The sequence below is a fragment of the Paroedura picta genome, chromosome 12, assembly GCF_049243985.1.
Source record: "Paroedura picta isolate Pp20150507F chromosome 12, Ppicta_v3.0, whole genome shotgun sequence".
NCBI lineage: Eukaryota > Metazoa > Chordata > Lepidosauria > Squamata > Gekkonidae > Paroedura > Paroedura picta.
The window spans coordinates 8,856,033-9,124,747 of record NC_135380.1 but is presented as its reverse complement, the minus strand read 5'-3'; the positions used below and the strand labels follow the sequence as shown (position 1 = coordinate 9,124,747).

The window sequence follows — 268,715 nt, the reverse complement described above, 5'->3', positions numbered from 1 at the left end:
TTCAAGTGATGGAGGGAGAACATCAATGAAGGGAGAGCCAGTTTGGTGTAGTGGTTAGGAGTGCGGACTTCTAATCTGGCATGGCGGGTTTGATTCTGCATGCACACACACACACACCCACATGCAGCCAGCTGGGTGACCTTGGGCTCGCCACAGCGCTGATAAAACTGTTCTGGCCGAGCAGTGATATCAGGGCTCTCTCAGCCTCACCCACCTCACAGGGTGCCTGTTGTGGGGAGAGGAAACGGAAGGCAAATGTAAGACACTTTGAGTCTCCTTCGGGTAGAAAAGAGCACCATATAAGAAGCAACTATTCTCTCTCAACCTCACCTCCCTCACAGGGTGTCTGTTGTGGGGAGAGGAAAGGGAAGGTGACTATAAGCTGCTTTGAGACTCCTTTAGGTAGAGAAAAGTGGCATATAAGAGCCAACTCTTCTCTCCCAGCCTCACTTCCCTCACAGGGTGTCTGTTGTGGGGAGAGGAAAGGGAAGGTGACTATAAGCCGCTTTGAGTCTCCTTCGGGTAGAGGAAAGTGGCACATAAGAACCATCTCCTCCTCTTCTTCTTCTTTAGTGGACCAGGCAAAATTGCATAAAAAGTGTGCTCATCATTGTTATGCCTCTATGACACTTTCTCCAGTCACGGCCTCCTTGAACCCCCTAAACACCGACCAGCTCCTGTCAAACACTAGTTACTTTTGAACTAGACAACTGAATGGAGCAAAAGGAATTTCAGTGTGAAATTAATTCATGTTTTAGAGAGGATTGGGTTTATTGGAGGGGGCAACATTGTTTGTTACAAGTTACAGAAAGGTTTTATGTTTTAGCTTTAGGTATGAGCTGATTACTTCCTGTTATCTTTCATCTTAAGCTCTTAGGCCACAACCAAGCAATGCTTACATGCAATTCAAGTCTGCCTGTAGGGCACTTTAAGCATTAACCAAGTTTTCCTAGAGTCAAAGATGCTTACATAGGTAATGGCAGCAGTTAAACATCAGCCTACTGCTAAAGGGAGAGAATAACACCCTGCCAAAGAGGGCAGGGTGGTTTTTGAATATTTGCAATAGTCATAAAGACATCATGTCACCTTTTGTCTACTGCCAAACTTCACATTTCTAAGAGGTCTAACGAGGGGCAACACAGACTGGAAACAGGCCCACTGTCAGAAGCTGAGGCTAACAATGAAGCAGGAGTCTGGCTAGCAAAGCAGCTGTACAATAATAGTCTGAATGGTATGTTAGCCACCCCATGAAATTCCACACCATGGGGTTTTCAACAGCAGAGACAAGCAGAGGTTGTTGGCCACTGCCTTCCTCTGTACAGCACCCCGTTTGACTTGACTGTGTCCCATCCAAGTCTCAACTCTGTTTAGTTTCTGAGATCTGATGAAATCAGGCTACTCAGGGTATTCCCACCGCTAGATATTCAATAACCAGAGCTATTTGTTTCTCTTATTCCCATTCCTTTTACCCCACCCCTAATCACATGCTACGGAAGCCCTCTAAGTCCCACTGAGTATTGGCCAACCTGCATAAACAGACTTCGTGCAATCTTTGGATGCTTAATGGCAAATGTGATTTGGAGCTTTGCGCCACCCAGAGCTGCAGCTAGGACAAATGAGAGAAAGAGAGACCAAACATCTCTGGACAGAGACTGGAATCGATCTGGAAGTTAAAGTGTTTATTGATGTGTTTCCAACTTTTTACATTCCCCACAGACCACACTAAGGAGTTTGCAGGTTAAGTAAATCTGTGCATAGTGGGAAGAGACATGGAGGGGAAGGTGAAGGAGAAAGAAAATTCACCGGAAAATAGAAAAGAACACACCACAGGTTACCAGAACCTCCAGAATTTTTTAAAAAGCTGTGAGCGTTAACACCAACTATACAAGCATTACAGAGACATAATGGTGAATGAACAACCCCTCCCCGACACTCCAATGCCCACGGATTCCCTTATCTTCTTCGCAAACCAGGCATGACTCCCTTCCTGCCTCCCGCAACATACCCTGGATCCTCAGTCCCACTTGGTGACTCCCAGGCACGTTAATTACTCCAGTTCCGCACCCCCAAGTGTCCGCCCCTGCTCTCTTCGGAAGACATAACACAGCCTCCAAACCCTGCAGTTATTTGGATTCATCATGGATGGAGGTGGCTTAAGTGCAAAGGAACAAAGGGGAGGGGGTTGCTTACACTAGGCGAGGAGTGCTAAAAAGGAGGTTGGGTGTAAGCGTGAAAAGGGGGTTCAAATTCAAAATTAAATGACCTCCGACTCTACGGCAGGGTGGGGCTCCGGAAGCAAGCAGGCGAGCGTGTGATCCCCGATAGGCACAAACCGTGCCGAAATATTTCACTAAGAAGGCCCTAGAGTGGCAGGAGCCTTTCCCCTCCTTGCCTCCGGAGGGTCTAGATTTCTGAAAACCAAGCCACACAGCAGCAGAAACACCAAGGTTACCTGTTCAACATTTCAGTTGTTGGTACAGATTTGCTTCAAAGGATATTCTTTTCGTTTCTTGGCGGTTTTGGACAGAACTAATTCACCTTTTTTTAAAAAAAAGGAATACTGCTAGCTGTGTGTATAAAGCCAGAATGACCAAAGAGCCACAAGTGTCCCATTTATACAATGCAGTTGGTACAAATGACCTCAAATATACAAGTGGTGTATCAGAAATAAAACAAAACGGTTCTCGTTTATATAGAGAGCTTGTTAATCAGACAAATACGACAGCACTGGGATTCCCCCCCCCCCCTTTTAGATTAAAGTTTCTTAAAAAAGAAAAAAAAACTACATCTCAAATATCTGCAATAGATCCATTTTCCCCCATTTAAGATTTATATATCATATATTGTTATATTATCATTTCCTTGCCCATTTTAAAAGAATGGAAATTGCAACTCTACAGTAGTGATTTAAGTCTTAATGATCCAGGAGTTCTGAATGTAAGATGAAGTCCTCTTCAAGCAACAGTTGGTCAGTAGTAGATCCAAAAATTCTGGACCGTTTTTGGCCCGCCTCTCCCCTGCCCCTCTGCCGGGCCAGGGCTGCTGCAGTTTCGACGCCCTTTAAATCTGCATCTGCTCCAAGTATTTGTATGTTGGGTTCTCGTAGCCGTGGTTCTGCATCTTGTTCAGATGCCGTTCTTCTGGGGTGAGCATCGGATCCACCTTCAAAACAGAGGTCTGTTGGTCAGTGGACCCAGAAGCACCCCAGCTAACAACCCCACCCCCTGGTGGCTCCTCGGTGATGGCTCCTGCCCTGTGGTAAGGGCGGTGACAGTCCCTTTAAATAGCCCTGTAGGACTTGCTTGATTTCTGCAGGGCTTGTAAGGTCAAATGATTCATGTTAGCTTTTGGAAGTTAACCAGAAGCTCTGGGGTGGTTTGCATAGTCTATATGCATTCTCTGATTTGATGTGGTTGGACTGGCAATTTATTTTTGACATTGTTTAAGTGTTGTGGCGGCTTAATCTCATTAAATGAACAGATGAACAAATTAATGAATGGAATAAATGAATAAATACATGAATAGAGGGTTAAATCAAATATGCTCATAGGCTCATTGTTACCTGTTCGTCAGAAATGGGGGTTCAGTCATGAGTCTGTTCTACTATTCTGCTCACTGATTCACGCTGCTAAGTTAGATAGGTTCTGTGCATGTACTTATACCACATCTCCCCCTTAAAGCAGCTAAGCACTCTTGCAGAGAATTGCTCAGATTACTCAACAGACTGTGACTAGTGAATGTTCCTTTGGAGAAGGGGCAGGGGCTTCTAATGATCAAGAGAACCAAGGCCTCAGCCTCCAATATATCAGGGGACACCCCAGCAGAAAGCAACGTTGATTATGCCCTCCCACGATGCTCCCCCACGATGCTTCGCACAGCACCGCTTACCTCTACAATCCCATGGCTGATGGTTCCATACTGCCTCTTCCTCAGCATCACCAAGCTGATGACTATCACTGTGGCTATGGCAACTGCTATCACCAGGAGGCCGATGAGTGCGCTGCTGCTGAAGCTGAAGTCGTCGCGCAGGGAATTGCTGTTTTCCTGCAACGAGAAGAGGAAAGATGCGGAAGGCGTAAGAGGCCGGGAAACGAACACCAGCCGTGAATCGCAGGAGACGCCTTCCCTCGGCCATCTGCCGTGACAAGCATGAGATGCGACGGATTATGTGATCTTGCCCTGGTCTCCACCGCTTGGCAAGGGGCACCTCTCAAAAATATCTTCTCAGCTACACGCATTGTGGGTGCGTGTGGCCATGAAGATTCAGTGTGCCCTGTGAAACACTTAAAGGGACTATTTCAAATGGAAAACTCTAGATCTGTAGCTTGTGGCAACATTCACAGCAGTCTCTGGGGGGGTGGGGAGTATATGTGGACATAGGGCGACACCATTCCCCTAACAAGCAGCCCACGTTGGCAGCCACGCCCATACATACCGGCTCATCCACTAGTCCACCGACTCGCTCGGGATTGAAAATCATTTCCTTGACATCAAGGGTCTCATCAATTACCTGAAAACAGTCATGAAGCAATTTTACACAATGCGCTGGTAACAAGGGGGGAATCATCGGGGGTGGGTTCGCATCAAAAGCCCACTTAAGAGTTGCAGAACTGCAACTCTGCCTCTGCTGAACCAAGAGCTAGTCAACTCTACGGCTTCCTGACATGCACACCCAAACCACACACTCACGATGAGACACTTTGTGCTTTCCAGTCCTGAGAGGCTAAGTGGGATTTGGTTTTTAAAAAATGTTCAGAAACAACTACCCTGGACTGGGGGCAGTGGGGGTGGGGGATTGCTCATCGCATGGCAGAGTTACACACAGGAAGCATTTACTATGTGCAGTCAAAGTAGGTGCAACAGTTATGCAGACAGATGGGATACAATTCTAGATCTCCTCCTTGTGGCCACACCCTGGGTAACAGTAAGGAGCTAGAACTTTGAGTTGCCAGACGATTGTGGGATTTCTTGGCTAAGCTACACACATTGGGGCGGGGGGAGGTTTGAATTTATGCAGATGAACTGGTTAAACTCATTCTTGGGGGGAGGAAATCAAGACATTTAAATAGAGTAAACTTGGTTCGACTGACCAACGCAGTTTTCACCTCTGATTACAGTCAAACATTTGCTGCTTGACGAAGAGCTTCAGCAGGGCTCATGATACATCTTGCAGCTGAGCTGGCCTTGGTACCCACGCTCAAAGCTACGGCACAGCCATGCCCCTCACTACACTTGTTCAAAGCTGCTGCCAACACTCAAAATGAGCTGGCAAAAGTCAGAGCAACAAAAGGTTCTCGTTCTGCGATCGCCTGCTGGTGAGACTTTCCGTGACGAGGGCATGGGGGGGGGGGGTTTGCTTTCTCCACCCATCCGATCCTCCTGTCGCTAAGATATACTGGTAGCTTGCGGCAGCTGTAAGTCAGAAAGCTGCTACTCCTCTGCACCATATGGGATAATGAATATAGTGACTGTCAAGCAAGCAAGCAGACGGCGTGGAAGCGAGCCACGAAAGCTGAAAGATGGTCCCCGCCAGCTCATGCTGCCCTGCGCAAAACACACGCGGAGGACATACCACGTTTTCATCCAGCTTGTTCTTGCTGTTAATCACTTTCTCTTCTGCTCCAATCAGCCCTCCAAGGTCAACCATGCCAGACCCTGCACAGAAGAAACGACGTGTGAGCCCAGGCATGAGAAAAAAGGACTGTGCATCAGACCTGCGTGGCATGATGCCCAGGCGGTGCCATCACCCCTACTGAAAGCACTGCAGTTCAGTTTCTTTTCCCTAGGTTCACACTGGAAAGACATCGATGTGCTACGCTTGGGTGACAGATGATGAACAATGAAAGGGTGCCTGGCAAGTGAGGTATGACTACAGGAATGGTGATCGCTTTCAGGATGTTTGAGCGCACACTATCACCCAAATAAGTATGACATGGCAACAAAGCAATGAGAGGCCTGAACAGAAATGCTGCCTTGGGCGGGGGGGGGGGGGGTCCTCCTGCCCCCAAAAGCGCTCTCTCTCTCTCTCTCTTTCTCATTCTTGCCTTACTGGAGTCAGCACAATCCTAGTAGAAGTGGCTGTGCATCAGCAACTATTCCAAGAACAAGTCTCAAAGTCATTCCAAGAGGTCACCCAGTGAGGGAGCAGAATGAGTTCCTTGCCCCATGGCCTGGCTCAAGTCCCGAATCAATTCAAAGGAGGAGTTAATGAAGTTGTAAAGACAGGCACCGCTAAAAACTGGCCTGTGATAAAGAGGAGGATTCTCCCAAAAGAGACTGTTCCGAGTTAAAACAGGGATACCTGAACTTGCAAAAACCGAACTTGCAAAAACACAATGCAGAGCCACACCTGCAAATGAAATAAGCTTTTATGTGTGTCTAAGGTCCAAAATCTGAACTGCAAACTTGCACAAGGTAGTTTTGAGTGGGTTGCCGTGTGAGTCCAGTAACACCTTAGAGACCAACCACATTTTCCAGGGTATAGGTTTCCATGAGTTGAAGCTCACCACACATGTCAGCGAAAACAAAGGTCCAGAAGACCTTCTATCCAGGTCAAAAGGTGGAACAGGTGTTACCAAGGAAGGACAGTTGGAGTCTCAACTCTATGCATATCTCCTTGCTCTAATTCAGCTGATCACAGTTTTGCAATGTCCCTCTGCATCTCAATGCCAACTGCCCCTTCTTGATAATACCCCTCCCACCTAGGTACAGATCAGAAAGACATCAATATGCTGCACTCTCATGACAGATGATGGGCAATGGTGTGCATTCTGCAGGGGGCTGGACTAGATGACCCTGGAGGTCCTTTCCAACTCTATGAATCTAGCTTCTGACTTTGATATATGCACTGAGGGATCTTCACTCTTACTCGGGCTTACAGAAGGATCCAAGAAACCCACTCGATTCTCTGGAGACTCCGTATGTCCACAAGAGGCTTTCATAACAGGACGAAGGAAATACAACACACCCCAGTTCATATGGGTTACCAGGCTGCTCTGTTCACAGACCAACAAATATCTTCTATTTTTGATGAAGAGTGGGAGATAAGCTCTCCTTTGGGGACAGCTGCCACCATCACGGTGTCTTCGAAGTCTGAAAATGCTAAAGCAACCTAGAAAAAGTACGCCTGGTTTTACTGCCTGCCGCTTCCAACACAGAAAACTCTGTATCAGACATCAAGCAAACTATAAATCAGGGGTCTCCAACTCTCTTGAGCCTGTGGGCACATCTGGAATTCTGACGTGGCATGGAGAGCACAGTAACATGGTGGCTGCCACAAAATGGCTTCCACAGGAGGCTGAGCTGGCCACAAATTGATTGCAACAGCTTAACTTCACTAACAAACAGAGTCTTGTGTTGTGGCAGCGAGTGCTGCCAAAGCAACGTTTCAAAAACTCTGCACAGCCAATCAAAACAAAGAGACCTTTGACTGGCAAAAGCCCTATCTGGTGGCACCCACATCTTACAAACGCTTGGCGAGAACCCGAAAAATGTGTCCGTAGGTGCCATGGTGCTCACAGGCACCACACTGGTGACTGCCGCTCTAGATTGTGCCTCCTTGCTTTCCAAGGCTTCCAGAGCAAGTCACGGATGTCAGGGGTAGTCAACCTGTGGTCCTCCAGATGTTCATGGACCACAGTCCCCATGAGCCGTGCCAGCAGATGCTGGCAGGGGCTCATGAGAATTGTAGTTCATGGACATCTGGAGGACCACAGATTGACTACTTCTGACGTATATGATTTGCAGTTTCGGAACGGCTTCGTCCATCTACCGGAAGCCACTTTGAACCAGTCAGATTCTGGCCTCTATCAGCTCTGCTGAATTCTCAGGAGCCGACGCAGCAGAGACTCCAGGTTGCGCATTCAGTCACTGTGACAGGCGCCATTAGACAGTTCTGCACTGCTTAACAGCTTTAAGTGGATTGGCACAGAAGGAAACCCCTTTATGTCTTGCACAGCTCTGGAACGCAACATCCAGGGGTTTTGCACATACGGCTCTTTTTTTTTAATGAGTTGGAAAGAAAGAAATACACTTAAGAGGGAAGAAAACAGGGTTTGGGTGGAAGAAGGCCCATATTCATCCTACCACTGAGGAGCCGACCAAATCCAAAAACAAGGAAAACAGCTAGGAAGAAGAGGACTAGACACTCCACCTTTTAATTTTCCTGATGCATCTGTAAAGGGGGTAAACTTGATGAAGGGAACACTGGCCTACCACAAGGCAATCCATCAATAATCTCAAATTCCAAGCCCCCAAAGCTGTTCTCTACAGTTGAGTGACTTGAAAAATTAAGTCCTGCTGTTATTAAGTTCTCTGCACTTTGGAACTGGTTTGGGAGGTTAAGGAAAGTTGGTGCATTCTAGTTCAGAGCAAAAGAGCAAAGGGTGTCAAATCGTTGACTAACACTATATAGTAGTATAATCACGTTCAAAATTCTTCAGCTTTGTTACACCTTTTCTGCAGAAAAACAGCTTTTCCTGTATGGAAGAATCTAAGCAGATAGAAACCTGTGCCCAATCTGAGAGAATATACACTATACTGGATCCCTTTGTCCTAACAAACCATAAACAGGGATTCTCTGAATTTTGCAACCAGTCATTTTGGCAGGTGGAATGTTAGACCCCAGCCCAAGTACTACTGAGGTGGCACCCCAATCCTCTTTCTCTCTTACTCTCTTCGAGCTTCTGCCATACTTCCAGCCCTCTTCCTCTTTAAGAGAGTACTTCAGACTGGATCAGTTTATGTAATTCTTTATGACGTTGTATATTCAGGACTCAAGTTGATGTTACCCTACAGCAAAATGCCTAGAGGTCTGCCCAACGCAACAGCAGTCTCTCATCTTAACAAATATGGAGAACAAGTAGAAAAATGGCTACTGTGACCCAGACCACAATACTTTATGCATGCTGCCAAAATCCGTCTTGCCTTTACGCCGCACCATTGTCCTTCACATCACAATTCCCACGATCAAAGCATTAAATGTACCAGAGGCAGCCTTTTTGGCTAGTGTTTCACATCAAGGATTGAGAATGTCTTTATAGGGACAGACAGACACGTGAAAGGTGAGACTATGGAACTAAAAGCAAAAGCTAGCAGAAACACACAGAACAGGTGGGGGCACGATGGAAGGCATTTGAGGAGACATCAGCTTAGAACCAACCTTTTTTCATCGGATGGTACAAATCCGGCTGAGAATCTATAGCAGAAGGGGAAAAAAAACAGAAACAAAAAAATAGCAGAGAAAGGAGATTAAGAGGAGGGGAAAGAAAAGCCTTGGATCCTGGGCTACATTCAGATAACAGATCAAGAATTCAGTCTTTTCTCTCTACCCAAAGTACTGAACACAGAGATGGCAGGTGCAACAAAAGATAATTCTCGTAAGCCTGTGGCTATGGAAGGGGTGGGTTTATGTGTGCATGTGTCACGAGACCAAGGCCCTGTAACCTTGAAGAACTAATTCACAGCCAAGCCAAAAAAGAAAGACTAGCAAAAGTCTCAAGTGGCCATGCACACAGGACGCTAAAAGCTTCCATTAACATTTGCAAAGAGTTGCTGACTGGGGAGGTAACATCTCGGCGTGGCACAGCTTTTAACAAAACTAGCAGTTCAGGAGCCGGCTGCTCACTTGCTTTGACACCACGACCATCTTGTAAAGCAATTATGATAAGACAACGAATGTGAAGACAAGGATAACATCCTAGCTGGCTGGGATCCAATGCTTCCTTAGCTTTCTACAATGGCAAGTCTCCTCTGTTCTCCGTACCTTCATTTTCAGACGAGGCTGGGAAGGTTTTCACCTGGAACGGACGGAAAGGCTTGCCATCAAAGAGGGGAGACTCTTCGCTTTCTTCGGAACTCACCCGGACGTCCACGGGGGATTCCGAGATGGAAGAAGTAAAGTGGTCCATGTCATCTCGCTGTTGTTGAAGCAGCTCATCTATGAGAGAAGGGAAATATTAAGAAGGAAAGTCCTGTGTGGGCTAGACTAAGACCTCAGAAGCCTGTGAAGTCCAGCAGAACACCTCCAACTTAGGAAAACACTTCCCAAAAAACCTCACCCAAGCTTCTTGTAGACAGGATATATGTTGTAAGCATCTTACATTTTCACAAGCTCGTTTTGCATTCACACAACCCATTGTCTCTGTTGAACTCAAATCCCCCAATTTATTGCTTTCAATAAGCCAGGGGTAGTCAACCTGTGGTCCTCCAGATGTTCAAGGACTACAATTCCCATGAGCCCCTGCCAGCATTTTCCATGAACATCTGGAGGACCACAGGTTGACTACCCCTGCAATAAACCACTTCAGGGGACTGGACAAATAAAGGTACTAACCTATCTCACTTTGGATTTCTTCAGCCACATAAGGTACCTTGTACAGAAGAGACAGGCTTTGATTCATCCTTTCTTCGATCACATGGAGATGCGTCATCACCTGCCAACAGAAAGGACAGGTTTCAAGCACTCAGTTTCTGTTCTAATTTTAATTAAAACAGATAAGCCTGCTCCAGAGATAAAGCTGCGTGGAACTCTTCATACGTTGCTTTTCATAAAAACATAAAGCCTCCTTTAGAAGAGTTGGTGGTAAGAAGAGAACGTTTTACCGGATCAAGCCAAGGTCCGCTTGGTCCCATAATAGAGGCCACCCAATAGAGGCATCTGCAAGTTCACATAGAAAGCCAGAAAGAGGGGGAAAGCACATCCTGTTGGCCAAGAAGTAGATTGCTTCTATATACAGAGACTCTACTTCGTTGTCCTGGCTGAAGGCCATAATTCAAGGTGCATGTTTAATCCTTTTAAAAACTATCTGAACTAGGACATCATCGCGCCTTGGAGTAGGAACACAGCATGCATTAACCATAAGTTGTACAGACACTTTTGTCGACATGTTTAAGGAATGGCTTGCCTGCCAGGTTAAGGAGACCACGGTTACTGCCCATTTTTCAGAGAACTGACAACGTTTAGAGGTGTTATTGCTGACGATGCTGAGTGTTCAGTGTTTTCCTGACTCTGTAAGAATTGTTCAACATTATTTCCAAAAGTTTTATATACTTTTGTTTTTGCATATGTATACCTATAGGCATGATGCTAGCCACCTTGCAACCTTACAGAGAGAACCAATGAAGTTAAAACTTTGACACCCCAAATCTACTTGAAATGAACTTTATTCAGTAAACACGGATTTTAAGAGACAGGAAATTTCACTTGACCCGGGCTGAAGTTTATTTAATTCTTTTTTTAAAGGGGTGAATGAAAGGACAGACACTGCTGGGAACTGAAGCAAGCTCTCCAAATGCACTACATTGGCAGACCTTCTTTGTATCCTTTTGATGGTATAGCCATATGTATAAGTTCTGGAAAGAGAGGACTCTAATGCAAATGGATGCATATTTTTCAAGAGAGGAGATTTGTGGCTGAAACCAGAGGCGGGGGACGAAGAGTGGTAAGATCTTTTGTCCAGCTGAATGAGAAGGGGCCTGACCTTATCTGCTGTTTTTCTTACTTCAGGTACTGGGTGCAGCCCAAAGGCCCAAGGCCTCATGGGCCTAGAGCTTCCTGCCTGTGGCCCTGAAATAGCTGCCACAGCAAATCTAGGACTAGCCTCAGATGTGGATTTGCTCGTATTTTTGCATTTCGTAAACTGCTTTGGATCCCTGCTGCGAAGAAAGGCAGGATTTAAAAAAAAAACATTCAGTAATATGAGGAGAACAAAGTTGGCCTTTGTTCAAAGAGAATTTGACTGGACTTAAAAAGCCGGGTGCGGTTTCCTGTTTTGGTGCATGCCCGCAAGTCATTTCCTAAAATTCATGGCAACTGTGCAGCTGACCTGCAGAGGGTGCTGCACGCTAAGGGATTTTACAGACCTCTTTGATAAGGAATGCGTTAACAGGGATCTCCAAACTGGGAGAACGCTAATGAACTGCACAGACCTAGTTTTACAGACTGAAGCGATCTGACTTTTTAAAAGGGAAGGATGAAAGCAATTTAATTTTCTATGTTGCGGCTTGTCAATCAAGTGGATCGATTCAAGAGCTTGAAGTGCATTCAAAAAGCAAAGGCGGACAGAATTGAATGGTATCACCAACGCTCCTTGCATGTCAATTGGTTGATGCTGCAGCCTACACAAGAAATTAAGGGGTTCTTGAAGATTTTGGATTAAGTATCCATTTTGCGCACGCGCGTGCGCGCGCACTCACACACACACACCAGTTTTTGGGAGAAGGATCCAAAAGGGAATTTGCTTTATAAATGGCACTGCGTCAGATTCAAGGAAACATACGGGGTACCGCTAGAAGATAAAGTGAGACCGCTGGGTGGAAGCCAAATACTGTGTGCATTCTGAGAGTCAAAGAACAGGGAAATGTTTGCCACTCAAAGAGAAAGAAGGAATTCAGAATAAACTTTGCCAGCATTAAAATTCACTGCAGTAGATACAGTGAAGCATGGCAGAGACCACAGCACATAGGGCTAATCTAAACTACAAGGGAAGCATTTTCAGGGCAGCTCTGCAAAACTGAGTTCGTGCTCCAGTTCTGCTTCTAAAAGCAGACAATGCAAATTACTGAACTCGGCACAAAATAGCTACTTATTACCTTTGGCAGCGTTTTTCTTTGGAAGAGCATCTCTTGGCAGAAGAGAGAGGAACGGATGCCGGAGAGTCTAGCAAAACAGCGCCTAGTCACAATTTAGTCGGTGACCTTGGCAAGGCTTTTCTATGTACCCCATTATTCCTTCCCATCCCTTGACTGTCACAAATATGACAAATCGAGTCAGGGAAATGAATCTCAAAAAAGAGGCAACAGACAGCTGCATAAAAAGGTCTCTCTCCATGGGCTTGGGAGATTTGCAAATCCCCCTGTTGGAAAAACACACTCAAGTTCAAAGGCAGAAATATTTGCTGACATCTCAGGTAATTAAAAGAGTGCCGGTGTAACCTCACTTCAATACTCAAATGAACTCATGAAGCTGCCTTAGACTTCTGGTCCTTCAAGGTCAGTATTGTCTACTCAGACTGGCAGCAGCTCTCCAAGGTCTCAGATTAAGGTCCTTTTACCTGGAGATGCCAAGGACTGAACCTGGGCCTTTTTTGCATGCCTATCAGATGCTCTGTCACTGAACACGACCTCTCCAATAGTCAAGCTACACCGAAGCTTTAAAAAAGACAATGGGTGAATTGTGGCAAGTGACAGGCTAGTCAGCTGTATTCTTCTTGTTATTTTTAGTTGCTCAGCAAAGCCAAGCGATTGCTGAAAACCGGCAGGACAGAGCGCAAGGTACAAGCTTCACAAAAATAAGGCATGCAATAAGGACATAGGAAGATCATTTAAGGAAAGGCCATTTCACGAAAAACAGCATTGCAGCTGGCACCCAAAAGCAGGACTCTGCCTTTATTCAGGCTAATGGGAACAACCACCTTTTTTGGTCAGCTTCCAGCTTCCTAACGTACCTTTACACCATTAAGACAGAAGCAAAGACAAATTGCAGCAGACAGTCCTTTGCCGTGACAAAAGGCAGCGGTGGAAGAGAAAGGGATGCTCCTCCTCAATACACAATAGTCTGCCAAGCTGACAAGTGGAGCATTTCAGTTCCTCTTCAGTTCTGGAGGCTTACCCTAGGACTGAGTCCTGAATACCAAATAAAGCACTTCTTGGGCATTTTTGCATACCTGCGATTTCATCTGCGCAGCCTTTTCTGGGTCAACTTGCAAAACGTGCTGGTAATGACGAATGGTGTGCAGGCAGTCTTTGTTCTCAGCACGGACATAACGCTTCAGGGCTTGGAGGATACGGTGGGGCTGCAGAAGTTAAATCAAACTGATGAGCCGGACAGAGAAGGGAAATCTGCCCAAGGATTTCCATAAGGGCACGCTGTTTCAAACCCAGTCTGTTTCATCCTACTGAAGAAGACCTCTAATTCTAGCCCCTCACACCTGGTTTCATGGGGAGCAAAAGATATATGAGCTGTTGAACACTACAGGGCAGAAACTGGAGCCAGGCCAGTTAAGCATAGAGACAAATTTCATGTATTTTGCTGGAATTAAAATGTTGCACCTGAATACAGCAAACACCTATGCCTGCTTCTAAAAGAGCCTGCGGCTGCCAGAGGTAAGAAGCAGCTTGAAGTCAGGACGGAGGGCTCAGAAGAGCTGTTTTTGTACCTGCTTTTTACCCTATGAAAGAGTCTCAAAGCAACTTACAATCGCCTTTCTTTCCACTTCCCAAACAGGCACCCTGTAAGGTAAGTGGAGCTGAAATCGCTCTGACAGAACTATTCTGTGAAAACAGTACTATCAGGACTGTGACTGGCCCAAGGTCACCCAGCTGGCTGCATGTGGAGAAGTGGGGAATCCAACCTAGCTCTCCAGATTAGAAGCCACGGTTCCTAACCACTACACCAATCTGGCTCTCAGCTGCTAAGCCTCAGCCTCCCAAACAAGTTTGTCTGGACCGTGATTCACTTCATCCGTGCTATATGAGATTTTTGGTTCTGTTTAATGTGACTTCTTATTGTAAGTCAGTTTTAGTCTTGCTTTGCGGGAGACAGGCAAGGTAAAAATACATAAATAGAATAAGTGCTCGTGCAGTCTGTTCGCCCGTGCTAGCTACTTGTTCCTCATCTGACACGCCCACCTTCCTTACATCATTTGTGCATTTCAAAAGTTTCAGGGAACGCACCCGTGGAGGGTCGGTCTGCAGAGCAACCAGGTAGTTTTCCAGGGCAATCCGACGGCGCTCGTCCAGCATGGCCTCTACGCGAGCTAAGTGAGTTTCCACTAGCTGCTGTTTCTCGCTGGCGGCTTCTTTCTCTAGCGATTTAACCATTGCCTGGAACCGCTGCGGAAACAATGGGGTGTTGCAATAACGTTAACAGGCTACAAAGAGATTAATTAGTACTTATCCACTTTCAGATGTTTGGGTTAGCCAGCACCTGCAAAACCTCAGAAGGTATTATCTTGTTTGTTTGTTTATTGCATTTCTATACCGCCCTCCCCGAAGGCTCAGGGCAGTTTACAGGAAACAACAAAATAGTACGGGTCACATCATTCAAGTAACAGTAAGGTGGTATCAATAACAGTAACATTTACATAATAACAATAACAACAACAACATTAAAGGAAGGTGAAACTGCAAGAACCTTAGCTCAACTTGTACTGAGACCCAGGGGTTAGGTGGATTTGTTCACAGTCATGGTAGGAGGGGAAGGCTTGGAGGAGCCAATTGGAAGTGATGGACAGGTCAACCTCAACCAAATGCCTGGTGGAGGAGCTCCCTTTTGCAGGTCCTGTGAAACTGCTTTAGTTCTGTCAGGCTTTGTGACATGGCTACAAAGAATATGAGCAGCACTTCAGCTTAATGCATTATTCGGAGAAAACTGCTATCTCGGCAACTTGGTCCAAAAATATAGAAGAGAAATGCAGAAGGCCTTGTAGCCAGGGAAACGGGCATACTAGTGTCACCAGATAATTCAGCATTTGTCATTTCTGGCTAGCAGAGATATGCACCATCCTTTTTAATAGCAATAATAATGGGAATCACACTGACCTATTAGAGTGCAAGCAGTTATAGGACTAGCCCTGGATCAGCAGATGAAACTTTGACAAAAAATGTCAACTAGTCCCAAAGGCTGACAAAGGCATGACACCTCTCACCCACTAAGCAGACAAAGAAACACATCTAAAGGCATGTATATTGCAGTGCAATCCTATGTATATCTACTCAGAAGCAAGTCCCACTATATTTAATAGGGTTTGCTCCCAGGTAAGTGGGCTTAGCATTGCAGTCTTGGACTATTAAACACCCAGCTCAACTCTAATGTTGTTGACTTTCTATTTTTCTACATCATTATAGATGAAGTTGGATTTTTCTGGTTGTTACCTTGTGCATATGTTTGCATTTATAGTTTAAATAAGCAATGGATGATTCGTCTAGCATGAACAGGAAATTAAAATTGTCTAGGTTACTGCAAATCAAGACAGACATGCCAATCTAAAAGCAAGACAAAAAATCAATTTGGGGCAGTTCATTTGCAGACCGCTCTGATCCCCCATAAATTCTTCAGATGACATAAATCAATTTCTAAGAAGTCACTATGGAAAGTCCACTGCAGATTTCATTCTTAGGACAAGAGTTCAGTACTTTACAAGGAGCGGTTTCATTTACAGCCTCGTAGCTTTTTTACTAGCTCACTGAGAGGTGAGCTTTGGTGTCTTCAGATGAGCCACATCACACTAACCATGGCTATGGACAGTTCCTTGTTTCAGCTAAATTAGACAAAGGCTGGAGGTCTAGTGTTATATTTTGGTGCACCAGCTGACCCCCCACTGCTCTGCATTAAAAGCCGGTACTACAGCAACAACAGAAAAATCCCACAACAAAGAAAGAAGCCTCTTCTAGCAGCTAGTTGAGGAAAGAGGATTCGTTTTAGAACATTATTCTGCGTTTTGACTCCAGCCAAATTATACAGCAACGACTCCATGGCTGGAGAGATCAAGCCAACCACAAGCTCAAGCTAGAGCATCCTTCCTCATCCCTTCAGGTATAGTGGCTTACCTGAGTGAGAGTTTGCCTCTCTGCCTTTGGGAGATTCTTGGCTTGACGTTCAGCTTCTTCCCATTCCTTCTTAACCTATTTCAAAAACGGACACACACAAAACCCAACCCAGGTTATTTCTGGGCTTCTTCACCACATGGAGACATTTATGACAGATTCAGATACAGCACGATAACCTGTCAGAGTCTTCCAAGGAAAACTGAAGCCCAACACCCAGCAGCAGACAGAAGTTTCTAATTCAAGATGACATGTTACTGTTTAAACCTGCAGGGCTTGGCACTTCTGCTATCTAGAGGACAAGCTCAAATTCCAATAAACAAACAAATGAAAGGAGATACTTGGGTCAAACTGGGAAACCAACAAGACAAAGGAGACAGCCACCAATAAGGCCACCATGTTGTATTAGCAAAAGAAGAGCACTACCATTTAAATTAAAAAAACACACACACCTGGTCCATTCGATTGTGATGTCTGACCTCTAGCTGTTCCTTTGCTTTCAGGAAACGGGCATGCTCATTGTCATCTGCTGGGTTTTCAAAGTAGACGTCCACATCATCAGTAGGCACAGGAGTAGGAGGAACTGGAAAAAAGACGGGATGGGACTATATCAAGGGCCCTGGATATTAGGTAGCGGCTGCTGTGAGTAACAGTTCCAGGATAGGGAAAACATGCTGCGCATTGATCTACTCGCGGCAACAGGTTTTAGGGATGGGGCTGTGGGTCAGGGGAAGAGCCTCTGCTTTGCATGCAGAAGGTTCCAGGTTCAATCCCCAGTGCAACCTGTTTAAAAGGACCTGGATGTAAGTGATGTGAAAGACCTCAGCCTTTGAACCCGGAGAGCTGCTGCCAGCCTGAGTAGGTAATAATGAACTTAACAGACCAAGGGTCTGATTTAGAATAAGGCAACTTTGTATATGTGCTTAGCATCCCCACTCCATTGTGATTTCTATCATCAATTTCCGGTATCCCCTTAAAAAGCCACAATGTTCAAAAACATCTGAGGGTGTCTACAGAACATTATCGATCTCAATCTCTTGACAATTGGGATCAGTAAACTTCAGCTCTGGCTTTAAGGTGGTTGCTTTTCTCTCTCCCATAAATTTCTGCTGAGACACTTGGACAGGTAGATTAGCTACTGAAGTGTTACCCTCAGATAACAATGAAATGGCTGTATTATTTTGACAGTTCAATCCCCAAGCGTCGCCCCCCACCTGCCCCCAGAACCCTTGTCATGTGATACGACAACAACAGAGTTCTACAACATAACAAAGAGACACAGCAAGGAAATCCACTTGCGGAGTCACAACTGAGATCCTCTGAATGTTTGAAAAGTGAGATGAGGTTGTGCCACAACCAAACGATCGTGACTTATACCTGCAGAGTCCATCGATAGGATTCAGACTGGCAAAAGGAGATGCCATCTGTACTGTCGCCTCTGCTAGTCTGTGGCAGGACGTGGTACGAAGGCCATGTAACCTTGAATTGTGCCGAAACATGGGAAAGGAAGTGTCAACCACTAAGCTAAGCCAGCCTGAAGCCAAGCTGTTTGAAGGACTCTGGTCTCTGGTCATGTACAGAGAGACCAGAGGCTCAGCTCAGGTACTGCTAACATCCACAGAGCTATAGTTAAGTCCAGTAGCACCTTGGGAGTTTTTGACTCTCGGACACTTCCATCTGGAAACCTTGTTGGTTTATGATGTGCTACTGGACGCCAATCAAGCTCTTCTACCCGGCTGAAACCGCTAATGTCTGAAGTAACAGGTGGCAACCAAGGACAACTGCGGCAGCCGCTCTTTGGAATTCCCTCCGAGTAATTATTCCCAAGCATTTCTCCGCACTTTTCAAGCAGCACTTTAAAGCAAATTTACTTGCTGGGGCATCTGGAGAGGGAGAAGGATAAAAGTTTTCAGAAGTGCTATTTTGCTCGCAGTCTTTGGTTTTTATTGCAGGTGCATGTGGAATGCTCATATATATTGTATAGCGGAATCGCTTTATTAGCTGCCTTGTGCACGTTTGCTAGGAAGGTGAGAGAAGCATTTTAAAGGACGATTGCCAAATGCAAATGCAAGCAGAACCATGGGTTAGTTTTCAGGAAGAACAAGGGGTTGGTCATAAATCCAAACTGGCCCTGATTAATCATTTTCGGAGCAGGCTAGAGTAAGTTCAGCTCAAACTGACCGGGCCTCTCGTACTTTGTCCAGAAGACTGTGCAAACTCTGCAAGGGAGTCTTGACGCTTAATCCGCAGTCCTTGTACTCCGACAGGGGAATGACTTCAAGGACACGGACAAGATAGTGCATATTGCCCATACAAAAAGGCCCCATTTCTCTGTCATTGAGAGCCCAAACTAGACGTGCTGGATATTGCTCTGTTTCTGAATCAGGCCTTAATAGAGATGCCCCAATTTCCACCCCCAAATCCTTTTGGGATGGGATGAACTTTTATTCAAAAAGCTCCTGACATCCGCATCTTTTATTCCACCACTTCAATCAGGATCAGCCCAATCAAAAGCATTTGCATGGAGCCCTTTTTTATAAACAGGATTACTGCTATACAGACAGACTGCCAAGCCCTGGGAAGTACAAAAACCCTTTTCAAAAGGCCTTTTGCAGCAGCCAAAATGGAAGTGCTGGAATTTAGCAGCAAGTTTTTTTAAAAAAATATATTTTGGATGGTTTTGTTGTAACAGCTAGTAAAAACAACCCCCCCCCCAAAAAAAAAAAACGGCGGCAAAAGCCTCAAGTGATCAAATAGGGTAATCACATTCTGGGCTGTATTCTAACGCCGCAAAAAACAAAGGCAAGCCTCACAGTTAAAAGGGCTGCAAGGAGCATTCTCCGATCAGTGGCAACTGCCTGAAGAAGATGGTTTTAAATTCTTTTGTCTGGGAAACGCAGAAAGGAAAAAAAAAGGGCTGGGGAATAAGGTGAAGGAAGACAGCCATTTAATACCAACAGAAAAGCGCAATCTCTGCTACAAGGTATAGAGGAAGATTAACTGATTGCGAGTTACCCTTGCAAGTGAGATATTAGACCTGTAGAGGCAGACAAATGCATGCAGGAAAGCGCGTCTCCCCTTGGCTGCAGAAGCATTAAGCCGAGCCCCAAATCTAAAGCCGCACAGAGACAAGAAGGGACTGTTGTGGGACAGACAGGACTTTCAGCAAACACCAGGGTCCGTAGGATGGGGCTACACACAAATCTTTCCTTGACCTAGCCAAGGAGGAGAAGACAGACAGGACAACAGCTTGCTGCAAAGGGCCACAGCGGGAGGCGGAACTTACTCATCTTTTTACACTCAGCCATACAATACTCCTCTGACTCAAAATTGTTCCTGTTGCCTCCGCAGCCTCCATATATAAAGCGAATGCACTTTCTCTTGTACATGTCGAAGTACCAACGAGGCATCACAGCCCGGCAGGGACCTGTCATCGCCTCCTGGGAGCAGACAGCTGTGTGGGAGACGGTTAAAGCATCAGCCGGTGACGAGCACAGCTCCGCTCAGCTATTTCAACAGCTACAATGGCTCTCGGTCAGTCGGAGCTCGAGCACAGACGTTCTGCCTGTGGCGCTCTACGGATGGATGTACCAGCTTCCATTTTTCCTACTGCCTTGCCACAGCTTGGGGGGGGGGGGTGCGATGGACCTATTTTGGGGACCCAAAATAATTCTACCAGCAGTAGTAATGCAGAATAGGAAGAAGAGCTGGTTTCTATACCCCACTTTTCCCTAATTCAGGCTTTATCAACCAGGGTTCTCCTGAAACCCTGAGGTTTCTCGACAGCCTTGGAAGGGTTTCTCCAAAGGGTGGGAGTTAATTAATTTTTTAATATATTGTTGAAATTTGGTAAGCATTTGTTGGATGATATGACCATATAAGGTCATCTCTCCCCCGCCAATGGCCAATGATGGGCCTGCAGGGGGTAGGAAAGGGAAGGGCCCTGGGTGGACATGTACACAGCTATGCTTCCCAACCGTATTTTGCACAATCATGCCACTGCTGGGGATTCTCAAAGCCTAAAGAATGTTTCAGGGGTTTCTCAACAGTAGAAAAGTTGAGAAAGGCTGCTGTACCTGAAGCAGTCTCAAAGCGGCTTACAATCACCTTCCTCTCTCCATGACAGGCACCCTGTGAGGTAGGTGGGGATGACAGAGCTCTGAGAGAACTGTGACTAGCCCAAGGTCATCCAGCTGGCTGCATGTGGAGGAGTAGGGGACCAAACCCAGTTCTCCAGATGAGAGGCTGCTGCTCTAAACGACTACACCAAGCTGGCTCACCAAACCTGCCCTGTGCATTCCAAGGGTGTGGGAGGGCAGGTTTTAGAGCAGAAGGGTTTCTAGACTTTATTTGTGCCATTGCCAAAGGTTAAGTTCCAAGCAGCGGTCTCGAAATTTCCTTTCAGTTCATGCTACAAAACCATGCATATTATAACTGATCTTTTGTCCTACCTGCAGTGCAGCCACTGATTTGACTTTTGGTGCCTCCCTGCAAGGGAGAGATTCGGGTGGGCCCCCTATGTTGCCTCCAGTTTTCCAACCTGGGCTTCCACTTCACAAACACAGCCTGCCTCTAGTACCACTGAGTTTCCGTGACTTCTTGTTTGGAAGCTGTGCAAACCGCACAACCTTTCAAATGTGTAAAGCATTATAACTGAGGGACATATTATGGCAGGTTTTATAGTACTTGGAATTTACCCTACTCCTGCCATCAAGGAATACCTGTAGGGAAATTCAATAATTCCTTATGTCTTCTGAAGGCTTCTTGCTCAGTTGCCAGTGTAGTTTACAGTTTACAACTGGACTGTCAGGGAAACAAATCAGGACTCCTGTCCTCCCAACAGCTAGTTTCCTCAATGTTGAGGCAATGTTTGTTTGGGGGTGGGGGTTAATATGGAGGAGTATTCAATCATGCAAGTCACCAACAGTTGTGGGAATATCCTACTATATGGCTTCCACTACTCAGGCCATACGGACTCCTAGGCATATTACAGGGGGGACTTTGAGGCGGTACCATGAGCCATGGATATTGATGTGCTTTAATCAGACTGGTTCCACTGGACCAAAATAGCTGTTGGCAGACAGTAGAGCTGCTGTTAAACCCCCGGAACAGCAGTGTTTAAGAACAAGAATACCCACGTACACACAAAGTCTAATCAGTCAACAGCTAACAAGTATTCTTCAAAACCTGAAGACAGCCATAGTCCCTCCAATGGGAACGCCAGCCACAATGCTCCCTCGTATTTCAGCATACTAGACACCTATCCGGTTCCCCTACCCTAACCCTCATTCGATATATGCTCACTTGCTGAAATAAAGTTGGCACTTTGCAAACTAGGAAAAGTTTCACGTGCAAGACACAAGGGCTGCCGTTAACTATTCCGCTGCCTGTACTGAACTGACCTCCATTCTCTGCAAACACCTGCATGTGGAATTCGGACTGTTGCTTGTCAAAACCTACAAGCATTTAAGATACGAAGCAACAGAACTGGTTGAATTGGTTCCTTTGCCTTTGGGACACAAAAACCGTCTGATGAAGTGTGTGAAACAGATTAAGAGTCTTTCAGTGACATCAGACAGCTTTACCTTTTGGGGACATGGCTTCATTTAAGCATCCAACTTCCCAGAAAACCTGGATAGTTTCTTATCATAGGAAAAAGGAAGCTTCAAAGGATGATGCCATCAAAAGGTGTGAAATGATGCATCACAGTTTCACACTGCTCATCCTTTTAGCTTGTTGCCCTGGTAACCCATAATCAGAAAAGAACAATTGTTCCCATCTCTAGGTCCCCCACCCCCTAAAATTAGACTGCACAGATGCATTTCAGTGCTAGTTCCTCAGAGGGCACTTTACTCTGAGTGCCAGAGATGTGTGTTTTTCTCAACGAAAGAGTTGGTCAGCTGGCAGTCATACGCCCCAAGCTCCAGAAGGGGTTGGGAGGGAAATCACCTGCCGTGAGCAGCACACAGTGCTCTCCACTGACCTATTTGGCAATTAAAGCATCCAAAAAGGGAAAGCTACTGGACTGGAAATGGAACATTCAACATACAGACGGCTGTGATCAATTGACAACCGCTGAAACGGACAGGATGCCCAATGAAAGCTGTCACACGGCTGCTTACTTTTCACATCATTCATTACTTCCTTCTCCGAGAGAGATTTCAGAACGCTCGGCTCCGTTGGAGGCTCCTCGTTGTAATCTTTGTAGCCGTCGTAATAGTAATCCCGGTCTACCACCACTTCGTCCTCCTCTTCCTCTTGCTCCTCTTCTTCGTCCTCGTCCACTTCCACTGCTGCTGCTGTGAAATCTTCTGTGTCTGCCTCAGTAGGGAACTCACTAAAAGCACACAATTAGAAGGGGGAAGTTAATGCTGCTTTGCAGGCAGCATTTGATGGAAAAGAGCAATCTGCCCTTTTTGCCTGTTTCAAAAGCAGTGGGAGGAGGTGGTGAACAATCCCCCAAACCAGTTTCAGCTTCCAGAAGTGTCCCAATTTTACATCTACGCTGGCTATTACAAGAAGCAGCATTTTAAGCAACTAGCTCCAAAAGTGAGGTTTGATTTTTAAATCTATATCCAGGCACCATTAACAGCAACTAACAGTAGTTTCTTTGATCCAGTGTAGTTTCAGTGGCTCTGAACAAAAGGGAGGAAAAGGGTGGGGGTGGGGAAGACTTTAAAAGACTGAACAAATAAAAAATGTGTTTATCAAGTTAGGCATATGCTTATGCGCACACACTGGCAGGTAGGTTTGAATTGTGACATCACTGTCTTCTGTTCCTTTGATACGGCATCCGCTTCGCCATGAATGCTCTGGCTGCCATGACCAATGGGAAAACAGCATAGATAGAATCAGAGAACAGAATCATAACGGCTATCTTTGAGTTTGACTTCCTGGCCTTGGGATAGTGACCGGCAATTCCCTGGGAGGAATGTCTCACAGTTGTATGGAGCAAACAACATATGGGGAGGTGATAGCCTTTGATCTCTAATAGCAGCATTTTGGATTCTCTTTATAGAGTACACTGAATTCTAGGGGATTGATTGGCTGTTTTGACAAAGGATTATCATTGGCTGTATTTGGTTGTGACACAGTCTACTGATGTAACAGAATTGATTTTTGCTATATATTCCCTGTCATGTAATAATAATAATAATAATAATAATAATAATAATAATAATAATTAATAAGATCACAGTCTGACGAAGAGTGCTTGCACTCGAAAGCTCACACCTTGAATACATCTTTGTTGGTCTTAAAGGTGCTACTGGACTCTGATTTCATTGGGCTACCTTTTATAACTGTCATAGTTTTCATCTTCCTCCTCCTCTTCATCCTCCTCCTCCTCCTCTTTGGAAAGTGCTTCATCCACAATTTTGGCCTGAGGGCAGCACACGTACTCTGTGCCATGGAACTGGTCTACTCCACAAGGTAGCAGCATGCCGTAACTGTGCAGAATCATCCCTTCCGTTAAGCAAGCCTAGAGGGAGCATTTTGGGAAATGTTAGGCAAGCACCCCTCGCCTCACTGAAGCACCTTATATCACCCAAGCAACAAAGAGATGAGATACAGGTATGTATAGTGCTGCATCAGATACTTTACGGACAGGTGTGGCGAAAAAACTGGGGGTAACATCATGCAGCACATCTTCCTACCTAGAGCTGGTATGTCAGTCAATTGATCAAGCAAACATTTCATAAAGCCAAGAACACCATGGGTGTAGGTGGCAGCTTACCATTATTATCCCACTATGATATAACTGGTTAGTAAGGGGCAATTTGTCCCAGAGAACTACATGGGCAGTATGAAGTTTAATATTGACATTAACAATGCACGTTTTACCGTGAAAGCTGCATAATACAGAAGTCCAAACGTGAGCAGCATATAATTATACATTTTACATGAAGAACATGAAGTGGGGAATGTTACTACTTATTAACATTTTTAGAAACCAATCCCAGGAGCATGTGTAAGAGGATCCCGAGCCAAAAGAAAAGAACCTTAGATTTAATAGCTTCACAAAATATCTGGCTCAGGAGGCAACCCCAAGCATTCCAAAATCTAGCTGCTTTAAGCCTTAATTATAGATTATTTTGTCCCAGTAATAAATGAATCTGATTTTGAATGCAACTACTCAGCTGGGTATTTGATATTCAGAAAACTGCAATTCCACATTATGCCATGAACGGGACAGGGGGGAAAAGGGAGGGGCGGGGGAGGCCTATGAACTCAGTTGCTTTGTTTTGGTAGTTCAGGAATAGCAGAACTCAATTAACTTGAACTAAACTTGAAAATGCCATCTCTGGACTGAACGCCTACAATTACTCCCAGAATAAAACCAAAGCTTTCTGAATATTACGGCTCAAGTTCTCCGACAGTTCCACACTGCACTTTCTTCCTCTGACACTCCTTTCTCATCTCGTAGCTAGTTACCTCTTTAGCCACAGTGTGCCAATACTGGTGGCTTTTGCACACGTCCATCCGCTCCCTGTGGAAGAACCGGCACTTTTCTGGAACCAGGAGGACATCGCTGACAAACTCACCCACTAGAAGAGAGGAGAGGCAAGAGATGGGAAATGAAGGGGCGCCAAGGGGGTTTCCAGCTCAAAGCACTTCTCTGTTTCCTCTCAGAAAAGGGGCACTTGTTACTGGACTCGTAAGAATTATGAAACATGCACAGACGCATAAATAAATTAGGTTAACACACTTCTATGCTTAGAGGGCTGCTCAAATATAGATCTCTTACTTCATTCTTAGTGCTCAGAATTTTAAATGAACCCAAACAGAAGAAAAACAGGAAATATGCTATTCAGACAGACATTTCAAGGTGACTGGAAGCTTAGTGCTAGAAGATACTTCACTTTTCCTTGAATACATAACACATACAAGCACAAATAAGTTCGACAGCAAAATTTTATAACAAGGGACCTAACCACCAACAAATTGATACCATGTATGCCTTCATCCCAGTATTCATTAAGAGTTCAAGATGTTCATTACTCTTCCAATTAAGGCCATTTCATGCATGCTTAGTAGCACTAGCAACATTGTGCCAAAGGACATACTCAGAACTATATCCAGTGGTTTCCAGTCTTTCTGAGCTTGTGGGTGCCTTTGGAATTCTGACATACCACGGCTGCTGCGGGGCATGGAGCCAATTACAAAACGGCCACTCACAAAAGAGAGCCAGCATAATATAGTGGTGAAAAGTGGAGGACTCTAAACCGGAGAACAGGCTTTGATTCCCTGCTCCTCTGCATGCAGCTGGTTGGGTGACCTTGAGCCAGTCACAGGTCTCTCCAAGGTAGATAAACTAAGTTGAAGCAAGCTTAGCCATATTCTTATTATTATTCTTATTTATTAGATTTTTATACCGCCCTCCCATATGGCTCAGGGCAGTTCACAGAAAACATTGCAGGGGTAATACATAGAACAGTCTGAATGCATAAGACAGTCATAAATAACATATCAACAACACCATATATAATGTATATTTTCAAAGGATTAGTCTACGACAGGGGTAATCAACCTCCAGATGTCCATGGACTACAATTCCCATGAGCCCCTGCCAGTGTTTGCTGGCAGGGGCTCATGGGAATTGTAGTCCATGGACATCTGGAGGACCACAGGTTGACTACCCCTGGTTTACGACATCTTGTATTAAACATAATTAGAAGGGTTTGAACTGGACCCCTGAAGGTAAGAAGAGGCTCTTGAGAGCCAACTTGGTATAGTGGATAGGAACAGCAACCTCTAATCTGAAGAACCTGGTTAGATTCCCCCCACATCTCCACTTGCAGCTAGCTAGGTGACCCTGGGCCCCTCACAGTTCTTTCAGAGCTCTCTCAGCCCCACCTCCCTCACAGGGTGTCTGCTGTGGGGACACAAGGGAAAAGGTGTTTGCAAGCCGTTTTGAGGCTCCTTCGGGTAGTAAAAAGTAGGGTATATAAAAATAGCTCTTCTACTTCCCTTCCATCACACAGTGAAGATCCTTGTACTCTGATGGCAGCCACTGCCAAAACAACATTTTAAAAATCTCTATAATTAATCAAATCTCCAATGGCCAATAGTTCCACCTGGCACACCCCACTTTCTAAAACAGGTGCTGGGAAAGGTGTCAGCTACCTGCTGGAGGCACTGCATAATGACTGACATTGGAGATGATTCATGTGTTATTGTATGCTACCCTTGCATACACAAGGCTTGGGGGTTATTCAGATGTGGCCACCCTCACTTGTTCATTTCGAAGAGGCAGTGTTTTGTCCAGGACTGCACAATGTCAATTCTGCAGAGGCTTCGGGGTGGATCCAAGCAAGAGGGGGAAAAATGGTGGGGGGAAAAAGACTGACAAAGCAAAACATTTACAGAAGTGGTTTGAAAAAAGGTCAAAGAAAGTGTCACGAGTATGAAATGGCTGCATGACTGAAAACAGAGTTAAATTAAAAGCAGGACTGGAGAAAAAGGATAGATGAGTAAACAGGTAATCCAGAATTGTTTCCATACTCAGAAGACTAGTGCTAAATCCAACAATGGAAAGGTAAGAGTTGCTGTCCTACAAGACTGGCTATGTCATATCATGGCTATGGGATTCACACTTCACAGAGCCAGTCCTTCAGTTAAGGGATACAGTTTGTCATTTGCTCAAAGAGAAGAGCAACCAACTGGGAAACAGAACAGATGCTTATAGCTTGCAGGTCTTTGAGGCTGAAAGATTGAGGGCAGACGACAGAAAGCATCACTAATGCAGCTGTGTTTCCTGCATCTGTCCACAAACATAAGCATCACAGCAGCATCAGCAGACTGCAGGCCAATCACAGCAGCAGCTCCTCCCCTTCTCAAGCAATGCCATGCAGATGCAACCAATGGAAGAACGGGTACACCCTTTTTTTGGGGGGGGGGTTTGCATTTCTAGCAGAGACCAATCAGTGTTCTGGCTGGCCTGGAGACCACTGATTGAATGTCCAGAAGGAAGGGACTTGCCACTAGGGAAAAAAAGTAGAAAAGAGGAAGACCACCACTGCATCCTTCCCCAGGGCAGATAGTCAGACATCACCACCAGCAGGACACAGAGCTCCATTATCCCTCCCATGTCACTGCCCCTAATACTGGACTGAAAATGGAAGGGCAGGCAAATGGAACCAGAATAAATCCACCACCACCTCTGGGGAAGGACCATGGCTCAGTGGTAGAGCATCTGCTTTGAACACAGAAGACTGCAGGTTCTGTCCCTGGAATCGCCATTTGAAAAGGATCAGGCAGTAGATGGTGTGAAAAACTTGCACCTGAGACCCTGAAGAACCACGGCCTGTCAGAGCAGACAATATTGAACCTGAGATACCAGCGGTCACACTCAGTATAAGGCTGCTTCATGTAAGTATAAAATCCTATTCTCAATACTGCAATCTATACCAAGCAGCATTAGGAAGGGTGTCCAGCATCCATAGTGAATATAGGTTATATCGTGGACTTCTAAAAAAATGCCATTAGTGGACGGTTCCAGCAAGGAGACAGGAAGAGAAAGTAGTTTTAAAGTCTTGCCTCCCTAGCAACAGCAGCAAGAACCACCCGTCAAGGATGGAGTCCTTGAACCAGGGGAGAACTGCATTTTCTTTTTAAAACATTGGCCGTGGATAGAACACAGAATCATAGAATCATAGAGTTGGAAGGAGCCATACAGGCCATCTAGTCCAACCCCCTGCTCAATGCAGGATCAGCCCTAACCATCCTAAAGCATGGTTAGAGCTGATCCTGCAGAATACAACAGAATACAAAGCACATAGTGACACAAACCGAACTATTTCCAAACTGAGCTTTTTTTAGTTCATTTACTAATTAAATCCCTGTCAGGCACAAGGTGATTTTCAACACAGCGGTAGTATTTCAAGTCAGGACACTCTACTATCTGCCTTCAACAGGCCTTTTTGCAAGGAGTTATTTCCAGTTAGGGAAACACACATAATTAGGACAGGTGGAATGTGCATGCAGCCAGATGCAACACAAATCCACTAAGCCTGTGTCTGGGGATGTGAATCTAAGGAAAGGCTCCAACACTTACCCTGGTGAACAATCATTTTATGGACTCAGGACACTGATCAATTGGAAACAGAGCCAACATAAAAACATATATCAACATTTAATATTTCTGGTAAGGCCTTGGAGGAGGAGTGTGTCTGATGTCTTAAGCTTAACACACACTCAGGGTGGCTCTCCTGCCCCTGAGTGCCTCCTCCTCCAACCCACTTGCCTGTCTGTCCCGAGGCCAGCCAATCGCCTTCTGTTCCCCACCTCTGACCACCCCCTCCTCCTGCCACTTCCCTCTGAGGCTCGGAGGCTTCAGATCCCTACTGCGTTAGAACTGCCCCTGCCAGTGAGTTCCCTAACAGCTGCCTTCAGCCTTTCCTGGTCCTGGTGGGAGGGGGAGGCTGTCTGCAGAGTTCTTCCACCCCACCCAATCTAGCGCCTGTTGTATTCCTGAATGCAATGGGCTTGGCCCCTAGTTCAAATAGAAGAAACAACTTTAAGATTATGGCAAAGAGAAACAAATATGTGAATATGTGACAATGGCAAAACATATATCTGATGCACAGCAGACTAACATTAGACTTCAGAAGAAAATGGAGTCCTATCCTATACTAGAACAGCAAAATGTGATGGAAAGAAACAACTGCATTATAAAATGTAAACTGTAAATATTATGGCTATTTTCCCCTCTCTCCTCTTTCTAAAAGCTGTTTTATAGAAAAAAAGATTTGATGTTTTCTTTTTTTACTTGTTTTGTATTATACTTCTGTAATGTGTAATCTTTTAAAATAAAATATCTAATTATATATTTTTTTAAAAGCTAAGTCAACATCTTCAGGGTTTTGAAGATGCTAAGCCTTCATTAATCGCCTCATTTGTTTCAAATGTGATGCTCTTGCTATGCTGCAGATTGCACATTTAGAATTTACTTCCTAATCACATCCAATCAGAATTTGTTAAGTTATAGTCAACTGAAAGAAACAGAACCCTAAGGTTTTTTTAAACTTGGACTTTTCAGAGCCAGATTAGTATTAACATCAGTTTTCCTCACATGGCCTGAGGACAAAAGCTTCTCTGCCAGCAAGTCCAACATCTATACTATGACGGCTTCATTTAAAAAGTTGCTAGTGAAATGGCAAAGGGTGCTTTGATTTGGTTGAAAACCAAACAAGAAACAAGGGCCTTTCAAGCAAATTTGGAGTCCTAATATTCCGCCTTTTGATTTAAGGCTGCTTCTGTATGGATTTCCCCCCACACCCTATGAGCAGTAAAAGGGAGCATCCAAACATGACTCAACTAAACTCCTGTTCACCTCCACCTTGTAATCTAGAGAAAACAAAAGCCTAACTTCCTCTGTTTAAAAGGGACACTGGGAGTAGCTGCTGAAGAAGAATCGGATATGCCACACAGAGTCACTAAAGGGAAAGGGCAGAGCGGCTCCACTTTCAAATTGGTGCAGGGATGTTCACTGTCATGCATCGGGCCCAGTGCCTTAAAGGCGCTTTTCCAAGCTGAACTAGATCACCCCATTACAGCACTAGAATGGGAAAGGAAAGAGGGTGTTTCTAGGCCACAGTCATGCTTGCGTTTTTGAAGGGGTGGGAGAGGCAGTGACGGTGGCCAGCAGAACAGGAGCAGGTACATGTGGACTCTGCTCCAGTTCTCCGCCCTGCTCACTGCTGCTGTATTTATGTGCCCCCATGTATTTATGGAATGTATTTGTGCCCTCATGAGGACGCAGTTCACCAGGTCCACAACTAGCAAAATGTTTAAAATCCAAAGCACAAGTTCCAACTAGTCAAAATGCATAGACAGCAACATTGGATATCTAATTCAGCCAAGCCAAATCAACTCCAAATTGCATATTTTGCTTCCACATGTGGCAACAATGTCATACACATTCGCAACTATATTTGTCCTGCATGCTGATAAAAGCAAATGGAAAAGTGAGCCAATATCAAAAAGAAATCTGCAACTTTTATGGACTACTTTCCGCTTATGACGCCAAGCAGCTCTGACCTGGATAGCCCAGGCTTACCTGATCTCGTTTGATCTCAGAATCTACAAAAGGTTGACCCTGATTAGTACTTGGACAGGAGACTACCAAAGAAACCCAGGGCCACTACGCAGAGGGAGCCACTGGCAAAGCATGCCTTAGTGTCTCTTGCCTATGGCTCACTGTGAGTCAACTAGCCAGAGGCCTTTCACAAACACACACCTCTAGTTAAACGGACACATTTGCTTGTCATTCCTTTTAAAATCTTCCTTCTGCTTAACAACCGGGTTAAGACTTCGCTATCCCTCACTTTTACCTGGTGCCTCTAAGAAGCAATCAACAATCATATCTGAAACATACAACTATACTTAGAAGAAACGCCAGGATTCAGCATGAAATAATTGGAGACTGATGCAAAACCAAGGTCATGGATAAAGCAAAAGCTATACCATCCAGCCTAATAGTAAGCAAGTGGGAAACAAACAAAAATCACGGGGAAGCAAATGTGTGCCAAAAGACAATGGAAGGAGGAATAGCTTTTGTTTGGTGCTTGAACCTCAGCAAGGTTGGTATCAGGAAATCAGAGGGCAAAAAATTTCACAACTGAGGCATCACAACCAAAGAGGCCCAGTCTCTGGTGTTTACCGATCTTGCTTCCGCAGATTTATTCATTTATTTATTACATTTGCATTTAGATGAGGGCAGAAAGCCTCAGAGGCTGACATTCATCAGCCGGAGTAGACAACTCTTTGGGTGCCCAAAGTATGAAGTAACTTGGCATTTTAAAAATTCACCTGTATGTTGAATTGAGCCCAGAGGTGGCCTGGAAAATGTTCTCTGTAGCCCATGTCAGGAATCTTTTTGTTGTTCCCTGCATCAGTTCAAGTTTCCTGTGTTCAAGGGCAACACCATGCAAGATGTATATGAATATGGATAACAATGACCAGATCAAAGCTTTTTTTAAGGAGAGCACAATCCAACTCTGGACAGCCCATTCAGCCATCTTGTCCACCAACAGTATCCACTGCGTATAGCAGATTTCCAGCATTCTGATATGGTCTTTGCTCCTTTCAGATTGCTGCTGATATTACTAATATCTCAGTAGAAAGCCCATGCAATAAAGCATGTCCAGGTTAGAGAAAGGTTTAACTCAGCCTTTCTCAACCTTTTTACCACTGAGAAACCCCTGCAACATTTTTCAGGCTTTGAAAACCCCCAGGAGTGGTATGACCATGCAGAACATGTTTGGGAAACATAGCTGTGTACACACCCACCTGGGCCCCTCACCACCCTACCCTCTCCAGGCCCATCATTGGCCATTTTGGGTGGGGTGGGTGAGTCGACATGACAATATATGGTCATATCACCCATAAATGTTTAACAAATTTTAAAATATATATTAAAAATTAATTAACTGCCACCCATTTGGGAAATCCTACCAGGGCTGTCAAGAAACCCCAGGGTTTCATGAAACCCTTGTTGAGAAAGCCTGGCTTAACTGAATAGCCTAAGGTCTGCCTTTTCACAGTTCACCAAGCTCAGCCTAGCTTTCAGCTCCCACCATCCTACTGTGTAGCACATTTATAGATCAGTGAGACTGGGAATGAGAAATGATTAGCCAGCAACATAAGGAAAGGCTAAGGCAAGAAAACCAGCAAGGAATGAAAAGTTACGGTTTCATCCGAGGCTGAAATCCTGTTAAAGGACAGGCTCATGCAGCAAGGAAGTGAAGCAGCAGCATGCTCCGACTACAATAGAACGACACCTTTTACAAGCAGAGTTTCCTTGTTTGTGATAATCTAACACAGGGGTAGTCAACCTGTGGTCCTCCAGAAGTTCATGGACTACAATTCCCATGAGCCCCTGCCAGCATTTGATGGCAGGGGCTCGTGGGAGTTGTAGTCCATGAACATCTGGAGGACCACAGGTTGACTATCCCTGATCTAACAGATGTCAGCATTTAACCTGGATCTATTTAACATGCGTTAATAGACCCATTTGTTATGTTAAGAATCTCAGAGCCATGATATCAGCGTGACAGCTAATATGGTGTTTTTAGCCAGATCACTTTCACCATAGCCTAACCTGTACGACTGATGCAGCTGTGAGTAGCTTCTCCTGATACGGTCAACTGTGGAGACATTGGAAGCGCCTTTGTGTGGCAGCTGCTCCACATAATGAGCCAGAGAGAGAGCAGTGGGAAGAAGTTTGCCATATAGGCAGCTCTCACTCCACCCAAGCCCTCGGTTTAATACACAAGACAATAAAAACTTAAGCACAAATATGCTGCCGCTATAAGCGGCAATTCCAGCCTAAAGGCATCTACTAATTAAAGACGCTTCCGCACTGCCAGTTTCTGTTGGCTTCTCTGTGGCAATCGCATCGGGAGAAGCGGCTTCGTTCCAGGCCAATGGAGATACTGGATCCCCCATGCTTCTATGACAAAAGGTATTCTACTGGTAAGGTATTATTTGAAGTCCGTGAGCTTCCACGGGACTTTGTTCTTAGCAGAATGATCCTCATCAAAAGGACAGGGAAGCTTCACACCCACAACTCCCATTCTAGATTTTTCTCCTCGAGTATGCAATATGCTGTTTCAACTTTTCGTATATTCTGAGATCTGAGGTATGCAACAGCTCAGCATGGCAACCCCTTGATCCTTCCTCCAAGCCGCCACGAGCATAAACACAAAAATTCTAAGGCAGAGTCAATCACGCTACATCAGGACTGCCAAGTGAACTGCCAGTCAACGTGGCATTTCTTTAGCTACCGTTTTTTCGTGCAATGACAGAAGTATTTGGCCCTTTCCCTAGAGAGAGGGGAGGATGTAATGAATTGGAATTCATGCTGCCCACTCCAAACAAGCATTCTACGCACAGTAAGACTGAGGATTCTATGATTCTATGATTCTATGATTCTATGATTCTATGATTCTATGATTCTATGATTCTATGATTCTATGATTCTATGATTCTATGATTCTATGATTCTATGATTCTATGATTCTATGATTCTATGAGAGCGGGATCTCATAGGTGTGATCCTCCCTGATTCAAGGATAAAAGATTACCACCCACTAACAAGTGTTACAGACCAATACTTGTGTCAAAGAGCAGTTTGTGATTCAGCACAGGAAACCGGTATAAACGGAGTCCATCTTAAATCCTCCCACAAAGTTACTCTTTCACCAGATCTCGAGGGTGTTTCAAATATCTACTGGTGCAAAGTCCAGGGAGGGAAGCAATTGGTTCTGAACACCTCATGCTCTAGGATGAAGCTCATTGCTAACTACTTGGGCGAAATTCTTTATCCATGTAGTAGCAAAGAACAAGAGTGTGAATTTATTCCGTAAGCTTTCTAGAGTCAAAGCTTAAACCCTGAAATCAGAGAACACTTGGCAACATCAAGCACTTTAGGTTCACAGGACAAAAGCAACAGCAGAAGCGTTGGGTTTTATACCCCACTTTTCACTGCCTAAAGGAGTCTCAAAGCAGCTTATGATCGTCTTCCCTTCTGCTCCCCACAACAGACACCCTGTGAGGGAGGTGAGCCTGAGAGAGTTCTGACAGGACTGGGACTGGCCCAAGGTCACCCAGAAGACTGCATGTGGAGAAGGTGGAGTGTCAAGCCTGGCATCAAGATCAGAGGCCACCATTCTTAACTACTACACCAAGTTGGCCCCACTCAAGAAAACACACTGGATGGATAGATGCTTTCCAAGTTCATTCCAGTGGAAGATGAGTGTTCCTTGCCATGCCAACTGGCCATGACTTAGGCAATTATCACAGTGTGCTGAAGTACATTTAGATCTTCTTGTCATACCAAAAGACTGATACGCATGACCAGCTGAATCAAAAATAAATGCTAAGGTCTTACCATGTTAATCCATTTCATTAAAGCCAGACTGAAATTATTTATGTACATGCTGCATGGACACTTTTACCAGATGTTTACCATAGATCAGAACACTTATGTCAAAATCAGTTTAGCACTAATGGTGACAGTATGAAGACCTCCAGGAATGGAAACCCTACATGCAAATGGTTTAAAAAAGAAAGAAAAGTTTATGCAGAATTAAAATGTTAACTTAGAAGTACTTACCAAGACACTTATAGGGAATAACAATATGGGTATGACCCTTGCATTGCTTCCTGCCCTTTTTGCACCAGTTTTCAATGGTGACAGGTTGGTTGGCTTCCACCACATTTGTAATCTGGAGCTCTGGATAGATCTGTTCCAAAAGTAATACACAGTAAATAGAAGAATAGATACATGCCTGCCAGATGAGAGTCAAGTAGAAAAACCAGAAGAAATAGCATCTAATCAAAGAGAGTCCGTGGGGGGGGGGATACAAAAAAGTGACTAGATGCAACTAAAGTTGTACTGGGTTATCCCATAATGAAAAATAACCTAAGAGTAAAAACCCTGTGAAGTATCAGAATATAAGCCAAAACTTATATTGTTTCCTTAGGCAAAACATGCATGCAAGGAATGAAAGTCCTCAATGCTGGGGAGAAAAATAGCATTTATGCGTCAACCCACCTTTAAAAGGAAAAAAAATATAACACTGACTACCACTAAGCTCAGTGTTGCTGACAGAAGGGGAATGCTGTTGTGTTGTCTGAACACTATAGCAAATGTGTGACATTCATGTGGCTCTGCTTGCCTGGATGACACCATCACATCTCTCTTACAAATGCAGTATCCCAACAGATCACATAGATCACATGAAATTGCCTTATACTAAATCAGACCTTGGTCCATCAAAGTCAGCATTGCCTACCCAGACTGGCAGCAGCTCTCAAGGATCTCAGGTAGAGGTTTTTGCATCACTTACTGCCAGATAAGTAACTGGAGATACTGGGTATCGGACCTTCTGCATGTCAAGCAGATGTTCTACTGCAGTGGTCCCCAACCTCTGGTCCGGGGACCGGCACCGGTCCGTCGATCATTCGGTGCCGGGCCGCGGCTCCTCCTCATCCTCCTCCCTGGATGTTGCCTCGGGGGCTGCCCTGCCACTCTGCCGCCAGTTCAGCTTTGGTGTTCTCTGGCGGCCGCCATGGCTGGGGCTCCCCCTCAGTGTGGCACTGCGCAGCTGCTACTGGCAGCACCCCGCAGTGGGTGGTGGGACGTCAGGGGCGCTGGTGGGAAAGCAAGCGGAGCAGGGGCTCAGGCGGCGGCGACGTCCCTTGGCAAAAGACTACCCACCCCAGGGCTTCAGTAAAATTGTCAAGCTTTGACTGGTCCCCGGTGATAAAAAGGTTGGGGACCACTGTTCTACTGAACCACAGTGTCCTCTCCTCCCCCCACCTCTCTTGATTGGAACAATTCATCTCTCTCTCTGAAATGCTGCATAAAGAACAGTTATTGCTGTCTTGTCATCTAACCAACTGTGGAGCAGAAGCCAGCAGAGCTGGAATGGGCATCAGAACGGCATACAGCATTGGCTGATAATGCTGGTCTGATTATGATTGGGTGATTTTGCCTGGTCAAGGACACCTAGTTTAATCTTTTAAGGCCAGAAGTCTAAGAATGAGAAAAAGCTGCTTGCTGAGAGGAAAGAAAAGAGAAAGTGTAGCCACCACACACACATATGCGATAACACTAAAATACAAAACATTTAATCCTTCAAATTATTTATTCTGAGCATCCAAGTTTGTCTCTACTAACCACTGTTGAACCTTAGTCAGTCCTGGCTTCCCTCTCTGGTTTTTGTTTGTTTGTTTGTTTTCTTCCCAGGGGATGTCCCAGAGGACAGCAAGCTATTCATAAAGGAAGGTGAAGAAAATCCCACCCTTCCAACACACTGTGGCTCATTTGTTCTTTTCTCGGGTGGCTGCCATGATTACTACATCTCTGTAACCAGCTGGCTTTCCTCCTGGGAGCTACCCAGGAGTTGGAATGAAATTGCAAAGGCTAGACAGAAGGGTGGGGAATTGCTGTCCAACATGTGCTGGCAATGGCCCATGGGACGTAGTCCACAGACATCTGGAGAGTCACAGTTTTGGCCACCCCTGCTGTAATGTATGGGCCCTGAACCTCTTCCTGGCACATGGCTTACAGCTTTCCCATCCTCCAACCTCCATAGCAGCAGCTGCTTCAAGTCTGGAACCACTAGCTGACCACACAGGCCATGCTCATTTACCTGGCAGGTGCCATGCTGAGGACCAGTACTAAGAAAAGCCACTGATGGACTGTCAAGAGCTGTTACTCCTTTCGAATAACTATGTCACAGCTACGTGAAACAATTTAGGGAATTAAGAAATTGCAGTTCCTCTAAATTTAGATCTGCTAAGTGCTGCATATATTCCAATTTGTTTAGGGAGGAAAACACATCAGGGCACTGGCCTAGTGACTTTTCTGACTCTCACACTGTTTTGACAAGACCTGACCAAGTTGCAAAACCACTCTGCCCCTGCCCTAGGAAATCTATGGGCATTCACAAGCCCTTTTGAATGATGGCTGAAGCAAATGATGAAGAATCATGGTTTACCTCCTGGCAGTACTGCAGAACCTCTTCTTTTGTTCCAAGGCAGCTCTTGGTCCCCGCAGGATCCGGCTCCCACTTCCCAGTTTGTATATTCACGTGCATATTCAGCTTTCCACAGAACATGGCAATCTGAGGCTCTGCCACAGCAAACCCGGTGCCAGCATTGGCAGCAAGCGCCTATGGGAGAAAGTAGTCATATTTTACGTATTATCGACCAACGCCTTCGGCGTCTCAACAAGCAACACCCAAGTGCCGGAATCGGCTACCGAAACTTTGCATTTCGCACAGAAGCTTCTAACCCTTTCTGCACCATTAATTCGTTAAGTGTGGTTAACCCTCAGGCTCCCTGTCTTTCCGCATTAAAAGGCTAATACGGAACCTGCCATTTGTGCTTCTAAACTACAGCCCCACTTTCATCCAAGGATAGACTTCCAAAGCCGTGGACTGAATGTCATTTGCCAGACTGCCCTAGACCTTATCTGTACGGTAATCGCCTGCAAGAAGCTGAACTAGGCAGCTATGCACAGAATCTGGCCTCCCAAACACCAGCCAGCTCTCAACCAGTTCCAGCGGAGACCTGCAAAGCAACAGTGAATACTGATGCTGCAGAGCAACAACACACTTCGGGAAACAAGAAAAAGCTCACCCCATTAGACAATAAACGTAACCTGTTATATGCTTCATATACTGGTCAAGGGAAACCAGTGCTGGCACTAGCAGCAAGTAACTGGTCAGTCAATGTGTAGAAAACCTGCAAAACACTAGTCAATAAGCTTTGTGCCATTAGTTTACAGAAACAACGAGCTTGTAGCGTTGACTGATGAACTAATTTTTGAAGGCAGGCAGAATCCTGGAACAACATTTCCATTCCGTCCACAAATGTCACACGCACAGAAAGCCTGCAATATGCAATGTGGGGGGAGGGGGGATGAAACCTTCCAAAATGAGATCTTAATTTAACCTCACAGTATTCATGTTTAACTCAGCCAGAAATTATTCATTTGTTGGTAGCAACTACACCATTTCTGGAAGACTCCAGCGCCCAGCTCCTTCTAGGGTCCTTGTGGATTGGAATACTGATCTGGCAGCTCCTATAAGACTATTGGCACTACAAAGGCAGCTTTGGCTCCTGAACTTCATTTCATTTGTTGGAGATTCCTAAAGCACAAAGCCAGTGGATAAAGAGCTGCTGCTGGACTACAGGGGCATGCACAGTTTAATGGCTATTTTGGCCAGTCAACTGGAAGGCTTCTTTCTCAGCCATAAGAAACCCACTCATAGCTACTCTGCCCTAGGAAGGCAAAGACGATTACTACGAAGTGATGTACTAACTACAGCTTTAAAGAAATCGAGGAACTTTTCCCCTCCAAAACAAGGAGAATCAGTCCCCTTAAACGATGAGATTTGAAAATAAATAGATTTCCTTGTTGGGGTGAAAATATGTGAGCTAATCATAATTGGGAGCATATGCAGGGGGAAAAAATCAATCAACTTGACCAGATTAAGCAGGGATTTGTTCCGTAAAGACACTAAAGTTGCTTATCATCTCCACTGCAAGACATGAAACTTTACAGATGCTATTCCTAAAATAAGGTCAAAGGAGGTTTATAGTTTCAGATGAGAATCTTCAGAATTACTGTTCAATATTTCCAAGTCTTTAAAGAAGAAAACATAATGTATATTTTGTGCATTTGATTCTGAGTGGCAACTGAAATGTTTTGGTAAAACCCAGTTTATGTCCAACAACCAGCAGAGAAATTATTCCTTAACTTATTACAAGTATAATCACCATATGACTCAAATATAACCCTTTTAAATCTAGTACTATAGCACAAGGGTAGTCAACCTGTGGTCCTCCAGATGTCCATGGACTACAATTCCTATGAGCCCTGCCAGCAAACACTGGCAGGGGCTCATGGGAATTGTAGTCCATGGACATTTGGAGGACCGCAGGTTGACTACCACTGCTATAGCATACTACCACAAAACCACACGGTTATCTATAGTTAAGCTATGCATCCAAACATAATTAATATGCTTCCAAGATTACACTGGCAATTAGGACCAAAAGTTAATTAACATCTAGACTCTTAGGTATAATTCACTGGGGCTTGAGGCACTAAGGAATGCCATCTCTTAAGAGTAGATCTTACCAGCTTGGCAGACAGGCTACATGACAAGTACAGGTATTTTCAACAATATAACAGCGATGATGGAAATGGAAGGCAATGTTACCATTTTACTATCTTAGTAGAATATCACTGACTTAACTGAAGGATAAGTGACATGGGATGCCTTTAGCCTTGAAAAGTCAGCCTGTCGTTACTGGGATAAGGAGCGCTGTATCCTCTGAGAAGCGTTTCAGGGCATGGAGACATAAGTCACAACAGTATGCATGTCAAAAAAGGGAAAAGGGGGGGAGGAGGTTTTCAGCTTAAACAGTCCATGCTGGATTTATGGTTTTCAAAGTAAACCTGGCACACCAGTTAGCTGACATGTCAAATATCATCAACTGAGTATATCTGACCAAAGTCAAATACTGCCATATATTCCACAAAGCTAAAACTATCACTGTATAATTTGCCTTTTTAAAAAAGGAAGCATAATATGTTTCCAAGGGCAGAGGAGAGAGTTGCTTGACCCATAACCCACAGCAAAGCCTCCCTTCCTATCCAAAAATGCCTGCAATTATAGCAGGCAGTCAATAGGAATTTGCCTACTTAACAGAAATGCCTCTTAATAGTCACTATAACTATGTTTTAGTCTGTTCTAATTTTTTCTCATTCTGAAATTGTAGGTTCTCCCTGTTATTTGGGGGAGGAGGGGAGACGTATAGTGAGTTGTTCATTTATCTTGACTACCACTGCTAATACTTGAATAAAATAGTTACCCCGTATTTGCCGGCGTATAAGACGACTGGGCGTATAAGACGACCCCTCAACATTTCCACTCAAAATACAGTACTATGGGCCACTATGGGAAACTATGTCTATCCCAACTGAAGTGCACCCAGCATATAAGACGACCCCCCCCCCACTTGGAGGCATGTTTTTCAGGGGGAAAAGTAGTCTTATACGCCAGCAAATACTGTAATTGCCATTTGTCATTGTTTCACAACATTTTTAATTAGCACCAATATGAAACTTGTCGCTGAATAACCACACCTTTCGGTTACATCAAACCTTTTCAGCCTATCAAGAGGCCAGTTCCATGCTCAAATTGTAAGGTAAGCCTCCTTAATTACTCAAGAGGGCAAATAATTAGAACTGGCCTTGACAAATTGCCTTTACTTAAGGAGCCATTCAAAACATTTAGGAACCAGATTCATTTTTCAGCCTTCAGGATTTTATATTTCTATGTCCATATTTTCTTATTATTGCTACCACAAATTCTAATCCTAAATTCGTCATTATTCCTCATTTTAAAAAAACATTAAAGCTGTAACAGAAATAGTGTATAAATAAAATATGGAGTAACAATCATCACAACAAAAAATACTAACCGCTAATATCTCCCCAATTTCTCATAACAGCATTACTTTTAAAAGCTCCATTTCAATACTGGCCAACAGTGCTCACTTTGGTAGCACATATAACCAAATTGGAATAACACCGGAGCACTTACAGAGAGTAACTGGTTGAATAGCACAATAAAATCAGAGTCCAGTAGCACCTTTAAGACCGACAAAGATTTATTCAAGGCGTAAGCTTTCAAGTGCAAGCACCCTTCGTCAGACTATGATGTAAGAAGATCATAGTCATGTAAGAAGATCATAGTCTAACGAAGGGTGCTTGCACTCGAAAGCTCACGCCTTGAATAAATCTTTGTTGGTCTTAAAGGTGCTATTGGACTCTGGTTTTATTGTGCTACTTCAGACCAACATGGCTACTCATTTGAATCTATCCTTGGTTGAATAGCAAACTGATTTAGCATGGCTAGTTAACAAATGACAAGAACATGCCTATGCATTTTTATGCCACAGAACAAGGGATTCTGATGTGGAATGATAAATACATTTTTTACTTCTAATGAACATTACCAAGAGACAGTATAGGAAGTGATTGCTGAGAATACTCAACTCTACAATTACATTTCTAGGCACTGGAGCACCCAGGCACCTGGGATTTGTCAAGCCTTATATTAGGAGACAGCCCTGTTTTACTCCAAACTTGCCCTAGCTCATGTATTTCATTTATGACAATAAAATCAGAGTCCAGTAGCACCTTTAAGACCAACAAAGATTTAATCAAGGCGTGAGCTTTCGAGTGCAAGCACCCTTCGTCAATGATCGTCTTACATGACAGGAAATATATAGCAAAAATCAGCTCTGTTACATCTGTGTCGCAACCAGATACAGCCAATGATAATCCTTTGTCAAAACAGTGTGCTAATTTCCTGTGTTTTGTATTCTTTGGGAACTTTTGTGGAGGGAGACACACATAGCTCTTCTTCCCCCACCTCCGAACCCAAAATTATTGTTTTGTATGTAATAAGAAAATGCAAAGGTTTTTTGTTTTAAAATCATACCTGTAACTTAAGCATAGAACCCCTGCTGCATACAAAATGCTTTCACTGGCTTTCATTGTTTCATATTCTTCTGCATCTAGTTCCCATGAAACAGTCTAAAGGTAATTTGATTTCAGCAATATTCCTATGAAGTTATAGGTAAAGGTATCCCCTGTGCAAGCACCGAGTCATGTCTGACCCTTGGGGTGACGCCCTCTAGCGTTTTCATGGCAGACTCAATACGGGGTGGTTTGCCAGTGCCTTCCCCAGTCATTACCGTTTTACCCCCCAGCAAGCTGGGTACTCATTTTACCGACCTCGGAAGGGTGGAAGGCTGAGTCAACCTTGAGCCGGCTGCTGGGATCGAACTCCCAACCTCATGGGCAGACAGCTTCAGACAGCATTTCTGCCGCTTACCACTCTGCGCCACAAGAGGCTACAGAAATACAAAAAGATAGCATACTCTGTGATACTGTGTAAGTTTCACCATTAAGAAGTATCAGCTGATAGAAGACCAAAAACAAAGGATTTAGGACTAAAAATATGCAGCTGAGTTCACTGTGTTTTCGAATTTCATTGTGATTGTTATCTACTATGCCATACAGTTTAGTGACAGGCCTTGAAGAACCTAGAATTACTCTAGTATCAAGAGGGCAAAAGCAAATGCCTGCATTCCACGGATGAGGTTAACAAGCAAATGAGCAAATAAAAAGTTTTGGAAAGGAGGGTGCCAGGAGGAGGAGGAGAAGGAAAAGACAGGGAGTGTCTGGAATGTTAACCTTGGTGCTTACACATGATGCATTGTGCGGAAAAAAAAAAACAGTCCAGGGCTTCTGAGTTACAGCATTTGGAGAAGTTGTAAGGCCAGTTTTGAAGAACCAGTTTTAGGAGGGACTAACGCATGCGCCCACCAGAAACTAAACGGTGGTACGGCTAACCTTAGCAGCCGCCTATTAGAAATCCTTCCAACAAGCCTGTCTGAACCTTCTTCAAACACAGATCTTCAAGTCAAGCTGATGCTCTGCTCAAACATGCTGTAAAGTGTTTTATTTCTGCCGCCTCCTCGGCTTATCTCCACAGATACTAAGGAAAAGGTAACTAACACTCCTCCTTGGATTGTTCAAATAGTTTGTGTCTCACCAGAGAGAGGTTGCCATAGTGACATCTTAGGTTTGTGTTCACAAGTGGATTGGCTAACTTATGTGCCCTCAAGATGCTATTTACCTAGCGACCGAATTATCAGGAGCAGAGCTCCGAAATCAAAGCAATGAGAGTCAGCATTGTGTATCCAGCATTACAGCAGACGACCCATTACAGCACTCCAGCCAGGCTGTCCAAAGGGGGAGTTTTCTTATCATAGCCATGAAAATTCAGCTGAGAAGTGTCAAAAAATAAACTGCGGTGTCTCATACACACCAAAAGCTTTTGGCACAGCTGCAAGCATTGTTCTTGCACTGGCATTGTTAAGAGTGTTAGACTAGGATCTGGGAGATCTGGGTTCAAATGCACACTCTGCTACGAAGCTCACCAAGTGGCTTTGGATCAGTCACCCCACAGGAATGCTGGGAAGATAAAACGGAGGGGAGAACAAAGTACACTGCTCTGATCGCCCTGGAGGTAAAATGCAGTAACCGAAAATGGGATTTTAACAGAGCCTGAGGTTCCATGCAGCACATTTACAGTGTGATGCCCTCCATAACAATTGTAAAATGCCCATCTGAAGGCGAAAGGATTTTTACTTAAAAGCAGCATTCAATTATGTGGATCTGGTCCTTTGAAAGTACGGTTCAAAGTGTGCCTTTAATCAATGGCCTCGCTGTTTCAAAGAGTTTCTTCTTCTCTCAAAATTATTAAAATTAGCCATTGCGTTCATTACCATAATTGTGTGTGTGTTGGGGGGGAGGGGGATTAAGATTTAGCTGGATAGAGGAAGGCTAAGCAGGAACCTCAGCAGAAGTAACCTACTCCTCTTCCTAGTTTCCATGATTGTTTATGCACTGGAGGTTTCATGCCGGGCTGCAGGCTGGAGTATTAGTCGTGGCAGGTTACCCCACCTCTTCCTGCACCCACGCAGGGGAGCATTTGGCCCGGTGCACCCCATCCACCCCCGCTTTGTGCTCCTGCATGGGAGCTGGGGCAGCGAAGTTCCGAGTGCATAAATGGTCCATGACTTGTCACAAAGATGATGCTAGAGATGGCATTTTTAGTTTTTTTATGACTCCCTCCATATACACAGAGATGCTCAAGGGAACTAGAGATGGGAGGGTAGCAAACAGAAGCATCATCTGTTTTCCTTGGAAGAGGCTGGAGACAGATTAAACTTTACTTTTCATTCCATTCCTCTAAGGTGCCAGGAAGGACTCAATAGCACTTTGTCAGTTCATAAACCAGAAATAAATCCACAAAAGGAAACATGGAGGACAACAGGAAAAACACTGGAAAGAAACTTTTGTGTCAATATTTATAGGAAGTACCTGCTATACTATATTTAGCTTTTGGGTTTTTAAAAATTAATTTTAGCACATACAGCATGGATATATTCAGCAGAATTGAAGTATCTTTCACAGAGGTCAGTGGGCATCTCATTTTCACTGTAGCTCTCTGTAGCGTCACCTGCATCAGTTCCATTTCACACCCCCTCCCCCAAATGAGAGACAACAAATAAGAACTTTAGATGAATTCACAACTTGGTTTTTTAAAAATAAAGATTTTAAGCACTGACCCAAGTCACAAATCAATAACATATTTGTGTATTCTCTGGTGCAAATCCTAAGGATAAGCACCTGCTTAAAATCGTATGAGCAACAGTATCCATTCATTGTTACTTGTTTTATGAATCAGTGAATCTCTGGAAATGGAAACAATTTCCTACCTCACCTCTTTGCCAAACACAGATTAGAACTGCGCCTTCTGCTGAAATGTTCACTGTCTTTTGGAACATTCAGAAGTAGCACCTCTTCCTCCATAGTATTTAAGGTGAGATGTTTAAAAATTCATCCTCCACATTTTCCAAGCATCTAGTATAGCCAACTGAACACTAATTAAACAGCAAGACCTTAAAAACAGCAGCTACCTCCACGGTATAAATAGTTAACAAACGAAGAGGTCATCAGCTTTAAATATTAAATGCAGGAAATAATGCAAAGCAATCCCACTACCCATCAATAAACTGCCTGGAAAACTGAAAGCCTTCGTTTGGGGCTACAGTCTCCAAAGACTCATGCCCAAAGGCATGGATGTGGAATAGGTATCCCATAGACGAGCTACCATACTAGAGAAGACCAATCTCTGTAGCCACGCATGGTTTTAGAACATGGGACCACACAAGTCTCGTGTCCACCACGGGTAGGTTCTCAGCAGGTCTGCATTTGTGCACTCAGACACAAAAGTGCTGTCTCATGTGCCTCGACATTACAGCCTCCTTTCCAAAGAACTTTGACCTTAAAATAGAGATCACTCATTTCCATGCATCTAACTACAAGAGGTAGTTAAACTGTCCAGTAACTTTTAGATGTGAGTCAGTAGCAACTTAGAGTTTCAGGGTATACATTTGTAAAAGTCAAAGCTTCTTTTGGACCCACTAGAGATCTGCATTTCTTCTTTATGTATAAATACAGTATATATTTTCCAGTTTACTTGCAAGAATTGAAAGTCACCCTTGATAACTATTAACATGGGTGCTTACAACTGTGTTCAAATCCACAATATCCCACAAGACCTCGTTACAGGAACACAATTGTTTAAAATTTGCAAATCTGGGATTATAATTTAATTTTATTATTTATTCTGAACAGTACATAAAATGATAACCAAGTAACACCAGTTACCTATTTTTGTTTAGTTTTTGTTTGTTTGTTTGTTTTATTAAGCAAAACATCTGAGATGAGCAGAGCACTAGCAGTTAGAACAACTTTGGGAAGGGGTTCCTTTTTTGGAAATTCTAGCCCCTACCCAGGAGCCTCTTGTGGTGCAGGGTGGTAAGGCAGCCGACATGCTGTCTGAAGCTCTGACCACGAGGGCTGGGAGTTCGATTCCAGCAGCCAGCTCAAGGCTGACTTAGCCTTCCATCCTTCCGAGGTAGATAAAATGAGTACTGGGGAGTAATGACTGGGAGTAATGAGTGGGGAAGGGAATGGCAAACCACCCTGTATTGAGTCTGCCAAAAAAACACTAGAGGGTGTCACCCCAAGGGTCAGACATGACTCGCTGCTTGCACAGGGGATACCTTTAATCCCTACCCATAAAGTGTGATACAACTATTGCTAATTCCAATGTGTTTAGTGTTGTTCAGTCCCAAAATCTGCTTCCTTTTTTATTAAGGAAACCTCAGTGGGGATGTAGTGCCACCTACCACTAAGCTCAAAATGAGGTCAGCTTGGTTATCCATGGTAATGATGGTGGCTGAGCAAGTTTGATGTTTGAAAGCAGTCCCTTTTATGTTGAATTCTTCATAAGCGGCCCTTGTTGCACCAATCTATTTAGGTTACATATCCAGGCAAATAACTTAACATGAAAAAGACTGAGCTGAGTAGGAAAGCTTAATTCATTGCAGCCTTTTCTTTTTCAACTCACTGGCTTTACAGTATTTCAGCACAATTAGGCTGTAGAACTGCCAGCAGCAAAAAATTAAGATTTGTGGTGCTCAGCCATGAAAGATAAATCTTTTCCTGACTGACCAGTTCCATGCTAGACTGGCTTAAATCAAGGATATTTAAATCAGCAATTTGTATCACCAAGAAAAAGGCATATTTAAATCAAAAATTTAACTCAAAATATTCCATCTATTGTTTCAATGCTTCTATGAACTGGATCCTATAACCGCAGTACAGTTATTTAAAAACAGAAAGCCTTTCTAAAACCTGAAAATGGACACTAAGTTTTGTAAATATGTAACTTCATGCTTTTAATTCTAAAAGATAATATGATACATTATATTTTTAAATAATGGATCATGTCTTCTAGTAGGGCTTCTTTCACAAACATACAGCTGTGATAGGGTTCTGCAGGAAAGTGCAGTCAAAATCAATACTAGAAGATGTTTCTTTTCTCCAGCAATAATTTAGTCTCTTTCTGTTGCATAACCCTCCTTCTCCATCCCGAAAAACTCACACCTAATCAAAAGCAAAGGCTGAGTGGTTACTGGACAGAACCTTGTTCTAAAATTTACAGTTGGAATACTGACTTAAATTACCCTCATCAGGTATTCCTTAGGCCAAGGGTAGTCAAACTGCGGCCCTCCAGATGTCCATGGACTACAATTCCCAGGAGCCCCTGCCAGCGATTCGCTGGCAGGGGGCTCCTGGGAATTGTAGTCCATGGACATCTGGAGGGCCGCAGTTTGACTACCCCTGCCTTAGGCACTGCAGATCACCCAAATAGATGAGTAGATTGCAGGGGTAACCTGCCAGTCTCTGGCCCCTGTACCAAGCTAATGTGTTATAAACTGGGTTAAGTTGTTTCCAATCCTGTTTTTTCTTCACAAACAGGAACAACCTTTCACACATTCACAAGAGTCATAAATTCAGTTTTAAGAGATTTAATTTTAAAGCAGGTTATTTAAGGAGAGAAACCTATCATAGCTGGAGCATGATTTTTAAAACCCAAATTAAGATTTGAAGATAATTTGGGGTTTTCCATAAATACATACAGAGGCACACTTTTATCTCCCCAGGGCACTTCTATAAACCATATCCCCTAGCCTTCAGGAAGAGTTATTCTACTAATCCAGCTGGAGACACAGAACCTGCCACATAGATCCAGTTCATGCCTGAAGAATTATGTGACCGTATTTCATTGCACAAAGCCAATATACTGAGACACATTTTGTTGGTTGCTACACAATATTGGCAATACTGATTATACAGGAATCTGTTGTGTTTCGCCATGTCAAGAAGCAGTATAGAATTATTCCATACTTGGAAGGGCCTACTTTGCCTGCTTTAATTTACTGGTTTTATTTCTTCTCTTTTTTGTTAGAAATCCCCATGGGGATTTTCCAACCTAATAACAGAGAATGAAAATGCATCAAGATCATGGTTTGGGGAGCACACACCTTTATCGGCTTTACATTCTCTCATTCCACCTGCCCCTAAATTCAGTTTTTCAATATTAAACTGAATTCAGGGCTATTGATGGAACAGATTACGATTCATTATCTGCCTTAAAGCCAGAATTCCTGCCAAGAATTAACTCAGGGATTCAAATTCTAGCATGTAGGCAAGAAAACAACCTACTGTTAATAATCTGACCTGATTCTTATCAAGTGGCAAACTACAGCTTCTTTGGATATGCTGAGGTCTTTGATTTCCAAGCCATGCACAAAAGGAAGGAGAGGACTTCCATGGCTTATTTCTCTAAGAAATTGTTGGTTTATTGCATAGAAATCGGACTGTTGTCTCTTAATTCAGAGATCTTCAATCAAGCGTACTTAGATGCAAGTCTTCATCCATCAGCCCTGTAAGGAAAGCAATGCTCCTAGGAACCAGGAGGGAAAATCAAATGCTAAAGGAGGCTGTTGCCCTTTCTCCAAATATTGTCAGGTGTTTTACGCAAGTTTATTTTGCTGTTTTGAATAAAAATTGAGTAGCTTCTTGAGAACAGCAATCTAAAATTTTCCCTAACCATAGCAACTTTTCTGCTAAATGTCAAACTGTGTAGCCTGAATTTTTACTAGGGTTTTGGTAGTACAATCATCTTGATTACCCTCTGCTTCTGACAGTATTAGTCACTATTCTGAAGCAAAACCCAAGCAGAGAGAATAATGGGAGACCTCTGAATGCAGTATGCTGTATGAACAAGTTTTCAGGTTAGACAATGAGTACCCTAGATCACGATGTATTGTTTCTCCGTTACATGTACTCCAAACAGAACTGACTTGGATTCAAATTCACCCATGAGACACAAAAGAGGATTTGTCAAAGCAAACACTAGATGTCACATCCTGTTAACTACAACATGAACTGAGAAGACTGAGGTTATTGGTTCTAATAGAAAGCAGATCACATCGCAGCCCAAGTGTACAACTGCTTGATCTAGGGATAGGTTATTAAATATAGGGCAATTTACACAGGATCATTTGGCAGCAGAAGGCCCTTTGGAACACAAAAATATGTACTGGACTGTGGGGAGCAGGCAGCAGACTAGTTGATACAGCTAAGCCATTCAAAGGACAGACCTACTGGCCAATCTGCCCACACCCAATCTGTATTTCAGAGGGTAGCCATGTTGGCCTGCAATGGAAGAGCCGGATATAAATCCAGGATTATCTCGGAGACCAACAAGGCTTCCGAAAATCCCAAGATGCAAAGATATCTGATGAAGGGAACTTTTGACTCTCAAAAGCTCACATCCTGAAAATGTTGGTCTTCAAGGTGTGCAGGACTCAAATCTAACTAAACTTTTGAAATTCTTGGTAAGCGATTTTCCCTAGTCACTGTATTCTTGCTGTGACATTTGCATGGTTGTAAGTTATCATAAGAGCTTCACAAGAGCTCTGTGTGTTTTCTTTTGTGCCACTTTGCCCAATACCTGCTGCATCATGAAAAATGTAACTGGACAACACTACTAGGACTTAGTAACAGTAGTGCCATTTAGAAGTATTTCTTTTAAGAACTGCTTCACAGAGATTCTCCCAAGAACTTAGAATCTCTAGCATAAGCACACACAGGAATAATCCATCTACAAAACGTTTGCCTCTTTGCATTCAGGTTAGAAAAAGATCAAATTTGCATGGGGAAATAGTAGGTGGCAATATTGCCATCATGGTTAGCGTGTTGGACTAGGTCCAGTATGACCCAGATTCTAATCCACAGTTCCTGTGACATTTGGAACGGGTACTGTCATATCGCAGGGGCGCTGGAGAGAGAAAATGGAAGCCACTGTGAGCTCCTTGGAAGAAGGCTAGGATAAAAATAAACCAGACAATACTAGCCTCAAACATTGTCTCTTAAGTAGGCAGCAGACTTAAAAATCACACAAAGACAGCATGGTGAAGTGGTTATTCTGGAGAACTGGGTTTGATTAAAAGAAAAAGTGGGGTATAAAAACCAAATTTTCTTTTTCAGTTGGTATCAAGAACTGGCCATCTCATGAGAAGGAAGGACTCCCTGGAGAAGAGCCTAATGCTGGGAGCAATTGAGGGCAAAAAAAGGGGACGACAGAGAATGAGGTGGCTGGATGGAGTCACTGAAGCACTTGGTGCAAACCTAAATGGACTTCGAGGAATGGTGGAGGACAGGAAGGCCTGGAGGATCATTGTCCATGGCGTTGTGATGGGTCGGACATGACTTCGCACGTAACAACATCAAGAACTGAAAAGAATAAGTTTTTGTGAGCAACCGTCATTTAAACTGCAGGTAAAAGAATTCAGCCCTTATAGTAGCAAGATGCTCTACAAGCACATTGTTCTACATAAGAAGTCATGATTTCCATTTCAGCTCACTGCTTATCATGTAAGTTTTGATCTAGACCCATTCTAAAGCTAAATAAACCATCCACAGGATTTTGGATCTTATCTGCCCTCACAAGAGATTCAGTCTTCGTGCAATGTGAAGAATTCATCCTTAGGATTGTGTGTATATCTTTAGACCACAAAGCCTAGAAATTTCATTGTGGTACCTAGCATCCAACAGTGATCCTCAGAAGTATAAAGCTTATTTACCATTTCATATCAAAATAGGCTTTGCCATATGACACAAAAATGTGCATGACGTTCTTGCTTATATATTAGCTCTACCCTTCAATAGAGGTAGATGAATTTGTTTTTTAAAGCAAATCTTTCCACGTTGGTTTCAACATTCAATTAAAAAGGACAGCTTGAATAACATTATAAGAAATGCTAAAGTTTAGGATTATGTTTCATAGTAACAAAAATTATAAAATATGGTCACTAAAATACCAAAACCCTGAACACTGAAAAATTGGTCTGGTTCCTACAGCCAAAGAAAATTTGTCAGGGCTTGCTGTGAAGTCAGTACTTTGTGTCATCCAAGGATAATCATTATAGCCATGTATTTCAACAATGACTAATTTATTTCAGTGTGACTGCAAGTTTCACTACAGGGGACTGACACTCAACAACATTCAAATACTTTTGTCCAGATATTGCTCCTCCAATCTGAAGTGCCTGTCAGAGAGATCAGGAGCATTCCTTTGGTTTACAGGCTCCCTTCACCTCTTCTCAACCCAGCAGTAAGGAAAGACACAGGCGATCCTGAGTGCCTCCCTGACATTCCAATGGGGAGCAAAGCAGACATTTTATCCTATTCTCATAACACTAGGATTCAGTGGCAGGCAATTAAATTGACAGACAGCAGATCCAGAATGGACTAAAAGAAATACGTCTTTATTCAACCAGACATTCAGTTGTGCGATTCAACAGTGGATACAATGGCAGGCATGACAACAGATGGTTTTAAAAGAGGATTGTACCAGATTAAGGGAACAGATACTTAAAAAGTTACTAGCCATTATTTAAAGAGAGCCTCCACATTCAGTAACAGCAAAGCTCTTGAATGTTAGAGCTAGGAAGCAATTCAAGGGGAAGATCTGTACCCATGATTGCTAGTCCTAGGGCAATGTGGTTGGCCGCTGAGTGAAAGAGGATGCTAGATAAACAGGACCAGAAGGATGATCCAACAGGGCTCTTCTTATTCAGATATAAACCTCATAAATGGGTCTGTACAGTATCTAACAGCACAATCATATGGTATATTCTTTTTACAGCATGACAAGGTTCCTTTATGGCCTCAAATCTCCCGTGGAGAGCCTTCAGAAACACACCTTTTATCAGTAGTTTAGAAAGAGACAAGCAGAAAACTTGATAGACCTAATTTTACAGTTCCAATGCAAAATTGTACAGCTAACACAAATCTAATTTTGCATTTGTGTAGCAAATTGTTTTATTCTTTGCTTTTTACCGCCTTCTTCCTGCTTTTATTCGGCAGCTTGGTAGTTTGAACTCAGGAAGACTAATTAATGTCTGACACAGAAAGCAATAGATGTGCAATTCACCCTAGCTTCAGTGCTTTATTTTTTTTTTATGCTGATAATTACAATAATGCACACTGGCAGAGGTCCAAGGTAGGAAGTATTATTGTCTTCAAATTAGATCTGGTGCAAGCTGATAATGCTAACCCATGGCGGCTTGTGAATTCAGATGGCACCTCTCAGCAAAGTAGTCCCTGGCTTGCTTTAATTCCTTTTCCTTTCAGATTTCGAAAAGCGAGAGCTATCGCACAGAGACAGAGACCATGGCCAAGGAACATCTGCTGCTACCAGTCAAGCAACATTCACATAAAGAAACAAAACTGATCATTGCACTCATTGTACCTAAGAAACTTTGTGTTCAAGGAGCAGCTGTAAAAGCACAAAAGTCAAGGTATGAGCAAGGTAGTAGTCTGCACACTTGGGGAAATACAGCTTTGTAAATTAACAAAGAAAGCAGAGGAGACACAAAATCAAATAAGGAACTGGATATGTCCTAGAAGGCAAAGAATACTGAGATCAGCAATGCCTCTGTCAAAGTTAAAAAAAAGAGAAGGAGGAATTCACCTCCTTAGTCTTTTAAGAGGTTTAAGGGAGAAGCAATTCTTCACAGGCCCAAAGCTTGCGAGAAATAGAAGGAAACTATTTGGGTGCAGCATTACCATCTATTCTTTGACATCTCCTCATTTTGAAACTATGAGTAAGACCTTAGATGAACCTATCAGCCCACAAGGAATTTCAGATTATGACTTCATGAACACTGTATCCCCCTTATTCTGCTGCTGGTTCTATTTTATTATGCTTCACGGTCATACACAAGCCATTGGGCAAATAACCTGCCAGATAGTCTGTCAGACATTCAGAATCTCTGAATGCCAAGAGCAAAAACCAATGCTTAAAATTATTTTTAAGTAGTTAAGCCTACTGTAAAGGCACACTGATTGCATTTTGAGCATACATGTCATTTCCCCTCAAATCTAGCTCAATGGAAACCTGTTTTTCTACATTTGGCAGAAACTGGATTTGAGCAGTTTTACATCAATTATCTGACTACCCCTTCTCAAAATAACTGACTCCTTTCCCTTATACTTACTTTCTTGTTTTATGGAAGCATTAATAATTACTTCAGTAAGATTTTGAGGCATGCACGCATTTAAATAAACTGATCTAATTTTTTTTCTGGCTGAATTAGCTTAAGCCCCCAAGTCACGGGACACACCCAAGGTCACCATAAGTGTTCAGACTGGATTAGTAACCACCTGTCCTTATTCCCCTAACCATTGTAATTGCTGTCACAGTATAACAAATTGATGCTTTCCCACAGGAATTATGGGCTCGACTCAAGGAAACCAGAGAGATTACCTCAGTTTCCTAGTTATATACTTGTTTGAAAATGATTACAGCTCCTTAATCAAAGCACATTTTAGACAACATTTTTTGTTTACAAGCAGCCTTTAATTCCTCTTAAAGAAGCTGAGCACAGGTGGCTGCCTTAGATCAGTGGATATTCCCAGCTTCGGTTCTAAGCGGTTTCACTTGTGGATAGGTTCATTCTAATCGCATCTCTTCCCTTGTAGGTTTCTAAAGAGGCAAAATCTTAAGCAGATAGAACAGCTTTAAATTCTGTGTATATGTTATAAGCCTGTATGTATTTGATGCCACGATGGCCTGCATATTCAGCCACCAGATGAAGTATCAATTGAGGCAAATCTTTGTATGCTCTCAGTCCTCAGAGTACCTGAAATGGAGACCGGTGAAAACAAGCTGATTAGCTTGTCCGAGGATAGCCACCATGCTGGACTGGTCTCCCCTCTGCAGTGAACCTTAGCAGCACAAAAACAATCTGCAACATTTTGTTGCGAGTTCTCACTTGTGTAAAACATATTTTCAACGATGCTCATACACTATTGTAGGGATACATAGCCTTTTGGGGTCCTTGTGCCAAAAAAAGCACGCAGTGCCAGCATGTCGTCAAACAAAAGGGGAGCACAAGGGTTGTACTTGGCTAGACAAGCCTGGAGCAACCCAAGTCCCTGAGGTACCACCAATGTCTCAAGAATATACTCCAGAAACAGGTGACAGCTGTTACGGTCTGTTTGGTGCTTTCTTTCACTGGCACCAGCAGGGCTTTGCTTGGGCAGAAATCTGGTCTTGAGTACAAACTGAAAAAAATCAGAGTGCCATTGTTGGCATACACGCCAGGGGCACACATTTACTATAAAGCAGGGGTAGTCAAACTGCGGCCCTCCAGATGTCCATGGACTACAATTCCCATGAGCCCCTGCCAGTGTTTGAGACCCTTCCCTCCCACACACACACACTCTCACACAAAAATTCCTCTTTGGACACAGAACAGCTAGACGCCACTGACGCATATTGTTTAGGAAGCACCTGAATGCTACAGGTAATTGATGTATTGTCCACAGCTGGAACAACCTGGTTCCTATTCTCTCTTTGACTAAGAAAATTATTTTTTGCAAAGTTCAGCAACTTTAATTCAAAGGTGAGGTACTTTTGGTCTAAAATGAAGGACTGTTTTGAAATTAGAACTCATACAGGCCCCCCAAAAGGATCACAATAGAGTCTATTCATGAGTTTGTGGCGGTCAAACCTCCCATTATGGAGTATGTAGGTTTCTACACCAAATAGAGAGATTTAATGACCAAGCAGTTTATTTGCTGTACTGGAATTGAAGGTTTTCACTACCGAGAAAAATGAAACAAAGAAACACACCCAACCCTACTATTCCTTCATCATACTGAATAAATTAAGATATGGCACATTTATTTTGCTGCCAAGTACACAGGTCAGGAACCAACTGCTACCGTTGATGCCCATATTCCTGGAAAAATAAAGAAACATTTTATGGGTAGCAGGATACACATTTTTTTGTAGACAACAGTCACTCATGTAATACATCTTTATGAAGCTGTTGACGAAGCAGCTGCTTTTTGTGCCCCACAAAAATTGAGCACTGCTTCTTTTAATAGCTATGCAGAAGTCAGTTTGCTCAGAAAAATGTATCAGGTGAACATTGCAAAGAAACAATGAAGTTTGCCATAAGTGCAGGGGTGAAGTAGGTATGACCAAACAAACAGCTATAAGGAACTAATATATTATTTCCTGACCACTAGAAACCCTGCATAGTAACCCAGTTTCTGGTACTAATGAACTTGTTTTAGTTTGGTATCGTATTAAGGATCAGATTTGCAGCATTTGGCTTTTATGAGATCTTCAGGAGCATCCATGACACAAGAATGCTTGTCACCAGGTAAGGCTACAGTGCTTTCTAGTAGGCATGTGCATTCGGGTCTACTCAAACAATATATACCCAAAAGGCACTTTTTCATTATTTTTCAGATATATTTCAGCTTCCCAAATGCATCCAGGATTTTTTGGAAGAACTGGAAATAACCCTAAATAAATCTCATATATATTCGGAAATGACTGCCATAAATAGACTGTTCCTTCTGCTCAACTGTTTTTTGCAGCTCCATTAAAAAGGGGTTATTTAAAGGGAATGCAGAAGAAAACCCACTAAACAGGCAGGACGGGGCACTCTCCCCACTTGGGCTCCTTGACCAAATTGCTGAAGAGCACTCCAGTGAAGATTGAGGACAGAGTTCTCCCACAATATTGGGTGATTGGCAGGTTCTGTTTGACAGTCTGTCAATTGGTACTCAAGTGGAAGGCTATTGGTGGTGTGATTTTCACAGCTTTCATTTGTTTTGGGGCAAAATTCTAAATGCTAATCTGGATTTACAGATCTCTAAACAGCTTGGAGACCAGGTTACTCAAAGACTGCCTGGCCCCATTATTATTCATACACCAAAAAGATGTCTTCTCTCTACCTAGGAGTTTACAACAAAAGTATGACACAGGAGACAGAGAGAAGGAAGAGAGATGAAAAACAGCTCCAGAAAGCGGAAGGAAACATGTTTCAGCAGGTTTGGACAAGTTCTGACAAGCAGTTCTACATATAAGGGGAAGCATGAGAAGGGGAAGAAAGGAATGTGCTGGAAGATGAGAACAGAGATAGGGGTGGGGGGGAGCCATTGAGGGCTTGCAGCAAGGATGAAGAGGTTGTACTGAACCTGATCGTGGACAAAATGCCAGCATAGTAATTTAAAGAAGGAACATTTATTGCTTTATCAACAACATTGTTGCTTTCTTCTGCATTAATCCTCACAAGCACCATGAGGTAAGTTAAGTTTAAAGTGCATGAGTGGCCCCAATGCCACCATCAAGTTCCCATGGCCAAATGGGGAACTGAACCTGGTTCTCCCAATATCTAGCCCAAAGATTCCCAAACCCAGGTTCCAGGGAAACCTGGTTTTACATGAGAGCTCCCCAGGGGTTATGCAGGCTTTCCCAGATGTTTGAATGGCCACCGACATCACTAGAACCCACTTCCCAATTTCTCTACGGGCCTAGTCTCTTTGTCCACAATGGAGGAGGGGTGGTCAGGGGTGGGGGACAGAAGGTGATTGGCTGGCTGCTGAACAGACAGACAAGCCGGTTAGAGGAGGAGGCACTCAGGGATGGGACAGCTGCCCTGAGTGGGTGTTAATTACTGAGTGGCACTTAAGCCATGAGACATGCTCCTCCTCCAAGGCCTTACGAGAAATATATTATGTGGAACAGATGAGTTTGGTAAGTTGTACTATTTCTGTATTATATTTTATTGTAGAGCCACTGAGGAAGATTTAAGTTGAAAATGAGTTTTGTTTCTCCAAGGCTGGTTTTGGCTATTACATATACATTCGTTGGCTGCATACAAATAAAGAAGGATTCACTTATAGCCATGGTCAGTTTGATTTTCTTCTAACTACTGCTATGCTGGTTCTCAACAAGCATTCATAAGAGCAGCAGCAATTTCAGCTTAGTAAAAAAAAAAACTCCCTTTCCTAACCTACCAATGGGCAATCGAGCATCTTTCTTTTCAGAACAGAGCGCCCAGAAAGCAGGAAGCAATTAATCTTGCTTGAAAACAATGGAGCCAATAATTTGCTGGCAGAAGCCAGGTTTTCACTGAAGGGGACTTTAGACATGTAGTAGGATTTTGCCCATGACAATGGGGATTTGTATGGAGAACATAGAACTTTATTAAGTGCCATCTGAAATTTACATTTCAATTCCGTATGGAACCAACACTTCAATTCCAATTGCAGAAGAGTACAGAAGGGGGGGGGGTGTTTGAGCAGCACAAAGATTATAGTGTAGAACAGCATGAACAAATATTTATGTATAGAAGAAAGGGAAGGGAAGAAAAGGAATCGTTTACTGGAATATGAAGGTTAGCAGACTTGAATTGGTGGCTTTATGGGCAACTTCATTCCTATATCATAGTACTTTCTCTCTAGCATGCACTTTCCATTAAAATGCCACACTATGCCTAGAATAACTTCCTAAAATTTCCATCAATAGGTTATCCAAAGGGCAATACAGATCTCTGCTTTGAAAAGCTGCTTAATGGCATTATAAAAATTAAGAAGTAATTTATAGTGCCTGGCAAACAGGGATCTGGTCCTTGCCAGTTTAACTGGGTTTTCTTGGGTTCTGAAAAGCCATTAGTCTAAGCGTCTACAGCCGGCACTCTTGTAATGATTACAAAGTAATTGCTATGTAAATCTGCTCCAAGTGATTTATTTAATTTTTGCAGTCCTGATACACACCCCTTCCTTGAGATCTCTTAATTTGTTCCTCTAGGGCAAACTGCATCAGTAGCCAGAAATACTTCTGGCAGAAGCACTCAGTTTATAATTAAAAATAGTGAAACAAAGCATCTTGGGGTTATTGGTGTAAATTCTCTTTTCTTGACCTTCATCCCAGGACACAAGTCTTTCAAGAGGATCCTAAGAAGGCAGAGAAAGAAACTACCACAGCTGAACTCTTGTAGCCAATGGTCATCTCCTCAAGACCTGAAGTATGGCCTGGGCTTCTAAAAAAAGGAGTCAATAATTACCTCAGGGCCTCTGATACTAGTTAATATTGTATCAATGAAACAGTCAAATTACACAAACTAGGGCTCAGATTCTTGACAAAGTCAACACATGATGATGGATGGCTCAAAATTTTGCAATTAGCCAAGGTATCAGTTTATTATTATTATTATTTTAAATTTCTATACTATTCTCCAATATGGCTCAGGGCCATCTACATACAGTTAAAATTAATTAGCAATACATTAAAAATAAAACAATAACTTTCACAGTCAAAAACATAATAAAAGCATAAGCCGCAGCATTTCAGTTGTAGCCATAGCAGCCTTCAGATTATTCACTGCTCATAAATGTCCCCGACTGGGTGTCTCTCTATGGAGGTGTTCTTGTGGGGAAAGGCCATAGATGTTAATAATCATTGAGTCATTGGCCCCAACGAAAGGCTTGGTGGAAGAGCACTGTTTTGCATGCCCTGTGAACCTGTGCCAGCTCCAGCAGGGTCCAAATCTCCTCCAGAAGCTCATTTCACCACATAGGGGCCAGGACTGAAAATATCCAGGCCCTGGTTGAGGTCAGACGTACTTCCCTGGGGCCAGAGACCACCAATCATTTGGAATTCGCAGAGCAAAGTGCTCTTCAGGGAACATAGGCAGAGAGGCAATAGAAATCCATGTCAAGCTGACCAAAGCAACAACAGCAAGTAACTCCATGAAATTATTTAGAAAGAAATTAAGATCAGTTAAAGAATTATTCAACTCTCAGTGCATCTTCTTCCATTCTAATTCCTAAGTAACAGGTTTAAGGGATTTTGGATGGGGTAAGAGATACGCTTACTCTACCAGTGTTGCATTACTAGTCATGTATTTGCTTCATAGAAACATAAGAAGAGCACCGCTGGATCAGACCAATAGTCCATTTAGTCCAGTATGCTGTTTCACACAGAGGCCAGCCAGTTCCTCTGGACAGCCAAGAATACGGCTAAAGGCCAAGGCCTTACCCTGATGTTGGGTAGTGAAGGCCCATCCCAGTTAGAAGAGACTTCTTAATGAATTGCTCAAAGACAATATCAATTATCAAAATAAGGAGGATGCACTACAGAAAAACATGACAGGAAAGCATATAAGGAGAGACAGCTGGCCTCTGACCTCTTATTTTCCGCTGTTATGCTGTATTATCTACTTGTTCAATAGTTCTTACTTTCCTCTAAAGAGTAATGAAGAGGAGACACTAAAATGCTCTCAGACTTTCTCTAAGCAAGAGATAACTAGCTTTGTTTTCTTCTTCAAAACTGATAAAAAAATTGTAGTCATACTATGCAGGGTTAACACTGCAGTCACAGATCATCAAGGTATTCAGTAACAAAGAAATTCCTGGATTAGCTTTGTCACAAGTCTTCATTCAAGCACAGCACAAGATCTGTTAACAGTTCCATGTATGTTAACTAAGTGCTTAAATAGTTAATAATGGCTAATAGCTGTGTCAGTTTCCATTTGCGAGGGAGTTTCACCTCTCACTGTAAAGCCAGAAAAATCCCCTTGGAGTTCATCCAAGTATGTGATCCTGGAATATAAACTCTGAATGCAGGATGAACACCTGAATATGCACATGTTCTATACACATAAATAAACCTATGGATGTACTTATGGAGAGGTCCATCAATGGCTATTAGCCACAAGATAGAACACTATGTTTGAGGCAATGATGCTCTGTATTCTTGGTGCTTGGGGGTGGGGAGCAACAGCGGGAGGGCTTCTGGAGTTCTGGCTCTGCTGGTGACCTCATGATGGCACCTGAGTTTGAGCCACTGTTTGACAGTGAGCATTGGACTGGGTGGGCCACTGGCCTGATCCAACGTGGCTTCTCCTATGTTCTTAACTGCTTCCCAGCTATTTAAAAACTGAATAGGGAAGATATTCATGACTAAATTAGAAAAAGAAAACCATCAACGCCAGTGTGCACTCAGTGCTTTCCCAAATGCATACAAAAGAATTAGCTTACAGAAAGAACCAGCTATAGTTTCTATTTTCAAAAAGACCTAGACATCAATGTGCTGACTCCACACATTTACTAAATTAATGAGTTGATCTGGAGGGCAAATTGGTTAGAGCATGGCTGAACTCTAGATCTCTTTCGGCCCGTGGCTAGGAAAATGGTGAATAATTTTAATTATTTTTCCCTAGAGCCAAAGATGGAAACATCATACTAAACTGGACGGTTAAGTACTGGGGAGGGGATCGATTTGCTGACTAAAAATATCCATACCTTTTGAGTTTCAGTAGCAAGTATAATTGTCTGAAGTAAGTTTCAGCACCTGAACTATGAACATTAATTGCACTTACATTGTTATCCAGAGTACTATGTTAATTTCAACAGAAGCATTTCTTTTAATACTGTCACAACAATTCTTTTAATAATGACACAATTCAGCTGGTGCTAGCCAACAGAGTGACGGGAGCTCATGCTGAAAACATCTCATTTCTGACCAGGGCCCTATGCACCCTAGATCCCATCGATGCAACTACACAGACGATCACTTAAAGAACATCAGTTAAAAGGTAAGCAAGCTGTCTGTGTTTTCATTATAGCTGCACAGAATACAGCACTGCCATTACTTTGTGTATTCCCAGGGAACTCACTTTCAAAAGATTTGCAGCACAACCCTATAGAGAGTTATTCCAATCTAATGATTGGTATTAGACTGGAGTAACTCACTTCATATATGCTTGGGAAAGCTGTATCTCTGGTGACCTCTTGAAGCCCAAAATGTAAATGATGAAGGAAGTCTAGGACAGGAAAAAAAATGAGAAGGCAGAGCTTAGCTCAGCGACCAGATTTTTTAGAAATAGTTCAACAGTGCCCGGGTTATCAAGATCTTCCAAACCAACCCAAAGTGCTGCACAGGAGAATATATTTTTTAAATGACTCTGTACCTCTCCTATCACATATTTTTATTAAGTCAGCATGCATGTGCACACAACATCGCAAGCACGGCCCCCCGCTTTTAAATGAAGAATCCCTCTTGCTATCATTAAACGGTAGTGGTCACCCTGAACATGGTGGTAGGGAGACAAGAGATCTTCAGTCACACCTACAAGCACCATCTTTTGCAGCCTCTCCCCACTACATTTAAAGCATACAAGGAATATGAAAAGCTAAATTAGGTACTGTTACTAGGGAGATAAAAATGAACTGTCCGCTACCCATTATGCTCTGAAATCATAACAGGCTTTAGCTGCTGCACTGTTGAGCTCAGACTTCATGAAACACTGCATGCCAATTCTTATGCTTTCTCTGTAACTAGAAAAGTTAGTTGGATGCCAAGATTTTCAACTTTCTGTCTCTAAAGATAACATGCTTATCATAATGACGCCATTAACTGTGACATGGTCAACTCTGAATGCAAGCTGTTCTTTTCCAAAATGGGAATGCAGGAGATTTAAGTATTGCCTATACAATGGCATTATATCTAAAACTAATGGCTACCACTGTTCTGTTGTTCTCCGTGACCTCTCTCAACCAGGATTTTGCTTCCCAATTCTAATTTTCAGCACCAATAAAATCCACCAGATATAACACAAAGCTCAAATGCAACCCGATATAGTAATCTGAAGCAGACATTTTGTTAAGGATTCAGTACAAACCTCTCCGCCCACAGTCGTACTTTCATATAGAACGCAAGGGATTCTTAAAATGCTAAATGAGAATATAATGAGTATATAAGCTAACTATATTTAGCAAAGTATTCACAAGCTGCATTATATTAATTATCTGAATGGAAAGATTTCAATGTATATTTAAGGTGACAAGTAAGCAGCAGCACAAATTTTGGACAACAATCAGGGAAACATAGGGAATAAGAACTCAAACGAATCCATGAAAGACAACCAAAATTATAAGCCTTTACAACATCCTAATATCCTTCAACTGCAGGAATTTCACTACCAAAAGTAGTACCTTTACAGACAGCAACAGAAATCAGTATTCTGCAGAATATATTTGTATCTTCATTTGAAACACACTTGCACCAGCTTACCCAACAGAGATCTTGGGAGGCAGGTCACTTTTTAAAAAAGACAACAGGGTCAGGCTTTATCACTCCCCCTTAGATACAGTGTTATATGTTATAATCAGTCTTACCCAAGAAACCATTTTGAACAGCAAACTCTACAATCACACCCCAATCCAGTTTACACAAGACCAAGACTGGCTCAGCCAGGTAAAAAAAAATCAGTGAATCTACTATAAGCAAACCCTGTTGGCCTCCGTCAATCTCTTTGACTTCAGATTCTGCCCAAGACCCCTGGTCAGTAGAAAGATTTCATGAAGAGCCAGCAACATAATCCTCAACCCCCAAAAGGTGTTCACCAGCAAACTTCCATAAACACGCATGTCACAGCATTTTAACCTGTTAAGAAATCCAGGCTACCCATCTTAAAGGTCTGGATTTCGAGTTGTGGTCTCTCACTGCTAACTTCCTGTGCTAGTTGTACTATGTTGGAACAGTGTAAGAGAAACCATAACTTGGCACGTTTGCTTTCACAAAGAAATACAGCAGAAATACAGCAATAACCTCTAAGTTCACCTAGAATAGGGGTAGTCAAACTGCAGCCCTCCACATGTCCATGAACTACAATTCCCATGAGCCCCTGCCAGCAGGAATTGTAGTCCATGGACATCTGGAGGGCCGCAGTTTGACTACCCCTGACCTAGAACAACAGAATAGAGGCCACTGTTCTTAAGCACTACACCAAGCTGGCTCCTAGCGTCTGTTCTTTTATGAATGATCTAGGAACTCTGATTTTAGAGGGAAAGTGGTGAGGTATTTTAAAAGAATTTAAAAATACACAAAGCTTAGTCATAGCCACCTTTTTGAACATTAGGGCAACTGATATACAAATTGCAGTATGACTCCAATTAGCTTGGACGTTATATTTAGTAACCTTTCATTTCTAGGCACAGGAAAAAAATATCGAGACCATTAAGTTCAACCTTGGTGCTAAATGTTCTTCTGTCTGTGAAAAGTATTAAAACAAACAGCTATAATCCGATGCGATAAGAACTGGCTTGTATTTCACAATACTGAACTGAAGCAGAATTACAGTGCTTGAGAAAATATAAGTTAGCGAAATGTTTATAGGGAATGGTCTACTCAGGATGTATTTAATATCATGACCTGTCACCTACCCCGAGGAAAAGATATAGTGAGGAGAAAGGAAAAGAAATATAGTGAAAGGAAATATTTTAAGAATGGGCCTAATGCACACAAGAAAATGGAACTAATGAAGCAACACGCAGCAATGATATGTTGCTTATAGGACTTCAAGGGTAAAGTTACTGACTCAAAACATATTGAGCAATTGAGCACAATGAGCTGCCTGCTATAAAAGAAGCTGAAAGCATAAAGTGTATAGCTAAGGGCTATAAGCAAACTGCACGTTCTGATTTAGAAAACACTATTAAAGCTGAGAAGTCACCATTTCAACTGGATGTGACATTGCATAAAAACCATATTCTGGCAGGATATCTAGCTCCTGCTTTTATTACCTGTAGGATAGGATAGGATGCCTTTCAAAGAAACCAACTCATTTCAATGCAAGAATGGCTGCTCAGTAGGTTGACACCATTCTAATGTACTCCAGAAGAACTTATGGGAAGAAGTTAAGTAAACAATATCATAAAGCTTTTGAAAACAAGAATCTAATTATAATTCCACATTATGTAAATTTGAGTGCAACCAGCTTTATTCCTTCCAGACAAATTGCTTGCATGCTGCAACAAGTGAAGTCAAAATAAACCTAGTTGGGAACACTTTCATTGTCTTTGATTCATGAGCTGCTGTATCTAATCTGGAATTTAGCATTGCTTTGAGCTTGCAAAGATCAGAGGCCATGTGTTAAATTAAATAGAGTAGGTACTCTGATAAAGTATGCATAAGAAAGCTACAAATTCTCAACTCAAACTGCAGCTGTAAATCAACCATTTGAACCTAACCTCTTCAAAGGTACCATTAACAGAAAGATTTCCAGGGCAGGCAAATATATTAGGCCAAACTAGTAAACACCCAGTTATAGTTCACTTTATTTATTCCTGCATTTCAATGAGCCACAAAAAGCTCTTACAAACCAAGGAAAATGTGCATCCGTGCTAATAACCATATAAAAGAAGAAATTTCCATTTAAATAAACAAGAGATCTAGATTCTCTGGGGGCACCTTACAGCCTTCTGACATTATTGCTAAATACCATCATACCTCTTTAGCTGAGGGCTTTCCCAAATCCATCACCTCCAATTTTTAATTGTTTTTTGTGTCCACTTTTACTGAGGCTTTTTCCCCCATGCTTAATATTTCTGTTGGGGTATTTCTTTGTCCCACTACTCCCAGCCACCTCCAGTCCAGGGTCTGAGGTGATCAAACCACCCTCTCCTCACTTCACTCTGAAAATGAAGGATTCTCTTTTTTTTAAAGAGCACTAAAATATCAATATATAACCCTGGAGCATTATAAAAAGAGTCTTTGGCTGTATTACCTAGCTCATTTCCTCACAGATAAAGTAAAAGGCATAAATCCACAGGGGTAGGAGCTACAGATTTACTTTTAAAAATAAAAGGAAGCTGGGATTTTAGATAACCTCCTAAGCCCACTGCTATTGATTTTAGTGCTTTTTTAAAAGGGGGGCTGCGATGCCACCGATGAAAGCACGTGTGGAAGAAAATAAACTCCACAAATGTCAAAAGGCACAGGGAGGGCAGACGTGAGGAACAAGCATGCCCAACCCAATTGCAATCCGTGCTGATTGATTCCCAAAAAAGTCAGGAGTAATTTGAGCATGCGGAAGAGTTCTGGACATCATCAACATTAATCTGGCTCTACACCAACTGCACAGGTCACTAATTTGCTTCTAAATTCAATTCAAGCTGCAAGAACAAGACTTTAAAAACATTTCCTAGCTTCAGACAGACATCCCCAAAAGACCACCTCCCTCCATTTGAATCCACATTCCAACTGTGGTGAAAATCAGATTCTGATTATAACTTCTCAATAAGCTGTAGTTTTTTGTGAATACAAGGAAGGCACCTTGTCCAGTAGCTGTTTCTACATTATAGGCCCATCCTCTGGAAGAGAGACAAAAACAGCCTTAATTGCCAGAGATTTTGTAAGGCTTTCCTCTTTCAATGGGACATTAATTATTTGAATATTAAGGTGCTTTTTATTGCTGCCTTTTGAAACAGTCTGTATTATTCAGTTGTTTTTACTGGAGTGTTTTGGATGGGTTTATATGTTATACAAGGAACGACACAAATTTCTTAAAACAAGTAAGCTGCCCACCTGTATGCAGTGTTGGGCCAAATCCAGTTGCCACTGAACTACCATCTCATAAATACATGGAGAAGTAGGAACTGTAATAGTAGGACTATCTAACAGGCTGCAGAGCCTGGATCCACAGACAGTACTAACAACAACAAGGTCCCCCAAAGACACCAGTTCCTGATCAAGACTCCACAATTATTAATGTATCTTCTATGTCCCAAAATACTGGACTTTAAGCAGCCTTGATAAAATTGCTAAGCATTCTTTAGCTTACCTATTCAATGCAAGGATAATTTAAGCAGAATGATACAGATTCAGTGGACAGTTACTCACCAGAAAGAAATGATCACATAAAAGACATTACATTACTTTTGATGTTCCCAGTAATGAGCTATTCCGAATCTGATTCACATTCAACTTCAGATACACACACTACACAACTAGAAACAGACCTGTCATACAGATTATGGGATATTCTGGGGACAGAGACTGGTTCATCAAGTGAAAGAAAAGCCACCAAATAAATCAACGGCAGAACTACATTTGATTTTTTTGACTTGAGTCATGTAAGTAGGCAGACAGAAACATTAGAAAATGCTATTTTCCCAGCAGGTTTTCAAATCCACTGCTGTAATTTATCTCATTTTCACAACTAAAATAGCAACTGAAGGATAGAATTTAGTAGCATAGCCAGTTGCTAACTATCCATACAAAAGCAGCAGGCTCAGACAAGAGAACTCTGATGCACTTCCACCCTGCCACTACTACGCAATCAAAAAATACTAGAAATTTAGAGGCCTCCCGAAATACACTGAACTGGAACAGCACTGAAATAAGGGGAAACGGCAAGCCACCACTAATTTACATAGCACCTTCTAGGCAGGACACACAGAAGCAGCTGAACTTGTCCAAGATATGAGAAAGGAAGTGCCCTACAGCTGAAAGAGATTTCAACAGGTGCAGGGATTAATCCCATCAGCAGGAAGTAATACTCAAATTCTTCACCAACATGGCCATGCCAAGAAATCCAATAGGGGCTTTACTTGGAATCCTTCACCCCAGCCTCAATGAACCTTCTCCCAACTGGGCAGCACAGCAGACAGCCTACTCAAGACAGCTCATTGTCACAGAAATCCCAAGACATTACAAACCCATTCATGAACCTGAAGAGTGAAGTGACTTGAATCAATCTTCAAGTGTTCAATAGAAATATGGCCACAACTATCTGGCAGAATTCCAAAGGACAAAATAAATGCGGGTATGCTTTGGCTCAAGAACAAAATAAATAAAGCAGCACTCAGGTAGGCTTCATGATCTCTGTGTAACATGGACCATTTTTTTAAAAGAAAATTCCCCCCCTGCAGAATTGCTATAAGGACAGGGGTGGCCACTGTGGCTCTCCAGGTGTCCACGGACTAATTACCATGAGCCCCTGCCAGCATGATGTAATTGTAGCCCATGGATATCTGGAGGGTCACAGTTCAGCCACCCCTGCTATAGGGATTGAAATGTGCTGCTGGGCTCTGAGGAACGACACTAACGATACATATACATGCTCCAGTCTGAAAAAAGCAAACGCAGTTCCAAGAATTACCTATACGCTACATTCCTCTTCCCTTGGCCAGCACAACTCAGCCAAAACAGAATAAAAATCTCTCAGGATTTTTTTCTATTATGCTGTTACTGTGGACTTGCTTTGAAAACCTGTGCATCTATTAGGAAAAACAAACCTATATTTCCTACACTCATGATACTCTGAAAAACCTTGAAGACAGCGCAGTGTGCAGCTTTTGAACGGAAATTTGTTAAGAATCAATCAAGTAGATGAGGCAGCCCCTGACAAAATAGATGATTTTCCCTACAAAGTTGCCTTCCAACATAAGCTCCCAGGCCCATCTGACACTCACATTTCTTGTTCCTGTGCCAAGAATGCAGAGGTCAGTTCTCATACTTACATGCACATACATACACACACACACAGAGGTAAAACAAAAGACTCAGATGGTTAACTCCAAAGTATGGTGAACCAAATTCCTAGCCTGCTACTGGTGCACCACTTCTTGAGCTCTAACTGAAGGCATTTTGTTTTTTATTCTAGAAAAAGGTCTGGCAAAAACCCAGCTTGATTCAAGCACACACTGCCAGCCCCTTTCCCTGTCAAGTAAGAAGCCTTACATATTTTGAGAGCTCTAAAATGCCCTCACAAACACAAGACCTAGTTATAAAACAGCCTTGTCATAAACGGGAGCAGGCTAAACATACCTATCTTTGGCTAAAGCCCTCGCATTGCAAATTTAGAGGTGACAGATGAATCTCTTGTCACTGCTTTACAAACTGGTTGCCTTTGGGAAATAATGCATTAACCACGTACCAGAAGAAGAAATAAACTGCTCAATCTCACACCAAACCCGAGACGCTAAAAAGCACAGTTACAAGAACAGCTGAGCTTGCAGATCAACAGAATCGAAGCCATGCAAGCCCTCGGGAAAGTGGGAAGCTACAGTATCCAAAGAGGTACAGGAAAAGACTTAGCCTTACACGTTATTGCCATAATATTTTCCTCAACGGTTTCAGCTGGAACTGAGGACTTAAAAAAAACAAATAGCCAGAGAATGAACATAGCCAAATCTGTTCCCAAAAGGAGAAATGAGGAAGTGGTCTGCTGGTTTGCATATTTCCCCACCACACCACAGAGATCATGAGGTCTGCATGTGTCCCACTTCACCTCCACTCTCAGTATCGATAATCATGACAGCCAGAGAAGGTAAGAGATTAATATAGACTAAGGATGGAGAGGGTGACTTACAATCCTCTCCCCCCCTCACTTCCCTGTCTTCCTTTGGCAACAAGGAGGAGAAATAAGGGGCTTTAGGGGGAGGTCAAACACCCCTAACTGAAGATGTCTAGTCCAAGGTGATGTTGCTGGTAAACACCACAAAGGGAGAGGGAGAGAGTGTGCCTGCTCAAAATGAGGGCTCGGAAAGACAGCCAATAGAGGACAGAGAGGAAGAAACCAAATGGGAGCATGGAGCCCAAAAAGCCACCCCCAGGAGTTGACAGGTGGGAAACCAAAAAATGCAAGGAAAGGCTTGCACAGACAGGCAAGGCGGTACCAATACTGAAAACGGTTAATGCAAGCATTTGGACACCATCCAAGCATTCGACACAAGACTTCCAAGGACTTGCTGCTTTGGGGGAAGAACGGAAGAGCTCCCCAGACTGCAAACCTGGAGGAAAGAACGGCCTTTCACTTACGCACACCTTGCGTGGCTTTGCTTCTTAGAAAAGGTTACCTTAAACAAAGCCCAGCTTGATGCTCCAAAAACGTACAGCTGGGGAAGAAACCACACTCCTCCCTTTCCTTTCTGGGCTTGGGAGAGGATCACAAAGACAACATCCCTGGCGCACATCTCTCAACACACCAAGGTCTGGGAGCCCCCTTCCTCCCCCCCCCCACGGGGGAACTCAGAGGGGCTTTGCCTGCAAGCAGCCAAAGGCTTCCACTGCGACAGCCCCCCAAGCAGCCAGGCAGGTATTCCCTTCCCTAAGTTTGGGGGGCAGCCGAGTGCCCAGGCGCCCACTTGGAGGGCACAGCACCCTCCCCCTCTCCAGGACAATAGTGCGGCGGCATCCTCCCTTAAAACAAAGCCCGAATCGACGCCGCACGGATCCGCACCCGGGGAAGAAGCCACACTCCGCCCTTGCCTTCCCTTCCCTTCCCAGGCTGGGTCGTCCCCGCCCGAGACAACCTCCCCGCCGGCGCCCGTTGTTCAGCACGCCAAGATCTCGCCCCCCCCCCAACCACAAGCACCTTGGAGGGGCTTCTCTCCCAAGCAGCGCAGCAGCCCACCCGCCAGCCAGCCAAAGCGCCCGGGGGCCACCAAGGGCCGCTGCGGGGCCGGAGGGACACCGAAGCAGCGCCCTGCCCGACGGATTGCGCCAACGGAGGAGCCCAGGTGAGGATGCCTCGGCGCCCACGGGAGGGGGGAGGGGGGGATGGGGAGGGGGGGCGGTTCTCCCCCTCCCCCCGCTTTCCCTCAGGGGGACCCTCACTCGCCCGCCCTCACCTCGATGTAGCCCGCCAGCGCGGCCCCCGGGCCGGTGAGGGCCAGAAGGAGGAGCAGCAGGGCCAGCCCCAGCCGCCCGGTGTCCGCCATCCCGTCGCCGACCGCCTCCGCCGCCGCCCAAGGAGCAACTGCTGCGCGAGCCTCGGCACCGGCGCCTTCGTCACGGAGGAGAGGGTTCGTGGGCGGGGCCGCGGGCGGAGGGGCGGGACTCCGCCGCCGAGCCACGCCCCGCCTGCCCGCCCGCCCGCCCGCGCGCCGGCTGGGGAAAGCGTTCCCCGAGGAACGGGAGGAGGCAGGCTGGCGGACGGCTCTCTCCGCCAATGGCAATGCGGGGGGGGGGGCGCCGCCCGCGCGAGCCCCGCCTTTCGGTGGCGTCCAATCGGGGGCGAGGGGATGGGGGGGACGGAGGAGCGCGCTTTGCGCAGGGGCTTGCGCGGGTCGCGGTTGGGAGGGATGGCTGGGCTGAGCGGGTTGGATGCAAAAATATTTGGTAGAGAGATAAATCCCCCAGGCTGGCTTCGTTTGGAGCAGGGGTAGTCAAGCTGTGGTCCCCTAGATGTCTATGGACTACAATTACCATGAAACCCTGCCAGTGTTTGCTGGAGGACCACAGGTTGATTACCCCTGGTTTGGAGTACTTTCTTGCTTTCGTAGGAAAGTTGGTTTTTTCTAATGACCTGTGTAAGACAGAGAGAGAGGGAGTGACTGTAGCCTACCTTGTAGGGGTGTGGGATGAGGGAGCTGTTTTGGGGTACTTCATCTTTTACTACCCGTAGGAGTCTTCAAGCGGCTTGCTAAGACCTTTCCCTTCCTCTGGGTGGTAGGTGGGGCTGCAAGAGTTCTGAGAGAACTACTCTGGGAGAACTGTGACTGGCCCAAGATCACTGGGCTGGCTGCATGTGGAGGAGTGGGGAATCAAATCCGGTTCTGCAGATTAGAAGCTGCCACTCTCAACCCAGTACACCAAGCTGGATGTAGAACTCAAGAATTGATGCAAAACAAATGGCTGCACAATTATTTGGATAGTCAAAACAGACTATTTGCTGCATTTATATCCTATTCTGTCTAATAGAGACTCAATTCTCAGATTTTGCATTTCAGCCTCTCAACAACCCTGTGGTGTTGGTTAAACCGAGAGTGTGCAACTGGCCCAGGGCCACCCTACAAATTTCCCTAGTAGAGGGGGGAATGAGAGGCCTTACAGCTAGACTATGCTGGCTCTCTTTGTGTGAAAAAAAATCCCTTTTATATAAAAGCTCTACCAAATGTTGTTAAGGCTCAGTTAATCTAATTAATAAATATCTGTTAAAGTCATTGATGGCTAAAATGCATTCTTTTTGTGGTTACATGTAAGTGTCATACTGGCTGGAACAGAGAAAGCATTTTAAGAGAAGAGGAGGAAATTGCCTTTGGGAAGATGGTGCTTACCATCTGCAATGTTTATGAATTTTATTTTAACCTGTGCTTAATTGAGGCCACTTTTTAAGACCATCAACAACTGTGTTTCTCCCACCACCACGGGTTAAACATTGCAGTGCTAATTATAATTTATTACATTTGTATCAGGTGCTCAGGAGACAAAGGGGTCATCTTGTTTTACATTTACAACATTCCTGGGAGAGACATCAGGCTGAGCTAATGAATGACATGGCACACAACCCTGCTCTAAATTCCACAGCTGAACAGGGACCTGAAAACAAGTTCAGTGGGGAGCAAAGGGTAGCCCGCCTCCAAGTGGTGGCAGGAGATCTGGGATTACAGGAGATCTTCTGAGATTACAACTGATCTCCAAGTGACAGAGACTAATTTCCGTGGGGGGGAAAGTCCACTTTGGAAGATTGACTTGAGCAGTGGTGGCCAAACTGTGACTCTCCAGATGTCCATGGATTACAAATCCCACGAGACTCTGCTACCACATGCTAGCAAGGGCCTCATGGGAATTGTAGTCCATGGACATCTGGAGAGCCACAGTTTGATCTCTCCTGCTCTGTGGCATTATACCCCATCAATCTCCCTTCCCAAACCCCTCCCTCTTCAAGTTCTACCATAAAGATCTCCAAATGTTTCCCTACTCTGGCAACCCTAATGGAGGGGCAGGGATTTGAACCCAGGTTCCTTTATCACACAATCCTCACTCACTATCTCATAAGTCATGAAAGAACAATTTTAATTTTAGTTCAAAGAAGACATGAATAAACCCAGCCACTCCCCCTGGAATCCCAGGTCCAGATAAATTATGTCCATTTACAGCATGGTTAAGAGTGCCGCTGTCTAATCTGGAGAGCCGGGTTTGATACCCCACTGCTCCACATGCGGCCAGCCAGATGACCTTAGGTGAACACAGTTCTCTCAGAGCTGTTCTCACAAAGCAGTTCTGTCAGAGCTCTTGCAGCCCCACCCACCTCACAGGATGTCTGTTGTGGGGAGAGGAAGGGAAGGCGATCGGAACAAAACCTAACTCTTCTTCTTGGATTCTGAACACAGCAAGGATTACTGGCCTCCAGCTGGAGCCTGGAGTTTTCCAGGAATTAAAGCTGATTTCCAGACTACAGGGACCAGTAGCCTCCTGAAGGAAATGGCTGCTTTGGAGGACAGACTCTGTAGCATTATATCTCCCCCTTCCCCCGGCTTCGACCCCAAACTCCAGGAATTTTCCATCCGGAGTTAGAAGCCTTAAACAAATAGAGAGGAGCAATCTGCCATTTATGACCTAACTAAGATTGCCAGTGTTGAGCACTGGGTGGAAAAATACCAGGAGATTGGGGGGAGGGATGGAACCCGGGGAGTAAAAGGCTTAGGGAGGGATTACAACAGCATAGAGCAGGGGTGGCCAAACGCCAGATGTCCATAGACTACAATTACCATGAGCCCCTGGCAGCATGCAAATGGCAATTGCAATGCATGGACATCTGGAGATCCACAGCTTGACCACGTCTGCCATGGAGTCCACTCTCCAAAGTAGCCATTTTCTGCAGGGCAACTAAGCTCTCTTGTATAAATCAAGTAAATTATTATTATTAATAATAATAACATTGGCACACTTCAAATACTGTTTCAGCTACAGTCAGCTGAAGTCTCAGTAACTCACCAGGAGTTACTTCCAAGTAAACATACTTAGGAACTGGCTGCAGACATCCTACCAACAGTTAGCATCTGGCAAGTAGAGAAATTGCTGCAGAATATTTTATGCAGAAGGCTGGGAAGTCCAGGGACTCGTCCAAAGGGGTTTAAGGCCCTGGATAATTTGCTTGTAGCAACCCGTTTCGGGGGCAGATCAATGAAACGTTCTCTCTCTTTCAGCTCTGCAGTGCTATTTGACTATGCCCTGGCATCCTAATTGCAAGTCTTTATGCCAGTGTATCCGCCTGCAGTGCCGTCAGAATGTCACGGAAATGCCAAGACGATGTCACGCTTTGCCACGCTGCCGTAGCACAGCGGTTGTCGGTGCAGTTCATCCTCCGTGTTTATTTGCCGGAGCAGCAAGACTTCAGGGCAGAGTTCAAGAAGCGCAGTAAAAAAGGGTGACGTCTAACATTGCCCTGGAGGGAACAAAGTCCTGGCCTGATCAAAGATCTTTAAAAGCAGCTGGAGACCCAGGAAACGGCAGAGTAAGCTTTTCTTTTCTTTTTTTTTTTTGCAGTGTGGAGAGAAGTCTAACAATCTTCTTATGCAGTCATCCCCAGTTTGCTGTCCACGGGCACCATGGCATCTGCCAGTCTGATTCCTGGCACCTGCTTGCTTCTTGAGTCTTGGGGATCAGATCCAAAGATTCTTGGACGGAAGGGTGGGGAAGGTCTCTCCCTACCAGTGGATTGGCAACCAAACCAGTGAGGTCATCTTGAGCAGTTGACATCAGTCACATGACCTCAGGTTGGCCATACAGGCAGTCCTTCTTAGAAATCTGGGGCTGCCAGCCTCAACCTGGCCCTGCCTCTTTCTGCAGAAACTGAAACCAACAGCATCTTTCCCCCAAAATGCAGAGCTGATATTGGGAAAGGAGGTGCTTCAGAAGAGCTTTTGCTTCTGCAGGGAGGAGCACCCATTTGGAAACAGATGCTTCCATCCTGGGAGGCTGCTTACCTTTTGAGCCCCTCCACATTTATGGATTCTCCCATTCCATATTAACTCAAAAGGACAAGTCTATGTCACCGCAACTTTTATTTCCTGTCTTCCTAGCTCATCTTTCTTACTGAGACTCAAGGCAGGTTACGCAGAAAAGAATGTAATCAGATCGCATGAGTCATCTAATAAGCAATGCGATAAGCCTTTAAGATGACCTCTTTGTTTTCTTGTCTTGAAAAAAAGAAAAAAGGAACCTTTTCAGGTAAATAGGACCATTCTCCCTAACCCCAGAGCAGACATTTTGTTCTTTCTGTGCTTTTCAAGTTTCCTTCCACCAGTTATAAAGGCATTTACAAACAATTCAAGAATGACTCTTTGTAAAAATGGTTGTAAAATGATTGTGCAATAAATTAATGACAGGCGTGCTTGCTGTTAAAGGGAATGTCCGTTTGTTGGCTATAATGAAATATATATATATATATATATTTAAGAAGAAATGGAACAAGACTGATTTCAATGCAACGGGTGTGTTTTAAGTGCTGAGTCTCCTCTGACTTATGGAGACCCTACGAATTAATGGGGAGGGAAGGTGGAATGGTATTGTTCGATCTCATCAGATCTTGGAAGCTAAACAGGGTCAACATTTGGAGGGGAGACTACCAAGGAAGACTCTGCAGAAAGACACAATGGCAAACCTTCTCACTCACCTTGAAAGCCCCGCACTGTGGTCACAGAATCACAGAATCATAGAGTTGGAAGGGGCCACACAGGCCATCTAGTCCAACCCCCTGCTCAACACAGGATCAGCCCAAAGCATCCTAAAGCATCCAAGAAAGGTGTGTATCCAACCTTTGCTTGAAGACTGCCAGTGAGGGGGAGCTCACCACCTCCTTAGGCAACCTATTCCACTACTCTGACTGTGACTCTGTCACCATGAGTCAGTTGTGACTTGAAGGCCCTTTATACCCAGACACACAAATTAATGACTTATCATTAACAACCCTGCTCACGTCTTGCAAACTGACTGCAGGCCATGTCATTCTTGAGTCAGTCAATTCATCTCATCTTGGATCTCCCTCTTTTCCTGCTGCTTTTGACTTCTCCTGGTGTTATTGTCTTTTCCAAGAATTTTGCCTTCTCATAATGTGATCAAAGTATGATAACTTCAGTTAGAAATTTGAGCTTCTGGGGAGGGGGTGTTCAGTTTTAATTCAATCTAGAGCCAGTTTATTTGTCTTTTGGGTGGCCCATCGTATCCCTAAACCTCTCCGACATGTCAAACGTTGTGTGACATCTCTAAGAAATGTTTGCAGAAAGCCATACTCCCCCTTTTAAAAAACCTATTAAAAGCTGTTGCTTATGAGCATTGATTTTTAAACGGTGCTGTGGTTTTGGCTTTCCCACATGATTTTTAATACAGTTATCAATGGATTTTCCGCAAATGCAGTTTCCAAGTCAGTTCTTGCAGGGTTTATCAATAAGGTTATCTGAGACAGATCTGGTTGCATAAGAACTACTCCATTTATCATCTCCAGGGCCAAAGTTCAATGAGGGGGCACTTGATACAGTCTAGACAGGAAAAGGCTTCTATCAATTTGCATTTCAGAGTACAGATTGTGAAACTAGAATGGGGAGAGCCTGGAAGCTAAAAGCATTCCAGAGGGGAAGACAGGTGTTAGGTGGGAGTATGGCACGGGGCTACAAACTGAAGAGCCATTGCACCAATCCAGAATTTGAAGAAGAAGGACAGCTGGTTTTCATATCCCGCTTTTCACTACCCGAAGGAATCTCAAAGCAGCTTATGATTGCCTTCCCGTCCTCTCCCCACAACAGATACCCTTTGAAGTAGGTGGGGTTGAGAGAGCTCTATCAGAACTGCACTGTGAGAACAGCTCCAACAATCCAAGGTCACCCTGCTGGCTGCATGTGTAGAAACAGAAGAAGAAGAACAAAATAGTAGCCAGCCCAGAGTGGTTCAGTTCACAAATCATCTGAAAATATTTCCGTGCTTTACTTCCTGTGCTGTGGGAGTGGCTTGGTGATGTCATATTAAGTGGGAGTGTCTTAGTGATGTAACTTCTGGTGACATGTGACTGACAGGGAGGTGTGTCCTGTTGACTTTACTTCTGGGGGTTCTCAAAGCTTGAAGGAGTTTCTCATCAGTAAAAAAGTTGAGAAAGGCTGCTTCAGGCTGATCCTGTATTAAGTAGGGGGTTGGACTAGATGGCCTCTACATCCCCTTCCATATCTATGATTCTATGTAAACCATTTCCTTGGCTGTAACTGTCACAGGATCTTAGAAACATAGAAACTTCCAGGATCATCTAGTGCAGCCCTTGCAGAATGCAAGAAACTCACAACTACCTGCCCACCACAGTGACCCCAATTCCATGCCCAGATGATGCCCCCCCCCCCAAAAAAAAACAGAATCTATGGCCAGTCTGGCCTGGAGGAAATTTGCCTCCCAACCCCAAAGTGGCAATTGGCATTTCCCTGGGCATACAAGAAAGGGGCTCAAGAGCCAAGCATGAACACAGTCCCTTCTTCCCATTCATTTACAATCTGCCTAATTTCACAGAATCAGCATTGCTGTCAGATGGCCGTCTCACCACTGCTTAAAAACTTCCAAGGAAGGAGAACCCACCGCCTCCCGAGGAAGCCTGTTCCACTGAGGAACCGCTCTAACTGCCAGGAACTTCTTCCGGGTGTTAAGCAGAAAATTCTTTTGATTTAATTTCATCCCACTGGTTCAGGCCCCACCCTCTGGGGCAAAACAATTCTGCTCCGTCCTTTCTGTGACAGCCTTTCAAGTGCTTGAAGATGGCTATCATATCACCTCTTAAAAGATGGCTATCATATCACCTTCATTCCTGTCGAGAGAACTGAATGGGTCCTGAGGCTGCGGAAGCAAAGCACCCACGTTCTAAACGGGTATCTTCTGCAAGACGACGCAGCCACTTGAGATATCAATTTGACTCATAGGAGGGAAGATGTTCCCTCCGGGAATGTTAACGATAGAGTCAATCATGAAGAAGGTTGAGCAGATTGCACTTCATTCCGGCAAAGTCACTGGGGCCAACAAGCTGAGCATGGGTCGCTTGTTACTGGCGCCTTGTGCCACAGGGACAGACTGCGGTAGGTCTCCGCTCCCTTTGCGAGAACTCCAGTTTGAAGGGATGCAATCAGGCGAGCGTTCGCACCGTAATTTTAGATGAGCACTTTAATTAGACTCCTGATTGAATATAGAAATGGGAGATGATATCATCGGTAATAAACCGAGCTTGCTAGACAGTTCGTAGAGGGAGCCAAAAGTTTCTTTCACCACGGGCTGTGCCGAACTTCAAACACTGGGCCCATAAAGAAGCATGGATCAACAGCCTAATATTAAAGTGTCTGTCATACTGATGGGTACATTAAGTAATGCAAAAGACTTCTATCCTGGTTCCAATCCTGGGCATTCTCATAAATGAGGTTTATTAGAACGCCCACTGATATTCACCCCCACCAGTCTATATATATTTACAATACAAGTAGTAAGGATGGATCGGATTGTTTGGATCAGTACTGCTAGCAGAATCCTCCAACGCTAAGGAGGCTCTGCCTGCCAGAGAAAAGCACCTCTGCTAGCAGAAGAGATGAACCACAGGATTCGTCTCCCTCCATCTAACTTCTGCTGGTTTAGGTAAATTGAATGATTTTCAGAGAAGGGCCAAGAAATCTAAATCCTTGCTTTTTTGTCATATGGGGCTTTCCCAGACTTTGCCAGCTTTGCTTTGGGAAATGACTGAAGATTTGGGGGGTGGAGTCTGTGGAGGGGAGCGTTGGGGGACGGGAGGACTTCAGTAAGTTACGATTTCACAGAATCCACCCTCCCAAACTCTGTAGTCTGGAGATTTGTTGTAGCAGCAGGAGACCTCCAGGTCCCACTCTGAATGGGAAGCAAACAGGAACGGCTTGTCAAGATAGCTTAGAAGCGGAGAAGACGAAGATGCTGACAAAAACAGAATCATGCTGGACTTCACTTTGGGATTTTAGGACAAAGTTCAGGTGACTAACAATAGGCGGATATGATCTAACTAAAGGAAATGCTGCGGAAACTTCTCTCAGGAAACCGAGAAAGCGCGTGCTTACAGCGACCAGGCACGGGGCTGGATTTCTATGGAATGTCACAAGCAGTAGAGAAGTGACTCACTTCCAAAACCAGTTCCTGAGCAATGCAACAGCGTTTAAAAGGGTCGCCAGTCCCACATTCAGGAATATCTGCAGGTCGGAGGGTTGAGCCTGGGAGAGTCAGGTTTAGGGAGGAGAGGGACCTCGATAGGGCACCGTCCCACGCAGGACACCTTCCAAAGTAGTCCTTTTTCTCCAGGAGAAATGAAATTAATGCTCTAAACGTGGATTTCAAAACCATTTGAAGCAAATACACCTTGCTTGTGATTCACAGCAACCACCTGGAAGTTGGCAGACCCACCCGTTAATGCAGGGGTAGTCAACCTGTGGTCCTCCAGATGTCCATGAACTACAATTCCCATGAGCCCCTGCCATGCTGGCAGGGGCTCATGGGAATTGTAGTCCATGGACATCTGGAGGACCACAGGTTGACTACCCCTGCTTTAATGCACTAGGATCTGGGAGGGCCACGTTCAAATGCCCACTCTGCCATAAAGATGGGGTTGACAACCTCCAGGTGAAGCCTGGAGGTCTCCTGGAATTCCAGCCAGTTTCCAGACTACAGAGATCAATTCTCCACTGAAGAAAAGAACAGCTTTAGAGGGTAGGCTTGATGGCATTACGTCCTGTTTGCCCCAATTCATGCCCTTTCTAAGCTCCAACCCCCCAAATCTGCAGGTATTTCTCAGCCCAGAGCTGGCAACCCTATGTTGCATGAAAGGCCTTGTGCCATTCACTTCCTCTCAGTCTAATCTACTCACAGGATATTTGGGAGGGAAGAGAAAATGGGAAAAGGTACAATGCCCTGGGCTCTTTAAGAGAAGAACGGCATTATAATGCACTCCATAAATAAGCTGGCCAGCTCCAGGAATATCTAGTCACATAAAATTTCCGTCGGCATTGTGTCTGGTTTGCCTGTAAATGAGTTTGTTTGCCTATTAGGCCACCTGCACATCCTTGGAAAACCCAGACAGGAGCGGAGAGCACAACAGAAAAGCTCTGGAGAGAAGCCAAGTGGTCCTGATGTATTTTCTGCTGAACTGCAGTGAGGGATCAAATGACCCAAAGACATAAACTGCATCTGGAATGTTAATGAGGATGCGGTCTAAAAATGGACGAAATCATGCCTCGCAGACTGCAGTGACAGGGAAAGTAACTGGTAGAGATTTGGGGGGAGACGCTGACGGTGCATGTCAGGAATTGAGGCCGCCACAGCGGTTCCACTGGGTGACCTGATTTAGGTAAGGGATTGGGCCTTTGTTTCCCGACACCCAGCTTTGGCACAAGAAGATGGGGTGACCACTTGGGGAATGAGATACATCAGCCAGGAAAGCTTCTGTACATGAACAGGCTAGAATGGAAAAAAAACCCTAGAGTCCAATACAGTCTGCTGAATGCTGAAAAGGAAGATCGGATGGAGGTGGGGATGTGTAAATATGTGATGTTCTCAATGCTGTTTCTGGCACAACTTGAGCTGCCAAATTCACGTTGGGAAATTCCTGATTTGGGGTTGGAGTTTGGAGAGGGCAGTGTGGTGTAATGCCGGCGAGTCCTCCTTATAGAGACGCCGATTCCTTCAGGGTAACTGATCTCTGATATCTGGAGATCAGTTATAATCCTGCAAGATCTGCAGGCTGAATTGGAAGCCTATGCCCCATGGCCTTCATTTTTGGTTTGTTTATCCTGTTACTGAGTGGTCACCCATTGGTCTCCTTGGTGACTGGCACGTCACTCACCCTGTTCCCTAGAACTGCATGAGGAACACCTCCCCACCCTTCCCAACATTTTGTTCCTCAATTCTGCTCAAAGCATTATACTCCACTGAGTATAGTGCTTCAGTACTGCTATGGTAACCTGGATAGGTTTATTGCCACACCCCAGGCTGGGGGGGGGCATGCTCATGGTTTTCTAGCTTTCTCCCACTTAGACTTCTGACACTGCCTAATTGCTGAAAGGGGGTGCTTGATGCCCGACTATTCTCTGTAGGTCTATGTTCTTTTTCTTCCTTCTGGACTTGGGAGCTCCTAGGGCTATGGTTTTCAACCTGGGGGTCGGGACCTCTTTGGGGGTCGAACAACCCTTTCACGGGGATTGTGGCAAGGCAAGCAGCTTGGCCGGGGGGGGGTGCCACCATCCACACAACAGCCTTTCGGGGTAGATCAAGATCAGGGGTAGTCAAAGTGCGGCCCTCCAGATGTCCATGGATTACAATTCCCATGAGCCCCTGCCAGCAAATGCTGGCAGGGGCTCCTGGGAATTGTAGTCCATGGACATCTGGAGGGCTGCACTTTGACTACCTCTGATCAAGATAGAGCCTGGGGAGGACAGGGACTTCAGTGGGATAACGTGCCGCACACCCCATTTTGCAAAGCATCCCTTTTCTCCAGGGGAGCACATCTCTGTAATCTGGAGATGAGCAGTAATTCTGGGGGCCGGCAACGTGAGGAGTATCCCTGAAAGGACAAGCGCTGCACCTCATCTGGATTTCTATTTTGACGTATTTTGTTCTTCTCGAGGTCGTTGTCATCTGCAAATGTCTTCCTTGAGGACACCCAATCACAGACGATGTTTGGGTGGCCGCCTGAATTACTGAAATTTGTCGCAAGATTCGCTCCAGCGACGGTTCTGGGTTATAATTTGTAGGTAGGAATGCTTCGCGCGGAGGAGCTGGGTCATTGACCGCGAGGACAGCGTAACATTATAAATGATCGCGTAATGACAATGCCAGGTAATAAAAGGAGCTCTCGAATGTGTAGGTTGTCAGGGAAGGAAGGGGACAGCGTGATAATCACATTTTAAAAATGCATTGGGAGTGATAGAGGCTGAGCCGTACCCCGAAGGCACAGGCAAAGAGAACAAAATGGCTAAAGAAGGAAGCTGGCTGTAGTTGTCAGAAGAGGAGAGTTGACCAGGATTTTTTTTTAATGTTGGCGTTCATTAGGTTGTCAGCTCTGGATAATGAAATTCCAGGAGATGTGGGGGGGAGGGGGGGGAGCCTGAGGAGCGCAGGGTTTAGGGAGAGGAGAAGACAAGAGACCAGACCTCATTATAATGCCAGAGAGTTAATTCTCCAAAGCAGCCATTTTAAAACTGGTTCTAATTCCAAGAAATCTCCAGCTTACCACTTGGAAACGGGAAACCCTTAATTCACATGAGTCCAGCTTAAGCATGCTTACTCAGAAGTCAGTGCCACATTGTACTTTGGGATTTATTCCCCGGTATAGAAATGCTATAGGACTGCTGCCTTCTTTCGTAGGCGATTAAACTCACCGGGTCATTTCTTGGGAGGTTTTCTTCAGGCTGAATCCTGGCAACCACAAGTTCCCAGATCTATGTTGTTGGGGCGGGATGGGGCAATGGAGGGCAGTGGCAAGCGTACTGGCACAAGACCCAAGAGGTATAGGCTCGAGCCCCACCCAGCATGGCCACCAAAGGCCAAGGGGCATGCTACAAATCCATGGTGGGGCAGACCCCGCCAATCCCCCAAGAGTCTCCAAAATTACAATTGATATCCCAGACTACAGACGTCAGTTCCTCTGGAGGGTGGACTTTCTGGCATCGTATCCTGCTGTCCCCACCTACCCAGCCCAGGTCCCACCACCAAATGTCCAGGTATTTTCCAACCCAGAACTGACAACCCTATTGATGACCTTGGTCCGTTCACATATTCTCAGCCTAATTTACCCCACAGGGAGCACAGTGTGAGTCACTTGGAAAGCAAGGTGGGCGTACGCTAGCATGGTGTAGTGGTTAAGAGTGGCAGCTGCTAACCTCGTGAGCCAGGTTTGATTCCCCGCTCCTCCACATGCAGCCACCTGGGTGACCTTGGGCTCATCACAGCCCTGATAGGGCTGTTCTGACTGAGCAGCCCTGTCAGAACACTCTCACCCTCACCTACCTCACAGGGAGAAGAAGGGGAAGCAATTGTAAGCCGCTTTGAGACTCCTTCAGGCAGGGAAAAGCGGAGTACAAAAACCAACTCTTCTTCTTCTTCTTCTACACATGGAGCAAATCAACATTTTAAAAATCGCTTGGGAAGAAAACCATGGGGATGAAACCCTTTATCTTCTTTACACAGCTCTGGCGCAGTAGACAGTTTCGGTGGAGGAGGAGAGACTCTTACACTGATTTTATTGAGCCCCCTGACTTTTCAAGGCTACTTTTCTTCCATTTTGCTTCCCCTTCTCAAAAGCGTCACATTAATCTGGCTTTTGAGCTGACAATATCAGGCGGGTATTTTCAATTAAAATATTCTCAAATGCTAATAGCGGCTTACGTTATCTATTACCGTGATGGATTGCGATGGTCCAGGCGCTCTGTGAGCTTTGGCAGACCTGGGGCTGCTTCCTTATTCTTATGTATGACGTGACCAGGAGAACTCGTAATACTTTTGAAAAATAACACAAAGAGCTCGGGAGGTTCGGGGGGGGGGGGGCACAGCTCCGCCAGAAGAAGCCACGTGGTGGGGCCTTCCAATGAGCTATAATGCATGCAACATCAAGATACCACTTAGCAAAATCATGACTGGCTTGCTAATGAGATGAAAAGGCTTGCTTCGCTCCCTGTGCATTTCCTCAGGAAGTCACTCAATGATCCCCAGCAGGGGTTGCTAACCTCAGGTGGTGCATGGAGATCTCCCGGAATTACAATTGCTCTCCAAACCACAGAGAGCTGGAGAAAATGGCTGCTTTGCAGAGTGGGCTTGGGGGTCCCCCCTCCCTCAAACCCCGTCCTCCTCAGGCTCCAACCAGACTTGCCCACTCTGTCCTCAGCCAAAGGCGCAATTCATTCTGACAACACCAGAGAAAGACGTTTGCATACGTGCAGCTAAAATCTAAAAAAGAAAAAAAGAAAAACTTTGGAAGCTTCTTATATTTAGTTCCTTTCCCCCTGTGTGTATTTCTTCCTTCTGGTCTAGAAATTTGGGTTCCTAGAATGAACCGTAGTTTGTGCTTCTGATGCACCAACAAATGTGTTTCATTCATTCATTCATTCATTCATTCATTCATTCATTCATTCATTCATTCATTCATTCATTCATTCATTCATCCTTTTATTCTCCTTTGGGGGCTCACAACATAATATAACATTACATAATCAAAAATTACATATCAAACTTGATTTAGTTAATTATTAAAACTAACACATAAAAAACAACAGTTTCAAGAAGGGCCACCTCCTTCTCTTTAGAGCAGGGGTAGTCAAACTGCGGCCCTCCAGATGTCCATGGACTACAATTCCCACGAGCCCCTGCCAGCATTCGTTTGACTACTCCTGCTTTAGAGAGAGGGGCATATGAAATGCATCTCTACTGGTCGATAGGTGGGTGTTTGGAGCGTTTCATGTAGAGTCCAGACAGTTGTTGGTGTTCTGCAGGCCTCAGCTCTGTCTTGCAGGCCTTATAGAACTGTCTAAGGCAGGGGTAGTCAAACTGCGGCCCTCCAGATGTCCGTGGACTACAATTCCCAGGAGCCCCTGCCAGCGAATGCTGCCAGGGGCTCCTGGGAATTGTAGTCCACGGACATCTGGAGGGCCGCAGTTTGACTGCCCCTGGTCTAAGGTCCCTCAGGGCCCTGATCTCGGTAGGCAGAGCGTTCCATCAGGTGTTGTTAGAAGAAAGAAAGATAAACCCACATATCACCCTGGGTTTCTTGGTGGGAGGAGGAGAGCCAGCTTGGTGCAATGGTTAGGAGGGCGGACTTCTAATCTGGCAAGCCGGGTTTGATTCCCCGCTCCCCCACATGCAGCCAGCTGGGTGACCTTGGGCTTCCCACAGCATTGATAAAACTGTTCTGACTGAGCAGTAATATCAGGGCTCTCTCAGCCTCACTTCCCTCACAGGGTGTCTGTTGTGGGGAGAGGAAAGGGAAGGTGACTGTAAGTCGCTTTGAGACTCCTTTGGGTAGAGAGAAGCAGTATATAAGAACCAACTCTTCTTCTTCTTCTTCTTCATATAAACACAAGTGAACCAAGACAACCCTACAAGCTGTCTGTTGCTGAGACGTGAGGCCATTTTCTACAAAAGGGCCCGAGGAAGTGGGGGGGGGGGACGACGTGCTGCTGCTGCTTTTGCTTCCACCCTCTTTGGGGAAATATAAACCCTCCAGCTCTGATTCAGCGGCTGTCCATTCAGACATGATGGAGCTAACCTGTGCCGACAAGCCTCTTTTTTCATTGCGGCTGGCTGAAGCCACCTTTTTATTGCTCCTCATCACTTGTTTGTGGGCTTACTCATTTTGTGAGCAGCAGGGCGTGAAAAACTATAATGGGTGACACACAGGAACATTCTTAAAACACTAATCATTCCCAAACATCCATTGTTTGCGAGTGAGTGCAAAGATTGTCACGAACGATTGCGAGGGATTTATCGATGAGCCCTTTCCCCATTTTTTATCTCTTTTCTGAAGTTCCCTCCAAAGCGGGGAAATGGGTCTTGATTTACTTTGTAGACTATCACCTTTGGTAGGCATGACCCGGATCCTGTTAATCTCCGTGGTCCCTTTTCCTTGTCAATTTCCCCGCCTTTCAGGGAGATTTTGTTAGAGATGAGAATTTGTCAGGGGTGTGTGATTTTTAAATCCCCGAGAAGGTGGGGGTGGGGGTGGACTGGATGACCCTTTGTGGTCTCGTATAGCTCTGCATGATTCTGATTCTGGATATCTTCTGCCTTTCATTTTAGGGCAAGCGCATACATGAAGCTACTTCGACTGAGTCTGTCTAGCCCAGCGGTTCTCAACCTGGGGGTCGAGACCCCTTTGGGAGTCGAACAACTCTTTCACAGGGGTCGTGGCAGGGCAGGCTGCTTGGCTGGGGGGGGGCACCATCCACACAACAGCCTTGCGGGGTAGATTGAGATAAAGCGTTCATCTGTCTGGAGCAGCAGAAAAGAGTGAGATCGGCATGGTGGGACAAGAGGCAGAACTGAACTGAGAAACCCCGGGGGGAAAAACCATTTATATGCAATCATGAACAATGGATCTTCACACCATTGGTCAGTTTCGGTTTAATTTCTGTGAAAGAACCCTTGCATAATTTTATGGTTGGGGGTCACCACAGCACGAGGAACTGTTTTAATGGGTCGTGGCATTAGGAAGGTTGAGAACCATGGGTCTAGCCTGGGTCTCAGGTCTGGATCTTTCGCATCTTCTGCTGACCAATCCTTTTAACTGGAGATGCTGGGGGCCAATGCTGGGACCTTCTGCATGCCGAGGAGGTACTCTTCACAGCTTGTCTCCTCGTTTCAAGAGGAGCAGTGCCGTGCTTAACAGAGCTGCTCCCAAAGTCCCTCAATCAGTTGAATCAGCAGTGAACCCTTTGGACAGCAGCTGCCGGCCTCTGTTCTCCCAGCTGAGCTATCATAGTTGGGCAGGACTACGCTTTATGTGTTTACAGAGTCACCCTCGGCTTTCAGAGGCCACTTACCTTGGTTAAGGGAAACCCAACACAGCTGGCAACTAACATAGGAGGCACCCTGAATAAGTAAAGCTGGGCTACAGACTTCAGGGTCAGTAATAGTGTTTGCCAGCCGGGTGGAGCCAACTGTACCATCAAGCAGTGCTTGGGAAATGCAGTTGAGAGACAGGGCTTAAAGGCACTTCTGGTTGGGTGAAGGGGTAGAGGGGAGGAGCAAGCCAGGGGAGGAGTCTGGAAGGGCAAAAGACCGGCAGCAGCCCAAAGAGGATGAAGCATACCTGCTCAAGCAGTGCGGAAAAGCAGGGTGTGTATATCTTCACTGGAGGAAAGTTTACAGCAGAGTAGCAGTCATGCAGTGTCAGCTCTGGGTTGAGAAATACCTGGACATTCTAGGGGGATGGAACTTGGGGAGGGTGGAATTTGGAGTGGGGAGGAGACTTTATATAATGCCCTTTTCTCCAAGGGAGGTGATCTGGATTGCTTGGAGATCAGTGCTAACAGCGGGAGATCTCTAGGTGCCACCTTGAGGTTGGCAATCCTAGTAACACAGCCTTGACCTGGGAATCGCACAAAGTGATGTGGGTGGAGAAGATTCAGCCAGAGGCTTTCAAACTGCTACACAGAGACCAGTCCTGATTGTTTCCTGTAGACAAAGAAAGCAAAATGAGAGCTGGCCTTTGAAAGCAGGAATACAAAGGGCTGGCTTATACTGAAACATGGACCCTAGGCCCATCAGAGTCAGTACTGCCTACACAGACTGGCTGTGGGTCTCCAGGGTCTCAGGCAGAGGTCTTCTAAACACTGGGGATGAAATCTGGGACCTTTGGCATGCAAAGCAGATGGTCTAACAGTGAGCCATGGCCTCCCCCATAAAGAAGCTAACAAGGGGAAGCGTGTGGGTCTGAGATGAAGTTGCCAGTGGAGGAAAGAAGTCCCTACAGATTTGGAGTTTCCTCAGAAGATGTTCTTCTGAGATTTTTCCAAAGATGAATCAGCCCCAGAGTCATCGGAGGTTCCTCAAAGCCCATGATGACATCCTGGTGTTGACTCCTCCTCACTTTCGTTCATATCTTGTCTTGAAATGCACCAAAGGACAAATGTAACCCTTTTTGGGCATGCTGAGTTCTCTATAGCAACACCAGCTGACAAGTTTGTACAACGTTCGTGACATGCAGTTCTTATGCACTTCCGCCTGCGGGGTTTTTGGTAACGAGTTGCTTGCGATTCGCCCTCTGAGGATACCCAGAGTCGCAGAGAAAACAGCCTGCTGTAGAAGCAGAATGAAAAAGGAGCTGCAGTTTAAGATTTAAGGCCAGAATTGCTCAGAAGAGCACTTTTATAAAAGGAATTAGGGTGAAGTGTAATGGAACGGAGTGCTTTAGTGAGAGAGTATGAGTGTAAATTATTCTACTGTTTAATGTATGTGTTGTCTTACTCTTATATCATGGTTTCTATGTTTGTAATTACATTTTTGCCCTGTTTGTGACATGTCTGATATTCCTGGGGGGGGGGGGGTTGTGTGCAAGTTTTTGTCACCCTTGTTGCTTGTTGGACATATTGTTCTCTTTGGCTGTATTGTCTTCAGCTGTGTCGTGTGTCTTGAATCTCATTGAGAATGGTGAGCTATAAATAATTTTTTTAAAAAAAATGAAAATCGATTCTTGTTCTGAAGCAAGAGGACTAAATTTGAGCCCAGTGGCTCTCCAAATGTCCATGGACACACCAGGTTTGAATTCCTGCTCGACTGTGGATGTTCATTGTGCGATGTTGGGTCAGTCATGCTCACTCTCTCAGCTTAACCTACCTCACAAGATTGTTGTAAGGATCAAACGAAGAAGGGGGAAATGCTGCTGTAAATTGCTTTGGGTCCCTAGTGGTGAGGAAAGTGGGGCATGGCTATCAAAACCAGTTGAGAAGGAGGCATTGAAGGTGCCAGATGAGAAAATTACAATCATTTCAGGATGCATGTAAAACCTGCATTTGCCAGGACTGACCAGTGGCTCTTACACATTTTCTCCCAATCATATCTCTATCCTTCCTCTCCTCCAAGAATCTCAGGGCTGCATGCCCCGTTGTCCCCTCCTGCCGTTTATGTTCACAACATCCCTGTGAAGTAGTTAATGCAGAGAAATGGGTAACCCAACAAGCTATGTGGTTGAGCAAGGATTTGTACGTAGTTCTCCCTGATTCTAGTCCAGTGCCCTGACTGCTGTACCAGACTGCCTCTTATCACAATCACTATTTCTATCTCACACAAGCCTGACAACATTCAAGGTACCGGGATGCCAGCCTCCAGGTGAGACCTGGGGATCCCTTGCTTTTACAGCTCATCTCCAGGCAACAGAGATCAATTCCCCTGAAGAAAAAAGCTACGGGGGGGGGGGGATGACTTGATATCATTATCCACTGAGGTCCTTCCCACCCTAAATCCCACCCACTCCTGGCTCCACCCCCAAAGTCTCCAGGTATATCCCAACCAAGAGCTGGCAACCCTATTCAAGCAAGGCAAGAGAGGTACCGAACAGCAGTGCATTAGTCCAAGGTGTTAACTTCCCTTCCCTTTATTATTATAAGCGGGAAATGTGCTTCATTCCCACATGCAAGGCAGTTAGGAAAAGAGCTAGGAAAAATGCCAGCGGTGCAGAGGAGAGAAAATTGTTTTGTCTGCCTGCATGACCATGTGGAAATACAGCAAGCTCCCTCCCAAGAGAGGAGGCCCCCGGAGGCAAAGAGACACACAACATTGCCTCTGTGTGGACCAGTGGGAGGACAGGAAGGGACTTTAATGGTTATTGCTCTCTCTGTGTCTATTTCTCTCTCTCTGCAGCTTCGCTTTGTAAAACTGCCAGGTCATGGCGTCTCCTCTTAGTGAGAAAAGGAACAAAAGAGGTTTCTACTCACCGGGGACCAGATGGGATGCTAGAAGGAGGCTGAACTTGGTTCCCAGTTCCTTATTTGTATTCCTAGTTTATTATTCACGAATCCAACAACAAATGTTGACTTCAGGGATGTGTGATTTGGGGTAGTCTGAAGATTGTTTTGGGGTGCGGCTTGGTCCCCATTTCTGTCTGTGTTCTGGGAGGCACCCAGCTTTGGAGCAGTTTAGTTTAGTCTTGATTTATATACCGCCACTTCTGGCAGTTGCCATAAAACAGTAGAAAATCACAATAAAACCCAATAACCCCCCCCCCCCAAAATGACCAAACAATAAAAAGAACAATAAATGGTGGCATAAAAGGGAAAGAACCGGACATTGGACCAGGAAACAGAATGTCTGTCTGTCTGTCTGTCTGTCTATCTATCTATGTGATTTATATCCCGCTACTCCCATACAAAGGCTCATGGTGGATCACAAGGTCCTCATTAAAAATCCCATTAAAACCCCCATTAAAAAGGACATAATGATATGACTCCATATCATTATCCATTATCCTCCAAGATCCACTTGGAGGGCAGAGTCCCCCGATTGAGGGGGTGTATGAGATGTGGCGGCCCAAACCTTATTTAGAGACACAGAGCTTTTTAAACGTATGCAATATTTGTCATTTGGATTCACAAATAAGAAGCTAGGGAATGCAAATAAAAAACTGGGAACTAACTTCAGCCTCGTAGTGCTAGGGGAGTGCCAGCTGGGATATGTACTATGGCCTATTATTAAAAAAAACAGCCGTTTAATATTTACTCTTACCCTGCGCTGTGTCACGGATTCAAATCCCTCCCCCACCCTTCATGCACAGCTTTAAACCCTACTTTCCTTCTCCTTCAGGAGCTCCAAGCAGCCACAGGGGTTTTTTGCTTGGGGAAACAACACAGTGCAGAGATCTAGTTCCTGCTGGAGAGGGAGGTAGAGCGTTAATGAAGTAAATACATAAATAAGAAACACCTTTATAATGCACAGAAAAAAAACTGTGTACATTCACAAGCTGTGACAAAGCTGTGTAGATTCATGCTCTGAGGGGGGCGTGGAATTAATCAAATGCATTTCCATCCCATGTTTGTTGCCAGGATGACTGAGAATTCCTTGTTTGCAGGGACTCCAAATTAAGCACCCAAGATTCTGTATTAATTACACAACTTTGCATGATGTCTCATTTTGTGTTTTATTCCACATTCCCCCCCCCCCAGTTTTTCCCCACCTGCTGCTCTCTTTTAGATTTTGTATCTGTGTAGATGCCAGTCTGCTTTTATTGTAATATGCCTCAGATATATTTGTAGAAAGAGAGTCACGGGAGTGTTTTAAATCAGACCTCTCCGACATTTTGGAGCCTGCAGATACCTTTGGAATTCTGACCCTGGGAGGCCCTGTTTGAAGGAAACCATGGGTGTGCATGTGACTAGCAAGGATGTTTGATAGCCGCTGCTTTTCTCCTCTCACATGTGGGAAGCAGGGCCTTTCCAAATGCCCACCTACCCTCTGATAACAGCACTTTCATCCTTTCACCACTCATTGTGTTCCCAAGATGTCGAAGCCTCCTCTGACTGCCATATCTGGTCACAAGGCTTGGGTTTCATAACAATCTATTAAAAAAGCATTTTTGAAGCAACAGATTCCGCACCTGCTGTGCAAGCATATGATTCACCCTGGACCTTTTTAGCTGGTGGAGATCAAAATACTTTATGACTATTTACAGAGTGTTCTAGTGGGTTTTATTTACGAAATGTTTATTTCTATCTGACAAATGATACGAAGACGCAGAGGGATCACAGCCCAGGATGAACCCAGTGTGAGTTTTGTTTGTCTGGGTCTAGACAACAAATTCCTCCTTCACCTTCTTTAGACAGAGAATGGATATTGGCAAAGTAAACATAGGGACAAATGAGTTATCTTTAAAATACTCTTCTGTACACTGTAGAATTGCAATGGTGGTAGGAAAGGATTAAAAAAAATGTTTTCCCACAATGCCAGTTTTCTGCTCCTTAAGCATTTCTCCCTGGTCTAAGTAAGGGGATTACATTTTGCATTGTAGTTCTGCATCCTGACTCCTTTCTTTGCAACACCCCTCTCACCTTCAAACTGAGATATAAGGACTTAAGGATCTCCAATCCTACTTGTATCTGATGAAGGGAAGCCATGGCTCATGAAAGCTCATTCTTCCAACAGCTTGTTGGCCTCTGTGTTACTAGTAGACTCCATTCTATCTCCTCAAGATCTCAAGTTGTGTTACAGGGTGGACATGATGTATTGAGAGATAAATAAGAATATGTTCCACAGAAAACAGTCTGAATGGCACTTCAGACTGTCCTGTCCTACAGTTAATATGTAATTCAAGGCAGAGACAACCAGACTGCCCTCCACTATGCACCAGATTTTTCTGACACACATGGAAATGCACTCTTGATGTGGAATTAGGCAAAAGCTGAGAGTGGTGGCCTCAAATAGGACATATTTTAGAAGGTGGGCTACTAACCAGATACTTTAGAAACACTAGTTCGAGCTAAACCAAACAGATTTTTATTTGCCACCCAGCAAGCCTTTTAGATTTTGATCTTATACAAGATATATGTGTTGTTCTTACTTTGTTTTTAATATATTATTGGTGCACCTGGCTTAATGAATATTTTAATGATTATTTTAAATATTGCTTTGCAGCTCAGCTTTTGGGTTCCCGGCACCAGCTGAAAGCCGTCCCTCTTCCAGCCATTTGCCACACTTATGATGCCATAAGGTGAGCAGGAATCAGGTCCGGGCCACTCTATGGTTAGCTGGGGAACTGCTTAGGGAGCTCAGTTATTCATATATTTTATTTATTTACACTAGGGTCAAAGACCATGGCACCCAGGAATACAACGGCGCCAGCACATACACCTGCACTGTGACCTTCCTGGGTTCTGCCCCCCCCCCCACACTCGATCTTGAGATCCATTGTGGTGAATTGGTTAAAGAGCAGCAAACCCTACTCTCAAGAGCTGGGTTTGATTCCTGACGCCTCCTCCATATGCAGCCAGCTGGGTTGCCAACTTCCAAGTGGAGGCTTGAGAACCTTCAGGAAGATGAAAGAAGGAAAGACAGGATGATAGAGAAAGAGACAGAGGTAGAAAGAAAGAGGGGGGAGGGAAGGGAGGAGGGAAGGAAAGTATCAGTTCTCCTGGAGAAAAGAGCTGCTTTGAAGTGCTCTCTCTGACTTGGCAGCACAGCTCCAGGGAGGCCCAATCAAGTAGGGAGTGAGTTGGCTGCATGCAATTTGAACTGATTGGCTGTCATTGGCAGAGTGTTCTCTCCCTATTGCTGGCACACCCCCAGAGAGGGCCAATCATGCTCAGTGGGTCATTCATGGTCTCTCAGCATACCTACCTCATTGGGTTGTTGTGAAAATAAAATAGGGCAGGGAAGGGCTTTGAATACTTGCCTGAGCTCTTTAGGGAATGGGTGGAATTTTTAGAAAATGTGATCAGAGCTGGGAGGACTAGGCACTTGGTTTTGGTTTTTAAAAAATCACGCCAGAGTACAAAGAGAATGAGGAATAATTAGGGCAAACCCACATTAGAGGCATCTACCATAAAGCACACAAAAAGCACTACTTGTTCTCCATTGACCACAAACATGAGCACATGCACAGTGTGATCCTGTGTTTTTTCTTGTCCAAAGGAAGTCCTGTTGAAATCAGTGGACCTACTCCCTGGTAAATGAGTTCAGGGATAATGGCCTCAGTGGGAGCGAGCAGTTAATTTAGAGCATGAACATCCATGAACTGGGTAGCCTCAGGCACGTGTCAGCAAATTCTGAATTTCTCAGCTCCTGGCAGGCTGAGGTTATGGAAGTTCAGCGCAACCATTTAACAGTTCCCTAATTACCCAGAAGCTTTGGCTGGCTCATCAGGATGGCAGAGACAAGGTGACCCCAGAGGCATGGCCATGCATTTTGAAAATCAGAATTGCTAGGGAAAAAAACTAATCCCTTCCCCTTAAGAGAGGGAGGGAGAGAGCAAAGGAAATAAATAATGAGGTGAAGGTGGAAGCATGTCCATGATATCTGAGGGACGATAGATTTGGGCATAAATATACACAAAACTCTTGCACAAAGGTGCAACGGAGAGGGGGGGGATGAGAAACTTATAAACTAAAATTATAAGCTCCAACCCCGTGCTCAATGCAGGATGCATGACAGGTAGCTGTCCAGCTGCTGCTGAAAGAGTGCCGGTGAGGGAGAGCTCACCGCTTCCTTAGGCGGACGATTCCACTGCTAAACTGCTCTGTGATTTTTTTTTGTCCTGATATTTAGCTGGTACCATTCTACACACAGTTTATCCTAGCCAGGAATAGGTGGAATTTAGGGCAAGGAAGGACCTCAGTGGAGTCTAATGCTATATTGATTGATTATTTATTACGGTCACTGACCAGCATATAATGCTATGTTAAGGATGCCAGGTTAGGAATTCTATGCTAAGGATCCCCCAGTTTTGCAGCTCATCTCCAGGCGACAGAGCTCAGTTCCCCTGGAGAAAATGGCTGCTTTGGCAGGTGGATTCCATAGCATTATACTCTATTGAGTTCCCTGCCTGCCTGAAATTCCACCCACTCGTGGCTCCATTCCCAACATCTCCAGGTATTTCCCAACCCAGAGCTGGCTATATGAAGTCCACCCACCAAAGCAACCATTTTCTCCAGGGGAACTGACCTCTGTTACCTAGAGGTGAGCTGTAAAACCAGGGGATCCCCAGCTCTGGCATCCCTAACTAACCCAAGGCCCGCAGGTATCAGAGTTGTTTTGCTAATTCTGCTTTCACTTCCTGACGGTGCTCTTTCTGAATCCTAGAACTTCTGCTTCTCCAGGCAACAAGGCTTGGGAAGGGCATAACCGGCTGACTGCAAAGAAGAGCGGAAGAGCAATCTGAATATAATAGAAAATGAAAGCCCCCTAGCGAGAGCAAAGACTGGGATTTTTTAAAGCGCCTAAGCCACTCAGAAGGCCAAATCTCATTTACTTTCCATGGCACGTACATGTCAAAGTGCTACAGTCTGCATTTGCAAAACACAGATTCTGTTTACTCCAGACAGGCCATGCAGCTCTCTTGAATATACCGTGATATAGGTGATAACTCCTGGGTAGGGCTAAAGAACTGAAGTCAGCTAATTGCACTAGTTTTAATTGACTGCCAAATCAGCAGAAATTTGCATATTGATTCGGTATTAATATTGAACCTTTCCCCCCACCCCCCAAGGCAGTCTTTGTTTTTAGATTATGTCTGCATATGGAAACACCAAGCACTACCTAGGAAGCGGTACTCTTTGCTATGTGGAAAAGTAAAAGAAGGAATTCCTCTCCTAAAAGGACACCTGCCACGTGTCCTTTGTCCTTATTTAGAATATTTGTATCTCGTCTCCTTGTGCAGTGCTTTTGAGGCAGCTCCCAACAATAAAAATGAAAATAACTAAAGTGCAAAAATACACGCGGTTTATTAAAATTGTCCAGTATGAACAAATTAGTAATCCCTGGCCCAAAAAAAGTACATCTGGCTTCAACCAGGGCCAGGGCCTTTCAGTCCTGGCCCCAACCTGGTGGAATGAGTTCCTGGAAGAGCTAAGGGCTCTGAGAGGACTAGGTCAGTTCCGCAGGGACAGTAAGATGGAGCTCTTCCGCCAGGCATCTGGCTGGGGCCAATGAACACCAAGATGGCTTTGGTTAAACACCATCTAGGCTCCTTCTATACAAATTACCACCCCCTCCCTCCCTGAAGACCAAGACACTCTTAAATGTATTGCCTGAATGTATAGTTTTAAAGTGATGTTTTTAAAGTATTATAGCATTGTATATTATTTTATGTATTGCATATGTTTTCATGCTTTAGTCTCAAGGGAGGGTTAAAATAACCCCCTCCATTCCCCCCCCCCCAAATTGTATATTTCCCCCCCGAATGCACGTGAACCTACAGGTTCCCTCGGGAATACAGAAAGCTTTACTATATCCCTGGCTGGCCCCACTGCTTGGATTTTTGGATCCACACAGGATTCCTCATAGCTATTAGAGATAAAGATCTTTCTATAAATGGTGAAACTTCTATTTCTGTACGCCGGACTTTGCATATCTAAAATTAGAGGGACTTTTGTTTAAACAAGGTAAGAATTTTGAGAGAAGTGACTTGGGACTATTAAACCACACATTCGTCCGTGACTATGCTAATGAAGTTTTCTGATTGATAACACTAATATAATTAATATCGTCGGCTAAGAGGAAAGATGAGTGCTTTAGAAAGGATGAATTGAGAAACAATCTAGGAGGAAAGCCTCATTTGTTTTTATAGGCCATTTGTCATAATGTTCTTTCTATTCTGCAACTTTTGACGAACCTCCACCCAACTGCACTGAGTAGGACATCGTTGAGGACTTCACCCATAGCCACAACAGACACCTTGTGAGATAGGTGAGGCTGGGAAAGCTCTGAGAGAACCGTGAGTGGCCCAGGGTCACCCGCCTGGCTGCAGGTGGAAAAGGAGTGGGGAATCAAACCCAGTTCTCCGGATTAGAGGCTGCTGCTCTTAACCACTGCACCAAGCCTTACTGAGTCAGACCACTGGTCCATCTAAGTCAGAACTCTGTCTAGGACGGTGATGCTGATTCGGTGGCTCAGAAGCCTCCTATGGGTATTGTACTTGCCACCTGTGTGGCCCCTGGACCACATTTCAGGAAAGTGTGCAAAACCTCTTGATCTGGTAGAACTTGCGCCTGGCAAGTGGTTTCCACCTGGAAATGGGTAACTTGCAAGCCTGGCATACCAGGGATAGAAGTTAACGTAAGATCATGCCCCCCGCAGCTGACCCCATGTTGTGCCACATCATCCTACTACACTTTTCACCCAAGGTAGGGGGTACCGTCTGGTTGAGTGGGGAGTAGGGTTTTTTCACCACTGGATATTGATTGGTTTGGGGTTTTAATGTTTTTTAAAATTGGGAAATAACTCTCTGTAACCTGCCACGAGCCACTAAAAACCAACCAACCAACCAACCAACCAATATTTTTGGTTGATGGTACCACTGAATTATAGCTCCTGTCCTAAAAGCCATGATTCAGTACTAAAAGTAATAGATTTAAGTACACTGAACCTCGATGAAATTTGGCCAAATAATCAGGGTGGGGGAGGGAACAGACAAAATCTTAAGCACAGGGTGCTCATTCTATGCATATTTAACCAAAAGGCTCCTGATATCGACTATTTTTCACACTTAGTACTATGTCTTTAGGTGCCACAACTCCATTGTGGGAATAACAGATTGTGCTTAAACCACTACGGACAGAAGTTATAGGAATATAGTGAAAAGATGGCCATGCTAGGAGTTAACTGCGTCCTGGTTTTGATTTTGGCGATAAGACACAAACTTACAAGGGGCGGGGGGAGTGACAAACTGATGGATGATACAATTTTAACACTCCGACTGCAGTTTCCCTTATACAAATAGCCATTATGCACATGGATAAGTCCCGGTAAAGTTTTCTTCTTCTTTCTTTCTTTTAGCAATTATTCATTCCAGGATCTGCAAGATCCGAACCAAACTCTGCCCTATTTTGTTCATAAAATGTAATCAACTGCTCTTAAAGCTTGGCTCTTGCTATGACAAGCTATATGCTATTCCCAGATGTCTGTTTTAATGCCATCTAAATGTATAAGGGCTGGGAACATTAAAACAATGCACAGTATGCATCATCTTATCCAACTAGAAGGAAGTTAATATCATAATATAATAAATTGGCATTTTCCAAGCACAGACACATGTTCTTGGCTGCATCTGGAGATACCCTCACCCTAGGGTGGGCTTCTCCACGTTGGGAAATTCGTGGATTTCGGAGGGATGGAGCTTTTGGAGGGCAGAGACTTCTGTAAGCTTCAATGTCGTGGAGTACACCGTCAAAAGCAGTCATTTTCTCCAGAGAAACTGATTTCACTGAAGGTCAGCTATAATTCCTGGAGATCTCCAGATCCCACCTCGCACCCACTTCAAATAGGTGAGACAAATTCAAATAGCCAACTCTACATGTGGCTCAATTTCTTATGTGCAGCAGGGCCTGCTGCTATCATGAAATAAGCATTATGCTCTGACTGGGAAATAGAGGAACATATCCCACCTTCAGGACTTTCCTTATAATCTTGGGCTATTTATGGGCCTGGCAGTTTTGACTGTATATCACCTGACTCAGGGTGAGTTAGAAACTGGGGCAGGGACAGGCAATGTTTTGGACACAGCTGCTAGCAAAGATGTTGGGGTGCTAACAATAAATGGCGGCAGGGCACAATAAGGACTGCAGTTTGCCAGGCAAAGGGCTTGTGAATCTCCCCCCATACACACACACCTGGGGAGTCATGAACCAGCCCTCTGTACTGAGCAAATTACAAGCATGACTGGGGAGGGAGGTGGGTGTTGGCACCTACTGTTGGTTTCAAACAAACTGTTTTTGTTCTAAATAATAAAATGTTGTGTATGCCATGTGGAGAGACCAAGATGCACACATGCCTCATTTTAGAAATCAGGGTGATTAATTATTTCCAGAATGGATGCTTTTCTCCCACCTCTCCAACAAGGCTTTCAGCAACAAACCACAAAAAAATCTTTGAACTATGCGTGTGGCAAATTTTAAGGGTTTTGGATGTGTGGATGTACTCTAGTGATTCAGTTACATTGTCATCCAGTGTCATGCATTTTAGAGTGGACTGGCAGTTTTTTATAGGTTGGATCAAGGTAATTCCAAACAAAACAAAACATGAACTGAAGAGTGGGTTTCGTTGTATCCTACGAACAACACAGGATCCACTTCTTGACTAATGCTCATTTGCAACCGATGGGTTGAAATCAAACCTCTAAGGAGCGATCAATACAATATGCAGGATCCAATATTCTTCCACATAACAATCAGCCGCATTCGGTATTTTGAGACGTCTCACATATTAACAACATTTTTAGAGATGCAGTGGGGGGGAGGGAAGACATTCAATTCTTTTTAAGCACTCAAGGTCAATTGCAAGAGGAGTGTTTTCTTTACTACCAAGGAAGGAAAAAAGCAAACATGCAAATGCAGAACTATATGCTCTATCAGCCAATCTGAAGATGTGATATTATCATCAGACAGGCTTCCTCCAGCAAACCCATTAAGACCAGGGATGGAAAGATTAGCTCGTATCGTCTCATCCATCTCCCGACTCGCGTGTCGGAAAAGTAATGTTCACCAGTGCTTTAGGACGTATGATAAAATAATAATGCCTTCCATTTATACAGTATATTTAATCTCTGGCAATCCTAAAGCATGCCACTAATCAGGCATGCACAGGAATCTGTCAGAAACGAAAAAGCACAAATGGGTCCACCCCACTAGGAGACGCCAAGGGACAGCATATCCTATAGTTACCGGGCGTGGTGGGGACTCACAAAATCTGAGTCCGTGAGAGGTGTTTGTAAGTGGTGTGTGTGAGAGAGAAAGCACTTTTAACAAATGGTTCTAAGAATGCCTTTCAGTTTTAGCATTATTCATAAGTGACCCATTAATGTGACACAGAAAGTGGAAGTGATCCATCTGAAAAATCGAACGTGCTTTTTGATGCATGTGGCTGTTTAGTTTGATTTACAGATAACAGGAAATCAGGCTCTTATAACACGGAGAAACGAAGGAAGAAAGTAAACGAAGAAACGAAGGAAGAAAGTAAACATGGCCAAGAGACACTTGTAGGCCAGGTCTACTTCTGTCTCCTGCTCGCTTGCTATAGACGTATGCTCATGCCAACAGCCCTCACCAGCTTTTTCATTATTCATGATTCCAACGGTTTTTAGGGGACCAGTCAAAGTCCTGGCCCATCACTCCTGCCCAGTATCTAGGCCAATGGGAACAATGCAGGAACACAGTATCTAGGCCAGCCCTTTTCAACCTTTTGACTATGCAGTAACCCCTGAAATATATTTCAGGTTTTGCGTAACCCTGGAAGTGATGCCAGCTGGCCATGCCCCCCTGCCATGCCCCCAAAAGTGTGCATGGCATCACTAATCACTAATCAAATATAATAACAAGCATGCAGGGAGCACTTTGAGGAAATCAAGGAAGCATTCGTCTCAGCTATCATAAAGCCCACCACGCAAAACAGCAATTCTCTTCAGGGGAAATGATCTGTGTGATTTGGAGATCACCTGTAACTTTGAGAGATCTGCATTCACCACCAGGTGGTTGGCAATCCTAGCAAGACTTGAGAATATATTTTCCAGGTGTTCGAAATGGCTGCCAGGGCAAGGGGAAACTTGGGAAGAAAGGAGTCCTCATGTAGGCTGTGTAGTTGTTGCACTGGATCCAGGTGTAGTAGCTCTTGGCTGGGGATGCCAGCCTCCATGTGGGACCTGGAATTACAACTCATCTCCAGACTAGAGTCCTTGAAGAAAACGGCTGCTTTGGAGGACAGACTCTGTGGCACTGGGCACAGTTCTCTACTGCTTGTATATCTGAATCCCTTTGCTTGCAACAGCCTTCTTCCAGCCATTTCTGCCAGTGGGGCTCTGAGAAGAAATTCTGAGAGGGGAGAAATGAGAGGAGCCAATGAGGGGGGGGGGGGGTGCAGCAGATTCAGATTCCTTTTCCACTGTGTGTGGATTCAACAAGGCAGCTGCAGAGCAGACAGATGAGCAGAAAGCCATTCTGTCCTCCCGACTCCTTCCTGGGTTGGTTAAAATAAATTAAAAATATATACATTAAAAATAATTAACATCCCCCTCCACACACACACTCTGGAATACTCCCTCTAGGGTTCTGGAGTAACCCTGGTTGAGAATGCAGTAAGAACGCTGAATCAATGCATAGAGAAGGAACCAGAAAGAGGGTAGTAAATGCAGATTAAATAACACAGATTTTAACTGCATCCACAACAGAAGCCAGAACAGTGACAGCCTGCATTGCCTCTGCCCCAAGTCATTCTCAGATGTGTTAAGGTTGAGGAATCATGTACTGCTCTTTTTCTCTCTTACTTACTGATGCTATATTGGAGTAAGGGAACATCAGCCCACCCCCTCCCTGTTCAGAGCACCATCTATAGCAAAGGTTATCACATTCTTACCCCAACATAAAAAATTGCATGGCTGGAATTTTTGCTAGGAATGGAGGAAATGGGAAAGATTCAGAGCACAATGTAAGGCTTTTTAGAGAGCTGGCTGGGTATAGTGGGTAGTGTTGCACTACTCACTACAACTGAGGAAATCCAAGCTCAGATCCCTATTCAGCCATGCAGCTTGCAAGGTGACCTTGGCCTGGTGATTCTCTCAGATGAGCTACCTCACAGGGCTGTTATAAAGGGTGAACCATTCGTGGTGTTGTCAGATCCACGGAAGAGCTGTGGAGTGAAATGCAATAAATAACATCACAAGGTTTTTTTTTGTGTGTGGGGGGGATTCATGCATGCTACTCTTCGAGACAGCATGGGACCAAAATAGATACATTTGAGTTTAAACAAAAGCATTTTGAATACATCCTAAGATGTATAATACATTTTTGCTGTGACTCATATACTTTTTAAAACTATGTTTCTTGGCATACCTATCAGCATGGTATGGCAGTCAACAGAATTTGACCCAGGTTCAAACCTCTCAGCCTATCCTACCTCCCAAGGCTGTTGACAGAAGCCATGAGCTCCCAGGAGGGATAGCAAAACCTTGACTATTTAGTCTGCATGTCATTGTGTACAAATCAGCCAGTGAACTGGTGGAAGCCTAGCCCTATCACATTTTGATTCCACTCCTCCTTGGCATCTGTTGTTTTTTCATAATAATTTTGCATGCTGGGTCAAGCTATGGGAGACTAAGCCCCCCCAGTGGAGCCTCATGGCTGATTGAGAATTTGAACCCAGTCCCTAGTTCCAACACCAGTCCACGATGGATCCATAGGCTTTGCTAACACAGAGCACAAAGGCTATTGAACACAGGTGCCAAGAAGGCCTTGCGAACAGGGGTCTAAAAGAGGCATGGATTCTCCATGAATCCGTTTCCCGTTCCTCTTCGGTTGCTCTGTTACCTATGACCCACACCCTGCCAGCAGAGGGCGCCGAGAAACTCCTCCTCTTCCCCACCTCCAGGGGGCGCTGATTCGCTCCTCTCTTTTAGCCCTGCCACAGCGGGAGGCAAAAACAAGCAGAGAGAATCTTCGTGATTGGCTGGTTGCTCCCTCTCCATGTCGCGACCGCATGAGAGCTCAGCTACGATTGGTGGATACAGGCCCTACAGTGATGAAGGCCTTAATACGGGAGGGGGAATTACCTCTCCCTACGCATCATCTCTCCCCCCCCCCCAAGTTTTAGGTTCACGTTGTAGCTGCTGTGTACTTCCCAGGGAAGTTTTTGTCGTCATCGCTGCAGACGAGCGTGACTAAAGACCAATCAGCTCATGGCCCTGGCGTCTGTTGCTAGGCAGATTATGGTAATGAACCATAGCGCGGACTCTCCCCCCCCTCCCGCTCTGCAGCTACCATTGTGAGGTGAGGACAGGTGGGCGGGTTTGATCTGCGGTGGGGCCCTGGGAGCTCGCCTCGACACGACAGTTTCACCGGACCCCCTCAGGTAAAGCGATGGGACGGTCCGGGGAGGGAGTTCGGTTCAGGGTCTCCGTAAGGCCGAGTCGAAGGTTTTTTTTGGGGGGGTTGTTGTTTTAGTCGCACCCAAGATGGCGCCGGGACCGGGACAAACCGTTGGCTCCTGCGGGTGGGGGAAGCGGTGCAGGGCGCTGCTGTTCCCCCTCCGTGCCGGAGAGGTACAGTCCGCTCCCCCTCCTGATCGGGATACCCCATCCGCCCCGGACAGGGGGAGAAAGGGCTGCCCCAGTCGGGGCCTCCCCCTCCCTCTTGGTATCGTCCGGGCCCCGGCACCACACTAGCCGAGGGGGGAGCGTTGAAGCCATTTTAATGCCCCCCCTTCTCTAGCAGCTGTCGGCCTTCGTCTACCCATGGGTGGCTCCCCCCTACCCGGCGCCTTTGGATTATCCTTGATCTCCTCGGCTTCTTCCCCTTTCAACAACCCTAGCGTAATGGCTCGACTCGCGCCTCGCTTTCCCCCCCCTTCCGTGGTTGGGACGGGCCGGGGAAATGACCGTTGGGCGCGAGCCGCCGGAGCTGTTCGAACGCCCTCGCGCTGGGGGGAGTCCGAGGGTCGGCGGGTTTCCAGTCGCGGCGGCGCCTCTCCCTCGTGATTGGCTGAGAAGCCGCGGCGCGCGCCCCTTTCTCCCATTGGCCTGCGCGGGGTGGGGGAAGGGCAGGGCACCTTTACGAAAAGAAAAAAGGGGGTCCGAGTTTAGCTCAGTCGGGCCTGGCGCCCCATTGGGCAGAAGGCGTCGCTTAAATCAGCCCCGCATTACGTTTAAGATGGGTAGCCGTGTTGGTCTGAAGTCGCACAACCAAACTAGAGTCCAGGGGCACCTTTAAGACCAACCAAGATTTATTCAAAGCGTGAGCTTTCGAGTGCAGGCAGTCTTCCTCAGACTAATGAACTATCATCATAACCAGGGGTAGTCAACCTGTGGTCCTCCAGATGTCCATGGACTACAATTCCCATGAGCCCCTGCCAGCGTTTGCTGGCAGGGGTTCATGGGAATTGTAGTCCATGGACATCTGGAGGACCACAGGTTGACTACCCCTGATCATAACAGTGGAAATGTAAGGCAAAAGTTAATTTGGTGGCGTTTGCTGGCAGGGGCTCATGGGAATTGTAGTCCATGACATCTGGAGGACCACAGGTTGACTACCCCTGATCATAACAGTGGAAATGTAAGGCAAAAGTTAATTTGGTGGCGTTTGTTGGCAGGGGCTCATGGGAATTGTAGTCCATGGACATCTGGAGGACCACAGGCTGACTACCCCTGATCATGACAGTGGAAATATAAGGCAAAAACTAATTATGGTACATTAGTAAGCTGGGTCACAACGTCCAAATTCAGCCATAGGGTGCCATATGATAATTCTTCGCTAAAACAGCCAATCAGATCCCCTGGAGTTCAGTTGTAGTTCACAAAAACATTGGAGAAACAAAAACAGCACTGTTAAGACCAACGAAGAAATAAAACTACATTAGTCATGAATGGCGGTCGCTTTCCCAGTTGTCCCATGACAAACACAGTAAGTTTGTTGTGGAAAGCCAGAAGTACAATTCCAGGATGTGTTTTCTCTCCCTCCTACATCCGAGCTGGCTTTTGGTGGTTAGTGTGAGGTGTGTGCCCCCTCAGGTGCCATTTTTTTAGGGGAATGGGAGCAATGATGGTAACCACAACTGAAGATGAGAACCCTTCAAAAAGTACCCACTGATTGACATCCAGATAGTGTGGTTGACATAGAATGACCAGAATTTAAATAGGAATAAGCCTTCCCTTGGTGCCCCCTGTGCATGAAGCCATTCGGGTGCTGCCTGTGGAGGGCATGCTTTTTTAAAAGGCTCCCTCTTCCTGTTTTTGCATTCATGCCAAAGGGCCCTGCTTCCAAATTTAGGACCCAGCCAGGTATCCTGTGAGTGGGTGTTCAGGAAATCAGCGTCCATAGCCACTTCAGCCAGTTTTATTGCCAGAACCTTGAGATTGTTTAGGGCGCCTGGGAACATTCATATTTTTTAAGGCTTGGCCTCTGAAAATAGGCCTACTTAAAATGCAGATGTTTCATGTGTCTAACACATATGTCTGGTTGTCTTTTACCTAGCCACAACTCCCCCCCCCCCCCTTTCACTGTAACAGTATGATTAAACTTCTGGAATTATCATGTTAAATCATTTTAAAGATGAAATATTATTGCAGAATAAGATGTGGTCCTAGGGTTGACAACTCTTGCTCGTAAAATGCCAGGAGATTATGGGGTGGAACCTGGAAGGGGTGGGATCTAGTTTAGGTATAATGGCATGGAATCAACCCTCAAAAGCAGCCATTTTCTCCAGCAGAACCCTGTGCGGCCCAGCTTTTCAGCTACAACTAGTAGATTCTCTCTGTGCATGGATACTGTAGACCACGGGTAGTCAACCTGTGGTCCTCCAGATGTCCATGGACTACAATTCCCATGAGCCCATGTCAGCAAACGCTGGCAGGGGCTCATGGGAATTGTAGTCCATGGACATCTGGAGGCCCACAGGTTGACTACCCCTGCTGTAGACATTATGTGTAGGTGACATGGGGGAGGAAAGCTGTGGATTTTTGTGGTTTGCAGGCATTAGAAACTCTTTGTCATATCCTGGGATAAAGGTTTTGTCTCATTGTAGCTATGCTCTGTCTTAGCCAAACATAGGACTCCCTCCCCATTACTGGTGTTATCCATCTCATTTATGAACAATTTTGTGTATGGTTCATTGGGGTCGCTGTGGGTAGGCAGGTAGTTGTGAGTTCCTGCATTGTGCAGGGGATTGGACTACATGACCCTGGGGCCCCTTCCAATCCCATGATTCTCTGACTTTTAGACAATACAAATTTTTGTACAAAGTCTTCAATATAGACTAAAATGCAGTAGAAGCAACTTTCCTTCTCTAAACAATTTAAAACGAACAATCAATGGCAGAATCAAAGGACTAACGCAAACTCGAGTGAGTTAAAAATAGCATAATCAAATAAAATTAGATTACATTCCAGGATGGGGATCAACCTATAATTAAATAAGTATTATGGTGTTTCAGAGCAGCAGATGCATATTTGTAATCTGCCAGTGTGGTGTCAATATCATTACCAGAGAAAAGTTTAAGGAGATGATGCTTAGCAGAGCAGAAGAAACTATGTGCGGAGTAATCAGGAACACCCTCAATTCAGCTGAGGTGTTACCTTCTAAATCATCTCTCTATTTCTCTCAATTAGGTTTGATTTTTACATAATTATATCTCGTCTTGTACTTCCTGCATTTTTCATGACTCCTTGATCACATTGTTTTCTCATCTGCCCCTGTAATGTAGCACCATAGTGAAAATCTGCTCATTACATCTGAAAGATTGAATGCTAGTTCATGTAAGCTGAGGCTGAAATAAAATTTTATCTGTCTTGACAGTGCTAAAAGATTGTTGATATAGATGTAGCATAGTTCTTTCTCTCAAATCCTTGGAAGAGTTATTCCGCTTCTTCAAAAGGCAGTGCCTATTACCTGTGTTTCCCTTAAAAGCATGTATACGAAAAATATTGGACATGAGCCCACATTCTTCAAAGCTTGATAAGAATAAGGTAAAGGTAAAGGTATCTGTGCAAGTACCGGGTCATGTCTGACCCTTGGGGTGACACCCTCTAGCGTTTTCATGGCAGACTCAATAAAGGGTGGTTTGCCAGTGCCTTCCCCAGTCATTACCGTTTACTCCCCAGCAAGCTGGGTACTCATTTTACCAACCTTGGAAGGATGGAAGGCTGAGTCAAGCTTGAGCCGGCTGCTGGGATTGAACTCCCAACCTCATGGGCAGAGCTTCAGACTGCATGTCTGCTGCATTACCACTCTGTGCCACAAGAGGCTCTTGTACTGATAAGAATACATAAATGTTAATCTCATGAAGTCATGAACCTTGACTCTCACATCATGACAGTATTCATTGTGTAGAAATCTGCATGCTGTGTGCTATATATCACACAGCCAAGTTTATATAGCTTAGGAACAGGAACGGGTATGGCTTAGGATCGTGTCACATGGCAATCATATGATTAAAGATAAGTGCAGACAATGTGGGAAGATAAACTAATGTGTGAATGGCAACAAGTGCTAGAAAACTGGTACATGTTCTGGCTTCTCTGGAATGTATCCCGGACTACATTTGCTGTCATGTATGCACTTGGAGGTACACATTTTCTCTGTTTGGAAACAATCAAGGAAGGGGATATGCAAGTTGCATGCTGGCTTCCTGATGTGCCCAGAATGAAAAGGAAAAATGTACTGCCATCATACGTTAGTGGAATAATCCTTATTTCCATTAAACAGTTAAACTGGTTAAAAAGATTTGTGTAAAAGTAAAAGAACTGGTTTAATTTCACAGGTAGAAATACATTGACTGGTTGCATGTTATGGCATAAGATGATTCAACCTGAGAGTAACATGAGAGTCCTTGCATCTTCCAATCATGTGGCATGTCAACTGATCCTTGATCTTGGGTGGGTGAGGCACTAAAAGTGGCTTAACCTGAAATAGTGAGACCCCAGAATGTTGATCTAGTAATTGATGTAAAGAGAACCATTGCCCCTTGTGTGTTTTAACAAAAAAAAAAACATTTTATCATTTTTCTTCTAAACAGAAACATGTTGGTACTAAACAGGTTGGTTCTTTTGGCCACATGATCACATCATCTGTGATGAAAGGTTGCCATGGCAACCGTGCTCCCCAACAGCAACCAGGCGGCCACTCTGGCACTGCAGAAACTGGGGCATTCAAGTCATTAACGAGATGGAATTGATAAAAAGAACCATTGCATTCTAAAATCCCAATAATTAGTTATCAGCTTGTTAGCATTCGTGCCTTTCACAGCCTCCGATGCGCTACAAACCTTTTCTATAAACTGGAGCAGAGCGGTTATGAAAGCACATGAGCCGAGGAATCGGACAGGTGGTATCCAGAAGTTGTGGTTAGTCCTGCCATACAGGTGTTTGACACATTTGCAAGTGAGGGATGGGGCGACTGTCATAAAGGCAGGCAGAGTAACAGTGGCTGATGTAATTAGGCCCAATTACACTGCAATCATGTTCTCAGTGAAAGATGCAATTGCATCCAAGCAAATCTGGTCCTAATGTTATTTTGCTAGATGTTTCTGCTGTTACGCTGAACTTGATTGCCAGTTCCCGACTGGGTAGCTTATTGATGCTGGAGTAGAATGACCCAATCCTTGTCCATAGGACATCATGGCTAATGAGGCCTTCCAGTTTAGTAATCTAAGTTAAGGAACTCTGTCAATTTAGTCATTTTTTCTTAATTATGGTTTATGTAGGGCTACATAATTAGCATGCTGCAGGTATAATTTTCATCTCAGAACTGGGTTCCCACCTCCATACGCCGGTGACTGTACCCACCAAGTCCTAGTCTAACTTGAAACACCTTACTATTGGTGATGTGCTGCTTTTTGCCTGCATATTAAATACCTTTACAAGGGAATTCAGAGCCTCTTGTGGCGCAGAGTGGTAAGACAGCCGACATGCTGTCTGAAGTTCTGCCCATGAGGCTGGGAGTTTGATCCCAGCAGCCGGCTCAAGCTTGACTCAGCCTTCCATCCGAGGTCGGTAAAATGAGTACCCAGCTTGCTGGGGGGCAAACAGTAATGACTGGGGAAGGCACTGGCAAACCACCCCGTATTGAGTCTGCCATGAAAACGCTAGAGGGCGTCACCCCAAGGGTGTTTGCACAGGGGATACCTTTACCTTACAAGGGAACTCAGCAGGCAAGAGATGACCCGTGACATCTCTCCACATTAAGTACCCCATTATGTCCTTTGTTTTAAGTCTCTTGAGCCGAAAAAGAAAAATACATTGATCTTGGTATCTCACTTTAATTTCCAGCTTCCACTGAGGATTAACCTGTGTATGGTGAACACACAATTTATCTGTGTCATCTTAATACTGGATATTTTGTTTTATGGAAATAAAGCCATTATCAGGCCTGCTTTCTTTTGGAGATATGTTGAATGCTTTTAACACAATGATCTCGATGGGGGAAACTCATCCCAACTTGCCACAGATGAAATTATGCTATTTAGACATTCCCCGCTGTATTCTGAAGACGCATTAGCATTATACATTAGCATTATACGTTTCACTGGCTAAAAACTAGTATCTGTTTTTCACTGATGGTAGTGGCAAAGGCTGTTGCTAATGCCATCCACCTCGTTCATGGGAATGAAATGAGTTTGTAAACAAATATATCTGGAAGAAGCAAAACGCTTGTGTGTTTTTTTGCCAAGGAAGGCCATTGCCTCAAAATTCTGGGTCGAGAAAAGCCGTGTGTTGTAACCAGGATGTATTGTCCATTTGAAAAGAGAAATAATGAATGCATTATTTCTGCTTTCAAGATTTTAGATTTTCAAGAGTTTTGAACATGACTAAGGAAAGCCATGAGGCTGTATGAAAGACTATAGGAGACCTGTAAGGCCAGAGGTAGATGGATTTTCTTACCTTATGAGAAGGCATAGTTCTACTATACAGTTCAGGGACGATTAGCATCTCCCTCCAAAGCCTGTGCTGAAGCAACTGTACTGATGACTGGTTGCTGCCCGGATCAGGTTCAAGGTTTTGAAGAGTTGGTTCTTATACACCGCTTTTCTCTACTAAAAGGAGTCTCAAAGAGGCTTACAATCACCTTCCCTTTCCTCCCCCACAACAGACACTCTGCGAAGTAGGTGAGGCTGAGAAAACCATGATGTTACTGCTTGGTCAGAACAACTCTAACAGGGCTGTGACAAGCCCAAGGTCACCCAGCTAGCTACACGTTGAGGAGTCGGGAATCAAACTCAGCTCGCCAGATTAGAAGCTGCCGCTCATAACCACTACGCCAAGCTGGCTCTCTGCCACTACACGAAGCTGGCTCTCTCTACTACACTAAGCTGGCTTTCTAGGACTGACGGATTCTGTATGTAGTGATGCTTTTCTACGCATTTACAAACAGAATACACATAGCCATGTATAAAAGGGGTGGGGTAGGGACACTTTGCAGGTAATAGGATGCTATCAGAGGAACTTAACCCTTTGGATGTCAGTGATTATGAAATTTGATCCTAAATAGCTGTACACCAGAGCCGACATTGCTGGCGTAACACCCTTTTTTAGATGTTGTGATGGAGGTGTGATCATTTCGTCTGGGCTTGAGCACTGATTTGCCAGAGCCGCGTCTGTGAGTGAGACAGAAATATCTGTCATTTGCATAAGGCAGATAGGGCAGTGAGGTGTCTGTAGCAGCAGTGTACGTTTTTTTTAATATTAAATAGTGTTAACCTGCTGGCTGTCGGGTGGATGCGTGCAAAATAAGAGCCCTATATGATTTCCTTCATATTAACTTGCGCCATGGTCGCCAGGCACCTTTCTAATGCGTTTCTGGCCACCTGCCGTTGCCGCCAGCTGTGCAAAGCAAATTGTAATGAACCTGCGAAGGCAGCTGCGGAGTAAAGCTTTTTCAAGAGCAGCATTTATTTATTTTTATCCGCGGTGAGCAACAATAGAGCCGCTTGCCAGTTTTGTGTGCTGCATAAGCGCTGAAGGGAAAGATTGTTGGCGAGAAAATGAAAACCGAGGCTTTATGTACCAAATTGTTGCGTGTGTGTTTGTGTGTGTGTGGGGGGGGCAACCATGTGAGAAGAAATTACCTAGCAAGTGTAATTCTGGGATTGTTGAAGGAGTCCAGTTCTTGAAAAGTAATAGTTCTCTTTGTTGCCAGTTCTAGGTGTCCTAACGCCAGGTCACAATCATGAATTTATTTGAAAGTTAATGAGACCCTGCGATTGGCAGGGAGGAGGGGTAGCAAGTCACGTTTCTACAGAGAGGAACAGCGGGAAAACGTACCGCTTATTCACTGCGGATTCAAAGGGTTTTTCGTATACAATATGGTACATAATGTTATATAAATGTTTGTCAGGAACCTGAGTGTTACCAAGCTTCAGGAACAGGCTTCCCTCTTTGTGTGTTGCTGTTGTTGAGAGAATCGTGCCAGGCTGACTGTTTGGATCATTTGCCTTGTGATAACGGGTAATCGAGAGGGGAGGTGGCCTGGTTCACCTGGCCCTGTTTACATCTAGATTAGATTACCGCAGCGTGCTCTGTTTGAAGTTGCCCTTGAAAAGCATACGGAAACTTTAGTTGGTACAGAACACTGCAGCCGGGATCCTGACTGCAGTGGATCGTAGGGCCCATATCACTCCAGTCTTGGTTCATCTACACTGGTTTCCAGTTTGTTTCTGTGACCCAATTCAAGGGGCTGGTCTTGACCAGCAAAACCCTATGGTTTGGGATCAACATATCTAAGGGGTGGCCAAATTGTGGCTCTCCAGGTGACCATGGTCTACAATTCCCAGGAGCCCTTTCCAGCATATGCATCACTTATGAGGCTGCCTGACCATGATGGTCATATTTGGGGACTCTGGTCTGTTTGTCCCCATCTTCTGAGGTCGGGGTGATGGCAAACCAGGAAAGAGCCTTCTTGGTCACGGCACCAAGACTCTCTGTAAATAGTCTGTCATTTGGAACATAGCTGAGAGGGGGCCTGTCAGGCAGGAGAGACCCTTGATCCTTGTTTCACTTCCATTCCGATGTTGTCTACGTGTATTTATGTATTCCCATGAAAGTGAATAGCTGTCATTCATTGCTGTGTGAAAGAATAAAGAGCTGTATTCGGCACACAACTGATTGCATGCCCTGGGTTCTATGGGGAAGGTTCAACACATCCCTGCAGCCTGGGGTTGGCTCTGCAATAAGAACATAAGAAAAGTGGATCAGAACAGTGGTCCATCTAGTCCAGCATCCTGTCTCACACAGTGGCCAACCAGTTCCTCTGGTCAGGTAGTGGCTGGAAATCTCTTGGAATGACAACTGGTCTCTGGGTTATGGAGAACACTTCCCTTGCAGAAAACTACCTTGGAAAGTAGACTGTATGGCACTGTACCCCAACAAGGTCCCCCTCCAAGCTCCATCCCCCCCAGACTGAGGGACCGAACCTACTGAGGGAGTGTCAAAGTTATTGTTAAAATACTGTTCTAATTGGTATGTTATTGTTATATTGTTATATTGATTTTGAGAGTGTTCTATGTAAATGTTTCAAAATGTTTTATGTAAACTGCCCAGAGCCGTAGGGAAGGGCAGTATAAAAATCTAAATAAATAAATAAAATAGAATAAATAAATAAACTACAGGGCATAGCATCCAAGGCCTTCCTCTACATGTGGAGGGTTCCCCATAACCACTATGGGTAGTAGCCATTGATAGACATCCTGCATGAATCTATCCGATCCCCTTTTAAAGCTGCGTATTCCTTGCGGCCATCACGGCAGTGAACCCCACATTTTAATAACTTCCTGGGTAAAGTACTCTTTCCTTTTGTCCGTTCTGAGCCTACTGCCCATCAGCTTAATTGGATGCTCTCGAGTTTGAGTATTTGGGGGGAGAAAGATTTCTTTTCATTTATATAAGAGCCTTCTCTCTACAACATCCTGCTGTCCGTAACAATGAAATTGCCACTATTGTTAACCCAATAATGAAAAGTACGCCTGGTCAGGTTCAAAAGACAAACGTGTTAGTTAAGCCCTCTAGTTCGATTGTTTCTGTGTGTCTTTTGCATTCACTGAATGAAATTTCCTTGATAAATTGGCATTGCTGGGCCACTTGCAGCCATTTCCTATGGCCGCAAATGCCTCCCTTGTTTCAACCACGCAGCCCGTTTCTATTTCTGTCCTGGAAACGATACATAAATTGTGTGGCTATACATTGCCTGATTACTACAACCCAGCCCAAAGCCACAAGCGGCCGCGCTCCTTTCAGCCATAAGTGTTACTTGATAAATGGGAACACGGAGAAGAGGTAACCGTCGTGACCCAGCAGTCAATGAAGTTATAAACCTAGAGCACTTTCCAGCGTGAAGGGTGCTGTGAGAGCATTTTCTTGCCAAACGCTCTCAGGAAATGCACCAACCTCCCTCCTGTGATAATTAAGCTAAGTGTGGGATGCAGCTTTTTGCAGGCATTTGTCGGCGGTGCTACTTTTCGGCACAAGGGAAAGCCTCGTGAGGACCCGGAGCCTAATTCTTCACAGACCTCCCCTCTTGCTGCCGCTGCATCTGGCTTGTGGCGAAGGACAGTTGCCAGGTCTCAGCAGCAAGGGCATTACGTTAATAGCAGTTGGTACAGGTGCTGCCGGGAGCACGCAAGCTGTCCTCGCGTACCTTGGAGTGAACTGGTGTGTCCTTCAGAATGCTGATACGATGAGGAGAGTAATTCTTTCCCATAAGAGATGGAGAGGGGGAGCGAGGATGGCTGCCCATTCCTGCGCCTGACAACAGGCCCCCATTAAAACCCACAAACATAAAAACATAACACAGATCCAACTAATCACAGAAACAAAAAAGGAGATGTGGCAGAAAGAAATACCGTATTTGCCGGCGTATAAGACGACTGGGCGTATAAGACGACCCCCCAACATTTCCACGCAAAATATAGAGTTTGTTACATTACAGTACTATGGGCCACTATGGGCAGCTATGTCTATCCCAACTGAAGTGCACCCGGAGTATAGGACGACCTCCCCCACTTGGAGTCATGTTTTTCAGGGTGGGAAAGTAGTCTTATATGCCAGCAAATACTGTAACTGAAATCACTATCATTCCCAGCTTGCTGGGGGGTAAACGGTAATGACTGGGGAAGGCACTGGCAAACCACCCCGTATTGAGTCTGCCATGAAAACGCTGGAGGGCGCCACCCCAAGGGTCAGACATGACCCTTTGCTTGCACAGGGGATACCTTTACCTTTAGTTTGCATATATATCCCGCCTCTCCCATTATCCACGTTGCATCCACTGATTGTCCATAGTAGAGCAGGGATTTGAGCCTGGGTATCCCAGGGCATTGTCTGACATACTAGCCTGATGTTTTTTAGGGGGTGAACAGCCAGGCCTGTGTGGTAGCTTGTTACCCCGGGGTGCTGGTGAGCCTGGTTGGATGAGTTTGCCTTCAGAGGCCAAAACAGCCACGGAAAGGAGCCTGTCTTTTACTGACAGAAGCCAAAGCATTATGACTGAATGCACTTAAGGACCTTTTCACACTTTTCACAGCAAGCGCATTTTCTGCATTTACATCGGTATCTAGAATAATAAACACTCCCGAGATGTGAAGAAGCTATGCATGTTTGTAAACACTGGGGGAACATTGTCTAATCATGTGCTGGAGGCGACTGCTTAGGCTGTTGGAAAAGGACAATGTCTGGTATTCAATTTGACACTCTCTTCTCAGCTAGAGATGTACGAAGGACCCTATCTCTGTCTCTCCTCTTTACTTTCAAGTAGGTTAGTTCTTAAATAAAACTTTATTGACACTTTAATCTGCTTACTTACTGTTGCTGTGTTAATTTTTCTGCCAACACAGGCAACGTGTCATATGCTTAATGCATATATATTAACAATAATGTGCTTCCATACCGCATTTTATTGTATATGCTGCTGTGCAGAGGACAGACGGCAAGCATGCTGATCACAAATACATTGAAAATTAGTCTGAATGTTATGAAAGACGAGAACCCCTTCCCTAGCCTTTTTTCCATGACTGAATTGTTATTTTCCCAATATCAATATCTACACTGTTGAGATTGCAGATTTAAAGGTTTTCTCTGTGCAAGCACCAGGTCATGTCTGACCCTTGGGGTGACGCCCTCTAGCGTTTTCATGGCAGACTCAGTACGGGGTGGTTTGCCAGTGCCTTCCCCAGTCATTACCCAGTAGGCTGGGTACTCATTTTACTGACCTCGGAAGGATGGAAGACTGAGTCAACCTTGAGCCGGCTGCTGGGATCGAACTCCCAGCCTCATGGGCAGAGCTTTCAGACAGCATGCCGGCTGCCTTACCACTCTGCGCCACAAGAGGCTCATATTATGCAGAATTACCAAGAATTATTTAAAACTGGATCAACTAGGCTTCTGCCCCACCCGAGGATTAGGCTTCCTAATTCCTGCAGAGATTAGGTTTAATGTCACACTCATGAAAAGGACTTTATTTTTTAGTGGTGAACTTATCCTTAGAAGAGAAATGGTTTTTCCATGTAATTGCTACTTGGTGTAGCGATACAATGGGAGACCCATTTTTCATTCTTAAGTTCAATATATGTCTGGCCAGATTTATTTTCAAACAAAATTCCTCAAAATAGAAAGCTGGTGAAGACGATCTCTGACTCATAGTAACGACAGCTTATTGCCTAGTGGGTGCTTTGGAAAAGCAACTGCCTGGTGCATTTATCTTCTCTGAGTCTGCTCCGGAACAAATGGTCTTTTCCCTGCCCGTGGTCAAGGTTCATCCATCTCTGGAGCAGACAGCATGCTTCTGAAGTGCAGACTTCGCTTCCTGCATCAAAAAGGAGAGAAATACGTGGCTTCATTGTGATCCAGAGGAGTGCTCCAAAAGCATTACCAATTCCCAAGGTTATTTCGTTCATTGCTTCGACAGTCCCCCCGAAGGAATGGCAGCTTCTCCTCCCTCCCTCACCCCCAGTCAGCACCAGAGATGGCGACTTAATTTAAAGTTTACAGTAATTTGTGAAAATGCTGCTGGTTTCTTGGGTTTGCGGCACAAGATAAACACGATTGATCATCCGGTTGTATCAGGGCTGGAACCATCCAAAGGCACGTCATCACAGCAGGCCAGAGCAATGGTGGTCTGGATGAGCTAAAGCCAGGAGTAAATCAAGATTCCTGAGCTTAGTTTAAGGAAGCTGTGTCAAGAGCCAGAAGCTTGTGCCCAAACTGCATTCGGGCAGGTTTTACTGAGTGGGTTGTCTGCACACCAACCGAGCATTATTATGGCTACAGACAGATAAGCTTTCATGCGCATGCATTGAACCAACTATAATTATAGGGAGCAGGTGAGAAGAATGTTGCCAGGAAGGGCCAATGAGAGCTAAAATTGGATTAAGGCTCTTGGTAAATAGCAGCAGATTAGCATATTACAGCATAATAAAATGGTTTACAAACCAGTGAGAGAATGACATTAGAAGAAGAAGAAGAGTTGGTTAGAGCCCTGATATTACTGCTTGGTCAGAACAGCTTTATCAGGACTGTGGGGAGCCCAAGGTCACCCAGATGGCTGCATGTGGAGGAGTGGGGAATCAAACCCATCTTGCCAGATTAGAAATCAGCACTCCTAACCACTATACCAAACTGGCTCTCACATGTAGTGAGATAAGACACTGATATTGCTGTTACTTTGGTGGGCTCCATTGTCCTGAGTGTTATAATAACTTGTAACTCAGCAATCTGCCATTCTAGCCTGTATCTGAAGCAGTGTATATGCCTATGAAAGCTTATCCCTTGAACAGAACTTCATTGGTCAGAAAGGAGCCTCTGGACAAAAACTCTGTTCTGCTGCTTCAGACCAACACACCTACCCACCTGAATCTGTCTTTGAGGTAAATAAATCCTCAAATCAAGTTAAGCAAGAAGCATAGTGTGAAAATATAATGAGTGACATTTTTCATGTTCTCACATTACAACATCCTGCCTTTAATAGTAATTTCAGTAGTAGTATGTAATGATAATGTATATATGACAGTATTTCTGTCTCAAAACACTACACATGCCTTACTCCGTCAACTGTTGATTACCCTTTCTTTATACACAGACCTCACTTCCCTACCAGTAGGATTGCCGACTCTGGGTTCGGAAATTACTGGAGATTTGAGAAGGGTGCCCAGGAGAGTGGTATTTAGGGACGGGACCTTGGTAGAGTATAATACCATGCAGTCTATTTCCCAAAGTTTTTTTTTCCCCCTGGAGAAGTGAAATAAATGCTATAAATTTTTTAAAAATGTGATTTATGTAGTTTATTATTATTATTATTTAATTTTAGACCGCCCTTCTCCCAATAGGTCTCAGGGCGGTTTACAACATAAATAGTTAAAACACAATAAAATCCCCATAAAAACCCCAATTAAAAGTTACCTATAACATATCACATAACATATAGCGGCGGTGGTCACAATTCTGATCTTAGTTCAGCCTGGTGGAGAGAATAATGTTCAGAAGAGGGTGGCACCAATACAATAGATCTAACCATGATCTCGGTGTTAGAGATCTCAATATTGGAGGGGATCCTCTGATGGATTAGTGGGAGAGCTGCCCTGGCCTCAACCATATGCCTGGCGGAAGAGCTCCGTCTTACAGGCCCTGCGGAAAGCTGGTAGATCCCGCAGGGCCCTTAGCTCTTCTGGGAGCTCGTTCCACCAGGTTGGGGCCAGGACTGAAAAGGCCCTGGCCCGGGTCGAGGTCAGGCGCACATCCCGTGGACCCGGGACAACCAGTAAATTCATACCCGCAGAGCGGAGTTTAGAGAGATCAGTTGTAATTCCAGGAGAACTGCAGCCCCCACCTGGAGGTAGGCAAACCTATACCCCACCCATCATACAGACAAGAATCCATGGCCAAAGTGTCCTCTACTATCAGGTCCTCTACTTAGTAGAATGCAGTGGGTGGGTAGAATGTAGAATTTAGATTTGGGGAAATGAATGTTTGGATCCTGGTTTCCCTCCCGTGAGTTACGAAGCTTATATGGTGGGCTTAGGTAAAGTTGTTATTTCTTAGCCTAGCCTCCTTCACAGGGTTTTCCTCTGAGCTCACTGAAGGGTGGGAAACCTAATTTTCCAAAGAAAGAGATGTTGTCAAAGAAGGTACATGGGTAAGCATTACTTGGCATTTACAAGCAGATTAGCTCAATACAAGGGGAATGTGTGGGACTTCTAGCCTAGTATATAATTTGCATTGCCTCTGCCAGCATTGTGTGTCTTGCCCACTTTGGAAGGATATCATGATGCATTTATATGCATATCTCTCGCTTTTCTTTTTCTCCCCCAACGGCTCTAATGGCATCGCGTCTCTTTGTGCTGACTTAGTTCTCTGTTCCCTTTACACCCACGCTCGCTCCCTTGCCGTAAGTTGCTAGCCTCGGGGAAGACGCAAGCATGCAAGGGATTGGCTGGTGGAACGACATGCCTCTCACACTGCAACAAGCCCCATGTGTTCCTCTCCTGACACAACACAAGCCGCCCCTGACATACTGCAGTCGACGTTCCTGCGTTTTGCAGCGGTGGCTGTCAAGCTGCCTGCCTGCTGAATGAAAAGAAGCAGAAGTGATCTAGACAGGGGCAATGTGGAGCGAGCACAGATATTTCGCCCCGCTGCGACTGCTGGCTGATAGAAGAGACAGAGACTAGAAATCTAAACATTTCTGAAAAGTGTGTGAATATCCCACCGTATTCTAGGGTAATTTGAGGGCTCTTGTAGATGTCATGAGATAAGTTCTGTTTCTTTGTCCTCCCCTCTATCTCAAATGACCAACGCAAGCCAGTTTCAGCTGCATTGGTCTGCAGAAGAAGAGAGATTTGAGTCCAGCAGCACCTTAGAAACCAAGATTTCGGGGTTTAAGCCTCCATGAATCAAATGTCCTGTTGTCAGGTGCAAGAGACTACGGGCGCCTGACTCTGGAAAGTTTGTACCCCAACACCTTTTTGGTCTCTGAGATGCTGCTGGACTCCAATCTAGCTCAAAATAAGCCACTTTCTGGTTCTTGCCTGTGAGGCAAATGGTGCTCATGGACAATTATTTATTTACATGGTGGGAAAAGATACTGTGCTGGTGATCCAGAGAAAATTGATGTAGCGACCACAAAAAGAGTGTGCAAATTAAGCCAGCTTGAATGCAGTTGCTCATGGGTTTGCTGGTGGAGCACCCGTTTTGCAGGCAGAAGATCACCGGTTCAATCCCCAACATCTCCCATTAGAGATCTCAACTACGAGATGTTAGGCAAGGAATTTGGTCTCTCTGCGCCTGAGAACAACTGAGCTTTTCCCTAGGTGCTGGTTGCCTGAGCTTTTCCCTAGGTGCTGGTTGGTTTTCAAACTTGTCTTCAATATGGAAAGGCCCGCCCTGCACATGATTTTTTTTAAAAAACCAAGCAAATGCTCTTAAGATGACGGATTCTGAATTCTGTTTTGGTGCCTGAAACAAAATTCCGGATATCAGTGACTCGTGCAAAGCCAGAGTGCAATAGAAAGCCCTCGATGCAGCTGCGGTTTCCCCAGTAAAGCCTGGTTCAGATGCTGCCAGGACTGAAGGCAAGTGGGTGGCTTGTCAAGCGGTTCAGCAGGCAACGCCATTTGAGCATGAATGGCAGGGTGCTCAGTCAAGATCCAGGCTATAGTCAGCAGCTTTGTAGGACATGATGGGACCCTGCTGGGTCTTGGTGTTGCCCTCCATCCATCCGTAGCAGTAGCGCTACGGTGCATTGGAGCTCAGAGCTGGCAGACTAGCGTGAGAACAAACCGGGCGTGACCTTGCTGACTGAAATCCCAGTTCAAGACTGCGACACCCCCCCACCACCACCAGGTACCTTACAGGTTCATTCAGTATAACATGCCAGACAGAAGTCACTGAGGTAACCATGTTCTGTGTTTCTCAACTCAAGCACATAACAAAATTGTAGCTGTTGCCATTGCTAGCCACTGCTACAGACTGTAACATGCTCTTTGATTTTTCTTCCTAAGAAGAGCCCCGCTGGATCAGACCAGTGGTCCATCTAGTCCAACGTCCCATCTCACGCAGTGGGCAGCCAGCTTCCCTGGAAACCACAGGACACAGAGGCCAAGGCCTTCCCCTGAAGTAACCCTTGGGGCTCAATGTTTCCACCCTTCTCTGTGATACGGTGCAATAAACACACAAGCACACACCAGCCCACAGAACAAGTTCCATATGCCCAAAGGAGCTGTTTCTCAACTTCCTGGTCAGTTAAGAAAATGGCTTTTGAAACTCAGTGAGATTTCAAAAGCAGCTTGTGGGCAGCTGACCAAAGAATCAAGGTAAAGAGGGGGGGAAAATCTCAAAAGAATGTACAGAAGGTCTTGTCACAGCTACAGGCTGGCCACCGGAATCATCAACGAGGGTTTTGTTTTGTTTTAACGTTCTTTCCTCTTGTAACAATACAGCTCGACACACCGCAATTGATAACCGCGGGTTTCTTGTGGAGCCTGTGGATTTGCCAGATGTTCATTATTTTGAGGGGAGTCTCCATAATTCCTTGCCAGAGAACTCGAGAGCCGTAAACCGTAATAGATGTCTCCTATTAACTAACATTTCAGGTTCCTTGAGCTTCCTGGCATACAGTGTCCTCTTTCTTAAGCATCCGCTAATTTTAAAACGAGTGAAATAATTAGATTGGCAAGCTGAGATGATTCGCTGAGCCAGAGGTATGGGAAGGGGGGGGGGGTGTCTTCAGGCATCCGTAACATTATATATGGCACAATAACATAACAAAATCGGAGGCTTATGTTGTTTTCAGACACTGACGTACTGTTGATTTTTCTGCTGTTCCACGGAGGGGCATTATGCTTCGCCTTTCCTGCATTATTGATTTGAGCCTTCTGTGAAAGACCTGTAGAATAATGATCCCGCTCCAAGCCTGCAGGACTGCTAAAGGCTTGCAAGCTGAATAGCAGGCAAAGTCCTCTCCCCTTTTAAGAATTTCCTCTCCATAATTTACAAACCAAATGCCATTACGTGGGCATAAATCATATCTCAAAAAAAAATAATAATTTGGATTTAACATTCAAGTGGGTGAAAGAGTCTGAGGAGCTTTTGGCTCGCTCTCTTCCTTGTGCCTTGGCCAAGGTTGTGCTATTAGATCAGCTCAGGCAGCCAGTCAGTATAAAATAAAGTTAATTGGACTTGCCGAAAATCAAATGGCCTCAGCCCTTGCTCTAATTCCTAAGTCTGTGATTTAATAATGTTGCTGGAGACGGGAGGACTGGAAAGGTGCTGAATGACTGTCTTAACCAATCACTGGAGCTGTAAATTACACTTCTGAGGTTCCCAGTGGCAGATTGAGACGCTCCCGTTAAAATCGCAAGGGGCAAATAAAGCTGTCCGTGGAAGCAATTTGTCAAGATTCCTGGGCTTACGTAAATTGGAGCCTAAGCTTCATTTTAAATTCGGGCTCAGCATTTCAGCTGCCCGGAGGGACAGGGCATGTGGGATGGGGGGGAGGGGAAGCTCTGATTAGAGAGGAGGGTTAAATGTTGAACTAGAAAAATAAAACAAGTCAGTTGGGGGTCTGGATCCTTCCTGAAGGGCAGGCCCAGATGTGGTGTAAATGAAAAGGGCGTGGAGATCCTTAGTTTTTAATAGCCATCTAATGAGCGTGTATCTATGGGATGCTTCTGTTGAAGTGGGCCATCCAGACGTTGTAGCATGGATGTGAAATGCTGCATTGGAAGCAGCCTGCATGGGTGCTTTCAAAGCCTTGTGGTTTGAGAATACGTTAGGATAATCCGGCAAACACGACGGTGTATGACAGAGCCGAGTACTTTAGTTGGGATTGGTGGTTCCCCATCCTGACTGGCCCGCAAGCAAGCAGCAGTAGACTTTCTTGCTCTGTAGCACCCCCTCCTGGCCAGGATAAAAGTGAGCATGTTGTGTTGAGTTTCCATAGAAATCAATTTTTTGCATTTGATGGGAGGTCACTTTGATTTGTGAATTTACAAAACGGGGGTGGGGGTGGGAGGAGATAAGGTTATTTATTCACAATACATAAAGGCTTTTTTCAGGGGGGAGCAGCAAGAAGCAGAGAAGAGCTTTCATTTGGTTTTGCCCCTGTTCTGTACGTATGGTCTCAGCGGTATACTGAATGCCGCAGATGTTAAGAATGAAACGTTTTCAGAAGCAGCATCAAAGAGCTTTGTTTTCTGACTAACATGATGGTTTGATCCATCCCCGTATTGTTATCACATGATCTTAAAAGATGCTGCCAGTCATTTTCCAGTTGCTACAGGGAAACTTCCACAGAGGTCACTGGGGCACCTTGGTTTTGCAATGTCTCTCTGTAGCATCACTTGCATTAATTTCGTATCATGCTGGTAGTTCCCAGGGCTACAAGAGTAGATGAATAAGTGTTTTAGCTTTTGATTTGGCCTTTACAGCCAAATAAGTGAATTCATAACTTGCCCCCGAAATATTGTGTGTGTGTGTGGGGGGAGGGCCTGCCCACTGCCTTTGATGTTTACAGTTTCTTATATGGCCCTCCCTCTTTGCCAGGACATAGACTGTATACAGTGCTACCTAGAACTCAGTCGAAACGGAGCCTTGTTGTGTATAACTCTATGCTCAAATGGTCCCGAATCCTGAGAACTAGATTTCTATTTCCCTTGATTGTCTCACATTAAGTTGTAAATCTTTCAGCTCCCTTTATTCACTCACCAAAGTCGGTATATTCTGCTCTTTGACTTCTTGTCTTTCCCCTTTTTTCTTCTGCCTTTCTCTGCAGCCATGGTACAGAAGATTCCCTTGTCTAGCGACGTAGCAGATGGATGACTGTATTCCACTAAGCTGGGTCCCAGTAATATAATTTTCACACCATGGAGGCCCACGGCAGGGATGACATGGACTTGAAAGAAGAATCTGCACAGGTGTGGTCTGAATCAGCTGGGCAGGAGCAGAACAGTGCTCAGGTGACTAGTGGCTCATGAGTTCTCTATCTGCTGGTGTTTGCAGGCTTCATGTATGAACAGAGCTTGCCCGCACTAGAACGTGTTTTAAGGTTGCTTGTGTGGGATTTGACAATGGCCAGGCCAGAAACTGAACTTAGCCATTTCAGGGGGGAGGGTTATGATATAGAAGAAGAAGAGTTGGTTCTTACATGCCGCTTTCCTCTACCTGAAGGAGTCTCAATGTGGCTTACAGTCACCTTCCCTTTCCTCTCCCCACAACAGACACCCTGTGGGGTGGGTGAGGCGGAGAGAGCCCTGATATTACTGATATTACAGATTAGAAGTCCGCACTCCTAACCACTACACCAAACTGAAACCTACTTGAACATAAGTCAGTACTGTAAACTTAGAGGGATGTGGAATGCTATGATATAGTCCAGTCTTGTCAGATCTCAGGAGCTAAGCTAAACAGGGTCAGTATTAGGAGGGGGGACCACCAAGGGGGGACCACAAAATTCAACAGGCACAGTTGTCTTTACCCACAAAGCTGGGAACATTCTACCTATTGGAATCTCTCTGTGATATCACTTTTGCTGATACTTGTTGTTTCACAGGCAACAAGATGGAATGGCAATAGTATAACACCTATTGGCTTTCTCCTATAAACCTTGGAAGAGCCCCCCTCCCCCAGAATAAATAAATAAATCTGAAGAGCTACAACATCGGCAAGCTGATTATGCTGAGTCCTAGGCTTTTTTTGGTCTTATAATTGTCTACAATTTTCATTGTTCATTGTTTTATTCATTACGATTAATGTTTTAATGTATTTATTATGTTGTAAACCGCCCTGAGCCATCACCCAGGAGGGGTGCTTATATAAATCTAAACATAAATAAATACATCTCAGTACTGCTCTAATGGGAATATTGGGACGCAGTTAGTTAATTGTCTCCCATTCTGATGACCAGTGGTTACAGACAATATTCTCCAATCACACAAACTGATTTTGCTTGGACAGTTGGTGATTTATTTCCAGTGCTCAGCTTTCTGCTAAGATGGTATCTGCTTATTTCCTTGCTTTTTCTTACACAGGCTTTGCATGTACATTAGGACAGGGGTAGTCAACCTGTGGTCCTCCAGATGTTCATAGACTACAATTCCCATGAGCCCCTGCCAGCATTTGCTGGCAGGGGCTCATGGGAATTGTAGTCCATGAAATCTGGAGGACCACAGGTTGACTACCCCTGCATTAGGACTACTTTTATGGATGCTTTTATAAAATTTGTTCCGTATCCTCCAACATCTAGCCGTTCCTTTATCCTTTCTTCCCTCCACCCCAGGTACACTTTGTCCCCGAAGGTGGAACGGTGGCTCAGATCGTGTACAGCGATGACCAAGACCGTCCTCCTCAACAGGTGGTCTACACGGCCGACGGCACCTCTTACACCTCAGTGGATACCTCAGAGCACACGCTGGTTTACATCCATCCTGTGGAAGCCACTCAGGCAAGTGATCCCCCAAAGTGCAGTTCCTGCCAACTCCTGGCCAGAGAGACAAATTGTGTTGTCCAGAACTGGGGCAAGCTGCTTGCAAAGCTGTGTGAATGTCTAATAGCTCTCAGCTGTGCCTAATCATTGTGCCATTGGAAAAGCGGGAGCTGGGACTTTTCATCCTAAATGAGAGTGCAGATGTTGTAATCAAAAGCTGTTGGTTGGCTATTGAGCATTGAAGCCCTGTCCATTTTGCTTCTGTGGAAAGGGAATAATTAAGTTTAGTTGACCCCTTCTCCCCCCCACTCCCCAGTCCTTTAAAAGACACCATTGGTAATCAGTGGAGGATTCTGGCCATTGCTGTATTATATAAAGGGAAGGGCTTCCTAATTAATTCTTTCCTAAGTCCATGTTTGAGACGAAGTTTAGGTAACTGCTGATAATTAGGTCCCACACACTTGTAGACATTGCAGTTGTGCTAACCCTTAAGTAGTCAAGGCTGCTGATGTAGAACTGTGGTTTTCAAACTTTCTGTTTTCCGGGAACTATTTATTTATTTGTTACATTTATATACAGCTCTCCCTGGAGACTCAGTTCACAAGAAATATAGGAACATGAACAGTACAGAGAAATTGATAACCAATTCCCTCCTCGATTTCTCTTCCAATTCACCTTTAAACATTTCCCATTAAGTCCTTGTGTGTTGGGGAAGAATTTGGGAACATGATCTAAGGCGTGTAGTTAGTTTATTTACAATACAAGACAGATCTGGGCTCATCTGGACACAAAGTGTGCACTAGAAACACTCCCCTGCATTTATGCATTAGTAGTGGTGAATGTGTTGACTTTCAGAGAAGCTCTGAACGCTCTACAGCTCATCTCAGTGAAAAACCCCTAATAAAGAAACACAATTTGAAAACCACATTTCCAGACCTACTTGTGCCTTCTTCTTCTTTCTTTCTTTCTTTCTTTCTTTCTTTCTTTCTTTCTTTCTTTCTTTCTTTCTTTCTTTCTTTCTTTCTTTCTTTCTTTATTTATTTATTTATTTATTTATTTATTTATTTATTTATTTTTTTATTTATGAGACTATACTAGAAATATCCTTTCTGTACTTGGATAGTCCAGGCTAGCTTGATCTCGTCCCATCTGGGAAGCTCCGCAGGGTTGGCCCTGGCTAGTATTTGGATGGGACACCTCCAAGAAATAACAGGGTCATGGCACAGAGGCAGGCCATGGCAAACCACTTCTGAGTGTCTCTTGCCTTGAAAACCCTACAGGGTCATCGTAAGCCTTCTGCAGAGCTTTTAGGGCCTTATTCTGTCCATTCCATTCCTACTTCTAATGTTTTGTACATTACAGTGCATTCTTTCTGCGGTTCTTTCTACTTGGTCTAAATGATTATGCAGGGCTTTGCTTTCTATCTGTAATGGAAAGGGAATCAATCCACAGAGCCTAGGAAGCTACATGTGTGTTTTCTTCATGCTATGTGATGCACACCTATTCTAAATGTTAGGAAACCTGGCACACATAAAATCATTGCTCTGTATTTTATAGACAGCCCCTTAGAATGTTGTTGTTAAGGCTATGAGAACATATCTGTTAAATCTACACACAGCTATCTTATTGGGGTTAGTTTTGTGAGACATTTCATTGCGTTAGCCAAGTAATGAGCATTGTGAGTGCAAGAGTGTTGGGTCAGAGCAAAGGTCTCTTATTTGGGATGGCTATTAGCCCTGATAGCTTAAGGGAACCTCCACATCCAGGGGCAGTAAACCTCTGAGCAATGGTGTTAGAAGCTAGCGCCAGGAGGAGGTCTTGGTCACTGTTCATTTGCCGTTCAGGATAGTGGTTTGCCACTGTTTGAAGCAGAATGCCATACTAGATGGACCATTGGTCTGATCCAGCAGGGCTCTTGTTACATTCTTATGGAATAGAATCAGGTCTGTTGTCCCTCATCACTTCCCTCATAGCAAAGCTATTCTGTCGCTGTGAGGAACAAGCAAACCACGCAGAGAGTTGTTTGTTTATTTTGTTTTTAAATTCCGACTATCATTTTGTTCAGACTCTGTTTACAGATCCGTCCCAAGTGACTTACGTTCAGCAGGATGCAACTTCGCAGCAGGTAAGGCCCGGCTGTTTCTGTCGATCTGTATTTTGCATTTCTTTGTGGAAGGTTCAGCTGGGCGGCCATGTTGGTCGGCAGGAGAAGGGCTGGATTCGAGTGCAGTAGCCACCTCCGGGTCCAACAAGATTTCCATGGCATGAGCTTTCCAGAGTCAAAGCCCCCTGGGAATGGGTTCTGTACTCAAATCTAGCTTTCTCTGAGTTCGGTTCAGTGGCCACACTCCATGTTTTACTTGAATAACAGGGTTCGCTCAGACCGCAGGCCATGGGTCATTTTTTCAACGAGCCGAAGATGATATAAAAGAACTATTGTCCTCCACGGGCTGCATTCTCTTTTCTTTTGTTCCGTTGTTCCCTAACCAAGTAGAGTTTGTAGGCTTTTGAAACTTTACTGTAACCTGCTACCCCTGTTTGATCAGAGACTGTGATGGGACTGGATAAAAGTGCCCTCGGTGTGCACGGCGCATGCAGTCATGGCTCTAATATGCCATTGTTGATCTTCTGGGGAAAGAAAATGATTCCAGCAGGTGTGTGATCAGAGACAATCCTGAGTTAAGGAAGGACTGTTATCCTGGCCAGTAAAAGCCCAGTTAGAGCATGACACATCCCTTGAGCAGCATATAGTCAGTTTTGTTAAAAGGCTGCTGGACTCCGACTTTCTGTTCTTTGGGGAGATGTTCAGAAAGGTTATTGTTGTATGCCCTTCCCCATCCCAAAATGATTGTTTTAAACATTCTTCATCTTGGTAGTATTTCCACAACATACAATGGTATTTCCTCCTTTGTACTGACGTAAGTTGTCTGCGTTTTCCTTTGGAATGCAACTGTAAAAGCTAAAAATCCCAATTACTCTCTGCTGTGTCTGATGTGTATAGACCTATTTTTTTCTGTTTCATGTGCTTACTAGTGTGAAATTGACTAGGAATAGCATAAAATTGAGGCCTGGGGATGTGAGGGTTGGAAGATCCCCATCTCCCCCCCCCCCCCCACACACACAATCTATTTGAGAACCACTAATTTCTCATTTCATCTCTGTTGAAAATTGGGCGATTAAGCTGGCAGGACTTGTGATCTTTTTTGTCCTGAGTCACAGTGTAAAATGCAGTTGTGGGCAACTTTCAGCCACATGATACTTGTTTTAGTACCTTTATTGTATACATAAAGAAAATATGGAGTAGGAAAGACAGACTGCTTCTTGGCTGGCATTTTACCTCTAATCTAGCTCAGGTAACCTCTTCTACTTACATGCTGCTAGGCAAGAGAGAGATAAAAAGCCCACCAGACAGCCACGTTCTCCCCCCCCGCCCCCCTTTTAGCATGACTTCATGCCAAGTACCTCCACTTCCTTTGACTTTCAGCTCTTGGAGGACCGTGGACACAGACAGGAGGCACAGCACTGGGAAGTGGGCTACAATGAACAGAAGATGTACAAAGTGGACATTCTGCTCACCCTCCATGTTGGCAGAATTTAAATATGCAAAGAGAAGCAGAGCAACAGTTGCTTAAATAACAAAATAGTTTTATTAAGAAGTAAAGCTACTTTGTAAGGAGCCAAAACATACATGGAGGATGTACAAGTTCCATGTGCTGTTTACATTCCATGTGATCCGCCCTGAGCCTCAGGGGAGGATGGTATACAAATATAATTAATAAAAATAAATATAATAATAATAACAAAGAAGAGAGAAAGGGTCCTGACTAACCCCTTTTCTGGAGGTACTCAGGGAGGAATTGTGCTCCCTGTAGGGTATTCTCTATATGCTGTTCAATCATGTCTTCACCGGCAGTCTTCAAGCAAAGGTTGTATACACACTTTTCTTGGATGCTTTAGGATGCTTAGGTCTGATCCTGCGTTGAGCAGGGGGTTGGACTAGATGGCCTGTATGGCCCCTTCCAACTCTATGATTCTATGATTCTGTGTGCAGTACAGCTCTTGAATATTGCAGCACTCAGTATGCTTCAGAGGTAAGGGTAGGTTGGGCAGTTGAGCTGAGCTTGAGCAAAGAAGGCATTCGATGTGGCCAATCCCAGGAATTGTGGCCAATCCCAGTTAGAATACCATTGGTTAATGTTTCCTAAAGAGGGAATGTCTGTATTTTTTTGGAGGGGGGGAAAGAAATCATATAATGTTATGAGAAAACTGGAGCATGCAGGTACCATAACATTTGCAGCAAGAAGAATGCAGTCGATAGAAAGAGAGAAGACATGCAAAGGGGACAGATGGCAAGAGAGTTTAGCCAAGGACGGGGGGCAAAGTTCGGGAAGCTGTTGGTTGCTCTAAGAGGTGTATGCATTTGAAAAAACTGCTGCAAACCTTTCACAATTGCCATAAATTTTGTGAAAACTTTTGACAAATAAATGAGATGAGGCGGGGCGGGGCGGAGCGCAGGGGAGAAATGTAAGAATACTGACAGTTTAAGGAAGAATTAAAAACAAATATACCAGCAGAGAAGCTGGTAGGGAGCAGAATTCTAAAACAAGTAAAGAAGGCAATATTCTTCATCGAAAGAAAAAGCAGAGTAAGAAAACGAGAGAAGGGCACATAGAAGAAGACCGTGTTTAAGGTCGCCAGTTTAGAACAACAATGATTATTGATAGCAGCTAACTAAACTGTAGGCAGGTGTATAGGAGGAAATGGAAATTAAGAAGGTAGGTGAAACAGCAGAAATTTGGCATGGAAAAAAAATACTGTTGATGTTGAAGGAAAAAAACACATACAGTTGGCTAGCAGGTTAGAAACAGAATAGAATACGTTCAGTGAAAGGAAGATCTGAAGGAAATTGGCAAGTAATTACAAAGCATAAAAGGCTGCTCGTAGATCTTTTAAAAAAGAGGGGGAACACAGAAAGTACTGGCAATGAAAGGGAAAGAAAACAGTATTTGATTGAAATCTGAGCATTGATACCACAGCATGTAATAAACGGATTGACACAAAGATGTGAGGGGAGAAAAAAACATTCACAGGAAAAACAATATTGGGTGGCTTTGTTTGAAAGATCCTCCTACACAAGAAATTGTGTGTCCCATAAAGCCTGCCCTGCCCTCTGGGAAGCTGCTCTGACTAAAGGGAACATTTTTGGGGAGATGTGGCAGCTGCAGATAGGAGGAGGAATTCTAGTCCCATGCCAAGAGAGTTATGTTCTTCCAATGGAGTCTTGGCCAAGAGAAAGAGCTTGAAGATTAGACAGGTGTTGCAGAAAGTGGCACCAAGTTTCAGCTGACTTATGGTTTCCCCATAGGATTTTCAAGACAAGAGAGAAGTAGAAATGGTTTAGTACTACTCGCTTATGTATAGAAACCCTGGATTTCCATTGTGGTCTCCCATCCAAGCACTAAGCAGGGATAATCCTGTTTAGCTCCTGAGATCTGATGAGATTAGGGTGGCCTTAGCCATCCAAGTCAAGGAAATATGCACCAAGTACCATTGTAAAGAAGAGTTGGTATTTTGTACCCCGCTCTGTACTACCAAAGGAGTCTCAAAGCGGCTTACAATCGCCTACCCTTCTTCCCACAGCAGACACCCTGTGAGGTAGGTGAGGCTGAGAGAACTCTGAGAGAACCATGAGTGGCCCGAGGTCACCCAGCTGCCCGCATGTGGAGAAGGAGTGGGGAATCAAATGCGGTTCTCCAGATTAGAGGCTGCCGCTCTTAACCACTACACCAGGGGTAGTCAAACTGCGGCCCTCCAGATGTCCATGGACTACAATTCCCAGGAACCCCTGCCAGCGAATGCTGGCAGGGGCTCATGGGAATTGTAGTCCATGGACATCTGGAAGGCCGCAGTTTGACTACCCCTGCACTACACCATGATGAGTACAGAAGAGGGAGTATTGTAGAAGGATGCAAGCACATCCTTTAAAACAAAGGTAGAGTGGAGCAAGAGAGGATTTTCAACAGAAATCAGATATATTATGGCAAAGAGAATTACAAAGATTGTGAACGCATGTGGAGCCGATGCATGTTCATGGAGCAGAAATGGGAAACTTCAGTGAGGCAGAGTTTATTGAGACAAATGTCTTGAAGGATTGCCTCGAATTTGAATCTGCTTTGCCTGAAACACTGCAAAGGCAAAGGGAAGAATTGGAAGACTCAAACAATAAGCTGGAAACCATGATTGATGGTTTACAAGAAGAAACAAGAAAGCAAAAGCATGGGAATTATTGCTAACGTATGCCTGTTGTGTTAATGTTGAAAAGGTTTGTGCATTTAGAAGTTTTCGGTGTTCTCAGACGTTTCCAGGAAAGATTTCGAAAATGCAAGAAAACATTTTTTGCGGAAAAGCACTAAGGCTGTATTCAGATGTCTGATTTAACTGCAGTTACCTGTGATATATGAATGCAGGGTCCATAAGCCAGGGTTGGGCTGGGCTCAGCAGTAGAGCATCTGTTTTGCCTGCAGCTTCAATCCCTGGTACTAGCATTTAAGAAGAATCAGGTGGTGACCAATATGAAAGAACTTGGCCCAAGACCCACAAAGTATACAAGAAGACTCATGCTGATTGACCAGTGGTTTGACAGGATAAGATAACTTCATACATTCATGTTTTGTTTTTAATCTTGGTTTTGGATCCCAGGTAGTAGAAGGAAAGCATGCTGTGCAATCCTACATATCTCTGCTAAGAGGCACACCTAGAATGGGAGTCCTATGACATTTAGGTGACCTTAACCAGCTTTACTCTGGAATGATTTGAAACTAGGGGCCAAGCCCGTTGCATTCATGAACACAATTGGCTAGATTGTGGGTGGAAGAACTGGATGGATGGGCTCTCCCTCCCCCCAGGACCTGGAAAGGCTGCAGGCTGGAGGCCCCCGGGCAGGGAAGTCACCAGCAGGGGCAGCTCTCACGCAGCAGGGATCTGCAGCCTCCAAGCCTCAGGAAAGTGGAAGGAGGAGGGGGTGGTCAGGGGTGGAGGACAGAAGGCGATTGGTTGGATGCTGGACAGACAGGCAAGCCGGTTGGAGGAGGAGGCACTCAAGGGTGGGACAGCTACCCTGAGTGGATGTTAAGCACTGAATGGCACTTAAGCCATGAGACACGCTCCTCCTCCAATCCCTTACCAGAAATATATTATGTGGCACAGATGGCACAGATAAGGGCTGCTGCAGGCTACATGCAACTTGCGTGGAAAGACTACATTGCCACTCGCTGCCCACTGATCCCTTTTTATTAGGCCACAGTAAACAAGTTGTACTTTTTGTCCATTTCAACTGTGTTGTTTCAGCAACAAAGATGTGCTTTGGCCTCAACCCAACATCCCCTTGTATGCCCAGCAAGCAGTGTATATTTCAAAGAGCTGCATGCATGCGAGTCACACAATGGAACAAAACACACAAATGTCAGTGTGTTATCTTGATATCCCTTGCCCACTTAACAAAGACCCAGCCTGGGCATTAGTACCGTGGATAAACCCGATATTTCCAGGGAAAGCTTTCCAGTTCATTTGTGAATGGCAATTGTTTTGTTAGAACAGCTGCCGTCTCTGCAGGTGTTGGTACACCCTCTTCCTATGACACATCCCCCAACTGCTTTAGCTGCTAAAATAATAAGTCAGGTCCCTGTTGCTTTTAGGAAGAGCTCTTCGTTGCTCCTTTGCATGCTTCCTTCTTTCCTCTTGATTCTTTCTGACATCGGTAAAGGAGCCAAAACAAGAGCATGCAAGGGGTGTCTTTTTTTCTTCATGGATACACGGGGTGTTCTTTTCATGCCCTGTTGTGGCAAATTTTGTAGTAACTTCTCTCTGCCAGCAACCATGGAGTTTTCCAATTTGCTAACCATGCCTTGGTGGGTATCTGTCAGGCAGCGAGGGGAAACCATGCTGTTCCTTTTAGCTTGGCTTGGCTTTGGGCATGACTACCTTGCTCCTTACAGTCTTTTAGAGTAGGTATCTCAGAGACTAGACTGGGGGTGGGGGAGGAAAGCAGATAGGAGGAAGAACAGACATACCAGCGTATTCTTGGCTTACTCCTGTGAAATACTAAACATGTCCTTTGTAGGAAGAGTTTCCAGCAGTTTAACAGGAAGCAGCATGAGAAGTTTTCCTCTGCAAGGAGGATCAGCATCTTTTCAGGCTAGATCTGACATTTTCATAATGTATTTGTTTTTTATTTATATCCCGTGCTGTGAAGAGACTAAGGTCACCCGGTGGGCTTCCACGGCAGAGTGGGAAATTAGAATACAGCCCTCCCAGGTCTAACCATAGTGCAGCCCTTGTTTTAGGCCATATCAGGCTGGCTGATGGGTGCTCCACCCCCACCCCCACCCCTTATTAACTCAGGGGGAAAAGAAGGTTCTGGTGGAATAACATTTGAGAAACATGGCCTTGGAACCAGTGGGGTCATGGCTCAGTGGCAGAGCATCTCCTCAACATGCTGACGGTCTCATGTACAATCCCTGTGGTCTTTAGTTAAAAGGTTCAAACAGTAGGTGACTTCTGTCTGAGAAGACAGCATTGACCTTTAGAGACCCATGAATGTTCATCATCTGGCCCAGAAGACATGACATTAGACTCTTGGGTTGAAGTAATAGTGAGCCATCCCTTCTCAAAATGTCCACCTTACAGGCTTTGGTTCATACATGCCTTGTTTGATTCACAAGAGCTCATGGGCTGCACTGATATATTTGTATAGCAGAAAGAAAACGAGCATCCGTGTTCAAATAGGAACGGGTGGGGGGAGATGCCTCTGCACAGTTTCCTTTCAGTAATTATTGAGACTCTGTCGCTATTCATTCAGACACCTTTTGGGTGCTGCGTTTCAAGGCATCTTCTGCAAGACTGAGCACGCAGGACTCACCGCAGCCACACAAATCTGACTGATGGAAATGTTCCTGCGCTAGGAAGAGTGTCTGTGGGATTTTAAGTACCTGATTTGGTACCTGCTGCTCAGAGTGCTTGGCTGCACTGCTGCATCATTACCGCAACCAGCTGTAGTGCAGGGTCTTCATGCCCTTAGAGCCAGGTGATAGATCCTTGCCTTTTCAGCTCTTTCTTTGTTGACCACTGTTGACCAGGCAGTGGAAATGAAGATTTGGGGCAGTCGCCGGCAGTATTCTGTTAGGCTTTCAGGGGAGCTGGGAAATCTTCCTGATTTACATTCTGTTTTTGTCAAGGAGAGTCAGCACCACCCACTGTTATGCTGTTATGTCATTTGTGATCATTGTAATGGCCATGGCTGGTAGCCTTACAAGCTTAAGTGACCTTGTCTGCTAAGGAACATCCGTCACGGAACTCCTCTGCTTTGCAAAGTCTTCTGGGACATATTCTAGGCTGCACAGTCAGACCATGCAGTGTGCCTCTTGGCCCCCTGCTGCTAAGCTCTGCATGGTCTAATATGCATTGGAATATACTGACCCTGTTCTGTGACTGTACATTCCAGGGAAAGTCCAATAATGGTGGTCAAACTGACTTTCAAGGAACTAGTCCCCACTGATCTTATTGAAGGAGCATCCCATTGTCAAAGAGTTTAGGGCAGGGGTAGGCAAACTGCAGCCCTACAGATGTCCATGGGCTACAATTCCCGTGAGCCCTTGCCAGCGACTGCTGGGAGGGGCTCACGGGAATTGTAGTCCATGGACATCTGGAGGGCCGCAGTTTGACTACCCCTGGTTTAGGGCAAAACAACAGTAGCTTGGGAAATTCCTGGAAGTGTTGAGGATAGAGTCTTGGGAGGTTGGGGGTTGGGAAGATGGGTATGGTGCCATGGAGTCTACCCTTCAAAGCAGTCATTTTCTCTGGATTAACGTATCTCTGTCGCTTGGAGACCAATTGTAATTCTAGGAAATCTTCAGGCTGCATCTAGATGCTTTCTAATATTTTAGTGGAGTCTCCTTTTGAACCCATTGTTCCTAGTCCTTTCCGGTTACAGAATTTGAGGAGTCTTTTAGCGGAATTTGGGTTTCCTTGTCAGAAGATCTGGATTTATTTATTTTTTTTAGTGCAGGCTGTACATGGCCCAAGTTGTGACCAGTGTTGTCCGTGGATTCCCTTGAGCCCTTACGTAAAACCTAACGGAAGATTCTTACTTCAGGATTCCTTTTTGATGGCTTGTTCCGGAGCTCTCTCAAGGCAGGTCCCCCTCCCTTTCCACGTTATGCTGACTCCTTCCTAATCCACTGTGCACTATGGACATTTAACTCTTCTCGGTGTAAAGAATAAAATGCAGCGTTCTTCAAAATTAGAGCACCCGTTGCCTTCGGGTGATTACGAGGTTGCCTTTTGTTATTAGGGTTTTAGGTTTTAATTAGCTTGTTCCTTGCTGAACCCTGTGTTTGGAGTGCATTGAGTATTGTTTTCCCTTGCTTTCATGGAGTGAGAAAATTATAGGCTGGATCATTTTCAGGGCACATTTTAATGTCAAACTAATTAAAGCAGAAAATGGAGACCCTGGGTGGCAACTTGAAGATGGAATAAGGGAAGGGAGATGGTGACCTGCCAAGCGCCTTTCTGAAGATCGTAGGCTTGAAGTTTCTGTGCATTCTTTCTGCAGAACTTCCTCTTATTAACCATTCTTTTGGTGGTGGTTCTGTTATGCCAAATATTTCCGCAAAACTTAACCAAAGGATGGCTGCCATATAGTCTCACTTAGATGGGAGAACTGAAAAGCAGGCGATTGCTTGCCTACAGTCCCCCATGTTGGGGAAGGCTCCTCTGCTAGTGACACAGATCCACAAGAGCCAATCCTTTGAGTTCATGGCCAAACAACTTGGCTCACCTAGACACAACTTTGACAATAGTCATCAGACCCTCCTAGTTATAATTAGCGCAGAGCAGGAGTGGCCAAACTATGGCTCTCCAGATGTCCATGGACTATGCTGGAAGGGGTTCATGAGTCCATGGACATCTGGAGAGCTACAATCTGACAACCCTTGTCATAGAGTGTCTGGTCTACAAACTCAGGGCTCATGACAAAAGGGATAAGAGATTGGGAAATTTCCCCTCTCCCCCTAACTCTTATTGGCTTCCCAATTGCCTTGTTTTTGCATGTTTGCATCAACTTGTATAAATGTTTAAAATGTTGTTTTAATATTTGGATGCTCACCACCTTAGGGGCCCTGTTTTGGTGGAAAGGCAGCATAGAATGGTTTTATAGAGATGAAAGAGCATGTTTGGGCCTTACCAGGTTTATCTTTGGTAATTTAAAAACTCATATTTCTCTGCACATGGGGCTGGGGGGGGGGAGTCTATTTTACATAGACCACCCCCACACCCCTTGGTTGCCTGATTGTGTTCTGTGTTTGGCACAAGTCACCTGCTGCGTTGTTAGAGCTACCAAATAATGTTTTCACAGATGTTCCGCAGCTCCTTCCTGCCAAGTTTCATAAAGAAATAGACATGATACGGCTAATGAAGCAGATGTGATGCAAGCACAGGGCCCCTGGGATTAGATTCACAGGAGCCAAAGCCAGAAGACTTTTAATAGCCCCAAGGCCATCAGTCTCCAACTCTAAGCCTTCACTTCCACTGCACACCCTCTTGTCCCGCCTTCAGTAGCGTCGGAAGGGTGGAGGATGTAGGCTAGCAAAGGGATCTTTGGAAGAAGAGCGCAGAAGGCAAGGCAGCCATATGCATTTCTGTGGCCTTGGGAGCAAAGCCATGTGACTTCATAGCTTTTAAGAAGTTTATAAAACAAAGTTTTTCCATAATATTCTTTACCCAGTTGTTGTTAGGTGCGAAGTCATGATCGACCCATCACGACCCCATGGACAATGATCCTCCAGGCCTTCTTGTTTTCCACCATTCCCCGGAGTCCATTTAAGTTTGTACCGACCGCTTCAGTGACTCCATCCAGCCACCTCATTCTCTGTCGTCCCCTACTTCTTTTGCCCTCAATCGCTCCCAGCACTAGGCTCTTCTCCAGGGAGTCCTTTCTTCTCATGATGTGGCCAAAGTATTTACCCAGTATAGATACCTAATCGATCTAATTAATAAGACTCGTGCTGTCTTTAAGTAGGATAGGTACAACCAACCCTTTTCCAGCATAAATGGGCGTTGGGTGAGCTTGCTCGTTTTGTTATATAAGACTTCTGGAAAGAGCTTGTTGGGAGGGCCAGAAATACTGCAGGGATAGGCTGATCATTTGGTTGCAGACTTGGATGCAAGCTTTGCTGGGTTCCAAAAAGGGGAGGGAAGAGGCTCTCTTCCTTTCCTCACTGCTGGTGGTCAGTTACCTGGGGGCTATGATCTCTGTTGTTTCCCGGTTGGCTGTCCCGGATAACAGCATTTTTTGGAAATCTTTCCTTAGGTTTCAATACCTGTGCATAACCAGGTCTTGCCTCCTATGGAGGCTGTGGATGGTACTGCTCCTCTAGAACCTTTGCAGAACCCCATGGGTAGCATGGAGACAAAAGAGGAAAACGATGCGGAGGAGGAGGAAGAAGACGAAGAAGACGAAGAGGAGGAAGAAGAGGAAGAGGGGGAAGATTCAGACATGGATGAATGGGGCCCCGATCCATCTCGGACCTTTGACCCAAATGACCTGTGTAAGCCAACCAGGAAGTGCTTTGTTCTCTTGGGCCTCGTCGTCCTTCTGCCCCCGTTGGCAGCTATGGCTGCATCTGCACTGCAAGAATTCTCTTGTCTTGCATGACTTGCACCTGTAATGTCAGTGACATCAACAGGGACAGTGCACATTTACATGGCTGATTTCTGCGTGCTTTCCTCTGTTAGCTGCCATTTCCCTTGCGTTTTCTCCTCAGTATGCTGTCCAAGGGCTTCAAAATTAATTAGTGATTGTTCTTGCACTATTTTATTTTATTTTTTGCCATTTGGTCACAGCTGACTTGCGGCAACTCAAGGCAAGAGACATTCAGAGGTGGTTTGCTGTTTGCCTGCCTCTGAACCATAACTCTGGAGTTCCTTCTGCCCAATTACTAGTCAGGGTTAGCTTACCAATTTTTTTTTAAAGGTAAAGGCATCCCCTATGCAAGCACCGGGTCATGTCTGACCCTTGGGGTGACGCCCTCTAGCGTTTTCATGGCAGACTCAATACGGGGTGGTTTGCCAGTGCCTTCCCCAGTCATTACCGTTTTACCCCCCAGCAAGCTGGGTACTCATTTTACCGACCTCGGAAAGATGGAAGGCTGAGTCAACCTTGAGCCGGTTGCTGGGATTGAACTCCCAGCCTCATGGGCAGAGTTTCAGACTGCATGTCTGCTGCCTTAACAGTCTGCGCCACAAGAAGCTATTATTTTTATTTTATTTTTATTTTTTAAGTCCCCCCAAATCTCTGATTGTGAGGTGGGGGAAATGGCTGCTCTGCAGGACTGCCAGAAGGAGCAGGATGTGGTGGGTGAGACCTCTGAATACATGTGCAATTATGTGCTTGGTCTGCAGTCTTGTTAAAAAAGACAGGAGAAAAGTTGGTTTGGGGAAAAGCATACTAGGAAGGGAAGGAACAATTGGTGCAGTTAGGCTACATGTCAAATAAAAAAAATTAAAATCCTCTGCAGTTTGGTAGCCGTAGCAGTGAAAGACCTCTGTGCAGAGGCAGCCCGTGTGAATGAATCCAAACCCTTTTAATGTTTTAATGGAGCATATCTATTTTCTGGACTGAGCTCTGCAATTGGCTCTGGTCCACCTGTGCTTGTAACCAGAAAATAAACATTGAGACAGATGAAGGGGAGTCTTGAAACTTCCACAAGAGAAGTGGGCAGAGAGCAGAGAGAGTTAGCCATTCATAGTAACTGTCTAATGTGCAGGGATTACAGAATGCCAGATCTAGTGCAGATCCATTGGTACTGACACAAAGAAAAGTTTAGTCTTCACTACCTAATTGCATTGCTCCTTTTTCTTGCCAGCATGGTATTGATGTTGCAGTTAATAGTAGCAAAGGCTACATATCAGCAAGTGGAGCAGCACTGAGCTGCATAGTTTCTACGACTCGCTGGATGAAGCATCAGGACTACATAAGGACCAGAGCACTGGATGTGGGGCTTTCACTCTTAGCTCTGCAAAGTTTCTGTAATAAGATTACTTTTAATTGCAGAAGAAGGAAAGGCAGGTACCCATAGGGTTCCTGTTGTTGTTTTTCCCTCTAGGTTAAAGCAGACCAAGCTAGTTTTGATTGCTGGAATGATGTAGGGGCAAGGAGTTATCCTAGCAGTATATCTGTATTGTCCCTTCCTTCCTTCCTTCCTTCCTTCCTTCCTTCCTTCCTTCCTTCCTTCCTTCCTTCCTTCCTTCCTTCCATCCATCCATCCATCCATCCATCCATCCAAACCCATGAAGGCATGGGGCACAGATAGTGAATATCTGGTCCAGAGTGTCTGTGTACTTTGCTGCTTTTTTGTATATGTGATGGAATGTACCTTATATCCTTTAAAACTGTGTGTTTCAGGGTGTGAGGAGTGTAATAACGCCCATCCCTCGGTTTGCCCCAAGCACGGACCCTTGCACCCGATTCCAAACCGACCAGTATTAACGAGAGCAAGAGCCAGCCTGCCCTTGGTCCTGTACATAGACAGGTTCCTGGGAGGAGTGTTCTCCAGGCGACGCATTCCCAAGCGCACACAGTTTGGCCCTGTGGAAGGACCTTTGGTCAGGCAGTCAGAACTCAAGGACTGCTACATCCATTTAAAGGTAAAGGAGCGCAGTCTGCTGTGCAGTCTGTGTGGTTTGAGATGCAAATTTCTGTTGGCTGATTTCCTTTTCCAGAGTCTTGAAATGGCAAGAAATGGAAACGGGGCTGTATATTCATGCATGCCTAATGCTGCTATCAGAGAGACAGTTCTCATAGTGTGTATAAAAATGTCCTTGCTTTCTGTATGCGGGGGGACCCCATTGTCCCACAGCTAGCCTTTATCTGCTTTATCTTCCTTATTGCCAGAAACAAACAAGAATCTTGTGGCACTAGAAAGGCCAAGAAACTATTTGTGCCATGAGCTTTAATACGGAAGAACCCGCTTTGTCAGTTGCATGAAACAGACCGTCCACCCCCAGTTATGAGATGCTTTAAAGACAGGACATTTGTACACCTCTCCCTCAAAAATCTGGGGTGTGTGTGTGAAATCCCCTGAAAATTAAAGTAGTGTTTTCTGTGCAAGCCGACTGGGAGTGGAGTCTGAGGGGGGCAGGATTGGTGGGGGTGGGGTGGGGACTTCAATTAGCTATAATGTTATAGTGTCCACCTTCCATGTGGCCATTTTCTCTAGGCCCCATGACAACTGAGATGAACGCTTCCTTGTTTTGCTCAGGCAAGGAACTGTACACGCAAAAATGAAACTAACTTCTTATTTAATAAGCATTTTATTTTATTAGTGATACCATGCGCACTGTAAACATGTGACTTCTGGGTGTGTGGCAGGGAGGCGTGTCCAGCTGGCATCACTTCTAGGGTTACTTGAAGCCTGAAGAATATTTTAGGGCAGGGGTAGTCAACCTGTGGTCCTCCAGATGTCCATGGACTACAATTGTAGTCCATGAACATCTGGAGGACCACAGGTTGACTACCCCTGTTTTAGGGGTTACTTTGCAGTCAAAAGATCGAAGAAGGCTGCTCCCATAGTCAAAAGATGATGATGGAAGACAGTGACAAAAGCTATTCGTTTCTTTGTAAACCCTGCTTTCTATGTTTGTTTTTGTTTTGTTTCTTTCAGGTTTCCCTTGAGAAGGGTGACCGAAAAGACTGGGACCTGCAGGAAGATCTCTGGTTTGAGCTGTCCAGCGAGGCTCTTTGTAACTGGATGATGTTTGTGCGACCTGCCCAGAACCACCTAGAACAGAATCTCGTCGCCTACCAATACGGCCATCATATTTATTTCACGACCATTAAAAACGTCGAACCTAAACAAGAACTTAAGGTAAGCGACAACCTGCATTACCCAGCATTTTTAGCAGAGGAGAAAGAACTGGAATTGATTTTTTGTGTTTGACTGAACAGCCTGGCTTCAGACCATGCTAGAATGTCCCTATAAAATCTTTGCCCTTGGCTGAAGTGGTGGGAGGCATTTCCATCAGGAAGTCTGGCTGGCTCTTTATACATGGGAAGGAAGGGGTCTTCCTGCGTATACTTGTTATGCACATGAGCTCTGTGCTTATGAGCCAGCAGTTGCCCATAGGTGGGGGAATCAGACCAGCCAGGCTCATACCAGCTCCCCCTCTAGGCATGTTGATTTCAGCACAAATCATGCCAGCTTTTGAGGGGTTTTGCTGCATCACTGCCTGGCTGCTTCCTGTCTGAGTTTGTTGTGAACGCTCTCTGCAGAGACCTGTCACTCACAAATTCAAGTGTTTTTTTTTTTTTTTAAAGCTTGAATATATCAATCGTTTAAAGCTTCTGTGCATTAATTGGCAGGAAACAGTTTTAAACTGATTAACTCTGGCTCCTGTCAATCAATCAACTGAAGCTTTCAATGACCAAAATATTCAACCTTGCAGCTATATTGGGAGTTAAGGGCACATTTTTGTTACCACGGGCTTTTTTTGTTTTGTTTTTTTGTTTTTGTTCTGGTGAATAAATCTCTCATCACCATGCTTCCCTTGTACTTAATGGCTTGTGAATCTCATTCTTATCATGACTTCAGTCCCTAGCTAAGATTATAGCCATGCTTTTTAATTCCACCAGCATCTGTATGGAATAGACAGGTAGCAGTGCTCTGACCAGGATAGCCCAGACTCTCACGACTTCATCAGATCTCTGCAGCTAAGATGGTTGGTCCTGTATAGCAGTGGTCCCCAACCTTTTTATCACCAGGGACCACTCAACGCCGGGGACCACTCAACGCCTTTTACTGAGGCCCGGGGGGGGGTAGTTTACTCCTCTACTCTCAACCACTGCCCTAACGCTCTCTGCTCGCTATGGTAATGTTTAAACATCCCTTCAAAATAAGATACAGACACACCACAACAATGAAGTGTGTTGTAAAGGGCTGGGGGGGGATGAAGTAAAGGGCCGGGGGGGGGGGAGAAGGCGTCCTTCGGGGCCCACCTCCAAATAGTCGAAGGACCACATGTGGTCCATGGCCCACAGGTTGGGGATCGCTGCTGTATAGTATTTGAAAGGGAGACTACCAGGGGATGCCAGGGTTATGATGTGGAGGCAAGGAATGGCAAACCACCTCTGAATATCTCTTGCCTCAAAAACCCTATGATATTGGTTTTCAATTTTCCTTATGCTGCAACCCTTTAATACAGTTCCTCCTGTTGTGGTGACCCCGAACCATAAAATTATACCAGTGTTCTTTCACAGAAATTAAACTGAAACTGACCAATGGCGTGAAGATCCACTGTTCATGATTGTGTATAAATTGGTTATAAATTGTATATTAATTGGCGGGTGCCTTCAGGATGAGCGGCAACAGTGGCGGCGCCCCCCCCCCCAACCAGCCAAGCTGCTCGCCCTGCCGCAACCTCTGTAAAAGGGTCGTTCGACCCCCAAAGGGGTCCCGACCCCCAGGTTGAGAACCACTGCCCTATGAGGTCGCCACAAGGTAACAACAACAATTGTAACCATAAACATTGAGAAAGAGTGGGGAGGTAAGGATAACCACCCTGAAGAGGCTCCAAGGATGGAGTGGGCAGGACCAGACCAAACATTCACGAGGATGGCCATGGGTTTCCATGCTTTGCCTGGCGTCACCATGACGTCTGTCCTGGGATGTTTGCCGATCAAGTGATTATACAATCCCAATCCCCCAGGGCTTTTGTTCCAAGGCAACCAGCCCATCCACACAAACAAGGAATTCCCAGTTGCATTGGTCACATCAGTGCGTTGATAATATAGAATCGTTTTCAGTCCACCATGGAATGGCGTGATGTCCACCCACCCAAAATAGCAGCCCTGCTGTTGTTAATCTGACTGCCTAAACTCAGATGGAAAGAGGCAGGTCAGGAGCTCCCAGTCTTGCCTGTGGTTGTGAACTTTCAATGCCTTTCAGCCATCAACTTACCCCTTGGAAGTGTAAACAGAACAGAAGTCTGATCTAAACAAGGCCCTACTGGTTTTACACATCTCAGGTGCTTTTTTTTTTTTTAAGCTCAAGATTAATGTGCACCAAAGCATCTTATTTATAATTTCCTTGGTGGCACTTAGCTTTCTACCTGCCTGTGATTATGAGTGGCTCTTCCCTGTGCTCCAAGGGTTTGTTGACTAATGAGGCACCATTTCCTTCAATCAGTGTCCCTCTGAGGTTTGAAACCTGGCCCGTGCCTGTAATCATCTGACTTTCCTCTTGGTGATCCCAGTCATTGTGGAGTTATTTTTATCCCATGCTAGAAAACAAATCAAGTGGAGCGTAGAGGGAACAGTTGGGGGAAATTAGCTTTTAATTTTCAGCAGTGCAGCTTGAGAAGTGGAGGGCAGTCGAAAGAAAAGCACTGCCATCTGGGGTTTTCTTAAGCTATGTTGCTTTCCCCAATTATGGCACAAGGGGGGGGGGGGGAATTATTGAAATGGTTGGGAGGGATGAGACCCTAAATCCCTCCTCTCTGTGATCTCAAGAGTCCAAGCAGAAATCTTTTAATGTGAGATTGGGTCTCCAGCCCTGCTTCACCCTTCTCTGCTCCAAACTGCACTGTGTTGTGGATAAGAAGAAGAAGGAGTTGGTTCTTGTATGCTGCTTTTCTCTACCCAAAGGAGGCTCAAAGTGGCTTACAGTCGCCTTCCCTTTCCTCTGCCCACAACAGACATCCTGTGGGGTGGGTGAGGCTGAGAGAGCCCTGATATTCCTGCTCGGTCAGAACAGTTTTATCAGTGCTGTGGCGAGCCCAAGGTCACCCAGCTGGCTGCATGTGGAGGAGCGCAGAATCGAACCTGGCTCGCCAGATTAGAAGTCAGCTCTCCTAACCACTACACCAAACTAGCTCTCTACAACAGTGTCCTAACGTTAACTGAGAGCCAAGCTACATGTATTCAATAGCTCAGCAGCTTCTTCTCTATCGCAAACTGCCTCAGTACAGAATTGCCCAACATGAGGGTGGGAGGTTGGAGGCTAACTCTTCTATTAGGGTTGCCAACTCCAGGCTGGGAAATTCAAAGAGATTTGGGGGCAGAGCCTGTGGAGGTTGGGGTTTGGGGAGGGGATGGACCTTGACAGTGTATAATGCTGTGGAGGGTAACCTGGAAACCTGCTGTTTTCTCCAGTGGAGCTTATCTCTGTCTTTTGTTCTTAAATTCATCTCCTTTCATGTCAGTGTCGGTCGGGTATGAAATGTACAATAAAATGCTAGTACTGACCCGTGTGGGGTGGGGACAGGATGTTGGTCTTGGAACAGAGATACTTGGTTTGGACTCTCTGCTGCGCTCTTGCAGGGTGACCTTTAGCTAGTCCCTCTCTTTCAGCCTAACCTGCTGCACAGTTTTCTTATGGCGATCTAATGGGATAATCCACATGCACCCTGCCCTGAGCTCCATGGAAGAAAGGCAGGATACAAATGTGATGGATCCCTTTTTGGGAGGCTGACAAATTTCCTCTTTCATTCTGTGTGTGTCTGCTACAGGTGTGGTATGCTGCCTCCTATGCTGCGTATGTGAATCAGAAGATCCATGATATAACTGAGGAGGAAAGGAAAGGTATCTCCCTTCGATTTTCCCAACATTTTAAAAAAGATATTGCTTCCCCCTTCCCCTTATAACCCATCAAAGTGGACACAGTTTGGCGTGCCTCGTTCCAGTTGAACTCAGACAGGGGTTTTAACTATATTAGGTCTCCATTATCACACTCTTTATTGCTAAAGACATTGATTGCTCCCTCTGTTAGCCCATGTTGCCTTTTCTTGACGCACCTGATCATAACTACTGCCAGCAAATGTGATCCGCCCTTAATCTGGTCCCAGAGAACATTTGAAAGAGACAGGGTTCTGGTGCCCAAGCATTATGGGGGAGAGGGTATCCTAGCCTAGGGCTCATGGGGACCAGGCTTGGTCTGTGGACTTTTCAGAAATAAAACAAAGCCATTTCTTTCATGGCTCCTGAGAGTTTAAAGTATGACATCAGATCAGGAAGGGAGTCACATAGTACAAATCCGTACTGGGTCAAAAATTAATGATACATTAATGAACAGCAAAGCTTTGGGTGGGAAGCTTCCTGGGCATCCCACAAAAGCCATCCTACAGAAGCCTGGTGGGATGTACATATAAATATTAAATAAAAGTAATAAAGATAATTCACATTTATCCCCATATTATTGGTGTATGGGCCAAAATGAAGGACATTGGCTCCTGCACTTGACAGATTTGTCTGGTTTCTATTCTGACTAGTGGAAAACCCAGGAGAGCTTAGAGGAGGGGGGGGACACCTCATGTCCCTACTCAATCTCTGCCTCTTGCTCTCTACCCCTCAGCATTTCTTGGCCCATTCATCTTATGTCATTCACTATGGCACAGAATTTGAATGGCCTGTTTGAAAAAAAGAATGCAGGCATCTCGTTCTCTACCCAATACTCACGGCATAGTTACCTCTAAAACTGTACTTGCCCTCAATGCATTCTCTGGCACGTCTCTTCCATGCAGCTCCAAGTATTGCAATGAGATTTTGGAGGACTGCATTTTGTGTCTAACCAAGTAATCAGGGATGAATAAATACCTTGCATGCATGCTTTCCTTCGTTTCTGTTGCCCTGCTCTGTCTGCTTCTCGCATTCCGTTCATTTCCTCTTCGCCAAAAATGCTGCGTTGGTACAAAAAACAGAATGTCAGATTCACAGGAAAACATGCACATTAAATGAGTTTATGCAAAAGAAGTGCGGGATTTGAATGAGAACAACCACAGTTCTTGACTTGCAAAGCACTATCCAGAAGCCAGTATTCCAAATTGGTTTATTAAGGGGAGGGTTTGGAAGATGCACCTGCAATGTTTATACGCCTTTTTGCTCTGAATGTTTCATGTCATCTGTGAGCAAAATGTAAGCTGGCAAGCAAAAGATTTGTAGAGTATGTTCCTTAATCGCCCCAAGTCTCCACCACGAGCTGAAAGTACAGGGGGGAAATGTGTTTGGCAGAAACGTGGGAAGCTTAACCCAGGGGTAGTCAAACTGCGGCCCTCCAGATGTCCATGGACTACAATTCCCAGGAGCCCCTGCCAGCGAACGCTGGTAGGAGCTCCTGGGAATTGTAATCCATGGACATCTGGAGGGCCACAGTTTGACTACCCCTGGTTAACCGGTGGTGTCTAAAGTTCTGCTATCGGTTGGTCTAACTTGAAAATGCAGTTCTCCGAGAGCAAGAGAAGAACTGGCCATGCTATGAGTGCAATCGACGGTTCATGAGCTCCGAACAGCTCCAGCAGCACCTCAACACCCATGACGAAAAGCTGGACTTCTTCAGCAGGTATCTAGTCACGTGCAAAAGCGGAGTTTTCCAAAGATGCATGCTGCCTTCTGCAGGCACAGAGTGGACCCTTGGAGGCGGGGTAGCATTGCTAGCTGTTCCAGGGACTCGGTTGCAGCGGTCAGCCAACGAACTTCCTGTTCGTTGTGGTTTTCTTTTTGGTGGTAGGGAGCGGCTAACAATTGGCTCGCCACAGCATTTGGCCGCCCAGTTAGTTTGTGCTTGAGGCTTGTCTTTCTTGACAAATGTCTTAGATCTGGCTTTCAGTGTTGGGTGGCCAACAGCTACCCAATAAAGGTGCTAGGGTCCTGTGTCCCTCCTGTTGGGTCTCTTGAGGTCCAGGAAGAGTTCAGAAGTTAGTGCCTTACGGCTTCCTTCTGCACTGGGGGGAATTGTATGGCTGAGGTAGATGCCCATCAATCCTGGCCAATAAGAGGTGGCAAAAAGAGTCCTGGAGTCTGTTGCTTCACGGGAAGACAAGGGAGCAGCCTGGGATTGGTCAGGATTGGCAGGTGAGCAGTGTAGGATTTGCTTATGATAGGGAGCAGGCATCCCTGCCATCTGCCTTGACATATTTACCACCATGTCAGTAACCAGGGCAGTGTTCCAGAGGCAGGGTACCTCTGAAAACCAGGTGCTGGCGATAAACAACAGAGCAGAGCAGATGCCTTCTGGCCTGACATTTGAGCATAATATAAGCATCTGGCTGGCCATTGCCGAAAACCCAGTGCAGGACTGGGCCCGCCCTTCATTCAGCCTCTTCCCATATTCAGATTACCACAAAAGTGCAATTCATTGGCTGCTGATGAAATCCTATTCTTTTCTGCCAAGCTGTTTTTGGATTTTTATAGCTTAGGCCTCCACTAAATGTACTATAACGGTTGAGTGTTTGAAAAGACCGAGAGAAAATTATATATAATTTGCATTTCTCTCATTGCGTGTCTTTATAAAAAAAAATTTTTTTTAAAGTCTGGCCAGAACCATAACAAATAGAGCTCTTTTCCTGCTGGGAAACCATGTTTAGTGTAAAAATAAAATTTAAAAGAAGGAGGAAAGATTGTGAGAATTACAAGTCCCTTTTTTCATACCCAGTGTTCTGTACGTTTTTTTCAGAGCTCGAGGCAGAGGCCGTGGACGAGGAAAGAGAAGGTTTGGACCAGGCAGGCGACCAGGTCGCCCTCCCAAATTCATGCGCTTGGAAGTAACCAGTGAAAACGGGGGGAAAGGTGCAGAAGGGACACAGGTATACTTGGTGGGAGTAGCTGAAGGAGAACAGAGTAGCCTCCATTGAACATGTAGGATGTCTTCCTCTCATTTGATCCCGTATCATCCCCTGAAAATGGAGGATGACTTCATAAGAACATAATGGGCCTATGGCCCATCCATCCATCCAACACTCTGCGTCACACAGTGACCAAAATCCAGGTGCCATCAGGAGGTCCACCAGTGAAGCCAGAAGTCCTCCTACTGTTGCTCCTCAAGCACCAAGAATTAAGAGCATCATTGTCCCAGACAAAATGTTCCTTGTGGCTAACACCTACACCTTGTAATTAGCCACACCTTGTGGCTAATACCCACTGATGGACCTCTGATCCCCTCTTGAAGCTGTATAAATGACATGAATAAATAGATAAATGGATGGACCTTTTAGGGTCCTAAACTGCTGAACACTGTCGGCAGCATCCAGAAATGGACCGCAAGTAGGGGCTGCCCTCAACTCCCTGCCCTGTCCTCCCAACCCATTCCTGATGGAAATAGCTCTTGGCAGCTTGCCTTTGATCCATCTGCCTGCCTTTAAAAAGGTAAAGGTATCTCCTGTGCAAGCACTGGGTCATGTCTGACCCTTGGGATGATGCCCTCTAGCGTTTTCATGGCAGACTCAATACCGGGTGGTTTGCCAGTGCCTTCCCCAGTCATTATCGTTTACCCCCCAGCAAGCTGGGTACTCATTTTACCGACCTCGGAAGGATGGAAGGCTGAGTCAACCTTGAGCCGGCTGCTGGGATCGAACTCCCAACCTCATGGGCAGACAGCTTCAGACAGCATGTCGCTGCCTTACCACTCTGCGCCACAAGAGGCCCTTCCGCCTGCCTTTAAAGACTTCCAATTTGGGGAGCAGCTTAAAGGGAGGGCTGATTTCCGTCACCCCCCCTCTTCTCTCTCCTCCTCTCAGTGGGTCTTGAAAACTAGCCTGTCACTGGGCTGCTTGCTCACAAGTCACGTCTGTGTTGTTTTTTTGTGAACTACAAATGTGCAAAGAGCAGGACAGGAGCGCAGTGGGACAAGGAAGGCCAGTCTTGCAAAAATTTCTCCCTCCCTTCTGCTAAGGGTGCACACATATCCTCAAGCCCACATAATAGGCCCAGTCATTCAAAAACTTAGAAACGCATCCTTCGCCTGCCAGCCTGTTGTGGCAATACAATCAGTGGGAAGGGTAACCTGTGCCTCTCTGACTTGGGATTTCAGGATTTGCTGCATTTCTCCAGCAAGGGCCAGTTTGAGGAGGCTGGACAAGCCCCGCTGAATGGCCTAGACCAGCCAGAACAGACGCCTGTCCCGCCAGAGACCCCCTCCTCATTGGACCCCCAGGCCGAGAGCCATCCCTTGCAGCTCCAGCCACATGAACTGACCGTGGCACCTACCCAGAGCACCATTACCGAAAACGACATGCGGCGTGCAAAGCGCATCCGGGTAAGTGAAAAGCATGGCGGCCAGTTGGGGCTGTGTGCATTCCTCTTGTCTCTAGGTTAACCATCAGCACTGTCACCTCTTTTACTGGCCCTGTTCTGTGCCAGTGGCGTGCTTCGCAGGAATTAAGCAGGCAAAATTCTTCCTATAACCGTGACCTGAAACGAATCATGCATCCCCCTCCCCTGGTTAATATCTGATTGTCTGACTGCCGTCTAAAGATACGGGAACAGGGCTGGTTAAAAACTTAGGCTGGCCTTCTTTCACAGTGTTAAACACTGCCCTGTCATGACAAGAATTCAGCAACTTGCACACAGTAATTCTGGCAAAATAAAACCTGCGAAATCCGCAGGGTTGGTTCCGGCCAATAGAATTTGAATTCCCGTGGTACCAAATCCGAAAAAAAGGATTGCATTGGGGTAGAATGCTTACAGCTCCAGGGATGCTCTGTTTCCTGTCTCTTTTTTTCAGCTCGATTCACCTGCTAGTTATTGTTGACCTTTTACCTTTCCGTGGTGTCAGTTTTTAAAATTTCCTGTGTGACATTTCAGGCTGAGGACGCCTTGTTGCTTGCAAAAACGGAAGACAGCAGAGAGCTGGCGGAAGCTTGATCTTGTCTGCTAGTTACCGCTGGCCTTTCTCCCTTCTCCTGGTGTCAGTCTCTAAATGCCTGCCCGATGTAGCATTTCAGTCTGAGTGCATCCTGGGGGCTGTAAAAAGACAGACAGGCTTCTCACAAAGAGCATGGTGCCTCTTGAGATTCTGCCGGGGGGGGGGGGGGGGGGATGGACTAGGCTCCAAATGGAATTGATTTGAGTCATGGGGCTTGATGATTCTTTCCTGGAAAGCTTGTCCATCCTGGCCGGCAGGCAGAAGGATTCCAGGCAGCCATTTGAGGTGGTGTGGATTAATGGGTTGCTCAGGGCTCCATCTGTTTGTGTGTGTGGAGGGGGTGGGCAGAATCTGCTGCAGGAGTCCTTGCCAAGGAAGCACCATGACCCTGGATCAGGGGTAGTCAAACTGCGGCCCTCCAGATGTCCATGGACTACAATTCCCATGAGCCCCTGCCAGCATTCGCTCCATGGACGGCCGCAGTTTGACTACCCCTGATGGTATCTGTTTTTCCCCCCCTTTCCTACAGCAAAGATTGTCTTGAATGACAGCTGGCTTCTCCTCCTCGCTTGCGAGATTAAATTCTGGGTTGTGTACTCTACATAACAAGCTCTTTGAACCTGCAGTTCCTGTCAGCCTCATGTGCCTCAGCCATCCAATGCAAGGAGAAGAGAATTATTCAGATGAGCAGTCCTCCAACCTGTTCCGTTTGGTGACAGGTTTATGTAGCTTATTTTTTTTTTTAATGCCCCGTTTTTCCACGTGTGAGATTTCAATTTCAAAAGGAAACAGTTGGAAACCGGAGGAGTCCTTCTTCATTGGCAGCATTCGAAGGCATTTCATCAAAGAAGTCTGCGGTTGCCCCGATGACGGAGGCTGAGCAAGGTTTAAATTAATTCCACTAAGATGAATTCTGGGCCGTTAAATGGTCATCCCACAGATGCGAGGCCTTGCTAAGAGCCAGACTTAACACAGACCCCACTGGCTCCCATTGGATGGGTTTTTTTCCCCCCACTTTCCTCAGCCACAAGCAGCAATGTGTACCAAATAGTCCTTAATGATACAATTTGTTCTTCAAGAATCCTCTCACATACGAAAATCTATTTTAAAAACCATTCGCTTTCTCACATGGGAAGATTTCAGAACACAGTGGAACAAGACGAGATGAGAGCTGACTGCAATCGCCTCTTGGAAAAGAATATAATTGTCTTCGGCACGAAATGCACACAGCTAGATTAAACGTGTTGCGATAAGTACCCGGGTATTCAAGACAGGGACATATTTAATATCCATTATCTTATGTGGGAAGATCCTGCAAGGCAGCTTGATTGGGGCTGCGGACTGCACGTTTGGCTTTTCAGCACGACCGGGTCTGTTAAGTTCTGCCCTAAGGGTTTGCACTGTCTCTTGGGACATTAGGCACAGTTGATATGCCTCTCAGTCCTGGACTTTGCTCTCTTCTGAATGCAACACACCACAGTCTGACTGACCAAGAATTCAAACGTGCCATTTTCCTGTGCCCAAAGGATTTTGAATGGCAGCTTCTCATGCCAGAGGGCAAAACAGCTTTGAAGCCAAGAAGATGGCCAGAAGCTCTATGTGCTAGAATGTGGGGATCTCATGCTGATGCTTTTGACATGGCCAACTAGTCAGTCTTTGTTGGGGGAAATGGTCCTTGCTCAAGAATTGCAAAAAGACTTCCATTAAAGCACTGGACATATAAATGCCTAATTTCTGCAATTCAGTGGGTTGAGAACATAACAGCATTATCAGCATTTGACTGTATGGCATAGAGATGACAATTGTGTGTGGTGGATCTACTTTTAGAATTTGGAACCCTTGCTAGATGCTTATGCGCAGGCTTGCCGCCCATATGGTCATATTTTCTATTTCCATGCAAGATATAACATTTTAAATAATAATGGTAATCAAAAGGGCAGGGTGCATGTGTTAGTGTGTGGAATGTCCCTTGTGCAAGGAACTCTTAGGCGTCTACTTCATATGATTCTGTGTCGCAAGACCAAGCCACAGTGGTGGACCAGCAATGGCAGAGATGAATGGGGATTGACAATTGCAAACTGTGCAATGAGGCGAGATGTCAAAACCAAAAGAGGAGTTTCTGTGGTCCAAGCAGCCAGGCTGAACTGGGAAAGGTAGAACAGGTGGAAGGATAGGGAAGTGGACAGCCACAGGAGTCTGGCAGGCAGGCAAAGGATAGTGTTACAGGACTTGATGAAGGGTTGGGTGGCTTCCCATAGCAACAGCGTCTTGGACAGTAGATTGTTGGTGTGTTGAGTGATTTGTAACTTCAGAAGGAAAGGGGAGTTTAGACTAGGTGAGATGGCATTGGAGGCGGAGTTAATACCAGTACCGTGTCCCCACTCAGATTAGCCCTACATTGCTGATTTGCAGTAAAGAGAAAGATGATGGCAGATCCTGCATGGCTCTCCCACATTACATGTCTTCTAAGATGCATGATTCCCATTGCTAAAATTGCTATTTCAAGGCCCCCTGGTGCCTTACAGTCACATGTTGTTGTTAAAGGTCCCCCCCCCCATCTTTGTCCCGGTGCATTCACAAATGATAGTACATGATTCTCACTAGAGAATCACAGATGCTTTCTAAACAGGCTGACAAGGGTGTTAGGCTGCGAGGCCAGTGGGTAGAGTGGTGGGCTTAGATGTGAGAGAAGAGGCCCCTTGTTCCAGCTGAACTGTGAATTGCCCCAGTTGCCCTCGTCTATCCAGCAGGAGTTTCATAAGGCCAAAGAAATGAAAGAAGTATTAGGACGCTCTTTGCACATTGAGAAGTGACAGGAACAGGATTGACACAGGAGGCCAGGGCTATAGCAATAAATGACTGACAGATACACAGAATAGAAAAACATTGTACGTCACAGTGGGGATTTTATAAAGAACGCGGGGAGCTACGCTGACAGAGATGCCAACATGCATTGTTTTCATTGGTGAGCTCTTTATTTTAAACAAAACCACACAACATTGTGGATTTGTTACACTGCTCCTCAGAACAGCCTTGCTATAAGGACAGGGACTCTCATCAAGGTTACTCTGTCCTGCGAGGGAGCTGAAGTCTGCTTTGAAAAATGAAGCTGTCATGGGTTGCATTGATTCCCACCCCCTGCCAATACATGGGCAGTGATATCACGTGTGCACCCAAGGAAGAAAGGAACAATGGGCAGGGATTGTGTTAGGGCAGGGGACCCCCAGGGTGATGTCCATGGGCACTAAGGTGCCCACCAGCATGTTTCCTGGCATTCACTCACTTCTTCTCCCAACACTTCTCTTCCCCAAAGCAAAGAGCCTTTTCTGGCTTTCCTCCATTGGTGCAAGAAATGTATAAGAAGAGCTTTGTGTCTACAGGGAACACCCATTTGAAAATAGCTGTCTCCTTCTTAGGAAGGAGATTTGAAGGTGGAGCCTGGGGAGGGAAGAGACTTCAGCAGGGTCCAACTCTGCAAAACAGCCCTTTTCCCCAGGGGGAATGATCCCTGTAGTCTGAGAGGTCAATTGTAATTCTAGGAGATCTCTAGGCCCCACCAGGAAGTTGGCAACCTTACCGTGTAGGCCTTAAGTATTCTGCTTACTCTGATTAAGCCGTGTTGTCAATTTATTATTTGGGTCTTATAGGTCACGGACTTCTTGTCTATGTGTTTAATTTTATGTTGCTTTTAAAATATAATCTTCCTTGAGGAAACAAGCATGGGCGAGAGAGTGGAAGGAAATGGATCAACTGAATGTCCCTCCTTTCTTCCTTTATACCCCACCTTTCAGCCCTATGGTGACCCAAAATTGTTCTTTTCTCTCTGTTATCCTCACGAAACCCCTGTGAGGTAGGTTAGGTTAAGGGAATCACCCAAGGTCACCCAGCTAACTCCCATGGCAGTGTGGGGATTCAAACCAGCATCTTCCAGATCCTAGTTGGAAATGCTAACCACTACACCACACTGCCTCTATAGCTAAATGGCCTGGTTGTTGGTCACCCCTGGCCACTTTTGCCCCTGCCCTAGTCGAAATGGAGATAGTATGCTCCAGGACAGAAGCCTGACTTCTGTTAACCTGAGTGTAAAGCACTAAGGACGTAGGTGGTGCTCAAATAAATAGCCATGATCCCAGCATGGGGGAAAATCCACCCAGGTTCTGTCCAATGCTGTCAATGTTCCATGGATGCTCCCCATTCTCTTTTATCCTTTAGTACTCGTTAGGTTTTTATTTGCCGAGAGGCAAGTCCTGACCACCTTGGTTTTTAAGGCCTTATTTGTTCAGAACGCTCTGTGATACCGACGCTTTCTGATATCTCTGGATTTTATTCACAGGGCTGGCTTAGTCGTTACAAATACTGGCAGAGAGCTTTTGAACGGTGTGGCCTTTGGCAGCTTTAGACACCCCTGGCGAAAATGGAAGAACAGCATTCAGGCTGTCGTTAACCCGGCAGCATCTAGTGGTGCTTTTTTTTTTTTTTTTGAGAAGATTATTTTGAGCAGTTACTGTGATAATTTGATTTCCACAGTCTGGCCTCGCTCAGAAGGCTGAAATTATAGAAACCACCAGGGGCAAGGCCACAGTGGAGAAAAAACAAAGCAAGCAAACAAAATACCCCCTTGCTCCTTTGTTCTCAAGACCACCGCATCCACCCTAGTAATAAAAGTCCGTTCCCACGTCTGCCAATTGGCCTGATGTGGCTTCTTAACACTTGCAGACATCCCTGAGATAATCATCTCAGGCTTCAGGCCTATCTATGCCCTCAAGAACCTGCCTGGTCACTGCAGAAGAGACAGCCTTCTGCCTTCTGTTTTGTGACAAATACGTTTCTTTCCCCGCAATGCTACCTGCTCAGTAGGAGCTGCAGGTAGGTTTGCTTTGACTTTTGGTTCACTTACTCACCCCACCCCCCCTTTTTAGCCTAATAAAATTGTCTGCCATGCCATTCTATGTAGCTTCTACTGGGTTTGCACATCCAGTTTCCCACCCCCTCCACCGGCAAACATAGTCACATTCAAAAACCGGCACGATAGGTTTAGCCGTCATTCTCAGCGGGGGCCCTGGCACATTTGAAGGCTGAAAAACTGAGGACTCCGAAGGGTTTTGGGGGGGTCCCTGATAAATGAACCGATGAAATACTCCTTTTGTCACGTGTAATGTCATGAATTGCTGGAAAGTGCCACTTTTGTCCAGGGAAATAAAAAGAAATCATGTCATCCGTTCCTATGTGTGTGCTCAAATTAATACAATCAAGAGAAAAAAAAATAACTGAGCGCACGTGCTTCTCTTGGTCAAATGTTCTAGAAATTGGCCTCGTGCGTGTCTTGTGTGTACATCGAGTATAGTTCTTTCCTTCTTAGCTTAGGCCTTTTTTCACCTAGCTCGGTGCACAGGCAGGCAGCCTACAGTGGGGGCCCCTGGAAAAGAGCTCCTAAAAGGGCTGTGGCCCCCCAAATGTTGAGAATGGCTGGGTTAGAGTCCTCCTTCTCTCTGACACTGTAGCTTTCTAAGTGCAGGGAAGCTTTTGTTGGTTTGTTTCTCCTTTCAGATATCGCTCTCCGCACATCCTGCATAGCGTGGCCTTGGGAAGACTTCCTTCCAACTGTGGCAAACATGAGAGCCCTCAGCTTCTTTTCCTCGGCTAATCTTATGGCTTTATTATATATTGATGATTTATTAATTCATATATTACTCTCTCATTTATTCACTCAGCAGCAATGTGAATGCAGTCATCCTTACTCCCAAAGCTGAGGTAATAAGTTGCCAGCTCCAGGTTGGGAGACTTCTGGAGATGTGGGGCAGAGCCTGGGGAGGGCAGGGTCTGGGAAGGGGAGGGACCATAATAGGGTTAGGGTTAGGGTTAGAGTCCACCCTCTAATGCAGCCATTGTCTGCAGGGGAACTGATTTCTGGAGATGAGTTAGAATTCCAGGGGATCTCCAGGTCTCCCCTGGGTCCTAGAATCCCTAAGGCGTGCTATCAGGTCCTAAACAGTCAAGGATTTCTAAACACCCACGTATCCCCCGGGTATTTTATTAAAGAGAGCATTATGGCATTATAGCTCCATTTGCTGTTCTCTGCAGACTTCACTGTTATTAGCCTGATGGGTTTCCTGAAGGAGAGAGTAAAGCTCCCGTTGCAACAGCTCTGAGCATCCAGAGTTATTTATTAGCATGGCATTAAGTCCATCACGGCTACCAGCAACTTACTAGTTTCAGAAACCTAAAGTGCTTCCGTAAGGAAGCTGTCTAATGCTTGATGTATAGGGATGCGGGGTATATACTAATAACTTAGTTAAATACAGTTGTTCCCACCATCTAGCCCTGGAGTTTTATTTTGTTTTATTTGGTTGGTATGGATCAGTTTTAATATTTAATGGCCGAGAAGCAGATTGGGAAGCAGGCAATGCTTAATAATAGAAGAGTGACTGCCTTCCATGAGTGCAAATTTTTCTCCGGTGTTTTCTCCCACTCTGCAGGGATGTGCAGAGTCCCGCTGCCTTTTCAATCTTCTGCTGGGCTGGTGGCTTGTAATTGGAGAGCTCGGGTAGAAAAACGGAGACGGCTCCCATGCCGGCTACCCCTCAGCATCAAAATTCCTCTTTAATTACTGGAACTCACAGGACACTTGGCGATCAGGCTACAGCGCCAGCTGTGAGCCATTGCGGCTGTGGCCAAAGCAGAGATTAAGACATGACTCTTCTGAAATGGGTTAATTTAGAAGGATGGAAGAAGCGCTTGTGGAATATTTTAGCATAAGCTTGTATTGAAGGAATATTGACAGCCGGAGCAAAAGCACATGTAACATTTTAATGGCATATTACTTACCTCAAAACTTTTTTCTGGGGAAAATAGAATAGAGCTGCAGGTTTGGGGCATGTTTCAGACCAAATCGGGGACTTCTTATACCTCTGAAATGGATGGAATTCTCACTGCATAATTACTACGGTGGAGGTCTATTCGTCAGTGTATGTTTGCAGACTCAATTAACCCCATAGCAGCTAGGCACTTTTTCTTGAAATATTCGTATTTTGTTGAATGTAAGGGGAATATGGCGACTTATGGAGCCTCTGTAGGATTTTCAAGGCAATAGACATTCTGAGGTGGTTTGCCATTGCCTCCTTCTGCATAGCAACCTGAGACTTCCTTCCTTGCTAGTCTCCCATTTGCATGCTATCCAGGGCTGATCCTGCTTAGTTTCCAAGGTTTGATGAGATTGGGTTAGCCTGGCCATCCAGCTCCAGGTAAAGGATAAAGGTAAAGGTGTCCCCTGTGCAAGCACCGGGTCATGTCTGAGCCTTGGGGTGACGCCCTCTAGCGTTTTCATGGCAGAATCAACGTGGGGTGGTTTGCCAGTGCCTTCCCCAGTCATTACCGTTTACCCCCCAGCAGCAAGCTGGGTACTCAATTTACCGACCTCGGAAGGATGGAAGGCTGAGTCAACCTTGAGCTGGCTGCTGGGATCAAACTCCCAGCCTCATGGTCAGAACTTCAGACAGCATGTCAGCTGCCTTACCACTCTGCGCCACAAGAGGCTCAAGGACAAATATATGGATGTGTAAATACATATTCTTTTCTTAATTTTTTAAAAATTGATCCTTCACCTACCCATCCACTCCTTCACCTACCCATCCACTCACCTACCCATCCACCTACCCATCCACTCACCCATCCACTCTGATCCATCCACCCATCCACCTACCCATCCACTCCAGCAACACTGACCTCTATGGTGAATGATCTCTGTAGTCTGGAAATCTCTTGTAATTCTGGGAGAAGTCCAGAACCCACCTAGTCTCAATTGTACACAGAGGGAGGGGGGATATGCTTGGGGAACAGGATAAGAGAAAGATAAAGGGGAACATTATAATTAATTACTCTAGCAAGTGTTTATGTAGTATATTAATAAAAGTCTGTTGGCTTTTCTCTTACTGCGCTCAGTTTTATCTGCTGCAATGTTTTGTGCATACCTAAGGTTTTCATTATGGCTGTCATTAATGCTTTACCACACTATCATTTAGTGTCCATTTAGTTTAGGCTCCTAATGAGACTCTATTAACTGAATTGAAAGAATAATTGAATCTTTCCCCATTGCTGCTCACCTGTACAAAACAGAAGCCATCTCAGAGCATTCAAATTAGTGCCCTAAGAATTACCGTCCCATATATATCAGATATGATACACTGGTTTTGAATTACTTGAGAGAAGGGGGTCTGCTATGTTCTCAACATGATGCTTTTTAAGGTTTTTATTGACATTCCATAAAACCTTGGCAAGGCATAGCTAACCAAGTGAATCCATTGGCTGTGAGAGAACTCAGTGGCCAGCTTCTCTTCCCTGATGCTTTCAGCAGAACCCCTCAGCACAGAATCTGTGCTAAACTCCTCTTCCTCCCCCTATAATACTTGACTGTAACACCCTAAGTAAAAACTTGATCTGGTGTCTTCGCATCTGGACATCTATCTCTTGCACATTATTGCCTGCTGCTGGGGTGGCTGGGAGGGAATGCCATAACACGATTATACCCCCATCGTGCATTTATTTGACTGCACTGCAAGAGAGAGGAAGAGAAAATCAAAACGAAGTAGGCATTTTCAATGACAACCACATTGATCATTCCGTAATGAACCATATATGAACCTTTACGGCAAAGTTCCATAAAACTTTGGTTAGTACCCTGAATCTCCACCGCAGCTGAGAAAATCTGCAGAATAGCCTACGCGTGTGATGGGGGTGATGGATGATATACATGTTTCAGATCGTAAAGCCGCACTCTAACATAACTCATTTATTTGTGGTGAGGATATAATTTACTGGAAGAGTTTGTTGTCGGTGGATTTGCACCAGTACCAAAGCACTGGTTTTCTTCCAGGAAAGGCAAAGGTAGAAGGAGAGCATGATGAAGGAGGTGCAAAACCAGCATGGTGTGGCAGGAATAAAGAGGGGCCGGGTCTTGACTCAATGGTAGAGCAACAGCACGGCATGCAGAAGGTCCCAGGTTCAATCCCTGGCGTCTCCAGTTAATAGGACCAGGCAGTGGGTAATGGTAAAGTCCTCAGCCTGAGACCTCAGGGATCTGCTGCCGGTCTGAATAGGCAACACTGATTTTGGTGAACCAAAGGTCTGCGTCAACATCAGGCAGCATCATGTGTTCAACATGTTCAAAGTTGTCTTATTGCTTGAAGGAGCAAACACCCCTGAACTGAAAGCATTCTTAAATACTGTCTTACACAGGGGCACAAAGAGGTTTCATCGTAAGCATAGCTGGTCCCCCTGCCATTTCACGTGCTGCTGATAATTATATTTATGACTGTTAAGAACTCACTGTATTGGCTGGTATGCCTTAAGAGGAAAGGTGGGGTATACTTTAGAATAAGTAAAACAAACAGGAAATGTAAAGAAATCCTTCCTTGGATATATCTTTTCAGAATGCAGCTCTCCAGCACTTATTCATCCGAAAGTCATTCCGACCCTTCAAATGCCTGCATTGTGGGAAGGCTTTCCGTGATAAGGACAAGCTTGACCAGCACTTGGGGTTCCACGGACGGGAGGGCAATTGCCCTTTGACCTGCGACATCTGCAACAAAGGCTTCATTAGCAGCAGCGCTCTGGAAAGTCACATGAAGTTCCATTTGGACCAGAAAACCTACTCTTGCATTTTCTGCCCCGAGTCCTTTGACCGCTTGGATCTGCTGAAAGATCACGTGGCGATCCACGTGAACGATGGCTATTTCACCTGTCCTACCTGTAAGAAGCGATTTCCAGATTTTATCCAGGTGAGTAAAATGTACCTTAAGAGCTCTGACTTCTGAGTCTCTTTGCATGGAGTCGCTTCTCTCTGCCGTTTATTTTCTCATGCTAGGAATCCTGTCAGGGGTCCAAAAGTAGCATGTGCCAAATAAGCTGAGGAACCACTTCGGATGTGACATTTCTTTTACCATGAGTCCATTTCCGTGAAGGCAAAGACACGCGAGGTGTCATTTACACAGTGTGGGGCAGAAGTTTTACTTTGTTAAGTACACCAAGATTGGACAGCTTGGTTAACTAATTAATGTAAGGGCTGTCTACCAATTAAAGAATGTTAATTTGATGAATCATCATCCTTTAGGCTGAGTCATCAGTTAATTGAACACATCTGAATGTTACCATAATTATAGATGCTTTTTAGAGATATTTGTGGCTTTAGGGATTTTTTGTTCATTAAACTGTACTCTGTCACCTAGTGCAAAAGAAAGATTCCGGTGGGTATCTGTGTTGGTCTGAAGCAGCAGAACAAAGTGTGAGTCCAGGGGCACATTTAAGACCAACAAAGTTTTATTCCTAGATGAAGTCAGGTTTGCTAGTGTTCGTATGGTGGTGCTTAAAGATGAGTGTGCACACATTCATGGCTTTGACATATATCTTTGCTGCAAGAAATCATTTTCTGAAACAAGCAGAGATGTACAGATCAGGCCTAAAATTGAAGCCTTCTGTAGGAAAACTCCCTCTGACGTTTAACTGTCTGAGATTTTATACAAAGCAGCAATGATCTGATCTGGGCACTGACATTTCTTGGTTCCACTTTTCTTTTGAAATATATCTATCCCATTTTCCCATTTCTTCTAATAGCAATGTACAAAACTGAATATAAGCTTTTCTTTCAAGTGGCTACCTAAGCGATGGCATTGAAAATAAAGTTACACAGACTGCTTGGTGCTGAAAGGATTTTGTAGGGGACCTGTTTTTATCTTCAGGTTTCACTGAGTGTTTTATTGGAGCATTGGTTGAGATTCTTCCCTGATCCTCTCGATAGGTTCTGGATAGGCTGGTGAGAAGAACAGAGGAGAACACTCCTGAGATCTGGAACTGGAAACTGTTTTCTATTGCTCTGAGACACAGTGCAGGCATTCTTAGAGGCCCTGAAGAGAAGAGCCATCCTGTAATGCAGAGGCAGATATGATGGCATCCCATCCATCACCCCTTGTTGTCTGTGCCCTGGAGTAGACAATAGACAAGCAAAATCAAGGTGAATTCTCTGTACTCCACCAGCTTGGGGTTTGAAATAACATAGCCCAGGAAGTTGGGCAGTGCCCAAGCAACCAATCAGCAAAGAAGTAGAAACAGAATTCAAAGTGTTATCTCCCAGGTCTGTGCAGTTCAAAATATATCAGAGAGGCTCTCAGATTTCCCCTATCAAGTACCATAAAGGAAAATAGAGGAATGAGCACCGACTTAGTTTGTCTACTTAAATTTTGTTCAATAGCTGAACAGCACAGATATTTGACCAAAGCAGTGGTGTAAAATTTCCACACCTTCTCGTCAAGGTCTCCCCTGTCCGACTTTTCTATTTCCCACCCTTCCATACAGCAACCGTCCCATCATTCACTGTCCTCTTGCAAGTACAGAACTCTTTAAGTGCCTCCAGATCTGATTACAGCTCCCTAAAAGCATATTCCGTAACAAAATGCATCATGTTCATTGATGGCAGTGTCAACAGTCCCAAAACTCATTGATCAAACTGAGATGGGTAATTTGTTTTCCCAACCATCAAAAACAGACATTTAGCTGCTAAAGCAGATTTTAACAGCTGAGTGTGTGTGTATGCCTGCTTTGCTAAGTCCTGTATTGCAAGGACAGATCTTGGAGCAGGAATGGTCAGTTTCTCTATTCTTGGCATGGTCATGGTGGTGACTTATGGTACCCCTGTTGGGTTTTCAATAGTAGCTCCTTGCCTTTGAATTATCCTACCTCTTGAGGTTCTAGAGTTGCTAACTGCCAGGTTGACCATGACTATCTCCTGGAATTACAACTTTCTCCAGACTGCAGAGATCAGTTCCTCTAAAGAAAATAGCTGCTTTGGAGGGTCTATGGGATTACATCCCACTGAGCTCTATTCCCTCACTAGGCAATCCCTCCCCCCAAAATATCCAAGCATTTCCTAACCGGGATTTTATCCTATTCTCTAATGACCAAAACTGTGAGCAGCACTTTTTAATGCATCCTCATAAAAATTCAGTGGAGACATTGGAGGCCAGATAAACTTGATTTGGGGACAATGTCTGTGGTCTGGGTAACTTTCTCTTAGATCTTCTGTCAGCTCGATAGTTGGTAGTGTAGGGGTTAAGAGCCGGGAGGAGCCCTGCTCCTCCACATGCAGCCACCTGGGTGACCTTGGGATCGTCACAGCCCTGATATTGCTGTTCTCACCAAACTGTCCTGTCAGAAGATGTCTCAGCCTTACCTACCTCACAGGGTGTCTGTTGTGGGGAGAGGAAGGGAAGGTGATTGCAAGCTGCTTTGAGACTCCTTCGGGCAATGAAAAGCCAGGTATAAAAACCAGCTCTTCTTCTTCTAAATGCTGGGGTGGTAATAATGTTTCCCATCTATCAGAATCTTTCTTATGCTGTTTACACTTCCTTACCACAAAACTGTCAACGGCTTTTCTTACAAAGTCACATTAACTTCAGGCGAGAAGAGTGAAGATTCATCTGTATTGTGGAACATTCCACCACCCCCACATCTTATTAGTGCTTCAAATGCTGCAATCACCCAGCACTTTTCTCCTTAAAGATAACTGCATTTCCCCGGATTTGAACAGAGGCCTCTTAAATAGTCACTGCTTTATTTCCCAGATGTGCAGACTAAGATCCCAAAGGAGCTATTTTATTGAATCATGTTTTCTTGAATGGATTAAGGTTTCCTTCAAGCACAGATGGAGTCTGTCCACAGGGAGGGGCTCCAACCATAACAAGGTTCTTCCACTAGAGTTTCTAAATGGTACTACCTGTCGTTCCATTGGCTTCATTTGCAAGCAATAATAATAACATTTATATAGCACTGTCAACATGCAAAGCCCATCGCATATATTTTGCTGGCTGTCTTCATACCAGCCCTGTAAAGTAGGCCAATAATGTTATCTTCATGCAGAGAATAATGTTGTGGCTTTCCTGAGCACATCGAGTGAATTTGTGGCTGAGATGAGATTTGAACATCGTGAAGGTCTGCTCTGCTTCACCAGCTTCAAATGTTTGGCATTTTCTCCTTCTCCCCAAATACTACAATTTAGGGGCACCTACTGAAATTGATGGGCAGTAGATTCAAGATTACTGTACGGAAATATTCACTAGTGATTAAAATATGGAATTCACTGCCAGAGGATGCAGTGATAGCCGCTGGCATAGGCCTCTTTAATAGGGGATCAGACAGATTCATGGAGGATAATTCTATCAGTGGCTACTCACCTTGGTGACTAAAGGGAACCTCCATATTCAGGGGCAGTCAGTCTCTGAATCCCAGTGCCAAGAGGCAACCAGAAGGGAAAGCCTCAGCTTCTGTGTTCTCTTCTTGGCTGTCCAGAGGAAATGGTGTGAGACAAGATGAATTAGATGGACCACTGGTCTGATCCAGCAGGGCTCTTTCGACGTTCTCTTGACTTTTTCCCCCTGCAATAATTTACGCCAGGTAAAGAAGCACGTGCGCAGCTTCCATTCAGAGAAGATTTACCAGTGCACAGAGTGTGACAAGGCTTTCTGCCGCCCCGATAAACTGCGTCTCCACATGCTGCGCCACTCGGACCGCAAGGACTTCCTGTGCTCTACCTGCGGGAAACAGTTCAAGGTAATGCTGTCAGCGGGCCTGTCTGGGATTGGAAACCACTGCAGTGTTTCATTTGGCTGCCTCATGGCCAAGAGTGACATCTCAGAAAGAGAAACAATCTGCCTCTGCCCTTTGTGAGTCCTGCTGCCTGGATTTATCACACAGCACGCACGTATGCAACAGTGTGGGTTAAGCTGTGCTCGAGCAATTTATCTGTAATGGACAGCTTACAAGACAGTGGCTCATAGGTGCCTTTCTCTGGCTCAGGTTTCAATAAAAAAGTCCAATGTTTTCTCAATATTTCTGTGATTCTAGTTTCTGTTATGAGATTAGACCAGCCCTGCGGGTAAGTCCACCGAAGGTGCTAGCCCATACACATTTCACCTGTCCTTATCACTTGAGTCACAAAACAGACAAAAAGGATCACCTTTTGGAAAGCTTCCTTGGGACTAAGCAGATGATGAAAGACAGGTTTATCTCTAGCCATTTGTCAAGATGGCTAAATGAAACTTCCACGTTCAGAGGCAGTGTACCTCTGGGCACCAGGCACTCAGGGTAAAAGCAGGGATATTTTCCATTGTGCCAGCACATTTTCCTAGCAGCATCTTGTTGGTTGGCTTGGGAAACAGGGTGGTGGACAAGACAGATCGTAAATGTATGAAGCTGCCTTAGGCTGAATCAGTTCTATCAAAGTCAATATTGTCTGACTGCAGTGACCACTCCAGTCTCACGCGGGGTCTTTCAGATCACCTCCTGTATGAATCTTTAAACTGGAGATGCTGCGGACTGAACACTGGGACCTTCTGCATACAAAACAGGTGTCCTCGATCTGAGCCACTGCCCCTTCCCAAGGCCCCTCCCGGCAGACTTTTTGTCTGATCCATCCATTCCAGATGCCTGATCGCATAAAGATTATTCTTACTTGCTACAGGTGACCAGGCAAATGGTATTTCACAAGACAGGACTAGGCTCGGTTGGCATGGGATTAAGCCTAGGAGCAGTGAACGGAAATCTGAAATGTGTCCATTTGCTGTCAAAAATAAATTAGTCCCATGGGACAGAGGTCTGTCTTTTTTTGTAAAGCACTGTGTACTTTGCTGGAAGTGCACGATAGCAAATAATAATCTTAATTTATGCTTCCAGACGCTCAGTTGTGTAACTAATGTTGAAAAGAAATATTAATTCAAATGCATGTCACATTATGCTTTAATAGGCCCTAAGACTCCAAGAATCCCAGTGGCTCAGACACCTCCCTTCAGCATTTGTGAGCAGCGTAAAACAACTAATTAGGTTTGCATAAATGATCCAGTAAATTAAGCTTAGGGGGAATAAAATAAGTTACTCTTTCCACCTTAAGCCGAGAGAATCAAACTCCTAGGTTTCTCCTTTGAAGCTGTGTTAACTTTTGCCTTCGCACATTGCTTTGTGTGGCATTTCATTTTTGTGCTTGTGAGCAGCTAGAAAAACGACAGTGTTTTGCAAGGGGACCTTTGGTTGTTTTCCTTGCAGAGGAAAGACAAGCTCCGGGAGCACATGCAGAGAATGCACAACCCAGAAAGAGAAGCCAAGAAAGCCGACCGGATTAGCCGTTCCAAAACCTTCAAGCCTCGAATAGCCTCGACTGACTACGAGAGTTTCATGTTCAAGTGTCGCATGTGCATGATGGGCTTCCGCAGGAGAGGCATGCTGGTTAGTTTGCTGGCACTCCAGCTATTCTCCGGATCTTTGCCAATTAGAAATTGATGTTCCCCTATGAGATGCCTTTTTTTTTGTGATGAATGAAAATAAGTGTGAATTTAGAACAAGGACTCACCCAAAAAACGCAGGATGACTTGCAGGCTGGGAAGAGGCAGAGGCATTCACGTAACTGCTTCATCGTATGTTGGGTGCCTCGCCAATTTGAGTGCCAGCTGGGTTGTGCAAGTTGGCCTCACATCACAGAAAACACTCTCTTAGCACTTGGGTAAATCAGATTATCCTGCCCCGCTTTCCCAGTTCCTGTCGTAGAACAGCAGCTGTGGAGCAAACGTCAATAGCTGTTAGTCACAATGACTGAACGGTTGCTCCATGTCGGAGGCAATGCACATCCGAATGCCGGTTGCCGGGGAAGGTTTTAGCTTCTGAGCCCATGCTGTGGGCCTTCCAGGGCTGTGGTTCTCAGCCGGCGATACACATACCAATGTTTTTTCAGAAAAGTCATAAGAAGGGACAGGATTGCTGTCTTTCAATATTTGAAAGGTTGTCACTTGGAGGAGGGCAGGGAGCAGTTCCTGTTGGCAGCAGAGGAGAGGACCGCAGTAATGGGCTTAAACTACACACAGAATGGTACTGGCTAGATATCTGGAAAGAATGTTTCACAGATAGAGTAGTTCAGCGGTAGAATAAGGAGTTGGTGAACTCTCCCTCAAGGGCAGTCTTCAAGCAGCGGTTGGACAGGTACATATCCTGGATGCCCCAAGGAGATCAGACTGGCCCCAACTAGAGCTGGGTTCTTTACAGCCCTAGTTCTAGTCGGGGGGAACGCTCTCCCAAAGGAGATCAGACCCTGAGTTCTGCAGCTTGTAAAACAAATCTATTCCTCCTGGCCTGTGGTCAAGGCCCATAACATCGGTGAACTGAGCTGGCCTCCCTTCCAAAGCCCCAACTACACATCATCAGGGACTGCCCTCTTTCTCCTTCCCTCCCACCAAAGTTGTTACATTTTAGATTTTTTAAAATGTTTCTTGTTTACATATAGGTATTTATTCTTCTACCTGTTTTTATGATGATGTACCCTGCCCCGAGTCCAAAGAAAAAGGGTGGGTAACGAATACAGTGAATAATTTTTTTTACTCTTAGGTGAATCATTTATCAAAGAGACATCCAGACATGAAGATAGAAGAGGTGCCAGAACTCACCCTGCCCATCATCAAGCCCAACAGAGATTATTTCTGCCAGTACTGTGATAAGGTATGAAATGAATCTGCTTTCCACTCCTCGGATGCGTGGCCTCCGGTTGCCCACAGGCATAAATGTGTAACGGATCTTGTAACTTTTTCCTCCTTTCCAATGCAGAAGGGAATCCAGAGATGGCTCCTAGATCAGCACCGGAGTCTGACATTGGTGTCCCCACCCCACCTAGAAGAAGAAGAGCTGTTTTTTTATGCCCCACTTTTCACTATCTGAAATTGCTTGCCCCTCCTCTCCCCACAAGTATGTGGAGCTGAGAGAGTCCTGAGAGAACTGTGACTGTCCCAAGGTCACCCAGCTGGCTGCATGTGGAGGAGTGGAGAAACAAACCCAGTTCTCCAGATTAGAGTCCACCACTCTTAACCACCACACCAGGGGTAATCAAACTGCGGCCCTCCAGATGTCCATGGACTACAATTCCCAGGAGCCCCCTGCCAGCATTTGCTGGCAGGGGGCTCCTGGGAATTGTAGTCCATGGACATCTGGAGGGCCGCAGTTTGACTACCCCTGCACTACACCATGCTGGCTAGGATGAAGAGCACAGTAATTAAACAGTTCTATGGGAAAGCAGCACTGGACAAGGTTTTCCTGCATCCTGCTTAAGTCAGCGCACAAGACAAGTGTGCACGCTGGCGTGTGGGATATAAAATGCAGGACTAAAGACTCAGACCATCTATAATTCCGCTAACTGGTGTGTAGATCTTCCAGCAGGTCGCTTTTTGTAAAGCTGCCTATTTGTAAAGCTGTCTCGACAGAGATTGGCTGCCCTTTTCTTCTCTCCAGAAGAACATTCAGCAACGCTTATTCCTTCTCTGCAGGTTTATAAGAGCGCCAGCAAACGCAAAGCACACATTCTGAAGAATCACCCAGGCGCCGAGCTTCCTCCGAGCATCCGAAAGCTCCGTCCAGCAGGCCCGGGAGAGCCAGACCCCATGCTGAGTACCCACACACAGCTCACGGGCACAATAGCAACTCCACCAGTCTGCTGCCCTCACTGTTCCAAGCAGTATAGTAGCAAGGTACTGTGGGTTTATCCTTTTGTCTTCAGGTGAAATTCCTTCTCATGGTTTTGGAGGAGTAGCCGTGTTCGTCTGCAGAAAAAGTATCCCATGAGAGACTGACAAAGATTTTTAGGATATAACTTCCGAGACTCATAGCTCCCTTCATCAGATATCTTTCTGACAAAGGGAACTTTTAATGTCAAAAGCTTACACCCCCTAATCTTGTCGATCTCTAAGATGCTGCTGGATTCTAACTTTTCCTTCTCATGGAAATTGTCAGACCACATCCTGGTTTAATCTTAAATCCAAAACATCTGTTTTTACATGCGTGGAATATTAAAGTAGTGATTTGAAAGACTGGATCAGTCTAAAGAACTGGTGATGGCCCCAGCTCTCATTACATTAGATTAGATCCAGTGCCCCACCCTGAACAAGGAGGGATTATTAGAGATTATGGTCACCATTGCATAGTGGCTTAGTATGTGATTGTTACTTTAATGGGGATTTTATTGGGGGTTTATTGGTTTAGAATTGTATGTGTAAACCGCGAGGCTACGGTAAGCGGCGGTATAGAAATCTAATAATGAATGAATGAATGAATGAATGAATGAATGAATGAATGAATGAATGAATGAATGAATGAATGAATGAATGAATGAATGAATGAAGATGGGAATCTCCCCATGCCAAAGTGGGCATTTCTCTCTCTTAGTTCTGCTGCTGAATCTGCTGCTGCTGGATAAGTCACTTCACTATTCAGAGCTTCTGGTACTAGAGACAACCTGGGATCTGTTCAGCCTGTGCTATTTCTTCACTTGCGTGCCAGTATTGTGCCCTTTTTCGCCCTGTTCTGCATGTGTTTTGCTCCCCCTACTGTCACTATCTCATCACTCATAAACGAGTGCTCGTAAATACTCTGGAGAAAGCTTTCGGCTTTCCGCAGGGCCTGCAAAACGGAGCTCTTCCGCCGGGTCTTTGGTCAAGGCCAGCATGCCAAGGAAGATCTAATGGGCTCCCCCCAGTGTGAAGAGCCTACACTTTTTGAAGATCTACGTTCCTCCTCGCGCTCCTGTATTAGTTCTTGGTGGGGTTAGAGGGTTTTCTCCGTTACCATTTTTATTGTTGGAGTCTGAAATATACTGTTATGTCTGGTAGGGTTTTAATGGGGTTTTAATTTTGGACGAATCTGAAACCCGCCACAAGCCAGAAATGAGAGTGGCAGGCATTAAGGCCAACAACAACAATAATGAGGTGAAATATCGAATCAGCCTCTAGAGGGAGCAAAACGCTTGCTGGAAAGTGAAAAAAAAAACCCTGATGTGATGTGAATATGCAACCAATGATAATAAGGCTTGCAGAAAAACTCTGGTTGCAGAATCCTCCTGAGATGGGCGCTTCTGTCGGAAGCCCTCTTGAGTTCTTCATGGGCAAGTCACACACTTGGGTGCCCAGTGATTTCTGAGCTGCAGAGGATATTACTGACCGTTGGCTGTGATGCGGCTGTCAGGGGCCAGCTGCACTGTCCACATATTGCCCTTTTCAGGGATCGGTACTGTTGAATTGCTGGATCACAAAACCAGATCCAGTGACAAAGCTATCCCTTCGTTGCATTTACAAAAAGCCACCAGCTGAATATTTGCAGTTGCGTGCAGATGCTTGGCTGCCGCCTTTATTCCTGGAAATTCATTGATATTGGTGTTTTTGAAGTCAGACAGTTTGCCGCTTCGGACACAGGCATCAATCTTGTTTGCACATCTGCTACTCGAGTCTCAAAGGGAAAGCACACACTGTACCGGAACGTGGCCATTTAGAGCAGCACACCAAGATGAAATACAAATGTGAAATGAAGATCGCTGATAATTTTGATGGATTGCTGTGGGCAGCCTCTTCCCATGTGGAAGAGGGAAAGGTGGGCCTCCCCTGCCTACGCTGGTTCACCTTAGCCATTTCAAATAGGTGGGTCTGGGAGTGAGAAGAGAACTGGAATGACTATAGTTCAGCAGTGGAATAGGCTGCCTAAGGAGGTGGTGAGCTCCCCCTCACTGGAAATCTTCAAGCAAAGGTTGGATACACACTTTTCTTGGATGCTTTAGGATGCTTTGGGCTGATCCTGCGTTGAGCAGGGGGTTGGACTAGATGGCCTGTGTGGCCCCTTCCAACTCTATGATTCTATGATTCTATGAGCAGGGGGTTGGACTAGATGGCCTGTGTGGCCCCTTCCAACTCTATGATTCTATGATTCTATGATTCTAGGGTTGCAGGAAGAGGGGGGGGGAGAAGCCTCCATAAATGAGGTATGTGTGTGTGTGTGGTGACTAGAGGGCATTCTAATATCCATTAATGGGTACCAGGGGAACACAGGAAGAAAGAAACGAGTGGGATTTTGTAGATTCCCTGCTTTGTTTCATTTGCCTGGATCCAGACTAAGATGGCAATTTCCGCTGAGCCCCCTTCCCGGTGCAGACCCTCCTCATGTCATTCCATTATCCCCCCTTATAAAAATTTAGTCTGGATCCCAACCCATTAGTGATTTGTAATGATCTTGTCACTGCCCTTTCTGGGAATTGAAACTTGAGTGGCAAGTTACACTGGGCTTCAATGCAGAGACGACTTCCAGTTCAAATCTCAGCCCCTTCGGGCGAGGCCCATAGCTCGGTGGAAGAGCACACACTTTCCTTTTAGAGGGCCGAGGTGCTTCCAGTTTCAAGAATCCAGGGCATTGGGAGTTCGGAAAGAACTCTGCATAAGACCCCAGAAAGCTGTTGGCAGTAAAGGCAGACAGCTCTGGGTAGAGGGACTAATGGTGTGGCAATATAAAGCAGGACTGTCCATTCAGGTGTGCATTTCTGTGTGTGAGAGATAAATTCCTAGCTTTGGAACAGCCATTGAGATGGTCTGAATCCACACCTTTGTTATACAGATTGTATAAACAGACTCTCGGCTGTTTTCTGAAATGTCAAGGGCCTTGGGGTTGGAAGTTGGGTTTTGAGGCATGTCGGTGTTCGGATCTTGCAAGAGGAATCTTCAAAGCACCGATTTGCCATTCAGGTTGAACCGCAGAGGTACCAAGGCAGTCCAAGGAACGCACAGGTAGGCTGCGTTTTCCTGCTGCTGGCGAGGACATTTGTATGTGTTGAGAGCTCAGTGCTTGGGGCATTCAAGCAAAGCGAATTGCTTAGCGCGGCCTGAATGATTAATGTTTCTGTGCCCAGAGCGGGTTTTGCAGCTTTCCCGTAACCAGCCGCTTTCCACCTCTTCACAGACCAAGATGGTGCAGCATATTCGTAAGAAGCATCCGGAATTTGCTCAGATCCCGACGAACACGATACACGTGCCATTGACGACGGCAGTCATCAGCGCTGCACCCGCAGTTTTAACAGCCGACAGCACTGCTGGGGAGACAGTTGTGGTAAGAAAGATGATCAAGAAATAGATGTGTTCCAAAAAAGCAGGGCTGAAGCTGGAGGAATCGCTGAAACAATGCTGGTACTGGCTCTGCTCATGCGCCTTTAACAGCGCATATAAGACATTAAACCACTGGAGCTTTCCCCGTCACTATGCAGGGGAACATTTCAGGTCTTACTTTTCTGCATATGAAGCTGCTTTCCTTTGAGGAAGGGCTGAAGAGTCTGGGACTCTTGGGGTTATAAAGGAGACGGTGTGGGTGTGGGCATGGTAGAGGCTTAGAAAATTATGCGCAGGGTAGAGTAGACAGAGAAAACTTTTTCTCCCTTTTCCAAAATGCTAGAACTTGGGACGGCCACTGAAACTGATAGGCAATAAGGACATGACAGACAACAGGAAATATTTCTTTACTCCATGAGCCGTTAAATTGTTGGATTTGCTACCAGTGGAAGTAGTTATGGCCATGAGCGTAGGCTCCTTTTCAAGGAAGGTAGAGAAATTCATGGAGGATAGGTCCATCAATTGCTACTAGCCATGGTGAGTAAATGGAATCTCCACATTCAGTAAACCTGAAATGCAGTGGTAGGAAGCAACATGGGCCTGCAGGACACCTGATTGGCCACTGGGTGAGACTGGGTGGTGAACTAGATGGACCACTTCTCTAAACTAGCAGGGCTCTTACTATTCTTTGAAAGCACGGAAATAAGAGCAAAGTGGCAATGCGGCTTGGATCTTTTGCATGATTCCTCTACATCCAATTCACTTAGGGTGGTTGGAAACTTGGAAAATCTCAGGACCCATAACCTGCAGCATGAGTTTCTTGCAGGAATCATCTGGAGCCATTTGCTTTGCAGGCACCCTTTCACAGTGCACCTGCTCTACTTTTGGCACATTAAGTGAACAGCAGGTGATGGCCCATGGAATGTCAGTCGGTAGATGGTGTCTCCCCCTCCCCCTTAAGGACAGGATGCAGGAATATACAGAGTCCTAGTATTTTTAGGTTTGAACTCTAGAGTCCGATGGTTTGCGTCTCAAAATTGCAAGTGTTTCAGCTGGGACTTCTTTGCTAGGGAAATTGTGACCTGATCGCCAAGCATTCAGGAAAATTAAGAAACACAAACAAGAAAATTAAGCTTGAATGATACGCTGCCTGCCTTTGTCTCCTTCAGACGACAGATCTGCTGACCCAAGCAATGACGGAGCTGTCACAGACGCTGACAACAGACTACCGAACTCCACAGGGTGATTTTCAGCGGATCCAGTACATCCCCGTGTCACAGTCCACAACAGGCTTGCAGCAGTCTCAGCACATACAGCTGCAAGTCGTACAAGTGGCTCAGGTGAATGACACATACGTGTCTTCTGCTACCTTGGTAGAAGTCAATTTCCAGCTCTCGCATAAAAAAAGAACCGGTCTCTATCCCCCTCTATCTAGAGTTATAAGGGGGAAAGCATATCTCTGCAACAGAAGGGACTAGAGACCTACTTAAAAAAAAAACCTGAAAGCTGGAAATGTTGAGAAACTGTTACATATATTGGTTACTATGATACATCGATAAAATGTTATTCAGTTGCTGGTTTACTTAACAAAATTAGGCCGAGGGAAGGAACATAGCTACTAAGGGACTAGAGCAGGGAAACGGTTGTGGTGGGGACCCACCATGTGGAAGCTGTGTTACCACTGCACTCTCTCAGAGCCACACCTGCAGCAGGGACACCGCATAGGCACATGCCTGTGTGGAAAGCACCCAAGTGTCACTGCATTATGCATATGGCCAAACTGGCCCAAATGAAAGCATATGTCTCTGAACGGTTCTTGGGGCGGGGTAGGGTTAGGGAGGCAGGAATTATGCTGGAACTGACAAGAAAGCATGATATGAAATGAGAATATATCACAGCTCACTGTGATCCTTTTCAGGGAGGCCAGGAAATACATCCCCTTAGATCGGATTTGTTGTTGCTGTTAGGTGCGAAGTCGTGTCCGACCCATCGCGACTCCATGGACAATGATCCTCCAGGCCTTCCTGTCCTCTACCATTCCCTGGAGTCCATTTAAGCTTGCACCTACTGCTTCAGTGACTCCATCCAGCCACCTCATTCTCTGTCGTCCCCTTCTTCTTTTGCCCTCGATCGCTCCCAGCATTAGGCTCCTCCAGGGAGTCCTTCCTTCTCATGAGGTGGCCAAAATATTTGAGTTTCATCTTCAGGAACTGGCCTTCTAAGGAGCAGTCAGGGCTGATCTCCTCTAGGACTGACTGGTTTGTTCGCCTTGCAGTCCAAGGGACTCGCAAGAGTCTTCTCCAGCACCAGAGTTCAAAAGCCTCAATTCTTTGACGCTCGGCCTTCCTTATGATCGGATTACATAGATAAATATGTCAGCCTCTACAGGTTTGAGAGCTTGCAACAGAGAATCTCCGAAAGTCCACGATCGCAGTTATTACTAGCAACTGGCTAAACGCTGCTTAACCATTCTGATCACTAGCTGACTCGCACAGCCTTGCTTTTCCTCTGTGGTTTTTCCTCCCCCCGATTAAGTTGCTAAAACTAATTAGGCTTTGTTTAGCAAGTAAGATTTTTAGAATGTTTTCCATCCCCCTGGTAGATGATCCCACACTTCATCATGTTGTTGGAACATGAGAAGCTCTGGCATGCCTGAATAAATTAAGATAATAATCTTCTCCTGCTGCTGCTAAATGTCGTGTTTGGCTTAAATGGAGGATTTGTTTATTTTTTAGCGTGTTTATTAATAGGCACTCCCCCCCCCCCCCCCGGTAACAGAGGCGACTCATTATGACTTAATATCCCAGTTATCTACCTGGAGACTGGCAATCCTACCACAGTCCCATCAAGGTTACTGATTGAAATTGTGCTTTTTTTCCCCAGGCAACCTCACCCCACCAGTCCCAGCATTCCACGGTGGATGTGGGGCAGCTGCACGACCCACAGACATATACCCAGCATGCCATCCAAGTACAACACATCCAGGTTGCAGAGCCAGCCCCTGCAACCTCTTCATCCTCACAGGTAGCTCATGCTTCTGTTTAAGATAACAAGAAACTTTGGTGCGCCTCATTGCACAAATGCAGAATCCAAATCAGTAAATAAATCTGCTCTTAAATCTTCTCTTGAAGTACATCAGAGAGCAACCCCCAATTTCTGGCAACCTTATTGTGAACTAACTGATGATTGTTAATTTCTATAGGAAACAGTTATCCTGGGAAGCACAGTTTTGGTAACCCCTAAGCATATAGGTGCCAGGAAAATATATGCTGCCTTTGCTCTTCTTTGCTGTTATTCTAGGTGGGAACTAAGCCCTTAAGCCCTTCGTCCCAACCATCCCAGCAGGAACTCAGCCCTTCCCAGATGCAAACACCCACCTCCTCCCAAAGCCAAACGCTTCAACCACAGCAAGGCTCCTCAGTTCAACAAACATACCTACCCAGCACGTGGAACTCATTCCCCAGCTACTGTAAGTATCAAATACATAAGCAAAGGGCCACCAAAGTTTCTGCCATTTCTCTCCTTGGAAGGCTTTGGGAAGTTCTATTAGGTCACTAGGGCCCATTCTGTACACACAGGATAGTGCACTTTCAATGTGCATTTGCAGCTGGATTTCCTTATGCAGAACAGGAAAATCTACTTCTTAAGTGCATTGAAAGTGCATTATCCACTGTGTGCAGAATAGGCCTTGGTTTCCAAGCTATGGTTGAAACAACCAGGAAAGTGTACAAAGAATTACTGCACTCAAGAACACAGGCCCAGTTATGAGGGTTTTTACGGTGGAATTTGTTGGCATGATCCAGTATTCCTAAAAAGAGAATGGTAACAGGCAACCCATAATTCACAGGTTTTATTTTGATCTATTGATCATTTTGCGCATTGCTATGAATGTTCAGCTGTATTTCTTCCTCTTCTTGTTTCGTCCTCTAGCTTCCGAGATTCAGTATGTGATTGCAGAGACCGCTGTTGGCACTCCTGTCACTGCAGTAAACACAGGGCAAGTGAAACCTGTCGCCCAGGTAGGAAGAAAGAGGGCTGTACATCTCAAAGTATCATTCATAGATGGCGCTGTACACTGCAGTATGGTTGTTGCAGCATGGTTGTATGCCACCTTTCTGCTTGACAATGAGCTTTCAGAGAGGTTCACAATAGGAGATCACATAAGGAGATTACACATAAGATGCTGGAGTCTGTTTGGAGAGGCTGGAAATGTCCTCTTTCCCAGTCCTTTTAAAGGGTCCGTGTAGTTTACAGCTCTCCCTGAAGGATGCTACCTAGCAACCAAGGACAGGGAACTCCAGATGTTTTGGGGCGAGAAAACGAGCTTTTGTTCATCCAACCAGATGAGGAGTGTGTAGCTCCCAGACTCCTCCCAGCAGCATTGGGAAGCAATGAAAGCACAGAGGAAGATTTTTCTTTAAAAATGTATCTTAATTCATTGTATCTGGTTAAGGAACATCTAAATCAGGGATAGTCAAACTGCGGCCCTCCAGATGTCCATGGACTACAATTCTCAGAAGCCCCTGCCAGCATTCTCTGGCAGGGGCTTCTGGGAATTGTAGTCCATGGACACCTGGAGGGTCGCAGTTTGACTACCCCTGATCTAAATAATGAACATCTCCATCTACAGGACCTTCTGCTTTAATGCATTTACACCTTCATGGCTGTAGCAAAATGAAGACTGTCTGAGAACTTTTGCCTGAATTAATCCAAGTTCACCCTGTGCGTGTGTGAGAGAGGGGGGGGGGGAACATGCTGTCACAGATTTGGATAGAAAAGTTTATACCACATTTACTCAAAAGGAGGACAACCTTGAATTTAAGGCAGCCACATTAAAAACGTTATACATTTTTAAAATTGTTATTGGACGTAACCGTAACTTGCATGCAAGTGTAAGATGAGCCACTCTTTTGTTTTGACAGCAACCCATAAAAAAAAAACCTGCTCTTGCATTTGAGTAAATATTGTTTTCTCTCCCCTCCCTCTACAGACACATTATGTAATATCCGGAGGTCAATCTGAACTAGACGTAAAACCAAACCTTTCGCTTTCCAGTGGTGTAGAAGTGGGCTTGGCCCAGCCGTCAACACACTCTGACCCCCTGGAATCCCCAACGGCCAATCAGCAGCAGACAACACAATACATCATCACAACCACCACCAATAGCAATGGAGGCAACGATGTGCACATTGAAAAGCCATGAACTTTGCAGTTGGATAAATGAAGGCATTCGGCTGGGCCAGCAGACTTCCCGGCACTTTACCCTAAGAATATGGAGCACCGAGAACTGTTCTTTATGTTTTCATAACTTGCAAAACGAAGCTCCACTTTCCTTGATGATGCTTGAAAGAATTCAACAACGGTAAGAAACTGAAACATCCATGATCCCGGCGAGAATACTACCATCTTCAGAAGCACTTGAGCAATGAATAGTAATAGAAAATGGAAACCGAGTTTCTTCTGGATTTTTCTTTGGCATGCCCTTTCTTTTGTGGATGCCCTTCCACCTTTAATGTCAACAGTGAAGGAAGAGGTTTGCTGGTCACAGAGCTGCTGGCAGAATGTCTTTTACCCTTCTAATACCTACGTTTTTAAAAAAAAGAGCATCCAATGGCTAAGTACATTTTCAAGTGGCTTTATTTTTAAGCAGCCATGGGAGAAGGCAAACTACCCACTCGGGGAAAGCGTAGCCTGGAAAGAAGGAACAATCATAAACCCTTATTTCCCACTCTATGCGTGGGATAGATGGGGCAATGAAACTGTGAAGCTGTGTGGCAGCAGTTAAATTATTGTTGTTTTATTTTTATTTTATTTTTTTTGGAACCCTGTGAACTGTTTACATGTCACCTGTGCTGCCCCGGTACTCAGTTATGGAGAGTATAAATGGGGCAGATTCGGAACCTTCCGAAGTCTCACCCACACCCTAATTAAATCGGAGCAGCACGTGATGGAAATATTAAGAGGAGACGTTCCCCCGTTTGACTGTGTTCCTTCTAGCCAAGGGGAGGGGGAAAATTGGTTTCTTTTCCCTGAACAAAACCAATAAAAGACTCGGAGGCATAAATGTGTTCAGTGGCTTTTGATGTGTTCATTACCAACCATTGGGTCAGGAGGGGAATAACTGGGGAGGGCAAGGCCATGGATAATTTATTGGAGGCTGGACTTAAAGGGAGGAGTGGCCTTGAACTTGGTTATACCACCACGGTTGGCTGCGGCAGAGTCCGCTTAACCCCAAAGAACTGAAAGATAACTCTCTTCTCTTCTTCCCTCTGCTTATGCAGTCTAGGGATGTTATACTGCATTCTCCCTCCCCTTCCCTTTGCAGAGGCTGGTTGAAAAACTGCAGCTAATTTCAGGGCTTTTTATAAAACGAATGGCCTCGCTCTGTGGGGGGGGGGGGTGGGAACACACACAAATACAGTAGATCAGTATTAAGGGACAACAGAAGCCATCGCAGAAGACTGTGTGATTGAAAAAGCCCCAGGCACAATCCGCTGGGAACTTCTCCTTTGTACGCCCTATTTAGATTAATGGTTCCGTGCAGAACAGTCGTTCCGTTCCTGATAAACCTCCCATTCATTTCTCCGTGTTTTGCGCAGGAGCCGTTCTAAGCCAAGTGGGCTCAGCTTGAAACTGGCTCAAGCTAGTGTTTCTTTAACTCGGCTTACTGGAAGGCTTCTCTCTGCTGTTTCAACCAACTGGGACGAATAACTTAAAGTGCAATATTCCGGAGAGCGAGAGATGCGGTTTGCTTTACTGTTATTGGAGAGAGACACTAAAAATCTTTATTATCTCTCCTAAAACTTGTTCCTAGAATGTTGCAGCATAACATAACACATTTTGTTCCAAACTCTAGAAGCGCTCCAAAGAACAGCCATTCAGCCGTCATAAAGTCAGCTTGGCAGCCCAGCTAAGAAACCTATTAATTGGAGGAAAGTCCGGTTGATTCCAGCAAAATACAATTTCACATAACCGAAATGCCACCAGGGAACAAGAGGGTCGGCTTCCCTGCTTAACTGGCCATGCACTAAGCACATTTCAGAAGGAACAAAATACCCATGTTCTTTCCTTAATGTGGCTGTTATATTTGTCCTGGTTAGCCTGTTCTAGAAAACCATACAATGACTGTCCAGCATTGATTAAGTAGGCAAGTTGCTGTGATTAGCGAAGTCCAGTGTATCCAATTACACCCCGCCCCCCCAGCATTCCAAAGCATCTGCTTGTTTACCTAGACAGCTCATTTTGTAGGCTGCGATTCTAAAATCCCACAGGTGCTCCTGAAAAGATCCTGAATCGATTTGAGGGTCTGTCCATCTCCAGAACACGGCTCCACTGCACATTCTGGCAGAGAGTGAGCTGTCATTTACCTCTGGCCTTTAGAGAAGCTTCATATTTCAATTCAGAAATCCGTGCCTCAGTTGTGCGTCCTGCCACCCCCTTCAGAGGAAGCATACATTTCTTCTTTCCTCAAGCTGCTAGGATGACATTTTTGGACATTTCATGATACATGAAGTTGATTTACATAGGACATTAACTTTGATGCTGGTTTTATTTAATTATATTGTACATTTGGTAACTGATGTCATATGTTAGTAGTCTTGTGCTAACTGCCAGGTGTGAGAACAAAATGAATAAATCTTTTCATTTTTAAAATCAGTATTTATTTGTGCTTTCCTAGTGAGACCCTCATATTGCTCAGTTTAGACTCAGTTATCATAGCTGTGAATTGGTGGTGTTTGGAGGTCTTTTTTGTTCCTCATAACACATGCAAGGTCTTTTCCCCTCACACGCATCTTGTGCTGCCTCAGAAAGTATATGCTTCTGAATTTTGAAACAACCCCCTTGATCAAGTTTTCTGCAGGGCGGTTGTTAAGGACCAGATACACAAGAAAAGTGTGTGTGTGTGTGGGGGGGCACCAGATCTTACTCTCAAACTGTGGCATCAACCATAAACCTGGCAGAACAGCTCTGTCTTGCAGGGACTGCAGAATACAGAAAGCTCCTGCAGGGCCCACAGTTCTCCCGGGAGCTCATTCCACCAGGTAGGGGCCAGGACTGAAAAGGCCCTGGTCGAGGCCAGGAACAACCAACAAATCTGTGCCCGCAAAGCGTATGGCCTTGCGGGGGGCATAGGACAACAGACGGTCCCTCAGATATGTGGGTCCCAGACCACGAAGGACCTTAAAACCGTCTCAAGGCTCTCTCCCTTTGCTCTCTTGCCCCTGTGAACCAGCCTCAATCACACAGACAAATCATGACAAAGATTCCAGATATAGCCAAAGTCCAGTGGCATCTTTTTCTAGAATAACCATCCAATAAAGTTGTGAGTCCAGAGCCACCTGTAATCCCAACAGTGTCTTGTTCAGATTATAAACCTTTGTGAACGTGCACGCTTCTTCACTCACCGTGAAACAAAATTTCCTCAACCACCTCCGAAGCTTTTGGTTCATTCTGCACACACTGGATAATGCACTTTCAATGCACTTTCCAGGCAGGAAGCGCATCATCTAACGTTTGCAGAATGAGTAAAACTTTGCGGGTCTTCAGGGCACCACCCGCCTGAACCCAGAACCACCGTCTTTTAAGGCAGGAGTAGTCAACCTGCGGCCCTCCAGATGTTCATGGACTACAATTCCCATGAGCCCCTGCCGGCAGGGGCTCATGGGAATTGTAGTCCATGAACATATGGAGGACCACAGGTTGACTACCCCTGTCTCCTGTTCTATCATGCACGTTCGCTTCTCAAAGGGACCGGTCCTGCAAGCGGCCTTCCCGGGCACGCTCTCCTATGCGGAAAACGACGCGCTGCAACAACCCAGGAGCAGCCACGGGGCCCTGGAAGGCGGGTGGGGAACGAGCGGCCGACGGCGCGCATGCGCAGGCAGCGCCATCCGCGCACGCGCGGTACTCGTCCTGGCCCCTCTCCTCGAGAGCGTGGCCTCGCCGGAAAGGGCGGCTCGCTTGTGCGCACGCGCTCTTCCCTCAACCTGGAAGCGGAATGCCTGAGTGGCGTGGAGGTGGAGGGGAAGGGGCGGGCCTTCAAGTGAGCGGACCCGTCACCTGTTTGCCCCCGGAGGTAATGGGGGAGGGGCACTTGGGGTCACGGTGATTGGGGGGGGGGGGTCTGGGGGAGAAGAACCCGTGGGGGAGGGAGGAAGAAAAAGGTGGTGTCCAGGAGTCCTGAGTTCAGATCCAGCACCACGCTCCCTGCGCGTTCATAGTCTGGTCTCTCAGCGCCTAGCCTACCTTGCAGGGTCGTTGTGGGGTTAGTGGAAGAGGGAGGAGGACTCGCCTCGCCTCCAGAGTGCCTTGGAAGAAGGGTGAGCCGGAATAATAGCTGGAAGGGCAGAACACTTCGGTAAGCTCAGAGCATCGTTGGGTTTTTGGCTAAAGATGTCCTTGCGTGACTTTCCTCTCTGTTGTGCATTTCCACACCCACAAGCTCTCTGTCTTTTGTTGTAGCGTTGCCAGGACCCTGGAGAAGGGATCCGAGCAGTGCGGCTTCCCACAGGGTTACTCAAGTGCAAGTCTCTGGGTTTCAGTGGGTTTAGACTCATGGGAATTGTAGTCCATGGAGGACTACATCTGGAGGGCCGCAGTTTGACTACCCCTGGTTTAGACTGAGGGGACTCTGCATAAGAATGCAGGGTATGTTTGCCAAAGGTCTGCAGGTGCAGAACGAGGATCGGGGGGGGGGCCTTAAAGATCGTGTCATCGCTTGGTAGCATTGACAATGCTGTGAAGTTTGGGCTGTGGGAGCAGAAGAGGAGGAATTGGGTGTTATATGCCACTTTTCTCTATCAGGAGGAGTCTCAAAGCAGCTTACAATCACCTTCCCTTTCCTCTCCCCACAACAGATACCCTGTGAGGGAGGTGAGGCAGAGAGAGAATAAGAGTTCTTATATGCTGCTTTTCTCTACCAGGAGGAGTCTCAAAGCAGCTTACAATTGTCTTCCGTTTCATCTCCCCGCAACAGACACCCTGTGAGGTAGGTGAGGTTGAGAAAACCCTGATATTACTGCTCTCAGAAAACAGATCTATCAAGGCTGTGAGGAGCGCAGGGTCACCCACCTGGTTGCATGTGGGGGAGCGGGGAATCAAACCCAGTTCACTACTCATAACCACTACACCAAGATGGCAGATTAACTGAGTTTAGCTCACAACAGTCCTGCAGGGGAGGTGGTGGCTATCACAGACTTGCTGTGCTAGAGGATCTGAACCTAGTTCTTCCTAGCCCTAGTTTGCTGTGAATGCACCATCCTTCCTCTTCAGTCATCCAGAACTGATGATGCTATATGTGGGTTCTGTTTGGTCTGTGTGGGGATGACTCGCTTTATTTAACGGGATGAACTAGCTCAATGGAGATCTAGCCCTAAAGTATCAAGTAAAAAAGGTCTATATGCCATTGTAGGCTCATGGGCCTGGACTTGCTCTAAAGGGAACCATGCCTTTGATTAATAAAATTAATCATAGTTTTAGGAAGAGTGCTTGTAACTCGAAAGCTCATGCCTTGAATACATTTTTGCTGGTCTTAAAGGTGCTACTGGACTCTGATTTGATTTTATTGTGCTACTTGTGACCAACAGACTACCCATTCGAATCATTCCTTTGATTAGATAGTGTTAATTTTTCAGTGGAATCTGGTGTGTTGCAATTATTTTATCAACAGAACAAATAAGTTTCTACTTTCATCTTTTTTGGGTGAATATTTATTAGAAAAAAATGACTTGTACGTGTTTGGAGAAATGATACGTGTTAGCTTTTTTTCAGACCCCAACAGTAATATGCTATATAACACTATAAAGGTTATTTGCAATGAACAGATTTCAATCCCTTCCTCAGAACAGACCAATCGCAGATGGGGGCTCCCTGCATGTTTCCACCCATTTTAACCGATGTTCAAGCCCTAGGTGGATAAGCTACACTGTCTTCAAATTAAAGGTAAATATTAGTGTTTAGGGCTAGTTTTCTGTAAAATATTGATACAATATTATTTTATGAATAGGAAAGGCATTCTTCAAAGTTTACTGTAGTGTTGTCATTTCACTTAAATACTGCAGTTTTATATGAACCCATCCTAAGGGGCTTAACAGACCATATCTTTAAACCATTTGACCTTGTACTTATGCAATCCTAAAACAGTTGTGCAAAAGAACTATTTGTCTGCTTAATTGTGATGTTTAGCATTGCCTCCTGGTGACTAAACAGTTTCAGATGATATTTTGTTTCTTTTCTCTGTATTTCTAATCCACTGGGGAGTGGGGTGGTGGTGAGAGAGAAACTTTAAAAATGTGAAGTGTTAAACTAGGCCTGTGCTTCTCTAAGGTGGTAACCTCCTGTAAAGACCATGTCAACCCAGAAGTCCAAAAAATCTTCAAATAAAGTGAGACTGTAAATAAACATAGGTATATCTTTGCAAATAAATGAATCTGGTTCATATGGAATTGTGGAGCTTCCTTGTTCATTACACTTTGTTACATTTGTTCAAGGGTTTCAGGACTCTGTGAAACATGGATTCCCTGGATCACATGCTCACTGACCCTTTAGAACTGGGGCCATCCGGAGAAGGTAATGGCACCCAAATAATGGAGGATTGTATGCTGGGATCCATAAGAATCAGCCTGCCAGAAGACCTCCTGGAAGATGTGAGTAGAACAAAAAATCGAATAAAATAGAAGCCATAGATGTGAGTAGAAGCCAAATACTTCTGCAAGTGATTATGTGATTCAGCAGAATGGTTATCGAACCATCCCTTATTAGTTGGGCACAGCATTTGGTACTCAGTTATGGTGCCTCTAAACATGCTGGTTAGTAAGAAATCCTCTCTTGATTTTCAAAGGACCAGACTTCCTTGGGAGGTTAGAGGTTCTCCTTTGGAAGTTTTTAAGCAAAGGCTAGATAGACATCTGACAGAAATGCTGATTCTGTGAACTTAGGCCGATTGTAAGTGGGTGGGTAGAAGTTATTGCTTGGCTCTTATGGCCTTGGTGAATTTCCTCCAGGCCAGGCTGGCCAGGGATTCTGAGGGTTTTTTTTTTTTTGGGGGGGGGGTATCATCTGGCCTTGGAATTAGGGTCACTGTGGGTGGGCAGGTAGTTGTGAGTTTCCTGTCTTCTTCAGGGGGCTGGGCTAGATGAACCTGGAAGTACCTTCCAACCTATGATTCTATGATTTTTTATCGATGAGAACTAAGTATAATGGACTTTGCTTTCTTGTCTATAATAAATGTTAAGTTTTCCCCCAAAGCCTGTTTGGAAGCTTCTCAGAGAATTGCAGTGGTAGTTAACCAAACACATTGTAATGTAAACAACTGCTGCAGCCTATTAGCACATTTGAAATCTGCCAAGATACCTGAACCAACACTAAGCAACGATTCAGCCCTGTTCGTTTTGCCTCTGGTGTGTGACATTTTTCAAAGCTAATGTGTTCCTCTAAATTGGGGCTTTCCATATACCATGCCATGGTTGTGTCTGTCACCAGTAGAATTTATTCGCCATGGTTTCAGGGATTTCACTTTATTATTTTGTTCTATTTCTCTCTTGTAGCCTGAGATCTTTTTTGAAGTCATCAGTCTTTCAACATGGCAGGAAGTCCTGGTGGATTCGCAGCGAGAACACTTAAAAAAATTCCTGCCCCAGTTGCCAGATAACAGTGCAGAGCATCAGAACAACTTGATTCTGTCGCTGTTCAGTGGAGAGAACTTCCGCTTTGGAAATCCCCTGCACATAGCCCAGAAGCTCTTCCGAGGTCAGTCGCAACCCCCTTTATCATTGGAATTCTAAAGCTGCCAGGCTTACACTTTAGTATGTCTCATCCCTGGCTTGGTGGAATGAGCTCCCAGAGGAGATCAGGGCTCTGTCGGTACTTACAGAATTCCACAGGGCCTGCAAGATGGAGCTCTTCCGCCAAGCTAACGGTTGAAGCCAGCATGAGCAATATCTAGCATGGGCCCTCCTCCCCTTCAGGGGATGATGTAATCTGATCTGGAAGATGGCAGCTGATGGTTTGAAAATTTTAATACTAACTTAGAATGTTTTATGTTATGCTTTATATTATGTTGCCAACTTATAAATGACATGCTATTGATAATTATCGTACACCACCCCATGACGACTCATTGAGAGGGAAATGTTTCTGCCGCTTCGCTTCTCTTGAGAACAGATTGATGTTGGGTTTTTTTTTTTAATTGGCTTCTCTGTCAAGGGGAATATTCTCACTTGCTGCTCAGGGCCATGCAGAAGGCCAACAAAGAGTGGTCAGAGACGGGATGCTCTTCTTGTTGCAGATGGGCACTTCAATCCCGAAGTGGTAAAATATCGACAGCTTTGCTTCAAGTCCCAGTACAAGCGCTACCTGTCTTCTCAGCAGCAATACTTCTACCGGTTGCTGAAGCAGATCCTTGCCTCCCGGAATGTAAGTATTTAAAGAGACGGTTGCTGCATACTGTCAGGATGACAGACTTGAAACACAACAACTACTTTCTAAAGCAAGCGTTTATTTCAAAGCAGTTCTATCCAGGAGGATTCAAAGCCGAATGTGACTTGCCAAGTCAAAACGCAGTTCTTATCCCCCGACTTTCCCACCCAAAGATGTTCACACACACACAGAGACAAAATAGACTTTCATGTCCAGGTGCTGACCGGGAAAGCATCCAACCATGATAGCATGCCCAACATTAACCTTGGAACGTCCAGTGTTACTACTTACAATGATAAAAGCACTTGTTACATTACTGAATAGTTAGCAGACAGTTCAGGGCTAGAAGACAGACAGGCAAAATGGCTACACAGAGGCTAAGGCATCTTAAATCATGGCAGCAATCAGTGGATTCTGACACATACATTATAATTATATGGAAAAATCTCAAGCGTGTAGTTATTCCACTACTGGAAAAGAGGCTGGGAATACAAAGAAATTCGTTTTGAGCACTTCACCGGCTTGATCCTGACAGTTTCTAACTTCATATAATAGTGAAGCCGTCTAATAGTGAATTGCATCATTAATCCACTGGGACAAGGGTCGTCTACTCTGGCAGCAACTCTTCAGGTCTTGAACTGGAGGTGCCAGGCTGAAGTTGGGATTTCTGGAGGCCAGATGCTCATTCAGCAAATGACCTGTTGCCCCTCATCTCATGCAACAAAACCAAATGCTTTAGAAACTGAAAGGGCTTTCGAAGGCTAGATTTTGATGAGGCATTTGCTGTTCAAAGGGAGACAAAAGAAGAGCCCTGCTAGATCAGATCTGTGGGTTATCTAGTCCAGAGGTAGTCAACCTGTGGTCCTCCAGATGTCCATGGACTACAGTTCCCATGAGCTCCTGCCAGTCAAACCAGGTGCCCTGGGGGACCCAATGAAGAGGGCATAGAGGCCAAGCCCTTCCCTGATGTTGTCTCCTAGCACTGGTATTCAGTGATTTTCTGCCTCTGTATATAAAGCTTCCCTTTGTTACAATGGCTATTAGCCATGGATGGACTTAACCTCCATCAGTCTAATCCCCTCTTAAATCTATGTTTGCTCGTGGCCATCACTACATCTGCTGGCAGTGAATTTGACAATTTAATTACTCTTTGAATGAAGAACTATTTTTGTTTCTTGTTCTGAGCCTGCTGCCCATCAACTTCATTGGGTCCCCTCAAATTCTAGTATTATCGGGACCAGGAGAGGGGGAAGATTATTATGGGAGTAGTGGGTAAGAACTGGAAAAAAAAAACTCCATGAGTGTTGTAGATTTTGTTACTTTAATACAAGAGTACTGTTCTGCTCTAAAACTTTGATTCTCATCCCCGGTCATTGTAAATATGGTGGATTTCTTTTTAGAAGTCATGGAATTTGGTGTGCTGTTTTACGTCTGTTTCAGCACCTGTTGGAACTTGCTAGGAACGGTGGTCCCGACCTGATCCTAAAGAGGAAACACTCTGCTGCTAACTATGCTGCTGAGGCCCGGGACAGACGAACACATCAGCGATATCTGAAAATCCTCCGGGAGGTGAAAGAGGAATGTGGAGACACTGCTTTATCCTCTGACGAAGAAGGTGATTGCATGAGAGTAAACAAAAGCATCCAAGCGGAGACTGAGTTGGAAAGTCATAGAAACACAGAGCTGGAAGGAACTTCAGGAGTTATCTAGTCCAACCTTCTACAATGCAGAAAATTCACAGTTACCTCCCCCCGTGATCCCTGCTCTGTACCCAGAGGAAGGCAACAAGGATCAAGTGGGCCAATCTGACCGGGAGGAAAATTTCTTCCTGACCCCAAAGTGGTGATGGGCACTGCCTTTGAGCATATAAGAAACGGCCACATGAGCCTAGCACTGACTCATCCCTTCCTGCCCTCCCTCTCTGTCTCCTTCATTCATAATGCCTTATTGGCCAAAATGGTTCTCTGGCTAGGAAGTCAACGACATCCACAAGACAGCTAAAAGTGTATGCACGCAGCCTGTGTGTTTATATGCTGTGCTTTTTAAATCTGCGTGTCTTTATGACAGAGGTTTTCCTTTTCATACCTTGTCACATTGCCTGAACCCTTGCCACAAGATCGGTTGTAATACCAGCTTGCCATATTTTTGCTAGCAGAGGGATTACTAGTACACACTCTAAACCACAGATTTTCTTTTATGGTCGGGCTCTTAGCAGAATAGAGTAGAGCAGATCTGCTTCCAAGTGAGCATCTGGATTTGTTCCCTTTTTTGCATACCACCTTTGCTCAGGAATTGTGTAGTTTTTTTAATTTAGAGAGTAAAATCAGAAATCTCAGTCTATTCTTCTTTGGCATACACTGCACTCTTAAATAATTTTGCATGCTGTTTGGCGCACCTAAGTAGTTTTATCATTCAGATCTCTTATAATAACTTGCTGGAAAAGTCAGAAATCTAGTTACAAAATTGACGTTTGAATTCTGCATTTGAATTCTGCATGTGCTTTTATGATAAAGTAAGTAGATCCGCACTTATGATAGTTGAAGTATAGTGGTTTAGTTATACGTATATGAGTATGTACTTTCTAGTCTAGGAAAATAAAGCTTGTGTTCATCCCATTCCACATTTCAGATCTAAGCTCCTGGATTCCAAGTTCTCCAGCACATTGTTCTAGCCCAGCTCTTCCTCTCAGAGTGATCCCTACATTATCAACCCAAGACATGAAAACAGCAGGTAGGATCCAAAATGGCTGGGAAAATATACTGGTCCACCCTGAAAGTTTTGTTCAGTAGATCAGGGGTACTCAACCTATGGTCCTCCAGATGTCCATGGACTACAATTCCCAGGAGCCCCTGCCAGCGTTTGCTGGCAGGGGCTCCTGGGAATTGTAGTCCATGGACATCTGGAGGACTACAGGTTGACTACCCCTGCAGTAGATGACATGAGGTCACTTTTTGGATGTAGGATTTTTGGAGTTATTTCTTCCAGATTCTTTGAAAGTTCATCTGCTGCCAAAGAAAATTTTGGCCCCTTCCTCTCTTACTGAGCATAATTTCCTTCAACCCTCAGTCTCTGTCTTGCCAGTTTTCCTTTGTAGCTGTTCTGAGGATAATACGCAATGCACAGTGACCTGTCATAAAAGTTAAAGTTCGTTCTGTTGCTGACTAGTTTGTAATGCAGATGTTTATACATTTGCCAGAAATTAGAACATCTTGTCAGAACCAATGTAATCAAGTGCCAGCATGATTTAAAGCAGGGGTGGCCAAACTGTGTTTCTGCAGATGTCCATGGGCTACAATTACCATGAGCTCTTGCCAGCATGGTGGTGGGCCATCCAGGTCAGGCTGAATGTTATACTAATTAAGAAACTTCAATTTGTTGTAGGTGGAGGTATTTCGATGTGTTCAGGATAAACTTTCTATAAAATTGAAGCCCTCTCCCCTACTTTCCCCCAGATAAACTGGAGTTTGGTGAGAACGATCTGAAGATGATGTTGAAGAAGCACCATGAGAAACGCAAACGCCAACCTGTAAGCCAACCAGGAGACTGCTTTTTTCTCCTTGCTTTCCTTAGCATCATAGAGTAGCCAAGTGAAACAGGACCATCAGTCTCACCAGATTGGGAATCAGTGTAGATGGCAAACTTCTGCAGTGATACATTCCCTATGATCCGCTGCAGCCTTCTGCAACAACTGTAGCTTCTGTACAGTCCTCAAGGGCGGCCCCACAGAGAGCTTGGTGTTCTTATTTAGAAGAGCTGGCGTTTTTTTTTAATACTCTTCTTTTCAGTAGCTGGCCATGTCCTAAAGCAGCTTATAAATAACTTTTCTCTTTCCACAATTGACCCCCTGTGAGGTTGGTGCAGCTGAGAGAGCTCTAACAACTGCTTTGTGAGAACAACTCTTAAAGAACTGTGACTGGGCCAAGGTCACCCAGCTGGGCCAAGGTGGAGGAGTAGCAGTATCAGACCTGCTTCTCCAGATAAGAGTCTGCCATTCTTAACCACTTCACCACTTAGAGCTTAAATTCTCACCTGTGCTTCTATCTCCTTTGTATAGAACCACCCAGATTTAATGTCAGGGGACTTGACACTGAATGACATCATGATGCGTGTGAATGCTGGCAAGAAGGGTTCCTTAGCAGGTAAGTTATTCAGGTGCTGTGCCCCTGTACGGTGGAGCTTTTGCCATTTGCTGCAGTTGGAGATGCCAGGAGAAGGAACTGAAGCTGTTCTTAGATAGAAATACAGCAGTCTTTACAGTGGCAAGTCAGTATTTATAAACAGGCCATACTCATGCTATATCATACACAGAAAAGTTACTGTTTTATTGCCGCTTTTTGCACAGTTTTCCAAACCTGTAACCCTAATCCTGCTGCATAGTTCAGGGATTCCCAGCTAGGAACTCACTGGCCTTTCCACTAAACAGGGGTGGCCAAACTGTGGCTCTACAGATGTCCATGGACTACAGCATGCACTGTCAGGGGCTCATGGGAATCGTAGTCCGTGGACATCTACAGAGCCACAGTTTGGCCACCTCTGCCTCATATCCTGCCTTAATAGACTCAGCCACAAGCCATTTGTGCCTGGGCAAAGGGAGCGGAGATTGGGCCCCTACTCCTGCCTCAAACTCCCTCCTTTCTCTCCCGCTCCCCAGTCTCCCTTGGGTGTGGCAGGGGGCGTGGCCAACAGGCATAACTTCCAGCCTGATTCCAGGCCTCCTCAAAGCCTGAGAAATATTTTGGGGACTCCTGCATACTCAAAAAGTTGAAAAAGACTGGCATAGGAAGTCTTTGCAGTCGTATTGAACTGGGTTTTGTTGGGGTATTCGTTTTAAAAAACCTTGTAGTCCACCTTGGTTCTCAGTGGGACAAGTGGGCTTTAAATGAAGTAAAACTGCATAATAATTAAAGAGGTCCTTTAGTGAGCATGCAGCCCCTTGCAAGCACATGAGTGGGCACTCCAGATCCCACTAGCTATGCATGAAATTGCTGCCTCGTGGATGCTTACTTAAGCCTGTGGTGGGGTCATTCTCCAGAGTAAACATGCATAGGACCAATCTTGATCACTTTATTCATAATCATTTCTATGCCGTGTTTGGAACAGAATAATTTTCATTCTTCAGTTGCCGCTGCTGATATTTATATATTCTTATTTCAGCAAGAACCTGCTATGATTTCCCCCCCCTTATGCCTAATAACGGATGTCCCAGTAACGTGTCCCATGTAACCTAGAAACCCCAACTCTCTTTTTTTTTTCTAACTGAAGCCTTGTTTGACCTTGCCGTCCTCAAAAAGAAGGTGAAGGAAAAGGAAGAGAGAAAGAAAAAGAAGCTGAAGGTGATTAAATCGGAAGTGGAAGACTTGTCGGAGTCTTTCGGCAACCATGAAGGGATTCCTCCCATGTCTCAGGATCCGTCCCCTGTGCCACTCTCATCAGTCAAAGAAGAGTAAGTCGGCTCCGGCAGAGAGAAGGCAGCGTGGGTGTACTGATCATAATAATGCTGTTCTAGCAGGTTGCAGCTGACTCACAGTAGCCCCAGAACACTGGGGATTTCAAGGGAAAGGACAGACGGAAGTCTACCATAGGCTCCCTCTGCATAGCAGTCTCCTAACTAAGTACAAACCATAGCTGATCCTGCTTAGTGTCCAAGCTATGATGATTGTGGGCTGGTGGGCTATCAGGGGGAGCAACTAAGGTTGCTGGCTTTGGGTTGGGAAATACCCAGAGGCATTGGAGGTGGAGCCTGAGGAGGGCAGAATTTGGGAAGGGGGGTTTCAGTGGGGTATAATGCCATAGAGTCTACCTTCCAAGGCAGGCATTTTGACCAGGTGAGCTGATCTCTGTCACCTGGAGAACAGTTGTCATAGTGGGAAATCGCCGGCCGCCAGCTGGAGGTTGGCAAGCCTTAATAGCAACTGGCCCAGTGAGTGACATGGCAGAGTTGGAATGTGAACCCCAGATGCCCAGATCCTTGTTCAACACTAACCACATCATCACATTGGTTTCCCACTTAACCGGTGTCTTTACAATGAAGCCTGTTTAGCAACATTGAGGATGATCCGAAGATGCAGGTTGAAGGCCAGTGTGTACCGTGCAATGGCTAATCTGGCTAGCCTGAATGGTGTGTGTGAATTAGCTGTTAGATGTGAAATGGGTGGTGGTGGAGAAAAGGAATCCATATGGTAGAGTCAGCCTGCAGAACTACAGTGTCCTCTAAAGAAGTGAGGCAGAAGGACAAAAACCTAATTTGGAAATAAATATATTCCCCAGACAAAGTAACATGGTCTACATTACTATGTGATAGTGTAGAGCTAAGCTTGTTTTTACTATGTTGTAAGATTACAGCGGTAGTAATTCAATTCGTCACCATTACTTTTGGAATGTGGGTTATCTAGGTGGATTTTTTTTTAAACCCTTGCTTTCTTCAAAGGCCTCTTGAAGATATCAAGCCTTGCCTCGGGGTCAACGAAATCTCCTCTAGTTTCTTTTCCTTGCTTTTGGAGATTCTGCTCCTTGAAGGACCCGCTACTCTCTCAGTGGTAAGGGTATACATTTTCACACCATTAACAGCTTGCTCAAGCACTTGTCCCCTTCTTTTGTTCAACCGTCCTTCTCTCTTGCTCAGCTTGAAGATAAAGTCATGGACTGGCAGTCTTCCCCCGCCAGCACGCTGAACAGCTGGTTCTCCTTTGCCCCCAACTGGTCCGAACTTGTATTGCCGGCCTTGCAGTATCTCACAGGCGAGAGCAGAGGTAAGTCCTGCATCCTAGTGAGTGGCTGAAACAAAACCCGCGCTGTAGGAGTTGGCTGTCCTTTTCAGCCCTGCTGCCAGCATCAGGATGGTCTTGCTTCATGAGGATGACAGTAAGTTCCCTCTCTGACATGGCTCCTGAACAGATGGCCATTACAAGCCACCTGAGACTCCTGTGGGCTTTGCCTGCTGTGCTTTCTCAGTAGGGGACTCTGGGAGAAAATCTAAGCAGGTCTGTTCTGAAGTACGTCCTGTTTTAGCAGGGCTTATTTCTAGGATAATAGTGTTCATAAAGTACAATTGTCATGAGTCAGCCAGGACTCAGTGACAGTAAGGACTCCTCAGAGGAGGGAGGGTCTAGCATAGCCAGGGCTGAGGCAGCAGAAGCAGAAGCCGATGAAGAGGTGCAAGCATGCCAAGATTTAAAGCTGAGAGCCTGTATAGAGTCACCTCCACCACCCAGCTCTAAAGCAGCAGATGAAAGCCAACAGCCCTCCAGGATCAAGTGCACCATTACAGAATGTGCAGGTTCAGAGCTGTACTGCAGGCTAAAAGGAAAAGTGCTGGCCTTATGGCTAGACATCAGCTACCTTGTGCAAACGAGAATGAGCTGTTGCAGGATGAGGTCAGAGCAGCTGGTGATAACCTATAAATTATTTTGAGCAACACAACATAGCTAAATGCTGACACACCACCACTCCCTTGTCTACAAGAGCCCCTTGAATCCTCAGAGCAGATTACTGTACTTGATTGATTTCTGGACTCTTGAACCTTGGATTGGAACAACCTAGCATCCTGTAATCTCTCTCAGTATTGTTTGCTTAGAACAGGGGTAGTCAACCTGTGGTTCTCCAGATCAGGGGTAGTCAACTTGTGGTCTTCCAGATGTTCATGGACTACAATTCCCATGAGCCCCTGCCAGTGTTTTCTGGTAGGGGCTCATGGGAATTGTAGTCCATGAACATCTGGAGGACCACAGGTTGACTACCCCTGGCTTAGAAGAACAGTGTAGGACATTGCAGCCCAATACCAGCACCTGGACCAACCTCACCTAAATTCATTATTTAAGATATGGTAGATATAGTAGCCTTCCTATTGAATCTGATTCTATTTCCCACAGACCTGAATCAGAACCCTCTAACGTTGAAGGTAAATATATTCAGTAAACAGCAACTTGGTTTATAACACTGGCATTTAAATGGGTCCCTGTAAATATCCCTTTAGACACAAGATTTATGGTGGCTTCCTGCTGAATTGTAACCTAACCTTGTTTCCTGAAATTATAGAAGTGAGTTTGCTTTTTATTTGTAAAAGCATAGATTCAGCGTTTATCTAATTATTTTGAGTTTGTTTCCCTCAGAAGAAAGGAATGGACAAAATAAGATGTGTCAGCAGCAGTGAAAGCTTGGGCTAGCCTGCATCATAACAAAAGCAGAAACAAGGTTATTGACAACATTTGCCTTCTGTTGCAGATACTCCTTCCAGCTTTTCTCCATTTGTCGAATTCAAAGAGAAGACTCAACAGTGGAAACTAATAGGTAACGTAACTTGCCTTCTTTCGTTGCTAACAGAAGTTAGTACAGCTGTATTCTCAAGGATTTTGTTTCCTGTTAAGATTTTCATTGTTTCATAGAATAGAATCATAGAGTTGGAAGGGGGCAATACAGGCCATCTAGTCCAACCCCCTGCTCAACACAGGATCAGCCCAAAGCATCCTAAAGCATCCAAGAAAAGTGTGTATCCAACCTTTACTTGAAGACTGCCAGTGAGGGGGAGCTCACCACCTCTTTAGGCAGCCTATTTCCTACAAAGGATAGTAGATATACCAACAAACATACCCTTTGGGACCCCCTTCCCCAGAATGTAACTGCTCCCCTTTTCTCCTCTCCTGTGTGTGCAACTCTTCCTTTCTCTTACTTCCTTCCCTTGTCGCTGGGCTACTGCCATGATCCATGCTTTGTGCATGGTGGCTTGTATATCACCCAGCGTCTTAACTACCATTGCCGTAATCTGTACGTTAGCAGTAGATGACCCACCCTGTCTTCTCCGGTTCTCGCTCTAGGCTCTTCTCAGGACCACGAGAAGGAGCTGGCAGCGCTCTTTCAGCTTTGGCTGGAGACCAAAGACCAAACGTTCTTCAAGGTGAGCGTGAGAGTTCTTGGGGTGCAATGCATCCTGGTTGACTCATTCCCTAAGCTGACATCAATCTCTCGTCCATTGGCAGGATAATGAAGACAGCTCTGATGCCACCACACCCATTCCTCGAGTGTAAGTACATATGGAAAGGGCTGAAAACTGGGAACTGGGAACTGGCGCGCATGATCGATTTCCTTGAGCTTTTGACACCAGCTTTCGGCAACCAGCACTATATACCCATTGATAAATAAGCTAGTCCCAATGGCGCTTTGCAGGGGGAAAGGTTCAAAGACAAGTATGTCATTCCTGGCTGCTTTTGTATCTCGAGTGGGAGGGAGGCAGGTTCTCTTGCATCCAGCTGCAGCTAGACAAATAACTTTGTGAAAATAGTTCCTTTTTTAAAAAAATGTTCTATTTTATGCCCACAAAACAAATGCCAACCAGAAAGCACAACCAAACCATCTGATAACCTCATATGTCATCATGCTGTGGTGGGGGGTCCCAAACAATAAAGAAAATAAAAAACACAAAAATATATAAACCAAAAATGAAGAAAAAAGGAAATGAAAGGGGGGGAGCCTCCCTCCAATGGTTCCTAACTTAATTTCCTAACTAAATTTCTGAGAGTTGCTCTGCGTCGGAGTCGTCGTGCCAAACTAGCACAATTCTGACTTGGGTTCTCATTAGCCGTGCTGAGCCAGCGCAGCTGCAAGAGAGAATGAGCTTAGATCTTGTCCTTAATCATCAATGTCGGTTTATTTCTGCTTGTAAAGCCTTGGCCACCGACCATGGCACCAGAGGCAGAAGGATCTTGGCTGGGTTCCAGGTTGCATATTGGCCAAATAGCAGTGTTGCCATACGTTCTTCCTGCAATTTTTGTGTTGGATTCTCCTTTCCTTCCAAATGTCAGTTGCTGTGAAGAGGATAACTGTTTAAAAAGCTGCTGGTCTTTTCACCCAAAGAATTGTAATGCGAGGTGATAAATAAGCAATATCTCATTTTAGTGCAGTATTTTTTCCCGTCGTTTTTTCCTGGTTCTGATATGATGGATGTGTTTGTTCGTTCGTTCGTTCGTTCACTCACTCACTCACTCACTCACTCACTCACTCACTCACTCACTCACTCACTCATTCAACACCCTCCCCCCTCCCCGAGGCTCAGGGCAGTTCACATGAAACACAGGGAACAGGAACAATATAGTAAAACTCAGTAACCATGTCAGGCGAATGACAATTCTAATCGTAACAGCAATGAACAGGACAGTAATTAATAACCTCAATATTCTAACAGTCCCATGGCTGGTCGGTTCAGGGCGTTTGAATTTATGGGAGGGAAGTTCAGGGGCCTAGTAGATGACGTTAGTGGCCAAGTACTAGTCTTTTAGAGCAGGGATCCTCAACCTGTGGTCCTCCAGATGTTCATGGACTACAATTCCCATGAGCCCCTGCCAGCATTTGCTGGCAGGGGCTCATGGGAACTGTAGTCCATGAACATCTGGAGGACCACAGGTTGAGGATCCCTGTTTTAGAGGAAGTGACCGGCCACTATGTGAGACAATGTGCTGGACTAGATGGACCACTGGTCTAATCCAGCAGGGCTTTTCTTCTGAGTAGACTACATAGAATAGGCTAGGTGGGATAAAGGGGTTTTGTAACAATTACAAAGATTTTTGGTCTCCTCCATTCCCCACTGCTGCCTCTGGCCAACCCACCTGCTACAGTTTACCATGTATGAGATTTGGATGTTATGGTAGTAATCATGGACACCTGGTGCTTCTCCTGATCCCATCCCTCCTGCCCTTTGCAAGTGTCTTTCGTGTCACTTCCTGCCGATCCTACCTGCCAGAGTTTATCCATTAAAACCAATGCAATGCCATTGCTCCCAACAAGGCTCCTGCAACCTTTGATGTCTTTAAAACCTGCCATAAATGACAACTATAACAATGAAATGTCTGTCATGATATAACTGTAAGCTTTTTGTTCCTGTCACAGTGGGACCCTGGCTCTTCGATGGTGTGATCAGTGGGATGTAACAGGTTGAGAATCACTAGTATAAAGTGCAAACTGCTTTTTCTTCCCCTCTTGGGCAGTGATCTTTTGAAGATAGGGTTGCAGGGCTTCGTGCTAACAGGCCTCCCCAACTGCTGATCTGCTGGCTGGTGAGGAGACTTATCAGCAGAGAGAGGAAAGTCCAGGTGATGTGGCAACATCTCTGCCAGTGTGCACAGGCAGTGAGGTCATCTCACTGGAAACACTCTGGTATTGGGGCAAAAACTCTACGGTAAAAGCCATAGAAGGCTAGCTTGATGGAGTGGTTAAGAATGGCAGCCTCTGATTGGGAGAACCAGGTTTGATTTCTTACTCCTCCCCATGCAGCCAGCTGGGTGTCCTTGGGCTAGTCACTATTCTGAGGGTGCTCTCAGCCTCACCTGTGGGGAGAGGAAGGGAAAACAATTGTAAGCTGCTTTGAGACTCCTTCAGGTAGTGAAAGCAGGGTACAAAATAAACCCCTCATTTTCTTCTTTCCATAGAGTTTTTGCCCAAGTGCCAGAGTGTTGTCAACGTGGCAGCCCTAGTGTAGGATGTTAAAAGGACTCTAAGACCTCTGTTGTCGTTCCGCTTATGTTGTAGTTACCCAGGCCTCACACTGGTGTTTGTTTCAGAAGGACTGACTATGTGGTCCGGCCTAGCACGGGGGAAGAGAAACGCATCTTCCAGGAACAGGTGAGGGGACCATCCATCCCACCTAGTGTATTCTATATGTTTAATCAATCCAATATTAGATTGTGCAAAGGATATTTTGGTCCTGGCCTGGATGGCCCAGCCCAATCTCGTTAGATCTTGCAAGTTAAGCAGGATTGGCCCTGGTTAGGCCATAATATCTGTGGGCTCACTCCTCCCCAGACCTCAATGCTAGGACTGCTGCTGGGCCTGGGTGACTCTTCTTGGGCTCCATTATAGCTGTTGGGGTTGACTCCTCATTGGGCCTGCCCTGAGGCTCGGCCCCAGTTGGCACCCAACTGCAAAGGCAATCTCACCTGTGAGGGCACCAGAGTTCGATGGAAATTTCCCATCTCTCCCTTTACCGGTATGGTGCAGGGGCTAAGAGTGGCAGGCTCAGATCTGGAGAACTGGGCTTGATTCTCCACTCTTTCCCATGAAGCCTGGTGGGTGGCCGTGGGCCAGTCTCAGTTCTTTCAGAACTCTCTCAGCTCCATGTGCCTCACAAGAGGAGCCCGTTGTGTGGTGAGGAAGAGAAGAAAATTGTAAGTTGCTGTTTGAGATTCATAGAATCATAGAATCATAGAGTTGGAAAGGGCCATACAGGCCATCTAGTCCAACCCCCTGCTCAACGCAGGATCAGCCCTAAGCATTCTAAAGCATCCAAGAAAAGTGTGTATCCAACCTTTGCTTGAAGACTGCCAGTGAGGGGGAGCTCACCACCTCCTTAGGCAGCCTATTCCACTGCTGAACTACTCTGACTGTGAAGAACTTTTTCCTGATATCTAGCCTATATCGTTGTACTTGAAGTTTAAACCCATTACTGCGTGTCCTCTCCTCTGCAGCCAACAGAAACAGCATCCTGCCCTCCTCCAAGTGACAACCTTTCAAATACTTAAAGAGGGCTATCATGTCCCCTCTCAACCTCCTTTTCTCCAGGCTGAACATTCCCAAGTCCCTCAACCTATCTTCATAGGGCTTGGTCCCTTGGCGTAGAGTAGAGAAAAGAAGGCTATAAAACCCAGCTCTTTTACTTTGAGGCTCTCTTGCTTTTGTGCACAGGAGCGTTATCGATACAGCCAGCCTCACAAGGCCTTCACATTCCGCATGCACGGCTTTGAGTCGGTGGTGGGTCCAGTGAAGGGTGTGTTTGACAAGGAAACGTCTCTTAACAAAGCCCGAGAACATTCGCTGTTGCGTTCAGACAGGCCTGCATACGTGACCATCCTGTTACTCGGTAAGTTGGCATTGAGTGTGGCAGAGTATTTCTGCATGCTTTGCAGACAACTAGTTTTTTTTTTTTTATTGTAATAGGCCATGAGAGAGAGAGGGCAGAGCCATAAAGCATTGAAGGAGAAAATCATAAAATCCATGGTTCAAGCATTAATATCTCCTATATGATTTACACTACTCTAATGGCAGAAAGTGAAGAGGAACTAAAGAGCCTGTTGATGCGGGTGGAGGAGGAGAGTGCAAAAGTTGGTTTAAAACTCAACATCAAGAAAACAAAGATCATGGCATCCGGCCCTCTCAATTCCTGGCAAATAGATGGGGAAGAAATGGAGGTAGTGACAGATTTTATTTTCCTGGGCTCCAAGATCACTGCAGATGGGGACTGCAGCAAAGAAATTAAAAGACGCTTGCTCCTGGGGAGGAAAGCTATGACAAATCTAGACAGCATCCTAAAAAGCAGAGACATCACCCTGCCAACAAAAGTGCGTTTAGTCAAGGCTATGGTCTTCCCAGTTGCAATGTATGGCTGCGAAAGTTGGACCATAAGGAAGGCCGAGCGTCAAAGAATTGAGGCTTTTGAACTCTGGTGCTGGAGAAGACTCTTGCGAGTCCCTTGGACTGCAAGGCAAACAAACCGGTCAGTCCTAGAGGAGATCAACCCTGACTGCTCTTTAGAAGGCCAGATCCTGAAGATGAAACTCAAATACTTTGGCCACCTCATGAGAAGGAAGGACTCCCTGGAGAAGAGCCTAATGCTGGGAGCGATTGAGGGCAAAAGAAGAAGGGGACGACAGAGAATGAGGTGGCTGGATGGAGTCACTGAAGCAGTAGGTGCAAACTTAAATGGACTCCGGGGAATGGTAGAGGACAGGAAGGCCTGGAGGATCATTGTCCATGGGGTCGCGATGGGTCGGACACGACTTCGCACATAACAACAACAATATGATTTACATGTATTTAATCCCAGGTTTAAGAGCCTCTTGTGGCGCAGAGTGGCAAGGCAACAGACGTGCTGTCTGAAGCTGTCTGCCCATGAGGTTGGGAGTTCGATCCCAGCAGCCGGCTCAAGGTTGACTCAGCCTTCCATCCTTCCGAGGTTGGTAAAATGAGGACCCAGCTTGCTGCTGGGGGGTAAATGGTAATGACTGGGGAAGGCACTGGCAAACCACCCCGTATTGAGTCTGCCATGAAAACGCTAGAGGGCATCACCCCAAGGGTCAGACATGACTCGGTGCTTGCACAGGGGATACCTTTACCTTTAATCCCAGGTTTAATCCAGAGAGCCAGCATAATGTAAGGGTTAGAATGTCAAACTAGGACCTGCAAGACCCGGGTTTGGAACCCCACTCCCCCATGAAACCTTGCTGGGCCACCTGGGAATCAGCCACTGTCGCTCAGCCTAACTTCCCTTATAGGAAATCATGACAATAAATAGAGAAGGGAAGATTGATATTTATAAGTCAGACTTTCTCAAAAGGTTTCATGAAACCTTGTTGTTGTTAGGTGCAAAGTCGTGTCCGACCCATCAGGACCCCATGGACAATGATTAATTAAATTAAAAAAAAGAATACTGGGTCAAATGGATTAGTGATCCAACATACCTGCCCAGTATACGGCAGTTTCTGTACGTTCAAAGAAGATTGCCGTAGTAAACTGCTGAAAGGCTGCACAATATAGGAAGTGCAATCCACACAAAAATCTCTACAGCCAGAATCAACCAGAACAAGCAGGAACAGAACTGTAAAAATGGTACAGTCTTTGTTGTCAGGTTGACAGTGGCCTTGGAAAGCTTGAAAGCGGAAGAAACTGAGTCGTTGAACAGGGTGGAATATTTCTGTCTGTCTGAGGAAAGGAGAGAGATTTTGGCAGCTGCAGCCTCTCTTGGCAGCTTCCTGCTGAGAAGAATGCTACAGAAATCAGGACAAGAAGCCTCAGCTGAAACAGCAACACCATGTAACCTGTTGTGGGAGGATGGGCAGAAATAGGGAGGAACCACCATCAGAATAGAAGTTGCAGGAAAGCTCCAGGGCAAATGGAACGTGATAGGTTTTGTGGCCTTGTGTTCCAACGTTCATTTTCTCTTGACGCTGCTTTTCCCTCTTAGTTCGTGACGCTGCAGCCCGTCTTCCTAACGGAGAGGGGACACGTGCCGAGATCTGTGAGCTGCTTAAGGACTCTCAGTTTCTAGCTCCCGATGTCACCAGCGCTCAGGTGAGCCGGGTTAAGTGCAGAGCATATAATTCTCTCGCTGAGTTCCTCAGCTAAAAACATTCTGTTGACCACTGGCAGATTTTAAGGCTTACAGGCAACAAGGTGCAGAGGAAAGCTGCAGATTAGCTTATGATGCAGTTTGCAAAACCCTCTTTTAAGATCTAGGGCTTTTCTGCAGCGTTTTTGTCTGTCAGCTCTGCTTCTATGTTGCTTCAATGTATCCCCCAATTTCTGCATTTATGTTTTTAGCTTTTGTTTTATGTGTGTGTGTATGTGTGCGTGGGGGTGTTCTGAGTTCTTCTGACACCACTTTTCCCTGGATCTTTTTTTGAAAGCTGAATTTGAGCCTGTTTTTTCCTCGAGCGTGACGTTTCTGCTCATTATCTTTGTCTTAGGCGTAGTCAAACTGCGGCCCTCCAGATGTCGATGGACTACAATTCCCATGAGCCCCTGCCATGGCAGGGGCTCATGGGTATTGTAGTCCGACATCTGGAGGGCCGCAGTTTGACTACCCCTTTGTCCTGCCCATCTCCAGCCCACTTTTCGATTATTGGCCCGGGGTCATCATCAGATCACTGACTCTCCTTCCCCACACCCAGAAGACGAGTGGTTTTGGTTTTGATGTTCTTTTAAAACCATTAAAATATCACTATATTGATTCAGTGTTTGAGAAGGCTCTCTGGAATTCCCAGCTTTCATTGGAAACCCTCGTGCAGATACAGGAAAAAGGCATATCTTTGAGATCTAGAGACTTTTTAAAATTGAATGACAGCCGGGAAATCAGAGAACCTCCTTAAACTATCCTAACAACTCTAATATCAATATAAGCTTGCACAAAAAAAGGGGTGCCTTGACACCACCAATGACAACAGCCCTTTTGGAAAATCGTCATTATTTAAAGCATGTGTGGAAGAAAATAAATTGACTGTGAAAATGCAGGGGGGAGGGCAAATGTGCAGAAGAACCAGGCTCATTGCTTGTGGATGGACTGCTGCAAGAGTCAGGAGCCAGTTGGCTGAGCGTAAACATGGAAACAGCGGTTGGTGATTGCCTGCAGAAGCATAATATATACCACAGCTGGTGTCATTTTGGTTACAGACCTATAACTAGTTCTTGCAGATGTTCTCTCTTGCTCTCTCTTGCACGCACACACACAGAATAAGCTTTGTTTTGCTCAGAAATAGCCAAAGAAATTCACATTCCGTAGACATTTTCATACCTTGTGTTGGAGATGGCGTAGATGTTTTATATTTGACTCATTTTTGCATGCATGATCCTCTCCCTCCCAGGGTGCCTCTGAACGTGTTTCTTTTTTGGATCCCTTATTTCAATGCAAGATCTCTTCTCAGGTTAACACCGTGGTGAGCGGCGCCTTGGATCGACTGCACTATGAGAAGGACCCCTGTGTAAAATACGACATTGGCCGCAAACTGTGGATATACCTGCATCGAGACAGGAGTGAAGAGGAGTTTGGTGAGCAGTCGCTGGGGGGATCCAGTTAGCAGGGAAATTGGGGTCACGTGGGCTTTGTGTGGGCTCACATTAAATTTCGGGGAAAGGGTCAGTGTTGAATTAGAAGTTCTCTGTGGAAGCAGTCATCCTCTGAATCCCAGGGCCAGGGGGCAGCATCAGGGGAAGGCCTTGGCCTCTATGTCCTGCTGCTGGCCTCACATAGGAACAGGTTGGCCACTTTGTGAGGGATGCTGGACTAAATGGACGATTGGTCTGAGTCAGCAGGGCTTTCTTACATACTTATGAAAAAATAAGAGTTGGTTCTTATATGTCACTTTTCTCTACCCAAAGGAGTCTCAGCTTCCAATCCCTTTCCCTTTCCTCTCCCCACAACAGTCACCCTGTGAGGGAGGTAAGGCTTGAGAGAGCCCTGATATTACTGCTTGGTCAGAACAGCTTTATCAGGACTGTGACTAGCCCAAGGTCACTCAGCATGTGGGGGAGCGGGGAATCAAACCCATCTCACCAGATTAGAAGTCCATGCTCCTAACCACAACACCAAACTGGCTCTCAGCATCCCAGAAATATAGGAAGCAAACTGTAGCTTGAACTCCTTGGGAAGAATCCAACGTTCCTCTTGGTATTACTTGGGCCAATTAAACTGGGCAATAGACTGTTGGATCCCATACAGAGAACTAAGGAGTTTTATTCTGAAGTCAGGTTTTTTTTAAAAGCTATATTGACCTAAAACTAAAATCCTGGCTTGTTAGTGGAAATGTGATATAAGTGTGTTTTTGCTCTTTTTAATCTAAATTCTGCCAACACAGCGGTAGTGTTTGTGTGTGTAATTTTTTTCTTGTTCTTGTTTGAAGAGCAATCACTTTCATTTACTCGTCATGTCAGTTAAAAGGCGTAGAAGCCACCCTGGGGACACAGTTACAGAAAATATTGTAAACATGCATACGGAGCCTTGATCATTTCCATGTATGGCCTTTCTTTCCTCACTAGTAAATTATCCAGCTGGGCATGTTTTCTCTTGATCACAGAGTGTAGGTTTTTGGAATCACAAGCATACACCTGTGGGGGGGGGGGAGTTGACTGCGTAGGTGTGCAGCCTCGGTGTTAACATCTTGATGCTTGATGATTTGTTACCTTTATCGCTTACAGAGAGGATTCATCAGGCCCACGCCGCTGCGGCAAAAGCCAAAAAAGCCCTCCAGCAGAAGCCCAAACCTCCTGCAAAGACAGTAAGTTGCCTGGTGAACATACGTGGAGCAAAGGTGGTTTACACTGTTGTAACTGGTAAGACTTCCAGCCACTGTGTTCTAAGGGCTCAGGGCAGATAACCATTTGCCTAACTATTCTACCCTGTCCCTGACCACTAACAAACCGTTTGAATCAAAATGTCTTGTGTTTTGTCAGGAAGATGTTCATGCTTGGACTTTTGGAAGCATGTTAACAGCACTCTTCCTGCCTCGTAGCTCATACGGTCCCCCCGCTATTCCATCTGCCATTATCCTGTGCATTTGTTGTTCTCGCTGGTGACGATTTTGCTGTTGTCATTGCAGAAATCCAGCTGCAAGGAGAGTTCGGCAAAAGTGGCCCCGGGCACCACCTCAGAACCGAGCCAGCTGAGCCTCAGTGATTCTAGCATGCCGCCCACCCCAGTGACACCCACAGCGCCTCAGTTGCCGGCAATGCCCATTTCCCCGCCCCCAGTCTCCGTGGTCAGCAAAAGTATGCCAAGTGTTACTCCAGAGCAAGCAAAGCCCAACCAAAGGTAAGCCACTTGCATTTTTCTTGGCAAAAAGTGGAGGTGCATCCATTCGCTGGATTTAAATTAGGTACCCCTAATTTAAGGTGTTCAGACACTTATGGTACAATTTTAGAAATTGTGTTATTTAGATTGTTGTTGTTATATTTATGTTATATATTAATTTGGTCCATGTATCCCCCCCCCATGTTGTTGTATGTAAATCACCCTGAGCCCTAAGGAAGGGCAGTATAGAAATCAAATAAACAAATAAATAAATAGCTCTATCTAGAGCAGGGATCACCAACATGGCGCTCATGGGCACCAAAGTTGCCTTCAATACTTATCCTGGTGCCCACCAAGGGTTTGTAGAAAGTGGGCTGGGCTTTTTGCCCATCAGGGCTTCTGATTGGCATGGGGAGATCTGATTTTCTGGACAGATTTTTACAAAAAATTGCTTTGGCAGCAGCTGCCCCCGAAACACAAGATCTGCACAAATTATGTGCAAATGAGATAATTCTTTTATATGTTATGTTCACTTTAAGAGGCATCTTCTTAAGCAGAGCTCCTGCCTGAAATGCCAAAGGTGCTAAAAAAGGGTTTAAAGGGTTGGAGATCCCAGGTCTAAAGAGAAAGATGGCACCAGGGAGAAAATCCGGTCCAGTCTGCAGTTCTAATGGGAAATCTTAATTCTTCTATAAGTGCCCTGGTGTTGGTCCTTCAAAGGAATTGGCTGCCCCCACGTGAGATAAGATGCTGGGTTAGATGAACCTCTGGTCTGATTTAACAGGGCTCTTCTTCCAAAGGTTCTGTTCATGCGAAACCCTGGCGTAATTTGCAACGTTGACAGCAAAATAGTTGACCCAAGATTGGCCGTTGCAGCCAAGAGCCCTGTTACTTCCTTTCAAAGTTAACCAGAGGTTTGCTCCTCCCGTTCCTCCACAGCATCCTTTTGGTGTCTTCTCCCACCATGCCGCAGCTTGGGACGTTGCTTTCCACGACACAGAGCACCACACCGACTCAGGCCGGGCCTCCGCAGCCACCCTCTCGGGCAGCCGGCCACAGTGTCTCCTCTGGACTCCCGCAGGTCCGAGTGGTCACGGCACAGGCCGGCCTTCCAGCTGGGTCTCAGCCGGCCCCAACAATAGCACAGCCGCCACCGCCACTGCCCCAGCTGCCATCGACAACCGTACCACAGATCCGCATCCCCGCCACTTCTGCACAAACCAAAGTCTTGCCGCAGGTGAGCAATGTCTGCATGAAAGCGGGTGAAGAGCCAGCTTGTAATGGGCTAATTCCAAGGGACGGAAGATCTTCCTCCAAGTCTTTCAAAGCACTGCTGGAATTCTTTAAACATCTCTCTTGTGAGATTTCACAAACACATAGGGCCAAAATGTGATGGAACCCATATGAGAATCTTGCCCTCAAGTAATCTCTTAGTAATTCACCATGCAATTTTTTGCAAGGCAATTTTTGCAAGCAGATCCCTCGTTAATAATCAAAGGTGGGGGGTGGGAGGGAGTGCCGTCCCAGTATGGGCAAAGGTCATAGTTGGATGGTTAAACATTTCTAGCCAAAACGGGGTTTAAGCAGTTCCCGCAAAGACATTAAAGAGGAAAATTTCCAAGAGGTATTCTGAAAGAATGAAAAATTATTGATTGTCTCACAGTTTCTGCTGTGTCGAGCAGCCTGGAGTGGAATGGAAGGATCTCTTAAGTGACGTCTGTTTGTACTTTCCATTAGGCTGTTATGACCGTCCCAGTGAAAGCTCAGACCAGCCCAGTCCAGGTGCAACGGCCAGCCGTTTCAGTTACGGGGCCGGCCGCTGTTGCCGGAACGGGAATCTCTGCGGCCCCCAGTCCTGCCCCCAAGCCAGCCACTGCTTCTCCGGGCAGCTCTACACCCAACTCCTCTGCCGCCTCCTCCTCTTCCACCTCTTCCTCCTCCTCGCCATCCACCGCTGTCATCCAGAATGTTGCTGGCCAAAATATCATCAAACAGGTGAGCCTAGCACTGTAATGAGAAAATGCGCTGACATGTGAAAACAACCCATGCTGGGACTGCCAGTGGGGCCATCTAAGCAAGGCCCGATCGTCGTGGCTGGACAAGTTCAGCCAGTGAGGCACACTGGTTAAAAAGCAGTGGACTCTGATCTGGAGAAACAGATTTGATTCTCCACTCCTCCATGTACAGATGACCTTGGGCAGGTCACAGTTCTCTTAGAGCTCACTCACCCCCTGCCTATCTCACAGGGTGTCCGTTGTTTGGAGAGGAAGGTATTTGCAAGCTGATTTGAGACTCCCTAGTGTAGTGAAAATTGGGGTATAAAACACCAGCTCTTCCCTCTTCTTTATAGGGGCATAAGAAGTCTTTCAGGCATGTTGGTCCCCAACCAATATTTTGCCCTTTCTTTGTAATATGTTTGGTTGTGAAAAGTTGTATCTGTATGATCATAGAATTGGAAGGGGTCTTCCAAGGTCATCTAGTCCAACTCTCTGCACAATGCAGGAACTGACAACTACCTGCCTATCCACAGTGACCCCAATTTCATGCCCAAGGGATCCAAGAGATTTTGTTCTCTCTTTTTTGCCTCTGCAAAAGAATGGCCTCTGTCAACATCCTCGGCACTTCTCCAGCAGTGCTAAGATGTGTTGATTTGATAGGATGCATCTTGCTTTGCAGGTGGCTATTACCGGGCAGCTCGGGATGAAGAACCAGCCTGGGAGTGGCATCCCGCTGGCTGCCTCCAACTTCCGCATCCAAGGCAAGGACGTGCTGCGCCTGCCTCCCTCCTCCATCACTACGGACGCCAAGGGACAGACGGTTCTGCGCATCACTCCGGACATGATGGCGACCTTGGCCAAGTCCCAGGTGACGACAGTCAAACTGACTCAAGACCTCTTCTCCGCGGCTGCCGGGGGCGCCTCGGCTGGGAAAGGCATCTCGGCGACTCTCCACGTAACGTCCAGCCCCATCCAGTCTTCTGACTCGCCGGCCAAGACCAGCGCTCCCAGCTCCGCTTCGCCAAGCCCGGCAGGGCCCACGGTGGTCAAAGTGACCCCTGACTTAAAGACCGTCGAGTCTACGAGCTCCGCGTTCAGACTGATGCCTGCTCTGGGCATGACCGTGGCAGACCAAAAGGGCAAAGCCATTACCACCATGGCATCCACAGAAGCCAAGCCAGCTGCCACGATAAGAATTGTGCAGGGAATGGGAGTCATGCCCCCCAAAACTGGGCAAACCATTACTGTGGCCACTCACGCCAAGCAGATGCCCTCGTCGACCGTAGTGAGCATGCCAGGCACTGTCCACACCTCGGCGGTTTCTTTGCCGACCATGACAGCTTCCGTGTCGAAGGCAGTTGCTGTAGTGTCAGGGGGACCCGGGACACCCATCACTATAGGGACAGGAGCCACCACTATGCGGCAAGTCCCGGTCAGCACCACTGTCGTCTCCACCTGCCAAGCAGTAAGTAAAGATGCTTTGCTCTGAATTATGCTGAATCGGAAAGTCTTGAAGGTGAGACATCTTTGGCCTCTTCTGAGTAGAGGCTGATTTAAGTACAACCCCGAATACTACTGGGGACTTGCTTACGAGTTAGGTTGTGTTAGGTTTTCTGCAGTCCCGCTATACAACCGGAGTTGCTGACCAAGGTGTGGGCTTGGATGTGGAATGTGCAAATCCACACCTGGCTTAAACCCTGATTATTCCCACTCTGCCCCTGAGCTTTCCTCTTAGTTAAAAGGCTTGAATAAATGTCGATGGATCCCTGCCTCGGATTCATGCTCCTTCCATAACCTCCAGAGTTATAATTCTGGGATCAAATTCAGGAGGAATTGCAATGCCATGACAGCATTCTGGTGTTGGAGATATGAGTTCCAGAATGGCATCAGAGCCCTGTTCTTCTCTATGACAGCAAGTGCTCCTTGTAATTCCTGGTTCTGGTTTCTTCTGTGTGTCCAGGGGAAGCTGCCTGCCCGCATCACAGTGCCTCTCTCAGTCATAAGCCAGCCGGTGAAAGGCAAGAGTATGGTGACCACCCCCATCATCAAGGGCAACCTTGGAGCCAAGTGAGTAAAATGTGGGGAGCCTCTGTATTAATTAGTATTGCATTTCTTCTAAAGACGGCTGAGAGCTAAGATCAGATTAATGGAAACCTTGGTTGCATAAGAAAGCTTGAGAGTGCTGATGTGTGGAAGTCCTAGTTTCAGACATGGATAATATACCTGATATTAATAATAAACAAAGTCTCCCTTCCCATATCTGTGCGGTAGTAAGTGACCCCGGGTTTCCCTGTGTGGTTGTTTTATGTGTCTGATGAGTAGTTCCTGTTTTTCAACAGGACATTAACTGTTTATTTAATAGCAATGATTTGCCTGTGATATAATATGTATCTCGATGCTTCCAAAGTCTTCATTTTCCTTTTTTGACTTTGAGATGCTGTTAAAAGAATGCAGGCCTATTCAGTTCCCAGCTAGACATGACAACATCGCCAAAATCAACTTGGGGGCACTGTTACCATTATAAGTTTGAAATCCCCTTAAAAAAAATAAAAGCTGTGGGGGGCCATATCCTAGTAGGGATGGTGGCTTGGGGAGGGGTGCCTGTGTCCCCCTGCCTGCTATTTTCAGGAACTCAAGTACCTGGGGTTTGGGGTCTTCAAAACAGCATGGAGGTAGTGGCACCTCTCCTTCTGTATTTGCCACACTCCCAATCAGGATCAGAGCCTCCACAGGTTTTATAAGCAAAGAGTATTTAAAATGGTGAATTTGGAGATATTATCATGCCCAGTTGAGACTGGAGTTAGTAATACTGTTCCCCCTTAAAGAAAAATCATAGAATGCAGTGCTTCCTAGGTCATCTTTATAAGGAAAAAAATCTGCAAGGGGTGCTTCAAGAGCAATCCAATCCCTCCACCAGTAACTCCTTGATGGATTTCTTTCCTTAGCATCAGCGGACTGGGTAGAAACATCATCCTCACCACGATGCCAGCTGGGACAAAACTGATTGCTGGGAACAAGCCTGTGAGCTTCCTGACTGCTCAGCAGCTGCAACAACTGCAGCAACAGGGCCAGGCGACACAGGTAAGTATCGCATCCTTTTGGGAGTCACATCCTCTGGTGCTTCAGGGTTGCATCTGAGCTATCACTTCCATCTCTCTGAGACAACACTTACTCAACATTTTTCTTTCCCTTTCTGACTGGGCAGCTCTAGTGGTCTGTTTTCTTTTTTCCTGAAGAACTGTGGCTGTCCCACCCTGTGTTAGTATGATATTTTACTGCTGGCTTAGCCAAGAAACCTGAGGGAAAGGTCAGGATCGCCCTTAAGCTACCAAAACTACCCATTTGTCCTTGCCAACTTTCCCCCAGTTCTCTGTCTGTGTTAAACTGCTCTCAGCTAAGGCTGAAATTAGACTGAATCCTCTTCAGAATCCAATACAGAAGTTTTCCTCTGCTCAGCCGATGCTAACCAATCAGATCTCTTGGAACAGCCTGTCACTCAAGGCCCTCTGGCTCTGTGAGGAATTAAATCTTCAGTCTTTCAGCTGTTTGTATGGCACTTCAAAGCTTCTTAAAAGTGCATGTCACAGCATAACTATTCTGAGCCATAGGTGCCATGATTTAGAAGTTCATTACATTCAGGCTCTGAATGTAAAGCCCTGCTTAAATGTTTATCAAGGGTAGCTTTGTGAAGAAAGGTGGCCGTTTCTGTTCCAGCCCCGTGAGTTTTCTGCTTTTTGCAACATGACAGTGTGTGGAACATGCAGTGCAGCTAACCTTCTTCTTTCCCGTTTGCACAGCTGCGAATTCAGACTGTCCCTGCTTCCCATCTCCAGCAGGGCACGGTGTCCGGCTCTACCAAAACAGTCTCCACGGTGGTTGTGACTGCAGCACCATCTCCCAAACAGATGCAAGATCAACAGTAAATTCCCCTGCAGAAGATAACTTTTTTCAAAGTTGAGCTAATCTTCTTCTCTCACTCCTGCTCCTCTTAGGTTATAGCTGGTACCTAAAATACTGGAATCTTCCATGAGGAATGTTTGCCATTAGATTGGGCAGGGAATAAAACACAAGCCCTCATGCAGGCAATGGAGGATGTTTTGTTTAATGCCATAATATCTTCATGTCAAGACACAGGGCTGGCAGTCCAGTTAGGTTAGATTTTTTTGTTTTGTCTTTTCGTTTGGGGGGGATTTTCTTCTTAAGTGGCCTTCGTGTTCTTGGCATGCTGCGGATGCTTGGAGTCAAGTTTGGGTTTTAGCAGAGTTTCCTGAACACAGCAAGAGAAACCGAGGAGATCACAGAATGAATTGCGACGGATTTTATCTTTCCCTCTTTTCCTGGTACTCATTCAAATGTTGGGATTTTTAATAGTTTGATGCATAAGCATTTGTTTATGTCTCTATTTTAGTTGCTTTTAACCAAGGCGTTTATGTTGTTGACTGTCCTCCCTCTGTCAGTCTGCCTTTTCTTCATCAAGTTTTGCACATTGTGATATACAAAAGACCACCTGAGGAATGTTCCCCGGAGGAAAAGCTGAGAGAGATGTTTAGTGGAGGTGGGGGCAAAGCCAAAAGCACATGGCCTCTAGAAGTTCCTTAGCAGCAGCAGCATCTTTGAAATGCAAAGGAAGAGATGCTTTCTTCTGTGTTCTAGGCTCTACTTTCCCACCAACCCATTTTAACTAATATTGGTCATAACTGTTGATTTTACTTGCCCCAGGGTTTTTTTTAATGTTTGTTTAGTTAACCAGAATACCTTTTCTATGGTGCTCTTACCCAATTTTTTTCTCTGTACGTTTAAGGCAGATATGAAAAAAGACATCGCGTGCAGAAATAGGGTGGGTTTGCATTGCTTGCTGTAGCTTGGTTTAGGTCTGCAGGGGAAAAAAAATGTGTCCGTACTCTGAAGTCGAATATTTATTACCGAATCTGTTATTGGTCTTGGTTTATTCATTTGTAAAATGGTTCCTTTGATGTTGCTTCCTTGTTGTTGTTTTAAACCTGGTTTGTCTTTCAGGCAGTTGTGGGATATCTTCCCATTAAAGTTAATCTGCCTTGGTTGCCTTTTACTTTTTCACCAAACCCAAAAACCTTTCCCCAAGTGGGGAAGGCAGTACTTCCTTCAGTGTTCAAGTGAGGAGACCATTTCCCATCGCCTCATGAACAGCTTGCTGTAGTCCCCATGCGAAACTGTACAGAAGATTGATGAAGTTGTACTCACCTGTAACTACTGTTCATGTTACCCAAGTTAAATTTCATTTGGGAAATTAGCTTAGCAAGAAGGGGTAGCAACATGATCTCCACCCATGTATACTAGGTTATTTCCTTAAGGAACTGAATTAACCGGTCCAGTGTAAAGTGGAAGCTTGCTTTCATTAAGCACACAAAAGTATATGACTATATGCACAGAACTTACCCAAGGAAAAACAGAGGAATGGAAATAGCATCGAAGACCCCTTTGATTGCTGAACGGGAACCTGTCTGGGTGGGACAAGTTGCTGGGAATTGCTAATTTAAGTTCCATGGGTGTGAGAGGAAGGAGGGATTGAGAAATTGATGAGATTAGTACCAGTTTGTGGGAAAGCTGATTGTCCTAAAGGTATGCGTCTCTTTTGGGTGGGGAGAGAAATGCCATTAGTGAGTCAGCCCCTTCAATCTCATAGAACCTAATCTAAATGTCCAGGTATGGCCTGGAGATTTGACGCCTGCTTGGCATCCATGTTTTTTCTGCTTGAGAGCAGACAGTGTATTCCGGCACCTTCAGATGACACTTACATTTATTCCAGTGTTCCCTGCTGCCAGAGAGTGTGCTGAATATTTGGCGGGCTATTATAAGAAAGCTGGTTTATGATTATGCTAGCTATAAACTACCAATCAAGGTGAGGGGATGTCTGGCTACTAACAGTCTGAGCAGGCAAACATGCCCTCCCACCTGCCCCACTACATGCTTTTCAGGGGTGCTACAGGTAATGAGGATGGCGGTGCTGCTGTGCGGGAGCACATATTCCCTGGGCTGGATCAAGACTTGCTCTGGGTCACAATGTAAAGATCTCTCCAATATCCATATTGGGTGAACAATAGTAACAAGGAAGTTCAACACTCTTTATCAGTGACAAATAAAACAATGGACCATGATTAAGTGAACAATGCAACAGCAATGAAGGGGTAGATTTGAGACTAGTAGCACTTTCACGGACCAACAAGCTCTCCAAGGTTTTGAGTGTCCAAAACACCTATCGAAGGGAGCACTGTTGGTTTTCAGTGTGCTACTAGACTCAGTTCAGTTCTGTTCTTTATTTAAACAGCAATAGACCGGAACAATGGTAAAACATGGAGCATAAAAGCAGATAAAATAGGGAGAAAGGGGAAGCCATAACAATCCCCCGTAGGACAGGATAAAATAGGACAAAACCCAATATAGAAAGTACATATTTTACAAATGAATCACCCTGTCAGAAGGTAACAAATTTTATATACAGCCACACAAAACTTAGCGGTAGAAAGAGGACACCTGAGGGTTCTCATAACCAGGAAACTTCTGAAGCCCAGGAAGAATCGGCTTGAGACGGAAATCGCTGTAAAAGGGGCATGTTCTACAGTTTCTAATTGCCCATTATCGCTCAGACAAAATCTCTGGAAGGAATATTTCGGTACTGGCCTTCCAAGCTGGCCAAAATAATAGCAGAGCATCTAGTGAATGTAAAAGCTCTTCGGTTTATCCCTAAGGATGAAAGATGCGCAGCAGGTGCTAAAATGTGCCTGGGTTTATCAGAAGACAGAAAGCAGGACACTCAGCTCTAGGTCTACTGTGGACCAGCATGTGGATGCCCCTAAAACAGCAACGGCATTCAAAAAGTCCCCAAAGCGTTCTTGGAGACAAGACTTTGAATAGTTTGGTTTTACAACCCCCTTTAAAATGGCATGGTGGGGGAAAGGGGGCTCTCCGTACAAGAGGGGGAGACACAGAAAAAAGTTACCCGATGCGGGGCAGTCGATCGTGCGTAGGCCGATATGCCAAACAGACCCATTTCAGGTGTTCACTGCATAAGAATATAAAAGCCTTGCTGGATCAGACCTGTGGTTAATTTAGTCTAGAATACTGTTTCAAGCAGTGGCCGGCGGGTGTCACTGGATGTTGAGGCCTTCCCCTGATGTTGCTGCCTGGCACTGGAATTTGGAGATCCACTGCCCCTGAATGTGGAGGCTCTAGTCGCCAGAACTAGTTGCCACCTAGCCCCCTGAATCTATCCAATCCCCCTTTAAAGCTGTCTTTTCCAGTGGCCATCACTACGTCCTCTAGTAGCAAATTCCACACTTTAATCACTCGCTGTGTGAAGAAGCATTTCCTTTTGTCCTGAGTCTACTGCCTTTCAATGTCATTGGATGCCCTCATCTAGTATTTTTGGGAGGGAGAAAAAGTTATCTGTCAGTTCTCTTCACCCTGAGCATAATTTTGTAAGCCTCTATCATGTTTATTCATTTATTGATATTATTTACTGCCCCGTCTCAACCAGGTCCTCAAAGCCCTTGGAATTATCTCAGTATTCCTCACAGCAGCCCTGTATTGCAGGCCAGAATTATTCTCTCTATATAGGTGAAGGAGAGGGAGGAAGGAAAATAGTGGCTTGCCTGACTCCAGCTCTGTGGCTAGGCCTGGCACGAGGAACTGCCCAATTTGCTTTTAGTTTCTCTGTTTATAAGGTACGGTGCCACATGGCTGCTACAGGTAGATCAGTTTAGATACCTGGGCAACAGATTAGATACAGTTAATCAAACTTCTGTGTGTTTTAATTTAGCTCACAGCTTCCCTGGGCTGCACCGTTAGATGTATTTACTTAAAACCACAGGTTGGTCATCAGCACACAAGACTGACCGCCTTATTATATCTACAAGGTTGAAGCGAGATAACATAAGCAGGCTGAGGCAGCAGGAAATGGGAGCATCTTTGCCAGTGCTCTTCCAAGTTTGCTCATGCGCACATAATTAAACCGGGAGAAGGTGTTAGGTTGCATCTCCTCCAAGCAATGGCGCTTGCCTCTTCCAGGTGATCAGCTGTGCTCTCTTGTATTAACTTTTGACCACACTGTTGTTATGCAACACACTTCTTTGCTGTTTATTTTCATCTAGATGACAGTTTCTTGCACAGCCCCTCCCAGTGAATCATCCCCTTGTTTGCTCTTTGAACCAGAAGCCAGTGTGGAAGCTTGGCTATGTTGACTTTCTTTCTTTGTCTCCCTCCCTCTCCCCCAGATCCTGTTTCAGTTTAAACACAGCAGGGCTAACTCAGAGGGCTAATGGCGTCAGCGCTGAACAGCAGCACCCCCAATCATTTTGCTTAGCGAAAAAATCATTGCAGACATCTATTACTTCATCAGGAGATGAAACCTGAGATTGTCTGCATGCAAAGTAGATGCTTTACACCTGAGCCACAGTCCTTCCCACTCGCTTAGATGGTTATGAAAGGAGAACAGATCAATGCACATAGAATATGGTTATCAGCAGCTATTCACCATGGTGACTACACAGAACCTCCACATTTAGGGGCAGTGTACCTCTAAATACCCGTTGCTGGGCCTCAGCCTCCGTGCCGTACCTGCAGGCCAGGGGTAGTCAAACTGCGGCCCTCCAGATGTCCATGGACTACAATTCTCATGAGCCCCTGCCAGCATGTAGTCCATGGACATCTGGAGGGCCGCAGTTTGACTACCCCTGCTCTAGAGCATGGTACCCCGCTGTGGCGCCCCCTCCCCTGGTTCCACCTCTTCCCGGAACTTCCCTCCCGGGAGTTGGCAGCCCGCTTTGGTCAGTTCTCTCCCTTTCGCGCAACTGCCGCGAAAGAGCCGCCGTGCCCGTTTTTCCGACGGGCTTTCCGCCCTTTGCGGGAACGAGGGCTCCCTTTCCTGCTGCTTTCCTCGGGCGGCCAGGCGGGCGGGGCCCAGGTGCGCTCGGGCACGCGCGACGAGAGCCCGCCCTTACCTGCGTGCCGAGAAGCGCCGGAGGGAGCCCGGCCGGCGGGGGCGTTGCGCGGCGGGGGCGGGCAGGGAGGAGGAGGAGGCGGGCCGGAATCCGGGGGTCCCGGCGCGGCGGAGGGGCTGGGCTGGGCTGGGCTGGGCTGGGCTCGGGGGGTTCCTTGCGCCGCCCATGGCGCGGGGCGGGCGGGCTCGCAGGAAGGAGGCGGCCCCTGCGGCAGGCGCGCCGACGGGAGCGACGGCGTAACACCTTGGAAAACTTTGTCGGCCTCTGCCGCCGCCCTCCCCGGGACCATGAAGGACTACCGGCTCTCCGGCGACGGGAAAATGACCCCTTACCATCCCCCGGCGGGAGGCGCCGGCCTCAAGTACAGCAACAAGAAAGAGGTAAGCGCGCTGGCCCGACGGCAGGGAGGGGGGACCCCCAATCCCCCTCCCCCTAATCCCCTTCCCCCTCCGCCTTCGGTGCGTGGACATGTGGCGTTTCGAAGCTCGAGTAGAACTGCGGCGCGGTTGCAAGAGATCTCCCGAGTCCTAGCCAAGCGCCCCGACTTCATGCCGTCCGGATTCGGCGATGGCGCGCTCAGGGACTCGGTTAGAGTTCCGCGGCCTTAGGAGGTTTTTTCACATGCCGTTCCTGAGTAGGTCTACTCGGAAGCAAGACACGCTAAACCCCGGGGCGCTTTCCCCGAAGGAAACACGCTTGGATCGCGGCTGTTTGGACGGAAGTACCTAGCAGGTGGGGTTAGGCCTGCGATCCAGTTCCGGGCTTTGTTTGCCCCGTCGACCGGGGGGAGTGGGGGTGGGTAGATTTAGAAGCGTTAAAGTGGTGCCAAGTGGGGTACGACGTAAGAGCCGGTGCCCCCCGGGAGAGGGCGGCCAACCTCTAGGTGGAGCCGGGGGATTTCCCAAAATTGCAATTGATCTCCGAGCTATGTAGGTCAGAGCATGGCTCTCTTGGAGGGTGCACTCCAGGGTGTTCTAGCCAACTTGAGGTGCTTCTCCACCCCAGACTCTGCCCTCCCCAGGCCTCACCTCCAGATCTCTAGGTTAGGTGCGAAGTCGTGTCCAACCCATTGCGACCCCATGGACAATGGTCCTCCAGGCCTTCCTGTCCTCTACCATTCCCCGGAGTCCATTTAAGTTTGCACTGACTGCTTCAGTGACTCCATCCAGCCACCTCATTCTCTGTCGTCCCCTTCTTCTTTTGCCCTCGATTGCTCCCAGCATTAGGCTCTTCTCCAGGGAGTCCTTCCTTCTCATGAGGTGGCCAAAGTATTTCAGTTTCATCTTCAGGATCTTCCAGTGTCCAAACCAAGGTTGCCAACTCCAGCTAAGGAGAGTAGGTCCTGCAAAAAAATGGTAGCAGCTACAAGTATAGATATCTTCTAGAGGGGATTGGAGAAATATATGGAGCAGAGGTCCATCCGTGGCCATTAGCCGGATGGGACTGTCTGGGGCAGTGATGCTCTGTGTTCTTGGTCCTCGGGGAGCAACAATAACAGGGTTTCTGGCATTCTGGCCTCCCAGGTGGTCCTCCTAGATGGCACTTGGCTTCCGTCCATTGTGTGATGCAGAGCATTGGACTGGATGGGCCATTGGCCTGATCCAGCATGGCGTCTCTTGTGTTCTTTTGTTGCTGGCAGTGCAACTGGTGCGGACTCTGCATGGTTTAGATGGCTTTGTTGATCAGTAATGCCCTAAAGCGCCCAGGTGTGGCAGAACTAACAGGCCATCTATGTTCCACTACTGCATCCATGGGAATCACTCCTGGGTGATACCACCTGTGCGCCATCAGTTCAGGGGTGGCTTTTAGAGGAGGCCTTTCTCAGTTGCTGCCCTTGAACTTTGGAATCCTTCCCCTGAAGGCTTGCTTGCACCTGTGTCTCTTCTCCCGGAAGCACTACAAGACATAGTGTATTTGTGGTGGTGGTTGGGGGATCTAGTAAAGGAATATAGTAACTGAGCTCACATGGCTAGTTATTTAAAGCAGGGGTAGTCAACCTGTGGTCCTCCAGATGTCCATGGACTACACTTCCCATGAGCTCATGGGAATTGTAGTCCATGAACATCTGGAGGACCACAGGTTGACTACCCCTGATTTAAAGGAATTCTCTTTGTGGAAGGCTCTGGGTGTAATTTCTAGATCATGCAGTGTTGCCCAGCGAGTTCCTCAGCCCTGAAAATTGTTTTGGGGAACCGGAGGTTCAGGGGTGCCCCATGTTGCATTGGTTGCAAATCAGCTAGGTTGCCTTGTTTGTAAACAGATTTGGTGGCTGCAGCTTCTGCTGGATTTTGAAGTAGATCTTCAGTGAGCGTTGATACTTTTCTGCCTCCGAAAGTGATGTTTTAATAAAGTGGTTTAAGAGAAAAACCAAAACCCGTTGACCTTACAGTTCAGTCTCTTCTTATAGTGCCTTAAACTGTAGTTCCTTGAAATTCAAGGCTAATCTTCTGAATGAGAATTTCTTTCTTCCCGTGGTGTTCTTTTTGTGTTGTGTTGTGTGTGTGTGTGTGTAAGGGTTAATCTGCCTGCCTCTTGTTAGCTTCAAGGGCCTTGTTCCTATGGAAGTAAACTTTCCAGTCCAACGGGTAATCATAAATCACGGTCAGAAGTTGGGTATTTGCCTCTCTGTGGGTGAGGTCACAGATGGGCCTTATTATTATGTGGATGTGGAAGAGTGTAGGCTTTTTTCCATTAAAATTAATGTGATTTAAAAAAAAACCCTTAATTTTAAATTAAAACCTCTGCGTTTAAGCCCACGACATTCCTTAAGAGCAGAGTGATGAAGTCTTTAGGCAAACGAAATATATCCTTCTGTGTTGATTAGAGTTTGTAAAGTAAATCGCAAGCAGTTCTTCTGATGCCAAAAACGGCTTTGACTTTGTTATTATTAAAGGCATGCATTTATTTTCCCTAGCAAAGTTCCCTTTTTCATTCAGGACCATTTGCATTTTATCTCGCAAGCTCCAGAAGCGTGGGACCTAGGGAAGATATCAGAGGGTGCTTAGGGGAGCTACTGCTGTAAAGTGCAGAGACAAAAGCATGCCTTTCTAAAGGACGGGGGTTCTTCCACTGCCTCTTCTGTAAACCAGGGGTAGTCAACCTGTGGTCCTCCAGATGTCCATGGACTACAATTCCCATGAGCCCCTGCCAGCATTTGCTGGCAGGGGCTCATGGGAATTGTAGTCCATGGACATCTGGAGGACCACAGGTTGACTACCCCTGCTGTAAACCATGCATGATTCCCTGGGTGGACTGGATACTTAAGCAGCCAAAGTTCCATCCAGGATAAGAAACGTTGTGAGGTTTTGTGCAGGGTTGGATTCCCATCTCAGCCTTGCAGAAATGGGCGCGATTGTGGACAAAGGGGTATCCGAACACACATAAGAAGAATATCACACCCACCCATGTAATTTCTGTATATTGCGCTGCCGTATGGGTGGTGAAGTGCAGAAAGGTTTTTGTATAAGCCGTATTGCAGTTTTGGCTTTCTTTCCTTTACTATACCTTTCTCCCCTTTCCCTTGGCTTTTTCACCTTAGAAAACTTCTCAAGGCTGTTTTTTTTCTGTGCCACATGAAAGGGAAGAAAATGAACTATTTAACCTGCAGAAGGGCACCTGCATAGATGGGTTGTTTAGCAATTATTAGGGTGTTAAACAAATAGGGTCACTGTGGGTAGGCAGGCAGTTAGTTGTGAATTTCCTGCATTCTGCAGAGGGTTGGACTCATTGATCCTGGAGTTTCTTTCACACTATATGATTCTAGGCGACATACACGAAAAAGTAGCAAAAAAGAAGAGGGAAAGAACCCAGTGTACTCTGCGATTTTTTCCTCCTCTTTTTTGCTAGATGGATTGTTTGACATGATTTCTTCTGGGTCTTCTTAATTTTTTTTTTTTGTTTTGGTGTGGTGGAGGGGAATTAGTGCACGACACCTTGCTTTCAACAAATATCTGTTTCTAGGCTCCACTTTTTGTACAGAAATGGAATTGTCTCAGGATGCTCAGCTTTGCTCTGTGCTTATAACATGGCCTGGTGTGATGCTGCTTGCCTGGGGCAAGTGTCACTCACCCTAAGGCAAGCCCTTTCCTTCAGTGGCAAACTGTTTGGTATGGTGGTCTTCCTTTTTTTTGGCATGGCCCTGTGTTAAGTAATGCTGAGCAGGCTTTGCTTCTTCTCTCCCCTCTTCTTGAAACAGAGTTGGTCCTGAATATATGATGGGGGAATTAGTGATGCTGGGAGATATGCTAAGCGAGAGGAGTAACAAAAGATTGTCCACGTGTGTATGGGGGGGGGGGGGAGAGGTATCCTAGCCAGAAATCTCAGGCCAAGGCAAGCTTTGAACCAAAAAGGATTTTATTGAAAATCAAGATAAAACTCCCTAGAATACTTTCACACTGTTTAAACTAAGCAAGGATACAAGAAGAAAGTAAAGGGCTGAGATGGTGCAAAAGAGGATTGATAGTCTGGGACAGGAAAAGAGCAGTAGCTACCTTATGCAATGTAAAGAAGTCCATGAAGGGAGAAGCTGAGTGTGTGGTGTGAATTCAGGAACAGCGCACACAAAACCTGTTCCATTGTAGCGTTTACATGTGCTAATTTGTGTCCTAGGGCCGGGTTCGGTCAGTTAGCCCCTAAAACAATCTGCTTGAAGTAACTATTGGTATGAAATTAAAAATCAGAGACTCTCTAATGGTTCTGGCAAGTTTATGAAAAAGAAACCTTGATGGAGTTAAAGGGAAACCCCCAGAGTGATGTAATGCAGAGAGGGGTTTTCTCAGATAGTTGCAGCATTTGCATTCTTACCCGAACAGGTGTTTGGGGGGTGTGGTGGAGCCACTTTGCTAACAAGGGCTTGATGATCTGGGATGGGGAAAACGGCTGAGGTAGGTAACTTAATCAGGTAAGGAATTAGAAAAAGAATAACTTGCGGCATTGGGATAGTGCTGAGGGCTATCAGAGAGGATTAACGAACTGCCAGAATCCCAAGATTAATTTGTTAAGCTGTTCCAGGGTGAGGGAAGGTCAGGGACCAGGACCCTTGTGCAGTTAAATCAGGTCACTCTGCAAAATTCAAAATCCCCCCGTAGGGAATATGGCACCTTATCAGAACAAGCTTGTTTTACTTCTGGCACACAAACATGGCTGAGCCAGCTCCCTGGTTGGGCAATACTTTACTTAGATGTACCAGAAGGATGATTACAAAGGAGGTTGCAGACAAACTCCTCCTTGTGCACAGGTAGGGGTCCTAACAGTGGAGTGGTAGAAATGACCGTCAAGTCACAGCTCACTTGGGAATGCTGTAGGGCAGGGGGAGTCAAACTGTGGCCCTCCAGATGTCCATGGACTACAATCTCCATGACCCCCTGCCAGCACTTATGGGAATTGTAGTCCATGGACATCTGGAGGGCTGGTTTGACTCCCCCTGCTGTAGGGTTTTCAAGGCAAGATATATTCACAGGTGGGTTGCCACTGCCTGCCTCCGCTTAGTCCCTGGTCTTCCTTAGTGGTCTCCCATCCAAGTCCTAACCAGGGGTAGCTCTGCTTAGCTTCTGAGACTTGATGAGATCAATCTAGGCTGGGCTATTCTGGTCAGAGCAGGCTCAATATACTAGTAGCTTTAGAGCTGAGTAGTAATCAGGGTAGGGAGCAAGTGGTTATCTCCAAGGCTATGTTCTTTCATACCATCATTTATGTAGTACAAGGCATGCCACATAAATTGTCCGTCAACTTCACAACAACCCTTTAAGGTTGTTCAGTACTTCAGCTGCAAGGTAGTAGCTTGACAAGTGTGGTTGTGACAAACACAGGTGCTGAACTGGAAATTTCCTGGCCTACTATAACATAGGATTGCACCACACAGAGATTGTAGGCTGTGTCCTTGGCTGGAATGTTTTCTGTGAAATCCTTTGACTTCTTCCTTACCAGACATGCTTTTGTGAAATGGGAAATCCAGTTGCTTCATTCCTCAGTGGTGCCTCACCTGGACTGCTACGGAATTAGTCCAACCTCTCTTTAGCTCCTCCCCAAAGCGTGCACACCCAGAATGCATGTGCAGGATAAACATTAAAAAGCTTGCTAGGCAAGTAGTTAGATTTATCCTTGGCTATGCAGGTTGCAAAGAAAAGTGAGGATAGAAAATGTTGATTTTAGAGCCAGCTTGGTGTAGTGGTTAAGAGCGGCAGCCTCTAATCTGGAGTACTGAGTTTGATTCCCCACTCCTTCTCCACCTGCAGCATGCTAGGTGGCCTTAGGCCACTCACAGTTCTCCCAGAGCTCTCTCTGTCTCACCTACTTCACAGGGTTTCCGTTGTGGGGAGAGGAAGGGAAGGTGGTAAACCACTGTGAGGCACGTGAGGCTGCTGGGTGACCTTGGGCCTGTCCAAGTTCTCTCAGAGCTCTCAGCCTCACCTACCTTACAGGAGGTCTGTTGTGCGTAGAGGGAGGGTAGGTGATTTTAAGCCATTACTCCTTCGGGTATTAAAAAACAGTGCAAAAAAACAAGCCCCTCTTCACTGTTAGGTCTCATCCTGTTTTTTCCTATATATTCATTCCTATTTTACGCATTGTGGTTTCGATCTCAGATTTCTCAAACAAGAGCGGAATATTCTCTGCAGACTTCCAGTGGACAGTGTAATCCTGAGAACACTCAGGGAAGTTGCCGGCCAGCAGTTCAAGGGCTGCTTTGTGGAGTCACCGGTACCGCTGAGGTGATTCACCAATAAGCCCTAAAGTCACTGCTGCTGCAATCTTTCACCTCTCTAGGCTGCCAACGGGAAGGTGGCATCCAGACATTAATCCTGGAGAACCTGGATCTGTCACCATAAACTTTGGCTGCGGGCCTTTTTGTCGTCTCTAATGAGGTCAAGGAAGTCTGTGTTGATTTTGAAGAGCCTGCTTGCTCCAGACTCAACCTCTGGTCTCCATGAGAGCCAGCTTGGGATAATAGTTAAGACCGGCAGCCTGTCAGTTGCTTCCAAAGTTCCAACTCTTTCAGGGAAGGGTTCCCCGCAGCTGCAGCACAAGGAACACCAGCAGTGGTGCTCTGCTAAGGCCCCACAAATCCTTCAACTGGCTCTGGTGCTGTGGGCCCCGTGACTCCTTAAATTGGGGCTCACAGACAGTAAGCCCTGAAATTGGAATTGGGCTATAGAGCCAACCTGAAATATAAAAACAGAACCAAAGCCAAGCAAACTGTTAACATGAGATGCTGCATTAAGGAAAATTACGTTGTGGGCTCCAACCTACAGCGTGTCCACTGTAGTATAGACCAGGGGTGGTCAACCTGTGGTCCTCCAGATTTCCATGGACTACAATTCCCATGAGCCCCTGCCAGCGTTTGCTGGCAGGGGCTCATGGGAATTGTAGTCCATGGACATCTGGAGGACCACAGGTTGACCACCCCTGGTGTAGACTATAGTCCCTAATCATTTAGCTTTGGGAATTGATTCTACAGCGCTGCCCTGTTATCCGTCTTTTGTTAAGTGCCGTCTAGTCACTTCTGACTTACGGTGACCCTATGAATTAACGCCCTTCAAGAAGTCCTGTTGTTAACAGCCATGCTCAGGTTGTGGGCCCTTGTGGCTTCCTCGGTTGAGCCCATCCATCTCACATTGGGTCTTCCTTTTTTCCTGCTGCCTTCAACTTTCCCCGGCATTATTGCCTTTTCTAGTGACTCCGGTGGTTATGGGGCTGTCAGAGAAGCTAACTGCAGAGATGAGAACTGAACTCTCCCCCACCCCTCCCCAAGCACACCCCACAACTCCCTATTCTTGGTCCCATCCTCCTGCTTTGCTCAGTTTTCTTTTCCTCTGTTTGACTTTCTGCCTTGTAGAATTGGGCTGAGAGTTGGCAGATGGAAACTCTGACGGGAGCATTGCTCATAAGATGTTTCACAAGCGTCACCAGATTTGTGATGTTCAGGAAGTGGTTGTCTGTCTCAGGCTGCTTTGCCCTCCTTTGCCAGACCTCTTCCCTAAATGTTCTCCTGGACTCTGGGGCAGGCTGCTCAGAGCTTGCTTGCATGAGGCAGAGCAATTCTCCTGATGTCCTCTTGCCTTTTCTTGGAGCCTCACTCAGACATCTTGGAGAGCCCAAAGGACACGGATCCTTCTGCAGCTGCATTGGCTTCCGGCTGAATTCCAGATCTGGTGTTGGAATTCACCATAAAGGGACCAGCCTATCTTAGGGACCTCCTGTCTGAGTACATCTCCCCAAGGGCTAGGGTTGTGCCAAAGTGGCCATTCATGCCCAAAGTGGCCAGTGGCGCTGGGGAGAGGGGAGGCGCCTGCATGCGTGCGCTGACTGGCACGCCAGCGCTGCCCCTTCCCCCCATGTTGCTGGCCACTTCGGCAGCTGAAGCGCACAACCCTATCAAGGGCTTTGCTCAGCCAATGCCAACAGGCTGGCGATCCCTGGCCCCAAAGAAATGTGTCTGGCCTCTCAGAATTTAGCAGGGCCTGCAAAAGGGAGCTCTTCCTCCAGGCATTTGCTTGAGGCCGACCGAACCAAAAACATCCACTGTTCCCCCCTCCCCAGACACCCCCTCCATGATCTGACCTACCTGTCTTATCTGTGTTACTTTTCCTATTAAAATATTGCTCTGGTTGATACGTTACATTATAATTGTTATGTTTGTTATATTGTTATAATATACAATTACCCTGTGATGTTCTATGGAGCAGTATGGAAGGGCTATATGGCAGTATGGCAGTATGGCAGTATGGCAGGCAGGCAGGCAGGCAGGCAGGCAGGCAGGCAGGCAGGAAGGCAGGAAGGAAGGAAGGAAGGAAGGAAGGAAGGAAGGAAGGAAGGAAGGAAGGAAGGAAGGAAGGAATAAAAAAACAATAACCAGGGCCAGGGCCTTTTTGACCCTGCCTGTGACTTGGTGGAATGAGCTCCCGAGTGAGATCAGGGCCCATTCTGCAGGGCCTTCAGAATGGAGCTCTTCTGCCAAGTCTTTGTTTGAGGCCAGTGGAAGTACTAAGTCCCTTGCATAATATGCACCTCATGGACTTCCCCCTACACACTCCCCCTCCTTCCACCACAGCAGTGGAAATTGCTCCGTAAACCAACTGGGTGAAATTGCGTCTGTGGCCATTAGGAGTTGGTTGTCCAGTCTTTTAATGGGAGGCAGTTTACTATTTTAAGATATTTATACTGTATTTTAATGTAATTCTGTGTTGTACTTTAATTATGTGGTTAGCCACCCCGATACGCTAGTGAGGGGCGGGATACAAATCCAATAAATAAATAATAATAAACTCCGAAATCTCTGTTGGTTCTTTGGTGCTGGCTGGGCTGTCTTTTCTGGAACCATAAAGCAGGATGGTGTGGAGTGTGACTTGAATGAATATGGCCCAGCATGCTGAGGGTCTGCTGCTCTGGGGGCGCAGATGTGGCACATCAGCTGGGCCATAATACTGGTTCTGGGCCTTGTGCACGCATGGTTACGCTTGCTGGAGGATGATCTCAAGCTGTTTCATGCACATATCTCTCGGTATTTGGCACTTTTGCCCAGTCCACATGTTCAGGCACATTGCTTGCTTGCTGCGCACTGGTTTAATGTGAGAATAAACTCTGGGAGAGAGCATCGTATTGAGGACAGCGTCAAGTAATAGGAAGCGGGATGCGGATTTGCAGTGGCCCATTTACTCACATGATGGGGTTGACATCTCCTGGTTAGGAAATACCTGGAGATCTGTGGGGTGGGGTCTGGAGAGGGGAGGGTGGGGTCTTGGAGAGGGCGGTGGAGATCTGGGGGGTGGGGTCTGGGAGAGAAGAGGCCCGTAGCAGGGTATAATAGGATACTGCCCTCCCCCACAGCCATTTTCTCCAAGGGAACTGATCTTAGTCATTTAAACAGCAATTGTAATAGTGGGAGATTTCCAGGTACCACCTGGAGGTTGGCAGCCATAGGAATTGGTTGACACTGAGGAGGGAAGCTGGTTAGATCTACACCACTGGATGTTGTTCTTTGATTACACGGATCTTTTTTTTTTTAATGACTGCTTCTAATTAATGGTTCCAGCCTTTTCAAGCTAGCTTTGGATGGTTCCCGGAAGGACCTTTTCATGGCTCCTTTTTTAAAAAGTTGTCAGCATGACTCAAGTTGTTTTTCTTTGTTTAATATATTTGACGGAGGTTGTCTTCATAGGATGACTGGGCTAGGCATACACCGGCAAGGTGTAGTGGTTAAGAGTGGTGGACTTGTAGCCAGAGAACAGGATTTGTTTCCCCTCCTTCTTCCTACGAAGCATGCAGGGGTGACTTTGGGCCAGTCACAGTTCTCTCAGAGCTCTCTCAAGCTACCTCCCAAGGTGCTTGCTGTGGGGAGAGGAAAGGAAGGCGATTGAAAGCCACTGTGAGACTCCTTCGGGTACAGAAAAGTGGGGTATAAAAATCCAACATAGTGCAGGGGGTTGGACTAGATGACCCACGAGGTCCCTTCCAACTCTATGATTCTAAACAGCCCTTTGACCCCCAGTTTAAACCACGAGGGAGGCCTCACCAGCCCCCTAATGCCTTGGGAGCGCCAGACGTCCTTGCAGGGTGCTGAAGCCGATGCAATCAAGAGTACGCGGGGGAAGCGAAGGACAGCATGCATCTTTGCGGTCAAGCCCTGACTTGGCAGGAACCTCTTTCACTGACCAGCTAATCCACATATGCCCTAACTTGGACATAACATTTCCCCTGTGCATCACTTGCACACGCTGAGTCATTCCAGGGAGAGTCGTCGGGGCAGGTCAGACAGAACCGGATTGCGGGTTATGCAACTGCACAAGGAAGGATTCTGTGCTGGAGGCAGAAGGGAGCTAACTGAACGACGGGAAGCTGCCGGCTTAGAGGAGGGGAGCTTTACCTTTAAGGCCCCGTAAAACCTCTGTGGATGTTGGTCAATTGCTAGTCCTTGGCTTACCTTGCAGGGTTATTCGGAAGGCAGAGGACTGGAAGGTTCCTACACTGGTTTCTTCCTTATTGCATAAAGAAAATAAATAACGAGGGGAACTTTTCTGCTGCCCCCCCTCTCTTGGTGCATGGTGTGGACGAGCAATTAGGAAGTCAGATTAGAGCAGGAGTGGCCAAACTGGGGCTGTCCAGATGCCCATGGACTACAATTCCCGTGAGCCCCTGCTGTCACCCAGTGGGTTTTGTGGCAGAATGGGAATTTGAACCTGGACCTCTCAGATCCCCGGCTGGCAGTTTAACAACTATCCTACAGCGGCTCTTGTATATAAGGGAAGGGAAAATAGCATTGCATGCAGGACACAAATAGGTTCAACGTTCACATTCATCCTTGGAAGAACTAGCCAAGAGCTCTCTGAAAGGCACTCCCCCTCCAGCCATCAGTATCTTTTTCTTCGAAGTCTGCCTGTCGCTGCCCTGATTCGGCCACCTCATCCGTCTGCCTACAAGGCACGGGGAATCAGACGTACAACTTTCCTCTTTCCTAGAGGTGCGCCAACAGGCTCCCTTTACAGACCAAACTCTGCCTCCTTGGCACACGTGGTCCCCCAAAGCGTCTCATGCACAGAGCATGACCTGAGAGCGTTGTGTTCTGCTCCCGGTGGTGCGTGGGTGTGGCCGGGGATGAGTGCCAGCGGGCCGGGGGTGGCTCCCTACAGGAAACGAGTGTTCCTGAAACTCTGAAGTGTGTGAGCCAGGCTTGAGTTTCTCAGCGGTTTCTGTCATGAGTGTGTGTGATCCTGATGCTGACTCGTCTCTCGGAGTTTCTGCATACTAATGAGCAAAGGGGAGAGGCAGCCTATTACGGTCTTCTTAGGGGAAGTAGCCTTTTAAAAGCTGATGTCAGAAGAGAAAGGAAAAGAGAACTGAGCTGTTCATGAGAACCTACCACGGTCACTTGGTGGTATGTTCTAGAATATAGAGCTGGGCTCAGTGGGGGAGTAGACAAACAATAGACAAACAATCTAAATTCTTTACTGGAGATACTACTATCTGTGTACCAGCCAGTAAAACTGTTTAAGTCCCCTTTTAATGAAACTTCTCTGTCCTCCCAGGAATTCCTTGTGTTCCCTTGTTAAGTGATAACAATAAAAGAATTCACAGCTAACTGCTATAATGCGGCAGCTTGGACTGTACCAAGACAGGCAGTCTTGGGCGGTATCAACAGAAGCATCCCATCAAAGTTGCAAGATGTCCTTGTCCCACCGGGGACCGTATTGGTCAAACCGTTCCTGGAGTCCTATATGCAGTTCTGGAGGCCTCACTTCAAAAAGGATGAGGACGAAATAGAGAGGGTGCAGAGGAGAGCAACAAGCATGATCCGGGGCCTGGGACCAAAAACTAAGAGGAAAGGCTGAGGGACTCGGGAATGTTCAGCCTGGAGAAGAGGAGGTTGAGAGGGGACACGATTGTTTCTTTAAGTGTTGGAAAGGTTGCCACTTGAAAGAGGGAAGGGAGAGGTTCCTGTTGGCAGCAGAGGATAAGACCTGCATAATGGCTTTAAACTATGTGTAGAATGGTACCAGTTAGATATCAAGGGGGAAAAATTCACAGTCAGAGTAGTTCAGCAGTAGAATCAGCTGCCTAAGGGGGTGGGGAGCTCGCCCTCACTGGCAGTCTTCCAGCAGCAGCTGGACAGCTCCTTATCATGGAAGCTCGAGGCTGATCCTGCATTGGGCAGGACTAGCCGCCCTAAATGGCCCCTTCCAACTCTATGATTCTCTAATACAATTATGATTCTCTAATACAATTATATAGTAAATATATTTTTTTCTTCCTGCTGGCTTTTTAAATCCTGGACTGTTGTCTACGACAGGGGTAGTCAACCTGTGGTCCTCCAGATGTGCATGGACTACAATTCCCATGAGCCCCTGCCAGCAAACGCTGGAGGACATCTGGAGGACCACAGGTTGACTACCCCTGGTCTACGATACACAAGCGCACATTTACGCTTCAACGTCGTCTCTGTTTTCAGATTTCTGCAATCCAAATGTTATTGCCCCGTTTACCGGGTGGCCCATCCTGTTGACTTAACACTTGACTGAACACTGGGCAAATCCACGTTGAGTCTCAGTGAGAAAGGTGAACGTCAATAAGCAACAAGGACGCAAACCACTTACCTGACTGGGCCTCTTTTCTCCTTGTCCCCCCCCCAGGACATGAACGGCCTGGAGGAAGGCGTGGAGTTTCTCCCCACCATGAACACCGAGAAGCTGGAGAAGCGGGACCCAAAGCAGTATGTGAAGGTGGCCGCCATCTTTGTGATCTGCCTGGTTGCTGCCTTGGTGGTGGGGCTCCTCGTCTGGCACTTCAAATGTAAGCAGAAGGCTCGTCCTGGATTGCTGGGTTTTGGTGCTGGTCAGCTCGTAAGGAAGGGGGAAATGCCTTGTAAAATGTTATTTCTATCCCGACCTTCCCCAAAGGCTCTGGGCAGGTAGCAACAGAGGTAGACCGAACCATTGAAATAACACAAGAACAGTAAAACAAACAATCGTTAATATTAACATCCTAAAATGCAGCTTCTCCTCTCTGGTGAGCCTGTTCAGTGGTCGATACGGCTGATGTTTTGGGCAGGGAGGCCAGAATTTTGGTATTATTTCAGGCCTCCACTGTAGGCCTGGTGGAACAACGTTGTTTTACTGGCCCTGTTGAATCGTCCCATGTCCCACAGGACCTTGATCTCACCAGGTGGAGTGGACTCTTGTTGAGGCCAGTTTAACGTCTTTGGGGCTGGGGGATCTTGAGGAAATGTTACCTAGCATGTCCCTGTTTCCTTCTGCAAATTGCTGGAGGATATGCAACTGATGGGCCGGATTATGTTCTCAAAGTCTCTGTGTTATGAGAACATCTGAACAGGTCGCTTTTTTGAATAGAGAAGGAACTGGGAGAGATTCTAAATCAGCAAAACCATTGCCTGCAAGTAGAGGCAAAGGCAAAACGAATTTGGGATGAACGTGAGTAAGGAAAGCTATACGTAGGCTTTTTTTCCCAGTGGCGGACGCAGGTTAATAGGATCCTGGATCTCCTATGCAGAGCTATTCAGAGATTGAGGGGCGAAATGAAATCACCCACAAAATGCTCAGCGCTTCTGCATAGGAGATCTTTTGGAAAAGCAGATCCAAATGTTGCAGGTCTTGGCCTGAAGGTATAAGGAATCTCCATCTTGGGTTTGTTGAGCATGCCTCGTTAAACGTCCCTTCGCTTCTTGTGGGATGGAAGTGGGCAGTTCTTGTTTTGGAAACTCAGCACAAGAGATGGAGCCGCTTCTAGGCCTGCGGAGTTGGCGAAGTTCTGATCCTCATTGGTGTGTCTTCTTCCCCCACGTGGTTTCTTTCAGACAAGAATGCCCCTGTGCAGAAGCTGTACAACGGCCACCTTAGGCTCACCGGCTCTCGCTTCATCGACGCTTACGAGAATTCCAGCTCCTCGGAATTCGCTATCCTTGCTGGGAAAGTAAAGAAAATGGCAAGTATTTCTGAACGCCTAGCACAGAGCCACAGGGGAGCTCGTGGATCGCAGCATCTGTTGCCCTGCTGTGCTGTAGTGGATACCAGAATATCCACCACTCGTGAGAATCTGCCTTCTGCCGCTTGGTCTGCCTAGGACTGTTGCCAACAGGGGCTGGGGTTGGCTGAGCAGCAGCGGGTCTGTCTCACACGTGAGATGACCATGGGGAAAGGCTGTGGGCTCTCCCAGGTATCTGATGGGTCACTGCAGGAAAGATCCGCCCCCTGGACGGACAGGGTTAATGGGATTATCTCTCCTGGCCTGGCTGGAACAGGTATTGGGCTGGAGTGATTATGCCGTCATCTGGATGCTTTTGGCTGTTTTTGTCTGGGTTTTTTTGTGGCTTTTATTCTTTAGTTCTATTGGTATAATTAAGATAATTTATGGGTTTATATTGTGTTTTGTGGATTTTATATTGCGAACCGCCCTGAAACGGTTGTCATGAGGGGCGGTGTAAAAATCTAACAATCAAATCAATAAATAAAAATGTCATTTTCCTCCCCAAATAGGTTATAGATATCTATAAGAACAATCCGGACGTTGGCAAGTTCCACAAGGAGACTGTGATCACCTCATTCAGGTGGGTAGCTCATTCCTGAGGCCCTTCGGAGTGGGTGAAATGTCCGTGGCATAAATGGAAACTGGGAGAGAGTGAAGGGGCAATAACTGGCATGCCTGACTCTTCAAAGACCAAACTTTACTCCTGCCCTTGTTCTCAGAAACCACCACTAATTTAAGAACATTGTGAACACTGCCATGCCTAGTCATAACTGATCACCATAGATGGGGTGCTTTGCTGCCCAGAAAGTCCCTGTTCTGCTTAGGGTTGCCAACTCCTGCTTGGGAAACACCTGGAATTTTTGAGAGTGGAGCCTAGAAAAGACAGGGTTTGGGGCGGGATCTCAGTGGGGCATAATGCCATAGAGTCCAGCTCCCAAAACAGTTCCTCAGGGGAACTGTTCCGTGTGGTCTGGAAGATCAGCTATTATCACTGGAGACTTCCAGCCTCCATCTGGAGGTTGGCAACCCTATGAATGGCACTGCTGGGTGTCTCATGAGCTGCTTAGTCAGTAGAATGGTTTGTGGTTTGCAGCTTAGCAGTCCTGTGGTGCATATATGAAATTATTGCTTGGTTTGGTGGTTGTATGATGTCCTTTTTAATGTGCTGTTTAACAATATGAGTGTCTTTCCTCAAAATTTGGATCAGTCTGCATCATATGAGTGGATGCTAACTTGAGTCGGAGCAGATGTGAAATCTGTGGGACCAGGAAATGAAATAGTATAAACAAACAAGGGAAAATGTAAACTTCTTGACCTGAATAATTTAACCATGTAATTGCAATGTGTCGTAATATGGGCTTAGGGGTTCTATGGGGGGGGGGAATCCCTTAAGAGCGGCTACCCCCGATGGCTTCCGTAGTGTTCCTTCTGATTGCTGGTACATGCAGATTATGAAAACCAGGGAAACTGAGTTAATTGCCAGAGTAATCTCTGTGGAACTAAGGTGGCCAACTGGCTGGGGACAAGATATTCCTTTAGTACTGACTTAGTGAGATGTTATTTATCTCCATGCCTTCAGCTGTCCATTTCCATACATTAAACCTCTGTTCAAGGGACAGAACACTCTTCTCCAGGCTTACTGGCAGCTTTACTTGGAACCCTGATAGTTTGGGCTGGGCTCTAACTTGGAACCCTGATTGTTTGGGACAAGGCTCTAACTTGGAACTGATTGTTTGGGCCTGGCTCTAACTTGGAACCCTGATTGTTAGGGACGGGCTCTAACGTGGAACCCTGATTGTTTGGGACGGGCTCTAACTTATCTGCCAACTTGTTTTCCTCCATGCAGCGAGGGCAGCATTATTGCTTACTACTGGTCAGAATTCAGCGTACCTAAACTCCAAATGGACGCCCTTGACAAGGCCATGACAAACATCCAGGCTTCGAACCAAGGAGAGATGCTGAAGTCGAGAAACCCTGACTTGAAAGTCGATACAATCGTTGCTTTCTGTGAGTGTCTCTTCCACCTTGATGTATCCCCCCTCCAGCCATCACCTTGGCCTAGTTAGGGGGAAATCTGAGCAGCTGGTGCCAAGCAACAGGGGTATAATTGGCTGTGGCAAATAAGAGCAGAATTTCTTGCAGTGAGGCAGAGTTCTCCATCCACTAGAAATCTGTGAACTGAAACTTGATTTCTCTATCCAGCGTGGTGAAAGCTAGCGTGGTATAGTGCTTAAGAGTGGTGGCTTGTAATCTGAAGAGTTGGGCTTGATTCCCCACTCCTCCACATGCAGCCAGCTTGGGTGACCTTGCCCTTGTCACAGCCCTGATAGGGCTGTTCTCAGGCAGAATGGCAAAGATTGATTGGCCAGGAAAAGTGGGTAAAGAAAACACCATCAGTAAAAGAAAGGTGTTGGTAAGATACTCTCTTTGGCTGCTCTCCTGAAATTTTCCCTGGTGGGGTCTTAGGTCCAAAACTAGACACAGAAGTTTCTTTCTTTCCTTTTGAGACAATCCTTGAGGGGATAGGGATTGGTGGCTGATAAAATTCAAAATATCTGTTCAGAGCAAGTGGCGCAAAATGGATTTTGTTCACAGCTTTGTTCTGATTTCAAAATCTTTGGCTTTCACGGAAATGGCGCAGTGGTAGAAATAGACAGAAGGGAAGGATTGCAGAGGCTAAATATGATCTTCAAGGTAGTTTTAATTCAGGTGGTTTCCACCATATCTCATCAACTATTATTAGATCAATACACTGTTCTTATTTTTTTTTTGTCAATAAAAACATCATAGGAAGCCAAATTCCGCACCTTATAGATGCTGAGAAGTGGGAGGTGCCTTCCAATTCGCACGATATGAGCGTTTTAGCCTGGGGGACCATCAAAACGGGAGAGGACGATTTTTATCTTGGGGAATTCCAGTATGTACATTCTTAAGATTAGGATGTGATTCTCACAGTTCCTTAGAGCTGATCTCTCAATCCTAAAATTCGATACTTGTCCAATAGCAGATGTTTCATGATAGGAACAGGCCAAATGATGACTGCATTGATTCTCCAGTATATTTCTCTCCCCCCCCCAAACAAAAACAAAACAAAAACAAAACCCATATCAACAACCAGTTGGTCCTGTCAGCTTTGCTGTTCACAACCCACAGGCTTGTTCTGTCATGTATTTCTTTTGCTCTGGGTAATTAGAGCAAAGATTTTGCCATCTGCCGTGTTGAATGGCCCCTTGGGGGCACTCTTCCTTGATCGCAAAAGCCCTTGGGGACGTGAACTTTATTATTAAAAATTGGCAACTTTGCTCAGAGGAATTGCCAGGGGCTTTGTTTGTGTTCCCTTTGGGAAACTAGGTGACGAGATGTTACCTGAATTACATTTGCATCAGGGCGTTGTCTGTGCAGTTTTCTCGGATGATCTCTGCCACAGTTCTGTGAGGTAGCCTAGGCCGAGCAAGAGTGACTATCTTAAGGCCGCCATAGTTGAGTGAAGAGTTGAACGTGTGCCTCTGTTGTGTAAGTGCTGACATTTGCAGTCACACTACGTTAGAGCTAAAAAAAGACAGGAAATAAAATTGTTTTCGCTTGGTGGCCATCTTTTCTCCTTTCCACTTGGCTCTTCTGCCAAGACCCGGTAGGACATTAAATGTTTGGGTCGATTTTTCTGCCGTACTAAGCCAAGAGCCAGCTTGGTGTTGTGGTTACGAGTGGCGGCCTGTAATCTGAAGAACCAGGTTTGATTCCCGACTCCTCCATATACAGCCAGCTGAGTGACCTTGGTCAAGTGGCAGTTCTCAGCTTCACAGTGCATCTGCTGTGCAGAAAGGAAAGGTTGGCCATTTACATTCTCCCTCAGGTAGTAAAAAAAATGGCTTTTCTTTTCTGTTCTAAATTCCAATGGATTTTCTCTAGGTCTTGGTGCAATGCCTTTCCATCAGCTTTTCTTAGTGGGAGATTTCAGCACCTACCTATGCAGAGGGTAGGACCTTCAGTAATGGGTTTAAACTGTATGTAGAACAATATTGACTAGTTATCAGGGAAAAAATTTCACAAAGAGTAGTTCAGCAGTGGAATGGGCTGCCTGAGGAGGTGGTGGGCTCCCCCTCACTGGTGGTCTTCAAGCGGAAGCTGGACAGATACTTATCAAGGATGCTTGAGGCTGATTCTGCATTGAGCTGGGGGTTGGGCTAGATGGCCTCTGGGCCCTTCCCATAGTATGAATTCCAGAAGCCAGAATAAAGCACAAGAAATCCAGGAGTGGCTCTTTGTTTTGGGGGAAGAAGAAGGCTTTTTTAGACACTGCTTTTTACTTCTCAAAGTGGCATACAAACGCCTTTCCCTTCTTCTCCCCACAACAGACACCCTGTGAGGTAGGCGGGGCTGAAAGAGCTCTAACTGAACTACTCTGAGAGAACAGCTCTAAGAGAACTGCGACTAGCTCAAGGTCACCTAGCTGGCTGCATATGGAGGAGCAGGGAATCCAACCCAGCTCTCCCGATTAGAAGCCACCACTTTAACCATTACACCAAAAAGCATATCGGGCATCACAGGAAAACATGTTGGGTTTCACTGCTGCCACTTTTCCTTGGGCTGGAGCCCCGTCCATTAATGTGGAATGGAATCTTCCCTCATGCAGTTGTTCAGGGCTCACCAGAAATTCAACCCACTAATTAAGAATGGGCAACTGGGGGCCTCAGACCAGAAGCAGGGGAGGGGTCAGGGTTTTTGGCCACAGACGTTTGGGAAGCAGGGGTCCTGACTCACCAAAATCCACACTTCACTCAAAATGTCCATTTAGCAAACTTGCTAACTAATGTTGATAGCAACAGCTGTGAGATGAATGAGGGGGGAAAGCTGTGATTGTGAAATACGTGAAGATGTGAGTCACGATGCTTCCCTTGCTGCTGCTGAGTGCGTTGGTGGGGATTCTCACGGACAGAGTCTCTAAAAAGGAATTAAAATAAACTCTGTGTCAACCTTTGCGTTCAGTCTGTTTATAGGGTTTTCTGACTGTGTGGGATTCCTCTACGTCATGTTTCTTGAGTGCCCTGGGAAGGTTTCCTGAATGGTGTGGGAGTTAATTCATTTTTAATATCTTTTTAAATTCATTTTTAATATCTTTTAAAAAAATGTGTCAAACAGTTATTGGGTGATATGACCATGCAGAGCCTCTTGTGGCGCAGAGTGGTAAGGCAGCAGATGTGCAGTCTGACAGCTCTGCCCATGAGGCTGGGAGTTCAATCCCAGCAGCCGGCTCAAGATTGACTCAGCCGTCCATCCTTCTGAGGTTGGTAAAATGAGTACCCAGCTTGCTGGGGGGTAAACGGTAATGACTGGGGAAGGAAATGGCAAACCACCCCGTATTGAGTCTGCCATGAAAACGCTAGAGGGCGTCACCCCAAGGGTCAGACATGACTCGGTGCTTGCACTGGGGATACCTTTACCTTTTATGACCATTTATGGCCACGTTGACCTGCCTCCCCCCCCCCCCCCCAAATGGCCAATGATGGGCCTGGCGGGATGAGAAGGGGAGGGTCCCCAGGTGGGCGTGTACACAGCGATACTTCCCAACCACTTTCTGCACAATCATGCCACTTCTGGGGTTTCTCAAAAGCCTGAAGAATATTTTGGGGGTAAAAGAGTTGAGGAAGGCTGCTGTACACGGTGTAGATGAAATTGCCACACTAGTAATGTCTTTTTTCCCCTCTTTCTTCTAGCTACCAATCTTGACACAATTAAGGCTTCGCGGGACAGTAAGTAGAATGTAGCTGCTTTTTTTTTAGAGCACTAACAAAAAAAATAAGCCACACTCAAATAGAGGTCGCACCGTCTGAATAATGGGGTGTGTGGTGTCCATCCATTGGAGGGGAGAAGTGCTAATACTTTTGGCCCCCAGATACACTTCCCATAGCAATGAAATAGTGGGCGAAAAGTCCTAAAGCAGTTCCAGTTCGCTTTCGGGATGTATGTTTCCCAATCTGAATTCACATCTCAAAGTGGTGGGAAAATCCTTCCTTTGCTCCCTCGCTCCCTCACTTGGATGGCCCAGGCTAGCCCAGCCTCATTAGATCTTGGAAGCTAAGCAGGGTCAGCCCTGGTTAGTACTTGGATGGGAGACCTCTGAGGAAGTTCAGGGTTGCTACGCAGAGGCAGGCCTTGGCAAACCCCTTCTGAACATTTCCTGCCTTGAAAACCCAACACAGGGTCACTGTAAGACAGCTGAGAGGTGATGGCACTTTCCTTCTCCACCACCACCACCAGCTCTACGTGATTCTGGCCCTGATCTTCCCTGCAAATCTCAGAGTCCACATTCAGTTACGCCTTCCCTCCTCATTGATTGGTTGGCTGCTGAGTCCAAGATGTCTTAGCCGTCTCTTCTCTCCTCCTCGTCTCCTGGGTAGGCCGCTGCAAGTACGCCTTGCACGCCAAAGAAGGAGTGGTCACCAGCTTCGCCTCGCCTGGCTTCCCCAACAGCCCTTACCCATCCAACGCCCGGTGCCAGTGGGAGCTGAGAGCAGACGCAGACGCCGTCATCAGCCTGACCTTCACGACAATGGACCTGGAGCCATGCCGGTCTGGGGGTGACTCCGTTGTGGTGTACGACTCCCTTAGTGCCGTGGAACCCCAAGTAATGGTGAAGTAAGTCTGTCTCCCGCCAATCTGGCAAGCCGGGTTCCCTGATCCTCCACATGCAGCCAGCTGGGTGACCTTGGACTAGTCATAGTCAAGTCAAGTCAAGTCAGATTTTATTGCATGTAGCCATAGGCCATTACAATACAAAAGGAAAATATAAAAGGATTTAAAACATTTCAAATCAGTAATAAAAAAGAATGTGCAATCTCAGACAACAATCACTTAACATCATAAAAACATTTCCAGACTACATATGTCCACCTATCCTAAAGCTCCTCTAGGTACTTGCTCTCTGCATCACCACTCTGGCCCTTATTTTCTTTGCTGCAAGGGCAAATAATGACATTTTGTTAGAAACAAATGAATTAGTATCAGCTAACAAAAACACAAGTTTTTCCTGTTCGGATTTATCATTTAGCCCATCTAGTAGGCCAGCTAGAAATTTGGCCCTAAGATCTGTATACAATGGGCAAGTGAGAATGTAATGTGGGAGATCCTCCAGGACTAAAGCTCCACAAATACAGAAGCATTGATCTTTTGGTGTTTTATGGTATTTAGTCATAGTCCTGTTAAAACAGTTCTCCCAGAGCTCTCTCAGCCCCACCTACCTCAGAGCGTGTTTGCTATGGGGGGAGGAAGGGAAAGGTGTTAGTAAGCCAATTTGGGATTGCATTTAGTAGTGAAAAGTGGGGTATAAAATCCAACTCAGGACTCGGCCCTCCCCAGGTACACTGTACAAGTTGGGGAGGGGGTGGAGGGGGCCTTCAGGACTGTAAGGAGTCCTCCTCCTCACTTGCAGTGACTTCTGACCTCCGGAGGAGAAGAGCTCTTTTATACGTTCTGATTCTTGAGGACCGAATCCCAAATTCTGTTTCTTATTTGTTCATTTGAAAGATTTGTATCCTGTACTCTCTGCCGCCTGCCCAAGGTGGTGAGATCCTAGACTTTTCTCCCATGCCCCTTAGCAAATAGAACTCCAGCTTAAGGTCAGGATGACAGCCGATAGGAACAAGGGTCTCGTTGCCAGAGAGCTGTGTAAAGCATGTGGATATCATGATAACAATATAAGCCAGGAGTCTTCCAATGTTTTGGGGGCCTGTGTGCAGTGTGGTGGGCCCGGCTACAGAAGGACACAAAGATCTTCTGGTTTGACGTGTCTGTGGGGAAAAAGAAGACAGAATTCATAATTCTGCAACTTCTCCTGAAACGCAGGATGTTCCACCTTAGAGCTTGAGTGTTCTCATCAGGAAACCGGCAAACCGAAGTTCTCATAAAATGCATATAAAAAGTTCACAAGCGTAACCCATAGCGAAATATGACTTTTGTTCTCCAACCCCACCTTCTTCGGCGCCGAAATTCAGGCTTTGTTAACTAGCTCTGAATGGCTGTAAAGATTTCCAGCATTATAATTTGGAGCATACTTCCTGCTTTAGCTCAGACTTGTAGGGCCAGGAGGGCAGAATCATCTTAAGAGAGCTGAAGGTGAGAGATCCGAATGTAACTGAGGCTATCTGTAAATTCATGGCCGAATTGAGATTTAGGTTTTACCCCATACACCAGGGTCCCCAGCCTTTTTGAGCTTGCAAGGGTCTTAGGATTTCAGATGCAGTGCAGTGGATCAAGCCACAAAATGGCTTCCGGGAGGCGGAGCCAGCCATACGACGGTTGCTTCAGTTTGTTGTTGTTGTTATGTGCAAAGTCGTGTCCGACCCATCGCGACCCCATGGACAATGATCCTCCAGGCCTTCCTGTCCTCTCCCATTCCCCGGAGGCCATTTAAGTTTGCACCTACTGCTTCAGTGACTCCATCCAGCCACCTCATTCTCTGTCGTCCCCTTCTTCTTTTTCCCTCGATCGCTCCCAGCATTAGGCTCTTCTCCAGGGAGTCCTTCCTTCTCATGAGGTGGCCAAAGTATTTCAGTTTCATCTTCAGGATCTGGCCTTCTAAGGAGCAGTCTGGGCTGATCTCCTCTAGGACTGACCGGTTTGTTCGCCTTGCAGTCCAAGGGACTCGCAAGAGTCTTCTCCAGCACCAGAGTTCAAAAGCCTCAATTCTTTGACGCTCGGCCTTCCTTATGGTCCAACTCTCGCAGCCATACAGTTTACATACTTCAGTTTACATACTGCGAAAAGCCTTGATGCTATGTTGGTGGTTGCTATAGAAACGTTTAAAAAACCCTGCATAGTCAACAGAATCTCCAATAGCCAATCAGAAGCCTTGCTTGGCAAAAGCCCCATTTGGTCCCACCCACATTCAAAAATACTTTGGGGGGGGCACCCGGAAAGATGTCAGCAAGCACCATGTTGCCCACGGGCGCTGCGTTGGGGTCCCTTGCCCCATGTGCTGTTGCACCAAAGACCCTGTTGAACACCAATGCGCCAGCAGTTTACCAGGGTCATTTCCCATTTTTGGAGAAAGTGATGTCATATGATGTACCCTACCCCGAGATGGCAGGACCAAGAGGGGCAGGCTGTAAATGTAATAATATTACAAATAAATGAAGTAAATGTGCTAATGTATGCACTGATTTTCTCCTTCGTTCCGTTGTCAGTAATGTGCCCTTAAAGGAGGAAACCCAGCTTTCTCCACTAAGGATAAAAGAACATTTCTAAAAGATCCTTTCCTGTTTCCTTTTGCACTTGGCTTGTGAACAGAGGGCATCTTTTCATGCTCCGTGGCATGACTGTTCCTAATTGCAGTTCATTTTCCTAGCCCATCTGGGGCATTCACTCTCCTTTGCTCCTCTCTCTTCCCCAGGCTATGCGGCAGCTACAGTCTCTCCTACAACCTGACCTTCGTCTCCTCGCAAAACGTGATGCTGGTCATGCTGATCACAAACAGCGAGGGGAGAAACCCCGGATTCAGGGCGGAGTTCTTCCAGATGCCCAAGATGAGAAGTAAGGAGGGGATTCAGTTTCTGCTCTCTTTGTGTGGGGGAAGGACCACTGGTGAAGAGAGAGGGTGTGTGTATGTGGGGGGGGGGGAGCTTGAAGATAAATACGTACTTACCTGATTGCCAACTCGGTGTATAGTAGCTAAGAGCACCAGCCTCTAATCTGGAGAACCAGGCTCGATCCCCCACCACGTACAGCCAGCTTGGGTGACCTTGGGTCAGTCACAGTTCTCTCAGAGCTCTCTCAGCCCCACCTACCTCACAGGGTGTCTGTTGTGCAGAGAGGAAGGGAAAGTGATTGAGTCGCTTTGAGACTGCTTCGGGTAGAGAAAAGTGCCGTATAAAAACCAACTCTTCTCTACTTCCTACATTGGAGGGAACCTTGGACAGATGCTTATTTTTCAGCTTTAAAACCAGGGACAAACAGCCTCAAAACCCGCCTAAAACATCCTTAAAGCCAGTGATAAACAGCATCTCCAGTGATACCTCCTAATGAGAGATGGACGGGAATTATGTTGGGCTGAGCCGGAAGACGGAGGGGAGTAGACGGAATTTAATTAGTCTCCTGGGCTCCCTCTGTGTCTTGGAGCAAATCTGGTCCCTCCAGAGGCCAGCTTAACTTCATTAAAGGCTGCCTTCACAGCTGCCTTTTGTTTCCTGCATGCTCCGAAAGAGGACAAACTTGATTTTTGTGCTTTCTCTCGCTGCAGCCTGCGGTGGAACCCTGAGAGGGACTGCAGGAAACTTCAGCACTCCGTATTTCCCAGGCCACTACCCCCCTAAGATGAACTGCACTTGGAACATCGAGGTAAGCAACCAGGAAGAACGCTTGCTGGGTTTTATCCTTGAGCTTTCCATGCCAGGTTACCGGCGGGGGGCTCACTTGTATGCCGTGTCACCAGGACCGCAGAGGGAAAGGGGCGCTTCAGGATGTGTAAAGCTGGAAATAGTTTACAGCAAAGGCGTGCAACGCAAGGCAGTTTCCCTTTTCACTTCTGTGTGCGCCCGTGAACCCCAGCTTTCTATTTTAAAATGTTTCTAGTTCTCATGGTGGTAATTTACGCTGATAGATAAGATGAAGTTCCCAGTGGGGGGGAATGGGCATATACCTTTGCGGACTGTAAATTACCGATGAAAGGGAACCAAGAGTATATGGTGGAAGCAGGGGGTTGGGCTGACCCCACTAAGCCCTAAGCCAGGGGTAGTCAAACTGCGGCCCTCCAGATGTCCATGGACTACAATTCCCAGGAGCCCCCTGCCAGCATTCGCTGGCAGGGGGCTCCTGGGAATTGTAGTCCATGGACATCTGGAGGGCTGCAGTTTGACTACCCCTGCCCTAAGACAACCTTCCCGAGCCACCCGGGAGACAGAATATGACACTGGGCCACTGACTTGCAATCCGCTGAATGCTTCTGCTGATTGAACACAGCTTTTGTTCCTTTTCCCTCCCCTTTGGACCGAAATGCAACCTGAAACGTTGCTTCTGCCACGAACAGCAAGGGTCTAGAGTGGGAAGGGAGGAGCTGGCGAAAAATGGAAGTGTTTGTTGGGAGATGGTTGGCTGGTTGGTGATGTTTGGGGGAAATGATGGCAGAGGAAGCTCCATTTGTGACACTGGCCGCTCTCCTCCCCCCCATCCCCGCCGGAACGTTGTTCTTAGGTTCCCAGTGACAAGAATGTGAAGGTGCGTTTCTACAATTTCTTCCTTGCGGAGCCCGGCGTCCCACTGGATTCCTGCACCAAGGACTACGTGGAAGTCAACAATGTAAAGTAAGACTCCATTTGGGAACGTCAAGGGGTCACAGGCTGAGACGCTGGGGTGGGGACGACTGGGGCTGTAGTTGGTTGCCTGTAATTGGGCGATTGGTGGAGGTGGTCTTTTGAAGATTTTAAAGACTTCGGGTCATTATTTCTTTATTTACTTTTGTTTAGTGACTTGCTTTTTGCCTCCTCTCAGGGGAAGCATGGTGTAGTGGTTAAATAATGGTGGACCCTACTCTGGAGAACCGGGTTTGAGTCCCCGTTCCTCCACATGCAGCCAGCTGGGGGAACCTTGGGCTCCATCCCCTCCCCGAGCCCCTCCCTCTTCAGTCTCCACCCTCAAACCCCCCAGGAATTTCTCACCCTGGAGCGGGCTCTCCTTTCCTCCACTGATGGCCTCCAGGGCGTGACTTAGAAAAAAATGGGGGGGGGGAATGGCTACTCCCACTTGTTGATAACTTTTATTTCAATTCCAAAAATGCCAGAACACTTTGGAATTGTATAGGCTACAATAGTAGGCAGCTCTCCTATGTGTTTCATACTTGTAGAAAACCAGGGCATTTATGCGTGTAAATTCTATAAACTTGCTTAGAACAGCGTCATGTGCTAAGGCAGGGGTAGTCAACCTGTGGTCCTCCAGATGTCCATGGACTACAATTCCCATGAGCCCCTGCCAGCAAACGCTGGCAGGGGCTCATGGGAATTGTAGTCCATGGACATCTGGAGGACCACAGGTTGACTACCACTGTGCTAAGGTATAAATGAGGCTTCTGTTTCAGTATAGCATAGTGTGTGTGTATAAAGTGCCTTCAAGTGATAGTGAGTTCATGCAGATCCCAGCAAAGGGATTTGAAGGCAAGTGAGGAGCAGAAGTGGTATATCTTAGCCTTCCTCTGTAGAGCCTTTCTTGGTGGTCTCTCTTCCAAGTACTGACCCTCCTTAGCTTCCAAGATCTGACAGAATCAGGCTATACCAAGGGTGCCCAAACTGTGCCTCTCCAGATGTTTCCAGAGCCACAGTTCATCCACCCGTGGGCTATACCATGTTTCCTTTCCTCTGATAAGATACGAAGTGAAGCATGTCTTTCATTTCTCTCTCTCTCCCTCTCTATCTGTCTCTGTCTCTTCCTCTCTGTCTCTGTCTCTCTGTCTCTGTCTCTGTCTCTCTCTGTCTCTCTCTCTCTCCCTTTCTGTGAAAAACTCTGCTTCCCATGGTTTCAAAACTAATAGAAATGTTTTAATCTCAAGCGTGATCTAGGATTTCTGCTCCTCGTCTCTCCCCCCCTCCCCTCCCCACCCCTGCCCCACCATACGTCCTTGGGTGCAACCTGCCTCCTGATCCCTTTCTTTTTCTGCTCCCTGCAGGCTCTGTGGGACAAAAAACCAGGTGTTTGTGGTATCGAGTCACACTAACAAAATTGCCGTCCATTTCCATTCCGACCTTTCGTTTGTGGACAACGGCTTCCTCGCAGAGTTCGTGGCCTACAATTCCCGTGACCGTAAGTTGAAGAGCCCCGTGGAAACTGCAGTTGAAGGGGAGGGGGGAACTCCCATCAAGCATTCTTTACCTGCTCGCTTTTTTCCAAGAAACAGAGAGCAAGGGACAGATTGGAGGAAGGAAACTTAAATGAGGAGTTGAGGGGTGGAAGAATGGGGAAGGGAATAATTTACAAAGGGAGACAAACCCCCCCCCCCTGCAAACTCAACTCTGAACTCAATACTGGAAGGACAGAATCAAAATGCGGTAGACAGAAGTCGCTTGGGGTCATTTTGGGAGCCTCTGAGACCCAAAGGCGACCTCTTAACAGTTGCAAGAGGATGGTGGGAAGGTGGGAAGAGGCAGGACTGGCAGTAAAGCAAAGCTTCAAGTGTGAAGGCAGGGAGGTGTGTGATGCTGCGGGTGGGAGGGGGGCAGTCCTGGAGATACCCGCTCCAGAAGTGAAAATGTCTTTGCAGGGGACTTCTGATGCTCTCCTGGCGACTCTGGTGCTTGTTGCTATTGGAAAACTGACCACCTCTTTCCTTTTCTTCTCTCTCCCCCCCCCCCTGGAATTTTTGGCTTGTAGCTTGTCCAGGCCAATTCACCTGCAAGACCGGCCGTTGCATTGAGCTCAAGAGACGCTGCGATGGCTGGAACGACTGCCCAGACGGCAGCGATGAACTAAATTGCAGTAAGTGACAACATTCACAGTTGCCCATGACACATCCTCCCTGGCCCCTAGTGAGTGATCGGTGGGTAGGGTTGCTGGATCCAGGTTGAGAAGGTCCGGGACGTTTGGGGTGGGGCCTAAGGAGGACAAAGTCTCAGTGGGGCACGGTGGCATAGAGTCCACCCTCCAAAGCAGCCATTCTCTCCTGGGGAACTAATCTCTGTAGCCTGCAGGTGTGCTCTGATTCTTGGAGAGCCCCAGGTCCCACCTGGAGGCTGGCTCCATTAGCCCACAATGTAATGCAGGAGATAAGGCCAGTGATGTCCCTGTGTGTGTGTGGGGAGGGGGGTCTCCTTATTGACCCCAGTGCTGTGTGCTGGTTAAAAGCGAGCCCAAGTTTACTTTCTTGGCCCCCCCACCTTCACCCTCCTGTATCCCTGGCTCCAGGCTGGGCTGCTCTAAATACTCCGGCCTTGCTGAGCTTTCCCGTCACTCTTTAAAGCCCGTCTCCAGGCCCCGTTTGCAGCATGGCTCGCGAGCTGACAGCCCGCAAGGATGCCCTAATCAATCTCCCTCCTCCTTCCTCAGACTGCACCGAGAAGCAGTTCCGATGCAACAACGGCTGGTGCAAGCCGAAATTCTGGGTCTGCGATGGCGTCAACGACTGCGGGGACATGAGCGATGAGCTCCAGTGCCGTGAGTGACCCGCCTTCTGCGGTGGGGTGGCTTCGATTCAACGCCCGTCCCAGAGACCAGTTTAAAAGCCCTCTTTAGCGCGAATTAACACCCAGTTCCCTTCCCTCCTGTTTGTCAGAATGCCCGGATAATAACTTCAAATGCAGCAACGGCAAATGCATTTCGGAGTCCAAGAAATGTGACGGCAAAGACGACTGCGGCGACGGCAGCGATGAAGGGGAATGCAGCTCAGGTGAGAGCCTGGGGCCGAAGTTCTCCGAATGGGGGGCAACCCCCTGCTCCCCTGTCTAGGCTGGCTGCCTTTGGGCCCAGAAGTGGCGTACAGATAGGCCACCTTCCCAATGGATCTTGGGCGGGGAGTTTAAAAGCAGTAGAGGCCCTGTTGCTTCTCACCTTCTCGTTTTCCTATATCCCATTGACGTCCCATCTGATCTCATGGGCTAACAAGGAGTTGTAAGCTGCTGTTCCAAAATACAATCCTGCCCCCAAAACGAGAACACAGTCCACAGGATGCCTTTCTGTTAGGAGCATCCAAATGACCCAACGCAGCATTTTGAGTTCATCAGAATGCTTCATCAGGCTAGATCAGCCTTTCTCAACTTTTTTTACCATCGAGAAATCCTTGAAAAAGGTTTCGGGCTTCGGGAAACCCCAGAAGTGGCCTGATTGGGCAGATCAGCCTGGATGCATACCCAGGGCCCCTCCCCTCCCCACCCTTCCAGGAACATCATTAGCCCTTCAGGGGGGTTTGGAAGAGGTAGACATTGACCGTATATGGTCACATCACTCGATAAATGTTTAACACATTTACAAAATGTATTAAACATTAATTAACTCCCACCCCATGCAGGGAACCCTTCCGGGGCCAAAAAGCCCCCGTGGCCCTGGTCGAGGCCAGTTTTATCTCCCGGGGGCCGGGAGCCCTAAGCAGATTTGAGCTGCCCAATCTTAACGTTCTTTGGGGGGGTATAGAGGAAGAGGCGGCCCCAAGGGTTTTTGGCCTCCCTGTATCCTTAACGTCCTCCCTGAACATCCCTGCCATGATGTTTCTCCCTGTCTGGTGCTGAGCTCCTTCCTCGTGCTTGACTTTCAGTTGTCACAGTCCCCTGCCAAGAATACACTTACAAGTGTCGGAATAACCTGTGCGTGAGCAAGAAGAACCCCGAGTGTGACGGAGTGCAGGACTGTCAGGATAACTCGGATGAAGACAACTGCGGTGAGTAAACGTTCCGGATGCTCCCTTTGCGCAGAGGGAAGGGGGGGAAGTAGGGGGCCGGCCGCGTCGGGAAAATGGCTTCATATCCGTCTTGGAAAAGGTGGATCAGCCATCCAAGGTCACTTGAGAAAGGGCCAGAGAATCTAAAAGGATCAGTTGCGTCTTTTAAGAAATGCAGTCGGGAGTTTTGTTTGGGGTTTTGGTTCAAAACTACCATCAAAGATGGCCTCAGAGTGACGGGAAACCTCTAGAGCAGGCTTTCTCAACAGGGTTTCGTGAAACTCTGAGGTTTCTTGATGGGCCTGGAAGGGTTTCCTGAAAGGTTGGGAGTTAATCAATTTGTAATGTATTTTTTAACATTTGGTAAACATTTATCAGGTGATAAGACCATATATGGCAGGGGTAGTCAAACTGCGGCCCTCCAGATGTCCATGGACTACAATTCCCATGAGCCCCTGCCAGCGAATGCTGGCAGGGGCTCATGGGAATTGTAGTCCATGGACATCTGGAGGGCAGCAGTTTGACTTCCCTGCCATATATGGTCATGCCAACTCACCCTTCCCAAAATGGCCAGGGACCTGGGGGGAGAGGGGAGGGGCCCAGGTGGGTGTGTACAAAGCTATTATTCCCAACCATATTCTGCATGATTGTCCCACTTCTGGGACAATGGCAAAAAGGTAGAGAAGGGCTGCTCTGGAGGGTCGCAGGAGGTAAACTGACTCAAGCTCTGTGTCCTCGGGGCCTCTGAACTTTGCCTCTTCCAGACTGTGGCACACGCAGCTTCACAAAGAAATCCCGGATTGTCGGAGGGACCGATGCGGAGGCGGGCGAGTGGCCGTGGCAGGTTAGCTTACACGCCTCAAACGAGGGTCACGCCTGCGGAGCCTCCGTGATATCTCAGAAGTGGCTGGTGACGGCGGCACACTGCTTTCAGGATAAAAACCTTGAAAGGTTGGTAGAATCCAACGTTCCCGTACATCTTACGGACTGTTATGATTATGATTGTCACTTCCTCCGGTGTTATTATATCTCTCTGGCTGATTTCCCTCTCCTCCACTTGAAGCCAGGTCAGTGACCCTGGGCTAGTCACAGTCGAGTTAGAGCTGTTCTTAAAGAACAGTTCTCTTAGAGCTCTCCCAGCCCAACTGCCTCACAGAGTGTCTGTTGGGGAGGGGAGGAAGGGAAAGGTGTTTATAAGCTGTATCTAAGAATATATCCTGTTCTCATGCAGATCATAAGAAAGGAAGAAAGAAAGAAAGAAAGAAAGAAAGAAAGAAAGAAAGAAAGAAAGAAAGAAAGAAAGAAAGAAAGAAAGATTAGAGATAGATAGATAGATAGATAGATAGATAGATAGATAGATAGATAGATAGATAGATAGATAGATAGATAGATAGATAGATAGATAGATAGATAGATAGATAGATAGATAGATATACACACACACACGAATTATAAATCAAGTTTTTTATTTCTACCTTTTTCAATGTAATATAATATAGTATTTCTTTAAAGTTGACTTATTGGGTGGACTGGCAGAATTCTTACTTCAGGTCCTTCTGCTCTAAGGGTCACATGGCTGAACTACTCAGCCCAAGAGCTGCTGTCGGCTTTGCTCCATCATCAGTCCTGTATAAACTCTCTGCAGGTACTCTGATCCCAAGCGCTGGACGGCATTCATGGGGCTTCTCAGCCAGCAGGACACGGGCAGCCCCAACGTTCAGAAGCGGGGCATCAAGCGCGCCATCCAGCACCCAGCCTTCAATGACTTCATCTATGACTACGACATCGCCGTGGCGGAACTGGACAGCCCGATCACCTTTACCAAGTACGTCCAGCCCATCTGCCTGCCCGATACCTCACATGACTACCCGGCAGGCAAGGTCATCCACGTGACCGGATGGGGAGCCACTCAAGAAGAGGGTAAGTGGGGTTGCTGAACCAGAGAGGCTGAAACCTGGAGGTGGGGGGAAGGAGACCCTGCTTTGCAGGATGGTATGCAGGAGGGGGGATAAAAAATGTAAAAATGTGGGCATAGTTACATGTGAAATGTATGGCTAGAAAAATCCAGGGGGGGGGTGCATTGGTGTCAAGGGCGATGGCATTTTAATCTTCTTGTGCAGGGGTAGTCAAACTGCAGCCCTCCAGATGTCCATGGACCACAATTCCCAGACGCCCCTGCCAGCGAATGCTGGCAGGGGCTTCTGGGAATTGTAGTCCATGGACATCTGGAGGGCCGCAGTTTGACTACCCCTGTTCTTGTGTGTCTGGATGTGTGTTTGCAGAGGGGATCAGGCTGTTTCTGTTTTGCTTAAGAAGGGTGCCTTGCAGCTGCCACAGAGCAGCCAACCAGTTGCCCTGGAGGGCCAACCAACAGGGCAGGTGTAGAGGTCTTCTTTGATGTTGTCTCCTAGCGCCAGATTTCAGAGGTTTACTGCCCCTGAAGGTGGAGGCTCCATTTGGACAGGATTAGCCGCCAGTGATGGAGTTCCCCACCACGAATCTGGCTAATCCCTCTTTAAAGCCAGTTGTGTTAGTGGTCACAGTTTTTTGCTCTTCTGACTGTCCTGATTCTTTCATCCATCAATTTCATTGCATGCATTTGAATTCTAGCATTAAGTGAGGTGGAGAAAAATCTGCCTCTCTCCTATGCATCATTTTATACAACTCTACCATCTTCCACTTTAATTGTCTTTTCCCTTTCGGAAAGTTGCTCCAGCCCCCTGATCGATGTTGATTTTCCTCTTCTGTGCTTTTTCTCGCTCCACAATTTTGCAGTAGGGTGACCAGAACTGTAAACAGTAGTCCAAATGAGGCCTCGCCATAAAGCAGGGGCAGCCAAACTGTGGTGCTCCAGATGTCTATCAGCTACAATTCTCCTGGGAATTGTAGTCCATGGACATCTGTAGTCCATGGACATCTGGAGAGCCACAGTTTGACCACCCCTGCCATAGACCTATCCAGGGGCATCACTGTATTGATTTTTACTTTCAGTTCCTTTGCATAATAATCCCAAGCATGGACTTTGCCATTCCCCCCCCCTGCTTGTACACACTGCCAATGTATTCAGGGGGCTACTCACTACAACACCAAGATCTATTTTCCTCTTTGGCTCTGCCCATTCAGATGTCATCGGCGTACACTTAAATTAAGATTTTTTAAGAATTTGAGTGTGCTTTACCTTAGACTTAACTAACCCAAAACTTAATTTGCCTGCTCACCCAACTGAGGGATTCTCTGAAGCTCTTCATGACCTGCCTGAATTTTCCCCATCCTAAATAATTTGTTATCCTCTTCAAACTTGGCCACTAGACTGCCTTATCCCCCCTCCCCAAATCATTTATGAACAATATCGATGCTACCCATGCCTGTCCTGATTCTTGTGGGACCCTGCTGCTCACTTCCCTCCCTTACAAGAACTGTCCCTTTATTCCAACTCTCTGCTTCTGTTGGCGAACCACTTTTTAATCCATCCTCTTACCCAGGGGTAGTCAAACTGCGGCCCTCCAGATGTCCATGGACTACAATTCCAAGGAGCCCCTGCCAGCATTCGCTGGCAGGGGGCTCCTGGGAATTGTAGTCCATGGACATCTGGAGGGCCGCAGTTTGACTACCCCTGCTCTTACCCCTTGTTGGCTGACTTTACTCAGGAGTCTTTAGTGAGATATCTTTTCGAAAGCGTTTTGCAAATCCAGATATATAACGTCTGTCATTTCTGGGAAGTTAAGTGTTGCAAGCCCTGGTGGATCTTCTGGGAAAAACAGTGCGCTAGTCCCTGAAAGATGGGGCAGTCAGGGATTCCCCTGCACCAGATCCCATGCGTTCTGCTATGGTTTTTGGCAGGTCCTGGCGCCGTCATTCTGCAGAAGGCGGAAATCCGCGTGATCAACCAGACTGTATGCAGGCCACTGCTGACCAGTCCGTTGACTTCACGCATGATCTGCGTCGGTGTCCTGGAGGGAGGAGTCGACGCCTGCCAGGTAAGAATCACAGAGATGGCGTGGCCAGAAGGGCTCAGCTATGAGCAGTAGGAGCGAGGCTTCCCGTCTTGATTGACAGCTTCTGTCCCCGATGGGTTTAGCGGCTTTTGACTTTCCCTTCTATGCTGTGACACATTGCTGCTCTGTCCTGCCTTGATGTAAACTTTCCCTCCCTGCCAGCAGCGCCCGTGCAAGGAAAGCAGCTGCTACGTGGAGGGTTGAAGCTGGCTCCTGCCCTCAGTTGTCCTTCTTCTCGTCTTTCTCATCTCCTGTTCTAGCTGTAGAGCTCTGAGCGTACTGCTCTACAGGAGCTGCCCTCAGAGAACTGGGATTAACCCGAGGCTAACCCCCAGCTGGCTGCATGTGGACCAGTGGGGAATCCAACCTCGTTCTCCAGATCATAATGGAGTTCACCACTACGCCACGCTGGCCAGCAGTAGCCCTCTTCATCCCCTCCTCTCTTTTCCGCAGGGAGACTCCGGCGGGCCGCTTACCAGCACCGAGGCCAACAACAAGATGTTCCTTGCCGGTTTGGTGAGCTGGGGGGAAGGGTGCGCCCGACGGAACAAGCCCGGAGCCTACACCCGGGTCCCTCTGTTTCGGAACTGGATCCGAGAGACGACGGGGGTGTAGTGGGCGGCCGTAGCCATGGGGCCGTTCTCACACCCCTCATTTCCCCGCATCTGGCATGGTCAGGCTCATGGCGGTAAACAGTCCCACGCGATGTGAAGAGAACTCTGCATATCTTGAACACACCCTCCGTGCTTTATTTGGGGGTGAGAGAAGAAACAATGAGTCTGGGTTTATCGATCTGGTGGGCCGAGTCACCGATTTGAGGACCTTCTCCCCCCCCCCCTTCCTTGCAAGGCTTTCCACACCTTTGGTCTCCAAGGACTGTTTGAGCAAATCTTCTTTGAATGTGAACTTGTTTCCCGGTGGATTTGAATCAGTGGGATGGGCTGGGGGGGGTGGCGAGCACACCACGAAGCGATCCTACCTCTACGTGGCCCATACAGGGCCGGGCCTGGTGGGGATTGTGCTTTTGGGGCGGGACTGCAGTGCTCGGTAGGAACGGGATGGCCGATGTTGCATTCATCTATTCAAAACCAGCTTCTCTCTGTGTTTCCAGAGACCGGATGGAATGTTAATGGCCCCATGGTTTTCTGACTAATCTTGTACAACCAGCATCGGTGACCTGTTCTGTTTGCTTCCCTCTCCACACCCAGGGAGTTCCACCCTGTGAATGTGATTGTTACCTACATTGTTGTTTTGGGTGGTTTCTCCCCCTCATTCGCTGGTCAAATGCAATTCTGTGTCCTTTTCCCCAATCTGCCAGCCTTCTGGGGTGGAACTGTTATGCAGAATTGGTGCCTCCTTTCTCTTCCGCTGGGCGGTGAGGAATTGGCTGCCCGTTTCCCCAGGATGGATAGATGGGCGCATCTTGTTTTGCTAAAGCAGCCTTTCAAGAAGCGTTAAGTTATCATTATTTTAGTACGTGTCTTTTTTTTGTAGTGTATTGATTTTTTTTTAACTCTACGAATCAACCACACGTCAACCGGGGTGCTGGACTTTTGGTTCCTGCCTCATGTCTCACTCCCATTTTAACACGGGGTCCAGAAATGCTGCCTCTAGCCTCTGAAGTTCCTTCACCAGATCCCCCCTTTTAAGGAAAACGTTTAGCATCCGCTGCTCAACTTTGCTTGTCTTGGACACTAACCTTGACTCGGATATAGGTCTCCTCCCTTCCAGATTCGCTTACGACTAGCTCTTGAAGACCAAGGAGAGTCACAGTTGGCATCTTCCTTCGAATGTGCCAGCCCAGTTTTCAAAGCCTTTAGCCATGATCCTTGCTGCCCCTAGGGCAGGCGTAAGTCATGCCACGGATCTGCTGATTTTTCAACTATGGAAGCCTTCAAGGAATACCTTTGTGATCCTTGCCTGTTTAGAACCAAAGATGTAACCGTGGTGAGCCTGTTATTTAAGTCTCGTTGAAAGTGTGGGGAATTATGCACACCTAACTAGCTGCAATTTTGTCGCCTGTGGAAGCAAGAGAGTTGATCTGAAAACCTCTGCAGCGCAGAATAATTGGAGATGTTCCCTTGCAGGCCCGAGGTGCAAATGAACTAATATTGTAGGTGCCCAGTTATGAAACAGATCTTAGTTGAAAGGGCTTAGGTGCCCTTTGTAAAGCTGGGGTTTTATTCCTATGGCTGGAATCTTTCGATCCTGTCAGTCTCTTAAACCAGGAGAATATTCAACCGGTGCTTACAGACAGAAGCCCAAGACCTCCCCAGAGAACACAACATGCCTGAAAGAAGTTTCCAGTTGTGCCTTCCAGTTTTGAATGTACCGTACTGCCGTCTGTGAAGAGAACGGCATGCTGGGATTTGTAGTCTCCAAGGGGGCCTCCCATTGTCCCAGTAAATCTCATACTTTAGCTCCGTGTGAAGGGTTAGGTGAGCATCCCAGGGCCGCAGACCTGGGACAGTGTTTGCACTTTTAATTCCTGCTCTTCTTCAATCCCTGCCCCCTCCCCATTTTTATATAAGGATAATGTAAGTAGATCCTTTGTGTGTTGGAGTAGGTAGGTAGCTCTCCACATGTGGTGGGGGTGGACAGTGAATGTGGGAGATGAATGTATGTTCTGCCCCCTTGTGGGTCAGATTGGCATTGCCACAATGTGCCTTAATATATAGCCTCATTAAATGCCTGCCAGTCTTTGGCATCTCCTCCTGCTGTGCCTTCCTGCTTTCTGGTTACCAGGGATGCTTTTAGTGGTACGGCACTGAACTTTCATTTCACTTTAGGGACCAGTGTGCAAGGTTCTTCGCTCTCTGGGTTTGCCGTGTGCAAACCTGAACTATATATATATTTTTTACCGTCTTGAGTCCTAATGCTGAAGCGTTTCATGGAACAAAGAAATATTGATGAGAATACTTGGCTAAGAGAACGCTAAAATGTAGGTGATTGGGGGCGGGTGGGGAAGCAGAAAAGTAGCCTTATCTAGGCTACTTCAGTTGCTTTTCAATTTGTCTAAGGATAGCGTTGTCTCTGTTTTGGGATGATTTCTAATGGCGGGAGCGAAAGATTCTCACACAGATCTCTGCCGCTGTAGTTGGATTGGAATTGTGGGTTTGAGAGCAGAGGCAGATCTACTTACCTGTTTCAAGAGCGTGTTTCATAAATAGTTTTAAGGAGCGCTTCAGTATGCCCATCTCTTTGGATAAGCTTTCGTAAGGGTGAATAGAGGAGGGATTTCTTTCGTTCTCCAGTCCCCAGATAATTTACCTGTTCTATGTTTTTAGGAAGAAATCTTGAATTGTTTTGGATTAGCTGTCTCTATTTCGCTTCCTGGTGTTTCTGTGTGTATGTATATAATGATCTTTTTTTTAAGAAACAGCCTTGTAAATATGTTCGAATGAATGAAAATTATCCACTGTGATTTTCCTTTTTTGTTGAGAGTTTGACTGAAATGGCGACACCTGGAGATTTGTGGTTTTTATATTAAAAAATCTGTATTAAACTTGGATTTTTGTACCAAGTGTTTGTGGTGTTTGATCAAAACATTTCATGGAAAACTGATGTGATTTCTTTTGAAGGAAATTCTTCATGCAGTGAGCTGGGTGACCTTGGGCTAGCCATACTCATCTGGAGATCTCTAGGATGCATCTAGAGCCTCTTGTGGCGCAGACTGGTAAAGCAGCAGAAATGCTGTCTGAAGCTGTCTGCCCATGAGACTGGGAGTTCAATCCCAGCAGCCGGCTCAAGGTTGACTCAGCCTTCCATCCTCCCAAGGTCGGTAAAATGTGTACCCAGCTTGCTGGAGGGTAAACGGTAATGACTGGGGAAGGCACTGGCAAACCACCCCGTATTGAGTCTGCCATGAAAACGCTGGAGGGCGTCACCCCAAGGGTCAGACATGACTCGGTGCTTGCACAGGGGATACCTTTACCTTTAGGATGCACCTGGAGGTTGGCAATGCTATCTCAAGTCTTAAATGTGCGCATAAACTTTGTATGGCTGTCAGTCCTTGCTCTGATCCATGCACACAGATCTCTAAAAATGTGTGTAAATGGTTATTAAGAAAACAAGAGCGTATTCTGCTATTTCCCCAAAAGATGGTGCTATAGCACTCTGCACAGCTAGAGCGGTGTTATTTTCCAGAGTACTTCTGTGCTTGCTACATCCACTCAGTCGGGCTTTTGATAAACCTGAACCCCTGAGGTGACTTTTTCTGATCTCCGTCCCCCCCCCCCAATCCCCTTTATCCTACATTATTCTTCATTCAAAATAGCTTACAAGGCCTATACAAAATTTTAAACCTTTGGACATTAACAAATAACCTACAGGAAAACATTTTGCCTTGCAATATAGATATTTTATATAGAGTTTATTATCACAGTTCTGACTACTAAGGAAGACCCAGTAGGGTCGAAACGCGTTTGGTCTTATGTGCTGTTAGTTCTGTATAGTTTTTATGAAGTTTTTATTCTGTTTTTAATTGTGCACTATAATAAATAACCAACAAGTTTTACATTATTTTATTGTACAGCTCAACTTTTGAGTTCCTACCGGTTAAGGCTGTTCTGTGTTCCTTTTTTTGGTTTTGGTGTTTTGCACTGTTTAGTAGCAGCCCTCTAAGTTGCCGTATTTTATGTATTGATTTACACATCAGATTTTTACCCTGCTCCTCCCTCTTAAAGGTGGGCTCAGGGTAGCTTATAAAGAATTTTAAAAACATAGTTAAAACAGAAGTACAATATATTTTTTTTTGGGAAAAAAAACCATTGAAACCCTTTCCCACCCAACCTACCCAGTATAGGGACCGTCTAAAGGAGGTGAAGCATCTAGAATCATTAATGGAGAGGCTGGGAGAGCCAGGAGGAAATAAAAGTGCCCCAGCCCAAGGCCCCTCCTTCCTTGAATGCCTTACAGAAGAGGATAGTTTAGCAGGCCCTGCAGAACTGGGGAATAGATTGCAGGGCCTGAAGTTGTGTCAGAACGGCTCCCCAGGGGGCCGGGGCCAAGACTGAAAATGCCCTAGCCCTTGTTGGTGACAACTGGCCGTGTTTCAGGCTGGGGATCTCCAGTCAGCTGGACCCCCAGGGATAATAATACAAGTTATGCAATTGTAACATGATTCTCTGAAAATGCCACCAAATGAACAGATTTCCCTACCAAACACCAGAACTGCAGGGGTCTTCGGTGAGGGGCATGTGAATTCATGTTCCAGAAGATGTATATCGCCTTCTTCCACACTCCCATTTCTTTTTCTTTTCTTTTTTTGGCAACAAGGCTCATGTGAAAGGACTTGAGCATTTCTCACGCTCAGCACTTTTGATTTGTTTCAGTATTAAATCTACATGTGCAGCTTCCACGCACCACCCACGTTCGTAGGACAAAATTCTTTTTTTCTGGATGTAAATAGTGGGGAGGTTCTCCGAAAGCTCGGCTCCAGATAAATGTAATTTATTAAGCTCTCACACACTCTTTCTGTGTATATAATCGCTGAGCTCAGTTCAGCTCACTTGAGATATTGTTTATTTTGGGATGTACAGTGCATGGGTCTGTGCAGAGGGTGTGTATTTTTATTGTGCAGTTAAAAAGAAAAACAGGACTGTCCTTTTGGGCGTAGCAGACACAGTACCAAGTCTTTCTGTTAAAGCTGGCTTTAAAATAAATGCAGAGCCTTGCCTCCAAACAGGCCTACTTGTGAGTAAGTGCTGCTGGATGTCCTCTGCCATGTTTCTTCGCCCCTCGTTTAGAAGAGGAAGAAGAAGAAGAGTTGGTTCTTAGATGCCGCTTTTCTCTACGCGAATGAGTCTCAAAGTGGCTTCCAATTGCCTTCCCTTTCCTCTCCTCACAACAGACACCCTGTGAGGGAGGGGAGGCTGAGCCCTTATATTACTGAATAAGAATTGGTTCTTATATGCTGCTTTTCTCTACCCGAAGGAATCTCAAAGTGGCTATCAATCATCTTCCCTTTCCTCTCCCCACAACAGACACCCTGTGAGAGAGCCCTGATATTACTGAAGAAGAGTTGGTTCTTCTATCCCCTGATATTACTGCTCAGTGAGAACAACTTTCTCAGTGCTGTGGCAAGCCCAAGGTTACCCAGCTGGCTGCATGTGGAGGAGCAGAGAATCAAACCCGGCTCTCCAGATTAGATGTCCACACTCCTAACCACTACACCAAGCTGGCTCTGAGTTCTGAGTTCCTCTTTGTACTGCTCTGAAAGGCCAGTGTATTAAATCCGCAGGGTCAGTAAGACCCAACTCTCCGCTCCAACAACAAACAGCTTTACTGGAGCCAGAAATACAGAACAACAAAAACAACCAGAACTGGAGCGATTTATTTACACATCCGCGACTCCTGCCAAGAAACGTGTTTGGTCCTTAATGAAGGCCCATGATTGGTCCTTAAGTCCATTTACTGATTGGCTGTGGACCAACAGCTGGCGAATCTCTTAACAAGGGTTTTGGATCTCAGTCTCTGCTCCCGAGCTCTGGTTCTCCAAATTTCCACGGACACAGGAAGCTGATTTGCTTCCGGTAAGAAATTATTGCTTTGACCTGCATAGGCCAGGCTGACCCAGTCTTGTTAGGTCTCAGAAACTAAGCAAGGTCAGCCCTGGTTAGTACTTAGGTGGGAGACCACTGAGGAAGTCACGAGTAGCTACACATAGGTAAGTATGGAAAACAACCCCCGTTTTTCTCTTGTCCTGAAAACCCTTAAATGGCTCCGGCTTGGTGGAACGAGCTGCCAGTTCAGAGCTGGGCTCTGGTAGAAGTGTCCGTTCTAGAGGTCCTGTAAGGTGGTGCTCTTCCGCCAGGCTTATGGTTGAGGCCACGATGGCCTGAAATCATACGGGCATAGCTCCTCTCCTCGGCTCCCCCTGCACATCCGTGCTGATCCTGCATTGAGCCGGGGGTTGGACTCGATGGCCTCTATGGCCCCATCCAGTTCTATGATTCTATACTTCTATCCAATATGGTTAGCTGGAGGATGAGATTAAAGAGGGCAGGGGGAGGAGACGGGGTTTTTAAACTATGTTTAATAATGCTTTTGTCTTTGCTTATTGTTGTAAACTGTCCCAAGCCCGTTTGCGGGGAGGAGCGGTATTAAAAAAATAAGAAAAATAAAATAAAAACCCATAGGATGGCTTTTGGCTTTACAGCCAAAAAAAATAAAATAAATAATAATAATAATAAATGATTGTCAAAGGAAACTGCCCCCTCTTGAACTAACAGGTCATGGCTTCATCTGGAAAGTTCTGCAGTTTGGAAGGAGCTGGAATGTTTTCGGTCGTGGTGCCCGGCCGCGAGTGGTCTCACTTTCAAATCTGGGCTCGGCAGTTCTGCCCACCACCCGTTTGCTGACACCACCTGTCTGCTTGAGCCCCTGAGCCGCCTAAGCCCCCGTTAAGCCTCCCAGCCGTGGATTATGGGAGTCACTCCGAGTCTGTCACAGAAATCTTTGGGCCTGGGCTATGTCACGCCACTGCTGGAGGCCAAGGGTGGGTTGGGAGCTGTTTATGAGGAGAATTCCGGCATAAACAAGGGGCTTCATTTCAGGAGGGAGGGACAGGAGTCGGTTGTGAAATAAGGAGAAGGGAGAAATAACGTCGATCCTGTATGGTAGGGATGCCAGTCTCCAGGTGGGACCTGGGGATACCCCAGAATTACGGCGGATCTCCAGCCGATAGATTTTATGTTGTTTATTTGTTGAACTCCTGGCCAGCCAATTTGCAGCAGCTCATAACGATTCCAATAATAAGAAGCAAAGAACAATGCCATTGAAAATAACCCCACCTCTTCCAACCCACTCTAATCCTACCTCCTGTCATATGTTCTAGGCAGATGTCTTAAGCTGGAACATCAGAGGAGGGTCTATAGATTATTCCTCAGCCCAGCACCTGGTGGAAGAGCTCCATCTTAAAGGCCCTGTGGAATGGGGTCAGTTCCGTCAGGGCCTTCAGCTCTTCCGGGAGCTCATTCCACCAAGGCCAGGTGAGTTTCACGTGGGCCAGGGATCTCCAATCTATTTAGACCCACAGAGTGTAGTGTAGGGCAGAGCAACGGACACTGGGAGTTTAGTCTTAGCAAAGCTGAAGTTTACTTGGTTGGAGAGAAAGTATGCTTTGATTAATTGGTATATTTTAATCTCAGCTCTTAAACCTTAATTGTTTTTCCAGTCAGTGTCATCACTAACCATGAAAGCTATGGGCAACGAAGAGTGCAAAACTCACAGTGTGCAGGTGAAGCTTTAGCACCCAGGTGGCTTTAGCACCCAGGTGTCAAGGTGCATTCATGCTTACAAAGGAAATACACAGTTCATAAGCCGAGGTTTGAGTTTCCAAGATTCAGAGGGAGTTGAAAGCCACTGGGATTTTTTAAAAAAACACATCCCCAAAGGACACATTAAAGGCCAAATGAGAATGGTGAAAATTAACTGGGACAGATTCAAAAATGATAGTAAGCCCACAGGTGGGTATGAAATGACAGCAGATGGGCTGTAGCATTTTTAAAAATGGTCTTCTGCTTTAGCTGTTGGCATTACAAAAAGAGCACCTATTTCTTTCTGGGCCTACTATAGCCCTCTTTAAGCTGCTTGGAACAAACCCAAGAAAACGGGGCTTTCTCTCCCCCCCCCTCCCCACATGCACATTTTGGAGCTTTTCCCCTGCTTTGGCACTTTCTTCTCAGTCCCCCTGCAGTAAATAGCAGGCCTTATGAGTGACACTGGGGAGCCGTACTAATCCTAGATAAAGTTAAGTCACTGATCTGACACCGCAGCAATTAAATGTAGACAAATCCAATTACAATCTGGCCCCTTTTAATTGGCTCGGAGTAACGGTGGGCCTGACACTGTGGGCGAGGATTACGGATGCCGTCAAGACCTGCTCAGAGGTCCAGTCCAAAGGGTGGTGGGAGGTGGACTGAAGCATAGAATTGTGTCTGCTGGTGAGCCCAGAAGAACTGCCTTCTAGGTCAGGCTGTAAGGCTGGGCTGGGAACTATCTGGGTTGGGGAATACCTGGCACTTTGGGGGTGGAGCCTAAGAAGGGCAGGAAGGGGGAGAGAAATTCAATGGCGTGAAATGTCATTCCCAGGTGGACATTTCTCCTGGTGAACTGATCCCTGTCACCTGGAGATCAAGTGCAGTGCAGACTGCTAGCCTTCCGAATTGATCTCTCTCACCTGTAGATGAGCTACAGAAGAATTGATTTGCATACCTCACTTTTCAGTAGCCGAAGGAGTCTCGAAGCAGCTTACAATCGCCTTCCTCTCCCACAAACAGATGCCCTGTGAGGTAGGTGGGGTGGAGAGAGCTCTGACAGAACTGCTCTGTGAGAAGAGAACAGTGACTAGCCCAAGGTCACCCAGCTGGCTACTTGTGAATGAGTGGGAAATCAAACCCGACACCCCAGATTAAAGGCCATTGCTCTTAACGATTACACTGAGCTGGCATGGAGTAATTCCAGGGCAGCCCCAGGATGCACTTGGGGATGGGCATCTCTTAGGAAGGGCAGGGTGTATTGTGGGGAGGGACTTCATCAGGGTGTAGTGCCATAGAGCAGGGACTGCCAAACTGTGGCTCTCCAAATGTCCATGGACTACAATTACCATAAGCCCCTGCCAGGACATCTGGAGAGCCACAGTTTTGGCCACCCCTGCCATAGAGGCTGCCTCCTGAAGCTGCCATTCCCCCCCTAGGAGCTAATCTCTCTAGTATGGAGATCAATTGTAATTTGGGGAGAGCTGTAGGCACACCCTGGAGACTGGCAAGACCAGGTCTACTTCCAACCTTGCAAAATCTCTGTGTTGGACATGTCCTCCTTCAGGAATTTACCTGCTGCCATGAGCTGAAGGTCACTTGGTTGGAGAGAAAGTCTGCTTTGATGAATTGGTACTTTTCTTATTTCAGGTCTTAAATTAGAACTGTTTTTCCTAACCGTGAAAGCTATGGGCAACGAACTGTGTAAAACTTGCCTATTACTGCTTCCAGTTACTACCTTGAGATCCTTGAGAGAGATAGACGTGAAAGCTGAGAAGTAAATTAAAGGCAAATGGAAAACCTATCACTTCTTCTGTCCAAGTGGTGCTTCTTACAGACCTCAGCTGAGTCTAAATAGCAGTAGGAAGATGCTTTCAAAAAAATTCACGAAAAAACTCCCAAGGTTTTGCCATTAAAGTTATGTAGACCAAATCTAGCTACTGGCTCCCTTCGCAAACAAGCGTTATCAAAGTAGGATCCACATTTTGCTGGATATTATACTGTCACAGTCATGCGTTGCTTTTATTTCCCTGTTCTTATGTGGAAAGCAGGAGGTTTGACTGCACCCGGAGCACCGTATGCCATTCTGGAGGCCTCATTCAAAAAGAACGTGGACAAAATTAAGAAGGTGCAGAGTGACAAGGATGACCCAGCCTGGGGAAAGGCTGAGGGACTTGGGAATGTTCAGCCTGGAGAAGAACAGGTCAAGAGGGGACATGATGGCTCTCTTGAAGGATTTGAAAGGCTGTCACTTGGAGGGCAGAGAATAGGACCTGCAATCATGGGTCCTACATGTAGGATGGTACTGGCTAGATACCAGGGGAGGAAATTCACAGTCAGAGTTGGTTCAGCAGTGGAAATGGCTCCCTAAGGGGGTAGTGAGCTCCCCCTCACTGGCCGTCTTCAAGCAGCGGCTGGACAGATCCTTATCCTGGATGCTTGAGGCTGATCCTGCATTGAGCAGGGGGTTGGACTAGCTGGCCTGTATGACCTCTTCCAACTTTATCATTCTGTGATTCCATTCCCAGTGTTTTCTGCTTTATTTTTGTGGGGTGAATTGGCTGCAATTCTCAAATCTGGGAAGGAAGAAAACCTTATTTCCTCTCAAGTGGAGGTCAGCAGGGAGCAGGCCTCGCATCCATGGCAACCGTGTCCTAGCTCAGTCGCATTTGACTGAGGAATTTTTCACGACCAAGGAGAAGAGAAGGACAAGATCAATCTGTCACCTAAGTCCATGTCTAACACATCAGGTTCCATCTATTCCACATTCCTTTGAGGTGGGAGAATTGTTAAAAGCCTTTTTGGCACAGAGAGGGAATTCGTGTGCCTCTTTGCGAAAATGGTTTCCCTTCTACTCCCGTCATGCTAAGTAGGGTGCTATTCTTATCTTATGATGCACATGGGAGGTAGCACCACTGACATATGGGTCTTGCGATGGTGAAACATGCAGGGCTTGGCCGATTGCCTGGGAAGAAAGGCAGGCTTCGTAAACATGGCGTGACTTTGACTGATGCACAATGATTGTTCAAGGCTAAAGGGCACCGTGAAGTCACAACCAACTTACGGCAACCCCCGTGGCAAACTACCTCTGCCAACCTCTTGCCTTCAAATGGTTGGCAGAGGTAGTTTGCCACGGCCTTCCTCTGTCTACCTTGGTGGTCTCCCATCCAAAGACTAATCAGGGCCAACCCTGCTTAGCTTCTGAGCTCTGACATGATCGAGCCATTCTGGGCTATTTAGGCAGCACAGTTAGCGTGGCAGAACATTCCTTGTTTGCTTTCGGTATTGTTCGACGTTTGGGTCCATTGCACCACCAACAGAAAACCGGATAGACAAAGAAGGTGGTTCATCTTCGCAGATTTCTACTTGTTGTACATTGTTGTTGTTGTTGTTGTTAGGTGCGAAGTCGTGTCCGACTCATCGCGACCCCATGGACAATGTCGTACATTAGGCTGTGTGTTTACTGAAGAAAGAAATGGCTGAGGAGTTGAGCCAAGGCTGAATTGGGGAAAGCCGCCAGGCTCACCTTAGCTGCTTCCACAGGGCGGCTTTGTCCCTTCCTGCATCCATACGACATTCATTCTCCATCTGTCTCTCTGGAGATCAGTCGTAAAAGTGGTAGATCTCCAAGACCCAACCCAAAGTCATAGAATCAGAAGGATTCGCCTAAAACCCCCATGAGAAGTATCTGTCCATCCCACTGCAGCTTAAGGAAGTAAAACAGATAAATGAGGCCACATCTCAGGGTAGGGTGAGGGACAACATGTGCAGGAAGCCCTATAGCAGAACTCAGGGGTCTTTTGAGAAGCAAGGAGATAACAAGGAGGGCTTGGGGCAGAATAGGGTTGCCAACACCCCCCCCCCAGCCTCTGGAGGGGGAGTGGTGGGAAGGGTTGCTAAACAAAGGTTGGGAAAGTCCTGGAAATTTGAGGCTGGAGCCTGGGGAGGACAAGGATTTCTATGGGGCACAATGCCACAGAGTTCCCTATTTTCTCCAGGAGAACTGATCTCTCTAGTTTGGAAATGAGCTGTGATTCTGGGGGAATCCCTGGATCCCACCTGGGAACTAGTACCCCTAGGGCTGGAAACCCGAGGTCTAGATCAATTTTTTTTTACAGTCAGAGCAGTTCAGCAGTGGACTCAGCTGCCTAAGGAGGTGGGGAGCTCCCCCTCACTGGTGGTCTTCAAGCCATGGCTGGACACATCCTTATCCTGAGTGCTTGAGGCTGATCTTGCATTGAGCAGCGGGTTGGACTAGAGGGCCTGTACAAACCCTTCCAACTCTAGGATTCTTTAAGGAGATGAATTCTGGTCAGCTTCTTTCGCAACAGAGCTGCAAAGCCTGTCTGAGTGTTGCTGATCATGCCGCATCGCAAATCCCGCCGCCTTCTAGAAGAGCGAGGAATTTCCAGCCCTTTTCTGAGCTTCCTGTGGATGGGAGCATGTTTTCGTTTGCGGTGGGGGAAGGGTAGGGGCCGCTGTGCCAAGAGTGGGATTCCAGCAACAGACAAACATTAAATCTAAAGATTAGCCCTGGCTCTCGGGAGCCGGGAGATTACAGGTGGGGGTCTGTGCTGAATTGTGTGTCAAACAAGCAGGGCCTGTGTATTATCAGAAGCTGCTGCGAATATTGCAAATCTTTGCCAAGTATGGTAGGGGTATCCATTTCTTCTTCTCTGTCTCTGTCTCTGTCTCTGTCTCTGTCTCTGTCTCTGTCTCTGTCTCTGTCTCTGTCTCTGTCTCTGTCTCTGTCTCTGTCTCTCCGTCTCTCTTTCTGTCTGTCTCTGTCTCTCTGAATAACCCAAGAAAAGGGGATGGGGGTAAAGGATCTCTTAAAGCTCTTTCTTTGCCCAATCCTGTTTTATGCCCAATTTCCTCTTTGTTTTTCAGCTCAGTTTCTGGAAATATAGTGTCTCCTAATCTGAATGACCCCCCCTCAAACGCATATCCATTTGTCCCCCCCCTCCCCCAAAAACATTCCCCTTTTTGTGCAGCGTGCCCTGATGTCACTTAGAAAGCTGTCGCCCTCCAAGAAATTTCTGGGGATTTGCATATGGAGGCTGGGGAAGGCAGAGTGTGGAGGTGGGAGGAGCCTCAGCACTGTCATAGGCTCCACCTTCCAAGGCAGCCATTTTCTCCAAGGGAAGTAGCCTGAAGATGAGCTTTAATTCCAAGGGATCTACAGGTCTCACCTGAAGGCTGAAAACCCTGTTTCAGATCCCTGCTCTGCCATAAGGATCATTGGGAAGTATCAGGCCATAATGGTACCAGACAAATGGCCCTATACTATGCCCAGGATTTGAGAGCCAGCATGGTCTAGTGGTTCAGCACCTTCTAATCTGGTTTAACCACTATACTCTGTTGGTTGAGGTCCAAGCCTACCTTTGTAGCCCTGAACTTCCTTCTTCCCTTGCTTCGAACAAGGCCATGTCCTCAATTCTAGAGTTAAAGGGTGAGCTATTTGTATGTAAAACAGGAATTTATTTATTTATTTGTTTAAAACCCACTCATTGGCACCCCCCCCCTAAATTTTGCTCATCCAGTTAATACCTGTCTTGGCTGATGCCCTGTGAAGCTCTCCACTAGATGTCTCCCTTGGATAAGCTATAAAGGGCATCTGGAACTTGCCCAGAGATTTTGCCAGGAAATATCTACAGCTAGATGTTTGTTATGCTACACACAATTTCTTCTTTCCAAGCCCAAACAGGTTGGTGAGACTCAAACTTCCAAGGCAGGTTGCAGGGCATTTGGTGGAGAAATGTTGCATACTGCTGGTAAGAAAAGTTGTTGCCCGAAATTTCTGATCCCTAAGAATACGGCTTTAATAGCTCCATCAGGGGTATTGTGCTGCATTCTATGGGGCTGGATCTGGACAGATTTTTCACTTAGTAGCACACAATCTTCTCCATTCAGGATCTAGGTTTCCCAAATTCTCAGCAGGCTCTTCCTGTCACCACTTAGCCGGGTAGCCAGAGGGAAACGGGTGGGTGGAAGAGGTGATAATCAGCATCCCAATGCACTGGTGTCACTTCTGCCATGACAGGAAGTTATGTCAGCACATTGCCAGTGATGCTCTGGCATTCTAGTTTAACCATAGAGTTTTTTTTCCAGCAAAAACAAGAACTGCAAGACACACCCAGAACCAAGGCCCATTCTGCGTATGTTAGATAATGCACTTTCAATTCACTTTAGAAGCTGCAGAAGCACACTGAAAGTGCGGAATGGGCCCAAGTCCCCCAATCCAGCTCCTATTTCTTGACCCTGAGAGATTTTGCATTTTGGTTGTTGCCCCCGAGGGGAACATAGATGCTTTGGAGGGTGGACTCTATGGCATTATACCACCACTGAGGTCCCTTGCTCCAATAGGCTCCATCCCCAGATCTCTGGGCATTTTCCAACCTGGATTGGGCACCCCTATCCCCATCCCATGCAGGTGCCAAGGGAGACCTGTCATCCATAGGAAGAGAAATCTGATTGTACACTGCTTGGTGTACACGGTGGTGTAGTGGTTAAGAGCAGCGGCTTCTAAACTGGCAAGCTGGGTTTGATTCCCTGCTCCTCCACATGCATCCAGCTGAGTGACCTTGGGCTTGTCACAGCCCTGATGGTGCTGTTCTCACAGAGCTGTCAGAGCTCTCTCAGCCTCATCCACTACACAGGAACCATTTCCGCACTGGGAGCTTTGCTACACCAGCTCCCGTGCAGGAGCATAAATCCATGGCGGACGAGGCACACTGGGTAAATGGTCCCCCATGCGGAAGAGGTGAGGCAATCTGACGCAGCTCAAGTTCTAGCCTGCAGCCCGGTGTGGAGTCTCTGGTGCAGAAACAGTCCAGGTGTCTGTTGTGGGGAGAGGAAGGTAGGGAAATTGTAAGCCACTTTGAGATGCCTTCGAGCAGTAAAAAGCGGGGTATTATTGTTGTTGTTGTTGTTGTTGTTTCAATTCATATCTTGCCACTCTCCATGGACTCATGGCGGGTCACATAAAACACTATAAAATCCCCAGTAAAACCAATCCAACCCCCCCCTACCCAATAACATCAACCCAACCGCCCCTCTCCACAGTCAACCATCGTCACAGGTAGGGAAGTCACATGATGGCAAAGCTCCTCCCCCTCCCCTCCTCTTCTTCTTCCTCCTTAAGGTGACGGAAAACAGGGTATAAAAACCTTCCCTTCTTCTATTGTTGCCATGGCTTTTGCAGGCAACAATCAACTTGGTTGGACGGACGTACCGCATTTTGCTGAAAGGATTGGAAATGTTTCCAGGGAACTTATTTCTCAGTTTCGCCCGGAAAGGACAACCCTCTAGTTCCAGGGATTCGAACGCCGGCCTCTCTCAGCCGGTATCCATCTCCGCCTCCCAGAGCTGGGGAAATTACTTCCAAATGTTTGAACACATGTGGGGTTCTTTCCCCCGTTTGATTCATCGTGTGTCATTTCCCCGGGGGCCTTAGTGTGAGTGCCTGCTGCCATCTCTTGCTTTCTGTTTGAGGTTGCTGCGGGGTCGAGACGGAGACGGCCCGCGGACGGGCCCCTCCGAGCCAGAAAAACATGGCTCTGACCAAGAGTTCTGGAATTCTTTGCGATGAATTATGAAATTTTGCAACCCGCAGAAGAAAACTGTTGTTTGGAGTAAATTACTCCAAACGGAGAGTTGGTTCAAAATAAAAAATAAAGGGAGACGGGGGCTTATTTTTGATGGCTGGCAGCGGGGAGAGCAACGGAGTCAATCAAGTGCACACTTCAGTTCAATTGCTTGTGGGGGTGTAGGAGAGAGGGAGAAATAACCATTCTTCTGGGCAAGCTGACCGGGAAAAGAGGGCCAGCATCTGCGGTGCAGTGGTCAGAGTATTGGCTCGGCATCAGGAAGATCGGCATCAGGTTCATAGCTTGGCTCAGCTGGATGACCTTGGGACGGTGTCTCTCAGTGCAACCAGCCGGCTGTAGTGAGGATAAAAGGGACAGTGTGCATGCACATGCAGAGAGTAATTTTTAAAAAATGCATGTATTTCATAGCATAGCTCAGGGGTAGTCAAACTGCGGCCCTCCAGATGTCCATGGACTACAATTCCCATGAGCCCCTGCCACTGGCAGGGGCTCATGGGAATTGTAATCCATGGACATCTGGAGGGCCGCAGTTTGACTACCCGTGGCATAGCCCCTTCTTGTCAGAACTTGGAAGCTGAATTCAGACAGCCTTGGTCACTAACTGGATGGGAAGCCACCCAGGCAAGCAAGGGCTGCCACCCAGAGGCAGGGAACGGCAAACCACCTCAGAACGTCCCTTGCCTTAAATCTCCCACCAGGGGTCGCTATAAGTCAGTTGTGACTCGATAGCAAATAAAGTCTCATGATTTCTCAGGAGGGACAAATTTTGGGGGTTAAAAAGCAGGACAGCAATTGGGAGTCACCCCTAAATCACCGCTATGCTCCTCAGTGCCTCCTTACACCATGTGGTCTTTTGGTTCTGCAAGCGTGCCTTGAAATGCTAGTGACAAAAATGACTGTCTGGAAATGCAGGTATCGCACAGGTGTGCTCCGGTTTGCTGCTGTTTCGTCCTGGGATGTCCCTTGTGCTGAGATGGAGGCCTCTGTTCCTTGGCCAGCCCGGCTTCCGTTCTCCTTCCCTGGCTCTGCTCTCAGCACTTTGAAATGTTGCCGGCTCTCCACTTTTGACCTTGCTGGGTTGGAGGGGCGGGGCGGGGCGAGAGGTCAGGCAGATGATTGCTTTGGCATCCCCGATCTCTTTACTTTTCTCACCGTTTCTCCGGCAACCGGTGCAATAAGAAACAGTCGGGGGCCCATTATAATTTCGGGACAGGAGACAAGTCTGAAGTTACGCCTACCTAGGGGGACGAACCACTCCCTCACTCTCCCTGCCCCTCCTCCCACCCAACTCAGTTTGGGTTACACAATCTCTCCCACCCACCCACCCCACTTTTGGAGCTATGAGCTGAATATCTCTGCCCTTAACATCTTCCCTGACGGTGAAATGGTGGCTGCAGGGTTGGGTCGGGGATTCCTACCCTTTTAGCAGGCTTCAGCTGCAGCTGTTCCTGTAAAGAAAGAGCCCTGTTTGGATTGGGACCATGATGCAAAGAAAGAAGGGCCTTCAATCTTCCCTCCTCCCTTGGCTATTGGCTGGGTAAACACAGGGTTGCCAGGTCTCCTCTGGACACCAGTGGGGGGACTGCCAGATCCAGCCTGGGAAACTCCTGGAGATTTGGGGTTGGAGCCTAGGAAAGATGGGGACCTCAGTGCAGGGCAATGTCGTGAGCTGTGATTCCTCTTTTCCATGTTCACCATGCTCCTGGTCCAAACTGGGCACCCTTATGGGAACTGCAACTCATACATGGCTGCTAGGCAGAGTGGAGACCCCAGACTCGGTCTGTGTACTCTGTACTGTGCAAGTCAGCATCTGCTGTTTTGCAGGAGTACCTTCATAGCTCTCCCTATGGAGCAAGTACTGCCAAAACACCATATGCTCCCAATGCTCCCTCCTCTGGAGAGAACCCACCCAGGCAAGGGCTGCCTGAGGAACATCTCACCACGCAGACAAGAGCAAGGTTGCCAACCTCCAGGTGGAGGCTGAAGATCTCTGGGATAAGAACTGGTCCCCAGGCAACAGAAATCAGTTCCTCTGGAGAAAATGACGGCTTTGGAAGGTGACCTCTACAGCATCTCACCCCACTGAAGTCCCTCTGCTCTCCAAACCCCACCCTCCAGGTGGCCTAGGGCCAGGCACAATTCTCTCACAGAGCAGTTCTCTTAGAGCTCTCTCAGCCCCACCTGTGGGGAGAGGAAGGGAAAGGTGCTTGTAAGCCACTTTGTGACTCCTACAGGTAGTGTAAAGGGGTATACAAAACCCAGTCCCTCCTGCTTCTTCCTGCCTCCCTGCCAGGCTTCCCTTCGCCTTGCTAGGGCAATAGAACTTGGCTAGGTTTTTCCGCCCACTCAAATTTGTTTTCTAACCCTGGGAGGAATAAATAGACTTGAATTTGCACCCGCTGCTTGAACCCGGCCGTCCTTGGTGTGTATGCACGCACGTGATGGTTATAGGCAGGCCTGCAGATGGTATGTGCAGCTGAATTAGGCATCCTGCAGGCTGCAAACAGTGGCCAGAGCCCAGTTTAGAAGTCTGCCTATTTATACTGAGGCCATGGAGAGGTTAGGTGTCTTCATAAAACCCACAGCAGTGCAAAAGGTCAGGTGACTTTTGGGGGGGGGAGGGGCTGCTTGAATGTGTGGAGCTGCCTTAGCCTGGATCAGCCCATTGGTTAACTCACCGCTTTCGACTCTGGCTGGCGGTTGCTCTCCCAGATCTCATGCGGAGAAAAGTCTGTCCCCAAAAGATGCTCCCTGCAGCCACAGGTTGAACCTTGAGCCAGCTTTATGCAGTGCATATGTCAGCTCCTGAGCCACAGAAAGGATCTGGCCATCTGAGCAGCTCTTTGGTGCGCGGATATCCGATGTTTAGGAAGTGGGGGTCTTTTGAGGCTCCAAACCAGCACATTGCAAATGGTGCAACTCAGAATTCTCCGATGGAGTCATGTTGCCTGTTGGTATTTCTATTGCTTGCTGAGCTTTTCAGTAAGTGGGTGAGGCCATTGCAGAAGCATAGAATTGGAAGGGACCTCCAGGGCTACCACCACCTGCCCACCCACAGTGACCCCAATTTTATCCCCAAATGATGCTCCCTCCCAAAAAAACCCACCCCAGAATCCCTGGCCAGTCTGTCCTGGAAGAAATTTGCCTCCCGATCCCGAAGTGGCATTCGGCATTTCCCTGGGCAGGCAAGAAAGGGCCACAAGAGCCAAGCACTGACACAGCCCCTCCCTTCTGCCCACCCACGCACCATCTGGCTGAGTTCACAATCACCATAATGTGGGTTTGTTATCAGCTGCCCTCACTCAAGTGACAGAACTTCTTCCCAATGTGTGTGGAGGGGGGGGGGAAGGGGGGCTCTCCTTCTTCCCAGGAGCTATGAGGAAGGAGCTGTTTCACTTGTTTGGCCACCTGTTGTAGCCATTTTGGGGCACCCATCTCCACCTCCTCTCAAAATTCCCCTCCGGTGCTAGATTCTCCTAGAGAAACAATCACTGATTGAGGAATGTAATTGCCATGTGTGACCTAGCCTTATGTAGGAAGCAATTATGGGATTGCTACATAATCTTGCACCGGAAGATTATTACAAACATCTTGTGACTGAGGCATGTTTTTCAGGATAAGGCATATATTACCCTTACAGCTAAAAAAAACAATCACCTTGTAAGAATCTCTGCAGAAATGTCCTTGCCTTACGCTTCTGCATCACCCTGCAGCTGTGCATTCTTGCTGCATGCAGGCCAGCCTAGAACACTGACTCATTCCGGGATACAACAGGCAGCACTCTTCACAGGTAGGTCATTTTGCAACATGGCTATGGGAGTGACCTACTAGGGCAGGGGTAGTCAACCTGTGGTCCTCCAGATGTTCATGGACTACAATTCCCATGAGTCCCTGCCAGCATTTGCTGGCAGGGGCTCATGGGAATTGTAGCCCATGAACATCTGGAGGACCACAGGTTGACTACCCCTGTACTAGGGGCCAGGAGAGGCCATGACTCAGGGGTAAAACATCTGCTTGGTATGAAGAAAGTCCCAGGTTCAATCCCCAGCATCTCCTGCCAAAGGGAGCTGGTGGTAAGTGGTACAAAAGACCTCCGCTTGGGACCCTGGAGAGCTGCTGTCAGTCAGCCTAGACACAATCCTGACTTAGATGGACCAAGAGTCTGATTCAGTGAAAAGTAGTTTTGTGTGTTCAAATAATCCAATCACCGCTATGCCTGGAGCAGAAGTTGATTGGAAGGCCAAAGTAAGAATTCATGCAGAGATGTAACAGGCACCAGTCAGGAGCCAGTTTGGTGTAGTGGTTAGGAGTGTGGACTTCTAATCTGAACAGCCAGGTTCGATTCTCCATTCCCCCACATGCAGCCAGCTGGGTGACCTTGGGCTCGCCATGGCACTGATAAAGCTGTTCTGACTGAGCAGGAATCTCAGGGCTCTCTCAGCCTCACCCACCTCCCAGGGTGTCTGTTGTGGGGAGAGGAAAGGGAAGGCGATTGTAAGCCGCTTTGAGACTCCTTCGGGTAGAGAAAAGCAGCATATAAAAACCAACTCTTCTTCTTTTTCTCTTTCAGCCTTACCTCCCTCACAGGGAGTCTATTGTGGGGCAAGGAAAGGGAAGGCGAATGTAAGCCTCCTCTTCTTCTATGGGGTACAAAGCAGGCCTTAAATTAATGTACAGTTTGTGGCCTAAGGGGATTTAGTGTCCTCACCCAGGTGTTCACTGCCTTATCACAATCATACTTGGCTGTTGGGCGAAGTATCAGAACATGCCGTGGCTGCCTCTGGAGTCAATTATGGGTGTCAATCAGGTTGGCCCCTACTCTAGAGTTGACAAGGGGCTTACTGTGAAGCCGGTTACGGCTGCTGCAGAGTCATTTTTGCAGCTGCTAGGCAAATCTTTGAACAACGGCAAAATGCCCAACATCTTCCCATTGGTAACTGAGACAAATGTTTTTTTCCAAGCGCACCATGCCCTCCCCTCTCTGGGGAACGGAGGCTGGCAGTCATGGAGGTGTGCCTCAGCACCATCAGGAGGCAACCCTGCCCCCCAAACCAAAACCTAGCAGAGGACAAGACCCCAAAAGAGCAGGCCCCTCCAGCCAAAGCTGTGATCTCAGCGGGGCGAATTATGCTATCAAGCATTTCTGCAGGAAAGTGTGTTCGCTTGACTCATTTGGCTCCTTGCAAGCTGGGGCTTAAAAAGTAAGAGGAAAATGAAGTCACAATGGGTGCCTGTTTGTTGGCTTCGTCTCCCCCTGCGTCACCAGCACGGATACCCAATCGGAAACTGGATTCCCTCCTATCCCATAATCGCCCAGAGAAAATTGCGTGTTCTTTCACGTGCACGCCAAATGTTGCAATTGTTCCAGTACCTGATCCGGACACTGTGAGCTATCAGAAGATCCGTTCTCTCCTGGCCATTATATTCTCCAGCGGTTGAAGCCAAGGGCCTGAGCAGATGTTTCTCAGCAGATGTTCCACCGGATGTTTCCATGGCCTCTGAGCACGCACTGAGAAAAAAAGGTCACCCAAATGCATGCAACTGCGATCCCACTCCTTTTCAAATGAGGGCTGGGATGCCTCAAACAGCTGGGGGACATGCTCGAAACATGAGGTGCTGGGTTGGGTTGTGCCCCCTTCGATCGGCAGGTGGCCAATGCGGTATCTGAATGTCCGCGGATAAGAAAATGTTAGAATCATAGAATCATAGAATCAAGGAGTTGGAAGGGCCCGTACAGACCAACTAGTCCAACCCCCTGCTCAACGCAGGATCAGCCCAAAGCGTCCCAAAGTGAGCAAATGCAAAATGCTGTTTTGCGAGCAAATGCAGATGAGCATATTGGGGAAGAAAGTTCACCTGCTGTGCTAGTTTTCTACTTGCAGGGAGATTCGTAGACAAAGAAGGGTCAAAAATATGATCCCCCTGAGATTGCCAGCCTCCAGAGAGTGCCTGAAGATCTGCCAGAAGTTCCAGACTATAGAGATCAGTTCCCTTGGAGAAAATGGGTGCTTTGGGGTGTGTGTGTGGGGGGGTGGGCTCTATGCCCTCACAGCCCTGCTGAGCTCCCTCTATTCCCTAAATCCCGCCTGGAGTTGGCAACCCTAGATTCCTCCATTCCTTGTTTGAAATGATATTGAAGGCAAGTAAAATCTGGCACTTTCCCCTCGGCCAACTGACTTCCAGATGGAGACAGGCCGTCTGTAATGGAGAGGGTGCAACAGGGGCGATGTCTCTAACCCATTGTGACTTCATGTCTCTAACATCAGGATTTCGGACCGACTAGTATTCAGAGTTGCCAGTCTCCAGGTGGTGCCTGGAGATTTCCCAGAACTGCAACTGACCTCCAGACTGTGGAATCAGTCCGCCTGGAGGAAATGGCTGCTTAGGAAGGCGGGCTCTATGACCTACCCCACAGAGGTCCCGCCCCTCTAGGTGACCTTGGACTTCCCACAGCGCTGATAAAACTGTTCTGACCGAGCAGTGATATCAGGGCTCTCTCAGACTCACCCACCTCACAGGGTGTCTGTTGTGGGGAGAGGAAAGGGAAGGGGACTGTAAGCCGCTTTGAGCCTCTTTTGGGTAGGGAAAAGGGGCATATAAGAACCAACTCTTCTTCTTCTAAATGTTTAATTGGGTAACACGACCATATATTTAGAGAGTCCACTCTCTAAAGCTGCCATTCTCTCCAGGAGAACTGATCTCTTTAGTCTGGGGATGAGCTCTAGTTCCAGGGGATCCCCAGGTCCTACCTGGAGGTTGGCATCCCTAGGGTGTGAACTGGTTCTTGGGGAAAGGCATGGGCATCGCTAGAGGTCTGGGAGGCAGCTGCCTCCATTGTGCCCTTTCCATGCGCACTCATCCTCAGGGTACTTTGAAGAAAGCAACTTCGTGATGTTCTAGAACATGAAGGCATAGAATGGGCTGGCTGCTCTGGTGTGAAGCCTGGCATCACGTGGCACTGAGGAGGACGGAAGCTTCCCGATGTGAGCAAATGAATACTGGATGCCATACAGGAAAATCCACAAGAAAGGAAGGACTCTGCAGCAGCCAGAGCTGGCTGGATGGATACGGTGATATTAGCCAAGTCTCTCTTGTTACTCTTTTCCAGCTCTTACTTCCATGACGTTAAGCCTTTGCACAGAAGCCAGAAAGGCCTGCAGGGAAGGAGGGATGGATGTCAAATGCTTTAGCCTGACCAACGTCAGCCACTGGACCAGGAGGCTGCACTGTGAAACGACAGCCCTGTGGGGTAGGTTATACTGAGAGAGAATGGCTGGCCCAAGGACACCGAGACAGTTTCCATGGCAGGGTGGGAATCTGAACCTGGGTCTCCCCTCGGATTGCAGTGTCTGGGTTAGGAGATACCTGGAGACTTTGGGAGTGACGTCGGGTGTGGACGGGATTAGGTTGGTCTAATTTGGATTGAAGCGGTGAACGAAGGTTTGGACAACCCATGGCTGAAACTTTTGGGATCGATTTCTGGAGTCGCTAAAAGTGTGCCGAAAATTGCATTGAGGGTCAAAGTTGGCCTGAAACCCTTCAAAGCTCATGCTTGGATCAAAGCTCTCAAATGGAGGCTCCAAATTATAAGAGAGACTCCCTCCGAGGAACTCCGGTATCCTGTAAAACAGGATAAATCCTATATTGCTTGGCACAAATTGCTGGGCTCCAAACAGCGCTATTTCGAGATCTCTCTAGCTATGATTTACTATGGGAACACAAATGAACTTTTCGATACAGTGAAAGAATGCTTTAAGAAGCTTGATTATTTTAGTACCACACTGAGGTCCAGATGGACCTGCTCCTTAGCCGTAGTTGGAATTCCACCTCTTGAAAGGATGCCGGATTATAGGAAAAATACAGAAGAGCTTTTATCCTCAGGTGTCTAAATGTATCACTCTCAGCAGTTGCCAGTGGGTGGCAATCAGAAGGTAAAGCCATCAGGAAGGTTATGTCTGTGCGCCAGTGGGAAAATATAAACTGTAGATCAGACTTTCTCAACCAGGGTTTCATGATGGCCCTAGAGCATTAGCTGGCATATAAGAACCAACTCTTCTTCTTCTTCTTCTTCTTCTTCTTCTTCTTCTTCTTCTTCTTCTTCTTCTTCTTCTTCTTCTTCTTCTTCTTCACTTCTAGGGTTTCTTAAAGCCTGAAGAATGTTTCAGGGGTTTCTCATTGGCCAAAAAAGTTGAGAAAGGCTGCTATAGATCGTATCTGACTTGATCATTGTATCAATTCAGAATATAGAAATGAGCTAATTATCCCTCTTAAAGGTTTTTCCTCTGCGTCGTCCTCTGCTAGGTTGATGTGGCTTCTGAGAGACAAAGAGAAAATAAATATCACTCTGGCCATTGTCATATTCTATGCAATTATTGCAGCTCATAGTACAGCTGTTCAAAACCGATAGGTTGACGGAACCGCAATTTTATCTTTATCATCAGTGTTACTATTGAAGTGGCACAACTACTTGGTTAGGCAGTCTATGTGCAGCAGAGGTGGCCAAACTGGGGTTCTCCAGGTGTCCATGGACTCCCATTCCCATGAGACCCTGCTGGACACCTGGAGTTTGGCCACCCCTGATACAGAGCTTCCATATTCAAGTCCTCTGGAAAACAAGATTGTACAGAATTTCTTAGGAAAGCAACCTACAGAACTGCAGATTTCTGGGTTTACAGAGATGGTTCCTATGGAAAGAAGTTATGTAATACTGCATCATCTCAACCATTACCCCCTTCCACCCCTAAGTTCCCATTCTCCACTGCTTTTCCAAGGTTAAATTTAGATTTGCCAGAAGGTGAACTTTTCCCTATATCCCTTCAGGAATTATGCCAAAACGTAATCTGTTTTCCCATCAAGGATTGTTCCTTCGATTCAGTTCAAGTTTTATTCCATTCAAGTTTCCCTGTTCAGGGATTTCCTAGCATGGCTATTGGTTTTTGATACTAGTTCTGGATGTCATGAGTTTGTTCCTTTCATTATAGGCAGAATGCTTCAGCTGCCCTGTCTACCCTGGGGCAGTCCCAATTTTCTGATCTTTTTTCCTGGAAAACCACCAACCCTGTTTTCTTCCTATTGCTGCCTTTGGGAAAGTGTGACGGTCAGTTTTCTTGGTTTATTTGATGCCTTTAAGAAACCTTGTCCTTCCTCCAGCAGGGGTAGTCAAACTGCGGCCCTCCAGATGTCCATGGACTACAATTCCCATGAGCCCCTGCCAGCAGCTGCTGGCAGTGCTCATGGGAATTGTAGTCCATGGACATCTGGAGTGCTGCAGTTTGACTACCCCTGCCTCCAAGGAGTTCAGGATGGCACATGCAGTTCTCCTTGCCTCCACTTTATGCTCGCAGAAACAAACAAGCGACAATTTGAACACTACAATGGCAGGGAATCTGCACCTTGGATGGAAGAGCAGAAATCAGATAACAATCAAAATAGTTTTTTCATAGTTCAAACAGCTGGTGGAGAAAGAAGTCTTAAAAAGCAACCAATTTCAGTTGGGGGCTATACGAGAACCCAATTGGAAATAAAAAGTGGGTTTAGACAGCTTTTCTCAACTTTTTTTTACCATTGACGAAACCCCTGAAACATTCTTCAGGCTTCAGGAAACCTCAGAAGGGGCACAATCATGCAGAATATCCTTTAGCAAGACGGTTAACAGTAGGCTGTTTTTGAGGTCAATTATTCATATCTCACAACTGACTTGATGGCACTTAAAACACACACATACACACA

General features: G+C 46.1%; 4 protein-coding genes across 16 annotated transcripts; 3 read left to right on the top strand and 1 right to left on the bottom strand.

Annotated features, from left to right (window-relative positions):
• Nucleotides 1–1,658: 1,658 nt before the first annotated feature.
• APLP2 (amyloid beta precursor like protein 2) lies at nucleotides 1,659–69,086 on the bottom strand. 4 transcript variants are annotated; one of them, XM_077306538.1, is made up of 18 exons: nucleotides 68,861–69,086; nucleotides 37,056–37,229; nucleotides 34,664–34,793; nucleotides 24,979–25,091; nucleotides 23,838–24,025; nucleotides 22,668–22,882; nucleotides 19,832–19,999; nucleotides 16,998–17,128; nucleotides 16,549–16,623; nucleotides 14,674–14,832; nucleotides 13,665–13,793; nucleotides 10,334–10,433; nucleotides 9,764–9,937; nucleotides 9,161–9,196; nucleotides 5,573–5,655; nucleotides 4,436–4,510; nucleotides 3,889–4,044; nucleotides 1,659–3,162 (listed from the first exon to the last, which is right to left on the bottom strand). In XM_077306538.1, the coding sequence occupies exons 1-18, from the start codon at nucleotides 68,948–68,950 to the stop codon at nucleotides 3,061–3,063; spliced, it is 2,298 nt and encodes a 765-aa protein (XP_077162653.1). In that variant the 5' UTR covers nucleotides 68,951–69,086; the 3' UTR covers nucleotides 1,659–3,060. The 4 variants fall into 4 exon arrangements, with proteins under 4 accessions (XP_077162653.1, XP_077162654.1, XP_077162655.1 ...); XM_077306539.1 differs by lacking the exon at nucleotides 9,161–9,196; XM_077306540.1 differs by lacking the exon at nucleotides 19,832–19,999.
• Nucleotides 69,087–99,765: 30,679 nt separating this feature from the next.
• PRDM10 (PR/SET domain 10) lies at nucleotides 99,766–172,729 on the top strand. 4 transcript variants are annotated; one of them, XM_077304839.1, is made up of 22 exons: nucleotides 99,766–99,870; nucleotides 119,402–119,585; nucleotides 120,905–121,069; nucleotides 123,117–123,176; nucleotides 133,416–133,653; nucleotides 135,510–135,751; nucleotides 136,768–136,971; nucleotides 140,609–140,681; nucleotides 142,317–142,434; nucleotides 143,548–143,677; nucleotides 144,901–145,125; nucleotides 155,160–155,507; nucleotides 159,172–159,327; nucleotides 160,816–160,995; nucleotides 162,145–162,255; nucleotides 163,074–163,274; nucleotides 166,519–166,665; nucleotides 167,831–168,001; nucleotides 169,545–169,685; nucleotides 169,962–170,130; nucleotides 170,592–170,680; nucleotides 171,652–172,729. In XM_077304839.1, exons 2-22 carry the CDS (start codon nucleotides 119,493–119,495, stop codon nucleotides 171,862–171,864), a joined length of 3,474 nt encoding a protein of 1,157 aa, XP_077160954.1. In that variant the 5' UTR covers nucleotides 99,766–99,870; nucleotides 119,402–119,492; the 3' UTR covers nucleotides 171,865–172,729. The 4 variants fall into 4 exon arrangements, with proteins under 4 accessions (XP_077160954.1, XP_077160952.1, XP_077160953.1 ...); XM_077304837.1 differs by lacking the exon at nucleotides 99,766–99,870 and adding an exon at nucleotides 99,884–100,010; XM_077304838.1 differs by lacking the exon at nucleotides 99,766–99,870 and adding an exon at nucleotides 99,885–99,928.
• A 2,868-nt stretch (nucleotides 172,730–175,597) lies between these two features.
• NFRKB (nuclear factor related to kappaB binding protein) lies at nucleotides 175,598–205,392 on the top strand. 7 transcript variants are annotated; one of them, XM_077305263.1, is made up of 28 exons: nucleotides 175,618–175,737; nucleotides 176,519–176,649; nucleotides 177,504–177,602; nucleotides 178,151–178,306; nucleotides 179,207–179,408; nucleotides 179,947–180,074; nucleotides 181,518–181,692; nucleotides 182,706–182,807; nucleotides 183,530–183,603; nucleotides 184,132–184,216; nucleotides 185,340–185,520; nucleotides 186,505–186,613; nucleotides 186,700–186,826; nucleotides 188,298–188,363; nucleotides 188,888–188,967; nucleotides 189,050–189,093; nucleotides 191,624–191,684; nucleotides 192,744–192,918; nucleotides 195,019–195,125; nucleotides 196,475–196,598; nucleotides 197,745–197,824; nucleotides 198,146–198,357; nucleotides 199,276–199,573; nucleotides 200,074–200,331; nucleotides 201,013–201,798; nucleotides 202,294–202,400; nucleotides 203,279–203,414; nucleotides 204,131–205,392. In XM_077305263.1, the coding sequence occupies exons 4-28, from the start codon at nucleotides 178,172–178,174 to the stop codon at nucleotides 204,254–204,256; spliced, it is 3,978 nt and encodes a 1,325-aa protein (XP_077161378.1). In that variant the 5' UTR covers nucleotides 175,618–175,737; nucleotides 176,519–176,649; nucleotides 177,504–177,602; nucleotides 178,151–178,171; the 3' UTR covers nucleotides 204,257–205,392. The 7 variants fall into 7 exon arrangements, with proteins under 7 accessions (XP_077161380.1, XP_077161378.1, XP_077161381.1 ...); XM_077305266.1 differs by having other exon boundaries at nucleotides 175,655–175,737; nucleotides 176,585–176,649; XM_077305267.1 differs by lacking the exon at nucleotides 175,618–175,737 and adding an exon at nucleotides 175,793–176,019 and having other exon boundaries at nucleotides 176,585–176,649.
• A 4,058-nt stretch (nucleotides 205,393–209,450) lies between these two features.
• ST14 (ST14 transmembrane serine protease matriptase) lies at nucleotides 209,451–246,637 on the top strand. The gene is made up of 19 exons (XM_077305352.1): nucleotides 209,451–209,688; nucleotides 222,427–222,586; nucleotides 223,608–223,735; nucleotides 224,287–224,357; nucleotides 225,624–225,784; nucleotides 229,492–229,527; nucleotides 230,176–230,413; nucleotides 233,166–233,305; nucleotides 234,012–234,109; nucleotides 234,962–235,071; nucleotides 236,427–236,560; nucleotides 237,128–237,232; nucleotides 237,800–237,907; nucleotides 238,026–238,139; nucleotides 239,001–239,123; nucleotides 239,888–240,074; nucleotides 240,769–241,043; nucleotides 242,964–243,100; nucleotides 243,572–246,637. The coding sequence occupies exons 1-19, from the start codon at nucleotides 209,596–209,598 to the stop codon at nucleotides 243,731–243,733; spliced, it is 2,580 nt and encodes an 859-aa protein (XP_077161467.1). The 5' UTR covers nucleotides 209,451–209,595; the 3' UTR covers nucleotides 243,734–246,637.
• The last annotated feature ends 22,078 nt before the right edge of the window (nucleotides 246,638–268,715 follow it).

Excerpts from the sequence above, each read along its gene's own strand:
- APLP2 (XM_077306538.1), bottom strand. The coding sequence starts at position 68,950 with ATGGCGGACACCGGGCGGCTGGGGCTGGCCCTGCTGCTCCTCCTTCTG. Across the intron at positions 37,230-68,860 it reads CGCTGGCGGGCTACATCGAG|GCGCTTGCTGCCAATGCTGG; the intron begins GTGAGGGCGGGC and ends TTTCTCCCATAG. Across the intron at positions 20,000-22,667 it reads AGTAATGAATGATGTGAAAA|CTGTCTGCTCCCAGGAGGCG; the intron begins GTAAGCAGCCGT and ends TCTCCCACACAG.
- PRDM10 (XM_077304839.1), top strand. The coding sequence starts at position 119,493 with ATGGAGGCCCACGGCAGGGATGACATGGACTTGAAAGAAGAATCTGCA. Across the intron at positions 162,256-163,073 it reads TCTGCCAGTACTGTGATAAG|GTTTATAAGAGCGCCAGCAA; the intron begins GTATGAAATGAA and ends CCTTCTCTGCAG. Across the intron at positions 163,275-166,518 it reads CCAAGCAGTATAGTAGCAAG|ACCAAGATGGTGCAGCATAT; the intron begins GTACTGTGGGTT and ends ACCTCTTCACAG.
- NFRKB (XM_077305265.1), top strand. The coding sequence starts at position 178,172 with ATGGATTCCCTGGATCACATGCTCACTGACCCTTTAGAACTGGGGCCA. Across the intron at positions 182,808-183,529 it reads CCAAGACATGAAAACAGCAG|ATAAACTGGAGTTTGGTGAG; the intron begins GTAGGATCCAAA and ends ACTTTCCCCCAG. Across the intron at positions 189,094-191,623 it reads ACCACACCCATTCCTCGAGT|AAGGACTGACTATGTGGTCC; the intron begins GTAAGTACATAT and ends TGTTTGTTTCAG.
- ST14 (XM_077305352.1), top strand. The coding sequence starts at position 209,596 with ATGAAGGACTACCGGCTCTCCGGCGACGGGAAAATGACCCCTTACCAT. Across the intron at positions 223,736-224,286 it reads CTGGGAAAGTAAAGAAAATG|GTTATAGATATCTATAAGAA; the intron begins GCAAGTATTTCT and ends CTCCCCAAATAG. Across the intron at positions 233,306-234,011 it reads CCAGATGCCCAAGATGAGAA|CCTGCGGTGGAACCCTGAGA; the intron begins GTAAGGAGGGGA and ends CTCTCGCTGCAG.